Below are 288,358 nucleotides of genomic sequence, written 5' to 3'. Positions count from 1 at the left end.
AACAGAAAGAAAGTGAAGTGCCCCAAGTCTCTGAGCAGGGAAGAAGCAGAGCACGTCATGAAAATGAAAGAAGGCCTAGGTGATGACTCCTCAAGGGCTCCAAGACATGGGCAGTAGAGGTGAGTAAAAAGCAGATAATGCAACCTCTGATGTGCATGCTAAGGATTTATATAATCAACTGAGTAATTAGTTGCATAATGTCTATCTTACGTGGAACAATGTCTTATTCCACTCCAAAACCTGAGCGGCCTAACATATGTGTATTGAATGAATGAATGACTTGGATTGAATTAAAGATAAAAGGCAGTCACCAAGTCCGACAACTCAACCCCCATCACTGCTCCCTTGTTTGCCCCATTTTATAATACTGTAAAAAGTAAAATAGAGGTTCCTCTTCAAAGCCTTTCCTCCCCATTTAATTAGGAATAAATATTAACTTCTCTTACAAGCAAAATTTATTCAAATAACTGTGCTAACATTCTTAAATATCTGCTAGCCGTGATAAAGAAATCAATGTACTTTATGTCCTTAGCTCCCACAATGTAGCCTAAATATTTGCCCTGGCATGCTTATACTGGTCCAAAAAAGTATTAGGTCATAGCCTGTTCCTCTTCCTTATTTGAAGGTGTTTTTACCTTTCTCAGCATTCCGCAAGTTACTTCCTCCTTCCTTTGTTCTCCTCTGCCTTTGCCTCTTTTAAAAAGTTCTAAGTTGCTAGCCAGTCAGAACAAATACAGAATGTGAGGTCCCGTTCCAGTCAATGGAAACCAGACACAGCAGTAGGGTGGACATGTCAAGTTATAAATGACCCTATCTCCTTTGTTCGGTGTGCTCTCATGGCAAAACTGCTGGCGAGTGTACCCTTTCTGCAAGAAGTAAAAATGGCCTTGCAAGTAAATTAAATTTATGTTCAAGTGCTATTTCTTTATGGCACCGGGAAGCAAGCATTTCAAACAATACTAAAAGAGCCATCATCCCTAGGTGATGCAATAGGTTTATTAATTGCCATTTAGACCTAAGAAAGTTGGATTTGTACAAAATCACACAATAGCTGAATGGCAGAGCTGAAACTAGAATAAAGTGATGAGGCTCACATTCACCCAGACAGGGGTTTTGTGTTTCTGGATATAGGCATATGTTTCTGGAGAAACACAGTCAACATTATCTCCTAAAGCAATTCCTTCCCTGCCTTCATTACCTTTTCCCTCTTGTCCCTCCATAATACCCTCAAATCTCAGTTCAGGCCTAGACTCCTTTTGTGGTGTTTCTCAGCTATTTTGACTCTCAGGAGCTTTTATAATAGCTCACATCTAAATCGCTAATTCTATCACTTGACTCTTTGTGCCCATCTATATAGTTCTTTTATTTCTTCTAATGTGGCCTTCTGCACTAAATTGCTAAATGTCCCCACAATAGTAAACACCATGAGTTTCTTTTTTCAGAACAAATCAAGCCAGTATGCAAAGCACAGGAGAAACACTTGTAGATGGATTGCTCCCTCAGAAAAATAGCAGATCCCTGTTGCTTACCTACAACATCGGAAAAGTCTGAAACTGACTATGGTGGAGTGGATCAGAGAAATAATGATCAGAGGGCAGAAGTGTCTGAAACGGGAGAGGTTACATCCTTGACTTATCTGAAAACCTTTCCCAGTCAGACTAAGTGGCCCCAGGTGAACTTCTGAAACAGCTATTGATGGCCCATTAGTGGCCAAACAATGTTTACTCTGTTCTTATCCCAACTTGACATCTCTGAGGCGCTTCTCACTCCTCCAACCCCCACCCTCCTTTTTTTGGCAATTCCATCTTCTCCATCTTATCATGAGAATGTAAATGATCCTGTTTTTACTTTCTGATTACTCCTTCACCTTTCTAGATGTGGTATTTCTCCAAGTATTTCCCCTCCGTATCTTTAATTAATATATTTAAAACAAGTATGTATGGTTTCAAAAGTTAATAGTTCTGTTGCCTCCAAATTGATAGGGATTTTTATCAATTTATTCTCTATTTTTTGCTTTGTTCATTTTGGGGTTCTTTTATTATTTGTGTACATGTTCAGAGCTGTTCTTCATGGTGACTAACTCACTTTTTCACTATAAAAATGAGTCACTTCGTTCCTAATATTTTTTTCTTAAAATCTATTCTATATTTTTTCTGAAATACATATAGCTATGACAGGGTTATTGGCCAGTTTTTGACCAATATAGCTTTTTTTTACTCCTTCTTTAACTTAAAATTATCTTAACAGCTTGAAGTGTGTCTCCTATAATCATCATCTAGCTGGAATTTTAGGTCAACCATGACTTTTTTTTTTTTTTTAAGCTAGCAGATTTAATCTATTTCCACGCATATCCTATGCATTTCCTATTTTTATTTTCTTTATGGAAACTAATCACTGCCTGAAGCTATCTCTTTAATGTATATTTTAAATATTTATCTCCATAATAATACAATATCCATAAGGAGTTGAGTATTACCTGGCCTCTTTATTTCTGTTATCTCTAGTGCCCGTACCAAGTACACTTTTGAACACGAGTTTAAAAATAATAAAATGAAACCCTACAAAAAAGTCAACAATTCAAGCTTTTAAACATTGAGTTTCTACTCCATTTATCCCCAGAGCTAACTTATTTCAACATTTTTAAATGGTTTCTTAAGTATTTATCTCCATATTTCTAAGACATATGGGTACACTGTTTCATTTGTTTATAAAAATGCTTAGCCATCTTGAATTCATACTCTGAGGAAAAAAATTAGTTTTCTTATACAATCCATCAATTTAAATTATTTTCCCGTCCTCCCAATATAGTTATATTAACTTTTATATTAAATTTATAGTTATAATTTATTCTGCAATTGTTTCTACAGCTGAAATATACCGTATACTCTAATCATGTGTGTGCTTTGTGTATATATGTTATTGTGTATGTATGTGTGTGTATGTATACATATATATAACTTTTATATATACATGCTTTATATATATATCATATATACATACACATTTCATATATATAACTTTTCTGGAAGTGGACAATTGACTCATTTTATTTTCACTGGCTTACTTTTCTATGGTCTTATTACTAATGCATTCTCAAATGTTTTTCTAAATGTTCTAACATGCATCAGACCATGTTAATGTGTAGGTTCCTTTTCCATTTCTCTGTCCAGGAGCCACCTGCCATCTCCACCTTCTCTAGTTCCTACTGTTGGTTCGGCAGCTACTCGCAATTTCTGACCCAGGTCTCTTCTCAACCCTTGTATCTTTCACCCCTTTGCTGTTGGATCTTCTGTTTCCTGATTCTTGCATCTACTTCTTTCTCGGATTACTCTCTCATTTGTGTGTCATACATTCTCCATCCTCCTGATAAAGTGGAACTAGGAGTTAAGTTTTTGAGTTTCTGTATGCCTGAAAAAATTGTTTTTAATAATAATGACTTGCCTATAGAATCGTAGGTTTGAAATTATCCTCTCAGAAATTTTATGATATTGCTCCACTGTCTGGTAGAGGCCAATGTTGTTTTTAGTGAGTCCCTTCTATATAATCTATATCTCTTAGAGCATTTCATTCATCATGTTCTGAAATCTTATAACAATAATGCTATGACATGCTGAGTACTCCGTGGGTCCTTTGTTACACTATTTATTTGGTACTTTTCTTTCTCTTTTTCCTGTTATTTGTAATTTTCTTGGGTCAGATTATAATTTTTTTCTATTAGTCTTCAATTTTGTCTTTTTTTCCCATATTATATTTATGTTTCTAGTTACTTCTGGGAGATTTTCTTGACCTTAACATTGCATCTTTCTTTGTGTTTTTTCTACTTATGTTCACTTTTTCTTTTTTTTTTTTTTTTTTTTTTGAGACAGAGTCTCACTCTGTCACCAGGCTGGAGTGCAGGGGCGCAATCTTGGCTCACTGCAACCTCTGCCTCCCAGGCTCAAGCGATTCTCCTGCCTCAGCCTCCTGAGTAGCTGGAATTACAGGCACATGCCACCAAGCCTGGCTAATTTTTGTATTTTTAGTAGAGACAGGGTTTCACCATGTTGGCCAGTATGGTCTCAATCTCTTGACCTGTGATCCACCCACCTCGGACTCCCAAAGTGCTGGGATTATAGGGATGAGCCACTGCGCCAGGCCTATTTTCAGTTTTCAAGATGTATTTTTCTCTATTACATTTTATGTCATCTTTTTTTTGTTTCATAGATTAAATATTTTCCCCTCTAAAGAACAGTTATTATATTTTCCCAGATATTATGTTTTGTTCTCTACATTATTTCTATTCACTCAATTTCTTTTCTAAAATGTATTTGTTTCAGTATTTTTCTCTTATATGGACATCAATTTTATCTCCATATCTATCTATTTATCTAAGGAGCTTCCTCAGAACAGAATATAAGGGTGTGACTTGTCGACTGGTGGGTTTCACTGGTGGGTGAGTTGTGCCAGACCAGCCAATATGCTGGTAGATGTCTGCTTACATGGGTCTTTCCATTAAATCAGTCACTTTTCCTAAAGATGAATATCTGAGAGACATAAACTTTGCTTTTGGCATTCTGGAAGCCAAGTAGTGGCGGACTTCTAATCAATACATCTGCCTTCTATGCATCTGCTTTTTTTTTTTTTTTCTTCTCAGTTTTGTCTAGTGTCCCTGAGAATGGAGTCCCACTGATTCAGTCTTTTAAGGTACACAGCATCCTATCTTATTTAGGGGGAGGGGAGTGGCAGGAACCAAGAGGCCTGCTTTGAAGGAGTTTTTCTGGGCCTCTCACTGTTCTTTATGCAGGCTTTCAACCGTCCCTTCTGTTTCCAGCTCCACCCATTACCTCTGACTTCAGAGGTACCTGTCACCTCTAATTCATGATTCTCTCCAGGTTTTCATAATGCCAATTACTCAGCTTTCTCTCACAGGCTAAATCAGTCACTACCTTTCATAATTGTATTGATATTCCTCATTATCCATCAACCGTTTTCTAATTCGCTTTTACTCCATATGTTTAGCTCTTTGTTGGTCAGTCACTATCATTTCAGTTAAGAATGGAGAGTAGAAAGCTGAAACTGGATCCCTTCCTTACACCTTATACAAAAATTAATTCAAGATGGATTAAAGACTTAAACGTTAGACCTAAAACCATAAAAATCCTAGAAGAAAACCTAGGCATTACCATTCAGGACATAGGCATGGGCAAGGACTTCATGTCTAAAACACCAAAAGCAATGGCAACAAAAGCCAAAATTGACAAATGGGATCTAATTAAACTAAAGAGCTTCTGCACAGCTAAAGAAACTACCATCAGAGTGAACAGGCAACCTACAAAATGGGAGAAAATTTTCACAGCCTACTCATCTGACAAAGGGCTAATATCCAGAATCTAAAATGAACTCAAACAAATTTACAAGAAAAAAACAAACAACCCCATCAAAAAGTGGGCAAAGGATATGAACAGACAATTCTCAAAAGAAGACATTTATGCAGCCAAAAGACACATGAAAAAATGCTCATCATCACTGGCCATCAGAGAAATGCAAATCAAAACCACAATGAGATACCATCTCGCACCAGTTAGAATGGCAATCATTAAAAAGTCAGGTAACAACAGGTGCTGGAGAGGATGTGGAGAAATAGGAACACTTTTACACTGTTGGTGGGACTGTAAGCTAGTTCAACCATTGTGGAAGTCAGTGTGGCAATTCCTCAGGGATCTAGAACTAGAAATACCATTTGACCCAGCCATCCCATTACTGGGTATATACCCAAAGGATTATAAATCATGCTGCTATAAAGACACATGCACACGTATGTTTATTGCGGCACTACTCACAATAGCAAAGACTTGGAACTAACCCAAATGTCCATCAATGATAGACTGGATTAAGAAAATGTGGCACATGTACACCATGGAATACTATGCAGCCATAAAAAATGATGAGTTCCTGTCCTTTGTAGGGACATGGATGAAATTGGAAATCATCATTCTCAGTAAACTATCACAAGGACAAAAAACCTAACACCGCATGTTCTCACTTATAGGTGGGAATTGAACAATGAGAACACATGGACACAGGAAGGGGAACATCACACTCTGGGGACTGTTGTGGGGTCGGGGGAGGGGGGAGGGATAGCATTAGGAGATATACCTAATGCTAAATGACAAGTTAATGGGTGCGGCACACCAGCATGGCACATGTATACATATGTAACTAACCTGCATATTGTGCACCTGTACCCTAAAACTTAAAGTATAATAATAACAATAATAATAATAAAGAATGGAGAAAGATCAGACAAAGTCTGTGTGCAATCTACTATGTTTAACTTTAGGTCCTGTTTTCTCTTCCATATTCTTTTTTTCTTTTACACAAAGTTTTAGTCATTTTATGCTTAGAAAAGTCTCGTATCTACAGTCACAGCCTGAACCAGTCCTACCATGCCGTTTTCTTCTAGTGAAACTCAGAGGTTTTGCCAACACTGCAAATTTGTTGTAACCAAATTAGAATAAACGCATCATCATTCCTGACCACAAAATAAACTCTTTGTTAATGGTGAATAGCATAATCCAAAAGAGAATTAACCCTTTTACCTTTAACTATGATCAGCAGAATTTACAAAGCCTACTCTGAAACTTAATTTGCACTCTCTTATTCAACAAACGATTATTGAATGCCTCCTCCACGTCTAGCACTGTGTTATAACTGGGTGATGGAAGAATAGGACATTTTATCTGCTCTTGCAGAGCTCACACTTCCATGAAGAAAACAAAAATGTAAGCAGAAAATTCGCATGTAATGTGATAAATGCTTTAATAGGAGTGATCACAGGATTATATGGTCAGGGAAGACTTCCCAGAGGACAGTGCCTGAGTGGAATATTGAAGAATGATCAGTAAAAAAGGAAATGAAGAACATGCTTGGAAGAGGAGGTACAATGTGCAACTGCTAAGAGGCATAAAACAAGTGGGTTTTATTCAGAGGAATGGTAAGTAATTCAGTCTTCTTAGACCCCACAGAGGCAAAGTTGAAGTGGAGAAAATGAATACTAGAGGCACACCTGAGGCCTGGCCATGAAAGGCTTTTAATGTGATTTTAGGAATGTGTGAATTCCCAGGGGACTTAATTTTCCATTTGCTAATGAACATTAACAAATCCTTGTTTTTGACCTTAGACATTTGAATGTTTGTGCAAATACATGTTAACACACATAAGCATATGCATGTGCACTCACATGGATCCTGTGAATGCCAGATTCCTGGATTTTCACATTCCCCATGTTGGACTGGGGAATGCTTGTCCCCTGAGGCAAATGAAACAGAGCCAGGAATGTTGGGTATGGGGCATGCGATACACATAGAGTCAGAGTCAGAACTTCCAATAGCGAGGCAAGTCCATTTCAAGCATCTTGTTGGAAATCAGAAGCACAAACATATCTGGGGGCTCAAAAAGAAAGCTAAAAAAAAACCAAACTGATCTCTCTAACAATTGGATTTCCTAATTATAAAGTACAATAAGCTTGTTGCTCCTGGGACTGTGGTCAGAAGCCATACAGACATTCTCAAGGGATGATGCAGACGTAATTTGTACCCTGGGTGAAATAATCTTTCCAGCCTGAAAAAAGAATTGAAGTCTAAAGCATATTGACAAAATGAGTTTCCCTGATTTCTGGGTTCTAGAAAGAAATGGCAAACTCAGAATTTGAGGAAGTCCATACCAGACGATCATGAGAACATAACAAATAATTGGAAAAAATGAGACCATATGCATAGATGGCTTATTATAATTTATTTTTAAAAATTTAGGCCAGGCATAGTGGCTCACACCTGTAATCCTAGCACTTTGGGAGACCAAGGCAGTTGGATCGCCTGAGCTCAGGAGTTTGAGACCAACTTGGCCAACATGGTGAAACCGCATCTCTACTAAAATAATAATAATAAAGAAATAGCCAGGTATGGTGGTACACACCTGTAGTCCCAGCTACTTGGGAGTCTGAGGCACAAGAATCGCTTGAACCTGGGAGGTGGAGGTTGCAGTGAGCCAAGATCAGGCCACTGCACTCCAGTCAGGGTGACAGAGCAAGACTCCGTATCTCCCCACCAAAAAAAAAAAAAAAAAAAAAAATTATGCCCAGCTTTTAATTTGATGCTTATAACCTCTTGAGGAAATAAGAGCAATTTACATCAGCTTTATATGTGCAGATAAAGAAGTACATTGGAAGAAACTGAAATTGGCTCAAGGTCATACAAGCAGGATGTCACTTAGCCTAAGTTAAAATCTTAAGCCTCATGTTTAGCAGTCTAGAACCCACCTATCACTCTTCTTTGCCCCAATTTTCTCTCTTGCTGGATCATATATGTATGTAGAAGTTGGTCTGGGCTCTTGGGACTCAGACAGACCATGTAGTGCTTAATTCAAAGTTTCATGGTAGCCATGGTAGGTGACAGACATTTCAGGACCACTTTATAAGAAATAAAATGTTCCAAAGACCATAATCTGGAGTTTATTTAAGTTCTTAGAACTTACATGCATTGGTCTTTGTGATAGCAAGCAATAAGGGGTTAAAGATGGAGCAGAAGGGAGGATAATTGACATGTGGGCTTATTGGTCTTTCCCCAGGCCATCTGGGAGCTTAAATAGCCAACAGTTAATTAAAAATAAACTGACACTTTACTTTAAGGATAGTTTTAATAACCATTTATAAATGTTACATTAAAAATTCATACACTGTTATCAACTCCTGCTAAGGATTTACAGCACAATGAAGGTGTTATGAATGTTTTATAGGTACTGGGGAGAAGGCTTTTTTTTTTTTTTTTTTTTGTAGAGATATTTTCAGAAGACTATTTGTCTTTTCTGGGCTACATCATAAGTACTTAAGACAACAGCAGCTTATGGAGTGAAAACAGCTCCCAAATTTCAGATTGTGATCTTGCCGTCTCACTTGTTACTGGCCATAGTTCTTGCCTTAAGCATTGTGTGTTCCTCGCAGAGTGTTTGTTCCAAGTAGTAGATGAAATAGAGAAGATAAATAGGGCAGCATAAAATGGTATAAGTGAATCCACTACCCAAAAAGATTTTGCATGATGCTGATAAACATAATAAGCAGAAACTTAAAGTAGGATGTAAGAGTTAATTAGGTAGTTGTTATAGCTGGTGACCCATGCATTCTGCTAAACAGCAGTATCTGTTCTGCTTTTGGACATCTGTGGCACCATGAAGCACTAGATTCTTATCTGCCCTGTTTTTCACATCCTGTGAACTTGGGAACTATCACAATTTGCCGTAGACATATTTTTTGACCGTAGGTTTGGGTACACATGGGTTCTATCAGCAAATGGCAACTGAACAGAATTTCGGCTCAGAATTAAGAGCAAGTCTCTTCCTCCAGCTGCTGCCTTTTTTCTTCCAGGCAGGAACAATGAAGCTGTATATATTGCAAAGATTGCAAAAGAGAAATTAAAATTGACTGCTTCACAGTTGACAATTGGAAAGGAAATTTCCTTGTTCAAGAACCAAGAATTATAAGCTGTACCTTTTAACAGCTTAGGGTCTGTGACTTTGAACAAATGCACGCTTGTATTGTAAAGCCCTGGACAATTGCCTCCAGTGATGGCCCAGCTTCCAAGGTAAAGCAAAAGGAACAGAAATATAAGTCAGTGGTACTTTTGCTTTTATTTATCTATTTTCCTTATAGTTCTATAAGTACAGATCAGTATTGTTTGAACTTCTACACTCATTGATAAGAAGCTTCTGGACTGTGGAATGAATCTAGCTCTTGATGTCATTCGGAATGATTAAAATGTCAGTAGGAACCTATGATGACAGAAATGTAACGCAAGCTTTATTAGTAATAACCTAATAGGACTTAATATGAGAAATGCTTTTAGATGAGCATCAGTTTATATTTTAGGCACCATTGGTTTCTCAGTGTCTTTCTCACGTATTTCATTGAGACTCATTATGTCCCTCCCTTTGTAATCATTCTGTTGTCTGAATGGAGTTTGTATGTGTTATGTCTATTTCTATTTATTTATTTAGATGGAGTCTTGCTCTGTTGCCCAGGCCAGAGTGCAGTGGCACGATCTCTGCTCACTGCAACCTCCACCTCCTGGGTTCAAGCGATTCTCCTGCCTCAGCCTCCCGAGTAGCTGGGACTACAGGCATCCACCACCATGCCTGGCTAATTTTTGTATTTTTAGTAGAGGCCAGGTTTAACCATGTTGGCCAGACTGGTCTTGAACTCCTGACCTCAAATAATCCACCCACCTTGGCCTCCCAAAGTGCTGGGATTACAGGTGTGAGCTACCGTGTCTGGCCTATTTTTTTTTTATTAATCATGGCCTAGAAATAAAATATCACAATTATTATCACATATTATAGGACTTGTATGCATCTGTGCATCTTGATTTTTCTATAATTATTTTGTTTTTGGAGTTCTAAAACAAGCATTACTAATCTTTCGAAATTTCAAAATTATATCAAAGTTGATTAAATCAAAGTCTTACACTTTAACTTCCTCCAGTAGAGACAGAAAGACTCAGACGAAGAGAGAGCAAAATGGATAGAAAGGAAACCAGTATGAGAGCAACAGTGAGAGAGACAGAGAAAATAATGACACAAGAACAAGAGAGAGAACAAGGGAAGGTGTAGGGAGGAGAGAAGGCATAGGGAAGAGACAAAGTGAGGGAGAGAAGAAGAAAAGGAGATGCAAGGAAATGTTACATTTCTGGAGCCAGTTAAAATAATGCATAGTTATCATAGGGTCTCTATTAAAAGTTATTATAAGCTCAGCTCTGGAAGCCATTAGGTGGGTGTCTTAACAGTTGAAAGAGTCCAGGACTTCAACTTATTGTGCTGATACTACCACAGTCCCCACTTTCCTGCTTCAGTTTCCTCCTTTATAATATTGGGAAAAGTATAAAACCTTCCAAAAAAAATAAGATAATAGCTTATTCCTACTATATTAGGAATTGCTATGAGAATTCCTATTGCTGTGAGAATCCAAAGAGATAATGAATATAATTTAACGTAGTACTTTCCAACCATATATCTTCATACAAAAGATATCGCCATCCTTCTAAAGATACATTTTAGGGGCAACAAAATTGTATGTGGTAAAACAAAAACAATGAACAATAGACAGCCAGATTCTTCCTTCACAGTGAATTCATTCTCTTCCCTTTTCCCACCTTCCTTCTGAGGTTTTTGCCTATAAACCTGGTTTTCCCATTGCCATCCATGGGCTGCCACTTTGTTCTTTACAAATCTATATCTGGAAGGCCAACTTCACTAACATGTGCACAAGAGGGATTACTGCTGCTCTGGCTTCAAAAAGTTTGTTTCGTTTGTTTCATCCTTTCATTCAAACGGGCTGGATCGGACTCCCACTGCTCCTCAGTCTTATCAGCTACTATGTCTGTCATGGATTTTCAGCAATACAGAGAAAAAAAAAAGCACTTACTGTTGACTGCATTCTTACTATCCTCATCACATATACAGACAGATCGTCTTTCTAGTGAACTGTCTAAGCTCCTTCCCACTTGTACTTTCTCACATTTTGACCTATGGAAGTATACCATATGGCTGCATCTCTCTGTGCATTTAAAGATAATAATTAGCCTTTAGCATTCAGAGTGTTAAATCTTTATAATTCATTACCCTTTATATAAATGGAAAGATTACTGTACTTGGGTTGGGGATGGAAGCCTGGAATTTTTCTTGTTCCTGCCAGTAACTGGCTGCTATCTGTGTAGCACTGGGGTAATCACTTGCTACGGTTTCCTCTGTTTTCCGTATATGAAGTTAAAAGAGGAACTCAGTGGTGGCAAATGGTAGCTACCTCCAAGCCTACAAAAGCCAAACTAATATTAGAATTGTATATATTCACTAACTCTATAGAGCTCCAGCCTGAGAATTTAAGAAGTATTGATGGAAGGAGTAGTCTTTGATCTAGATCTTGAAGGTTAAGAGTCAGGTAGGTGAAGATGGATGTACGGCATTCCAGAAGAGTTCTAGAAATATGTTAGAGCAGCATACTCATTCATTTATTCACCTATCCAACATCTACTAATTGAATGTCTAGTCTGTGACAGTCACTGCTCTAGGAGCTAGGAATAGCAGTGAACAGCACAGACAAAAGTAATCTTTCTCTCATGGAGCTTGCATTCTAGATAGGACAGAACTAGCAATTGCACTTATCTGGATCAGAAAATGCAATAAAGGCAACAATGATAATTGTGGTGAATTATACTGGAGTTCAACAATGAAGAGCCTTTACTTCCAGCCTAAGTTTGTGTTTCATGGTAACTGCTATGGTTGTAATGCCCCCTCTAAAACTCCTGTTGAAATTTAATTTCCATTGTAACAGTGTTGAGAATCCAGACCTATAAGAGGTGCTTAGGTCCATGAATGGATTAATGCTGTTACTTCAGGAGTGGGTTATTGATAAAAAAGGAGGAATTTGGCCCAATTTCCTCTCTTTTTCTATCATAGGATGTACTTCCACCATGTTACAATGCAGCAAGAAGGCCTTCACTAGATGGACTTCCTGAATCTTGGACTTCCCAGCCTCCAGAACCATGATTTAAATCAATTCCTTTGCTTTGTACAGTGTCCAGACTATGGTATTCTGCTACAGCAGCAGAAAATGGACTAAGACAGTAATACATTAGTGCTTACTCTCAAAACTTGCTAATGGTCATGGAGAATGATAGAGACTTTTCGGGAAGAACAGGCCTCATGGTGATACAACCTTGACAGTGATTACAGACAATAGAGCTATAAAAGTGGGAGGGGAAAAGAAAGTGTTGCATTCATAATGAAAAGAACTTGGACTTTGAAATCGATCCATACATACTAGTCATAAGACGTCGTTATTTAATCTCTCTGAGTGTTGATTTCTTTATTTATAAAATAAAGCCCACTTTATATACTTATTGTAAGGATTAAAGAATCAATTTACTCATCTAACACAGTGTCCAGTACTTAGTAGCGCAGTAGATGGTAATAAACTATTTTAGTTTCACTCTCTTCCAAGTGGGTGACAACTTGGCTGAGAACTAGCCAGAGGAGAGAAACTTGACAGGTGTTGCTGAAGAAGCAAATGAACAAAAAATTATACTGAGAAACAAGAGTTCTCCTCCCTAAGCAGAAAAGTCTTGGGGGTTATACATTGCTTTGCTGGAGGGAAGACATCAGGAAAAAAGTCATTTGCTGAAATATGAAAAACAAAAAGATTTGGGCTGGGCGTGTTGGCTTATGCCTGTAATCCCATCAGTTTGGAAGGCTGAGGCAGGTGGATCAGGAGGTTAGGAGTTCGACACCAGCCTGGCCAACATGGTGAAACCCCATCTCTACTAAAAATACAAAAATTAGCGGGATGCAGAGCAGGCACCTGTAATCCCAGCTACTCGGGAGGCTGAGGCAGGAGAATTGCTTGAACCAGGGAGGTGGAGGTTGCAGTGAGCCAAGATCATGCCACTGCACTCGAGCCTGGGTGACAGAGCAAGACTCCATCTCAAAAAAAAAAAGAAAAGAAAAATTGTATCACACTATGTCTGGTTAAATGTTTCCATTGTGAGTTATGAAAATCACATTCTATTTATAAATAGCAGTGTTCATGAACATGATTCCATCCACAGTAAAAACCTTTGACATATAGGACACATTGTAGAGTCTTTCTTACAAATTAAAATACAAAGAACTAAAGAATAGATTCAAAGCCCAGACCATGGCCATTCAATGAGAGTGGTGAGCCCAAGAATGTAAGTTTTCTAATTTTGATTTCAAAACTCCTTCTACTAAATCTATCCTTATTTTTATTGAAAAGTGCTGTCCAATGAAAAGTAAAAGTCCTTAATCCTATTTCATTAAAACATACTCTTTGGTGGAAAAGATATATCATCAAAAAGAAGCTACAGATAATGGGTTCATAGATGCAATGAGCTGGAAAATTTCAAAAGGCTAGTTTCATATTCTAGCTGTGAGTTTTACTAGTTGTATAAAATAAATAGGAATCTCATATATTTGTATTTGTAGATACGATAATCTTTGAAATTATTTAGCTTTATGCCTGGCTAGTTAAGTATCTATAAAGCAAAGGCATAAATAACTGTGTGGAAATTTTATCCAATGAGCTATGCAATGCATTACTCCTCTCCAACTGCCAAAGCCAGACAGCCAGCATTGGCTTGGCCAAACCAATGCTAAATAGCTCATTTTTTTCATGACAGCTTGATCAATTTCTGGAAAGTACTGATGGTCTTTTTACATTGAGTTAAATTGTGCTAGTGGTCATTGTTCTTTGGAAAATAGACTCCAGATTCTAATTCTACATACAATGTCTTCTTCACATTTCAGTTCTTAATATGTCTGAAATATGCATTATAACCTACCTAAGCCTCCTTTTCTCAAGCTTAACATTCCAGTGTTCCTCAGATAGTTTACATATTATATTAGAACACAATTTTGAAACTGTTATCCAGCTCTGTGGCTCATGATTAGTACAATGAACTCTTTCACAAACTGAGTTTTTAAGAAATCTGTTTGATTCCAGCCAATTTCATGTGCCAGTAGCAACATAAACAGTTTACTTGTAGACACATTTCTTCACTTCTTAAATATGACCTACTTCTTCGTATTCTAACCTCTGTACTTTCTTCTCTTCCTTCCCCCATCCCCCCTTAATCGTAGGTACCCTGAGCATCTTCAGGTTACACTTTTTTTCCTTAAGCCATTTTGTGCATGCAGTTGTAAGGACTTACTGTGTGTAACTTCATTAGTTGGCCCTTTAACTTTCAAACATTTCATCCTTTCAGAGTTGTATCAATGGGTGCAAAGGTCATATCTCTAATTTTATCCTTGCTGCAAGTTTGAGTTTGAATCAGCCTTTGCCACTCAAGAGCCTTCTCAATTGTACTCTTTACTGGTTGGTATTGAGAAGTAACTTTCTTTTCTAACTCTTACAGTCCCTGGATTGACTAATTCTCTCTATTCCCTTACATTTCAATTTACAAGCTGGCTAATACATTTCTGAGATCATCTCTTTATTAGTGCATTGCCAGACAGAACCAGAAGGACTAAATTCCCTTTCATGCCATTTCTTCTACAGCCACAAGTTCACAAGCTATGTAATTTTCTTCCCAACTTACCATAGATAATTTTTTTTTACCAATTTTGCTGTTTCTCTGCAAAATAGAAAATATGATCTTCCCAACTTCTGATCAGTTTGTTTACCACCTGTCAGCCAATCATTAATGGGATGGCACATATATGAGGGACTTTTTGCAGCAGCCCAGTTTCTAAGTGTCCCACTACATCAGTCAGGGTAGGGAAGGCTTCAGTAGTAAACAATATAAAACTCTCAGTCAGTTAAGACAAATAACAATGTTTACTCATGTTCTGTGCCCAGCTCACATCAGCTGAGGGCTCAGCTCCGGGTCATCCTCACTCTGAGATCCAGCTTAATGGAAGGACTGCCACCTGGATTTTTGCCAGGTATGTGACAGGGCTCTAAAAGCTTCTGGTTAGAAGTTATATAAGTCACTTGCCACCCAATTCCATTGTCCAAACCAAGTCAGATGAACACAGCCAACTTCAGTGTTGGGTAGCAGCCAAACAAGCATAGTGTAAATCTATGGAAAATAGATTCTAGAGAGGCAAGAAAGGAAGAATAGCAATCAAGAGAGTTTTTTGTTATGGAAGCCAAGGGGTAAAAATGTTTTATAGGGAGGAATGTTATTGACAACATGTTAGTGAGAAGTAAGATGAGAACACATAGAGACTTACACTATAAAAATACTTATAGTATTACTCATTCCAATTAGTAATATTTGGGATTACTCTAAAAACTCTAAAACATTGAGATGCAGAGATGTGATCTCACCCTGACTAAGACAAGTGCAATTTTTCTTAAATTGCTCCAAAGTTTGCCTATATCAAAGATGAATTCTCCTACAAACTCAGAACTCCAATGTGTAAAATTCTCTCTCAGTTTTCAAATAAAATAGGGTCCTACTGACACATCAGCAGGGAATCACACATTTTATATTTGGAGCTTCTCACTTCCTCCTGAACTACGTAAGAAATTCTGGAGGCAACACAGCCCCAAAGGAGGTCTAGCTTCATTATCAGAAGTCAGCTAGGGCTGGTTACTATCATTACCATAGTTTTGTAAGAATAAAGAAAATCAGCTCCACCTATGATGTCAATCACCTGCTGATCCAGGTGCCTCGGTAGGTTCTTGGGCCTTTAAGGAAAGCTCATTCCACTCTCTGAGTGCAAAAACTAGCCATAGGTATCCCTTGCTTGAGTTCTTAGATTTGTCCACCTTGGTATTTGCTTCTTGCATTCTCAAATGTGGCTATGCCTCAGAAAGCTGGACCTCTCAATAACAGTAAGCTGTATTTGCTTAATGTTGTTGTCTCTCACAAACTAAGGACTATTGTCTCCTTTTTCCCAGTGGTCCACACCTCCAAGATTTTAGCAATATTGCTTTTCCAAGTCTTGAAATCCAGAGTCTAATTTCATCACCTTTTCAAGATAATGGGACTCCACACACACCTGTCTAGGGGCTATTTACACACTTCTAAGATCTTCTATGTGAGGGAGAATGGGAGAATGCTGTTTTCATTAACTCAAAATGAATTTATTCTCCTAAATGTGACCATGTTGACTTTCAGTCACAGCTCTCTCCTGGATAAATCAAAACAAAACAAAAACAAATCAATGAACAAGCAAAACCTACATAAGCCTGCTCTCCTGCAGAGCCTCCCCCCAACTATTCAATGATTCTCTATTAGTGACCATTATATATTTTGTAATTAATGTTTTAAAAATGCAATAATTTTAGTAAAGGAAAAACATGAGTTTAAATGTCAAGATGCACCTGGCAATCAATGCTTGTTGAATGAATGAATGAATACTATGTATCCACTATTTTATGCTGTTTATAGTTCTAAACGGTGTCATCAATGTACCAATAACGTGGAAAATTACTTGAATTACTTGAGAGCATTACAGCAGCTGCCACATCAGCAATTATTTTGCCAGTTGTTCAGAGGTTGTGAAAATTAACACAAGCTGGCAGAAACACTGACAATATATCTGGGAGCCATTTTTTTTTTTTTTTTTTTTTTGCCTGGAATAAAGGTGATTTCTTTAGATAAAACACCATCTGCAAGATCATAGAGAATGAAAGGCACAGTGAACAGAGATCCGCATCAAACAAATTCTAAGAACATAAAGCTCCATAGAAGAACTCACTTAACACCATGAGCAACTCAACAGACTGTGGCTAAGCTCTGATATCACATAGGCAATATGATTTGCTTACCTTTGAGGTTGGAGCACATAAATGCTAAGGTGGTTTAAAAGAAAACTCTTAAGGAGGTGCTGCCTGTGCCAATGAGTTGGTGTTCTCAGTGAATTCATCAGAATCAAACAGGTGGTGAGAATCTACCGTGGTTCAGGCACTGAGCTAGGTCCTAGTCACAAAGAAGTGAACAGACATGCCTCTGCCCTCTTGAAACTCACAGCCCTGTTTTTAGTACATACTTCATAAGGATTTCATTGAGAAAAGCAAGAGAAAGAGAAAGAAAAGCCAGAATTACTTTGAATGGTCTGTAAAGACTGTACTCTTAACTCCAAAAGTTGAGGTCAGATGTTTCAACATATTTATCAACACCCAACTCATTTCCCTCATTCATGTCCTTCCTTTCCCCTTGCACAGGGGCAAACAAACCTCCACACACTCACTTTTTGGCCTGTGTGGTCCCCTTTTTCCTCGTCCCTTCCTAAATTTGTTAGTCTGAGCTAACTCACCCATGTCTCCCCCACAGCACTTTTAATCTATTCTCCATAACTCTGAGGTAAGGGTCATTTATATATATTTTTCAAACAACAACAACAACAACAACAATATTTCAGAGAAAATGAAAACCAGCACTTAGTGGTCAAAAAAACCCATTAGGGCAAATTCAGAGTTCTGTCTCCCTCCACTGTTCAGCCTGGGGAGCAGCAAGCCACTTCCCGACTCAGGTGCACCCTGAGACCCAGCTGTATTGACTTACACCTGAATGCCTCTTCAAATAGGGGCAAAACGTCGAAGAGTGTGTCAGTGGGAGAATCAAACACTGCTGCTGAGACTGTCACTTTGCTACCCCTAACACTGCTGTTACTGATGCAAAATTCAATTCCAGAATGTTGACAAATTGTATTATAAGTTCACAAATACCCTAAGCCTTTAACCTAACCCTTCCCTGTAGTCACGATCTCAGAATTCATCTAAGAGGATGAATGGCCAAGTGATGGGGAGGAAGGCTCAAGGCTGGTAAGCAGAAGCACAGGGCCATGGTGCAGATGCTGACATTTTCTTATTGCGGGACTTACCTGCTTTTCGAGGAAGTCACATACACTGTCTAGATCTCTGTCTTCATCAGCAAAAGGAGAAGATAATGTGTAAATAAGAATATGAAATGAATGGAATGATAAAGTTTTTAAATTGGAAGTGACTTTAAATTTGATTTGCTCTAACTTCCTCACCATCCTTGAAGCAAACTAAAGCAAAGGAGTTCTCAAACCTGCAACTTAATAGAATCACCTGGGAACGTTTTTAAATTGTCAATGCCTAAGCCCAGCTTACAGCAATTTCTTATTTAAATAGTCTGGGTTAAGGCTCAATATTAGTACTTTTTAAAAGCTCTCTGTGGGATTCTAATATGAAACCAAATTTAAAACAATACCTATGTGGGCACACACACACAGGCCTATAGAGAAGAAAATGCTGCCCAATATCCATGGAAGGACCTGCTGGAGGACAGAATCAGGATATAAATGCCTATCTTATATATTCTAATACAGTGCTGTTTCTGTACCCTCAATGGGGAAATCACCCACTCTACTCCCTCCAGCTGGGTGCAATTTTCTCTTTATGATGCCACCAGAATACTTATCGCCTCTTATAAAAGTGATTGATTTACATCCATTATATAGATTTTATAAGACTAGAAACTTCTTAAGAATAGAGACCACAGTGTCATTTCTGTATATTCTGTAGTGTCAGTCACTGTGCTAAAGTGCTCTGCACAAAGGAATGTAAGCTGAATGCTATGAGTCATCCACTGGCACCTCACTTCCCATTCCCTACCTCCTTTATCCCAAGCCTTCATTTTTCAGGACTAATCCATCCAAATTCCTTTTCTTTTCTCATTGCTTCAATTATTCAGGTTCTCTGTCACATCTCTGCTGAATATTGCTCTTTTATTTTCTTTCTCTTATTCAAAGCACTCTAACCCTTTCAACATACCTTCACATGACCAGCTACAATACGTAAAACAATTAGTGCCTCTTCAGTATCTTGGGATTAGTTTCACTCTTCACATACTATTCTTGGGATTATGATTAAGGGGCCACGAATGAATAAGCTGTTTCCTCTAAGGATGAAACGAAATTCCCTTGGGTCAATCCCAAAGCTGTTGTATATTTGAACATTTGCTTGTATTCCATCCTCCAATTATGCTTTGCTCTTTGTTACGGATATTTCCTACCTTGATGGAGGCCACTACAACACTAGCTCGCTCTCTCTCTTTCTCAGACACATCTACACATATCTCCATCTTGCAATGCACTGATTTTAAATATTTTCATTCTTATTTATCCAGTGCCATCTTCTGTTTTTTATTAATATGACTCTTGTCTATATTTCTAGGGGCAAGTACAATTCTAGCTCTTTGTCTTTTACAAAGTCTCTCTGACTGCCTAGCCAGTTTTTTTTTTTTAACTTTTATTTTAAGTTCAAGGATACAAGTGCAGATTTGTTACATAGATCTACTTGTGTCAGGGAGGTTGGTTATACGGATTATTTCATTACCCAGCTATTAAGCCTAGTACTCATTAGTTATTTTTCCTGATTCTCTCCCTCCTACCTCGCCAGCATCTGTTATTTTTTGACTTTTTTATAATAGCCATTCTGATTTCTGTGAGATGGTAACTCATTGTGGTTTGATTTGCATTTCTCTAATGATCAGTGATGTTTGCATTTCTCTAATGATCAGTGATGTCGAGCTTTTTTTAATATGATTGCTGGCTGCAATATGTCTTCTTTTGAAAAGTGTCTGTTCATGTCCTTTGCCTGCTTTTAAATAGGTTTTTTTCTTGTAAATTTGTATAAGTTCCTTATACAGGCTGGGGAACAAAGAAGACAGTAATGTAAATCCCTTAGTATAGGGTCTGGAACTAAAGTTCTTAGTAAATGGTAGATGTTATTACCACTAAATAGAACACTCCTGGCTCTGCTCTTTACTTTACTTACTGTGTGATCTTGAGTAGAGCACCCACTATCTCTACACCTACAGGCTCCACACAAGTTGGATTTGGACAATCAGCAGTCCTTATGTGATGGTAGCCTCCCAGTGGAACCTTTTCAAATGCATGAAAGAGGGATTTTTTGTTATTGTTGTTGTTGTTGTTTTTGTTTGTTTTGTTTTGTTTTGTTTTAATGTGGAGAGGCATTTCTGATTGCCTTAATGACAGGAGTGCCTTTGGCCTTGAGTAGGGGAAAGGCAAAGAGGCAACATATTAAGCCCTTTCTAGCCCTGTACAACTCTTGCCCAAAAACAAAAGCACTCTCATTATGAAATACTGTACTAAATATTTCTAAGGTCCTTTCAAGGTTTAAAATATCGCAATAGTAATATTAGACTTTTTGCTGAGATGTGACTGCCTGCCAAAGGGTTTTTTTATTTATTTTTTTTCGAGATGGAGTCTCACTCTGCCACCCAGGCTGGAGTGTAGTGGCATGATCTCAGCTCAGTGCAACCTCCGCCTCCCAGGTTCAAGCAATTCTCCTGCCTCAGCCTCCGAAGTAGCTGGGATTACAGGCACCCGCCACCATGCCTGGCTAATTTTTGTATTTTTAGTAGAGACAGGGTTTCGCTATGTTGGCCAGGCTGCTCTTGAACTCCTGACATCAAGTGATCTGCCTGCCTCAGCCTCCCAAAGTGCTGGGATTATAGGCATGAGTCACCACGCCCAGCCTGACAAGGTTTTAACCTTTATCACTTATTAAAAATTTAGCTCAGCAATACTCATCAACTACCCAGTACTTAAAACACAGGGTTATGTATTTATAATTAATATGGATTAGATATTATTTTCTGTGCAGTTTGGAAGACAAGTCAATTTGGAGCCTCACACAGCTGCTCAATAATGCAAACGATGCCTATTTAAATTAGCATATTACAGTGCTTTAAAAGTGTGGGAAGCAGCTTGGCAGAGTTGGAAAAACACCGTCTGGAAGCAGAGAAACCCATTTTTTAATACTGGATCTGTCAATTATTAGCTCTGTGAATTGGGCATATATTTACTTTTGTGGCCCCCTTTTTCTTCAATTAGGGAAGGAGGCAAACAAGTCTGCTTCAAAGGATGTTGTAAGAATTAGAGTGACTCTGTTTAGAAAGATTGGCATATTGGTGGCTCAATAAATGGCATTCATAATCATTTTTATTATTCTTTTTGTCATGAGGAAGATATTTATTGGTTCCTCCTACTGTACTAAAAGAGGAAATGCAATTTTGGATCTGGGCCTTGGAAGATAATTAAGTTTTGGTCCAGTGGATAAGTGGGAAAGTTTATGGTCACGGAATGCAATGGTCTTAATCTACGTTTTTGTTCTTTCCACAAATATGTATTGAGTTGCAATTACATACCAAGTACTCTTATAGGTCCTAAAGATAAAATGCAGATGGTCTCTGCACTCATATAGCTAGCACCCTGGAGGGTATTGCACTGTGTCTCTTCAAGAAATAGTAACCACAAGGCTGGGTGCGTGGCTCATGCCTGTAATGCCAGCACTTTGGGAAGCCAAGGTGGGTGGATCACGAGGTCAGCAGTTAGAGACTAGCTTGGCCAACATGGCAAAACCCCGTCTTTACTAAAAATACAAAAATTAGCCGGGCGTGGTGGCAGGTGCCTGTAATCCCAGCTACTCGGGAGGCTGAGGCAGGAGAATTGCTTGAACCTGGGAGGCAGAGGCTGCAGTGAACCAAAATCGTGCCATTGCACTCCAGACTGGGTGACAAGAGCAAGACTCCATCTCAAAAAAAAAAAAAAAAAAAAGAAAGAAAGAAGGAGTAACCACATGCTGCATTTTCTGCATTTTCAAAACTTGTTTTTACAACCGGGCACAGTAGCTCATACCTGTAGTCCCAGTAGTTTGGGAGACTGAGGCAGGAAGATCACTTGAGTCCAGAAGTTCAAGACCAGACTGGGCAACATAGTAAGACCTCTATCTCTAAAAAAAAAATACAAAAGTTGGCTAAGTATGGTGGTGTGTGCCAGTAGTCTCTGCTATTCAGGAGACTAGGGTGGGAGGATCGCTTGAGCCCAGGAGGTCAAATCTACAATGAGCCAAGATCAGTCTATTGCACTCCAGCCTGGGCAACAGAGTGAGACCCTATTTAAAAAAAAAAAACAAACTTGTTTTTACAATTTTCAGGAATGCAATTGAGAAGAGCATCACACTGGACCTATAGCAATATTTCTACTTATCAGCTATATTGCTTATACAAAGAAATCATAAATCTTTCAAGTTTATTTTATCTAGGGGTTGCACCTTTTCTAACATAGTACACACGCACACACGCACACACAGTTACCTCTGTGAGTCAATAGCATGAATATTAATGGGCATATTATTTACTCAGGCTAGCCTTAATTTTTCTCATAATTCAGTTTGATTTGTAAAGATCCTTGGTCTATTACTTGAAAATATGATTTGGCAGTAAAAATGTTTAGAGAAGGTAAGACTTTGCTTGGTCTTACAAACAAATTTGTCCTGGGCAGCTCTTTTTTTTTAAAAAAAAAAAACTTTATCACCTCTGAATTGATAACAAATATTATTGAGAGATATTTACATGCCTATTACTCTTATTTCAAGGCTTTCTTTGACTTATACTTACTGATCATTGTTTTGAACTCACAACTTGCAATATTACGTTTCTCTTCCTGAAAAAGTGGGAAATGATTTTAAGTAATTTTTAAATCTATAGCTAGAACAAGCTGATCTTATTTTCAATTTAAGGATATCAAGACATATTGAAGCAATATTAAATGTTTGAATTACCCCAATTAAATCTGCCATGTATCTCTGCCCCAGAATACCAGTGACCTTTGGCTGACACCTCAAAAATAGTTAAACATATCAATTTACATTATCCAAATAAGCTTTGGGTATCCATTACATCACATGTACTATAGTAGATACTGATGAATAAGATATTAAATTACAGCTCATGCCTCAAGGAGCTTATAGTCTAATAGAGAAAATAGTCATAAACATGTCAACAGGCTATTATAACAAGTAGATATTAGAAGTATATCACAGAGGAGGGAATGATTATCTGGTTGGGCAAATGTCTGGGAAAAAATTGTAGGACCCAGGCAGATGGTTTATTACAATGGAGTTGATACTAGTTAAACAAAATTCCCTCTACTTGGGGTTGAGAAAGAAACAGAGAACATTATCAACAACTGTAATAGGTCAGAGTTCTTGAACTTCCTTTTCCACTTCACTCTTCTTCCTGGAGTGACTGGCAGAGAGTTAATAAAGTATTACTTAACAGAACTTATGAGAGCACCTGCACTTTGAAAACAATGAGAGTTACCTAAAATAATAAATGCCTACAAACACACATTGAATTCTACCTCTGAGGAGCCAGCAATGGAAACCCTGTCCTTAGGCTAAATTGTCACTCCCCCACCACCATCTGGTAAGGTGACGATCAAAGTCAGTTTTCTTGCCATGTCCACTCACAAGCCTTGCTCGGCTAAACCCAGTTCATGAAAGGACATTACTGAAAAACATAATGACATCATTGGTGTTGATAGTAGCACTCCATTACATTTTGGAATGTCCCATATTCTAATATTTAACTTGAACCAATGCCTTGCTTATTGGTTTATATGCTCTATCTTTTGTAACTGAGAGTGCTAAAGTATAGAGATAGTAAATAAGTAAATTTAGGCCATACAGCTAAAAGGGAAGTAATAAAAGCATGGTTTATAGTCATTTGACTTAAGTGTTTTGTTTTGTTTTTAGGAAACTTTGTGAAGCTTATCTGTCTAAATATCAAACTGCCAAAACAGTATTCTAAATATCAATTGTGACTTAGGGCTATCATGATTTCTGGGCTAAAATTTACCTTTCTTCTCTAGCTATTGTTGTGCAAAGGATGATATCAAAACTATGTTCAGAAAAATCCTGTCTATCAGTCTAATAAACCCACTAGAATTGTATAATGTTATAATTAAAAATAATCATCCTCAAAGTTATATAACTCACTTTACCGACTACATCATGTGTTTTTAAGGTTAACATTCAACACATTCTTGGAGTCTTACTCAAGGTTATGTGAAATTGCCACCTAAGTAGCTATGAAGCTGCTGCTTTCTCAACCACACAAGAAAGCATATTGGAATTCACGTGAATGACAAAACAATGTATAAACTCTGATCTAAGCAATAGTAAAAAGTAAATGTTTACAAACTTTTGTACCTTAATTATTATTGTTAGGACAATAATTGTAATACTCCTCACAACAGACCAAGACTCACCAGGTGCAACAATACTGCCATTTAGAAGATTGATTTATTCATTTATCACATGATATTTGTGTTTTTCTGCTTTGTTATGAAGTCATGTTTAAAATGTATCTTCAAATATTAACACAGTAACTTAATCCTTTGTTCCAATCTCTTTTGAAATTCATTTTTAAAAACTTATAGTAATTATTATAACAAAATGACTAGATAACATTGTTATGGTGTTTCATAATTTACCGAGTACTTTCTCACCCACTACACCTGATTTCCAATAATCCTGTGATATGTTCAGCAATTCCCATTTCACAGATAAAGAAGCTCAGATTTATAAAAGAGATGTAGGGAATATGAAAAACTGTGTTCACTGACAATATGATTATTCTAAGGTTAGTGTGCCTGTAAAATAAAGAGTTAGAAATGCTCAAATCCAGAGAGAATTACCTCAGCCACCAAATAAGGAAGAGTAGCATTAACCTGATATTCCTCATTCTGATTGGTTTGTTCTGCATCGATACAGTTAATTAATATACAACTCCAAATTAGCTTTTGCAGGCAGGGAAATGTCAGCGGGTTTCTTCTTGTCCTCCTGCTAAGTGGAGGACATTAAATCATTATTACACATAATAGTTCCTAATTCACAGGTGGAAATATTAGCTCCCCAATGCATAAAAAATCATTTTGAGTCTGAAGGTCAACAGTTACATATCGGATTGTTTTGGTTTCCTGCTGGTCATTTTATAACAGTGTTTAATGGTTACCATAGTATATTTCTTCCAAAGTGAATTATGATCTGGACCTCATCTCTTCATCATTAATTTAAAGATGACATAGCTAGGAGACCAGATTTCCAGCTGCATTTTCCTAACAGAGGAAAGGAAGCACGGGGAGGTTAAGTGACTCACCAAAGATCACACAGAAAAATTTGACTGCTTGGTGAAGCTTCCATATTGGTACGAGCTTGGGAAGAAGTTGATCAATCTATTTCTTCTTGCTTATCTAAGTTTTTTCCTCTCTGCCCTTACAGTTCTTCACCCCATGACATTCAAGGGGACAGTGGCAAATGCATGGCTTTACCAGCAGCAAATACACTCTGTAAATAAGACTGCAATTACTGACGGAGAAGACTGAGACTCACTATTGCAGTGTTTTATCTGCTGGGTAGGCAATTCATTAAAACAGATATCTAGTGTTTTAATCACTCTGCCAAACCACCATCTGTTTCTATCCCAGCCTCCTCCCAACCCTAAACATCCCCCTATACCTCCTGCCACAGTCCCAATCAGGCTTTGGTATAGGAATAGACAGCTTGTGAGTGGAAAGTCGGAGGCCTGTGCAATAATTCATCTTTTGGGCATGACAGAACAAGCTGTTAGATGCTGTGAATATGCATAGCAGGTCTTGCTGGGCAAAATCCTGGATCGGAGAAGAGGATGGCTCCCACTTGGTGGAAACAAATGCTTCCTCTTATCTCTCCATCCCCCACTCAAAATAGTTACCAATCCTTTGAAAGTCTGAGAAATATTTCAGAGGCCAAGAACAAGCCTACTGAATGAAGGGATCTGGATTCCAATACTTAGGAGATGAATTAAGATCAAAGGTGTCAGTTTACTATTAATAGTATGACTATTATTTCATAGGTTTCCACTATGAGATGGGACCACGCCATGTACTTATATACACTAACTCATTTCTTCCTAAAATAACCTTGCTAGGTAGTTCTATCCCCATTTTACAGATAAGTAAACTAAGAAAGACTCAGACTGCTTAAGTAGGGTATTAATTCATGGTCATAGCTATTGTGTGGTAGAGACTGGATAATAACTCTGATTTTTTGACAAGTCCTGCATCCTTAATAACTATATTACCCACCCACCTTCATAATGCCACAGAAATCTTAGCAACGAGCTGTCTTAAATGACAATTTTGTGCTGTGACTTGCAATATGTATTGCTGTCATTGCAATACATATTTTTTACATTATGCTGTTTTTAAAATGATCTCTTCTATAAAAAAATAAAGGAAACTAAGGCTCAGAAATTTACTTTGTTTCAGTGATGAGAATCATTGGTTCCTCAGCCCAAAGCCTTTTCTAAGCAATGTTTACCTATGAATGCTTATCCCATACCTTGATATTTTAAATTAGATATTACAAATATTTTCTAATTGATATCAAGACTCATCACTTTCTTAACCTGCATCACTTCCTTAACCTGCAGAGGAACGGAGTTATCATTCATGGCAAGCAAAGTGCAAGAGCCATCTCATAACTAGCTTGCATTCTGGATTCATCGTGGGCATATTGGTAGGACAAGCAGGATCAGGAACATAATTTTCAGTGCTCAATGCAAAATAAAAATGTGGGGTCCCTTGTTTCAGAATTATAAAGAATTTCACGATATTGGCAGTGGATCATTAAACCCAGCATGAGGCCCTTTGGAGAGTGGGATCTCACCCAACAGTGCAAAGTGCAGGCCCATGAAGCCAGCCCTGACTGTACACCTATCACAGTCCATGCCTCCAGAAAAGGCCTTATTTTCCCTACCCTATTCTTCTCATAGAACCTGGAGTGGAAAGAATGCTGAACTGGGAGAGACTGTAGCCTGGGGTCTTGGTTTACAGTGTGCGGTCAACTGGCTCTGTGACTTTAAGTTTGCCATTCAATCTCTGGTGCTGGGAGTCCTTAAAAACTCTTAAGACTGGACTAGGTGATCAATCTCTAAATTCTGTCCAAAGTGCCCAGCCTACAACTTTTAGTCCACCCAGTTCACTCTCTTACTTTACTTAACTTCATTTATCTTTTTCAATTTCCCTTTCTGCCACTGCAACTCTAAAACTAATCAGGCTCAGCAACACCTGCGCCACAATCAACCGGTGTTACTCTCCCCAGCCTCATCAGCGTGGTGAGAAAACACGCCTCACACTTCAATTATGAGGTCGTTGTTGCGCATGCTCAATTGTCTCTGACTCAGATGCCTACCCCAGGGCATTAGAGACAGCTATTTTAAGACTGGTAAAAAGGAAAAGAAAGAATCCTGTTTAGTCTATCAACTCATGTTAGTGAGGGAAATAGCAGGAAATTTTTTTCCAAAGGGACAAGTTTGTTAAAATTATGTATTTCTTGCATTTTTTAAAACAATGATTTCTGAATCATGAATTTAAGACATACTAAAATTGTTTATTTACGTATGCTGCAGAATAAAAGTCCTTTTTCAAACCATAAACTCTATCCTGTGAAAAATTATAGTGATGCCAACGTAACCTAGCTTTCCTCCCTCTCTAATTTTCTTTCCCTTGTCCTCCTACTGACGATAAATATATCTGTTCTGTTTTGATCTCACCTTTTTCCCTGAATCTAAACTATGTCATATCTGATCTTTCCTTTAAAACTCTTTCTTAGTCTTCTTTAGATCCACTCATCCCCCTTCTACCACCACCACCATCACCTCCTTCCCAAGATACGTAATGGCTTTTCTCTTCTCTCTGCCTCTTTACCTCTATGTTAAAAAGTGTCTTGCTTTTAGCTTGAACCAAATTTGGGAGTTTTCTAAATCCTATTGCTCCTTCAAAGAAACATTCAAATTCTACCTTCCAGCTAAACTTCTCTGATTTCCACCACTCCAAACTGATGTGATTCTTCTCTTAACACAACCTGCTCACAATACTTGCCACTTATATTCTGTTCAATTTTTTATTGTAGTAAAAGACACATAACATTTACCATCTTAAGCATTTTAAGTGGACTGTTCAGTAGTATTAAATACATTCATAATATTGTGCAACCATCGCCACCACCCACCTTCGTAACTCTCTTCATTTTGTAAAACTGAAACTGTATACCCATTGTACAATTAGTCCTCATTCTCCCTCCCCCATCTCTTGTCATCCACCATTCTACTTTCTGTCTCTGTGATTTTAACTGCTCCAAAGTTATCTTGTATAAGCAGACTCATACAGTATTATATGTCTTTTTTAGTGACTGACTTATTTCACTTAGCATATTGTTCTCAAGCATCATCTGGGTTGTAGCATATAGCACAGGGTTTTCCCCCCCTTTTCAGGTTGAATAATATTCCTTTGTATGTGTATACCATTTTTAAAAAATCCATCCATTCAGCAAAAATGACACGGATTGCTTCTACATTTTAGCTACTGTGTGTAATTCTGTCATAAACCTGGGTCTAAAAATATATTTTTGAGACCCTGCTTTCAAATTTTAGATATATATGCAGAAGTGGAAATCTTTGGCCATATGGTAGTTCTATTTTTAATTTTTTGAAGAATATGTGTACTGTTTTTCACAGCAGCTGTACCATTTTACATTCCTACCAACAGTTCACAAGGGTTCTAATTTCTCCACATCCTCTCCAACATTTTTTTCTTTCTTTCTTTTTTCTTTTTCTTTTTTGATAATACCTATCCTATTGGGCATAAGGTGGTATCTCTTAGCAGTAGTTAGTTTTGATTTCCATTTCCCTAGTGATTAGTGATGCTAAGCACCTTTTCGTGTGCTCATTGGCTACTTGTATATTTTCTTTGGAGAAAAGTTTATTCAAGTCTTTTGCCCATTTTTAAAATCAGGTTGTTTTTGGTGTTATTGTTGAGTGTTAGGAGTTCTCTATACATTCTGATTACCAATCTCTTATCGGATATGTAATTTACAAATATTTTCTCCCATTCTGTGGGTTGCCTTTCTACTCTGTTGATAGTGTATTTTTTTCATTTTCATAAATGTCAGTTTCTCTAATTTTTTTCTTTTTTTGGTGTTGCCTGTGCCTTTGGTGGCATATCCAGGAAATCATTGTCAAAGGCTATGTTGTGAAGAGCTTGCCCTATATTTTGTTTTAAAAGTTTTGTTATTTTAGGTCATACACTTAGGTCTTTGATCCGCTTTGAATTAATTTTGTATCTGATGTTAGATAAGGATCCAATTTCTCTCTTTCTTTTCTTTTGCTTGCTCACTTTCTTTCTTTCTCTCTCTCTCTTTCTTTCTTTCTCTCTTTCCTCCTTTTTTTGCATGTGGATATCCAGTTTTCCTACCACCATTGGTTGAAAACACTGTCCTTCCCCATTAAATAATCTTAGTAGCCTTGTCAAAATTGTTTGACCACATATATGAGAGTTTATTCGTGGGCTCTCCATTCTATTTCACTGGTCTGTACATCTGTCTTAAGTCACTACTATACTGTTTTTATTACTATAGCTTTATATTAAGTTTTAAAATTAACATGTCTGAGTCCTCCAGGTGTGTTCTTTATTCCTTTTCTTTTATTAATACATATTTGCACATGTTTATGGAATACAGGTGATACTGTGATACATTCATAGAATGTATAATAATCAACTCAGTATTTAAGTTATTCATCACCTTGAATATTTACCATTTCTTTGTGTTAGGAATATTGCAAATCTGCTTTTCTAACTATTTTGAAATATACAATATATTATCTTTAACTATAGTCACCCTACTGTGCTATCAATCATCAGAACTTATTCCTTCTCTCTAATAGTATTTTTTGTACCTATTAACCTACCTGTCTCCATCTGTCCCGTCTCCCTCTACCTACCACACACACATACAGATACCCTTCCCAGACTTTGCCAACTATCATTCTACTCTTTACCTTCATGAGATCAACTTTTTTAGCTCTCACATATGAGTAAAAACATGTGATATTTTACATTTGTCTTTCTGTGCCTGGCTTATTTTACATAACAGAATGACTCCATTTCCATTCATGTTGCTTCAAATGGCAGGGTTTCATTTTTGGGGTGGCTGAGTAGTGTTCCACTAGGTTTGTATAGCACGTTTCCTTTATCTGTTCATCCATTGAGGGACACTTAGGTTGATTCCATATCTTTGCTATTACAAATAATGCTGCCATAAACATGAAGATGCAGGTATGTCTTTGATATACTGATTTCTTTTCCTTTGGGTAAGTACCCAGTAGTGGGATTGCTGAATTTAGTGGTAGTCCTAGTTTTAGTTTTTTGAGAAATATCCATAATGGAAATGTTTTCTATAATGGAAATTTATATTCCCACCAACAAGCTATAACCAAAAAGATCAAAAATATCAAACGTCAGTAAGGATGAAGAGAGAAGGAAACTCTTATACAGCTTTGTTATTTTTCAAGATTGTTTTGGCTACTTAAGATTCCATTTTATACTGGGTTTTATTTATTTCTGTAAGAAATGTCATTGTGGTTTTGATAGTGATTGCATTGAATCTGTAGATCACTTTGGGCAGTACTGACATTTTAACAATATTAATTCTTCCAACACATGAACACAGAAGATGATTCTATTTATTTGTGTCTTCTTTAATTTCATGCAGCAATGTTTTGTAGTTTTCAGTCTTTCACTTCCTTGGTGAATTCTTAAGTGTTTCACTCTATTTAATGCTATTATAAATGGGACTGATTTTGTAATTCTTTTCAGATTGCTCATTGTTAGTGTATAGTTATGCAACTGATTTTTGTATGTTGACTTTGTAAGCTGTTACTTTCCTGAATCCTTTTATTAGTTTTATTTATTTTATTAGCTCTATTAGTTTTTTTTTTTCCGGGATAGTTAAGTTTTCTACATCATCATGTAAACAGAGATAATTTTGTTACTTTATTTTTAATATGGGTTCTTTCCTACTCTTCAATTGTTTGGAAAAGTTTGAGGGAGATAGTGATTAGTTCTTTAGCTATTTGGTATATTTCATTACTGAAGCCATCAAATCCAGGGCTTTTCTTTGCTGTGCAATTTTCTCTTTCTTTCTTTCTTTCTCTCTTTCTCTTTCTTTCTTTCTTTCTTTCTTTCTTTCTTGCTTTCTTTCTTTCTTTCTTTCTTTCTTCCTTTCTGATTCAATCTCCTTATTGGTTATAAGTCTACTTAGATTTTCTATTTCTTTGTGATGTAGTCTTTGTACATTATGTGTTTCTAGGAATTTGTCCATTTTATCTAGGTTTTCTAATTTATTGACATATAATTGTTTATAGTACTCATATAATCCTTTTTACTTCTTTAAAATTGTTAATAATTGTGTTCTCACTTTCATTCTTAATTTAATAATTTATATTTTATCTCTTTTTTTCTTAGTCTTTCTAGCTAAAAGTTTGTCAACTTTGTTGAGCTTTTCAAAAGACCAACTTTGGTTTCATTTATTTTCTCTATTGTTTTCCTATTCCCCATTTCATTTATCTCTGCTCTAATCTTTATTCTTTTTTTCCTCCTGCTAACTTTGGGTTTAGTTTGTTTTTCTATACCCTTAAGTTGTAAAGTTAGGTTGTTGATTTGAAATCTTTCTAGTTTTACAATGTAAGTGTTTATAGCTGTAAATTTCCACATTAGAACTGCTTGTGCTGCATCCCATAAGTTTTGGTCTGTTGTGTTTTCATTTTCATTTGCCTGTAAGTACTTCTTAATTTCTCTTGTAATTTCTTCTTTGATCCATTGGTTGTTTAACAGTGTGTTGTTTAATTTTCACAATTTTTCAAGTTTCTCAGTTTTACTTCTGTTATTTATTTCTAAATTTTTTTCTGTAGTGATCAGAGAAGATACTTTGTGTGATATTTATATTTTCAAAAAAAATCTGTTGATAATCTGTGGCCTAACATATGGAGTATCCTAGAAAATGGCTCATATGCACTTGAAAAAAAATGTATATGCTGTTGATTAGAGTGTGATGTATATGTCTATCAGGTTTATTTATTGTTATGTTGTTGGTTATGTTCTTTGTTTTCTTACTTATTCTGTCTGGTTGTTATATATATTATTAAGAGAGAGATATTGATGTCTCCAACTATTATTATAGAACTGCTTGTTTCTCTCTGCAATTTTATCAGTTTTAGCTTCCTATATACTGATGGGCTGTTATTTGATGTATAAATGTATATCATGATTATATCAATGGTTAAGAACTTTTAACTTCTTACTGTGTTGAATTTTGTTATTAATCTATAATATCCTTATTTGTCTCTTGTAAACTTTTGTGATTCAAAGTTTATTTTGCCTGATAATAGTATAGCTACCTTTGGTCTCTTTTGGTTACTATTCACATGGAATGCCTTTTTTCTATCCTTTTACTTTCAACTTATTTGTATCTTTAAATCGAAACTGAGTTTCCTCTGTACTACATATTGTCATCTCATGTGTTTTTATCCATTCTGCCAATCTCTGTCTTTTGTTTGGAGAGTGAAACTTCTTACATTTAAAGTAATTACTGATAAGAAGGGACTTATTTTTGTCACTTTGCTATTTGTTTCCTATATGTCTTATAGTGTTTTTTTTTTTTCCTAATTTCCTTCATTACTGTCTTCTTTTGTGTTTAGTTGATTTTTTGCAGATAAATGTTTACATTTCTTTCCCATTTCCTTTGTGTATATTCTATAGGTACTTTCCTTTTGGTTACCCTGGCAATTACATTTAACATCTTAAAGTTATAACATTCTAATTTGAATTTATAATAGGTTAACTTCAACAACATACAAAAACTCTGTTTCTTTTTACCTCTGTCTCCAGCCTTCTCAGTTGTCAATATTGTAAATTTACAGCTTTATACTCTGTGTACCAAAAAAATACAAACTAATAATTCTTTTAAATGCATTAGACTCTTAAATCATGTAGAAAACAAAAATGGAGTTACAGACCATTAAAACAATAATACTAGCTTTTATAATTTTCCATCTATTTATTGGAAATAAGATAATCCTTTATTGAGAACTTTATTTCTTCATATAGCCTCAAGTTACTGTCTAATAACTAGGGTCCTTTTGTTTCAAATTACAGAACTCCCTTAAGCATGTCTTATAGAGAAGGTCCTAGTGTTAATGCACTCCTTCAGCTTTTGTTAATATGGGAATATTTTGATTTCTTTCTTACTTTTGAAGGACAGTTTTGCTGGGTATAGAATTCTTGGTTGATAGTTTTTTAACTTCTTTTTCTTTTAGCACTTTGAATATACTGCCCCAATGCCTTTTGGCCTCCAAAGTTTCTGATTAGAAATCTGCTGATAATCTTATTGAGAATTCCTTGTATATGACAAGTCCCTTTTCTCTTGTTGCTTTCAAGATTCCCTCTTTGACTTTTTCTTTCAAAAGATTGATTATAATGTATTTTAGTATGTGTCTCTTTGACTTCATCTTACTTGCAGATCATTGAGCTTTCTGAGTGTTTATATTTATGTCTTTCACTCAATTTGGAGGGATTCTCAGCCAATATTTATTCAAATATTCTCTCTGCTCTTTTCTCTCTTTCTCCCTTTCTGGGACTTCCACAATATGTTGGTTTGCTTGATGGTGTTCCACAGGTTCTGTTCATTTTTCATCAATATTTTTTATTTTGTTCTTCAAATTCAATAGTTTCCATTGTTTTGCCTTCAAGTTCACTGATCCTTCCTTCTGCCTGCTCAAATATGCCTTCTAATTCCCCTGATATGGTTTGGCTCTGTGTCCCCACCCAAATTTCATCTCGAATTCTAATTTTAATGCCCACATATCGGAGGAGGAACCTGGTGGGAGGTTATTGAATAATGAGGGCAGAGAATCTGGTTGTTTGAAAGTGTGTGGCCCCTCCCGCTTCACGCTCTCTCTCTCCTGTCACTGTGTGAAGAAGGTGTTACTTCCCCTTCGCTTTCTGCCATGATTGTAAGTTTTCCAAGGCCTCCCAGTCATGCTTCCTGTTAAACCTGCAGAACTGTGAGTCAATTAAACCTCTTCATAAATTACTCAGTCTGAGGTAGTTCTGTACAGCAATGTGAGAATGGACTAATACATCCCCCCAGTAGATTTTTAATAATATTTTAGCTATTGTACTTTTTAGTTTAGAATCTTCTTTCTTTCTTTCTTTTCTTTCTTTCTTTCTTTCTTTCTTTTTCTTTCTTTCTTTCTTGGTATTTCCATTTTGTTTAGACATCATTTTCTTTACTTTTTCTGTATTTTTCTTTACGTATTTGTGCATCTTTAACGCTACCATTTTATTTATTTTCCATAAGTTATTGGGGTACAGGTGGTATTTGGTTACATGAGTAAGTCCTTTAGTGGTGACTTGTGAGATTTTGGTGCACCCATCACCTGAGCAGTATACCCTGCACCATATTTGTAGTCTTCTATCCCTCGCCCTCTCCCACTCTTTCCCTCCAAGTCCCCAAAGTCCATTGCATCATTCTTATGCCTTCACGTCCTCATAATTTAGCTCTCACATATCAGTGAGAACACACAATATTTTGGTTTTCCATTCCTGAGTTACTTCACTTAGAATAATAGTCTACAATCTCATCTACGTCACTGCAAATGCTGTTAGTTCATTCATTTTTATGGTTGTGTAGTAATCTATTGTATATATACACCACAGTTTCTTTATCCACACGTTGATTGATAGACATTTGGTTGGTTCCATGATTTTACAATTGTGAATTGTGCTGCTATAAACGTGTGTGCAAGTATCTTTTTCAAATAATGACTTCTTTTCCTCTGAGTAGATACCCAGTAGTGGGATTGCTGGATCAAATGGTGGTTCTATTTTTAGTTCTTCAAATAATCTCCACACCGTTTTCCATAGTAGCTGTACTACTTTACATTCCCACCAGCAGCATAAAAGTGTTCCTTGTCGACTGCATCCATGCTAACATCTACTGTTTTTTGATTATGACCGTTCTTGCAGGAGTGAGATGGTATCTCATTGTAGTTTTGATTTACATTTCCCTGATCATTAGTGATGGTGGCCATTTTTTCTTAGGTTTGTTGGCCATTTGTATATTTTCTTTTGAGAATTGTCTATTCATGTCCTTAGCCCACATTTTGATGAGACTGTTTGCTTTTTTCTTACTGATTTGTTTGAGTTCATTATAGATTCTGGATATTAGTACTTTGTCAGATGTATAGATTGTGAAGATTTTCTCCCCCTCAGTGGGTTGTCTGTTTAGTCTGCTAACTGTTCCTTTTGCCATGCAAAAGCTCTTTGGTTTAATTAGGTCACAGCTATTTATCTTTGTTTTTATTGCATTTGCTTTGGGGTTCTTGGTCATGAAATCCTTGCCTAAGCCAATGTTGAGAAGAGTTTTTCCAATGTTATCTTCTAGAATTTTTATAGTTTCAGGTCTTAGGTTTAAGTCCTTAATCCATCTTGAGTTGATTTTTGTATAAGATGAAAGATGAGGATCCAGTTTCATTCTCCTATATGTGGCTAGCCAATTATCCCAGCACCATTTGTTGAAAAGGGTACTCTTTCCCCACTTTATGTTTTTGTTTGTTTTGTTGAAGATCAGTTGGCTGTAAGTATTTGTGTTTATTTCTGGGTTCTCTATTCTGTTCCATTGATCTATATACCTATTTTTGTATCAGTACCACACTGTTTTGGTGACTATGGCCTTATAGTATAGTTTGAAATCAGGTAGTGTGATGCCTCCAGATTTGTTCTTTTTGCTTAGTCTTGCTTTGGCTATGCAGTCTCTTTTTTGGTTCTATATGAATTTTAGTATTGTTTTTTCTAATTAAGAATGAGGGTGGTATTTTGATGGGAATTGCATCAAATTTTTGGATTGCTTTTGGCAGTAGGGTCATTTTCACAATATTAATTCTACCCATTCATGAGCATGGGATGTTTCCATTTGTTTGTGTCATCTGTGATTTCCATCAGCAGTGTTTTGTAATTTTCCTTGTAGAGGTCTTTTGAGTCCTTGGTTAGGTATATTCCTAAGTATTATTTCCCTTTGAGAACTGGAACAAGACAAGGACGCCCAATCTCACCACTCCTCTTCAACATAGTACTGGAAGTCATAGCCATAGCAATCACTCAAGAGAAAGAGATAAAGCGCATCCAAATTTGTAAAGAGGAATTCAAAATGGTCACTGTTTGCTGATGATGTAACCGTTTACCTTGAAAACCCTAAGGACACACCCAGAAAGCTCCTAGAACTGATAAAAGAATTCAGCAAAGTTTCCAGATACAAAATTAATGTACACAACAGTAGCTCTCTTATACACCAAACAGCAACCAAGTGGAGAATCAAATCAAGAACTCAACCTCTTTTACAATAGCTGCAAAGAAAAAAAAAAAGAAAGAAAAGAAAACCACTATTACTTCAAAAGCTTTTCTCCTAGTTGATGTGCCATCAGGCCTTGTTCAGAAACAATTTCTGTTAATTTCTTTTTTTTTCTTTTGATGAGCCATACTTTCCTGTTTCTCTGTATGCCTTGTGACTTTTTGTTGAAAAGTGGACACTTGAATCTAATAATATGGCAACTGAAAATCAGATTTCAGATTTTTGGGGGTGGTGATATTATTTTCATATATTTATTCTTATTGTTTTTATTGTTGTATGTTGTCTCTGGGCCAAGGAGTATTCTGACACGCTAACTTAAAGTCTTCTCAGGTCTCTTCTGAGCCTACACATTTCCCTGGGCATGACTTGTCACTTCCTAATTTTTCCCGTATAAGCAATTGGTTTTGAATGCCCTGGTCTTTAATGTGCGGCTCTCAAAACAAAAACAAAAACAACAAACAAACAAACAACAACAACAACATCAAAACAGAAAAATGAGAGGAGAGAAGGGCAGTGGCCGTTTAAATCCCCAGGAAGTCACTTCAGCTGGATGGGGAGAGGCTTGCAATAATAAGGGGAGGTGTAACAACAGTGGCCATCCACCTCTTTATCTGTACCTTTTGGTTAAAAGCAGCAATCAGAGCACAGATCCCTCATATTTGTATGACAAGGTCTTTTTTGCTCACCCTGCCTCCCACAAGCTATGTGCAGATTGTTCCAGGAACACATGTAAAGCTGTCTACCTTGGGTCTTGGGGAGGGAGATGGGTAACTACCACTGTGTTAATTGCTGAAATGTACTGAAATTAACAACACTTTACTATCCATGCCTTCTGTTTGAAATTGCAAGCCTTTGATAGCCTCCAGAGTTCCCAAATGGTTTCCTAAGACTGATTCTGCCAGTGCAATTGTTGTCTAGGTAGGGAGACAGATTCCTGATGCTTCCTTTTCCATATTCCCAGAATCCTTCTCCAATACTTGCAACTTCTTAATGTTGAATAAAATTATGTACGCACATACCTCATCTCTCCTACTAGTCTGTAACCAACACGAAGACAAAGAATAAGCCTTCAGTGGCTGAAAAGTGCACCTTAATTAGAGTAGGATCACAGTGTTTGTTGAGTGAGTGTCTGTGAACTACTATCAGAGTAACAAGTTAAACAGTAACAACTAGATTTGAGTCTAATCTCAGCTGACCTCTCCTCCTCAGTGTTCCCTGTTCATGTTTCTGAACCTCTGAGTCTATCAAATGCCAAGTTAGAGTCTGTTTCTCTGAGATAATTCATCTGTCCTGTTAATTTGTGTTAAGTGGTACTTTATCAGAGCCAAGCTTTTAAGTCCATTAAAAGTCTTACAGCTTGTCTCAAAGCTGGAAACACTGTAAAAGACAACATCAATCCTATGGCTCTGTCCTGCACTTAGAACGAGTTGATGCTTTCAGTCTAGGTCTCTAGATCAGCCTGCAGACTTTCAGAATGGCCCCATAAAATAACAGTAGGCCATGGAGTGTCACTTCTTCTGAGATATGAAACAGGCTGTCCTAAAGTCCAGAATATCTCATAGAGATATCAGCTGGAGAATAAACTAATATATTATCGTCAAGTACTTTCATTTCTCAAGCCTTTAAAATACACTTTTAAAAACTCTGCATGTGGAGAGTACATTATTGTGCCTCTTCTCAACTTTAGTATCTCTGTCCATCTAATGATTAGTTCCTCCTCCAAAAAAAGAAAGAGACAGTGATCTGATTGATCAGAGTGCAGGGCTTTTACTAAGCTATATTTTACTAGCGGATGATGTTTCTCTGACCCAAAGTTAGCACCATTGTATAGCACATCATCTTTGGTCTCTTCCCATGAAGACTTGCCTTAATAAGGACATTCTAACGAGATTCTCTTTCTTTCTCTCTTTTCTGCAAGCTCTGAACTTCTATTTGATCGTATATATTTGACCAGAGCTACTGGCATACCTAAAAATGCTGACTTAAATATTTTTATTGATGATCATTCCATTAATGATCATAATGGAGGTTCTAGCCCATACAATGAGTCAAGAAAATAAATTAGAGGCGTAAGTACTGGGAAAAAAAGAGAAAGAGAGCTCTATTTGCAGATGCTGTGATTATACACAAAATTAATTCTACAAATAAATCAATTTAATTATGAAAAGCATTTAGCAAGGTAGATAAACACTAAGAATAATTTTAAGATGTACTTGTCTTCCCATAATACTACTTACAAACATAGAAAATAAACTATATATATATATGATTGGAGGGTATTAAAACATACATCTTGGAAATATTCTAACAAAAGTTTTTGAAGACTCCATGGGAATTTTAAAAAGCCAAGAAAAAGTTAAGGAAAAATTTATTCTTCTCGATATCAAGACTTCTTATATTATTTAAAACAATATTTGGAAATAGAAAGGCAAATTGACCAGTAACACAATGGACAGTTTTAAAACAGATTTACACATATGTGAAACACCAATGTATGTGTGGCATATCAGATCAGTGGAGAGAAAAGGAATTATTCCCAAAATGGAACTTAATAAAATAATTATTCTTGTATAAAATAAAAATATTGGACCTCTCTGTCACTTTATATACAAATATCAAATTGAGACAAATAAAGGGCTTAAATTTCAAAATCTACATAGTAAAATGTTTGGAAAAACTATAGATGATTATCTCTTAGAATATGGGCTGGGCAGTCTTTTCATAAACAAGTTACAAAAAGCACTAGCTATGTAAGAAAAGGATGATCATTTGAGTTCTAATAAAACTAAAAACTTTTCCTTTTTTCAACACATATCTTGAACCAAATGAAAAGAATGGAGAAACAGTTAAGAGATATTTGCAGTATATGTAACTAATAAAGTATTAAACTCAAGAACATATAAATAATTTCTACTCATTATTAAAAGTGGGCAAATCTAATAGAAAAAGGGCAAGAAGCATAAGTAGGCATTTCACAGAAGAAAAAATAAATATAACCAATGAAGCCAGTAAACACATTAGGAGATATTTATGACTACTGTCAGGTTGAGTTGGGTCAAAGGTCTTTTTTGAGTCAATAACTGATGACATTCCAGTGATGGATGCTTGTTTTTCTGGGTCCTTGAGCGACTATCATAAACAGAGCCTTTCCATTTGCCACTAGCCCAAGATGGACCTGTAAGGTAAGCAAAACCTTAATAGAATGAATATCTTCTTATTTACACCACAGAAAATTACCTTATAATGTAGAAAAATTTTCATATGTCCAATGGTAGTAAAAAGAAATAAAATAAAAACATAGTGCAATTAAGGGATAGAGAATGATGAAATTAGTAAATTCTAAGTGCTGACATAGTGTCTGACACAATGGTGGGCAGAACAGATACAAAAAGTATATATTTGTGGTCATAGGAGATTTCTCTAAAAATCAATTTGATCAGGGACCTTAAGGAAGTAAAGAAGAAGATCATGTAGATACCTAGAAGAGTGTATTCTAGGTTAAGCAAAGGTAAGTACACAGGCCTTGAGGTGAGAGAAACCAGAACCTATTTGTGGCATCACGTGGATGCTAGTGTAGCTGGAGTATGCTGAATGAGAACAAGGGGGGTCCAAAAGAAGACCAGAAAGGTCATCTGTTTTGAGGTCATGGATCAATTTTAAGGCCAACCTAAGTATTTTGAACTTTGTTTCTAATGAAATAGTTTTGAGCCATTGTGATCTGAGTTATTTTCCAAAAGTATCGCTAAGGCTGCTCTGTTAAAATAGAGATTGGGGTCAAAGTGGAATCATGGAGACCTGTTAGGAGCCTATTGGGTAGTGGTGGTCAAATTGGGAAGAAATAGTTGTATTGTGCATAATCTGAGAGTAGAACTAAGAGACAACAAGAAGAAGGAAAAATGAGTCAAATGTGACATTAAGATTTGGAGCTTGATCAATTGAAAGAATGAGTACTTTATTGATATTACACATGTGGAGTAACAGAATTGGGAGAGAAAATCAAGAGTTTGGTTTTGGTCATGCTAATTGTGAGATAGCTATCTGACATCTAAATGTAGGCAGAAGAGGCTCTTGGATATACTAGAGAGAGAGCATTCATGAGAAATATTGGAATTAGACATATACATTTGGAAGCTGACAGAATATAGAAGGCATTTAGGCTGGGCGCGGTGGCTCATGCCTGTAATCCCAGCACTTTGGGAGGCCAAGGCAGGCAGATCACCTAAGGTTGGGAGTTTGAGACCATCCTGACCAACATGGAGAAACCCCGTCTCTACTAAAAATACAAAATTAACTGGGCCTGGTGGTGCATGCCTGTAATCCCAGCTACTTGGGAGGCTAAGGCAGGAGAATCGCTTGAAACTGGGAGGTGGAGGTTGCAGGTGAGCCGAGATTGCACCATTGCACTCCAGCCTGGGCAACAAGAGCAAAACTCCGTCTCAAAAGAAAAAAAAACAAATATAGAAGGCATTTAATGAGTTTATAAAATACAATCAATTGCATAGTTAGGTAAAAAGAGCAGAGAAAATATCTAAGGACTTAAGCCATGGAGAACTCCTATTTTTACTAAATATGATGACAAGCAGTATTCAGCAGGGGAGACTAAAAAAGAAATGACCAGTGAGACAGACAGAAAACCCAGAGAGAGCAATACTTCAAAATCCAAAGGGAAAATGGATATCAAGAAGAGAGCATGATCAACTATGTCCAGGTAACAAAGAGAAATTACCGTTGCATTTGACATAACAGAGATCATCGGTAACGTTGGTAAGAATAACTGGGGCAACTTCTGGTGAATAAAATTTTAGTAGAATAGTTTAAGAAAAACTATGAAGTTAGGAGGTGGGGCAAGCCAGTATAGAAGATTCTTGAGGATGTTTTCTTTTCTTTTTTTAATGGTGATTGAGAAATGCAGCAGGAATTGAATAGCATATCATGGGAAGAAAGGTTTTTTGGGTTTTGTTGTTGCTGCTGTTTTTGTTGTTCCTGTGAGGAGAAAAAACCTTACATAAAACATGTCTGTATGTTTATGGGAATGGTCCAGTAGACAGAAAAAAACTGACAATGAGGAAGTGATATCCTTGGGTGTGTAAGATGGAAAGGGTAGACTTGAGATAGGAACATGGACAGCTTATCTATAATAACTGAAAATAAAAGAATGTATGAGTATAGAAGCAGATATGTTAGCAGATTTGGAAAGGGAGATTTTTCTTTACATTATCTCTTGTATTTCCAGACCTCAAATTCATGATTATGCCCCAGCGAAAGTGTACAATTGACCTAATTAAATGATTGTGGGAGTAATTTTACAATGTTACCCAGAAAATTGGAGACACATTCAGGACTAGAAGCTAAGTCTCCTGATGACTTCCTGTGGTCTTTATTTCATTCATTTATTCATTAAATAGTTATTGAACCTCACTGGCCAAGAATGCTTTAAGGCACTGGAAATAAGTAATACATAATGTAATTTCTGTTTTTTAATAGGGTTTGGGTCTGTGTTCCTGCTCAAATCTCTTGTCAAATTGTAATCTCCAATGTTGGAGGTGGTGCCAAGAGGAAGGTGATTGAATCATGGGGACAGATTTCCCCCTCCATGCTGTCCTCATGATAGTGAGTGAGTGCTCACAATATTTGGTTGTTTAAAAGTTTGTGATGGCTGGGCACAGTGGCTCACGCCTGTAATCCCAGCACTTTGAGAGGCCGAGGCAGGCGGATCATAAGTTCAGGAGTTCGAGACCAGCCTGACCAACATGGTGAAACCCCGTCTCTACTAAAAATACAAAAAATTAGCTGGGTGTGGTGGCGCACACCTGTAATCCCAGCTACACAGGAGGCTGAGGCAGGAGAATCGCTTGAACCTGGGAGGCAGAGGTTGCAGTGAGCCGAGATCATGCCACTGCATAGCAGCCTGGGTGACAGAGCAAGACTCCATCTCAAAATAAATAAATAAATAAACAAAAGTTTGTGGCACCTTCCCCTACCTCTTCCTCCTGCTATTGCCATATAAGACACGCCTACTTTGCCTTCACCTTCAGCCATGAATGCAAGTTTCCTGAGGCTTCCCCAGCCATGCTTCCTGTACAGCCTGCAAAATCATGAGACAATTAAACCTCTTTTCTGTATAAATTATTCACTTTCAGGTATTTATTTATAACAATCCAAGAATGGACTAATACAGTTTTCCAACATATTTTAATCAAGAAGTTGCAAAAAGCATAAATTGCATAATTAATTTATATGAGTTAACATAATTTCTACAAAACAAGATCCATTTGCAATAGTACAAAATATGGAGGCAGTTCTCGAGTAGCCACTGAAAAATAAATAGCTGATAATCTAAAATTTGAAGGATGAATAGGTCTTGTATATGTGAATTAAAGTGTGTGGGTGTAGGTAAGAACATTGCACAGAGCAGGAGCACTATACACAAGGACCTCAAGATATTAACAAAGTGTTGTGGCGTGGTGAGAACAAGGGTGTGGCAGGGGGTGGATTTAAGTTGGAGAAACAGGCTGGGACTATATCACATGGTTAAAAGTTAAGATTTCACATGAAATATAATGAAAAGAAATTGAGGGAGATTTATGCTAGAGACTAAATTGACTAGAGCATATCTTTATTATAAAGGGATGATTCTGAGTGCTGTATGAACAAGAAATTGAAGGGAACAAATATATAGGTAGGGAAACTAGTTGAAACAGTATTGTGGTTGAGCAAGTATAAAATGTTGGTTGCATGGACTAAGCTATATATGGGGAAATGGGAAGAAATGAATGGATGTGAAGGTTATTAAGGAGTTTGGACTGATGGGATATGGTGGTAGACAGCTGTTAAAGAAAAATAATTTTGAGAATGACTTCCAGAATTTGGCTTCAATAAATGGGTTGATGGTAGTGCCCTTATAAAGAAGAGAAGGTTTTGGAGTCACAAAAGTAATGAGTTTAGTACTGAAGAGAAAGTGTGAGATGTCAGTGAGATTTTGAGGTGAAGATGACAAATATAATGCATCAAATGCCTGCCAAGTGCTATGCTGGGTTCTGTGAATATGAAGATAAATAAAAGTCATTTTCTACCCTCAAAATCTTATTGTTTAACAGCTCTCACTCCTCTCCTTTGCACCTTCCTTTTTCTGAATCTGCCACCAGTTATAAAAGTTAAATTATGCTCAGGAATGGCTGCAAGGAAAGAAAATATTCCAAGTTGATATCCTTTAACTAGGCAACAGCCACTTCTTAAAAAGATCATAATGTGATGGGAGATATGCTAATAATATTCATGGAAATGAGGGTTCACTGTATTAACTACAAGATCAAGGGATAACTGCAAGTAATTTGGTAATGGGCTGTAATTACCCTTCCATCTATAGCATGGGGATGAGCGTGGCACACAAATCAAACACTATTACTAAATACTTTCATATTTCATCAGTGACTTCTCTTTAACATTGTACTTTAATGTACCTGAAGAGCTGCCCCCAAATAAACTAGTCATTTTGAATATCAGGTTAAATAGTGGAGAGAATAGTTAATTCTCACTTTTTTTTCTCCCTCTCTCCCTCCCTTTCTCCCTCCCTCTTCTCCCTCCCTTTCTCACTCCCTTTTCCTCTCTGTCTCTCTCTCTTCATTTTTTTTCTTTTCCTAGCTTGGTCTCTTTGCTCAAATCAGGGATACTATGAATTGCCATCCTAGCTCCAGAGTTTTTCAAAGTGCCAGTTGAGGGCTTCAATGGGTCTTCATGCTAGTTTAACTTTTCCCTTTGCCCAACCCCAGAAGATGTGTCATGTTGCTGTCCCCAGACCCTCTCAGTGGAGAGTTAGAGAATACCTGTATACATTTACCTTTACCTCCATCTTTCTACATATTCAGCTATATATTGAATATCATAAGTGTGGTAAAGAGAATAATGCCTTCCCAAATATGGCTGCATGAAATAATACCCTCCCAAACATGGTCTATGAATCTGTTAGGCTACATGGCAAAAAGAAATTAAGATTGCACATGGAATCAAGATTGCTAATTGGCTGACCTTAAGATAAGGAGTTTAATTTAGATTATCCAGGTGTGCCCAATGTAATAAGAATGATCCTTAAAAATGGAAAAGGGAAGAAGAAAAAGTGAGTCAGAATGAAGTATGACTATAACAGAAGGTCAGAGTAATGCAATGTAAGACTTGACCCACAGATGCTGGCTTGGAAAAGAGAGGAAGGGGACACAAGCCAAGGAATATGGGTGGCCTCTACACATTGAACAAAGATAAGAGAAGGGATTATCTCCTGGAGCCACCAGAAAAAAAAATTAGTTCTGCCAACATCTTACTTTTTGCTCAGTGAGACCCACATAGGACTTCTGACTTATGGAAGTGTAATGTAATATGAATTTGTGTTGTTTTAAAACATGAAAATTGTGATAATTTGTTACAGCAATAATAGACAACTAATATTATAAGTTTATATTGATACCACTAATTCCAATCTAACACCTCAGAATTTAATACAACTTTCCCCCATTTATGACTCCCATTCTAGCATTAACAAAATTGGTCATCATTATGTTCAAATAGTTATTTTTTTAAATCTATCCCAGATCCAGTAGGTCATTGCCTCATGTGGCCACCTTTCTCACTTGGGCTCTTCCCCTCTGCCCAGATGCCACTGATAAGCCATACGTATCTTTCTCACTTAACTCCAATTAATAGTTCTTAGACTAAGTTATGAAAAAGGGAAGGAAAGAGGGAAGGAAGGAAGGAAGGGAGGGAGGGAGGGAGGAAAGGGAGGGAGGGAAGAAAGGAAGGAAGGAAGGAGAAAGGGAGGGAGAAAGAGAGAGAGAGAGGGAAGAGAAGGAAGGGAGAAAAAAAGACTGAAAGGACAGAAAAGCAGCCCATTCAGAGATTTCATTGACTCAAAGTCCATGAATAGAATCTATAGATGGAATTTGGGAAGCCATTGTATTACATATCCTACCCCAAAATTTCTGAAAAACAAAATGTCTATGTTTGTTTCTCCAGGGTATGGATCCATAGTTTTCATCACTTTCTCAAAACAGATCATAAACACAAATAAGTAGAATGAGGACCTAAATGACCTCCTTAAAATCCATTTACGAGCCTCATAATATACTATAATTTATCTTCAAAACACACAACGTAAACACTTTTATCAGCCAAGAATCAGGACCTACCTATAGGTTCCCAGAATCCCCACATTTCCAAGAGAGGTAGTAGACCATTTATAGAGAATGCTAAATGATTGTGAACCCAGTTTTGCTAGCTAGTGATACCAACTCCAGCTTCTATGAGAGGCTAAGGAGACCCCAAAATGATTTTATTGGAGAGAGTTTTGAATGTGTGTGTATACCTATCCCCTCTCAATCCCTCCAGTACCTGACCACGGGTGTTTTGAAGGTAGGAAAGACATTTCCTGTGAAAGGAAGTTCCGGTTAGAGGACCTGAAACTCCCCATGAAAGAAAGAGATAAATTTCAGGATGAGCCAGGTGCAGATTACAATGGCCACCAAAGACTTCTTTCGTTCTTCTCCTCCTTCCCTGAGCCCTACCTTAGAAGTTGGGGGGGCGGGGAGAACCCAAGGTGTTCAAGGGGGAGAAGAGATGGAGCAAGGTGAGGGAGAATTGGCTGACCATAATCAGCTTGCCCACTACAAGTATCTCGGCTAAAAGTACTGTTAATCTGCAGGGAGAGAAGCTCTAATTTAGCTCTGACTTGGCAGTTTGAAGATTATTACACTGGGATGGAAATTTTAATTACAGAAATGAGACTGTTTCTGAAACTGAAAATGACCAAAGGATTTCTTTTTATTTCTAAATAATGAAGGAAAAATATGATACCTGCCCCAAATTCCATATAAGAAATGGGAGGAAAAATCATGTCCAGTTTTATGTTTTCTTCACAACCCATGAATGGGTCAGTTATTATTCTCCTGGGTCAGTTCCTACCAAAAGTCATCTTTTTGTTCTCAAACATAGTATTGAAATAGCGATAGATATTGAATAATCCATATTTCTGTATTGCCTGATAAAGAAAAGCCATTAGAAGATTATATTTTTTCTCTCTCTTTTTTTTTCCCGTCTCGCACATGGGCGGGCAAGCTTAACTCTGCATCTTGTATTCAGATCCAACATTCCAGAGTCCAAAAAGCTGTTACTCAAGGATCTTTAAGTGCCTTACAGGAAACTTAAATAAGGGGGCTTGAGTAAAATGTTGTTTCTAGAACTTTGAAGGCTAATTATATGTACATCAACCTTGAGGTATTTTAGTGAGTTTATTTTTCTGAAAACCACTTAAGTACTTTTAAAATTTCTAGAATTGATTTTTTTCATTATTCAAATCAATTTTCTCACTAATGTCTGAGTGCACTACTCTCTTCCGTCTGCATCGCCAAACACAACAAGCGACCTTTTAGTTCACAGAAGTACAATAATTATTAGGAGGAAAAACAAATGAGATAAGGACTCCGTAAATCATCAAAAATCATAAATCATTTCGAAGGACCATTTTGGTAATTCCTCTGCCTTTAAGCTTGCTGGTCTTACATGCCCTCTGAGATATAAGATTTAGTTATTCGATCAGTAAATATTTATGGAGAATTATTTTAGCAAGGCCTGAGCTAGGAACTCTTGGAGTAGTTCTTTGATTGAAATCATCATCGAATCATAGTTATCATTGTCATCATCATCTAAAGTAGATTTCAGAAACCTTGTCAGTTCTTTGCACATTCTGATGACTCTTATTGGGAATTATCCATTTCTAGGTAGTAAATGTTATGCCCCAATTTTAGATTCACACGAAATTGCTGTTTATTGCCTGAAATAACTTTTGCTTAGGCTTGTCAAACGTGTGTGTCTGTGTGTATATGTTTATATACACATATATACATACACACACATATTGATTGCACTGTTTACAGCATGGGAAAGGAACATAGGTAACAGTACTCTGAAATGGGCTTTACTTTACAAGTGGATGGTTGAAGAAGGATTTACATTTACAAACATTGTTTAGAAGTGAAGTGGCTAAAATCCATAACTTGAATGTCAGATTGACCAGGTATTAGTCTTCTGTCTACTCACCAACTTTCTGAACTGACCTACGTCATTTATCTTCTGTGAGCCTCACAAATCGCATCTGAAAATGGGACAAATAGAAATATAACCTACCTCATTGAGTGTTTTGAGTTATTAAATGCGCGAATGCACCGAGTGCTTAACTTAGTGACTGGAACAGTTTATGATCAGTAAATGGCAGCTTATTAGTGCTTACTCTGTGCTGGTCATCATGCTAATTTTATAGAGAAGTATGAATACATTTGCCGGAATCACTTTTTTTCCCACATGAAGAAATGTAGACTGAGGAGGCTAAGATGGTTATCCATATTTACACAGCAGAAAAGTGGCAGGACCCCAGGCTCGGCTTCACCTCTAGATGCCATGACACCTTGTTAATCCCCTCTCTTGCCAGTGCAGACGTGTGTCACAGACACATGAACACTGATTAGCCCACACTTTCCATCCACCTGTGACATCTTAAAACCAGAGAATCCTGGAAGTATACAGCTAGAAGGGACCATCGATAAAAATATTGGAAATATAATTCTAAATGTTTTACATTCCCATGGAGATTTATAGGTATAACAGATTTTTGCATGTCTTATGTATTTCAGATCTGGACCTCCAAAATTAAAATTACCTGGAAGTGGACAGAGTATATTTGATGAGTGCCAATTTACAGTGGAAGAAAAATAAACATTCAGGTTTGCTTTATTTTTTAATTTTTTAAATTCTGCTTGGCTGTCAACAGAGTGATTTGCCACATATCTAGTAAGTTGTGAAAACTGACTCCAGCTCAGCTCTTCTAACTCCAAGTGCATTGCTCTTGTATCTACATTACTTAACAGATGAATTTTAATGCCTCCCATTTATTGATAGCTTTGGTATTTGTCCAATACTCTCCTAAGGTTTTAATATGCCTCAAGTAATTAAATCTTTGAAACAAACTTTTAAGCTTATTTTAGTACTATATTTTCTTTCTTTCTTTAAGATAAATCCTAATTGCCTTAATACATAAAAATCCATAGATTTATTTTTTATTATTTTTATTTTTATTTTAAATATGTAATTGTCAATGATGTGTAACATAATGATTTTATATATGTATACACTGTATAGTATCCACTTATGTTCTCTCTCTCTATCGTATAATGATTACAATAATCATTATACAATACAATACAATAATCTCTCTGTATTGTATAATGATTACAATAATCAAATTCATTAACACATCCACCACCACTCATGCTGTACATTTCATTGCCAGAACTTGTGCATCTTATAACTAAACATATGTATGCTTTGACCAATATCCTGCAATTTTTTCCCACCCCTAGGCCCCCACAACCACCATCCTACTCTTGGCTTCTATGAGTCCAACTTTTTTAGATACTATGTATAAGTGAGATCATGCAGTATTTTTTTTCTGTAGCTTATTTCACTTACCATAATGTCCTTCAGGTTCATATTGTCAAAAACACCAGGATTTCTTTCTTTTTAATGGCTGAATAATATTTCATTGTATATTATTATTACCACTCTTTATCCATTCATCCATTGATGGTCACTTAAGTTGTTTCCATATCTTGGCCATTGTGAATAATACCCTAATGCACAGGGGAGTGCAGATAACTCTTTGAGATACTAATTTCATTTCCTCTGGATACATACTGAAAAGCGAAATTGAAGATTTTATGAAGTACTAGTCGATTTTCTTGATAAGGAAACAAAGGACTAAAATATTTCAGCAAATTACTCAAGATCTAACAGGAAAGAGGCTTAGAAAAAAGACGCATGAACTTGGGTCACTCTACTGTAGAAATTAATTCTCTACAACTGCACCACAATACCTGAAGACTACGAGACAAGAGGGCTTTACCGTGGACTATTTCTATATTAAGGCCCTGCTGACAATCATTGCTGCTCTTACGCTTGAATTATTTTCCTGTTTAAGTATGTTATTCAAGGTCAAATAGCTATCTGGTAGATTCCCTCTCCTTTCTATTCAGATTCAAGCTATCATCGAATGCACGTAATAATTAGATTCAACTTTCATGAAAAAATATAAGTTACCCTTCTCTCTACTGAAGCACTCTTTCCTTCAGTCTTATAGTCAATTAAAGATGATTCAGAGCAGTGGAAATAATTTTTTAAAAAACCTGGTGTCCCCAGATGCCTAGGGTTTTAGTTTCTTTACTCTCTAGATTCTATGTTGACACTGAACCTGAAAAGTTATAATAACTTCCTGTGGAACCCTTCTGAGTTGTTGTCTTAAAGGGATGAATTAAGAGAAGAGATATTGCTTTTAACATCCACTTATGTTCTAAATTATTGGGTCCCCTTCCTATGACACACGATGGAACAGAAAGCATTTAAAATTGTAGGGCATGTTGGTGGGAGTATATGTGAGGGTGCCATTTCTGAAGGGTAGCTTGGCAACATAGATCAAACTTAAAATGTACAGACCCTATGTTGACAAGCTGGCAGCAACCTAAATGTAACTCAGTTAGAAAACTAGTTGAATAAACCATGGCAAAACAATTCAATTGATTTATAATATTTTTAAAGGATGAGGTAGATCTATATGTAAAGATGAAAAGACACTTCAGAATTTTTGGTAAGTAGAGAAACAGGTTACAAATAAGTATGTATATGTAGTCATGAGTGCGACAAATGTTTATTGAGCAATGACTAAATGCCAAGCTTTGCTCTGTGATCAGACTTGTTTCGCATGCATTTTGAGTATGCTTCTGTTTTATATATACAGAACAAAAGATACCTAGAGGGCTGTTCACATAATGATAAAAAGAATGGGATTTGGAGGGAAATTTTAATTTTATTACATTTTTTGTCAGATAGATCTCACTTCAAAAATAACTAGGATATATTTTTTATTATTAGAAAAGACAGATTCATTTAAATGAAAGGTGAAAGAACAGTCCTCTGGCCCATGGACCTTTTGCCATGATGGTTCTGCTTCAACAAGCCCAGAGGAGAAGGCAAGGGATACAGATGCCACTGATGCTCTATTTTCTCAAGAAGTGAAAAGACAAAGGCCCCTACTCATGATACTGTAAAGGGTGTCATCTTTTATGTGCAGAGAGAAGATCCAGGAAAGTTTGAGCTCACTGTTGAGTCTGTGGGGTCTGAGTGTCTGAAGTCCTCTGAGTTAGAGAAGCAGCTCCATTAATTACAGCTAATTAAATTTGTTAAAGAAGGTCAAAACCAAACAGTGTCAACAACTGTCCCCAGAGCTCAGAAGTCACTTCATTGTGCTAGACCTTAGCCAGCACTGAAATGTGCTCATCTGGCCTCTGTGAAAACAAAACAAAACAAAAACAATGCATTGATATTCACAGAAAAGATCCCTGTGAATTAGGCACACAGAAAAGATCCCTTGCGAATTAGGCACACATCTACATGGTTGGGGCCATCATCTAGACTCTGGTGATTTTCTCCCCTGATTGGTAATCATTTGGAGTAAGATCTTTAGAAAACACCAATGTGTAGGTGAAACACGTTCAAGATTCAATTAGTTTGGTTTGGGCGTGGACAGGAGCATAGTTTAGAAGCCAGTAGATAATTCTAAACATGTGCTCAACATTAAGACCACCTGGCCTTAGGGGAAGAACCCCTGCATTCTCCCTGTATTGCTTCATGTGTTTAACAAGCTTCACTCCACCCCTTCCCCAGTATATTACTCCCATTCAAGGTCAATAAGTAAAAGCACATTTTATAATATGTAGAATATGAATGGTCTGCATGAAAATAATCCGGGCCACTTGTTAAAAATGTAGAGTAAAAATTAATAAGAATTTGTGGAAATGGGTTCCTAGATCTGCATTTTAAACAGGCATTCCAGTATGCTTTTACGAAATAAAATTGAGACCCAGTGTTAAGTCCTTGCAAGTGGATGCAGCAGACATATGGTAGCTCCAATACAGGGCAAAGATTGGCAGCTGTTCAAAAAGTAGCTACTAGCATTTATTTAATAACAAAAGCATATCAGAAGATGCTAATGTACTTTCGGCCTTAACCATGTCAAGGTAGATTCTCTTAGAGCCCCACTGACTTGCTGTGCTGTGTCTTGTGGAGAACATTTACAGAATCACCATTTGGCCTAAGAGTTAAGAGTGGCTTGCTATTGGTGAAACTGTCCATGACTTACATGTCTGGTGCTTGGAGCCCTTCCATCACTCCCAGCACCACTAATAGTATACCCTGAAGCCTTTGTGAGATTCTACTTACTCTTTTTAAAGGCCCCTAATTTCACTGATGGACTTCAGCAACTTGCCCAGAGCAAGGGTTTATCTTATCTCACCTTATTGTCTTTTTTACCTACAAAGATGTCTACCCTTGTGTTGAAAGTGCTCTGAGATCTCCCTATAAAAATATTAAGTACTTAAATGCTGAATCCTGACTCCAGAAGCACAAACATTCCCCCATATCAGGGGAAAAGCTTAGGATCTTTGCTGCCAGCATGATCAGTTCCTACTTCCCTTGTGCTTAAAATAATCATGTAGGAGACAGTCAGCTCAAGGGGCACAAAGTAACATATAGTCCGGCAAAGTTAGTTAAATATGCCGAGCTGCAGAAATAAAGAGCACCAGCTAGAGAGTTGAAGACTGGGGATTATGTTGAGCATGTCAGTGTGTCTATCACTTATAAGGTAAGTCACTAGGGGCAAGGAAATTCACCTCTCTGGGCCTCGGTTCATAAATCTGTAAAATAGGAGAAGCAAAATTTGTAAAGTATTTCTCAAGAAATACAAAAGATGTTGTGAGATTAAATTGAGAAAATGATTAGAGCCTGGAACAGTGGTTCACACCTGTAATCCCAACACTTTGGGAAGCCAAGGCAGGAGGATCACTTGAGCCCAGGAGTTCAAGACAAGCCTGGGCAGCATAGTGAAACCTCATCTCTACCAAAAATTAAAAAAATAAAAAATAGCTGGGCATAGTGATGCATGTCCATAGTCCCAGCTATTCAGGAGGCTGAGGTGAGAGGATTGCTTGAGCCTAGGAGTTTGAGGCTGCAGTAAGCCATGATTGCACTGCTGCACTTCAGCCTGGGTAACAGAGCAATTCCCCATCTCAAAGGAAGAAAAAGAAAAGAAAAAATCATGACAATGCTTGGAAAATTCCAAAATCTTGTATAAAGTTCTGTATAATTTTATATGACTAGAGACAATGGTGTGCTAGCTAGTCATTCCTTAAAAAATGGGACAAAGTGACACAAAGTGCTAAGAGCAGATGTGTCCCTCAGAACTTCCAGGGAGAGTATACAGACTCTTAGGGCCCCAAAGGGAAGCTGATGTGAAAGGTGGGGGTAAAAAGAGTTATGGAAGTGTGGAGATTCAAGGTTTCTGAGTGCAAGCATGCCAATATTCTTTGGAACAAAATTGAGATCAGTTTTCAAATCAAGAGTAATCTACCCTTTCAAAACCTCCCTTGACTTGAGAGAAGCTGTAATATGTCATGGGACCCTGAGAGAACCCCACCTGGGACAGACAGGACATCTTCTTTCAGCAGTTCATGATGAAGAGGTGCTAGGCCTGCTGCAGCCGAGCAGATTGGTGACAGGTCAGCCCTTTTGCAAGGATAAGTTATTTCTTTATAAAAGTATGCTGCATGACAGATAGGGGAAGGAAACTCTAATTCACAGGCTTTTAGTAGCTGACACACTTCACATTCATAACTCACCTTTTGCTTATAGCAACCATTAAACCAGTGGCAGGAGGTTTGGGGCTTCCAAAGAGAGCAAGATGACCTTGATCAGGGTTGATGGAGAAGAGGAGAAAGAGGCAGGATGGAGAGATATTGAGATCTGCTTTTATAACAATAAAAATAGAATTAAGATCATCCAAGACCATTGCTGGATAACTGTAAAAACTTCTCACCCACACAGATAACCTGACCTTCCATGGTTACACATTAAAATCTCATAGATGATCACAGTCAAGAAAAGACTAAAAGAGAATCTAGTTTAACCCCCTCCTTCACAGAGGTCCAAAGCAAATAAGATACCTGTATACTAGGTGCATACTCAGAGTAGAGATGGTAGTATAGAGACAATTATTAAAATACATCATTTAGCAGATATGGCATTGCTATAAAGTAACTTATCATGTTACATTTTCGACTTACCTTCTTGGCCATAGCACGATCTCGGCTCACTGCAACCTCCACCTCCCAGACTCAAGCGATCCTCCCACCTCAGCCTCCCAAGTAACTGGGACCACAGGCAAGCACCACCATGCCCAGCTAAATTTTGTATTTTAGGTAGAGATGAGGTTTTGCCATGTTGCCCAGGTTGGTCTCAAACTCCTGAGCTCAAGTGATCCGCCCATCTTGGCCTCCCAAAGTGCTGGGATTGCAGGTGTGAGCCACTGTGCCTAGCCTCAATTTACCGACTGATTTGTAAATGCTAAAAAATGAAATATTTTCCTTGGTTATTTTCAATTATAGGCAAGATGAAATATGCATGTACCTGCAATGATGCTTGTATTAATTAATGTATATTAAATACATATGTCCCAGGCACTGTACTAAATGCTTCATATGGATTATCTCATTTAGCCTTTACAGGAACTCTATGAAACTGGGTGATTTGTTTTCTTATTTTGCAGAAAATAAAACAGAGGCTTACTAAAGTCAAGCCACTTGTTGGTGATCAAGCAGGGAGTGGGAGGCAGAGCTGGTATTCAAACTTATTCTGTAGGCTCTCAATAATCCTGCAGATTTGTTCAAACACTAAAGACAAGCTGCAAAGTGTAATAGCTATGAACATAAACTCTGGAGGACAAAGTGTCTGGGTTCAATATGGGCTATGCTATTTAATAGCTATGAAACCTTGAGCAAGTTATCTCACCTCTTTTTGCCTCAGTTTTCTTCATTCAAAATGGGGTTATTGTTGGCACATATGTCAGAACATTGCTATGAGGACAAATTAAGTATGCAAAGATTGTAGAACCCAGTCTGGTACATATTTTAGGCTTTACAAGTGTTAGCTAGTACTACTATTCAATGGAAAAATCAGAAAAAAAAATTAATAAAATATCATCTAAAATCTGAGCCTGCTTTTTAGGATTCAGCAAATAAATACTGAAAATATATTAAGAGCCAAGCAGTGTGACTCCTGCTGGGAAAATATGATGAAAAAGTGTGATATGATCCTCAATAACAAACATACAGGTTTGTAATAAACAAATAAGTAAACAAACCCTCCCTATTTAACCATCACAAAACCTTTTATGTATTCCACAGTTGTTTCACAGATGAGGAAATCAAGATTTAAGAGGCATACTTCCTAAAATTTATGAGAATAATGAAAGACTGAACCAGAATTTAAATCTGAGTCCTTATTTTTGTGAGTCTAAATATGTTCTCACCCATTTTGTTATCTTGCATCATAAATGTGGGTGTGTGTTCTAGTTTAAAATAGGGAAAGAAAAGACAGCTAGTGGCCAAGCTAACAAAGAGAGCCAGATTTCTGACTTCTAGTTCAAATCTCTTTTACCCACAAAATTGGTAAGGAATACGCAAGAACTAAAAACTATAAAGAAAATACTGAAATTGTCAAAGCTATTTAGATATCAGAACTGAATTTTAGCTTGTTTGGATCAAATTACAGAAGGAAATTTTACCCGTATCTGATGGACAGCCTATCCATCCATACTGTCTACCATGCACCTCTTTCCACAACCATGAACACGACAGCCAATTATCTTAACAATGAACAAAGGTAGCATAACTTCTACATCACACCCTATACAAGGATGAACTGCACATGAATTCAATTCTTAAATAAGAAGGATAAAGTAATTAAACTTTTAAAAGAAATAAGACTTAGGAAGTATTTTGAAAATCAAGACAAAAAAATCATAAACCACAAAGAAAAACACTGGTGGATTTTAATACATCAAAATTAAATATAACTGTTTAACACATGACATTATAGACAAAGTTAACATACAGGTGTCATATTCAGAGAAGATAATTGCCAAATTAATGACTGATAAAGAATTAACTATATTTCCTGAAAAATAGAAAAAAAACCTACAATGCCCCCCAAAAAAGCGGGAAAATTATTTTGATAGTACACGAGGACAAATATGAAAGGTTACTTACTTGGAAAATATCCTCAGTCCCAATTCTGATAAGAATAATGCAAATTACGGCAGTAATAAGACATGATTTTACAAAATCAGAATGGCAACAAGAAGAAAAACCAATTCTGCATGATTGTGATTATAGGCCAAAATGGTAACCCTCATACACTGCTGATGGGAGAGACATAAGCTAACAAGCCACACTGAAAAATCTCACATGACATTTATCTCATTAGTTTGCCTATAATTTAAAGAATAGCAACTGTACTCTTACGTATAGGCCTGTGATAAACTTTTACACAGATGCGCAAAAAGCCATGGATTCCATTGTACACCGTCCATATTTCAGACAGGGTCATAAAGAGTTGGGTGCAATCTAGGGTCTATCAATAAGAGAGCAGATTAATTAAATGAAACACATGTCCAAGAGATATACTAAATGATCAGAAAGACTGAGGAATATATATGTGGTGATGTTTGTTTCCCAAACTATGATGTTAAGGAAAAAAACCTTATGAAAATAATATTTGCAATATAATACAATTTGTCATAATTTAAATGTCATAAATATGCACATCAAACCATATATTTTTCATACTTTCATAACATAAATCAATATATAAAAGTATATTGGAAGGAAATAATTGAAAATAAAATTTATAGGTCTCTGTCAGGAGAGGGAAATAATATTATAAATGTAAAATGCAGAGAAAGTAATAAACTACATGATGACTGTGTATTATGAATATTAAAGTAGCTGTGACTATCTGAAGTAAAAAGAAAAAATAAGGATTTATATATAATAATAATTTACTATTTATTGTGCACTTACTATGTGCCTGACTCTGCACTAGGCCCTTTCCATTAATTATCACATTTAACTCTAGCAAAACACTAGGAAGCAATAGCTATTTTACAAAGGAGGAAACTGAGGCACCAGGGAGCAAAACTGTCGAAGGTTACAAGGACAATTAATACCTAGGTTGCCATTTTTAAAATCAAAAAACTGTTTTCATTTTCCTATCTCTTGACTATTTCAAGGGAGAGTCCTACCTGGAAGTACACAGAAGAAGATAATAAAGTAAAAACCGATTTCAGCCTAGAGCTCCTATGAATCATTTAGTTTTGAATTTCCAAATGCTAATCACCTTGAGGAATCTACCGAAGCCCAACAAAAGCTAATCTTTGATATACTATGCTCCTTTTTACATAAGAAGACAATGAATGGGGATGAGACCTCGAACTCTTACCCTTGTGTTTGGTCCATGTTAGGTACCAAGTGATTGCTCTCCAAATGAGAAAATGGCTCAATCAAGAGATATGCTTAAGTTGGGGCTGAAGTAGAATATAAAACAGGTCAAGTTTTAAACAATAAGCATGTTAAGACAGAAAATATTTGAGTTAGAAACTAAATTAAAGGTTTCATCACAAATGGTGAAATCACAAAGGGTTTAATTTATTTGGACATTTGAGTAGCCATTATAAGCAATTGTCCAGACAGAATCAGTATAAAATGTTAGATGTATTTCCATCAATGACTGGAATTTAAAACCACAGAACTAAGCAGGTTAAACGCCAAGGTTGGTTTTCAGTCAGCACCACAAACAGCTGCAATAGGCCTTACTAAGGCCCTTGCCCTGTATCAGCCGCCCATAGTTTCTGCCAGCCTAATCCATGATGCTATCCCCTGAGCATTAAAGAGTTTATGTTTCTTGAGTCAGTCTTGTGCTTTGGTCTAAGAATTTTCAAGCTCTCAGAATCCACAGCCTGTGTGATGGATACACGCTAAGGATAGGTGTACAGTTTAGCTTGGAGTTTCATGTTTGAGAAGCTGACTGTAGGGAGAACCTGAGAGTCATCTCCCTTGGGATATTGACTCCCTTGTCAATATCCCTTTCTTTAGGGCCTACCTTCTTTTTCTCTCCGCACTATATCTGAGGCAGTGGTACTAATGCTTAAGATGGAAACTTCATCCACTACATTTAGTGAGGATAGAAAAGCGACTCTCATTAAACCCAAACTTTGTAACAGAAATGCTGAAGTCTTATGCAGAGTGTCAAGTTTGTCTCTGTGTTTCCATTCAATAGCCGTTTTTCTGTCAATATGCAATGTTTCCCAATTCAAAGGATAACCAAAGAAAGAAGATTCTTTATGAGAGAGTAAGCAGAGATGAGTCATATCACAGGCAGAATAGAGACAAAAAGAGAGCAACCACAGAAGGTGGCATGCAGCTGGGAAAAGTATAAGGGAATAAATAATAAGATGTGGATTCTGTTTCTGAAATTCCCAATAACAAGCTGGCTGGTTTTGGATTGTCATTTAACCTCACTGTGCTTTAGTTTTCTTACATGTCAGATGGGAATAGTAAGAACTGCCTTTATGTCTCATAGGACTATTGGAAGGAAATAAGATAAGGAAATAATATAAATAAGAAAATGTTATATAAACTGCTATTGAAACTCGATAGATTATTATTAATGACAATGTGTGGCGATATAATGTCTTTTAATTGATAATGGCTATGATATGTCAGGAGAAAATTCTATTCTCACCTATGTAAGAATAAAATAGTAAGGGAAGTAAAAGTGTAAACATAAGACATTTAGGAGATATTCCTTCAAGATGCAATTGAAAGATATTTCATAACATACAGAGAATCATAATAATGTGAGAAGAGCTAACAGAATATGTCCTTTAAGGCCAAGAAAATATAGAGAAACTCGGGACACCAAAGAAATAGTTAGATTACTTCCTGGGGGAAGTGAGATTGTGTGGTGAGAAAGAGAAAACCTAGCACAAAGAGAGAACATAAGAAGCTAATAATGGAAAAATCTATGAGGATCTGATGGGCTATCTCTGCTTCCCTGAAGAGAAGTTTGTCAGATGGTGTTAATGAGCACTTCAGGTGTGGGCACATAACGGAAGGATTACATTCCATGTGTTCACCCATGTGTCTTTTATGAAATGAGACTAGTGTAAAAGTATTGAGGGAATCTTAGAGTTAAAGAGTCTCAGAGATTGACTAGCAATTCTCTGCTTCATTCAGAAATTATTAACATGCGTTTTCCTATTTTCAGAGACAGGAAGCTTATTACATCACAAGGTACTCAATTGCATGATCATAACACACCTTTTGTTCAATAGCTCCTCTTTATGTGGAGCAGACATTTGCATTTGTGCCATGTCTAACAAGTGGCTTATTCTATATATCACATATATTCTTATTCCACTCTCCCCCCAGCATTTTCTGAGTCTCTACCCTGTACCAGGCACCACACTCATCAGTAGAGATTTAAAAATGGAAAAATATATACTTAAATAATCAAAAATCTAGAATGCAAAAAATGATTGTAACTATGGACCCTCCTCTGGAGTCCTTCAAATACTTGAATGCAATAGCTATGTCTTTCCTTGATATTTTATTCTGCTACATAAATATATACAGTTTCACCAAAAATTACTTTTTTAATATTGTTTCCAGATATTCTCACCTTCTCATTACTTTTTCTTTTCTGGACATGATCCCATTTTTCAAAGTCCTTCTTAAAATATGAGACCCAATATCTTAAAGGTAAATAAATAAATTTCTTTAGAATATACGGTTAGATAGAAGTTTTGAGTCCTAATGTTTAAAGCTGAGTACAGTGACTATATTTAGCAACAATGTATTGTATATTTCAAAGTAAGTAGAAGAGAGAATTTGAAATGTTCTCAACATATAGAAATGACAAATACTCAAAGTGATGGAAACTCCAAATATTTTGAGTTGTTCATTACACATTCTATGTATGCAATGAATTATCACATGTACCACCGAAATATGTAAAATATTATGCATCAATTAAAAAGAAATATGATATTAGGCACTTACAAAGGATGTTTCTTAATCACAATAAAAAACAAACTTGGGACTCACAGATCGCCCAGCTTTTACAGGAATCATTACCAAATTTTTAATAGTAGAGAACAGTTGTGGATTTTAGTGATTTGGGTAGTGGTGGTATAATAAGATAAACTGACCTCACAGTAAAACAATCTGGATTTGAATCTTGTCTCTATCATTTATTAGCTGTAATACCTTGGCTAGGATACCACTCTCTAAAAGTGTTTGATTATGGTTAAATAGGAATATTATCTACCTGTTTCATAGAGTACTGAAAAGAAAAAAAAAACAAAGTGAGATTATATCTATGGAAGTGCTTCATAAACAGTAAAACGTAATGCAAATGTAATATGGCACTGCTATTCTTATAATCAAGTGGGTTTATGCAGAACAAAATGTTCCATTCTGTAATTACCCAAATTCAATAAAAATGTGTTATATTCTAACAAATTAAAATTCTTGTGGTAGTAATAGCCTCCATTTATTGAAGGCTTATTATGTGCCAGGCAGTGTGCCAGGTGCTTTACAAACATTATCCCATTTGCTTCCTGTAATATAGACAATGCTATGAGTTTACCAAATCCGTTTTGTTTTCTTTTTAGGCACACAGCAAAGCTACATTTTCCGACTTTACCTGTAGTTATTTGGGGGAATGTGACTGAACACTGATCCACCCAGGCCTGCCCATAAAATATCCTGCATGATCTTCTGTTCTGTCTTATTTCCCAAACACTTTTTGGATAGAAATAATCAGGTCGATCCCTGTTGTCATGCACTAAAACGATTGAGGATTATAGGTTCTTCTGTCAGACTTGGTTCTTGAATGATGTTATAAATCAGAGTCTCCTCCCACAAGCTCCCATACTAACCTGACATACTGGAATGTGTTGTGGGCAAGAAATAAAGTTCTTTTTTTCTTTTGCTGGTTTAAGCTACGTTAGTTGTTAATTACTTGTGCTTAAGTAGGGAGAACATCTTGAAAATATAAAGTTGCCATTGAAAAAGCACAGTAGTCATCCTTAGCTGCAGGTCTGGAGTGGTCATATGGGCCAGTTTGGTATAGTGCTTAAGAGTATGAACTCTTGAATAAGATAAATATGCACTCCTAAATCAGCATTACTATTTCCATATCTAGAAAATTGGAATTAAAAGCAACCATCTAAATAAAAATATTTTTATCTATGTGCATATTTATTCCACAAATATTAACTGAGTTCTTTTCTAGCAAATTAACACAAAGCAATGAACAAAGTAGTCAAAAATCACTATGGTCAGAAAAGAAAAAAATGAAGTTCTTAAGTTTAGTTGTTTATTACAGAAGCTCAATATCAATTATCCCGCCTATTAGAGTTCCTTCAAATATTTACTCTATGCCACAATCAGGAAAGAATTTCTATAAGACTACCACTATATCTATCAACCAACAATACGTTGGCTTATGAACTTCATTTTTTTTTGTTTTCTGACCATAGCGATTTTTGACTACTTTGTTCATTGCTTTGTGTTAATTTCCTAGAAAAGAACTCAATTAATATTTGTGGAATAAATATGCACATAGATAAAAATATTTTTATTTAGATGGTTGCTTTTAATTCCAATTTTCTAGATATGGAAATAGTAATGCTGATTTAGGAGTGCATATTTATCTTATTCAAGAGTTCATACTCTTAAGCACTATACCAAACTGGCCCATATGACCACTCCAGACCTGCAGCTAAGGATGACTACTGTGCTTTTTCAATGGCAACTTCATATTTTCAAGATGTTCTCCCTACTTAAGCACAAATTCTGTGATTCAAAATAATAGGCATCAAGGGCCAATAAGTTACTTCTAGATCATCTAGTGAAGTCAAGGGATCAATATCGGCTTAACAATAACAGATTTCTTTCCATTCTCCTTTACTAACCAGCCAGAATTTGGTGCCTTATGGACCAGTGGTCCCAGAAGACTAAATAAGAAAGTCAGAGGAAAAAAGTAAGAAAATGAAATGTTTAAGAAAGGGATAATCTTACTAATCTTCATTTTCTCTAAGCTACTGTAAGACATAAAGGAAAAAACTAATATTAATTAAATCCATTAAATCACATTTAACACTAATAGGAACATAAAAACTATTATTTTCCTTATTACTCTAGATGAAATCTTGAGATTTAACAAGATGAAGGTTATCATACTGGTTCACAGAGCTGTTACATGGTACAGCTTAATTCTAATCTAGTTCTTTGGACTTAGATTGGCTCTGCTGTTAAGGGGCCAAAAAGTCTTGGGCAGTTTAGCTTTTTGAGACTTCAGTTCCCTTAAGTGTATGATGGTGAGATATGGTAAGAGAGTTGTTAGTATTAGATGATTAATGAATTATTATAATGCTTTCATCATGACTTTCACATAGTAAATGTTCAAAATGTGAAATAATTTGCATCGTCATTAAACATATTCCAGTCAATATCTTACTGAAAGCTTTTTGATGCTAAAGACTTCATCTTACTCCATAGTATTTGTAGTTTAATGATGAGTAATTTTCTTTTGCTGGATTTATTTTATTAAATTAATATAGATTTTTCAAGCATATACTAAGAGCAATGCACAATGCCAGATATTAGGGATACATATACAATTAAGGTAAACTTCACCATTTAAATCTCATTAAAGTTACATACCATTGGTGACACTTAGTGACAAAAAGGGACAGAGAAGAATAACAATAAAATTAACAGACCCAACACAGCATTTTTTTTTTGAGACAGAGTTTCACTCTGTCACCCAGGCTGGAGTGCAGTGGTGTGATCTCGGCTCACTGCAACCTCCTCCTTCCGGGTTCACGCCATTCTCCTGCCTCAGCCTCCCGAGTAGCTGGTACTACAGGCACCTGCCACCACACCTGGCTATTTTTTTGTATTTTTAGTAGAGATGGGGTTTCACCATGTTGGCCAGGATGGTCTTGAACTCCTGACCTCATGATCCGCCCACCTCGGCCTCCCAAAGTGCTGGGATTACAGGTGTGAGCCATCACGCCCGGCCAGCATTTTTTTTTTAATATAAAAGACCTCTATGTGAAATGCAACTTAAATCCATAATAAGAGGAGACTTCCAAATTCAAAATCCACATTTAAAAAGCTTGAAAGCCATCACCATTGGTCTTACAACAAGATACACCAAACAATCTGAAAATCAAGGACTTTTCCTGGAATCAGCAGAGAGTGGAAGCTGCAGGGTAAATTTTCACCCTAAAATCTGGAGAGACAGGTTTATACACAGAGGCAACCAAGAGTTGCTTATGTGGGGCAGAAGCTACTAAAGCCATAAATTAGCAGGAACACATAAATGATAGTTGTATTAGTCCATTCTTGCATTGCTATAAGGAAATACATGACACCGGGTCATTTATAAGGATAAAAGATTTGATTGATTCACAATTCCTCAGGAAGTACAGAAAGCATGGCTGGAGCGGCTTTGGGAAACTTACAGTCATGGTGGAATACAAAGGGGAAGCAGGCAGATCTCATGACAGGAGGAGGAAGAGAGAGAAGGGGAAAGTGCTACACCACGCTTGTCAAACCCACAGCCTGTGAGTCGCATGCAGCCCAGGATCACTTTGAATGTGGCCCAACACAAATTCATAAACTTTCTTAAAACATTAGGAGATTTGTTTTGCAATTTTCTTTTTTAGCTCATCAGCTATTGTTAATGTTAGTGTATTTTATGTGTGTCCCAAGACAATTCTTCCTTTTCCAATGTTGTCCAGGGAAGCCAAAAGATTGGACATCCCTGTGCTACACACTTTAAACAACCAGATCTTGTGAGAACTTGCTCACTATCATAAGAACAGCATGGGGGGACTTCGTCCCCATGATTCAATCACCTCCCACCAAGCCCGTCCTCCAACATTGAGGATTACAATTTGACGTGAGATTTGAGCGGGGATACAGAGCCAAATCATATCAGTAGTTTTGACAAATAGGAGGAGAAAGTGTAGGTTAGCATGAGAATTAGAAATTCCTGAATATTACAGTCACAGAAGTGCCTCCATAAGTTTATGGGCTTTATCTCCAAGAACCCTAACAGGTTATTAGAGTGAAAATATGAGAAAAAGCCCCTTAGGGCTCTGGCTGGGAGAGGAGAATTTATCAATGGGAAATACACTCAGAACGTTCTCCACAACAAAGGCCTAATCCATGTGGTGAAAATATTTTGTGAGAGCCTTGTCATAGTTTGGGGAACGGCATTCCTCCCACTCCAGCTTCTTTAGCCTCCTGTGATGGCTAATACTGACTGTCAACTTGATTGGATTGAAAAATGCACAGTATTGATCCCGGGTGTGTCTGTGAGGGTGTTGCCAAAGGAAGGTGGCTACACTAAACACCAGATTTTCAAAGTAAACAAAACAGCATGAGAGTCAGCATGTCCTTTGAAGCTTCGAAGCTAAACATTGACTACTGCTCTCTAGAAAACTCCAAGATGACACATTTTTCCAAAATCATGCTGTTTTGTCTACATTGAAAATCTGGTGTTTAGTGTAGCCACCTTCATTTGTGATCTTAGGTAGAGCTCCTGAATAATTTGTTGCAACTTCTATATCAGCACTTGCGGCTTCACCTTGTACTTTTATGTTATGGAAAGACCTTTCTTCCTTAAACCTCATGAACCAACCTCTGCTAGCTCCCAGTGTTTCTTCTTTAGCTTCCTCACTTCTCTCAGTCTTCATAGAATTAAAGAGAGTTAAGGCCTTGTCTTGGATTAGGCTTTGACTTAAGGAAATGTTGTGGCAGTTTGATTTATATAGACCACTAAAACTTTCTTCATATCAACAATAAGGCAATTTTGCTTTCTTCTCATTTGTGTGTTCACTGAAGTAGCACTTTTAATTTCCTCCAAGAAACTTCCACAACTTGACTGCTTGGTTCAAGAGATCTATCTTTTGGCCTGTCTTGGCTTTCTACATGTCTTTTTCACTAATCTTAATCATTTCTACCTCTTAATTTAAAGTGGGAGACATGAGACTCTTCCTTTCACTTGAACACACATTGTTATGTTTCAAGCAATAGGGACAATTCCTTAAAATTAAACATTTCAATAAGAGAATATAATCAAACCACTATAGTTTCTATAATTCACATATTAATTCTTGAGGGCAAATAGTGGTAGACTGTACAGCAGAGATCATCAAATCAACGTGTAAGTCAACATGAAAAAAAGCCATGAGGAGGGGAGGGAAAGAACAGCTGGTTGGTGAAGCATAGAACACACACAACATTTGTCAATTAAGTTAACTGTCATATATGGTTACAGTTTGTGGTGCACCAAAACAATGATTAGAGAAACATCAAAGATCACTGATCACAGATCACCAAAATAAATACAATAATAAAAAAAAAAATTGAAGTGTGAGAATTACCAAAATGTTACACAAAGACATGAAGTGAGCATATGCTACTGGAAAAATGGCACTGATATATTTGCTTCATGCAGGGTTGCTACAAACGTTTAATTTTAAAAAATTGCAGTAGCTACAAAGTACAATAAAGTAAAACACAAGAAAACAAGGTTGGCCTGCATGGCAGCTTTATTTGTAATAACCAGAAAATTTTGAGAAAACCTGAATTTATTTCCACAGGTGAATGAATAAACAAATTGTGGTATAGTCATGTAACAGAACACTTCTCTGCAATATAAGAGAACAAACTATGGTAGGTGCAACAATATGGATAAATCTCCAAAACTTTATGTTAGTGATAGGAAATAAACAAAAAAGTGCATGTGCATGATTCCATTTATATAAAGCTCTAGAAAATGAAAATTAATCTCTGAGGACAGAAATTGGATCAGTGGTTTTTCAGTATTGGGAGTAAAGAGACAGATGGGCTATAAAGAACACAAAAAAACTTTTGGAAGTGATAGAAAGGTATATTATCTTTATTGTGGCAATGGGATCACAAGTACATATGCACAACAAACTGTGTTTGTACAACTTATAGTACATCAATTATACTTTAAATTGTTTTAAGAAATAAGAATTTTTAAAAACGTACTCTATATTGTCAATCACATCTAATTTGTTTCTCAAGCAACGGATTGCCAATAATTACAATAGTTTGAAAGGTATTTTAATCCATTCTATCTTTAAATGAAATATTAAAAGAAAGGCATATACAAGTCAGTCCTCCATAACCATAAGTTCTGCATCTGTGAGTTCAACCAATCACGGATCAAAAATATTTAGAAAAAGATTCATGAAGTTCCAAAAAGCATAACTTGATTTTGCCAAGCACTGAGTACTCCATTGAATCCACATGAATGAAGTGATGTGTAGGTCTTGTATTAGGTATTTTAACTGATCTAGGAACAATTTAAAGTGTATAGGAGGATGTTTGTAGGTTATATGGAAATATGATGCCATTTTATACCAAAGACTTGAGACTCTTTAGATTTTTGTATCTATGCAGAGTCCTGGAAACAGTCTGCAGAAGATACCAAGTGATGACTGTATAGGCAGTAGATTAAAATGGAGCTACTCTTCTTAAAATGAGGCTAGGTGGCCTGAAATTTCCAGTCTTACTGTCCCTTACTTTCCACCCCAGCCCTAGCACACCTGCATTTCCCCCTAGAGAGCCTGGTCTCTTATAAAATAGACATCTAACTCCATGTTTTTTCTAGAAATCTGCAGGTCCAATTATGCCAATCAATTACCATAGCAATCTCAGTGATGACAGTAGCTCATGATTGACTTGGAAAAGTCATTTATTTCTCTGGATCTCAATTTACCCATATTAAAAAAAAGAGTGATGAATCTTACTACTTATAAATTCTTGAACATTATTAGTGCTAAATAATTTTTATATATAGTTAATAAATTTGTACTCTATTGTCAATCATGTTTATAATTATGTTATATATATTAACATTTATAGTTAATATATATATACCTTATATATATAATTTTGTGTGTGTATATATACACACACATAAGTGTATATTACACATGTATGTATATTACACACATAATATACACATAAGTGTATATTAAAAAACCTCTCAAAGTTCAATGTGGGAAATAGAAATCAATCTAAATATTTCCAACATAAAATGATTTAATACAGAGAACTATACTCTTATAAAACCTTTGGAAGAACAGGATTAGAAAAGGTCAGGGAAGATGCTAATACCAGAAAGTACTAGTATCTCCAACAATTTTTGCTAAGCATATCAGTTACTAAGAGCATCAAAGTAAGTAATTTATAGGATAACAAACATGAGCTACTGACAAAATATCATATCTTCTTCTGACAAAGCCCAGCACCACCTACTGCTAGAGTAATCATGGCTTCTTCTTTTTTTTTTTTTTTGACCTTCCAAATACCTTGCCAGTACCTTTTAACCTTGTAAAAGTTAAGCTAGAATGGGATGATAAAGAAGTCTAGGAAATGTGGATTTTAGCCTTCTACTTGCTATGAGACAGAAAATGGCCTAATATATGGTAAGATGCTAACAGATAATCTAATGTAGGCAGTATTTAATGTGATAAAGGACAAAAGTATAGTGCAAGTAAAAAAGAAAACCTAATGAACAGTTACAAAATGTTTGTCCAATAAATAAATGAATATGTTCAATGTAGATTGAAATTACTAGAGCAGACATTATTGAAAAAACTGAATCAGATAGGAGTCTTGAAATGTGTGAAGATTTTCATTTTAAAAAAGTCAAGTAGACAGCTCCATGTATCAGTTGACTTTTGGTGTGTAACAAAACACTCCAACTTCGGGGCATTAAGCAGCATCTTTAAGTTATCTCACAATTCTCTGAGTCAATGATTTACTCTGGGCTCTGTTGAGAAGCTCTTCTGATCTCCTCTGAGTTCGCTCATGCAATTGTGGTCAACTGCTAGATTGCCTGAGGGCTAGTTTATCTAAGATGCCTTCAGCTGGAATGGTTCAGTTCTGTTATATGTGGTCTCTTCTTCTCCAGTCCACCAGACTTATCTGATTATCCTGGCACTTGTCTGGTTTCCAGGAGAGAGAGTGGAAACACACAACATCTTTTGGTGAGTGGGTTATGGAAGTCACAGCATGTCAATTCTACGGCAACCTATTGGTCAAAACAGGTGACAACTCTAGTTGTCCAGATTCAAGAATTAGAGAAACAGAGCCAAATTTTAAAGGCTGTGGATGCAGAAAGCCTGAAGAATCATGAGCATTGTTTTTATTGCATACTATACTATCTTCTGATAATTAATTCAGCCAATATTGTTAAGCTACATGGACAGGAGTGTTGTTTGTAGGATGGAGGATTAGGGAATGTTGAAGATTAGTTACGTGAACATAGTTTAATTCTGCAGTGTTAGGTAGTATTCGGTTTATAGACTCTTTTACTCTGAATATTAGATGTAAATGAAAGCAAATATCTTACTCAATGGCTTTGGTTTTTTTAAAATTTTTTTTATTTCCATAGGTTATTGGGAAACAGGTGGTATTTGGTTACATGAGTAAGTTCTTTTGTGGTGATTTGTGAGATTTTGGTGCACCCATCACCAGAGCAGTATACACAGCACCATATTTGTCGTCTTTTATCCCTCATCCCCTTCCCACACTTTCCTCCTGAGTCCCCAAAGTCCATTATGTTCTTCTTATGCTCAATGGCTTTGTTTTTAGGTGACAAACATTTGACCCCGAAATGTTTTTGTTTGTTTGTTTGTTTGTTTGTTTGTTTTGAGAGGCAGTCTAGCCCTGTTGCCCCCGCTGGAGTGCAATGGTGTGATCTTGGCTCACTGCAACCTCTGCCTCCCAGGTTCAAATGATTCTCCTGCCTCAGCCTCCCGAGTAGCTGGAATTGCAGGCGCCCACCACCACACCCAGATAATTTTTGTATCTTTAGTAGAGACAGGTTTTCACCATGTTGGCCAGGCTGGTCTCGGACTCCTGACCTCGTGATCCACCCGGCTTGGCCTCCCCAAGTGCTGGAAATACAGGCATAAGCCACCACGCCGGGCTGACCTGGAAGTGTTAAGTAAATTTCTCAAGGTCGTACATCCATCGGGTGTATTCAAATGGGACTGAAATCCTACACACGTCTGTTAATCTGAGACTGTAAATGTCAAGAAAAAAAAATCATTTTTATTTTTCTGGAGTACAATGTAAATGTATAAAACCTACAGGTAGGGGTCTATTTGTGTTTGTGTGCTTTCAGTACATGCAGACACACGCACTCTACACACACACATACACACAATAGGAAAAGGAGATATAAAAGTACCACTCTGCATAGGCCTATTGCCCAATTTTAATTTGGCTCTCCTCCTAATTTCTTTTATACCTGGAGCAGAAGTTATTCCCAGAGCTAATTCATACATACACTCTTTAGCACATGCCATCTGCTTCTGAAACCTGTGGCTGCACACAACACGTGTCCTGTAAGGTAAGTAGTTTCTGATCTCAATCTAGAATTAATGTAGTTCCTGCTTTTCTTTAGGAAAAATATAGAAATAAGTAACAGTAATCCTTTTATACAGCCATCTCCTCCTGCTTAGGAAAGACCCTCACAAGCGTACACAAGATGTACCCTCACAATAGTCTCATTGATGTATTCTCCAGAGTGCTTATTGATTTGCACTGAAGATATTGAATCTCCAATTAAAAGAAAAAAGTCCAAATTAGGGGAAAGACCTGTGAAATTATTTTAAATAATATTATAAACTAGTAATAGTTTGTATAGTGTAAGGTTACTAAGTAAAGCAGCCATGGCTTTTAATTCCATTTTCTGGATTTTTAAAATGTTGCAATCTTAGATAATTCAACATGTGTGAGCTCCAGTTTCCTCATCTTCAAAAAGAAGTGGGTGGGCAATAACAACAGTTATGCATCATCTGAATATTGTAATCATCCCTAGCGATAGATGCATGTGAAACATTAAATTCAGTGCATGGTACAAAGTAGATATTCGAATGTTAGCCAAGTATATCATTATATTATTAAACTGAAAAAGTCAATAAAATGATATAATTAAACAACCATAGTTGCTGTAATTCACAAATTAATTGTTGAGAGCAAATAGGGGTGGATTCTGGATAGCAGAGACAACAAAATCAATGTATGGATTAACGTGAGTAAAACAGCTTCCTATCATTGTGCTAGGTTTTGTGCCAGAAGCTTCACATGCGTTGTTTTTACTGAGTCCTCTTTAATAATCCCATTTCACAGATAGGAAAACCGAGACTCAGAGAAGTTAGATAAATAGGCTATGGTCTTAGGGTTAAGAAGTAGGACAGCTGGGATTTAGCCTTTGATTTTAAAGATGATTGTAGATTTATCATTTGTTTTTATTTACCCACATTACTTTCTGTGTCATTCTGTCATGTTTAACCTAGATAGAACACAGCCCTGGGTCTGGACTTCCACACTTTTGCTCCAATAAGTGTTCAGTTATATAATGTCCAATAAAAACATTTTTTGAGTTCCTTGTATAAATTGACAAGGTCAATAAACTTGAGTTGCAATTTTTTCTCCTGAGACGCAGACCAGATAGGAAAACCAGAGCTCAGACAATTCTGAGAGTTAAGTAGTAATGAAAAATATCAGGGAGGTTCTGGAGACAAGGGGAATGATCTTGGGGTCTGAAGCCTAGAGATCACATTTCTCGGTGCTAGTTCATGAGTGCTAGGAAAAGCCACAGCAAGTAGAATGTCCCAGCACTATGAACAAATGACATTACAATGTACAGAGGATGAGATTGGAAGGCCATACATGCTGCTCTCTGGAATTCTTACTCTAAGAAGCCTTGCCTGTTTTACATTGTCGTAGGAGGTACAAAAGAAATAATTGATTGCTTCAATGTATTTTCTCTCGGGGGCATTTTTGCCATTTCAGCTTCAAGACTAATCAATCGACGAAGCCATGGCTGTGACAAACCTAAACTTCACATGTCTTAACAGATCTGCATACATAGTAAGTTCTACCTAAATACTTGTGGCTGATGATAGAAAAGTGTGTTCATCTAGAAAGAGCCAGGGACTCGAATTAGGAAGAGCTAAGTTAAAAACTTGTGTACACCAATTCACTTTAACTTTTCAAATGTTTCCTCATCTGTATATCAAGCTTAGAGCATTGCTTAGGGTGATAAAAGGAGGTAAGAATTATGAAATTACTATTCATATTTTCCATAAAAATTCTTTGGTTTATTCCTTTCTGTTCATCTATGTTACATATTCCTAAAAAGAAGACTAAATCTATACCCAGTAGTTTCAATGCTTGGGTTCTATTTGCAGATTATCAAAGAAGTCTCTCCTGACAATCCATTTGATAGAACTGCAATACATTTTAATTGCCACCTGCGTTCTTCGGGGCTCTGTTGCCTGTATTTTGGGGACGCTTTTCAAAGAGGAGTAGAAGTTAAAATATTTTGCAGCTGCTCTGTGACATAAACCAGGAAGGCAGTCATCATCTTTATAGTTTCCTCTTCCTACCTGCCACCTCTAGTCATTCACCTGCTCAGTGAATCTCTACATTTCTCTCTATCTCCTCGGTACCTATCCTAGCCCTCTTGCACTTGCACAAGGATCTTCAAAATTGTCTTTCCATTTCCAGTTTTATTGCCTTCGAGACACTTCCTTACATTGCAAGTAAAGTGATCACTTAAAGAGCACATGAAAAATACTATGACCACAAGGGTCATGAAAACTCCTTAGCTTAATATCCTTACACAGCTTCTCTTTGCTTTTAAGAGAAAACTTAAAACTCCTAAACATCATTACAAGACCCTCCATAGTCTGACCCTGCTCATTTCATCATTTTACCTCTCCAACTTACTCTCTGCTCCAGCTCTACTAAACTCCCTGTTCTATGAACTTCCCCTGCTCCCCCTGCCTACGCTGTTAGACACTTTTGTTCTCTCAACTCTTCAGGTCCTGGAGCAAATGTCACTTTATGGAGTGGTTCACTAAGCCCGAGACCAGTGGAAAACCCTCTGCTACACTGTCCTATATCTTCCTGTACTTCCCCTATTATAATGTTCCGTGCTTTCCACATGTTTAGAACTCAAAAATTATCCGCTGAAAGAATTGGTGAATATGCAAGTTCACTTCCTGATTTTTAACCAGTTTGTATTTTTCGCTCACTTCAGAGATCATCAGTGCCTCAAAGAATTAAAATGAGGACAGTTCAGTCAACAGAGTGACAATTTTTTTTATCTCTAGATTTCCTTGTTCTCAAGAATTGAATAAATGAGTGAGTGAATGAATGAATTTATATGAGTAATACTCAACAGCAGACTTTACTAGTTCAATTCTCCCTTTCCAGTGAGCCATGAGATATGCTCAAATACAGACCAAATAGATCATCAGTGACACAAAAACATACCTTTTTGGCTCTAGTGACCAAGCTGAGAAAGTAGAGACTCAAGTTTTTCTGTGACAAGCAGAAAAGTGAATGAGGTCCTTTCATTTGCCTTCCCTGACCCTGCTTTGTATCTCTGGCCCCTCAGGTTTGAGTTGTGAAAAGATCTGGCTGCTTAGAAAGATATAAGACTGTGAGTTAATTTATAAGATTGTAGACAGCTAGAGAGTTAATTTAATTGAAAGATATAATTACCAGGTGTTGAAGGCAAAGGGGTTCATTAATTTCACAGACACTCTGTTGACTGAACTGTCCTCATTTTAATTTTTCATGACACATCAAGGAGGAAGACACCTGTGGGTCATGAGAATGGACCAATCCTGAACTTGCAGGCACTTACATCCCACCCAAGGGGCAAATAATCTGTCAGAAGTAGAAGGCTAAGTTGTTTTCTACTGTTCAAAACTCCTCTTTGTAAAACTCTATCATAATCCTCCATCTACCCTTTGGGCTCCATGAAACCCTTCATAATCCAGCCTTTGTTTACTTCTCCTGCCTCAATATTTGATACCCTTCCCCATTCCTGTTCTGTTTGAAATATTTTGAACAAATAGTAAAACTAATAATTATTGGTATAATAATCATTTTAATTATTACTACTGCTATTAGTATTTACTACATTCTTAGTATGCACAAAACACTGCTATACGCACTATATTCACATTAGCTTATGTGGTCCTCCTGACTGCTGTGGTAGGTGCTAATTTTAAACGTGAGAAAAGTGAGTATGGGACCAGTCAAATTACTTGCCCCAAATCAAGCACCTAATAAAAGCAAACCCTAAGTTATACTGGAGGACCAAACTCTGTCTTTTAAAATGCAAGGGTTTTGTTGTTGTTGTTGAATCCTATCCTACATTCGTCTGTGCATTCTTTGAGGGCAATTGGTGTGTCTCCAACAACCAGCAGAGCGCTTGGCACTTAGAAGGCTGTCAAGTAACCTGCTGGGTGAAGAACAAAGGAACTTTCCTTTCTTTACTTAATTATAGCAGTGCTAGCATCTAGGAGAGAAACGTTGGCTATATAGTCGTCATAACCCAGCTAGAGATGGAAATGGCAGTACTTCCTAAAACAAATATCTCAAAGGACCAGGGTCCTTGCAGCGAAGTCCACAGAAATGCTCAAAGTAGGATCAGCACAGAATTTATCAAGGACATACTGAGCAGCTTGATGGAAAGAGCTTTCCACATTATTCTGCTTGTCTTGGCCATACAAGCCAGGTATTCTTACTTTAATAATACACTTTTTTTTTTCCTTGAGACGGTGTCTCGCTCTGTTACCCGGGGTGGAGTGCAATGGTGCAATCTGGGCTCACTGCACCCTCTGCCTCCCGGGTTCAAGCGATTCTTGTGTCTCAGCCTCCTGAGTAGCTGGGATTACAGGCATCTGCCACCAGCCCAGCTAATTTTTATATTTTTAGTAGAGACAGAGTTTCACCATGTTGGCCAGGATGGTCTCGAACTCCTGACCTCGTGATCTGCCCACCTCGGCCTCCCAAAGTGCTGGGATTACAGGCATGAGCCACCGTGCCCAGCTGATAATATACTTTTAAAACATGGACATACCAATAGTCCTTGAGATATGTAAGATCATCTTATACGCATACAATTAAGAGATACTCTTGATATTTGCCTGCAGTTTAAAAGACTAACAATAAAAATGGTAATAATAATAGTGAAAATAATAAAAATAGTAACATTTTATTATATGTCTACTCTATGACTGATGCTATCCAAACATTACCTGTAGTCTCACAAGAACACTATTAAGCAGAAATTAATATTAGCTCCATTCGACAGAGGAAGAAACTGAGAAATAGCTTGCCCAAGATTAGCTATAACTTGAAAGAGCAAGAATTCAAATTTAGGTTGTTCTGACTGCAAATTATTTTCATACCATTTCTAAGTAATGCTCACTACTTCAGCATATTTTATCTTAATTTTTAAATATATTATTTAATTATGGCTGTTAATTGAAGGCTTATTTCACAGAGAATAGGATAAGGATTTACAGCGAAAATATAGAGGCTATTTTGGAGGGAAAAAAATTACCTTGAGTTTCATGTCCTTGATATTGCTGGCCAAAATTAGCCACATACCTCAGACTATAGTGGAGGCAGACAGTTCAATTAACCAAATATGGGGAAAAATAGCATTGATTAAGTAGAAATCTTAAGAAGTGGTTAATTACATTTCCTGGATAACTGAAGACATTTTGTGTTTCAGCCCATCTTAATGAAAATCTAAATATATCAGGCCCTTTGCAGAGAACAGATCACAGCGCCTTTCTCTGTGTCCTTGAAGTTTATTTAATCAAGTTTTTCAGAACACATATATTGACTTCTTCAGCGTCTCCACTATAATTGTGATATTTAGTAATGATTCCTGATTCCACAGGAGAGATTGTTTCCTAAATGTTTATAATCATTTTATGGTATGACATCACAACACTTGAAAACCTGTATCTCACTCATGCATCTCTAACAATTGGAAATTCATATAATTTCAATTTCATTCTTCTGAACCTCACCCATGTCTTGTTCTGAACTTGTCTCTGTCTTATCCTAAACTTCATTTAAGTCATTTTGGGGTAACAGACATAGAGTTGTAAATGATTTCCTGGAGGGGAGACTGAGCACAGCTAATCCCCAGGGAGATGCCCAAAACTTCTAAACCCTTGTAGTTAATTTACACATTAGATTCTTGGCATTCATATATTTTCTCTTTCTACTGTTGTAGTTGTGGTTATTTTTAATTTTTCTCAGCTTATATTTAGAGTATATTAGTTCCTGTGGTTTCAAGCCAAATGTATAATCTCAACAATCAATAAGTGTAGATATGGTGACATTAATATCAGTGCCCAAATCCCAGTTATTCTGAGCCTACTCTGCTGTGTTCCCTCTGCCCTGCCTTCAGCAGGATAGTGATGTTTCCTATGGGCTTAGGAGAAAGTTCACTTATTTTCTACTTTAGGTACTCTTCAAGGCTTCTTCTCACAGCCCCTGCTTCATTGGGCATAGCTATGCTTACCTGCTGATTACCCAAGCCCACAGAGTCATTGAGCTACACTTTAGTAAGCAGTAGACTATTGAGGGGGAAAGGACTTATCCATAATTCAGACTTTATCAGATGGACTTCAGAGGAGAGTCGCTTGAGCCCGGTGTCTCTCAGGTTTTGCCTGAGCACCATTTCTGCATTTTCTATTTTGCTTAGGAGTTCAAATCTGATTCATTCACAGGGCGGAAAGAACATACGCCATCTCATCCATTGTCTTCCTCTTCCCCCAGATGCTTCGAAGGAAAATAAAGAAAACCAACAAAGACAATAAGCTGCTCCTTCTTCATTTAGCCCATCTCACTGTTGACTTCTCCAGAGAAGACGCTGTAACAGAGTTTGAAGAACAAGATCTTTCTTGGAAATCAACACCTGTGAAAGCAAGAGGGTATAAGCAGAATTGTGCAGAGGAAGAAGGTAAACCCCAATGTAGGCCCAACTGTGCATCTACTGATGTGGCAAAGAGCAAAGTGAATGTTGCTTATCAGACTTTCTACATTGGACCTGCATGGTCAGGAAATTACATCCCTGCCTGGGTGAGTCACTGTATGTAGTATCCCCAGGAAGGGCATGACCTCATCAAAGTAGATTTCTGCAGTTGAGACAGACCCTGAAGATGTCAGATGGAGGCTGTTTACTGACAATACTCCTTGTAATAGAACAGCTACCCCTTCCTTGTTTCCTTTGACTCTCAAACAAAAAAGACCCATGCAGCTCTTTGGATAGAAATAAATATATAGATATTTGGGTGCTGCCTAAGTCTTCTCCCAGAAGCATCTGAGCCCTAGTTTCCATGAGGTAAATTAAAAATTTGACCTTTTATTATATTTAAGAGGGACACATTCAAAGACCTATCTTTGAAGAACATGAAAAGTGCACTACAGAATTCCTAACATTTACCGTAAGTGAAAGGACAGCCCATCTCAGTGATCACCCATAACTGTGATTGTCCATGTCCTACCCAGGCATAGGGTGGAGCCAGAGAGCAGTGGTCCACTTAACCAGGCTTGAGTCTGGATTGCAGTGTTAGAATATACAGTACAAAGAGATCAGAATTGGAGTGTTGAAATATACAATACAAAGAGAGCAAGCTTGGGAGCACAAGTGTTCAGAGTCAGATTGCTAAGTCAAGGCCATATATACCTACAATCAGAGATGAGAGGGACAGACTCATTTCAAGATGGAGAAACATTGCTTGAAGCAATATAACACCAGAATGGCAAATCCTAACAAGATTACCTGAAATGCTTTGGCCTCTATCTTGACTTTCATTGATTTAGTTTCACTAGTAACATTGGTATAGTCTAACATTTTTAGGAACATACTATGTACAAGGCACTGTGTTGAATCCAGACTATACATTATTTTATTCATCTTTAATATAAACCTATGATTTGGGAGTTATTATGTCCATTATACAGGTGCATGAATTGATTCTCATTTACATTAAGAATTTTTCCTAAGTCAACAGCTAGTAAACATTAGGGCTTCTCTTCTTAGCCAGGTTCTACTGAACCCAAAGGGTACAAAAAAAGATCGACAATTGTAAGTCAGACTGAAGATTTGGGTTAAATACAAGAAGCATTATAATGATAAGAATCATCCAAACACAGAATTGGCTATCCTGGTGAAGATCTCTCCATCCCTGGAAGGGTTCCAACAAAGATAGGTGGCCATCTGTTATGCACATTGCAGAGTTCTGACTGGCTGGATGGTTGAACTTATGATTTTACAATACTCTTTCCAATCCAGATGCTCTAATTTTAAATCCCTGGTAACTCCTGCAATTTCCATTGCAATCCTCTTTCTGAGGCATTATACAGCTGACATGCTTCTCTAATATTTTGGCTTTCTCTTGATGTAGAGTGGACATTTACAGTTAGGAATAAAATTTGGATAATTTATACTTTAATACAATTTGTACTAGAAAAAAATAGATGCTTAACTGTACACTATGCCAGCATAACCAAGACAAAGCTGGAACACTCTAGGGTTTGCCTCTGTCCAGTGTCACATTCAGAAGAAATTCTAATTTAATATGAACCAATATTTGAAAATTTAAAAGGCTATTTAAATCTACAATTAAGTTTCAAAAAAAATAAAAATTTGCCAAACACGATACTAAGGAAAAGAGTAACTGCTTAAAATCATTTTTCAAAGTGTATTTACCTTAGACTTCAAATTAATGATGGCTGCCCAATAAATATTCTTTTCAAAAGCCCCAATGTCTTCAAACTCCAGCCCATGCCAAACTTTCCCACTCTCTTATGAGTCTATCATTTTATGTTAAGAGCACCTCTCCTCTCTTTCTTGTTTAAAACAAGTCAATGAATGTTTCTTCTTCCTCCAATTCAACATTTCACTCATTAACTCTTAGAAGGCAGAAAAGAAGGGTCTGAATATTCATGCTTTATTATTAAACTTTAGTAATGTCTTTACAGACTCCACCAAAGAAGGTAATATGTCTATTGTGCCACCTGTAGATTCTTATCATCTACCACCTGAACCCCTTCTTCCTGAACGTTCTTCTCATACTCCTACAGTGGGGTCATTTGGGATCTTCTAGAGGCTGAGCTTTGACTGTATCCATTCAAATTACTTCTAAAAAGCCCAGGTGTGAGTAACTGAAACCGAAGTCCACAGAGGCAATCATGCTGATTTCAGGTTCTGTGACCTCCCAATCCTGGTTCTTTTCCTCCTAAGAAAGAAAAAAATAACGGAATATCTATCGAGTTTGTTGCCCCATGGTCAGAGTGCCTGTCTTGATGTTTCTCTTCATCTTTAGTTTGTCTTTGACATTGTCTTTTCCATGCTGGGGCCTAAAGTTGACCAAGGAGCATCATCCCTTGGGACTGATTTTATCATAGTGGAAGCAACTTAGGAGGTGCAGCATCTGGCTGTCCCTGAAGCATCCACTTTTGGAGTTGAAACCACTTACCTGTGCCTACCTGGGCCACGCTTTGCAGGATCCAAATTCAGGAGGCTGTCACATGCCCTTAGCACCTCATATTCTCGCGTCTTACCTAGAGTTTTAGTCTGAGTTTTGCTATTTGATTTGTTCCCAGGGAAACATTATGGTCACCTTTTTTTCCTTTTTCCCCTTTATCTAATTGGCTTTAGTAGCAGCAAGAATTCAGTCATCTCCTCATATAGGTGGTGAAGTCTGAAATAGTTTTTTAACTCTTCGCTATAAATTGCTACTACACTGACTTGATCTAAGGAGTTTCTGATCCTCCAAGCCATCTTCTACCACCTGCTGCCCAATTACCAGCTACAGATCTCCCTCCAGTCTGGAAGAGAATGCATCTTGTAAGTTACTTTTCTGTCAATGTGCAGATATCAACTAAACACACACATTTCAGCCCCTGTTCACTATTTCTAGGAGGTTCAGTCAGGCAGTTCACCAGCAAAATAGGTTGCAAAAAGTGCATAAATAAATCCTAATCCAGGACGCTATTGACTCTTAATTGCCAACATCTCTCCTCTTCCCTGCACCTCTTGGTTCACTGCAAGCTTACACACAACTCAATGTTTCATTTGCTTGTTTTTTTATTCCCACATTGTCATTATCATGTTCCCTGCACATTGTCAAGTTTCTTAGAGTAATAATAGACTCAGGGTTATTTTGGTACAAGAATCATAACTTTACAAACATCATGTAATTAAAGATTAATCCTGACACAGGCTATCAGGTCTTCCTATTTAACAGCTGAAGTCATGCTGCTCTGTGGCTCTCTCAAAGACAGTTTATAATTCATTGAGCCAACTTTCAAATTATGAAATTCTTGATGAATTGTTTTTAATTTGGGTGAGTCACAGAGTGTTAAATATTGTGCATAAAGTGAGACTTATTGATACTTTATATGACCGTATGTCTAATTTGTGGAATTCAAATTCACATAAAATGCCTGTAACACAGATTCTACAATGTGCGTGATGGAGCACCACGGAGCTGGAGCTTAATTCTCAGGGATTTTGTCTTAAAAATGTGTTCCAGGAAAAAGCCTTGAATTAATCCATGATGTCTTCTACTGACTACCTCTTTCTTTTGAGAAAGATTTGTAATTCTTTCAGATATTGAACATCCATAGGAACCAGGTTAAAACAATAGACACATCTAGCCTAAAATTTACTGCAGTAGCCATGGAATTGCATGGCTCAAATCTCCTGCAGAAGTGGGAGTGGAGAAGCAATGTTGACAGATAGCCCCAGTGGTTGCTCTAATGAATCTCCAGCACCTCTGAGGCCACGCTTTTCATGGGATGCTCCCAGCCGATGACTGAGGACAATGAAGGGGCTAATGCAGAGTCCATTTCTGTGCATAGCAGGACTCCTCTAACAGGTGATTTGGCCCTTCTTGGAACCTCCTTAAGTCACCTAATTTGAGACTATTCTTACCCAATCCTCCAAATCCTTCTTTCTTTGTCTTCTTCTCTGGTGTCAGACCTGCCATCACAATTGGAAAGGTCTCCCTGCCTTCTCCTGCTTCCTCCCCTTTACCCTTAGACATTTCTCCTCCAATAAATCTTTTGCAGAGCTAATCTTATCTTTCCTTCTGCTGCTCTACAGTCATGTTCTTTTGACTTACTTAGCTTAGTGAGCATCCCCTTTTAAACTATATTGTCCAAAGAACATAATGGTGACCTCAAGTCGTCTACAGTGTTCCTCTGAACCTAATGGTCCATTGATGGACCTATGGCACATGGTCACATCTGAAGATCACTCCAGGACCACTGTGGCTCATATTGGATCAATATGTATCCCATGTGCCATATGACCACCAATTTGGCAGTCATGATGAAAACACATTCTTAGCTCCATTTCAAGATGAGGATTTGAGTTGAGTTGAAGCTGAGCATTTCACTTTTTATCCTAAATCCAAGATGAGTTTTCCATAATGAACACAAATAATATTTTATTACTCCATTTTAATACAATATTATCTTTATAAGAAATGTTGATCTGACATCTTAAAAATGAAGTGTATACCTTATTTTATGGTCATTTGTAATACTTGAAATGAAGGTGTGAATTAAGAAATACCAGTTTTTGAACTTTTCCAACAATTGCTACATACCCTTTCCTTTCTCTCTCCAAACCTGCTATTTATTTCATACTCACTGCTCATGAATGCTTATATTGTTCTCAATCCCTCCACACATTTTACTAGATCCTTCCTTCTCTCCCAAGAGAAGCCTTGTTCTTTCCAGTGTAAATAGAGCTAGTATTTTTGTTTTTCATTTTACCCTGTACTCATTGCCTTTTTTTCTTAGGAAACAAAATATGAGGAAAAATGTCAACATTACATATGAACAATTGTCTTTTTTCCGTCTTTACATAAGTAAATGGTTACCCACATCTAAGTGCTTTCACTGTAGCATCTTCTCATACTCCTAGCATCCTTTATGCCTGTGAAAAACTCAGACTGACTTTTGGTTCCTTCCAAGTGAGGAAATCATGAAACTAGCCCAAACATTAGCAATTCAGCACCTTTCGTGATGAAAAATCTTTTCATCCAAGAAAATTTAGGAGGCAGCAGAATGTCTGGCCTTGTGGCTAATTCAGCAGTGATCTCACATTCACACTACTGAGGTCTGGCAGCTCAGTTGGGAGTTGGCTAAGGCTAGAAGAGAAAGAAGTACATCCCTGCAGGCTAGTCATGGTCCCCCTCCTGCTATCCCTCCCTACTTCACACCCCATAATCAATCCTGGTCACTATTGCTAGCTTGCTACCACCTAGCCTGAATTGGTATTCTTCCTGCCTTACCAGTCTGCATTTAGATTTATGATTTATTTAGAACTGGATTACATCAAGGCTCAAGGCCAAGGCTCCATAATCCGTCACCGTCTCCAATGTGGCCAAACACAAACATTTGTTTTAGCTGCATCAGCATCTCTAAACCCCGCCAAAAGGATACCCATTGTTAATCGCTATAGCAACTGCATCCTTTTGTGTTTTTTTCTTCCCTAACTGCAACCTCTTTGCCTCCCTCCTTTCTTATTCCAAATGAAAGCATTGACTTCATCAAGTAATAGATATTCATAATTTAACAGAACGGTGGCAAGTCTAAGCTATGCTGTTGAAATACATCACACCCAGGGTTGCTTTGCTATTTGTTTTTGTGCTGAATATCAGCAAGTGTTTAAGTTATGGGTCTTTCACACATAAGGAGGAGGAAAGAGATATATGTAATTGTCACCAATATTGATGATGGCTTCTAGCCTGCTGAGTAAAGTCCCATGCAGCAAAATTAGGGTGTTTCTTCTTTAACTAATGTTCATGTCTTTTATATTTTATTATTGTTTTAATACTAGTGAAAAGGACTACATTTGATATCTCAATAGCTCATCAAGGTTAACAAAAAGTAAATACTACCTCACCTAAACTTTACAATGTTTTGCTAAATGAGGATATTTATGCTCTGTTTTATTGTTGAAGAAACAGACTCATAAAAGTGAAGTAGTGAGCCTAAGCTCACAGAGTTTTTAAGGAACAAAGAGAGAACTGAAGGCCAATCTTCAGATTCTAAGCCCAGAGCTCCTTCTGCTACACCATCATCACCTCCTTAACAAAGGAGGCATCTATGTGGACTAATTAGCTCACACATCAATTTAAAATGAACTTCCTGAAGGGCAGCAAGGGTGTATCTCAACGGGATACAGCTGTTAAGTTATACAAAAGTGGAAGTACAATGGGTTAAGTAAGCAACACTTTTGAGGATCTGAGACATGCCTAGGCATTGGAAAAATAAATCAAACAACAAATTATATAGAAAATGAAATGGATTGAGGAGTCCTAGCTTCTAGTCAAGCTCTGCTATTAATTCACTGCAAGCTATCTTTCTTCCCTGAGCTTTAGTTTCTTTGTGGGTAAAATGTGGGAGTTGAAATAGGTTTTCTCTAAGCTTAAAAACTTAATATTGTCCAAGTCTCTCTTAAGCACACATTGCATGCTTAACCTGGAGTTTGACACCTTCAGGAGTAGAAACAGAAGAAAAAATTGGTGTTTCTCTCCTTTATGTGATACAATATAACTAATGTTCACAAGGCACAGATAGTGTCACAAACACATACCACCAAACAAAGCAATGGGAACAGTATTTAAGTGTTACATTTTAAAGTTCATAAGTAAACATTGTAATTGGCCAAAGGAAAGGGAGTTCAGAGAGAACTAGAATGATCAAGAAAAATATTTATGGTATAAGAAAAATCTCAGCTGAATGATTATGGGTAAGAGAAATTTGAAGGGTAGTGTATTGGTTGGTTCTTACATTGCTGTAAATAAATACCTGAGACTGGGAAATTTATAAAGAAAAGAAGTTTAATTGACTCATGGTTCTGTAGGCTATACAGGAAGCATGATGCTGGCATCTGCTTGGCTTCTGGGGAGGCCTTAGGAAATGTACAATCTTGGTGGAAGGAGAAGGGGGAGCAGGTACGTCACATGGCAAAAGCACGAGAAATAGAGCAAGAGGGGAGGTGCTACCCACTTTCAAATGTCCAGATCTCATAAGAACTCACTCATTATCATGAGGCCTGTACTAAGGTGGGTGGTGCTAAACTATTTGATGTGGTTTGGCTCTGTGTCCCCACTGAAATCTCACCTTGAATTGTAATAATTCCCATATGTCAAGGGCTAGACCAAGTGAAGGTAATTGAATCATGGGGGTGGTTTCCCCATGCTGTTCTCATGATAGTGAATGAGTTTTCACAAGAGCTGATGGTTTTATAAGTGTGTGGCATTTCCTCTGCTGGCACTCATTCTCCCTTCTGCCACCCTGTGAAGAGGTGCCTTCTACCATGATTGTAAGTTTCCTGAGGCCTCCCTAGCAATGAGGACCTGTGAATTTTAAACCTCTTTCCCTTATAAATTACCCAGTCTTGGGTATTTCTTCATAGCAGCGCGAGAACGAACTAATATACTATTTACGAGAAATTCACTTCCATAATTCAATCACCTTCCACCAGGCCCCACCTCTAACATTAGGGATTACATTTCAATATTAGATTTGGACAGGGACATACATTCAAACTATTAGTATAACAGGTAGGAAAATGCATGTCCATACCCAATGAAGAAGTTAATGTTAAGTGAAAGCTCAGTAGAGGGAGTGAACTAGAACATTTCCATCTAGCTATGACTATTGACTTCTCTGTACCATAGCTTTGCTGTGAACTTTTGAAACTGGACCAAAAGTAGTTACAAAGAAGACTAAAATAATCATCCACCACTTACTCAACATTCAACTTTCAGAAGCTTATACAGAGAGAGGATGTAAAGAAAAGGAAAGAAGAATAGAAAAGAATAAAATATAAAACATAGCAAAATATGGAATTTTAATAATGTAGGGAGATATGATCCTATCTAATCCAATCAACTAAATACATATGGATAAAAGGGGCCCCCAAAATTAAGTGACTCTTCAATGGCATACAGTAACCACAAGCACAATGTGCCCCACACTCTCTGTGGTCCCCATTCTGGTGTTCCTTAACTACTACGGAGGTAGTAAAAGAAAACCAGAAAAGAAGATAGAAAAAAAATGAGTAAAAGGGAAGAGAAGGGTGAGGGGAGAAGGACCAGAAAAATATGCCAGTAGGAGTTCACAGAAGTCTGTGCTCACCCAGATATAGGAGGGCGAATTCAAAGCCACCCAAAACAACAAGAAACTGGAATAAGGTTCCTGCTCTCTCCTTATTATGTTAAGTTCTTCTTCAAGTATTTAGATGACTGACAAGGAAAAGATGTCACCACAGTTAAAACTTTGTCCATTTATCTGTCTGCTTCTGTCTGCAATGGGCCCCCGGTTTGGACAACTTCAGGTGGCTAGGCCCTTTAATCAGAACAAAGCCAATTTAAATGAATGGTGACTTAAACCACTAGTTCTCATTCTGAACATTAAATCACTGCAGAAGATTATTTTTTAAATACTCAGTGCTATTTTGTTTGTTTGTTTGTTTGTTTTTTATTTCCCCTAATGTGCACCTAAGTTTGAATGTCTTTGGCTTAAGGGGAAAAAAATTAAATTCAGGGTAATCTCAGTCAGAACCAATATCAGATTATCCCATGCAGCTGTATCTAGAACATGAGCCAGGCACTGAAACAAATGGGTATGAGGATTAGGATTAGAGGAGTGTCCTGAAAACTCACTCTCAATACTGGGAAATTAAGTATTTTAGGGAGCTATGTATCCACGTTCTATGTAATCCTTCTTGTTAGCATTTAAGACTCTTCCAGAGATGATGAGTTTACTAAGAAAACACCATAAGAAATGAACACTAAAGCCTCCAGAAAACATTCCCTGAGGAGACAAAATCTATGTTGAAAAGGACTACTGGGCTCAATAATAATCTGTTAGTTAATGTGTGGCTTGCAAAATATGTGGCCCACTAAAGGTCACTTAGCCCTGGTGCTGACTGGTTTGAACCAAAAATATGAAATGATTCAAGCAGGAAGTGGAGGCCTTGAGTGAACCTCAGCTGGTCAACTCTTTAACTTTTCCAGGCGGGCCTAGCATTTAGTGGAGCAGGGCTGGCTTTTCTAGAGCCCAGACCCTGGGCCTAAATTGGACCTGTCTCTCTTTTTCTTTTCTTTTTTTTTTTTTTTTTGAGATGGAGTCTTGCTCTGTCGCCCAGGCTGGAGTGCAGTGGCGCGATCTCGGTTCACTGCAAGCTCCGCCTCCCGGGTTCATGCTATTCTCTCGCCTCAGCCTCCTGAGTGGCTGAGTGCCCAGCTAATTTTTTGTATTTTTAGTAGCGATGGGGTTTCACCGTGTTAGCCAGGATGGTCTCGATCTCCTGACTTCGTAATCCTCCAGCCTCAGCCTCCCAAAGTGCTGGGATTACAGGCATGAGCCACCGCACCCAGCCTGGACCTGTCTCTCTAAGAAGAGTGAACATGAAAAAAAAGAAAGATGTTTATCTCTGAGTCAGAGGGCAAAGTAGGCTTCTGTGGGTCAGTGGAATTCCCGTCTGTATTTTGGGCTGAGAATCTCAGCACCTTAAAAAGAGTTGTCAGTGCCTCTGACCTCTCATGCACTCTTAACTCTGGAGTCCCTGTCTCTCTTCTGGGGAATGCTGACTTCAGTCAGCCTCCTTCTACCTAAAGAAAGCTGCACAGAAACTCTTTTCCCATGAACTGAACAGAAACATCCTGGATGAAGGGAGATTATGACTGCGCTTGAGGACATTCTGAAGGCAAAACATGCCGGCTCCCACCACGGCACATGTGAGGATTCTCTTTCTGAAAAATTCTGAAGGTTTCATCTGTTGGTCAAATTGATGATGATGATTCTAAACTATTTGTAAATGCTTACTGTTTGCTGAGCACCATGGTGAATATAGATACACTAACCTGGGAACAATGAAAGTTTTACTATTAACGTGCATGTCATAAGTATTGAATTGGAGAACTGAACAAAATGTTTTGGAAGCACTCATTAGGAGGTGACCCATTTTTATAAGAAAGTTGTGGAGGGATAAAAGACATTTCACAGAGGCTATGATTTCTGTGTTAGACTTTGATGGTGAGGTATTAAGCTGGGTTGGGAATATTGGTAGAAACATGCTCATTAGAGGTGAGATTAGGAAGCTAAATCAAGATTTGTCAGATAATCCAACTAACTTGGAGAGATTGTCTAGCGTGGCTTGGGAACACAGCTGGGGCATCATAAGCCACACTGGTCACCTCACTCCCTAAAACCCTTTCATGACTCCCTGCTATCCTTAGTACAAAGCTCAAACTTCTTAACTTGTAATACAAGGCCTTCAGGATTTTAGTCTGTGTTTCTTTGCCTAGACCCATCTTTTCCCTCATTTATGTTAGCTACCATTTAGGCCCATTCTTTTTGGTTTTTCAAACAGTTTTTGTGTTTGTTAATCTCTACAGCTTCTAAAAGGCTTTTACATAAAATAACCATCCTCCTCAATCTTCATCTTGTTGATAACTACTCATCCTTGATATTTCAGTTTAGATAATCACTTTCTTAAAAGGACATTCCTAAGTCTTCAGATCAAGCTAGCTTTCCTTCTCCTTCCCCTTTTATAACACTTTATCTTTGAATTTACTTTTTCTATCCCCACTAGACTTCAAAATAGATTGTGTCTTAGTTACCAGTGTGCCCTTGTTACCTGGCATTTTCCCTAGCATCTAGTAGGTTTTCAGTAATACTTGTTTAAAAGAGAGGGTAAGGCAAGATTGCAAAGGATGTTGAATGTCAGGGTCAGGCTATTATCCTATAGCTGGCAGGGATATGCTGCAGATTGGTTTAAACTAGGAAGAATACACTATCAAAGCTGAGTACTGAGAGATATCACTGTGTAGATGATGCTGGAATGAGTAGAATCTGAGGCTTCTTGCATAGAGAAATGCCTTGACTGTATATTTGATTTTAGAGGCCATATTAACCAAGCTATCTCTGGACCAGAACCCTGTGTTGTTACTGTTTTTACTGCAGAAAATGATCCTGCTTCAGCATCCCTGCCCTATCATGGTCCCACCTGATAAGAAACCTAGCCAATCAGGTGAAGTAGGGATAAGGAAGGAAAAGGAAAAACTCATTCTTCAATCACTTTCAAAATCTCCCCTGTGCTTTGATTTGCTTTCAGAGAACACTTTAGCTCAACAAACTATTGCAAACTACCCAGTTGCAAGGTAAAATGAAAAGCCCACCGGCATTAATTATATGTAGAGATATTAAAAAAGAAGCTACTGCTTAATTATTGTTTGCAAATCTCGGTATTTAAATTGACTTATTTGCAAATGTCTGTTTAGAAATTGACTTTGTAATTATAAAGTCAGTGCAGGGATGTCTCAGGCCCTGGAGGAGTCTCTAACGAGGAATGATAATGTAACAGCCAGAGTGAGACGTTGTGAGCTGCATTTTAATAACTAAAGGTGGTTGGCAGGGAGTTGAGATGCTTAGTGGAAAATCCCTAAACTGGCAAATGAAGGGGCCAGGGTCTCCCTCCCTTGTTGGCAAGGAATCATTAGAGGAGACAGGAGGGGGCAGGCAGGGAGCAAAGAATTTGAAGGTGGGTGAGGCCAGGGGCAACTGGGAGAGAGAAACGGAGGGAGTGTGTTGTGTTCTGTGTGAAAGGAGTCCTCCTTTGAAACCAATTACAGAGGTTTCAGGAAATCATCTAACACCAATAATGCTCTACCCAATTGTTGAAATCTATAGGTACTATGGTAATATTACTTCAAACTGAACTGTGTCCCTCCAGAGTTCATATACTGAAGTCCTAACCCTCAGTACTTCAACTTGTGTCATTATTTGGATATAGGGTCCCTGCAGATGTTGTTAAGATGTGGCCATATAGAAATAGGTTGGGCCCTTAATCAAATATGATTGGCTTCCTTATAAAAATGGGGAAATGTGAATACAGAAACACACACAAGGAGAATGCCATGTGAAGATGAAGGCAGAGATTGAGCCAATGCTTCTACCATCCAATAAATCCCAAAGATTGACAGCAAACTACCAGAAGCTAGGGGAAAAGATGTAACACAGAATCTTTCTTAGAGACGTCATGGGGAACCAACCCTGCCAACACCTTGGTCTCAGACTTCTAAGCCTCCAGAATTGTGCAACAAGAAATTTCTCTTGCTTCAGCTTCCCAGTTTGTGGTTCTTTGTAACTCTAGGAAAGTAATACAGCTGGCATATTGGACTCACAATGGCATTACCTATCTCTACAAAGAAATTGGAGAGGGACTGATCTAGAGCTAACAAGAGGTTTTTGCAAAATACTAGAGTATTAGACATGGAAGGGCCTGACCTTGAAACTATCTAGAATGATCAATGGGTCTTGAACATGGTTACATTTTGGAATTACCTGGGGAGTTTAAAAAAATACCAATGCCTATATTCTATGCTCAGAGATTCTGATTTAATTAATCTGGGGTATCTCCTGGACATCAGGCCTTTAAAAGCACCCATGGAGAGCTCATTTGTAGCCAAGGTTGAGAACCAACCTTCTAGATTTTACATTATCTCCTTCATTTAACAGGAGAGGAAATTAAGGCTCAGAGAGGTGAAGGAATAATTGCCAAGGATCACACTGTTAATAAGTGGAAGAAACGAGAAGTACCCAGACACTTGGAATTTCAGTTCATTGTTCTTCCCACCGAGCAGGATTTCTATCCTCTTGGCCCTGGATATAGAATGCATGTACTGATTTCTGTTTCCTCGGGAGTCCTCTAGTCCTAGGCGAATGGTGACCTTGGCCATTGATATTAAAGGAAAGTTGTCAATTCTCCATGTGCACAGTGAGTTTAGAATACTATTTCACACATACCTCATCCTATTTCTTTATAGCAACTTTATCATATTAAGTGGGGCAAGTACGTTCCACCTGTTAAAGAAGATTAAGTACAGAGACATGACACTGGCTCTCAAATTCAACTGTTGGTTAAAGACAGAACCAGGATTCAAACTTGGGCCTTTCTGAAACTACTCAATTATTTTTTCACCACTTGTCCAGTGAAAGTGAAGTTAAACTGTATTGGTCTAATCTTTGTTCAAATATTTCTAAACAACCTTGGCCACTTTTCTGCTTTGATTCTACTTATGTCAATGTAATCCATTTACTCCGAAAAGACAAAAGACTTGCAAGAACTTTGGGCCTTCATTCAAATATATCGCAAGGCTCAGAGTGGTGATGGAGAGTGTGGTCATCACGATGTTAGAGAAAATATCACTAAAGAAGGGTCATGTTCTCATTTTCCATTTAAAGATAGGTCTGTTATCCTGCTTTAAAATGACCACCCTGGCCATTCAACGTATCCCCACCACTAATAGACACAGATATCAAATTAGAGCCATTTGATTCCTATCTGTAATCCTAGTTGCACACCTATTTTTTTGTACTTATACAGATATAGGTTCAAGGTCCAAGTCTTGGATTTACTACTTATTAATTATGGAACTGTAGGGAAGTCAAATACTTTGAGTTTTAATTTTCTCAATTGTAGAATGGAAAGAGTAATGCCTATTCCTCATCTGGTGAGTAAAGCCGAGACAGCCAAGTATAAAGAGGTCCTCAGAGAACCTCTGACTGGCCTGCGCACTGGGAGAATGGGGTGGAGGCTCGGGAAGTTCACGCTCTTTGTAAGGGTGTGGCCTGGTCTCTCCTGTTCTGGGGTGGTTACCTGGAATTCAATCTGTGAGATGAGGGCCTGTTAACAGGAACCTCTCTCACTTTGCTGAATTTTTTTTCCTTTTTACCCAATAAATTTCATTTTTCTCACCCTTCAAAGTGTCTGCAAGCCTAATTTTTCATGGTTGTGTGACAAGGACCCCATTTTTAGCTGAACTAAGGAGAAAGTCCTACAACAAAATGACCTCCTGTAAATAATATTCCTTATACAGATGCACCTTGATTTGCAATGGGATTATATCCAGAAAAAAGCAATCATGAATCAAAACATTATAAGTTGAACCATTGTAACTCAGGAACTGTGTTTATATATTATTCCCTCAATAATGTGAGATTGAATCTTTTCTTCCAGATAAGTAGCTAACAACAATGGTTTCTAAACAATCAATGGCTTGTCCTGCTTTGGACCATTAGCTGTATTGTTCCTATTCCCAAGTCCTATTTTGTAATTTCACCTTGTTTGTGTCCCAGTTTTAAAGTCTTTGCTTCAGCAAACTGTTCAGGACTCCATTTATTTGCATTGAGCCCAAGGTTTTTCTTACTAATTCTTCCAGTGACTTAAATTTTGCCGATGATCCAGCTTCCATCTCTTTCTTCTATGCTACTTCTCTGGAACATCACTAAGAAAACTATTCATGCTCTGACTGCCTTCTGTGATTCTGCCTATTGCCTCCCTGGTCTTGACAACCTGAAGAGGCTTGGGTTTTAGCTATTTCTCAAAGAGCAAGAGCATGAATGGAGTCACAATAGTAGGATGTAAACTCTCAAGCTCTTCAGGAAGACTTATCCCTAGAGGGCAAACAGCAAAGTAAAGAAGGTGGGAGACATATTGTTGAGGATCAAGTGCCCAGAATAACACTCTGAGTCCATGTTATAGGTCCAAAGCCCAAGTCTTGGATCCACTATGCATTAATTATGGAACTGTAGGGAAGTCAAATACTTTGAGTTTTAATTTTCTCAAATGTAGAATGGAAAGAGTAATGCCTATTCCTTGTCTGGTGAGTACAGTGATCTCATGTAAATAATATTCCTTATACAGATGCACCTTGACTTACAATGGGATTATACCCAGAAAACCAAATCATGAATCAAAACATCATAAGTTGAACCATTGTAAATCAGGGAATGTGATTTACAATTATGGGAGAGGTGGTCTTTGATATCTCTTGATGGATATCCCTCTCCTCCTAAGAAGCCCCTGGACTTACCTTCTTTTACTGTATAAAACCAACCTGAAGAAAGTCATCAAAGTGGTCTGGCCTTCAGAGACTGCAAAACCAGAAGGTGATGTTTGCTGTACAAAATGTCATCACTTTTAAATCTTGCAATCTGACTGGATTCCCTGAAAAATGCTAAATGTGTTTTAAGTAAAGCTCAAAATTCAAATGAATACTCCCAACAATATTTATGCATTCCATTTCTTTCTTATATACAGGCCATAACATTGAGGAATTGCATATAAAATATTAGAACCTGAAATTTGTAGGGCACCTCCCATGGGCCAAGCATATTCTGAATCTTCATAATATCATTATGACATATGTATTATTACTAGTTCTATTTTGCAGATGAGAAAACTGAGGCTTAAAAAAAGTTAGCAAGTTATTCAATACCAAGTTAGCTCATCCAGAATCTTGCAGTTAACAAAGAAGAAAGGTGCAATTTGATGCAGCCCTGTGTGATTTCAATATCTATTCTCAGAATTACTAAATGATACTATTTAGGAAACCAAAGAAAGACCACTTTCTCCCAACCCCTCATTTAACCCCCTTCAGGAGAGAACAAGATAGAGATTCACCACTATCATTTATATGTATATTTCCAAGCCTATTTCTTTATTTGTAAAAGAAGGCTGAGCTCATCTAGAAAAACCCTTCAAGCGCCAATGTTTTATTATTCAGATACAAATACTGCCAGTGAAAGCAAGCAGCCACTGCTGAAGGGCAGATATTAATGCTCTACAATACCCCATTTCATTAACAATTAGATATGTTAAATGCCATTCAATTTTGTTTGCACCATGAAGTTCTGGGTAGGTGTCTATGTTTCTTATAACTTTCCAGTAATTCTCCATCACCAACTGGGTTAATTTTCCAAGCAGGCAGATGACAGATTTTAATTCTCAACCTTTAATATTCTCCAGCCCTTGGGACATTGGAGTTCCAACATGAACTGATTCAGCTACTATCCTAATCCAAGATTAGGATACTTTCTTTGGGGTGAAGTCTGTGTGGGCCCCTCCATGTATTTAAAAAAAAAAACAACATTAACAAGGCTTACATATGGGGTTGTCTCCATATCTACCCCACACTCACACCCACTGATTTTCTGATGGCAGACACTGTAAATTTATGACAGAGTAGGTTTTCAGACTCAATATAAATATTACTTACTCAAGGCTTCTCCTGTTGTAGTCTGAAGTGAAACAATCATAGAAGCCAAGTTTTAAAGAAGATATAGTAATAACAATAGTAATAATTCTAACAGCAAAGCAGCAAGAGCAACATTCACCCTTGCAGCTACCACATGCCAAATACAGTGGCTACATGCTTTATATATGTTTTTTCTCTTATTCTTAAAAATAATCCAATAAGTGGGTACTATGGTCATCTTCATTTTACTTGTGAGAAAATTGATTGTTTACTTTATTGCTTGTTTACATATTGGTTATTTTATTGGTTATTTGTTATTGATTGCTATATAACAAATTTAGCAGCCTAAAGCAATATATACATCATCTCGCTCAGTTTCTAAGGGTCATGAGCCTGGGAGTGTCTTAGGTGGGTGTTTCTGGCTTAAAGTCTCTCATAGGTTTGCAAACAAGATATTGCTCAGAACTGATGTCATATGAAGGCTTGACTGGGGATTGACTGAGATTCAGTCACATGGTTGTTAGTAAAAGGCTAATCCTACCATGTGGGTTTCTCCTAACAAAATGGCCACTGGTTTCCCTAGAATGAGTAAATCAAGAGAGGAAGAGGCAGAAGCTGCAGTGTCTCTTATTGCTTTGGGAGTGACATACCATCAATTGTGCATTATTCTATTAATCACATACCCCATCTCTGTTATTGTGTCCGGAATTGGTGGGTTCTTGGTCTCACTGACCTCAAGAATGAAGCCACGGACCCTCGCGGTGAGTGTTACAGCTCTTAAGGTGGCGCGTCTGGAGTTTGTTCCTTCTAATGTTCGGATGTGTTTGGAATTTCTTCCTTCTGGTGGGTTCCTGGTCTCGCTGGCTCAGGAGTGAAGCTGCAGACCTTCACAGTGAGTGTTACAGCTCTTAAGGCGGGGCATCTGGAGTTGTTCGTTCCTCCCGGTGGGCTCGTAGTCTCGCTGGCTTCAGGAGTGAAGCTGCAGACTTTTGCGGTGAGTGTTACAGCTCATAAAAGCAGTGTGGACCCAAACAGTGAGCAGCAGCAAGATTTATTGCAAAGAGCGAAAGAACAAAGCTTCCACAGTGTGGAAGGGGACCCCAGCGGGTTGCCACTGCTGGCTCCGGCAGCCTGCTTTTACTCTCTTATCTGGCCCCACCCACATCCTGCTGATTGGTAGAGCCGAGTGGTCTGTTTTGACAGGGTGCTGATTGGTGCCTTTACAATCCCTGAGCTAGACACAGAGGTTCTCCACCTCCCCACCAGATTAGTTAGATACAGAGTATGGACACAAAGGTTCTCCACGGCCCCACCAGAGTAGCTAGATACAGAGTGTCCATTGGTGTACTCACAAACCCTGAACTAGACACAGGGTGCTGATTGGTGTGTTTACAAACCTTGAGCTAGATACAGAGTGCCGATTGGTGTATTTACAATCCCTGAGCTAGACATAAAGGTTCTCCAAGACCCCACCAGACGCAGGAGCCCAGCTGGCTTCACCCAGTGGATCCCACACCGGGGCTGCAGGTTGAGCTGCCTGCCAGGGCTGGGACTGGGTGCCGTGGAGCAGGGGGCGGTGCTCGTCGGGCAGGCTCGGGCTGCACAGGACCCCACGGAGGTGGGGGAAGGCTCAGGCATGGCAGGCTGCAGTCCCTAGGCCTGCCCCGCGGGAAGGCAGCTAAGGCCCGGCAAGAAATCCAGTGCAGCGCCGGTGGGCTGGCACTGCTGGGGGACCCAGTAAACCCTCTGCAGCCGCTGGCCCGGGTGCTAAGCCCCTCATTGCCCGGGGCAGCAGGGCCGGCGGGCCGCTCCGAGTGCGGGGCCCACGAAGCCCACGCCCACCCGGAACTCCAGCTGTCCCGCAAGCACGGCACGCAGCCCCGGTTCCCGCTCGCGCCTCTCCCTCCACACCTCCCTGCAACCTGAGGGAGCCGGTTCCAGCCTTGGCCAGCCCAGAAAGGGGCTCCCACAGTGCAGCGGCGGGCTGAAGGGCTCCTCAAGTGCCGCCAAAGTGGGAGCTCAGGCAGAGGAGGCGCCGAGGGTGAGCGAGGGCTGTGAGGGCTGCCAGCCTGCTGTCACCTCTCATTATGATATGGGAGGATATACACAAGGGAATAATATCAGGAGGCAGAAGTCACTGGGGGCTACCTTGGAGTCTGCCTATCACACAAACTGAGATTACACAACTGGTAAAGTAGCAATAAAGAAATGAGTTTATAAACTCAAGTTATGTCATCTTCACAACCCATGCTTTAAACCACATGTTTACTGCCTCCTTAAAATGTCTTCTTGTGTACCTCACTTTATAAGCCTTTCACTACAAGTCAGGGTTCGATCAGAGAAACAGAATCACTAGGAGTGACATAGAATTAGGTATAGTAAGTTATATAGCAAGTTGATATTTAGTATAGTGTAGCAAATTATACAGTCTTTATGTGGGCTGGAGTCTACATGGCAGCCAGAAGAAGAAGAAGAAAAAGGAGGAGGAGGAGAGGAGGAGAAGGAGAAAGAGAGGAAGAACACATGGATATAAAGTGAAGAAGAGAAAGGACAAACCAGAATCTGATAAGACAAAGTAGAACCCACAAGGATGAAGGGAAACCCGTGTTAGGCTCTCAGTGCCTTCAAGCCTGCAAATTTGATGTGATATGTAGGTGATCTGCAGGAAAAGCTAGTGTTCTTTGTTATGGGAAGCTTGAGAAGATTACAGAAGAGATCTGAGGGGAAGTGAAGGAGTTACAGGGTTGCTGCTGCCCCATACCACAAGATAAACTGGGAATAAGCAATAATTTGGGTAATCTGCAGCAACTTCTTGCACCCTGCACAGACCTTCCAAGTCTAAACAGAATATAGTTGCTGTTTCCCTTCCTCTTTTCAAATCTCATATAAAATGTCTCTTGTGGCCCACAGTATTCCTGAATTATGCAGGGTAGGGAGTCCTTGGAAAGTCGATACCAGCTTAACTAAATTGACATAATACAAACCCACCATACCATCTCCTCTGTTGTGTTGCCCTTTTCCACAGTAGCATCTGCAAATCCATATCCATACTGTACCCATAGAGACACACCACAAGCTATCACTGTCTTGTAAGTTTTAATAATTTTTTTGCAAGGGACCACAAGTTGTCATTCTGCACCAGGCCCAATAAATCTGCACTGCCCCAATTTAGCCCTCATCCTTCTGACAGATTTTTTTCTTCAAAACTCACCTGTCAAACTTACCAAACTTACCTGTCACTTAGGAAAAGTTTTCCCACTCAACAATTCTACCCCCTAAAGATACACACACACACACACACACACACACACACACACACACACACACGTTAAAACAAAAAATCCTTCCCTGGAACTACTTCTGTGAGGTTGTTAGCTACTGCTTTGCACTTATCATCACGAAAGGTCATCATTTACTTCTCCATCTTTACTGTAAGTTCTTCAAGAGGCTCATCTTTGTATTCCTGTGCCCAGCACAGAGCTCAGCCCACCAGTTGAGTTGAATACTTTACAGCACCTGTGTCAGCTCACTTTCCAGCCTCTGCATCAATGTCTCCACTGTGAGTTAGCTCAGTACTTCACTAAGGAGCCAACTTTGAACAGCTTTCAGCAGCTGTGATAGCTAGAAAATTCTTTCTCATAAAGAAATCTAATTTTATCTACATTTATCTTCCTGTAGATTCTACATACTGATCATAATTTTATTCATTGAACATAGGCAAAATGAATCTGCTCTCTTCTAACGATAGCTCTCAGGTATGTGAAGGCTACTTACTGTTCTGCTTGTATTTGTATACCTACACCTCTCTGTGGCCTGGATCCATGACTAATATATCTCCTTACACACAAGGTCTAAGAGTCCTTGGATTGGTAGCGTTTCTAGTCTGTCTTGGTCTGGGGCAACTGGAATGACTTGGCTCTCCTTCGTGTATTTCTTAGCATTCTGCAGGGTATTCTGGACATGTTTTCATGGTGATAGAAGAGGTGTAATAACGGGGACAAGCCTACCTAACAAGTGTGTTGCTAGTCTCTGCTTGTGTCACTTCTCCTGACCTCCCACTGGCAAGTGGAGTGACCAACCATCCTGATTTTTGTGTAGCTGAAGGGTTTCCCTGGGCCCAAGGGGCTTCCGAAGGTGTGGGATCTTCAGTGCTAAAATCAGGACAACTGGTTACCTATCCAGTCATGTGACTAGGTTCAGAATCAGAGTGAGAGACACCACAAAGCTATCACGCAAAGGGTGTGAATTTGAGGATCAAAGAATTGGGGCCATTAATATAATCAATCTACTGTTCATGGGCTATGTGTTTTTCAAATCACTCCCAAACCAGTTGTTAGACCAAATCAATACATGTCATCTTCATTCTTCATCTTAAACTAAAAAGAGACCAGACATAGCCACAGAAAATGAAAGACATGTTGCTGAAGAACACAGTGGGGTTTGTTGATTTTTAAAATTCTCATACAGCTATTTTTCAAGTTGATAGCAGAAGTCTCTTGCTCACCTGCTCCCTAGAGCATTCCCCAAACAAGCCTATGTACTTTCCAATTAAACCCAGGTGAACTTAGCTCCGACCTATAGCTCAAGTGTCAGTGCAATGCCAAAACAACTGGATGAAAAATGTAAACTGAACTGAGCAGAGTTTTTGTTTTTGTGTTTGTGTTTTGCCTCCACTATTGCAAGCAATTTTTGATCAGGTTTTTCTCAAATCAGGTCAAATTCATGCATGATGACCTGGTGGGCAGAGCCTTCATCAACGGCTGCCACCCACCTCTCCCACTTATTTCCCTTTGCTCTCCCTTATTGGCACTCTGCTCCAAACAGGAAGTGCTGCTTCAGCCAGGTCATTCATTCATCATTCACTTATTGGAAACCCATCATTGGCTGGTTACTGTGCTAGGCCCAGGGAATGTGGGGAAGAATAGCTCTGAATCAGTAACCTGAAGCAAGCCAACAGCAGATACAGACTTCTGTACAAATAACTAGTGAAGATGTTTATATAAGATACATGCAAAATACACCACCATAGAAATATATGTAAGGTAAATGTAAAGGAAAAACACTGCTGTCTTTGCCTAGGCAAGTCAAAAAAGATTTCAGAAATGAAGTGTCCTTGGATTAAGCCTTGAACGATGATACAAGCCCACTTGTTATAGAGCAGAGCAGTTAAACACATGGACTTTGGAGTCAAATAGGGTTTGGAATGATATTCTGTCACTGGCTATCTGCATGACCTTGGGTAAGTTAATTAATTTCCCATTTTCCTGAATTTTACATGTTCTCATAAATAAAATGGTCTATTAAGAATTACATGAGATGAAATTATGTGTGGGTGTATATAAGTATGCCCATATATAGTACTTAGCATTGTGCTTCTCAGAGAGAAATCCCTCAGAATAGAGCTATTACCATTGTAATCACTTCTGATAGTGGCAAAAATGAATTGAGCAGAACATTCCAGATAGATAATACAGTAATTCCATGAGTATCAAAAAAGCATAACATGTTCTTGGCTTTAAAAAAACAGAAATTTGATTTGGCATTGAGTGTTATATGTCAAGATTGATCGCAGAAAGCGCAATAGATTGTGAAGAAGATAAGGTTGGAGAGGCAAAGGACACCTGAGACTGAAGGATTTAAAACTGTATGTAAAGTAATACTGTATGAAATTGGGAGGAGTTGATCACTAAGGAACAGAAATAAGTCAACATAATATCCCAACAAGATTCACTAGAATGGAAGATGTATAAGTACAAGGGTCATATCTGGCTTACCACTTCCTGTAGGTAGTTAACAATGCCGTTCTCCTTGCAGAAGATCTACAAACTTTTGCAGAATGAGCAAGTGAAGGAGTAGCAGTGGCATCTGAAAGACAGTCAGACAAGTTTGCTATATCAGTTCAGGTAAAGAATACCGACCACTTGACTTATGGCAGGAGGAATAGTTTCAAAAAAGCTAGGAGGCACAACTTTGAGGATTGGGTACTGGTTCTGTATGTTGAAAAGAAGGGAAGCATCAAAGGTGATCTGGACTCTACCATGGGTCTCCAGGAAAAATTCCAAAGAAACAGGATTAATGGTGAATCATATTTTTTTTTTTGCTGGTCCAGTCAGGTGTTTCTGACATATTTGTGTGCAACAATGTTGAGGGAACCAAATGAGATCATAGGTTTGCAAGTGCTCTGCAAATTGTAAAGTAACTGTGTAATGGTAAATGATATTTATCCACTCACAGATAATTGGATAGCTATTGTGGGCCAGGCACAATTCTAGGTGCTGGGGTAGAGCATCAAGCAATGTCTTATTGTTCATGGAGCCAGCATTCTAGTGTAATAAGAACTTCTCTGATTTTAAGTTAGTCAAGAGTTACACATTCTCCTTCACTCACTAATAGCTAACATGGATTAAACTCTTCCATTATACCAGGAGTTTCATAGAAAGAATACCATTTAATTCTGGGAGAACACTTGAGATGAGCATATCATTCCCATGTTGAAGATGAGAAAGCTAAGACTTCAAATATTTGAGTAGCATTATAAGGTTCACATAGATTCAAAGTGATAAAGCTAATATTTGAAACTGGGTGGAGAACGTGTCATGACAGAGTCTTTGGGGTGATGCCAGGACAGGAAAATGTCATGTGATTTGGAAAGGCATCACAAATAATACAAATGCATATTTGGAAATTAAAATAATACTTTTTTTATTTTTATAATATAAACTACAAATCTAAAGCTAAACCAATCTGGGGTGAGGGGACTGTTGGGGGTATGGGTTTAAAAGCCTAGGAAATTCTTTCCTAGCTAAAATATTGACAGGACTTTCATAAGGCCCCTTCTCAGTTAAGAAACTCAGTCACTTACATTTTCAACCTAAGACTATTAAAAACAACATCTCTACAACCCCATGAAGTTAAATACCCTTGTTAAAGTGATCTCATGTATATTACAGTTAAATAATAGCCGTGGGAGAGGGCAATTAGCAGATGCGGTCAGGAGAGAAAAAGATATGTTTTTCAGATGAGAATGGAAACGAGATGGAGAGTCAATGAGGCAGAAATACACAAGACACTTTTTTTACCCTGAAGTTTCTTGAATTCTGTTACTAATGATACCTTAAGATTCTTAGAGCTCTGACCGGAAAAGACACATTGTCATGAGGGAAGTTCAAGGAGACTTTCAAAAAGTCCAACCACAACTGATTTCTACCTAGTTCTTTCTAGAAAGCCATGTTCCTCCTCCATCCTTGTTGCATTTATTGATCACTTGAACTGAGAAAGAATCAGTCATTATGGATTTGTACCTAATACCAGAGGAAGAAAGAAGGCAGAAGTCTGGTTTCTTGAAAAGGAGAAGGTCATCAGCTTGAAACAGCAGACAAGGTACTCAACTCAAATTTTATTCCCTGATTCCTGCAAGTCGGCTTCAAATTCCACCACTATTTGCCATCATTCTGGATTTTGATGGATTTTGGTCTTCTAGTCTGGCTGCAGAAATGCAAATATCTATTTGTGGTCTTTCACAGGATGATTTGTACTTTTAGTTAAAAAGATGAAGGGAGATAGTAGAAATCTCTGTGGGTGAGTGAGGGGGACAAAAGGATTTTATGTTCATGTGAACCTAGGTTTAATTTCTGACCCATAAATTTACTAACACTTGTTCATCTTGTCCATCATTGTTTTTAGTGAACCAAGAATACCTCATGACAACTCAATAAACATTTGTTAGAAAATAAATGGGTGACCTTGAATAGCTCTTTTTCTCTCTCTTGTTCTCACCTACTCTCTCTCTCTCATCTCATAGCAAAAGCCCATCAGTGATATAATGAAATGATATGGACAATTCTAAGCCAGTTCCTGGTCCACAATAAATATCAAAAAATTACATTTCTTTTCCTCTAGAATTAAGAAAGTTTAATTCCCAACTATACTATGCAGTAGCCATTTCTTTGATCAGATCAATAATTCTCTGAGACTTGGTTTCATCACTGATACAAAGGAAGGGATAAAGATCTGTTCCCATTCACCTCTCAGTTGCTCTGAAGATTACAAGAGTTTATGGAATTAGATACATTTGGTAAACAGCACAGCACTCTTTAAATGTTTATTATCATTATCCTTATCATAATTGTGTAGATGTGGGTCAAATTCTCACTGGAGACCCATCTTTCTTTGGTTGTGGGAGCATCTACTGTGTCCATGGCAATCTTACAGTCATTATTTTTAAAATCCCACTATGTTTTCATTAACTAAGTCTACCTTTAAGAAGTCGGATGCTTTCCAGTGCATCTAATTGCATAAAGCAAAAGATCCTAAAGGAATTTATGTGGCCTCAAGGAGCATTATTAATGGAGGTCCCTTCTAGAGATGTAATTTTGGAAGCAATTTTCCATGAAATTGCTGAATGTGTGTATCCATATAAATTTGAGCCCATTTGGTACAATTATAATTTAGCCCAATGATTGCACTAATGACATTCTCAATAGATATTCTGGTTTAAAAGGAAGGGATACATTTATTACATGTGTATGTAAAACATACGTCAAACTGGATTGTCAGATAAATGTTTCCATAAGGGCTTCCATATGTCTTTTTCCATTCATCTTCACTGAGACACAACCACAGTGGGTTGTACAATTGAGTAAGGGAAATACCTGAGTCTGAATTGTCTTTAGTTAGGGCTGAAATATATCTCAACAAAAGGAATTACATTTCATCACATTTTGTGACCTAACAGACTAACAAAGCAGGTGATTTATAGGATGGATTTTGGAGCCAGCCAGGGCCAGTTTTGAATTCTGGATCTGCCCCACACAGCAGATGGCATTGAGCTTTAGTTTTCCACCCTTAAAAAGGAAGATAGCAGTATCAATCCTTAAAGGTCTCCCAGGGTTGTCAGAATAACAACAGCAAAATGCACAAATATATAGGTAAAGTTCTTAACACAATGCCTGTCATATAATGCCCTCTTTAAGTGATTAATGTATATGACATCTTCCTAAGATATTGATTTCAGATAGAACCAAAATAAAGTGTGTATGTGTGTGTGTGTGTGCAATGTGTACTTCTCTGTGTGTGTAACCATAAAACCTGAGGTTCAGAATGGTTGGGTAATGAGTTCAAATGGGTCCAAAGATATACAATTCATTAAGCAGTTGTACTGGAAGCAGAAAGAACTTTGAGGGACCTCAGAGATCAGTCCAGTCTCTTATATTTCAAGGACACTGAGTTAAGAAGGAATAATTGACTTGCCATAGCTAGTGGAAGCAACAAGACTAGCCCATTAGACTTCATAAGTTCAATTCAATATTATCTCATTAAAACACACTTTTCCCAGAGCGTCACACAGTCTTTTTTCCACCTGCCTGCCTTCAGCTTATCTTTGCTTCATGTACCCAGGTTATTGGGCTTCTCTTTTACAAATGAAATATATATGCAACCCTAAACCATATGTCTCTTCTATTTTTTTCCCAAGACAGCAGGAAGGCATGGGTGTTGGAGAGTGTTTTTCATGTATTCACTTACAGAAATTCAAAATACAGCCTTAGCAAACTGTGTGTGTGTGTGTGCACATACACACGCATGCACATGTGCGATGTTCCCTCTCAATTATTCTTCTGTAGGACATCAGGAGCAACTTACGGGTTACCATGCTCCTCAATTGTCCTCAAAGATATCAGTATCAGAGTTGATCATGGTAGTGACAATGATTCTATACGTATTGGGTATTCACAGTTACTTTGCCCTCTTGATTCTACAATCAGGTTCTCTTGTCATCAATCAGCAATCATCATGGCAACATTGCTGTTAATTTCCACACATGGTTCTCTCTTATGCCCCTTACCCTCTCCCCAGGCCAGTCTACAACCTTCCATCTTCAGAGGCTTCCAATGTAAACCATTCTACCAATTATGTCTTCTCCATCATCCTTCAAAAGCAGATGGGACTGACATTTTCCACAGGAAACGTAGCATTTTGCCTCTGCACCCTCTCCACTTACTTCCTTTAACTCTGCAGGTGTGCTTGTGCCCCTTTCTCCTTTCTGGTGTTGCCGTCTCTCCCAGATAGCAGTGACTCCCCATTGATGGACAGTTACTTTGGGTATCCTTTATTTATTTTTCCCCTTAGAACATATGGCACTAATGATCACGTTAACCCCACTGCTTTCTAACTTTGAGTCTCATATGGAAAAAAATGGTGCTCATGAAGGAAAAAAAATTAAGAATAAAAATTTACCAAGAAGCCTGACAAGAAAAAAAAAGTCTTATTTTGGTACATTGCAGTTAAAATGATCCTCAAACTTAAATATATACTCCAGTGTCATAGTTATTCCCTATTATCCAGCATTATCGGAATTCTGGTTTCACCACTCTCCACCCCAGGGTTTAAACTTCTCCCAGCCTTTTTGACACTCACTTTAAAATCAAAGGGCCTTATACCATACTAAAAACACAGCATTGGTAGCAGAGGCTGAATCTTCTCAGTTTGGGCTTAATTTACTTATTTAATTTCATTTATGGTTTATATTTATACAATTTATATTAAAAATATATTTTTTCTCCAGTTGGATTCTGTTGACAAGGATTTCCAGTGCCTTAGTTTTCCTGCATTGTTTGGGCTTGATCACCTGATTTTTGTGTCTGTAAGTTCTCCTTTACCCCAACTTGTAAAATAGAATCAGCTAATGGGTTTTCAAAATTTTAAAACAATAAAAATATTTTTAATAACAATTTTTAGTCTACAATATTGAAATTTTACTGAGCTTCTTATTTCATTTCCAATTTAATTATTTGATAAGATAATATAATCAGTATAATGCATAGTTATTTGGAATTTGCTGAAACATTTGGACTTTATATAATTAGAGGAGACAAAATCATAAATGATTCATTTTCTTTGTATATTGCTAGGATTATTACCATGAAATATTTTCTTTTCTCCATTATAATAAAACTTTTTGCCCTAAATTTCAGTTTATTTGATATAAATATTGCTATTCAAGCTTTCTTTTGGTTTATATGTTCAAATATATGTTTTTCTTCCTTATTTTGAAATAAATAGTTCTTGTAAGTAACATATTACTGACTGTCTTTGTTATTAATTTTTTTGTTTACCTACCTTCTTTTTTTAATTATCACTTTCCTGTTTCTCTTAAATTGATAAAGTTTTGGTTTCCATTTTTTCCTATTCTAGTCTGAAAGTTACTTATTTGGTTTCTATTATTTAAGGAGTTTCCCACAATTGTTATCAAACATTCTATTAATTTATTTTTTTCTAGCAACAACTAAGGTTAACCAGTTATCTATTAAAGACAGAGAAATCAGTTATGCTTTCTTCTCTGACTCCCATCACCTGATTGGAAGCATTGGAATTTGAATTCCAGATTGTTATAGAGAAAAAAGTACATATGTATGTCTAATCTAGACACCAATGTGGTATTTTCTTTACTCGCAATTACTTATTGCCTATCATTACTTCCTTTTGTATTCATTATTCTTATACATGTGGAGTATCTTTAACCGAAAGAGCCAAAATACAAAATGTTTCAGAACAGAAACTTTTTCAGTGCTTACATGACACTCAAAGAAATGCCATCAGAACATTTTGATATTTTTTATTTTCAAATTGGGGATGCTCAACTGGTAAGTATGTGCAAATATTCCAAAATCTAAAAAAATACACAATCTGAAACACTTATTTTTCCAAGTATTTTGGATAAGGAATACTTAACCTCTGGTATATTCTTTAATCTTGCATTAGAAATATTTTTGCTACTGATTTTTTAAGTTCTTGTCTGCCCATAAGTATCATTATTTATCTCATATTCAAGTTATAATTTAGTTGCATATAGCATTCTTATTTTACATTTATTTTGTGACATAGTCACACGTTCCAGGGATTAAGTTGTGGACTTGGGACATTATTCCCCCAATACCTGTGAGTCCTTGTTTGCCCCATGTTTCTTGGGTTCTTGTTTGTGCTTTCAATCTTCCTATACCTTTCAGATGCTGTGGTAGCTTTGGATTTCCAAGAATAGGATGCTGTGGCAAAGTTGAAAAGTTTGAATGGTGAATAACACCTTTGAAATTAAAAGGGAGCGGCAGGATTGGGTGGGTGAGGGAGCTGTCAGCATACTATTTTTACCTGGCAGTCCCTGATAGCCTGTCAGGGATCTGTCAAGGTCACCCATGAGAGAATCCCCAGCTTCCCACTGTCTTGCTCAGTCACTGGCTAGAGGCTGCCCTGAGAGTAGCATGATCTTGACTCAAAAGCTGGGGTGGATGCTTACGATGCTACTAGCTGAAGACTGGCAGCTAAGCACAGTCCAGCAGCTGGACAGTGAGTTTTTTCCTTGAAGGGGATCTGGGGGTGCATCTCATGTTACAGAAATTCATTCTGAGAGATTTTTACTCTTCCAGATCACCAGTTTCTCCTTGACTCTGTCCATTCTGCTATTCAGTCTATCTCTTCTCTGGTTCCTGTTATTCTTTTCATTATATAACCATGTCAATTTCATTACTAAGACCTCCTGCTTCTTCTTTTACACAACCTCTTAATTTTGTTTCGTAGAAGCTCTACTTACCTATTTTGTTGATAATGTTAATTATGCTTATTCTAAATTTCTTGTCTGCATTTTCTGTCCGCATTTTCCCTCTTCGTTCTCTCCCTTTCATTGTGCTAGTTCTCACATATCTTGTAATTCTTGTCCATAGCTTATGTTTATAGTTGACCTTAACTTCAAGACCGTGAGCTAACTTTTTAAAGGGTAGAAGCTTCTACTGAAGTCTTTCCCTCACTGTTTTCAGTAGGATTAAGGAATGGGTGGAATGTAGCAGGAAGAGAAGGATTTTTCCCACTGATCTCTCAAGATTTCTGGTCACTCGGGTTCTGCCTTGTCTCCTACCTGGAAATGGTCCCTCTATTTATAACTCCTTGTTACTAAAAGCTTGAAGTGGGGATGGCTCACAGACCCTGGCCACCTCTCAGCCCCATCAATACCCTTCTGCCCCTTGTGTGCTTGTCATTCCCATCCAGTGGTAGGAAATGCCCATGGTGTTGCCTCTAGGCCCTTCACTGCTGTTATCCATAGTTTCAAGTCTCTGGAGCTTCTCCTTCCTTTAATCAAATGCCACCTCCTCTTGGCCTCTCTTAGATTCTTCCTATTCTCTATTCTGAACGTGTTGCTGTGCTTACTCAATTAAAACCGTATTTTTGACATTTCAGGTCTTAGATGCAGATCACAGAGGCAATAGCATGAACTCCAAATGCCATGTTGACTAGAAGACCCAGCTTAATACAATTTTTTTTTATTTTTCCCCCAGGAAGAACATGGAGCTGCTCTCCCTGAAGTGAAAGATGGGACCCGGAGCCCTTAACCCCAGAGGTTCCTTTGCATCTGTCCTCTGACTGCATGGAACACGGTGTTTTAAGTCATTGGATTGGATGACTTCCAGGGTCACTTTTACTCATACATTTTATGATTCCAGGGTCCAAGAATGACGGTATTATATGTAAGAACTCTGAAGACTCAAAGAGAAGAACAACTAGAATTCTTCTTTCTTTCCTATTGTTCATAAACATGGTATTAAAATGACCACTAAAGAGCAGAAACATCTCACAGGCTGTTTCCTAGTTCTGATATTATACAAAGACAGAACACCCCACCCTCACTTCCCTTTTAATATCTCAAGTCTCTTCCTTCCTTCATCTGTTAGAGAACATTTCTCCATTTTTCCATGTTCAATATTTATCCCATTTTATTTAATTATCAGTTATCTACACTGCGATTATTGCCAGCAAGTTGAGGGGAACGTGTAGAGAAGCAAGTTGTGAATATCAGTAGTATGCTTGGTCCAGGTGGGGGAAACTGCTTTAGAAATGACTGGCCACTTGTGAGAAACTTGGCAGTGTTTCTTTCTCATTTTGTCAAAAGGTATAAAGTCAAGTGTTGTTTCACTTTAATTTTTGGTAACTTTAACACAGTTTTGTTTTGAAAGTTGAGTTCAAGGAAAGGCCTCAAAAATACCAATTAAGTGCCTCTGTTAAAAGCCACTGGCAGGAAAAAGAAGTCTCTATGGTGTTTTAGGGAAAAAAAAGTGAAAAAGAGAATCACAAAATTTCTAGGAGAAAAAACTCTGGGCACCATTAACCTTCCCCACACAAAATGGAATTATACGAAGACAGGTTTCTTCCAGACGTTCACCAAAACTCAGAGCATATGCATACAGAAAGAAGCTTAGCCAAAGCAGTACTCTATAAGGGGGCTGATTACCTGATTCTGTCCACTCTGGGACCCTACATATTGGTTATAATAATTAAGTAGGATTTGCTCCAGTGAGACATCAGCCTACGAAAGCATTTCCCAATGTGTGCTTTATAGAACAGTTATCTTACAAGATATGCTATAAAAAAGACCCCATGATCAAACAAATATGGGAAATACACCATATTCTCTACTCCTGTGGGAGATTTCCTATGCATATTATCATGTCAGGTAGTTTAATTATATTAACCCAGGATTTCTCAAAAGAATTTCCCATAGTACCCTCTTTGTTCTGGTTCCTTGACACCTGTTGCTAAGGGCAGGTGGTATATCATGGCCGGTAAGAGCAAAGCCATAGAAAATGAAGAACCTGATTTCAAATCCTGGTTCTTCTACTTAACAAGTGAAATCTCTTTTGGCTTCACTTCCCTTGTCTATAAAAGAGAGACAATAATCATGATCTTGTGGAATTTTTGTATTTACAGGCAGTAACACATCTAAAGAACACAGCTCTGTACCAGCCATGTGCAAAGGGATCAGAAATAGTAGCTAAAAGAATATGTAGTGATTCTCGAGGTTAAATTGATAATAATAATAAAAACCCAAAAACAACAAAAACACCTGGAAGCCTAGAGAGTTGTAAATATTAATATATGGATAATTTTGTTCTTCCTTCCATTGGTCCTAGAAAAATGTTAGAATGAGAATAGAGACCTGGAAAAAGCTTTGCTGTAGAGAGACAGATTTTTAAGTACTTCTTAAAGTTAGTTTTTATTATTGCCCCTTCAGTGGAGCCCTTTCTGCACCTGTGTCCTTTCCACCAAGGTCCATCTGACAGGATATTTCCTGTTTCCTTTCTGCCATTTTTTTTTTTTTTTTTTGAGATGGAGTCTCAATCTGTCACCCAGGCTGGAGTGCAGTGATATGATCTTGGCTCATTGCAACTTCTGCCTCCCAGGTTCAAGTGATTCTCCTGCCTCAGCTTCCCAAGTAGCTGGGCCTACAGGTGTCCATCACCACACCCAGCTAATTTTTGTATTTTTAGTAGAGTCGGGGTTTTGCCATGTTGGCCAGACAGGGTTTAAACTCTTGACCTCCAGTGATTCACCTGCCTTGACCTCCCAAAGTGCTGGGATTAGAGGTGTGAGCCACCATGACCGGCCCTCTGCCGTTTACTTTTACACCTACCACAACACAGGAGTTGCTTTCTATAACCTCTGTGTCCTTCTTGTCCCACTGTCTCTTTCTCAGTGATGAACTCTTAATGTCCTCACACATAACCACTGCTCTGTGTAGCTGAAGAGGCCCCAGAGGAGCCTGAGGAGAGACTCACATTTTGGCCATACGTTGAACCTAGGGTGAAATTTGAAGTGAGAGTTTTCAGCAGCCATGTTTTCACAGAACAGCTGACCCTAGCAGGGGGTAGTAGGTTTGAATTTTGCTGTTAGTTTCTTTATTGCTAGATTAGGGGGAAAAAAAATAAAACAAAACGAAGAAACGAAACATTCAAATGCATTTGGCAGGTGGTCTTATAACTCCAGCATGGGTGCTCAGAATTTCAATGTTAAACTTGGTTAATTATGATTCAGAATTCAAGGAAAGGAATATGGTGGAGTACAGAGATAGAGTCCATGAGCTTTGGTGCTAAAAACTGGGATCAGGCCGGGCGCGGTGGCTCACGCTTGTAATCCCAGCACTTTGGGAGGCCGAGGCGGGCAGATCACAAGGTCAGGAGATCGAGACCATCCTGGCTAACACGGTGAAACCCCGTCTCTACTAAAAATACAAAAAAATTAGCCAGGCGAGGTGGCGGGTGCCTGTAGTCCCAGCTAATCGGGAGGCTGAGGCAGGAGAATGGGGTAAACCTGGGGGACGGAGCCTGCAGTGAGCAGAGATCCCGCCACTGCACTCCAGCCTGGGTGACAGAGCAAGACTCCGTCTCAAAAAAAAAAAAAAAAAAAAAAAAAACTGGGAACTTTGGGAGGCCGAGGTGGGCGGATCACGAGGTCAGGAGTTTGAGACGAGCCTGGACAACATGGTGAAATCCCGTCTCTACTAAAAATACAAAAATTAGCTGGGCCTGGTTGTGGGCATCTGTAATCCTAGCTACTCAGGAAGCTGAGGCAGGAGAATTGCTTGAACTCAGGAGGTGGAGGTTGCAGTGAGCCAGGATCAAGCCACTGCACTCCAGCCTGAGCGACAGATCAAGATGCTATCTCAAAAAACAAAACAAAACAAAACAAGACAAAACCTGAGATCTGCTTATGTGTGGATAAAATGCTTCTACAGGCCTCATTTTTCTTATCTGTAACTTTCAAAAATAAAATGATATCCAAATCTTAAGATTTCTGTTAAGTTTAAATGAAATAATGCAGAGTATTTGGAGTATTTGCTATTCTGTCGGTTTAGGAAGCTGTTAGCTTTCAGGAAAACGTGTAGGTTGATAGATTTAGCAGTTTTTGTGTGAGTTAGATTTCTACCCTAAAATGGGAATTTTGCTCTCAATTGCATTTCTCCATCCATATATTAATGCATTCTCTGTCCCTAAAAGAAGTTACATACCAGGCCATAAACAAGATGTTATGTTCCAAAGTCTGAAATGTTAGACTAGAAGATCAGATCTTTTGTGATATTTGACAGATTTTACCATCCCAGAGTCAATTAACAGGTGATCATTTGTTTCTGCAGAAAAGTTACAGAAGATTTCTAACATCAAAGAATTTGAAGGTCGTTCTGCTAAATGAATGATTTAGAGCAGCCGTATAGGGATGTACTCAGGAAGTAGTGCTTGTTCTAATCTAGTTCTCCTTGGCCCAGCCTAGTTGCAAGTACAGGGGAGAAAAAGAAACAGCAGAATAGGGCTTGGTCCATAGTTTTCAAATAAGGGACCCAATGCCCTACTCAACCCATTCCCTCCTTGGTTGTATCTAAAGTGCTATTTCCATGCTGTAAGTATTTTTTATCAGATGACTATTTTAATTTTCATTTTTATCTACCTGATATATTTCAATGTATTTTAGTCATTTCTTATGGTTTTAATGCATCTTTGTGTCTTTGTTTTTTTCTAAAAATATACTGATTTTGTAGTTTATATCATATGGTTCCATTAATTGAAATGGTAGCAGATTTTTATCAGCTGTTTCTTACATCTGTTCCCTCTTACTCATGGTGGATCATTTTCTTTTATGTTTTGTGCTTTGGGGTAGTAAGCTCATCTTCCTGTGCAGCCTGAGGTGAGGGTATATCTCTCCAGAGAGTAACTGTGTTGGAATTCTCCAGGTGCCCAAAGGGGACCACAGACCTGGGATCATTTGTATGTTAATAGAAAAGCTTGTGGCTTCACAAACCATAAAGGAAATTTAAATTCAAACCTGACTCCCAAAAGTGAAACAGGATTATGATTTTAATTTCACAGATTCTTGGAGGATTTTTTTTCCAACCAGAGACTAGAGAGAGTTGGACATGTTTTCTTGAATTCATTTTATGGTGAGAGGTGGTTTTATATACTCCTTTCCTTCCATGAGAAAGTGCCTCTTTAATGGATTTTACAATTCTCAGGTAGACCTCTGGTGAGCCCAAGGTCATGTCTTCTGTTTCTGAATATGTGTTAAACACCCTAGTCCCTAGTTTAAGGGCCACCCTTACCCCAGCAGCAGTATTAGCTCATGCATTTCTACTCTCATTTATAGTTCTATTTTGACTCATAGCACTAGCAGATTTCTCTTTTGTTATGACTAGCGGGGCTATGCCTGTAAAAGTTTGCACCATTTTGTTGACAATGTCTAAGTGTTTATTGCAGGAGGGTGTTATGGTCTAAATGTTTGCATTCTCCTAAAATTTATATGTTGAAATCCTGTATTAGTCAGGGTTCTCTAGAGGGACAGAACTAATAGAATAAATATGTATATAAAGGGGAATTTATTCAGTGTTAACTCACACGATGGATCACCAGGTCCCACAATATGTTGTCGGCAGGCTGAGGAGCAAGGAGAGCCAGTCTGAGTTCCAAAACTGAAGAACCTGGAGTCCGATGTTCGAGGGCAGGAAGCTTACAGCATGGGAGAAAGATGTAGGCTGGGAGGCTAGGCCAGTCTCTCTTTTCACTTTTTTCTGCCTGCTTATATTCAAGCCGATCTGGCAGCTGATTAGATTGTACCCACCCAGATTAAGGGTGGGTCTGCCTTTCCCAGCCCACTGACTGAAATGTTAATCTCCTTTAGCAACACCCTCATAGACACACCCACTATCAATACTTTGTATCCTTCAATCCAATCAAGTAACACTCAGTATTAACCATCACAAAATCCTAATCCCCAAAGTGATGATATTTGGAGGAGGGGCCTTTGGGAGATGATTGCATTTTGAAGGTGGAGCCCTCATGAATGAAATTAGTGCCCTTATAAAAAAGACCAGAGAGAGTTCCCTCATTCCTTCTACCATGTGAAGACACAGCAAGAAGACACCATCGATGAACCAAAGCATAGGCCCTCACCAGACATCAAATAGGTTGGCACCTTGATCTTGGACTTCTAGTCTCTAGAACTATCAGAAATAAATATCTATTGTTTACAAGACACCAGTCTATGGTATTTTGTTATGGCAGCTTGAACAGACTAAGACAAAGGGTCTTGAGTTTCTGTTGTCAACCATGTTGCCCTAACTCGGAGTCAAGTAGTGTTGTTTCAACCTAAGGTCCTTCAGTGGATTCTGGGGACTTAGCAGTGCTAAAGAGGGTATCCAATGTGCCAGCTCTCAGACCTTCCCCTGCTCTCAGTTGAGCTACTTTGCTTTTGTCTATTTTATATATTGGACTTCTGAATAAGAATTGGATACACATAATGGTTTAGTCTTTCAAAATAAAGGTGTTTTTTTTTTTTTTTTTTGAGCTGGAGTCTAGCTCTGTCATCCAGACTGGAGTTCAGTGGCGCGATCTGGGCTCACTGCAGCCTCTGCCTCCCTGGTTCATGCAATTCTCCTGCCTCAGCCTCCCAAGTAGCTGGAACTACAGGCCGCCCGCCACCACGCCCAGCTAATTATTTGTATTTTAGTAGAGACGGGGTTTCACTGTGTTAGACAGGATGGTCTCGATCTCCTGACCTCGTGATCCACCCGCCTCAGCCTTCCAATATGCTGGGATTACAGGCGTGAGCCACTGCGCCTGGTCCCAAATTAAGTTTTAACATTCTGCATTTAACATTATAATAGAAAACATCAAGATGTGGTGTGACAAACACAAATCTCATTGTCCAATGACATGAGCACTTAACAAAGTCCAAACTGCCATAATCATTTTACAAATAAACTTCCACTCTTTTTGAGTTTCTGGAACAGAAATCACCTCCCAACTTGAGATACAGTTGAGACAATCACGTTTCCTGAGGGAGTAAACCACTCCAGGAAGAAGTTGAGTAAGACTGGAGGCCTGTTAACACTTGTGAACTAGGGAAAGTTTCTTCATTAATGCTGGCAGCGGAGGGGACCTTATATCTGGAAAGAGTCAATAATGCATTACACTACTTAGGCTGTAGAAAGAGTTCATCGACTACACCTTTTTAAAGGCTTTCTTCAAGGGACTTAACCTAGGGAAGCAAGAACTCCTTCAGTCCTAAAGAGGCTAAATAAGGTAGAATATTGGCTGTGAGGACCCTGTCCTAAAAAAAGCATAGGAAGGGGAACAGGACAAACACAGGGAGTTGAAGAAATTTTGTAAAATAAAAGAAGGTAAAACTAGAAAGAAGGAGCATATGGCTAAAAGTAGACACTAATATGGACATCATCTTTGGACATCAAATGTGAGATGCTATTAATACAAACATATTAGAGTCTAAGTCATCGTAGTATCAGAAGAAAAAAACAGCCCAATGCAACTAACCTCCAGGAATAAATACTTATCATGTCTGACAAAGCCTGATCAATCCCAGCCCTGCCTACCTCCAGTCAAACTCCCTCCCAATGGCTGGTTATTCTGGATTGGCCTTCTCTCTGTCCTAGCAGCAAGCCAAGCTCCTTCTGACACTAAGCATTGGACATACTATCACTTCTATCAGTGGCACCCCTCCACTTGGACTTCTTGTCTTACCTTAAATGCTGCCTGTCCGGGGATACTGTCCCTGCTCTCCAACACACACATGCACTCAAAGCCAAATGTGGTTCTCCCTTGACATGTTTTCTTAGAATTTTAGGATTTTTGCTTTAACACACTTATCACAACTGTAATGGTATAATTATTCTTGTCATCTTTAAAACTAATATATTTTTCCTTACTGGAATGTATATGCCATGAAGGCAAAAATAGTTGGTTCTCCATGTCTAGCATAGTTCTTGACACTCAATAAATATTTCTTGGGGGAATACATAAAAGATAAAAACAGAAAAACAGATTTTTAAGAAAGTTAAATACAATTAGTCTTGTAATAAAGTACTTTACAGAGTCAACTGTTGATTCCTCAAAGATCACCAGAAAAGTCTATTGATCAAGAAAAGCTCAGTTTATTAGATTTACTGCAGGAAAGGAGACAGCCTTAGTAGTGTCTCAAAATAGAAATATATATGGTTTTGGGGTCAGGGGTGACTGAATTTAAGGAGAGTCTTACAAGATAGAAACTATTTGGGATTGGGCAGAGATTATGCCATGATAGCTTTGGATTGATGGTCACAGTGCGGAGGGTCTTGAAGTAATTCTGGATGAGTCAGGTGTTATTCATGATAAGTAAGCTGTTTAGTTAGTTCCCAGTCTTATCTTCCAGGAGCAGGTATTTCCTAGAGCAAGCAGCTAAGTTATTTTTGTTTATTCTCAGCATTGCTTAGCAAAGAAAGAGGTAAAATACATCATCCTAGAGTTGTTTAGCTCAGAGAGAGGGAAGTATGCCTGTTTCCAGTGTTGTCAAACACAGGGACAGAGAATTATTTTGGTTTGTGTTCTTACTCCACCTTTTAGTTGTACTGGAGCCTGAGCTTGGGAGTAGATTATAATTGTCTTGAGATGTGATCAATCCAGATATTCAGTGCTGTTTGATTGTTATGTCATCTTACAGAGTGTCTGGTGGTAGTCTTTTTAAGATTGAAATGTATTAGATTATCTTGTTTTTTTCTTACTGGACGTTTATTTGTCCTCTCATTTGATGGGACAGTGGCTTCATGTGAGCACAGTGACACAATTACGAAGAGAAAGATTATAGTTAGATGGTGCAGTCCACTTTTAAACCAGGCACAATGACGCCTGAATTAAACCAAGAGAACAGATCCCATCCCTGTTTGAAAGAGCCCACAATACTACATGTGGGGGATTTTGATAAATAATCTAATTTTAGCTTATTTGCTCCTCCAAATCCCACCTCCAACATATGACTATAAATACTCCAAAATCTTTTCTTTACATTGCCCAATTATTCATATTTAGATTCAATCTTGTAAGTCTTGAGGGTTGCCACTACAAGAAATACCCAGGGGACGAAGTTAGAGAAAAGGGAAATTTGTCCTTTGATAACCTACTATGTGCTGCCATAGCAACCCTGTTAGTTCTGACAATAAAAATTGAGGCATAGAAAACGGAAACAATTTTCTAGCAATGGGGAAGGTAATAAATGTTGAATAATGGATATTAATCTAAGTCCCTCCAACTCCAGAGACTGTGTACATCCCACTGTACCATAAAATCCCCTTTGAGGAATAACACCACAAGCCATTATCAGCTAACTCCATACATTTTTTTCTAATAATATAGTTATATCACTCCTGCTTGATATTTAAAAGTTTATCTTTTGAAGGATAAATGGGGGCTTGGATTTTTCTTGGAAGCAATGGGAACCCACAAGAGGGCCTGAGACGGCACTCACAGGATCAGTTTTGCTCTTATTGTAGCCACAAGTGGGATGATAGTAAACAAAACTGGAGTCAAAGAGATCTCTAATTATACCCATAGAGGGTTAAAAACAACCTTTTTCTCCTTAGAGAGAAGGGTATCAGCATAGATTCATTGTCAGATGGGATGAGCCGTTGTTTCCTAACTTTAAGAAGGATGCATAATTTAGGCCAAGATAATCACCAGTGATGCATACAGCAGAGATTAATTTGAAAATTTAATATCAAAAGATTGGAGGACTTGCTTATGAAGCCACAGCTTCCAAATTATAGTGAGGCATTGGTTGGTAACAAGTGCTCAGGAGCCTCAATGTGCAGAAGAATATTAAAAGATACCACATGTCCTCTAATTAAAATCACGGCAAAATGGAGTAATGATTGCAGATATAATATTAGCAAAGGGTAGGGGGACGATTAGAAAGCAGTGCCAGGAAGGCAACAAGGGCTGGAAACTGTGGCCTCCATCGGGAGAGGCCTTTTCCAAATTGCAGCCAAATCCCTGGAAATTAGCAAGAGCTAGAGGGAAAGCAAGTGCAAGTTGCTGGCATTATAGGAAATAAAAATATTGCTCTATCACACATGATTTGGACAAAGGTTTGGTCTGTTTGTTCAGTGCAAAGTGACAATTGAGAATAATTAAAAACTGAGCCTGAGTTTGCAAGTGACTCACACACAATAATAGCAATCAGGATGGTCACATGGACTTGATGCTTTAAGAATGTTTGGCTGGTTGATAGTAATGTCTTTTATTGTTTTTGTTTGCTTTGGGATTTTTGTTTAGTTTTATAGGGGGAGGTTAGTGGGAAAAAGCCAGCAAAATGGGAAAAGTTTCCATTCATTCCTAAAAAGACAATATTGGGGCAAGTCGAGAGGACTGGCAGACTTTGTACATTTATATCTGTCCTTTTATGAAGCTGGAATAAAAAGCTGTGTTATTAGAATGTGCCCAGAATTTTAGATGCATGGGTTTGTAAGGCAAGGGAATGTATTTGGGCTGATGTCAGAGAGTGAGGCTTAGTTTTTTTTGTTTGTTTGTTTGTTTGTTTGTTGTTTTTATGTAGGGGGGTGTTGTGTGTTTTTTGTTAGTTTGTTTGTTTTGAATGTTTCTCCACAAATTCATGAAACCTGATTGGAATTAGAATGAACAGTAATGGCTAATGAGATAATATGAAGGCATGTGAGAATCATCATTCCTCTCTTCATCAACCCACCCCTATTTAATCCTCCTAACTGAATGCTATTCTTCTGTAGTTTGTACTTATCAGGGCCTAGCCAAATAATGCTGTGAAGCCCAGAACAAGATCATACTTTGTGAGTGGGCTATATTATATATATTATACATATACTGTCACTTTGCCATTTGATGCTCACTGCAGACATTAGCAATCCATTACAGCATGCTTTCCTACTGACTCCAAATAAATCCTCAGTATCCTTTTCAACAGAGGGTCCCAAAAATCACTATCAATATTCAGATGTGGCATGCAAGATACCAGCCTCTGCTAGGGAAATTCTGGAAGTTTTGGAGATTTCTGAATACTTCTCATCAACAGGAAAGGAAGACAGAGAGTAAGGTGTCGAGGAAAGAGCCCCACATTAGCAATCAGAAGTCTAGAGCTTCTATTCGCTCTTCTGCTTAACCATCCTTGTAATTTTGGACAAGTAATAGAACTTCTTGATTGTTAATTGCTCCACCTATAAAACTGATGTAATATGTACCAGTAATAGTTCTGAAAGTAATACAACAACAAAATGCAGTAATTGAGTAATATGTCATGAGTCATGTGATGACAGGAGAGAGAGCTGTTATTAGTATTGAACTGATAATCACTAATTCTCAGTTGCTTGTCTCTTTTCTCAGTTGCAGCAGAGCTGCTGGCAGAAGCACCTTTAGCCAAACTTCTATTACTTTGCCTTAAACCACATTCCCTATTTCAGTTATCCTCAAACTTGAATGGCCAACAGAATCATCTGGAGGCACTTGTTAAAACACAGATTGCTGGCCCGGTGGCTCACGCCTGTAATCCCAGAAGTTTGGGAGGCTGAGGCAGGCGGATCACCTGAGGTCAGGAGCTCAAGACCAGCCTGACCAACATGGAGAAACCCTGTCTCTACTAAAATTACAAAATTAGCTGGGCATGGTGGCGCATGCCTGTAATCCCAGCTACTCCGAAGGCTGAGGCAGGAGAATTGCTTGAACCCGAGAGACACAGGTTGCGGTGAGCTGAGATCATGCCAGTGCACTCCAGCCTGGGAGACAAGAGCAAAACAAAACTCTGTCTCAAAAACAAACAAACACAGATTGCTGCCCCCACCCCCCACCCCTCAGAATTCTGAGGGTGGACTGAGGGTGGAGCCCAAGAATTTGCAGTACTAACAAATTCCCCTGCTTTCGGGGACATTACTCTAGGAACCTCTGCATCACCTAGATTCTACATTACAAGGTTTAGATCATTTTCCATATCTTTTAGGAAGCATCTGCAATAAACCCAACCCCAGTTCTCATTTGTCAGAACTACTATACCACCTTCAGTTTTCTTCCATTCCTGTGAGGCTTAGCAGGCTTATGTTTTTTAGGAATCTTTTCATTTGTATTTGTCTTGCCTTCCCAGAGAGACTGGGAATTTCCTCGAGGCTTCAGCTTTATGAATTTTTGTATCTTTGTCTCTCACTAGTGACACTGATCCAAGCACTCATTTGTTTTATTGCCCCCAAAGTACTTTTCTCAACACATCTCCTGGATGATTCTGAAGACCCTCTAGGCTGTTGCCGAAAGGGTGCAGAGCACAGCCCCCAGCCATCCTTTTTTAACCCCTGTCACTCCTGTCACCACACTGCTGCCAAGTCCTCGAGAGGTTATTCTTCCACTGGACATAGTTGCCCTTTGTTGGTGACCCTTCTGCTGCCATCACTCTGCTCTCAGTAGCACTGGTCCCCCAACTCCCAGTCTCCTTTACCTTGAGAGCCCCATAATTAGGTCTGACCCCTTTTAAAATTTTCTTTAGTAGCAGACAGGAGGCTATTCTGATGTAAATGATTTATCTAAATGGATAAAATATATACAAATAAGTAACTGCAAAGGTTAATTTATAACTACAGCCCAGGCCCAGACTATATAACCTTGGCTGTCTGACTTGCTCCCAGTGAGTTTCCACTTGGCCAGGTCCTGCCACTCACAAGAAGTAATCCTATCTTCTTTGTAGCTTGGCCTCCTGGATCCAGGGAATGAAAGACCATCCCCCCTCACTACAGTCCTAGTCACCCTAAGTCCTGGTGTTCCAGCCACTATCTCTTCCCAGGACTCTTTGAAAGTGGTAATAGCCAATTCCTACAGGGAAAGCCTTGCCTCTACCCAAAAGGAATAAATTGGCTCCATAGCCCTGCTGATATAGTCATAGTAGCTGGACATCAATACATCAATACAGTTCCCAAATACCTATTATTGATTCTTAAAAACTGCCACATGTACTTCATAAATATGTATACAATTATTATGTATCAATGAAAACTTAAAAAAATAAAATATGCAAAACATTTTTAAAACTATCTTTTTATTTGAAATATCAATGGCCATTCCTTTCTCAATTTCTCTTTACCCAGATTTAAAAAACAAAAAACAAAAAACAAACAAAAAAAAAGTTGGTGTTCAATTTCACCCAGAGTCACCTTATTACATGCATTGAATTGCATTGAGAATGTATTAATGAATAAATGCGTATACATAAATGCATATTAATTTGATCTATTAGTATTCACCTATAGGACACTGTGTGTTGGGAAACAGATTTAAATAGCTAAAACAGAACTGTAGAATCTCCGATCTTTCCTCTGCTCCTAAAGTTCTTCCTCTTTACATTTAGCCAACTCCCACTATATCAAGGTAGTTTTGTAGCAGATGAAAGTCCTTGAGCCCATGTGGTCACACAATGGGCCAGCACTTTACTAATTCTACTACCCTACTGAATAATCCTCTGCTTTGCATCTGCCAATGTTGTTACCCAGGCACCCGCAGGTCCTTGCTTGCAAGGCCCTGCCTTGAGCGAAGATTGCTGATTTGAGCCAGAGCAGTTTGTCCCCGTTGCTTATTTGTTAAGATGAGCCTGTCCATCTGTCTGCATGCCACAGACCCTGGGTGGCAAAAAGCAATAAAAGGAAAGCACTTTTTGACAGCCCTCTCGGCATAATGCCGGCTTGAACAGAGGTTATTATCTTGTAATGCCACTGTTATTTCCAACAGCCCCCAATGGATCTGCTGACTGCGGTTAGACAAAAAGGGAGACACTGTTAACACAGCCCCTACGCTTCCTAGGGGTAGCATTGTGCTGGGCTATCAGAGTGGCTTTTACTGCCTATCGATTGGTGTATCGACCGCAATTAAAGGCCCCTTCTCCCATTGACGTTGTCACTGGTATATTTATTTAATAAATCCCAGCTTGGTCCATGACCACTGCAGGGCTGACCTAGCTAGCTTCTGTGCTTCTTAATACACTGGGGAGACAAACGGGCTAAAAATATGAAGATGTCCTCTAGTACCAGCCTTGCCACTAAATTGCTATATGACCTTGAATGAATCACTTCTCTCTGGGTCTCAAGTCCCTTCTCTCTATCCCAGGTCTGACCCAAGAGGAGTCAACAATTCTGTGATTCTTATTTCAAGACATCTAGCTCCCGTGGGTTGTGGCATGAACTGGTTGAGAAGACCCCCAAAATAGCAGCAAAGTAATTGCAATGTATATTCTAATAGCAGCAGCTGTAGTAACAGAGCTGCCTCCCTCCCTGGGCTTCCTCTTTAGGGGTGATACGCCAGAATGAGAAACAAAATTACTGTGTCTGTTCAGCAAATTCCTCCTGACAAAATCTTTAAGCGTTGACAAGAGTAATATACTGAAAATTAGTTTAGAAGTGTTTCAAGTTTCAAAAATCAATCAAAATCAAATTAGGTTCTGAAGATGCTGTCTGTTGAGTTTTAGGAAAAAAATAAAGATTCGCTTCAGCAACTCGGGAAAGTGGCCTTGACCCCGAAAGAGGTGACTCTTGCACACAAAGTGGTTGTTCTTCTTTACATCTTCCTTTAAGGCCTTTGCCAAGGACTTGACCAAGTATGTCCTTGTTCTATTCTCTCAGCCATTTGTAAATAACGTACCAGCTGACCTACATTTTAATCACATTTCTCTGTCTTCTGTCTCCCAACTCCCAAGCCTCGTCCAAAGCTAAATGAGGGAAAAAAATTAAAAAATTAAAAAACCTAGTCTTATTTCCAAGGGTGGTAAAAAGGCCTGGAGATGGTGGGGAAAAGGAATTAATAGCCCGTGGTCTTTCTTAACTTGGTCTAATTGTCAAGCGCAAAAGAGCTATTTTCAAGATGTAGGCATGCATGCCTCTGTGGGGTTAAATGATGAACAGGAGTTTCAGCTTTGGCTTCATTCTTTATCCCCATATGTAACTTAAAAATCAGGGTCTTTTATAGCCTGGGAGGACAATAATAATCACTTTGACTTTTCTGCTTAAATGACAGTGGCTGTTTCCTACATACGATGACTTACCCCACCCCACTACTTCCCCTTCTTCTGTTCTTAGTGGTTTTGGGGAGTTCACAGAAGGCTTACCACGTGTTCACAAACCAGGCTGGCAGCCACAGTCACCACAAAGAGGCCCTTTTTTCTTTTTCTCTCCTGTTTATCAATGTCTATTATCTATGAAGCTGTTACACCTAACATACCTCTTGAAAGCTACCATTGCCTGGGCCAAGGGTGTCATTACCCAAAGTTTCCAAAGTCTTTTATCCTCTGGGTAGAGCTGAGAGAATGGCCTCCCCCTACTTTGTGCTTTACGGATCTGCAAGCATTTCTGTTTGGATCTAGAATCTCTTTGTTCCCAAATATTTTGTTAAAACAGTACATTTAGTTTCGAGCAAAACTCCTCTAACCATCAAGACTCAGACAAGGGATTGACAGGATAGGTATGTAGGATGTATATGTGTCTATGTGAGTGTGTGTGCACATGGGTATATGATTGTGTGTGGATTGAGTGATTAGAATTGATACTCTGCCTTGCTATGTCTGCTTCTTTCTCATCTAAGCTCAAAGCTTATCTTTGGATATATTAACATGGGCTATCTATGGCCAATATAAATGGTTGGCAGTGAAGTTTGCTTTGTGTGTCATAATAAAGCTCTTTCAGGTGGTCACTTGGAAAAAGAGAACAGTCTGCTCCAGATAATAAACTTCTTCAACTATTGAGGAAAAAAAAAAAAAGAAATGCTGCCTATTTGGAAATGATAGATTTCCAAGTTTCAAAGTCCCAACAATCTTAGGTCTCTTAGAACCAAGTTTCAGATGTTGCTTGCATTATATATGAGATTTCTGTGATGACCTCTTCATGGCCAAATCAGTAGTTTCTAACCTATTCATTCAGAGCTGTAGGCTCTGCCTACTCTCTATCCTACCCCAAAGGCACACACCTACACACGAATGCACCTGCACACAGAAGGAGAGTTGCATTGTCTGATTGGCATCTCAAACTAAGGACCCATCATTTCAAATCATCCTCTCTCCCTCTCCTCTGCATAGCTGATATTTCTGAAGATTCCATTGATGTTTCAAGTTAGTGACAACTTCCCTTAGACCCACATAATCCTCACTTTCGGTACGTATCTCAATTTCTTGTAATTCAACACATATGTATAATTAAATGAGTTGTAGCTTCTCTACTACACCAAAGACATTTTCCCTCCCTCTTTCCAAGCCCACAACAGTTACTTCAGATACATGTGGAGGACTTACCTGTTGGTGTCTCCCATCTCTCCATAGCTAGCTCTATTTTTGACAAATATCATGAGAGCCAAATGACCCTTCTTTTTGTCCTAATGTGCTTCCTTCCTTCAGTAAAATCTGAGGCCACTGTCGTGCCTGATGCTGGCTCTCCATAAGTGCCTTCGTGGCTGAGAGCACCTAGAGGGAGGACTCAATAATTTGCTATTTTCTATCCCAGCAGCCTAGAAAAGAATTTGACACACAATGTATATTTGACCAATGTTTCTTGATTAAACTAATGGAATGAAGGGAAGAAGAAAGGATAGAAAAGTGAGTGACAAAATTAGTATGTATTTTCTGGCAATAATAATCATAATAGTATCATGTTAAACAAAAATCTGCCCTATTAAAAATACAATTTTGTCTGCTTAGTAAGTACCACTTGGGCATTTGGGAAACTCAAATATACAGAGAAAACTAAAAGTTGCAATTAATTCACTGTCCAAATAAAACTACTGCTGAAATGTTGTGTTTTTATATGTCCATTTTTCTCAAAGTATCATTAACGTATTTTCCTTAAAATTCTTATTAGTATATTTTGCTTTATAACCTCCCTTCTTTTTCTATGCTTAACTTATACCATGGGAGGTTTTTGTTATCTAATATGTTTTGAAGTTTTCTTGTAAAATATGGTTTTTAATGCATAGCATTCTATTAATATATTCAGATTAATATACACAGGTATATTGAACTAATTTCTTATTCTTTGATATTTTGGTTTTTCATTTAAGTTTATACACCTGTGTGCATCTATGATAGTTTTTAAATAAAATATTAGGTCAAAGGTTCTAAAGGGTAGACAGATGTCATGCAGGTGAGTGTCAGTATTAGACATTGCCACTTTTCTCACATTTGGGAACTCTTTGATTGCAATGGAAAAATGAAGAAGACTTCGATTATAATAGATTTTTATAAATCAGTTACTTAAACATTATATAAATAGAATAAGACCACAATTTCCCTGCACTTTAAAAGCTGGGCATAATTTTGATTCCTCCATCTCCTTTCCCGACATACAACGAATCATTAAGTCCTGTCTGTTTCACTTTCATAGTGTGTTTCCAACCTTCCTTCTTCTCCAACCCTTCTGACACTGTTATAGTCCAGGTCCCATGTTTGCATTCCTGAGTTTTCAACATTGCTCTTTGTTTAGGTTTTTTGTCTCTTATCTTTCTTTTTACTGTAACATTTCCCAAGTGTTTTCCATGAGACACTGGTCCCATGAGATACATGACCAAAGAAGTCCCATGACAAAATTATGCAATCTTACTTATTCTCTTCCCTCTTGGGGATACACCAAGCATATCAGTTTGCTAGATTTTCTAGAAAATCCTAGAGCTAAACAATCAAAACCAACAAAAACAGTAAGAAAATTTTTATTTAGCTTGCTTGAACATAAAATATACTAATCCTAACTCACACATTCTTTCAACAAATGACTGTTTGTACGATTACCATGAGTGATGGCCAGTTGTGTGAGTGTATAAGTGTGTAGATATGTGTGTGTGTGACATCTTTTAAGCACCAGTTGAACCTGTGCCTTAAGCAAACACTTTGGGTGTCACTTTTACATTGCATTTCACACAGCTGATCAAGTAATTTTTTAAATACTAGATATAATTATATATTTTTGGAAAAATTATCCAGTAAAGTAGACATTCTGAATGACTACAGTGGCATTCAAGATCCTTTAGAGTTTCCCTTAGTCATAATGTTCCAGTCTGATGTCCCATTGCACCCCTGCATCATCAGAAAATCAAAACATATCAAAGTTCTCTCTCCTCTCCAAATATGTCATAACTTTCTCAGCTTTTTATGCCTGATTTCTGCTATTTCTTCTGTTGACCTTCTCCAGTGATAATATTTGGTTTACCACTAATAGCAAATATTAAAATCTTGCAAAATCGTGCCTATCTTCTCCAGTGGTCACTTCACTCATATCCTTCAAATTTCAATGATGGCTTCTCTACAAAACATTTTCTAATGCCCTGAAAAAGCTGCCTCTTCTGTCTTAACAGCCTCCAGGTAGGCAGACTAGTGATGTTCGCCTTCCTTTTATAGATGAGAAAACTGTTTGCATAATTGTGGGTTCTCTGCACATTCTGTGATCTTTGCTAACCATCTGGTTACATCTCAAAAGATAAGAGGTTAGAGAGTGAAGAGGGTGGAGGGAGGGAGTGTCCAGGGACTTCTGGAATCTCAAAGGGGGTGAACACTTAGCTAAGACACAAGAGGCCTTAACTAAATCCCAAGTTTGTTTATGGCTGTCAGAAATGTACCTGGCATGTTCAGTTCTGATTTTCAGGGATTTAAGTTTAGCTGGCAAAGGAAGTTGTATAAACTCAGGAAATGGGACAGGAAAAAAATATGAAAGAAAGCCAGATAATCAGAACCTATTCAATTCATAAAAATGTGTCAGCTTGAATTATAGTTCTGGGGGAGATACTTGGTATAGTTCACTATTCAGTAACTATTGGCCTTTTGGGTCCCTAAATTAGCTGTTTACTGACTTATTTAAGCCAATCGTTAAAATCTCCACATTCTGAACAAACTGCGAGGATTGTGGGGCAAGCATGATGAGTACGATTATTAACAGCCTACGTTTTATTGACGTGTAAAACTATGTAGAATGATTTTACATCTAGAATACTCACCATAATACCCATTTTATAGAATGGAAAGCTAAGACTAGCTTCTGATAATGTTAAGTGACTATTCAGAGCTAACAGAAACAGGAATGACAGAGTTAGGCCTTGAAGCCATGTATTATAAATCCTAGTGATGTCAAGAGGGTTCGCATAGCATGGAGTGATTTAGTAAGCACCTACTTCTCGGTTTTTAGGACTGCCAGGCATTGAGGAAGCAGAGGCATCCATGAGACAGAGAGAGGGAAGTCAGAGGGCATGAAGCTCTGCAGATATAATGTTGAGGGCAAGGACAGGGGCCAGAGCCTGTCTTCCTGGTTTGTTCTTCCTGCCTCTGGCTCTTGTCTTTTATCAGGAATGAAAGCATTACCTGTGTTATCTGAACAATGGTCTAATCTCTTTCAGTACCTGGTGCTGAGATAGATTTGGCTAGAACACATTGGGAAGGGATTTATGTAAGACTTGAATATGTTATTAACTGTGGGCAGCTGGAGTTTTAGATAAATGATGATGAATATATGTTTATTATTTTGATCACTTATTTTATAATGTTTCTTGAAAGTTTACTCTGTGTCAGATATCATGCATAGCTCTCAGCTGTATGAAACAGACGAAGCCCTTTGTATTTAAGGGGCCCAGACTCCAACAGACATAGTGATAAGGTAAATCTTAATCTATCTGGGGCATCTGGAACATTTCAATAGACAAAATTATGGATATGTTTTCTGGAAGCATAGACACACACATATGTGTACTCATACACTTTTACTTATGGGCATGAGATGAGAAATTCAGAATCTATTTAGACTTCTCTAAAGACCAAACATTTCCCTCCTAGACATCCATAAACCTCAGGTAAAGGATTCTAGGACAGAGCATCATTAATGTGAACAAATTTTTATTGCTTCCTACAGTATTCAGGGCAGTAGGAATAAAAGGGTAATGTCCAATTGACTGTTGTCAACTCACATCACTACCACATCCTTGTAAATCTCCATGACATTGTGGAAAGGCAGACAAATTACATTCTCAAGGACCTTTTTGCGCAGTGTGTAGTAGTTCTAGGTTAGAACTTGATAGTGAGAGACATTAGATCTGGAAAGCAGAAGAGAGTAAGAATCCATTATCAACTGAGATATTTCTAGTCATTTACATTAGAAAGTCATGAAATTTGCAATGGCTTGCCAGGAAGCTTTTAAAAAACACATATACTCAGTACAATGGACTGAGATGGATGGCAGGAGCTTCCCAGAGATTCTTTTGAATTCAAGTTGTGTTCTGGATAATGCCTGAGAACAACCCACTTCTGTGTTTCAGGATGAGGTCTGCAATGACAACTTTCTGATCCTTGCTCCCTCAGCTTCCAGTGGTTGGGTAAGCCATTAATTTCCTATTTAGTACTTGTTACATGGAATACATCAAATGGTTTCTGTTTTCTTGACTGAACACTGACTGATACATGGAGTAAGGTATAGTCTCTATTTTTGTTCTCCAAGGTGTAAAGATTTTTTTCTGTAAAGAGATAAATAGCAAATATTTTTGGCTTTTCCTGGCAGAGTATCCTTTTTGTAACTACTCAACTCTGCCATTGCATCACAAAAGCAGCCATAGACAAGATGTAAACAAATAAAAGTAACTGTGTTCCAATAAAATTTTATGTATCAAAATAAGTGCTAAAACCTACATCAAGAAGATAGATCTCAAATTAATAATCTAATATCACACATAGAGGAACTGGAAAACAAGAATAAACTAACCCCACAGCTAGCAGAAGAAAAGAAATAACTAAAATCAGAGGAGAACTGAATGAAATTGAGACTCAAATATTTGTACAAAGGATCAACAAAAACAAAAGTTGTTTTTGAAAGGATAAACAAGATCAATAGACCGCTAATTAAATTAATAAAAAAGAGAGAAAATCCAAATATGCACAATCAAAAATGACAAAGTTGACATTACAAGTGATTCCACAGAAATACAAAAGATCTTCAGAGACAATTATCAACACCTCTATGCACAAAACCAGAAAATCTAGAAGAAATGGATAAATTGCTAGAAACACACAATATCCTAAGATTCAATCAGGAGGAAATTGAAATGCTAAACAGAACCAATGTTGAGTTTTCAGTTCTAAAATTGAATCAGTAATAAAAGACCTACCAACCATAAAAGCCCTTGACCAGATGGATTCACAGCCAAATTATACTAGACATACAAAGAAGAGCTGGTTCCAATTCATCTGAAACTATTCCAAAAAATTGAGGAGGAGGGATGCCTCCCTAACTCATTCTATGAAGCCAGAATTACCCTGATACCAAAACCTGACAAAGATACAACAAAGGAAAAGTACAAACAAATATCCCTGATGAACAGAGGTGCAAAAATCCTCAACAACATACTAGCAAACCAAATACAACAGTTCATCAAAATGTTAATTCATCACAATCAAGGAGGCTTTCTTCTTGGATAGTTCAACATAGGCAAATCAATAAATGTGATTTATCACATAAGCAGAATTAAAAGCAAAAAACTATATGATTATTTCAGCAGACACAGAAAAAGTTTCTGATAAAATTCAATATCCATTCATGATAAAACCCCTAAAAAAATCTGGGCATAGAAGGAACATACTGAAAATAATAAGAGCCATCCATGATAAGCCCACAGTCAACATCATATTGAATGGGCAAAAACTGGAAGCATTCTCCTTAAGCACAAGAACATAACAAGTATATCCACTTTCAACACTCCTATTAGAATAGAATAGAATAGAATGGAATAGAATAGAATAGAATAGATTATTTGGATTCAACAATCCAAATAAGAAAAGAAAATGTCAAATTATCTGTCTTCACTGATGATAGGATTTTATACCCAGAAACCCCAAGAAACTCCATCAAAAGGCTTCTAGAACTAAAAAATGCTTTTAGTAAAGATCTAGGATACAAAATCAATATATGAAAATTAGTAGCATTTCTATACACCAATAACATTCAAGCTGAAAGCCAAATCAAGAATGCAACCCCATTTACAATAGCCACAAAGAAAATAAAATGACTAGGAATACATTTAACCAAGGAGGTAAAAGATCTCTACAAGAAGAATAACAAAACTCTGATGAAATAAATTATAGATAGCACAAAAAAAATGGAAAGACACACTATGCTCATGGATTGAAAGAATCAATATCATTAAAATGGCCATACTGCCCAAAGAAATCTACAGATTCAATGTTATCCCTATCAAATTACCAATGTCATTTTTCACATAATTAGAAAAAAAATTAAAATTCATATGGATCCAAAAGAGAAGCACAAATAGAGAAAAACAACTCTAAGCAAAAAAACAAAGCTGGAGGCATCACACTACTTGACTTCCAACCATACTATAAGGCTACAGCATGGTGCTGTTACAAAAACAGACACCTAGACCAATGCAACAGGTTAGAGAACCCAGAAATAAAGCTGCACACCTACAGTCATTTGATCTTCAACAAAGTCAACAAAAATAAACAATAGAAAAGGACTCCCTATTCAATAAATGGTGCTGGGATCACTGGTTAGCCTTATGTAGAAGGATGAAACCAGATCCCTACATTTCATCGTATACAAAAATTAACTCCAGATGGATTAAATATTTAAATGTGAGACCTTAAACTATAAAATCCTTAGAAGAAAACTTAGAAAATACCCTTTTCGACACAGGCCTTGGCAAATAATTTATGGCTAAGTCCTCAAAAGTGATTGCAAAAATAACAAAAATTGACAAAGGGGACCTAATTAAACTAAAGAGCTTTTGCACAGCAAAATCAGCCATCAACAGAGTAAACAGACAGCCTCCACAATGGGAGAAAATATTAGCAAACTATGCATCTGACAAAGGTTTAATATCAAGGATCAATAAGGAACTTCAGCAACTCAACAACCAAAATACAAATAACTCCATTAAAAAGTGGGCAAAGGACATGACTAGACACTTCTCCAAAGAAAACACACATGCAGCCAACAAACATGAAAAAATATTCCGCATCACTAATTATTATAGAAATGCAAATCAAAACCACAATGAGATACCCTTTCACACCAGTCAGAATGGCTATTACTAAAAAGTCAAAAAATAACAGATGCTGGCAAGGCCCGGGAGAAGAGAGAATGTTTACATACTGTTGGTAGGGAATTAGTTCAACCACTGTAGAAAGTAGTTTGGAGATTTTGCACAGAACTTAGAACTACCATTCAACTAGCAATCATATTATTGGACAGGTACCCAAAGGAAAATAAATTCTACCAAAAATACACATGTATGTTCATGTGTATGTTCATCACACCACTATTCACAATAGCAAAGACATGGACTCAACCTGGGTTCCCATCAACAGTGGATTGAATAAATAAAATGCGGTGCATAGATACCATGGAATACTCTGCAACCATAAAATAAAATAGAATAAAATCATGGTTTTTGCAGCACATAGACAGAGCTGGAGGCCATTATCCTAAATGAATTAACAGAGGAACAGAAAATCAAATACCATATGTTCTCTTGTGCAAGTGGGAGCTAAACATTGGGTACACATGGGCATACAGATGGGAATAATAGGCACTGGTGACTATCATAGAAGAAAGAGTGGGAGGAGGGCAGTGGCTAAAAAACTACCTATTGGGTACTATGCTTACTACCTGGGTGACAGGCTCACTGATACTCCAAACCTCAGCATCATGTAATAAATCCATGTAACAAACCTGCATGTGTACCTCCTATATCTAAAATAAAAGTAGAAATTATTAAAAACAAAACAAAATGTGTTGTACTCTACCCAAAATAAATTCGGCATTGTTTCTTATAATAATTTTAGTTAGATTTTAGCTCTCCACTGTTTATATTTCATCAAGTTTTATTGAGTTTAATTATAAAATCCATACTTATTTGTTAAGAAATGCTGGCTTGATATTTTCCAATGACAATTAAATTTTATCCAAAGGGAAAAAAATGTATTAGAATAAAAACTGCAAGAAACTTTAAACAAAAACTTTATATATAAAAACAGCAGGCCAGATTTGGCAGGCAGGATACATTTTGCCAACTTCTGCTTTAGAAGATTGAATTAATCATAATTCTCAGTTCATGGCTTACTGTCCCATTGATCCATGAAAGCTCTCTCTTCAAGTTTCCTCATTTGATTTTTTTTAAATGTATATATTTCCTATATACCTATTCACCACTTCCATTCCCTTCCCCACTAGCCATTCTGAGATAGATAGGTAGATAGATAGATAAATACATAGATACATACATACATAGGTAGAAGATAGATGATAGATATAAAATGGGTATATATTCATTTTAATATGTTCAGTATAGATTTTTTCTTAGTGTAGGTCTTTACAAAACATGTATAGGTATTTCACATATTTTAACTTTAAATGAAATTAACTTTTATATCATATTGTTTCTTCATACAATGTCATATTTTTAATAGTACATTATACAGTCATAATGTATTAATTTAGTAGGTTATCTCTAACTGATAAATAGGTAGGAGTGGTATATGTTAGTATTATTCACCAATACCTAGTTCTCATTTCCAGAGTCATCAAATGAAGTGATTGTTGACCCAGAATGTTTGTCTAGACACTCACTAGACTCTGCATCAGTGAAAATTAAATATGTTAGTGTTCATTTATTACCGTAGTATTACCTATCCTATCCTTGTATGTTGCTTTTAGGTACTCCATAGTGTACATCTAAAACATCAAACCCATCTACTGTCCTAGGAATGGATCACTGGTTTGCTTAGGCAGCATAGCATAGCGGTTAAACTCACAGTCTCTGGAATCCAAGTGTTTGGTTAAAATCCTGGAGCCACCACTTACTAAATATGTAATTTAGGGCATGGTTGCTTACATTTTTGACTTCAGGTTCTTTGTCTGTAATATAGGGATATTTATAATGCATACCATGTGGTGTTATCCTTAAGATTAAATTATTAGCATCACATTTTGAAACCTTAAAGTAATTTTTAGCATTTACAAGTTACACGTGCTTTTAAAAATTAAAAAATAAAATTAACTGCGTGCCACCAACATTTTAAAACTAGGATTTAATCTGTAGGGCCCTTCTGTGGTAAATATTTCGTGCTTGCAGAGGATGAGCAGGGCAGGTATTGTTGCCCACAATTTGCAGAAAAGAGAACCAAGATTCAGAGAAGTGAAGTCAGTTCTCTAAGATCATGCTGCTTGTAATAACAGCAAGATTCAAACCTGTCTCCCTGGCTCTAAGAGTAACTCCTGAGTTTCTTTGGTCTATAGTAATAGGGGACTCTATGTATGGAAAAGCTATTCAGCAGAACCTGTTATGATGGATATTAACACAAGAGCTCCAAGTGGAAGACTTGCTGAATTCTAACCGGGCAGTGGTGGAAGTGGGGAAGCGAAGGGAGGGAGAATGAAAGACAGGAGTGTGGGAGGGCAGAAGCTGCCAGTGAGGTGAGGTGAGATGTTTCCCCAAGGATAGAGGGAAGGAAGGTTAAAGGCATATTGATCTTGAGTGGGAAAACATTCTTTTTATCCTGCCTTCAGATCATCTGGCATCAAAAAAGGGTCTGTTACCAAGCTCAGCTTTGGAGATGGGGCAAAAGATACAACAGAGGAACAACCATTTACTGACATGGAGGGCACCAACGTGGTTTTTGATGATATGAGCTAAGCTGCAAGGTAGAGGCGATGTGGAACCTGTTAAAATATGCTTTAAGTGGCGGGCAGGCAGCAGCCAAGCTCAGGCATCATCTCAAAAAGAACCCGTTTCCTGACCTAAATATGGGGCTGGCTTTCTTTTCAAAAGAAGTTGCAAAACCACCCAGGTCAAACCCACAGAGGCAACAGAGCATGCTATAATTTCCAAGGTGCTTCCCCAACAATTACTTTCTAGAATTCTCAGAGCTATCCTGTGATAGTAGGCTGGGCTCTGTTTATTATTCTCGTTTTACAGATGATGAAACTGAGGATGAGAAAAGACAAGGACACAGGACCACAGAGACAGTGGGAGAAGTAGGAGCAGATCACGGCTTCCTTATAATTGCGCGATTATCTCCGCACCAGAGCACATTATATCTGGCCAAATTGACTTTTCACAAGGTAGGGTGATGGTGTCCCTGTATGGATATATATGAATGTATCTATCAACCTAACTCAATTATATATTTATGTGTCTTCATTTCCCATTCATCTTTATAATCTATCACTTATGATCAATTCCCATTACCTGTTAATATTTTCATAATTATCTGTATCCAAGTAGCTGTAAATTATTTGTCTATTACATCTCCTGATTGGTCATCTTTACATAGTTTTTACACTGACTCATGTGTTGTATGTATAATTAATCACACCGTGAAGGAAAGCACAAGAGCATTGAAAACATCAATCTATGGTTATAACCCTTGTATTCTTAACATTGTCTCACTGATTTACTTAACCTCTCTGAGTCTCAGTTTTCTTCCTTGCCAAGTAGAGACAGAAATGCCCCTCTCCTGGGGCTTGGAAGGTCTCCTAAAATAGTGGTTATAAGATGCTGGGCATAGTGCCTGGATCAGAGTAGACTCCCAGATGTAATTCTTCCTTTCTGCTTGCCTCTGCCAGAACCTTGTTTTTACTCTTCTGGTTATTTAGCTTTTCTATTGTTTCCAGTTGGTCTTCACTTATCTTATCTCTGAGCCTCAATGTCATATATCATATGAGTGGATTATTTCAGGATTTGTCACACAGTTTTGAGAATTACCCATTATAGGTCAGATGCCATGACTTGGCAATCTGGCTGTAAGCTTCTTGAGGGTAGAGCTTCCCATTTACCATTTAGAAAACCAAGAAGTCATCCGGAATTCCCTACTCTGAATCATCTGGAGAACTTTGCATAGGGCTTTACTCCTAATCAGTGTCAAGTGAATATTTAATAAATTAGATAAAGAAGCGTTCTCAGGGAGCATATTTGAGCTCAGGAGAATGTAGGAGTATAAGCATGCAGGGGTTGATTCTCCATGTAACATTCAAGAACTGGGGTGGCAGAGTCCTCTGAAGTTTTCCCAGAAGAATTATTTAACTAATTCCTTCCGTCTGTATTTCTTGACCAACTAATCTATGCTGGCTCCTGTGATATGTGCTGGGGTTACAAAGCTAAACCAGACACATGTCTGCAATGTGAACCATAAAGAAACAATTCCATTCTAATGTGTTGAGGGCTGGGATAGACGGATGCATGGGGAACATTAGAAGCAGAGAGAGATAGAGGGCATGATGTTGGGCATCTGATATTTTTCCTCCAGTATTTTTTTTCTCTTTTCACCTTGTAAGAGCACACCTTTATTTTGAAGAGCTAAGGATCCACCATTTAATGGTGTTCCTGGCATTCTTGTGGCCACTGGCTAATTGTAAACCCCTCCTCTTGGCTACAATCATTGGCTCATATATTGGTGTGTGATCCAACGTGGTCCAATAAGAGTCCTTCCCTGGAAATTTATAAGCAGATACTAATAGAAGCTCTTTCTTTCCTCTAGATGACAAAAGTCACTTAACAAGCCAGGAGCTATGTGCTGCTTGACCCACCACTCTAGCCATTGCATGGAAAGCCTCTTCATGATATAAGAAAATGAAATCAAACCATAAGGTGAAGCAGGTAATTGTGATAAAGAATAAACAAGTTCTGGATAATTTTTAAGTGTCTAGAGCTCCCTGAGGTCATTCTATCTTTGTATTTCCCAATTACATGAGCCAGTATACTCTCATTTTGGTTTGAAATTTGAATTTCTTATACAGCTATTTTTATATAGCTGTTCTACTACTTCAAATGTGTATAGTATTTTGTACCATTATCTTGTTTTAATCCCAAGACAATATTGTGAGATCAGTTGGTATTATATTATAATACTATTTTCGTAAGAAAACTGAAATCAGAAAAGTAATGATGCAGCTGAATTTGGTGAAGGTAATTGTACCTGAATCTGAGAGATAAATAAAACTTTCTGGTATTTAGGGCAGGATTCTAATCTCATTCATCTTGAGGTCTGATTACCAGACCACACATTTTAGTGTTCTTTCCTGGCATTAATATGAAGCCTATCACAATATCCTACTATTTCATATCCAGAAATATTGGTTGGAGTTCAGTTAATACTTCTACATTGCTAACAATATGTGGGATTAATGTTGCTCCCTCTCTGTTTTTCTCATATATATGAGATATTTATAAGATATGTACACTTGTATGAGAGAGCCAGAGATGGCATGTATGTACATGAGATACATATAAACACATGTGTATGTATAAATTACATATATAATATATAACAAAACACACATGTAAAATACATATATAACGTTTACATATATGTATAGTGTGTATTATTTGTGCACATACTATATTTATCATTCTGACTCAGAGAATTTAATTAAGAAACATGCTTTAGAGGTGTTGATCAGAATTCCCTGGATAAGGTCCATTGCAAATGCCACTTGATAATGATGCATTTATTTTGTTTCCAAAACGTGAACTGTCAGCCTTAAATTGAAACAGGTTGATGCAATGTGATCACATTACATCAGTTTGACTTCAGATAAAGTGTATGTTTGAAATGTAACCATGTGATTGGTTTTAGCAATGTCTTTTAAAAGCTTGTGGTCACTTGTTTTGGACAACCCAGTTTTAGCAATGTCTTTGAAAAGCTTGTAGTCAGTTGTTTTGCACAACCCAGCTTCTGACTTACTGGATATGCTTGAAGTACCTGGTCAGCCCATCACTGATCGTTGTTGACAAGAGGCCAATTACTTGATTGCAAATGATGTCAAAGGCTTTCAACTGACCTCAGTCCTGGGAAGAAGCTAGTTAAAAAGCTTGTTACTGATTTCTTCTTCCAAATATTCTATCTTTGAATTTTTATTAATTAGACTGTCAGAATCTTACTAATTTAGAGAGCATCCATATAAATTGATTCTGTCTTTTACAGTTTTAAAAATATGCATACATCTATTAAGATTTTAATACCGATATCTGCATTATTGATGTTGCTACTGTTATGTGGATGTGGGGATGGGAGTTCCTTGTTGGTTGGTTTGTTAATGTAAGGCAAGAGTATAAGAAAAAAACACTCCTGGAAGATTGATTGTTTTTTCCAGTCAAAGCCTTGTCTAGGAGACATAATTTAAAGTGCTGTTCATTGACCCTTGTGAAACACCCAAGTGATAACGTCTATCTAATGTTGCGTATCAGAAAAAAATTATATCAGGAATGGGTATGCTTACTGTGTCAAGCCAAGCTTTACCTTTTCTATACCACTTTAACTTGAAGATAAAATACACATTTAATGCTAAATAGTAGGTTTTTTCTCCAAACTAATTTACTCAACAATTACTGTATCACAACCAGCACTCATTGAATGATGACTGTCTGCTAAGAACTTTGCTGATTTCTTCCATTCATTATCTCATTTATCTCCCTGATGGAATTTTTTTTAAATTTTTATTATAACTTAATCAAAATATATACATACCCATGGCTTGAAAAAGTGCTCAGAATGGTTTATAATTAAAAAGAGTTTTGCCATACCACATTCTTGATTCCTGCTACTCAAAAGGAATCTCATTTCTCAAAATCAATGCTGGCATTATTTTCTAGTATTTAGCAGCATACTTCTAAAAGTTTATGTGTCTGGTAATATTGTTTGACTTATCAACTTTAGGCATGTTTTTCTCCACATTTAACATCTTTCCATAAAGTAAGCATAATTATAATATGGTTTCATTTAAAATAAAATATATATGTTCATATTGTCATATTTACATAAAAGAACATGAAATTTGCTTTTTCTTCCTCTAATATTTTCATGTATTTTAGTGGAGTCAGTAATTGCCTATCTTTACTTTCACAATATTTTATAGGCTAACATCATTTTTTTTTTTTTTTTGAGATGGAGTCTTTCTCTGTCACCTAGGCTGGAGTGCGATGGTACGATCTCGGCTCACTGCAACCTCCATCTCCCGGGTTCAAGAGATTCTGCTGCCTCAGCCTCCCGAGTAGCTGGGATTAGAGGTGCCCACCACCATGTCCAGCTAATTTTTTGTACTTTTAGGAGAGATGTGGTTTCACCATGTTGGCCAGGCTGGTCTTGAACTCTTGACCTCTAAGTGATCCGCCCACCTCAGCCTCCCAACGTGCTGGTATTACGGACGTGAGCCACTGGACCCAGCCGTATCATTTTTTAACACACCATCACATACACTAAGCACTAAATGATCATTTCACATCATCTATAGTTTTTTTTGTTGTTATTTTTTTAACTCCACGTGCCAGACCTCTTACCTTGTTCTTTTGCTCCATTTGGAAGTTTGTTCCCTGAGCCTTATATAAAATGATCCATCTAGAACTTCCTTCCATTATAACTGTAAAACTTCGTTATGAGATTTTTCTAAAATGGAAGATGTGTTTCACGGATCTTATTACTCCCACTTTCATATTTAGTCCTTCAACCTTATAGGAGTGTATCTCCTAATAGCTTACTAAGCAAATATATGGGAAGTAGTACTTACAAGCCTTTACTTACCTGAAGTTATTCTTTCATGTTTACTATATGTTTATGATTCAGCTGGTTGGAAATATTGTCTCTCAAATTTTTAAAAACATCACTTTGTCTTCTAACAATTCTGCACTGTCTTTGAGAGGATTGATATATCCTGATTATTTTTTCTTTTTAAAGATGGTCTTCCCCATCCAAACTGGAAGTGTTTAGACGTTTCTATTTACCCTTTCATTTCAAGTCATGAAAATGTATGATGCTGTGGCCTTTTCAGTATCTTTTCTTTTCTCTTTCTTTCTGTAATCTGGCCACTTACTGGAAAATTTCAATCTGGAAACTCTTTTCTCCTTCAGTTCAAGGAATTTTATTTATTTGTATTTTAGAAATACCTGTAATACCTATTACCTAAAATCATTCTTTCTAAATTAGCTCTTTAATATTCTTATCTTTTATCTCCCACCACAACAATTAGGTCCTGCCAAGAGACAGGAATCACACAGTAATTTTGACAGGGAACATTTAATATGAAAATTATTAATTAAAATGTGATATTGTAGTAATGAGGAATTAGCTAGTAAAAGGTAAAGATAACACTAGAGAATATAAGAGTAGCAGGCATAGGTAAGGGCCACAATCCCTAAGGTTATAATCGAACACCAAGGGAAAATCCCTCCCCTACTTCTAAGGTGGATCTAGATTCCACTGGAGAGGGTGTGACCATGGATAACTGAATTACCATTCACCTCAGAGAAGTTCACTGAGGTGCTTCACCGGCAGGATTTACCACAGTCTGTACTCTGCACTGCCATGTCGTAGCCTTCCACAGAGAGGTGCCATACCCAAGAACGCAACATGAAACCAAACAAGAGAGTTCTGGGGAAGTGAGGCAGGTCCCATGTACTGCTGACCACTGGGCTACCACACTCTACAGGGGTTGGGTGCTGTAGAAGCTGTGTGTGCTACAGGAACCCAGGGAGAAGGGCAAACTAGAGCCAGGAAGAAAAGACCCTTCATTCTCTAGTTTTCCTCCAGTTTCATGCCAACTGGCAAAGAAGGAATATTCATAAGGCCCATCTCCCTTGTCTTAGAGAAGGCTATAAAGGATGCATTTAGAGCTTACAGGCAGTACTTGGAAAACTGTCCCACACAATTTTTATCTTTTTGCCATTTTCTACTGTCTGAATATTTTCTTAACTTTGTCTTGTAACTTTTTATTGGATTTAAAATTTCAGTCAAGGTATGTATATGTACATATATACATGTATATATATATACACACATAATTTGTAAGAATTATTTCCTGTTTTTTTATTATCTTTTATGCCATCCTCTTCGTTTTTTTCAGGTACAACTTCTAGGCTTACATTATTAATAAGCTTTGGTTCAAGTTTTATTTCACTCCCTGTCATATCTGTTTTCTTCCAGCTTTTCCTTTCATATTTATTGGTTTAGAATTTTCCCAATCATTTTGGATGCCTGGAAACTATTAGTTGATCCTTTACTGCTTTTTCACCTTCTAGGTACAAAAAAACTAATTTGAAGCTTTGAGCAAATTGGAGGGGTTTCTCACTGGGCTTTATTATCAAAGTGAAGGAGTAGGGAATCACTAATTTCACTAACTGATCACAGTAACCATATTTGAAAGTCCTTTTTCTAGGGCCATTCAGATTTATTCCATCCCCCTGCCTCTGATCTCTGGGCACAACTTCTCTGTGGTTTACGAGAACTCAGGAGATGGAGTGATGTTCAACTCCTTCATACACAGACATTCAATCAGCCCCCCAATTTTTACCATCCTCATATATCTGTTGTTATATATTGACTTCTTAGGATGAATTGGTTTGTTTTTCATCAGTATCTCCCTCTGCAGACACTTATTTTGTGGTTCTGCATCTCTTTGTTGAATCTTCCATCTTCAATTCCTAAAACTTTTTGAAGTCTCTTATGGAGTGCCTTTTCTTCTTCAATTTTTTTGGTTCTTGTAGATTTGTATGATTTTTTATTTCTTTACTATCACTTGAGAGATGCATTTGGAAAGGAAAAGATAAATGTGTTCTTCTATTGTATGTTATTTTCTAATTTAACAGGCTTATTGAACAATTGTTTATTGAAGTCAAAATTCTTCTTAGAAATGATCTAGTCACAAATAATAAATTGTTTTAAAAATTAATCTTGAAAAAATGATAATTCTCTCATCTGAGAAAATACATGAAGAAGAAAAAAATTGGGTGAGTGAATGAGAAAAGGAATGAAAGCAGAAATAAACAATTGTCATATCGGTGGAGAGTAGGGTGTAGTAGAAAGGACAGTGAGCTGACAGAATCTGAGTCCTGGTTTGTGTCTCACTTGCTGAAAAGCCCTGGGCAAGTCAGCTCTTTAACTGATCTGAATCTCCTCATCTGTACAGTGGGTCAGGGAAGGTTGGGACAAGAAATATGAGGGATCCCTTCAGGACTTACAGTCATCTCTGCTCCTTATCTTTATCTTCTTTTAAAAAAAAATAACAAATAAATTTAAGAATAAGGGAGCCCAGAATTTTCTTAAAGCACTGATTCTCAACTACCGGGGTGCCACAGACCCCAGTGAGAAGCTGATAAATTTGATGTGGTCTTTAGGAGCATGTACATATACAAGGAAACATTCAGTTTAGAATTTCAGAGTTCTCAGGCATCTGAAGACTCACAAGAGGATTGCCATAGCCATGAAGGAATGTTGACCTTAGAGCTTTTGTTCTCCTCCAAGGTGACCTCTGGACTTTGTCTTCCGCAGGGGACTGCTGATGTGTGTTTCCTTGGGATTTTGAGGCATCCCAGAACATAGTGAAAAAAATGCAAAGATTTTCCTTGCATGTAAACCTTGTCATTCAGGTGAACTAATTTTCTCTTTGTAAATCAGGACATTTGCAAATGTTTCATTAGCTTTGGCCCAGATAACTCCGTAACAAATGCATTTGCTATGTGGTGCAGATGATGTATCAGCACAAACATCTCACTGGGCCCCCATTAATTATATACATAGAATGAAGGAACTGAGAAGATGCAGTCACAGAAATTCCGTTTAGGGGTATATTTCCCTGGGAGAACTAGATACCTTATGATGAAAGAATACTATAAGCTATCTGACCTATTTTTTTTTCAACAAACATGAGAGTGAATCGTTCATTCTTTGTTTCATTTAGTTGCCTAATATTTATTGAGCATCAAGCAAGGATGCTAGGTGCTAGAGATAAATAAATAAACAAAAGAGATATAGCCCTTGTCCTCATGGAACTAACGTGTGGAGGTGATAATTAGAAAGGGATCACAGAAAAGAATATAAAATTACCATAATTATCAGGAGTTGTGAGAGCAGTTAAAAGGTTTGGGGGTTGGAACACATCTGGTAAGGAGAGGTCAAGGACATTTTGGCAAAGGAAGTGATGTTAGAGCTGAATTCTGAAGGGTAAGTTGGAAGTAAACTGGCTGAAAAGTTGGGGAAAGGGGAGCTCAAGAGTTATAATACATTGGGCTGAGGCACATGTGCAATATTTGTTGAAAAGAAAAAAAGTCCAGTGATGCAGGAGGATAAAAATATAATTAGAGGAGATTGGAAAGGCATAGGAGTCGCTCATGCCGCGTCTATTTTGACTTTTAATGCAGGGGCAATGAGAAGCCTATGGGGGAATTGAAGGGATGCAGAAATTAATCAAAACACCAATGCAAAGAACTTCAGGTTAAGAATTGGCATGAGAAAAGCATTTAGTGAACGTTTCCTGTGTGTACCATTAGACCAGCAATAGGCAGACTTTTCCACCAAAGGCCAGACAGTAAATATTTTAGGCTTTGTGGGCTATGATGAGTTTTTTTTGTTGCATTTATCTTTTCCTTTTCTCACAACACTTTACAAATATAAAACCAATCTTCTCTCAAAGACAATGTTAAACTAGACTAAAGGCAGGATTTGGGCCCCCAGTGTGTGCTCAACCCCTGCAATAGATGACCATAAGCTCTATGAGGAAAAAAGGTAATAGTTCTCTTACTCACTATGAATTTCCAGTGCCCAAAACAGCATCAGGCACATAGTGGGTACTTAATGTAAATGTATTTAATTAATCAGTGGCTGAACCAGGTGTTTTAATTACTTAATATATCTATTGATGAGAGAAACAAATGATATGCTGGTATCATTGTCATTGACTTTTTCATTATTGTTGCCATTGTTATTCTTGCTGTCATTCTTCACAAGTCAAGGATAAGAAAATAGTTACATTTGCCCAAAATCATATAGCCAACAAGTGACAGAGCCAGAATTTAAACAAAGTCTATAAAATTTCTAATCCTATGCTCTTTCTTATGATTACACTGCCTCTTTTGTAAATGACACATAAACACTGTGTAATATTAGTAAACATCAGATGACAGAAGCACCACCAAATACTAAGGGGGAAATGTGCCATTCAGAATGAGGGACAGAGAACATGCACCAATCTCCTCCTTTCTCCTGAGATGATGATAAATGTCAAAGACTTGGAACCAACCCACATGCTCATCAAGGATAGACTGGATTAAAAAAAATGTGGCACATATACACCATCGAATACTATGCAGCCATAAAAAAGGATGAGTTCATGTCCTTTGCAGGCACATGGATGAAGCTGGAAACCATCATTCTCAGCAAACTAACACAAGAACAGAAAACCAAATGCCGCATGTTCTCACTCATATGTGGGGATTGAACAATGAGAACACATGGACACAGGGAGGGGAATATCACACACCGGGGTCTGTCAGAGGGTGGGGGGCTAGGGGAGAGATCGAATGAGAAGAAATACCTAATGTAGATGATGGGTTGATGGGTGTAGCAAACCACCATGGCACATGTATACCTAGGTAACAAAGCTGCACGTTCTGCACCTGTATCCTAGAACTTAAAGTATAATTTTTTAAAGAAAAAAAAAGAATGTTTATGGGCAGGAAGGTTTAACACAAAAAATAATAAAGTAAGGGAAGGAGAGGGAGGGAGGGTAAAAGAAGGAAGAAAGGAGAGAGCATGGGAGAGAATAAAACAAAAGAAAGCATCATGGATGAGAGAAGTCAAACACTTTTCAGGATCAGATGAGACTGTTCACTGATGAGACAGATGTGTATGTATGAAAGAGGTATTCACTAATGTAAGAATTACCTGCCCAATAGGTTACAGATATGAATCTCTCTCATAACCTCCTATGACCAGGTATTACTGCAGGTTCTGTGGATTTTTATCTATCAGGGAAGGAAGGTGTCTGTCTCTTCTTGCAAGCATTTCAAATGTTTATGTTATTTTCTTGGCATTCCTATTACTTGGTTTGGAAGATGTTGAGAATTTCCTTTTCCTTGTCTCATGAAAGAAGAGAAAACAACTTATCTAGGAAATTACATTTTTCACAATGGCAGCAAAAACTCAGGTTACTCTATGTCTGCCATCCCCTTTACCTACTCTAGTCTTCTTATGCAGATTGAGGAATGAGGAAGAGGGATGCTAGTGTTCCTAATAGGAGGGTTGCTTGCTGGTTCCTTGCAAGATCTAGAGGTCAGACATGAAGGAACGTGGCCCCAAAGTTGGCTATTCTTAGGTTTCTATTTAGAATATAAGTGATGGGATATTTTATCTTTAGCTTTGAGACTTAGATACAATTTAGACAACACAAATAAAAATTTCATCAAACATCTTATTATAGCAATATTTAGTCCAGTTTGGAAAAATAGCACTGAAAATTACAGGAGGACATTTTCTGAGGGATATTGATAGTGGGAGTGATTTGACAGAAACTCTAGTATAATTGTTAGCGTGGAAAGACTTAAAGATATCATAAAAGGACAGAGCACAGGGAAAAAAAGATAATTAGAAATTCTGGAAATAAACACATAAACCAAAAACAATAATATATTTAAAATATGAAGCTAACTAAAAAAAATGAAGCTAACTAAAGCATGACATAATTTTGAGCTATTTTATGTTTTTTTATTAGCAGAGTCTACAATTTGACTGATGTTGTGAACATCCCCCTTGGCCTGATGGTGGCCAATGCCATTAGAAGCAATGTGAAGGCAAAGTTGTAGCATTTTCTTTGGCTTTATATTAATTCGGTTTTCAAATTCAATTGTTAGAAGCAGCCTAGAAACACACCACAGAGGACTGAATTAGGTGACACTCTCAGGATACAGGTTCAGCCCTTGCTCTACTTTCCCTCTTAAACTTTGCCCCCTTATTACCTTGCTTGCCTGACCTTAGTCCCAGTCCTGTCCTAGCATTCCTAACCACTATGCAAGGCTGCATTATTTTATCTATCATCACCATAGCAAAGTGACTGGCATCTTGTAGGTCCCTGCCACTCAAAGAGTGGTCCAAGGACCAGCAGTATGAGCTTCTTCTGTAATCTTTTATGAAATGCAGAATCTTAGGTGCTACCCCAGACCTACTATAAAAGTATTTGCATTTTAACATAATCCCTAGATAGATTGTATGTTCATCGAAATTACAAATCACTGCCCTAACTGAATTTTCTTCTTAACGAGGACCTACCTACTCTTATACCTATTTAAACTAGTTGTTCGGATTTGTGTGTGTGTGTGTGTGTGTGTGTGTGTGTGTGTGTGTGATTTTAAAGCTGTCACTATAAAATACAGAAAAATCTCAGAATGAGAACTGGCGAGAAAGAGTAATACAATGGTAACGATCACACAATTTGGAGTAGAACAGCGTTGACTTCAAGTTTTAGTTTCACCACTGTATAGCTGGGCACCTATTTACCTTTCCTTAACTTCAATCTTCTCAAATGGGCACATTAGTCAGTTCAGGCTTGGCTACACTGTATAACATACAGACCTTAAATTTCAGAATTCACGTGCATATGTCTATGTATGGCTGTGATTCTCCTCTGTATTGTCTTTGCTTTGGCAAAACTAGGCTGACTGGGCAGACTCAATCTCAGACCTTGTTAGTCTAATAGAAAGAAAAATGAGATATAACAAAGCCCATTCAAAATCTTGAAGCTTCTGCTCAACAGTGACATCTGTCACTGCCACTCACCTTCTGCATCACCTAGTCAGCCTTCAGTGATCAAGAAGCATATTCCTCTCACAGGGAGAGGCACTGCAGAGTGGGAAATAGGGGTGCTAGGCAAAATGGTAACCAACAATGGAAAGAATAACAATACTACCTCTCTCTCATATTAGTTTGAGAACTGAATGCCTTAAGACACAAGAAATCCTTGATCCTTTATTCCATAGCTGGGTAGCTATTGCACCCTTCTGAACTTCAGTTTCCTTTTCTGCAAAATGAGAATAATAAATACCAGCACATAATAAAGCTTTAAAAGGCATGCCTGTGTGGCACATAGTAGGTACTTAGCGAAAAGAGACTATGAACATAGCAGAAATAATTATCTTCTTTTATGCTTTCAGAAGTAGAAAATGCTGAATCCTCACAAAAAATTTTGAGTTAGAGATGCTGGACGAGGCATAAAAAAACTGAGAGTTGCTTCATTCTCTCTTTCCTCTGGGTCTGCATCCTTCTTTGCAATAGCTTGTCAGGAAGCCTGCTATCCTTTGGAAGCACAGGACGGAAGAGAGTGTGTGTTTGCAGAGATAACATGGAGCGAGTTCAGGGGTTACTAATTGGGTTTCTGCTTACCTTTCATATTCATTCAGAATCCCAACCAGAACAGGTGTTACAGCAGCCTCCCTCCATCTTTCTCCATCCTCTCTCCCATCTGCTGACAGCACGCATGTCTCTTCCAAAGTCACTTCCCCACTTAAATTGTAAGTCTAATCAGAAACTGATGTGGCTGCAAAACTAGGGAGAGACAAACATGTCCGTGTCGCCTATGAAGATATTTTGAGATTGGATTTGATAGTACAATAAAAGTCCATACAAGGAGTGTTTAACTCTCTCCTGGAAGTGGAGTCTGACAGCCCTGACCCCCTACGTGGCCCACATAGTTACCCCTTACAGTCTGATACTGGTTCAGGGGATTTAGAAAATGAAGCCCAATTGCAAAGCTTTTTAGTCTAAGAATTGCTTCCATGCAGTGCAGATCATTTAATCCTTCCCAGAACCCTAAGGAAATGAATGTAGCTATCATATCTTCCTCTCCCTTCCTTTACAGATGAGGACACAAAGGGTCATCAAGATAATGTGACATGCTCTCACGGGCACAATTAGAAAATAGTGAAGGCAGGGGGAAAGCCCATATCTTCTACTCCCTTGTCCTTCACAGGTGTACACATTCCCTACACCATTTTTCCTCCAGAATCCCATTACCCTCTGGTGCAGAGTTAAAGTAGAGTTTCTGGAGCCATAAACCTGAGAGAACAGACCCTAGACAGCACTGACCTCTCTAAGCCAACCCCACTACTCTCATGCTCCATTTGATGAGGATTTTCATTTTCCCATCACCTCTGTCACTAATGCCATTTAGCCTCCTTGCTTCCAGCCTTGACTATCCTTATCCACAGGCAACCAGAGGAAAGTCTTTAGTGCAAATCTAACCATGTCAATTTCTTCTCTATTCCTGCAAAACGTTGCTTTAAAAAAAGGTACTCTGTGATAGACCTACAGTGCTTGTTATTTCCTGTTCTCCTCTCTAACTGTGACCCTCTCCATTTCACCGATTGAACTGCTTGAAGAATCTGGATTAAACCAAGTTTCTTCTCTTTCACATCTTGCAAATGCTGTTCCCTCTGCTATATGGTCCTCCCTTCACTTCTCTTCCTGTTCAATCACCAGTCACCTATAGATACTCTGCAAAGGTGGTACCTAGAAGTGTCCATGATGTGCTCCTCATCAGGGAGGGAAAACATTCTGAAAGCTCTCAATGTCTCCTGCAACTCAGTACTTCTTGTTGCAGTAGCAATGTTCCTCTGCAAGCCCTCTTTCCCTACTCTTAGCAGACACACTAGACTGGAAGGTCCTTGAAGGCAGGAACTTTTCTTATCTATTTCTATACTCATAGCTTCTAGTGCAGCACTGAGTAAAGCCCTACATCAGTCAATCTGTTAAAACTAAAAATTCTTAGGATGAGAGATTCTTCTGCTTAGTCCAGATCACAGAAATGTAGAGTGTGAAGCTATCTCAGTCTTTATGTAATTCCCCTGCTTCAAATCATCCAAATTGCATTGAACTTAAGGCTTAAGAAGACTTACGCACAATCCAGCCTTCCAGCTTTATCTTCCTCTCTCTTCCTTTATCTATCACATCCTCTATCTGAATAAGGGGGACATATATCCTGTGAATATCTTGAGTACTTTTTCTCCTGTTTGCTCACTGCTTCACTTCTAGAACCTAGAAGAGTGTTTTTCAACTCTGGCTGCATATTACCATTGCCTAGGAGGCTTTTAAAACATACTGATGCCAGAGGCCTGCTCCATGCCAATTAAATAGAATTACTTGGATGGGCCAAAGATCAGTATTTCTTAAAAAGTACACTAGGTTATTTTAATATGCAGCCAGGATTGATGAACACTGGAACAAAATAATGCCTGGCACAGAATGGGTACTTAATAAGCATTTGTTCAAATAATGAATGCATAAATACATAAACGTCCTGTATTAAGATGCACTTACTAATGTGCATTCATTATCAGCCCTAAGCCCCAAGCACACGTGCATATACTGGCTGGGAGCTGCTTGAGGGTGAACAAGCTGTATTACATATTTTTGCTTCTTCAATTATAACATATAATAGAAACTCAATGTTTATTAAATGAATGTGCTGTTGTGTATACCCAGGACAAGAAGCAGGAAGATCTACCGGACAGATGGAGAAGAGTGATGTAAAAGAGGATGCATGGAAAGAGGCCATTTTGGAGTCAGATGGATCTGATTTTGAATTCCAACTTTATTACCTACCAACTCTGTGAACTGTAAGCAAGTTTCCTCATTTGTAAATGGGGGTAAATTACCCTTCTCAGCATGATTGTGCATCTTAAATGGAAAAAACAGCATGAAAGTATTTATCCCAGTACCTCATACATTAAAGATACTTAGATAAAGTCTCTTCACTTCTTCTTTCTTTATCTTCCCTTTGACACAAGTCTACCTAGGCTGATTATGTTGAACCTTTGAGAGATGATCAGAGAAAAATGGAGCGACAGAGAGAGAGAGAGAGAGGCAGAGGAAGGCAGTGGGCAAAGACAGAAGTGAGTCAGAGGAAAATCTGATGGTGGTTATAGAGTAATGAAATAGCTGTTATTGACCACAGTCAAAACACAGCCTAGTCTTTAAGCCTTGCATTAGGCATTCTTTTTCCTCTGCCCAATCCACACGTGTAACACAGCCATAAATCACTGTCCTTCATAAGCAACAGACAGTAAGTGCCATGAGCAGTAGTGACAATATTTATCACCAGGTAAGCAGTTCCATATAGGGGTTGCTTGGGCCAAGCTCCTAACCATTTGGAAGAACTGCAACCACTATGCCTCATGCCTTCTGTCCTAGGCTTTTTTGGAATAAGGGGTGTGAAAACAAGGCTGGCCACGGAATGTAAAGCAACTGGCTTCTAGTTCACCTTTTATGTGGTCACAATGGAGACAGGGACTCAATGAGATTGTCACTTGATGTCCCTTCCAGTGTTTCATAGATCTGGGGCTCTGGGGCTCATTGGAAGTACATTTTATCTCATTTAAGCAGTTAGTGATACATTTGATCAACCATTCTGCTTCTAAGGAGATTTTACTTGATCTCATCTTTGGTGATGCTAAGACAAATTATTTTTTTGTAATGGGTTGAGCTACAAATTTGAGGTGGAAATAAGATATTTTTAATTGGTTTAATGATTTACACTAGTTCCCAGTTGCCTTAATAACATGAATTCTAACTTTTGAGACTTCTCTCTTCTTCTGATTTGTTCAAAACCTACAAGGCTCAAGTGTCCTAAAAAGAAAAGTTAGTCCAAGGTATAATATAGGTCTGAAACTCTTCCAAGGGGTTATTTGTTACTAACTTCATCCTTAGAGGGCTGTGAGCATTTTTCTTTGAAATCCTAGAAGCAATCTCTCTGTCTTTCTTTCTCATCTACCCTATTTTTCTCCCTTTTTTAAATCTTTCCTTAAAAATGCTATGTTAAAATTTCCCAACCTTCACCAAACTTGAAGCTAGGCAGAGGCAAGGAAATACCATAGGTTGACAAATTAGATAAGCTAAACTCTTATTCTTAGGGAGAAAGTCCTTTATCTCCGATGTATCTTTCTTTGAGTTTCTCTTTGAACTTGGCTTTTCTCATCACAGAGGTGATGCACTGGTATAGGGAAAAGTAGTCAACCACGTGGCCCAGTTTAGTTCACTATGTAATCATTCTGGAATTTTGAATAAAGAATACCTATGAACGTACTTTGTTCCTTCTCTGCCTGTCCCCTGTGAAAATATACCTTTCTTAGTGCTCTCATGGGCACTGGCTGGGTCAAGAGAGAATTTCAACATTCAAGAATCCTGGGTTGCATCAATTGCCACCATTCCCACTATAATTTACAGATACTGAAGACTAGAAAGTGTATGTATGCACAAATGACAAGGATTTAGAAATCCAGTTGGTATCCAAATATCTTTCCAAAGAATGTATTCTGCCCTACCAAAGAAATACTCTACAGATCTTTAGTTTTGTTTCTTCATTGCAACCTGCTCTCCCTTACACTTGCTAAAGCATGCATAACCCCCTCTCTCCCAATCTCTGTTTCCTGCTTCTTTCTCTAGACTCATCTCCCAACATACTTCCCTTGCCCAGACCACCCCAGCCACACAACCTCTCTAGTCCACAAGCACTCCAAGGTCTTTCCCACAATGAGGACCTCAAGGTATGCTTTACCCACTGTGGTGGAATATTTTAATGCTACTTTCCCTCCCCCCACCCAAACATCTACTCCAAATAAACACAAATTTTTGTCTGGATCCTTTTCTCCATGAGGACTAAGATTTTTCTCTATTTTGTTGATATTTTTTGCATGTTTGTCCCTTCTAAATCTCATGCTGAAATGTGATTCCCAGTGTTGGAGGTGGAGCCTGGGGGGAGGTGATTGGATTGTGGGGGTGAATCCCTCATGAATGCTTTAGCATCTTCCCCTTTGTGATAAGTGAGTTCTTGCTCCATTAGTCCATGTCAGATCTAGTTGTTTAAAAATGTGTGGCACCTCTTCCCTCTTTTCTCTTGCTCCTGCTCTCACCATGTGATGTGCCTATTCCCCCTTCACCTTCTACCGTGATTGGAAGCTTCCTAAGGCTTTGCCAGAAACAGAGGCCAAAACCATGCTTCCTGTACAGGCTACAGAACCATGAGCCAATTAAGTTTCTTTTCTTTATAAATTATCTAGCCTTAGGTATTTCTTTATAGTAATGCAAAAAGGACCTAATACATTTGTTATTGCTATATCTCTGGTGTTTAGAACAGTTTCTGGCACACAGTAGGTATTTAACACATATGTATTAAATGGATGAATGCTAGCACATATTTTTTTCTATTTAGGAAATAAGGCAATTTGGCAATTGCACAGAATTTCAAAACACATAGATACATTAAAACCAGGCAGAGGCAGCTGGGAAAAGGAAGACAAGCAGACAAGCTTGGAGTTCATCTGTTCAGCCAAAAGGCCAGTGTTGGGAGTGGAAGCTCCTCCCAACCACCTGGCACCAATCAGAGCAGCAAGACTTCTTTTTCAAAGGCAGCAAATTCATTTGCAAATGAAAATAAATAAAACTTTATTGAAATATGAAATTGCAAATGGAAATGGCTGGTTGGGGCCCTTTGCAGCAATTATGCAAAAAGCTTTCATTTGCTTGTTTTTATATGCAAGTAAAAAAGATACTTATTTTTGTAATTTATTTACTTAGGGACACTTAGCAGGGCTCAGAGGTTTGCATGCATCTTGGCAGTCTGGTTCATCCAATTTTTTAATCAGCTGAAAAGACAATGTGGTTTTATTAAGCACCAAGATTCTTCTAGTGTAGGAAGTGGCTCCTTAACTTTGATCCCTGCTGATTCCACAGGTTGATAAATGTCATAGTCAATTATTAAAGCAGAGTCTCCTTTATACCATTGAATTGAGTATTTTGGTGCAGTAGTAACAGAAAAATGCACACTCTACATTCTGCTCCCCATCTCGTCTCATCTTACCTTCAAACTGACTGGCTTTTCTCACCAAATCAGGAAATTTATCATTAAAAATGGTGTTTGAACCAGAACACTGGGTATCATGGTGACAATGTTGGTAATTAGTATGAGCTGTAGCCAGTTATGGTAGTGGCTAAGATAATTATCTGTGGAGTCAGAAGGATCTTCTGACTGGATTTTAAATTCCAGTTCTGCCTCTTGCTTGCCGCAGGGCTTTGGGCGCATAACCCAAACAAAATCTCAGCTTCCTCATTGGTAAATGGAGAAAACACTGAGAAGGTATACATAGAGTGAGTACCTGGCACACAGTTAACTCCACATTACTGGTAGCAGTAAAGAGTAATGGTAGAAGCAACATAAGTGACATACCAGAAGGAGCAAAATTTTGAAGTTCAGACAGACCCTGTTTATACCTGGAATCAAGATGCTTCATGATTTTGGACAAGTCATTTGATCTTGCTAAACTTCAATTTTTCTCATCTGTAAAATATTGACAATCATATCTAACTTTATAATGTTGCATTTGAGATTAGCTTTGGTGCTTGTCAAGTTTCCTACCTAGAGCTTGACTTATAGAAGGTACTAAAACTAAAGGGAGTTGTTGTTATCATCATAGTTACCATCATGATCATGCTTCCTCATTACTCTCTGTGTGCCTTAGTTTCCTTCTTGATAAAATATAATGGTGATGAAAACCTTGTTCCAGTGCTGTAATTTGTCTACTCCATGATTCATCCATACCAGATGTAACTTCACTGCTGAGAGCACTGGCCTTCAGCCCAGACTCTCTGCTCCTATTTTACCCTCTTCCCCTGTGCTCTCGTTAACTACTACTCTTTACAATTAAATTGTGCAATGAATGTCGAGTATCTGGTTTGAAATAATTCTAGCTTACCACACTAAGTATAAATTTCCACCAACAGCCTTTCTGGTTGGATCATAATTCAGAGGCCATTAATCACCTACCTGGCCTCCAGGACTCAGCAGAGGCAGAGGAGTTAATAAAGACTTCTTAGAGGAAAGAACAAAACCTTACAGCCAGTATTGGAAGATCTCTTGATGATCATTGAGTGGGCTGCTGATTGCTGGAGAAACTGCTGGGTAATTAGAGACCTTAGGGATAGATACAGCACAGGGTCTTCTTGATGTAGCAGTAGTTACTGCCTTATATAAAGACATAGACAGTTTCTGTCTATATGGTCTAAATTAAGAACCATTTGGCAAGAATATCCTCCTCTAGCCACAAATTTCCCTGCGCCTACCTGTTATAACAACTACAATGCTACTGATAGAGATTAGTCCCTCTGAATCATTATTAGTGACTTTACTTATGATGGTTACATTAACGCTACATCACATTTTAAAGCACTTTATAAACTTATTTTCAGTTTGTCATATTTAACTGTCAAATCAGGTTAACAGGAGATACTTTTATTTTCACTTTGTAAAGGAAGAAACTGAGGTACTAAATGTTTATGTGGATTTTCCGTGGTCTCAAAGCCACTAAATGGAAGATCAGAGATTCTAAGCCACACTTCCGGACAGCACATCCATGGCTTTTCCTATATGCACCATATTGTTTACACTGAAGAATGATTTTCAGGTCTAAGTGCAGTTAAGCACTGGTAATATCAATCTAGGAAGATGGGAGGAGAGAGCTTTAAAAAACACAGAATAGATGATGATCTCTCAGAAAGAAATTAGCTCTAGCTTTTTCTGGACACAGAGAAAGATCATAAATGCCTCTGGTGCCATGTTTCATTGATTATCTCCTGAGCAAAAACATGGTAAACTGGAAAGGGAATAGGTCTTGGCTTCAACAGATTTGGCTTTGCTTCTCAACTCTTTTTCTTGAGACATGGAATTTCAGTTCTCTTAATGAGAGAACAGTGTATAATACCAACCTAGCATCTTGGTGATGCGACTTAACTGAAATAACTAATGTGAAGTGACTGGTAAGTAGTCATTGCTCAACTAACGATAGACATCATTTGTTTTGCTAGACTCTGCTCTTTGATTATTATAGTTTCCCACAATGATATCAATAAGGACAACTGTAGTTTAAGTAACAGAAACTTAACTCAAATGGGATTAAGTAAATAATTTTTTTTTTGCCTGACAAAACTAAACCTTCTGAGTACCACTAGATTCTCATGTACATCTGATAATGTCTTTAGGACAGGAAATAATTCATGTGTTGTAATAAAGAGTCCCCAAATATTCCAAATATTTGAGACATTTCCTTGCCTCTCATGTCTCAGTTGCAATAAATAACCCACAAATATCTAACATTCAAAGATTTGCTTTTTGGTTTATGATACATAGTGCTGATAGTCTAAATTATTGTTCAACAAATAATTCACTTCCCTTTTCCTCCCACTATGATTAAGTCTATTATTTACCCCATTAAAGCTGCGCTTAATTATGACTAGCTTTGGCCAATCAAACATTGGCAGTCATCACATGAGCAGAGGCCAAACACATGGTGATTCGGTTTGGCTTCGGCTCCCGCACTTTTGTGACACACCATGAAAATAAAATGATCTAGGTAGCTATTGCCCATCTACCTGGCCCCAGGTTGGCATATGTAGGGCAGAACTCATTTCCTTTGAGGCTGCTGCTCTAAGAATAAGAGATACCTGGAACAGATCTGAAACTAACCTGCAGCCTGGATCCTCGAGTCCAGCCTAACCCAGCCAAGATGCATTCAGTCCACAGACCAATAAATGTGACAATAAATGGTCAATGTTTAAACAACTGAATTTTGAAATGATTTGCTATGTGACAATATTGTGGCAAGTCTCATATGGATATGGGTCAGCTCTTAGTGGAAGAGGTTCTTTGCTCGACTAGGGTACTCAGGCCAACAGAGACTTTACCTCCCTTATGTTTAACAGTTTTATGGCAGCGTAATTGACATACGACAAACTAAACATATTTAAATTATACAATTTGATATGCATGCAATTTGTGTCATATGTATCACTACAATCACAACCACCACAATCAAGAAAATAAACATATCTATCACCTACAAAAATGTAATATCCCTTTGTAATTTCTCCCTAACTCAAACATTTCCCTTACCTCTGTCCTCAGACAATCATTGAGTTTTTTCTATTACTTAGTTTGCATTTTCCAGAGGTTTTAATAAATAGAATCCTAACTGTTCTTTTTTGTGTGTTTTACTCAGCATAATTATTTTAAGATTCACTCATGTTGTGTGTATCAATGATTTATTCCTCTAAATTGCTGAGTAGTATTTCACTTGATTTTAAAAAACATTTTAATCCATTTATTTCCTGATAAACATTTATTTCTAGCTTTTGGTTGTTATGAATAAAGAAGCTATGAATATTTGCATAGAAGTCTTTGCATGGACATAGGCTTTCATTTCTATTGAGTAATACTTAAAATTCTAATGACTGGGTTACATGGTAATTGCATGTTTAACTTTTAGCCACCTATGTTTTCAGTTGTGCAATTCATCAACTCATTGTGGGTTTACCACTCACAGATGATTGTCCTGAACTTACTACCACACTGCCTTGCCTCACTACAGGAGTCTAAGGAAGGAGGAATACACCTATCTTCACCTCATCATGCCTTTGTCTTTCAACATGTTGGTTCTGTTTCTCTTTCTGAAAGCTTCTTTCTTTCTCAGCAAGGCTCTTATTACAAGATGGCCAGGTTACTACCATATCAGGTTACCACCTTACTAGATCAGCAACTGCAAGGAAAATAAAGGGGGAAAAAAAGCACCTTTTTTCTTTCTATATGTTTTAGCAAAGTCCATTGTTCACTTTCACTTAACTGGGGTTATAAGCTTATTCATAAACTGGAACTAGGGAGATGGAATAAGCCAATTGTCAGACTGGGGACTGGGGATTGGATAGGCCCCGGTAGACAACATTGTCAGGGACTTGGAGAGGGAACATTCTCAAAAGGAAAAGCAATGGCATTCAGCCAAAATAAGAAAGAGATAGAAAAACCCATACTTAAACAAAACCCCCTGCTACAGTGATAATAGTGAGATCATGTCAATATTTACGACTTCGTTTTGTATCTAGAGCCTCTCAATGCCAAATTGAATTATGCCACTCTACCACGCTCTCCTCTTTCTCTCTTCCAGTGGGCTGGGATGCTCATTATCATGTTAACATAATGCAGACTTCAAATCCATCTGTCCCTCAATATCAGTAGGATATAAAAGGAGGCTTTACCAAAATAAAGGTAAAATATGTCAGGATAAATCCTAAAGTTTTATCTTCCACTAATTGTCTATTAGTCAATGATTCTACAACTCTTACTTCTCTAACTCTTATATTTTGCTGTAGGAGTCTCTAATATTAAGATTCCAATGTGCCTTGATTCTTGAGACAGCACGTGCTCTTGAGCAGGCCATACTCTCATCTTGTTACCAAGTTCAGATCATGAGGTTGATACATCCCTTAGGGCAGATTGACATTTTCATGTTTCTAGTTAGCAAAAACATGAACTGGGGATGCTGCATTAACAAGCAAATAAATTTATGGTATGCCAGTGCTAAAATGAATCTTGCTATTTGTCGGCAGCTTTTAAAAAGTGAAATATGTATGTTGCCCATAGAACTAGGGAAGTTCTCTGTTCAGAAATGTTTTTCTCTTTTACTTCTCTACAACGCAGAAAGAAAAAAGAGAAAGTTTCAGATACTGTGTAACCACTGGATTATTGATGAGAGGTCGTTCTAAGGAATGGAAGCAGCCTTTGATTATTTTCTCTGCTGCTAAGTCAGCCTCTATAGCTCAGAGTGGGTCGCTAAGCACCTCCTTTGTTCTTTGCACAGATCCCAAAGGATTCACTATGATTCCTTCTCCTCACACTAATAATTTCATACTCAGTCTCTTGGGATTTCTTTTGTACAAGAGGGTAACAAATGGGATTTCTTTTCTATAAGAGGGTTACATCTCGAAGACCCTTGTTTTTTGGCAACACAGCATTGTATACTGGGTAGATAGGACTTTGGTTTTAGAAGACCTAAATTTAAATCTGTAATCTGACACTAACTGAGCCTTTCAGTAAGTGTCAGTGACCTTATGTGTCCCATTCACAACACCTTCACTGAGATTTAGTGACACATCCTAGAAACAATGTTGGGGACAGAAGAGGTGTAGAATAAATGATAATTCTCCCCCATGATTCCTTTCTGTTCCTGAAACTCTTTCCCTAAGGAACGTAAAAATTCTTTAAAGAATGTTACTACGAAGAATAGCAAATGGGTGGGTATACAAACTGCAGAAGTATGTTATAAACTTTTCCCCCCTCCCCAATCCCCCAGGGTGCTAAAGTTTAAATACTATGTGTTTTCATACTGTTCAACTTCAGTCGACATGAAATAGAGTGGAGCCCTTCTGCCATGGCATGGTAATCAAATCAACTAGACTCTCTGCAACAATCTCAACTTCAGATTTCAATTATTTTATCTAATAAACCAATACAATATTCCAGAAAATCAAGCATTTCAAAATCTAAACTATATTGAAGGCTCATACACTGAAGTAGTTCATAAATCTTTTGTGAAAATTTGGTGTTCAGGAAATATGATCACATAGAACTTCCTTTCTTGATGCTTGATGTAAAGAGTCACTGAAATAGCATAATATTGGGCACTTCTAATCATTCCTTTATTATCCCATTAGATTTTCAACAGCTCAAAGTTATAGATAGGGCAAGAATGTTCTCCATTTTATGAATGAGGACTCGGTAGCTCAAATGTATGAAACAACTTTCCCTAAGTCACTTAATATGAGATGGTGCTATGAAAATCAAAGGGAAAGTAATTAGATATGAAATAACTCTGAAAACTAGAAAAAATACATTAATTAATGTTGTTAAAATGTCCATACTACTAAAGCAATCTACAGATTCAAAGAAACTCCCATCAACATCCCAAAGACATTTTTTACAGAAATAAAAGAAACAATCCTAAAATACACACGGAACCAAGAAAGAAATGGCCAAATAAATTTTCAGCAAGAAGGATAAAGCTGGAGGCATTCTATTTTCTGACTTCAAAATATATTACAAAGTTACAGTAATCAAAACAGCATGGTAGACCAATTCATCAGAATAAAGAGTCCAGATATATATATACCAATTCATCAGAATAAAGAACCCAGAAATAAACCCATGTATATACAGTTAATTGATTTTTTTATGAAGGTTCCAATAATATACAATGGGAAAAGAACAGTCCCTTTAATAAATGGCACTGGGAAAGCTGGATATGAACATGCAAAAGAACAAATGAAATTGAATCCTTATGCCATGCACAAAAATCACCAAAAACATAAAGTAAACTAAAAACATAAATCTAAGACCTGAAATCATAAAACTCCTAGAAGAAAACATAGGAAAAATGCTTCTTGACATTGGCCTTGGCAATGATTTCTTGCATATGACACCAAAAACACAGGCAAAAAAAAAAGCAAAAATAAACAAGTGTGATTACATCAAACCAAAAAGCCTCTTCGCAGCAAAGGAAGCAATCCAGAATATTACAAGGCAACCTACAGAATGGGAGAAACTAATTGTAAACCATATATCTGATAAAGGGTTAATATCCAAAAATCTACAACAAAGTAATACAGCTCCATAGCAAAAAAACAAATAATCTGATTCTTTAAATGTGCAAAGCAAATGACTTGACATTTCTCCAAAGAAGATATACAAATGGCCAACAGCAACAGGTATATGAAAAGTTTCTCAACATCACTAATGGAGAAATGCAAATCAAAATCACAATGAGATATTACTGAATACCTGTTAGAATGGTTATTATCAAGAAGACAATGATGGCTTGTGTTGCCAAGAATGTAGGGAAATCAGAACCCCTGTGCATTGGTGGTGGGAATATCAATTGATGTGGTCACTACAGAAATGGTATGGAATTTCCTAAAAATAAATAAATAAAACTATTACATGATCTAGCAATCCCACTTCTGAGTATATACCTATGGAATTTAAATCAGAATCTCCAAAAGATATCTGCGCGCCCTTGTTCATTATAGCATTATTCACAATAACGAAGACATTGGAGATTAAATGTCCATTGACAGATGAACAGCTAATGAAAATATGGCATATACATACAGTGAAATATTTTTCAGCCTTAAAAACATCCTGCAATTTGCAACAACATGGAGTCAACGGGAGGTCAATATGCTGAGTGAAATAAGCCAGATACAGAAAGATAAATACTGCAAGACACCACTTACATGAGAAATCTAAAATAGTCAAACTCATAGAAGCAGAGAGTAGAATGGTAGTTTCCTGGGCCTAAAGGGAGGGAAAAATTGGGAGTCTTTTTTTAAACATGCTTGAGTATAGCATAAATGATCATTATTTTTATTGGTACAAAGTCCACAAGAATTTAAGTAAGATGCTAAAGAAATGTCCCTTCTGAAGTGTGGCAGATTTCAAAATGTGGCCACAAATTTCTCTCATCCTTTTATGCAATGTAACACTGACCATTTTTCTAGCAGGAGGTAGAGTCTATTTCTGCACCCTTTGAAATGTTGAACCCTTTTAAATATGATCTAGCTTTGTGACATGCTTGGACCAATAGACTGCATGATGTGCAAATTCTAAAGAGGCCCTTGAGACAGCTGGCGGCTTCCATTCACAATCTCTTATAACCCAATTGTCATGTATGGAAGGCTGAGCTAGCCATGTGGACAGGTTGCATGCAAAATCAAAGTGATGTAGTTTGGATATCTGTCCCTGCCCAAATGGGGCCTGGTGGGAGGTGTTTGGGTCATGGGGGAGGATCCCTCATGTGCTGGTGCTGTCCTCGGGACACTGAGTGAGTTCTTGCCAGATATGGTTGTTTAAGTGTGTAGCACCTCCCACCCACCCCCCCACTGTCTTTTGCTCCCTCTTCTATGCTGTGATGCGTCTGTTCCCCCCTCACCTTGTGCCATGATTGTAAGCTATCTGAGACCTTACCAGAGGCAAATGCCAGTGCCATGCTTTCTGTACACCCTGCAAAACCATGAGCCAATTAAACCTTTTTCTTTATAAATTATTCACTCCCAGTTATTTCGTTATAGCAATAGAAGAATAGCCTAATACACAAGGTATCTGAGCCAACTGCCCCAAAGAACTGCTAGACATGTGAGACATTAGACATCTTCCAGACAACCTATCAATAGACTAGTCAAGAAAATATGTATTTAAGGGTCCATGATGCTTTTAAAAATAGGTAATTTCTCACTTTTTTCTTCTAGCCAATTTATCAAAATTTATTATACACAATATCGTTAAAAGTTGCTAAATTAGATTCGTACAATAATGGAATCTTAGAATTGGAAGGAACCTGAAAAAAGAGTGTGTATAGGGTGACTAGATGTCTTGGAATGTCTACTAACCTCACAAAGTTATGTATCTTCTCTACTTCTCTCATCTCAAATGGATTTCAGTTTGGGAGAATCCAAACTATTTATGGATTCTCAGGTAAACTCTGCTTGAATATTTCCATGAATGGCTTCATGGTTTCAGAAGCCATTCTACGTGGAGTAGGTGCTCCAATTGATTTAAAGCATTTCCTTTTATTAAGAAAAGACCAGAATCCTCATTTCTCCCACTTATCGGTTTCTGATATTTAAAGACAACTAACTGACTAACTTCTCTGACATCACTAAACTCACAGTCTTACACAAGAATACACACATACATAAAAAGACAGTTTCCTTCTCTTAGCTAACAATCCTAAATCCTGTAAAATTCCTCCACATGTAAGAGTTAAAACCCTCTTATTTTTGCCATCCTCTTCTCTGAAAATAAGATTGTAATAAGATTTGAGAGTTAACCTTTTGACAGAGATTGTGGGTCCCTTCTCTGCCGTTCATTCATTAACCAGCAATTTCCCATTTCATGGAATTTTTAGCAAAACCTTCCAATATCTTGGCAAACACATTCCAGTGTCATTGATTTTGTTTATAGGAATACTGAGCAGGAAATTTGTATCTATGGAGAATGGCAAAAAAGAAAATCAATTTATTTATTAATTAAAGCAGCAAAACTGTAACTGGGGCATGGAAAGAATTTTTTTGGTGCAATGAAACTTACTGAGACTTTGAAAGAATGTGTAACAGAACATGATTCTCTAGTGAGGGACATGGGCTGCATAGTCTAATAGAACTGAATTTAATCCATGTCCTCCTCTCCATTTGTTCTTGTGTGGGTTCTTTAATTTCACTGAGAGGTTACAGACACATCTATAAAATGCAGATTTTGGTAACACCCATAATGCACGGTTGTAATATAAATGCTTAGTACACTGTGTTGCATGTAACAACTTTTTAAAGAATGCTTATTTTTGTTATTTGGAATTAGAACTGGAAACAAATTGTAAGCTTTATCTAATAACTCCTATAATTTCAGTAAGTTCCTTAATCTCTTTGAATGTCAATTCTTTATTTGTATAACCTGATTAATACAACTTAACTCATGGGGATGTGGACGATTTGATTAAGGGAGTCAAAGGCTGACAAAGCAGACAAAACATAGAAAAGTTACATAAACTAGGAAAATAAGTAAGTTCGACATCAGTCCATGACTGATGGAGCCCTTGTTCTCATGGATTGCGTCTCAGACAAGTAAATTATCATTTTCATAAAAGCTATACTGGGGAAGAACAGGGTACTTTGGGAGCCTAGAGAGGGAAATGATCAAGCAAGATTTCCAAGGGGAAATGATGTCTAAGTTTACATGAAAAAGATGAGTCAATGAGAACCAGAAGAAGGGAAGTGGTGGGGCGTGAAGAACAGAAAGCAATGGCACAGGAGTGAGAGGAGTCTTGGAACCAGAGAAAGCCTAGTAAGTCTGAGAAATAAAAGCAGTCCAGTATGTCTAGGGCTACAAGTATGTATCAAATACTATATGAAGCACCTAAAAATTATTATCAAAATTGACCTTTCTGTAGCCCTATGAATTAAAGTTATAATCTCCCCTTCAAAAATGAGAAAACTGAATGCCAGTTAAAAGTCATTACTTAGGTAAAGTTAAATAAATAAATAAAAGAAATATAAGAAAGAGCCAGAATTAGAATTAAAGTCTTCCAGTTCCAAAGCCAATGATTTTTCCACTGCCCAAGAGAAAAATAGAGCTCAAAAAGAGAAGAAAATTCGAGGAGCCAGTACTCCTAACTCCGAGGTTTCCAACCATTAATCCTGAGAGACAGGGTGGGCAGGTGACCACGGGCCCCCGATTCATGCTTATTGAAGCTGGAGGGATGGAAGAAGGGGTAGCCAGTGTGGCCTCCCCAAGGAATTATTCAAAGCTTAATCCTTCTGGGAGAAAGGAATAGTCTTTGGCAAGCACGATTTTCAGATGGTTCAGATGCTTAGGAAACTCTAAAGAAGCTGTAAGGACAGAACAGGCAGGCCTCACAGTGAGAAACATGTCTTTAGACAGGATCCTGAACGTTTAGACCTGATCTGCAACTGCAGTCTCGCTGGGAATTTGTGTCCCACCGTGAGTGATTACAGTTTTCTGTAAGCACAAGTGGCCTTCCTGATAAAATTCAGCTCCAAGGAATTAGGGAAGAGGCCCTCATTTGGTTATTTTTCAAGGCCCTTCCTATCTCAGGCCAGCAGCTTTATTATTCTGTGGCTGCTTCAAATGACCTTCTCTGGAAAGACCAGCACATTCTCCCCCTGTGCCTTATCGGCCTCTCTCAGACCTGCTCATTTGCCTAATGGCATCTCCACAAAAGCAGTAGAAAGCTCCAAATCTGAGCTGAGCAACTTCTCACTTTTGGCCAGCTGCAAGAATTCCCCTGGCCTCTGTGTTGGAGGCTCAGAACTCACCGAATATCCCTGCTTTCCAACTTTTGACCTTGCTGCAGTCGATGCAGACATGAGAATTTGCTGGAACTCAGACTTTCAAGACCCACTGGGCTCTCCAACGTGTCATGTTCTCCAATATTCATTAGCTGGCAGTGCACATATTTGTCATGGGCTGCTTGCTGCTTCACTTTCGTGTTTGGACTATGAGCAGGGAGCAGGGGTGGATAGAGAAAATATTGTGTGATGGGTAATAGTTTTCTGATCAGATAGATTTAAGGAATCTTATACCTAGATGTTTGACCTTACATGCTACTTAGATTTTCAAAGTTTCATTCTCATTCATAAAACAGTTATACCCACTGCGTTTCACTTTGCCCACTCTACTTGGCCATACCAACCTATTTACCTTTCCTTGATTAGGACAAATATGCCACTGCCCCAGGGTCTTTGCACTTGCACCTCTCTTCGTCTGATATGCACTGGGGCCTTCTCAAATGTCAGCTTATCCGAGAGGCCTTCTCTAATATAAAAAGCAACTCTGCCTCTCCTGCAATTCGCTAAGCCCTTAAACAATGTTTTTCATCATATTGCAAGCTGCTACACTATTATGTTTTAAATTTGTTTTATTTTTTGGCAACCCTAGAACGTAAGCTTTATGTGCACTGGGAATAAATTTCCCCCTTTTTTCTAGTTCTACCAAATTATACTTTACATAAAATTATAATGCATTTACTCATTTTAGTGCATATTTTCATGAGGTTTTGAAAAATAAATATACTGTGATCGGATATAGAATATTTTTGGTCACCCCCAAAAGTTCTCTGAGGCCCACTCCTCATCCTACACAACACATTGATCTGCTTTCTATAACTATAGATTAGTTTTCCTCTTCTCAAATTCATAAAAACTGAAGTATACAAAAAGTAATTTTTTTGTGTCTGGCTCCGTTCATTGAATATAATTTCAAGATTCATTCACATTCTTCTAATGATTAGTTGTTTGTTTCTTTTTATTAGTAAATAGTATTCCATTGTGATGAATATATCACAATTAATCTACTGACCTGTTGATGAACATTTAGGTTGTTTCTAGGTTGGGGCTACTATAAACAGAGCCACTATGAACATTGTGCACAAGTCTTTTTGTGAATATATATTTTCATTTTTATTAGATAAACACCTAGAAGTAGAATTGTTACTAGGTAATAGGTTAAGTGTATGTTTCACTTATCTCTAAATCTCTATTATTTTGCTGATATATCCATGCTATTTAGAACAGTGTCTAGCATGTACTAGGCATCCAATAAATATTCATCAATTGAAAAACTTTAACAATTAACTGTAAGAGTAGATATAAGTCCAGATCACTCTGTGGTCCAAGTTAGAGCTTTGTCCACTGCTTCAAACTGATAGATGGGGGGAAATTATTGATGTGTAGCCCCCATCTCAGACTTGGGTGGGCAATGCCTATGTGAGAAGCTCCTATGAATCCCTTGCTGAAACCATTCACGATAGAGCATGAGTGGAGACAACCCTGACACCCTGACATGAGGCAATGTTTCCCTGGCCTTTATATTTAACAGAACTTGCCTGGCTGTTTCCTTGCCACCAGGGAGCTGCTGTTATAATCCCCAGAGTTCTTCCTCTCCAGACTCTCACAATCCCATTATCCTCCTGCCTGGAGAGACAAGCTCATCTGACAACACTGCCAGCACAGAGACTCATGTGGATGTATTAAATTCACCACCTGGTGACTATAATTAAGATTCCTCTCCTTTGATTTATTTTGGTTGGGGGAAAGAAATCATTTAAGTTCTTGGAGGTGCAGATAAGAGATGATATATGTCCCAACTATTTCCATGATAGTAACACTTCCTGCCGCTAACACAGATGGAAACCCAACTTCAATCACATCCATACTTGACTACCCGTAGCGGAGGAATGATGAGGTGGTAGAGGGAAAAAAAGAAGAAAAGAGAAGTAGTCCAGAGGAAGGAGATAATGAGAAACATGCATGATATTTCTGGGAAAGAGATTTAAACCAAAGAAAGACGCACATCTGCTTGATACACAGAATTGTCTTTTCCAACTGAGAATGCAGCCCCTCTTTTCAATCAGTTGAAGAGTCGGATATCACCTTGAAGATGATCTAAACCAGGAGTTCTTATCCTGATATCTGGAGGTAGACTTGTAGGGAAATTACGAACTTCCGGACATTGAGGAGGGCAGTAAAAGTACCTAGCTTTCCTCAGTCTCTTAAAGCGGTCTAATGACTACAAAGACATTAACAGACCCAGTCAAATCCCCAAATTTTAAGTTAAAGATATTTAAATCCAGAGAGATAAGGAACTTACCCAAATTCATACTGCTGGTTTATGTCACAGGTAAAACCAGCACACAAGTTTCCTGACTCTCGTATTTGGCCCATTTCATCTTAGCGCTTGTCTGCACACCTGTTAGCAGGAGGCTCTGTGATTTGCTCTATATTCTAATCAGAGCCCCATAACAACTCCTGGAGGTGGACAAAGCAGGTGTAAGTAATGCCTTTCGATAGAAGAGAAAAACAAGCTCAGAGCAACTCAGGCAACTCATTTATTCAAGATGAACTTAGTAGCCCTAAATTGGTGTGGCTTCAGGGATCATGATTCTAATATCTCCTTCAGTCAACAACAGATCCTTACACCCTCAGGTGTGCTGCTCCCCAATCTCCAAGCCTGCACAAGTGTGGGTGTGGCTTCAGAGTACTGGGCCAATCAGACTATGTCACTCTTCCGGTGACTTTGACCCAAGGTGTGAGCACATGGTCCAAGCTGAGCCAATCAGAAACCTCATCTGGATTTTGGTTTTAAACTGAAATTGAAAGTGAGTTCTTGATCTCTGGTAAATGATTGAGGAAGTGACACCAAATGAAATGATTGCTGCATAGAGAGGGCTAGGAGAATAAGACTGGCAGAGCATGGATGAGGGAAATGGACAAAAACAAAAACAAAAGTCTTTTAACATAAATCCTTTGGTCTTTTTTCCTCAAGGCTTACTTTTCCATCACTTCCTTATCTATGCAATATCCTAGTATACTCCTAATAATTCTTTTTTGGGAGGCGGTGAAGTAGAGGAAAATGCTTGGATAAACTACATTCAGGGAGATATGCTATTTGCACCTGAGTTCTGCCTAACAGAATGCCTAAGTGTTAGTCAGCTGGCTTAAGCCCAGGCCATCGCCCTTGGACTCAGTCTCTTTGAGAAAGCCTTCAGTGTTACTTTCTACAGCCACTTACATACCTTCACTGTCAGCAGGAAGATGTCTGGGGGAATTGGCTTACCACTAAATGCAGGACCCCGAGGAATAGCGCGGCTCTCTCTTCCTTCTAATCTCAAAGTTAAGAGGAAGGTTTCTTATCCCTTTTCTTTCTCTCTTTATTTCTTTCTCACTTCCTCTCTCCTTATACTGGCTCCCTGGCATCTTTTACTATCCGTGGAGTTCTGATGCCCCCTGCTGCTGACTGCAGGCTGCTGGCTGCTAACTGCAAGAAACACAGGTTTCCCTGGTTGCAGGCTCTGTGTTGGTTGTCTGTGCTAGTTCTTCCGCCTCTCATTATGTTTTCCTCTTATGTGATCTAATACTCTGGCTGTGTTTTCTCACCGTCTTTCTGTGCCACTTGTATCTTTTCCCCCACACCCTCGTCTCAACATCTTTCTCATCACCTCTTTCCTCTTTCAGTTTCAGTTTTAGACTTCGTTCTCTCTGCTGTCATCTGTGTCTCAGTCTATTCTTGAATAGACTGGTTCCCTGCATCTTGAATTCCTGGTTCCTGCATCTTGATCTGTGTCACTGACTCAGCTTCTGTTGCACAACCTCACCCACTCATCAGTGGAATTTTTTTTGTTTTTGTTTTTTCACAGAGAGACTTGCCACATGTTCCTCTCATTGTCCTAAGATAATTTAACAAGCAGGTGATTAGCCTTAACTGAATAGGCAGGGTGGTTAGCTCTTTGCACAGAAAGTTCTTACAAGTAAAAATAAAGCATTTTCCAGGGTTCTAGAAAGTTAGATTTCTTCCACAGTTTTGTGTAATATTTGGCTTTTTTTTTTTCTTTCTGAGGTATAGGATTTTAAAATTTATACCTGGTGGGAACTAGAAGTGGGGAGGAGGTGAGTATTGGAAATCTCTGCGGCGAGTTCTAGATTGGAGAAGGGAGTTCTGGAAGTTATGGTTCCAGGGCTCCCTGTGAGAGGGCAGTGCTTCGGACATCTGTGCCTGAGCTGCTCTGCGTATGAGGTGCCTGCTCAGCAGGTCCTGTTGATGGATCGATTCTTTGGCTCCTAGGACTAATACTCTAAGAACCCCACTGGCCTGAGTTTGTTTTTCTGCCAAAGGGAGCTATCATTAGCATTTGAGACAAATACCCAGACAACATCCCCAAAGTGTATCTCCATCCGTCTGGGTTCACAGGAGGGAGGGCGTATGCTTGCTTATGGAAAGCATATGATTTACGCTAGTGCCTGTGGCTCTCCAAAGGAGAATGCAGCTTAGGGGTAGCATGAAATGGTGTGTACCAAACACTACCAGGCCAGGTGAACTGCATACATGATTCCACTGTCACAAGCATCCTGCAAAGGCTTGTTTTCTGGATTAAAAAACTGAGCTTCAGAGAGGTTAGGTACATTCATAGCCAGTAAGTAGCAAGGTTTAAATCTGCCTTTCAGGTGCAAAACCATCAGGAATATAAATCAAAAGCACAGGTTAGGTCATAAGGAGACCTTGGACTAAACTCTTTACTTCCCTGGGCTCGAGTTTCTCCATAAAGGTGATGATGGAGTCATCTCATGATATTCTAGGGTCTCTCTAAGTTGTAACATATCAAGATTCTGTCACTCTGTTACTCACTACTTTCCCTGACATCTTTCCAATTTGTTCTGCTGTTTAATTTATGAGAACATATATTGTTCTCATAAATTGTGTCCATAAATTGTACATTAGTGGGTTTCTCTGAAGGCAAAGATTATGTCATCATCAAGATTTGATTTCTCACAATGCTTAACACCTTGTTTTCAATGCAGTAGACACTAAGTTTTTGTTTTTATTTTCTGAAAGCAGAAAGAGTGGGAAGAAACAATTCAAACATGGAAGCTAGAGAGAAAATACAAAAGACAGGAAGAAAGGAAGGAAGGGGAAACATTAAAATGCATTTTATTACATTACAGGACTCATTTAAGACATAACGGAAGCTTCATTATTTGTTCACTTTTTGCCTTTAAGTGCTGATTCCTATAAAGGACCAAAAATATTAAAACATAAAGAATTAGGAGCCTGCCGAATATCAAATTGGGGATGAAAATGTCAAATCTCTCAAATTAGAAAGAAATTCAGGAAGAAGGCAGTATCTGTTCTAAAGGGTTACATGTTTGAAATCACATTTGTAGGTGTACATTTCTCCTACAAAGCAAGACGCCCTGGAGTGCAAACACACTTTTCCCAGCTTCAGGAAAACCACTCAGCATGCCACAGCTCCTGGAGGTGCCCGTTCCCACCATTATCACTGCCTCCCCGCAGCACAGCCTCTCCAGGACAGATGCTAACAATCGATAGCAAACACCTCACACTTAAATCCATCAATGAAAATACTGTTACAATAATAGCAGCGATTTTATGTGGCTACTGATTTCTTTGGGGCCTCCCAAACCCAAAGGTAAGAAATAATAACAGGTCATTTTTCATCAAGACAGACAATGCAGAAGGGTGATTGGAGCAGAGGTGCTTCCGATGAACTGTGTTGCCCATGTGAGCACTGCCAAGAAAAAGGAAAAAACCCACCTCCTGGGAGGCTCTTGTGTTTGGGCTGATGAAAAAAGCAATAAGAATCCTCAGCAACATAATAAAGACAGCACCAGGCAATCCCACGTTCCTGGGCAAACCCATCGCTGTGATTTTACCTGAGTCTGCAAATAAGATTGTGTGACTGGTAAAAGGATAACTATTATCCCATTTCACAGATGGACAAACAGAGACTCAAGGGAGAAAGTGGCAGAACTAGGGCTAGAACACAGAGCTTCTTCCTCTTAATCCATTATTTTTTTATTTGCTTTTTTCTCCCTTGAATTGAACAGAAAGGAGACAATCCAGGATATAGATCAAAACATTAAAGGAGTCAAACCAAATTGTGTTTTAGAAGAATATTTAATGACCTGGGGAAATGTTTACAATACAAAATGTAGTTAGAAAATAACTATATGTGCACATGTGTATTATAATTCTGATTATGTAGACATTTTATATAGACACATACACACGTCATATATCAACCAGGAAGTATCTCTGGATATAATGAATGACTTTGGCTTCTTCCTTAGGCTTTCCTCTACTTTATGCATTTCTTACATTCTGCACATATTTCTAATGTTTCTAAAAGTTAAGTTGAATATATAATTTGAATTAATAATATATATAAGTACAAACACACACCCATACAGAAGTCAAAATTAGATCATCTCAAGGGAAAAAAATGCTTTGCTTACTTTCTCTTGCTTTCTCTTATGGAGGATATAAAACTAATCAGTGATCGAATCCAAAGTCTCTGCTAGGCAATCAACATTATGACCTAAGTCAAATGCTTCATCTCTCACAGCTCACATTCTTCATCTACCAAAGAGGTATATTCCTATTTATTGCCTAATTTCTATGGTTTTTGAAAAAATAAATGACGAATCAAAATTTTGCGCCTTGAGTCCAAATGTATAGGCAGACAGGAAGCTGGTATGTGATGAGAGAGGGGGAGCCCTTCTCTTGAAACCACAAATTTAATCAGAATTTCTTCCTGTCTTCACCAAGCTGTAGGCTGAAGCAGCCCCTGTGATTATCTCTTCCTAATCAAGTGGGTGCCTATCTAGGGAGGCAGATGTAGCTCTGGTGGTGGGGGTGAGAGCCTCTAATTGCAGGATTTACATGAGAGGAGATTCCCCAGAGGCGGAGAAACAGACAGCCAAGGAGACACCACAAGCTATTTCCTCAAGCAGAAAAAGACAAGGAGGCCTTGGGAAGAGGCTGCCCTCTTTCTGGCCCTCAGGGTCTTTGTAGGTGGAAAAGGAAGTTAAACTGGGACTGGGCGGAGAGGGATAGGATTAAATTGGAGGTAACTTCATTGAATGGCTACTTTCTGCAAGGCACTGTGGGACTGGTAAGGGGGAAAACGCAACAGCAAAGAGTTCAGAAATAAGATTTTTCTAGTGCCTAGTGTGAGTCAGAAACTCTGTTAGAGTCTGTGTTTAAATGATCAAGTTGAATCTTGAAGAATAATTTGTGAGGTAGTGATTAAATCCACAATATCAGGCACACATTAAACAAGAGCCTCCTAGAATAACTGCAGATCTGGCAAACATGCTTTGCTTGCCTGCACGTGGCTTTCTTTTCAACTTGGCTTCATTACAACATAAATGTTGTTCCTTTTACCTAGGATGCCCTTCCCACCCTCCCCACTTGAACAATACCTTCAGGAATTACTTCAACTGCCACTTCCTCTAAGAAACCTTCTTGTACCACTCTACTCTCAAGCTAGTTGAAATTCTGAACTCCTACTGCACTCTGCATTATTTGTTGTAATTATGAGTGCTTGTCTGCACCCCCACGACATTGCACATGTTATTTTGTGAGGATTTGTTGTTGTTGTTGCTGTTGTTGTTGTTTAGTTTGTTTCCCCCCACCTTTAGAATCTCTGGTGCCTAATACAGTGCCCAGAGAAAACAAAGTGATCAATAAATGTTTATACTCTAAATAAGAAACTTGATGAAGTCATGGAAAGAAAGCAAAGGATATATGGATAAATGAATGAGTGAATAAATGATATGTGAATAAATATATCAATGAAAGAAAGTATGAATGTTTCTAATACAACTCTGAATCTTATAGGTACACAAAGTGAAAGGAAGTAAAAATGATTGGAACTGAGCAGAGATGGCAAAAACATACAGGTTACAAAGGCCAACATCAAACTAATGCCTCATCCAGGAAAACCATGGCTATTTTTAGCCTGCAGTTTCCCAAAAACAGCATCAGATTATTTGCAACTGACCTGTGCATTTTGAAAATTTCCAGTCATCCTGCCAATTTTCTATCTGGTGCATCCTTTGGGGCTCATGTAAAAGCCCCAGGCCCCCTAGATCTGCAAGGGGGCAAATAACCTTCTCTGATCCTTCTGAATCAGGTTGTGCATGTGTGTGGCTTTCCAGCTAATTCTGATCATTGCTCTCATTTAGGATCTTCTGTAATGAAAATTCTTGTACCTTCAGCTAATAGGGTTGCTTTAAAAAAATAGGAAAAAAAATTTCGTACCAAAGGGAAGGCTATACCAGAGAAAGTCTTGTATACCCCCATGAAATCTAGCATTTTATGGTTTCATAGTAAAACAACCACCAATCATAAAACAGTATTTCATTTTTAAAAATGTCTTGCTATTGGCAAAGAGATTTAAAGATATCATGTGCATTTTTCTAATGTAATCTTCATGACACCCTTAGTGCAGTGGGTATGTTCATCTTTCTTTGAGAGATGAAGAAACTGAGACTCAATGAGATGACTTACTTTTCTTTTGTCTCAGCTCCTCAGACACTATGTGGATCTTCTTTCTTTTTCAATTCTCTTTTCTCCCATAATGGAGACATGATCACACATATCTGGTCCTTCTCTCCTTCTGGACACATAGAAGGACTATCCATTCTGGTCCCTTCTAGTTAGGAAGGGCCATGTTGCTAATTCTGGTCAATGAGCTGTCAGGAGAAGCACATGTCATTTGAGGATATAAAGCATTTCCCTGCTGATGCAGCAGTCTCCAATACCCACTTCAACTCTCCAGGTCACATGTTTCCTTCTTCCTCTATTGGAGTTTCATGTTGAGAAAGTGGAGCCACAAAACCAAAGCCACCTGGATAGCTGAGCTATGACCCTGAAGAGGGGAGTAGATTTGGCATGAATGAGAATTAAACTTTTGTGGTGTTAATCTGAAGACCTTTGCAAGTTATTTGAGGGTGCAATGTAACCCATTCTTACCTGACAAATGTAGATGCTCCTATGAAAAATTACAAACCTACTTTTCAGTCTCTGAAGCCCCCATCACTTAGGGTTTCTGCATCCACACGTTCCAGAGGTTTTTCCAGTTCTTGCTACGTAGTGCCCTCCTAGCGATCCCCTACAGAGCATTAATAGTGGCTCTCTAATCATCTTTGGAAGTGCACTTAAATTTTAGTTCCTGATCAATACTCCTCCCCACAATGCCTCACTTCTTTTGCCCTCCCCTGCATCACTGAAATAAACAAGCTGGGCTATTCCCAGGTTGCTGTACTTGCCAGCTTCCTATCCATTCCACTCCAGACCCACTGACGTAGCAATGACAGGAAAGACTAGAGTCAGAAGATCTGTTGCAAATTTGAAGATTTTTGGAGCTGAAAGAAGGCGTCCAGTGGTAGAATTAGGAACATAGGGGATGGAATTTGCCTCCTCCAATGCTTGCATATCCTCTACAGCAGAGTAGGAGGGTTACACTCAAGTTTCCCAGAGAAACACCTCTAGGGGCAGGGCATTCACTAGCTCACAAAGCATTTCTTCCATCTTTGAACAATCTGACTCTAGATAATTATTTGTCTTGTGCCTGTGTATTCCACACAGGTTCCTGACTGTACTACTTGAGAGTCAAACAGAGAAATCCATTCTTCTTCCCCATAACAATTCTTTAAGAATTTAAAAACAGTTGCTAGGTCTTCTTCAATCTGCCACCATATCTCCCCTTTCAGCCTAAACCTTTTCAATTTTAACATAAGAAAAAATAATTATTAAACAGAAAAAAACTTACCAAGAATGCACAGCTAGTAACTAAAGTTTCTGGCTCCCAATCCAGTGCCCATTATAGTTATTTATTCATCTTTTTACTCAGTAAATATTTTATGAGCATATAATATATACACAATGGTAACACAGGGCTTACAACTTAAATATGATTCAACTCCTGCCACAGGAGAGCAAAAATTTTAGTAAAACGTAAGATGTGTGGACAGGTAGCTACTGTAGTTGGAAGGAAATGAAAAAAAATATTCATTAAATGCTTTCTAAATGTCAAGCACTGCCAGGTGCTTCATATATTATTTCATTTAATTTTCAACTACACACTAGGGTTGACAGTATCATACCATTTTGTTCATTTAAGAACTGAAACACTGCTCTAGATTTTTTGTATTGCTGCATAAAAGACCACCCAATCGTAGTGGTATAAAACCATTTGATCGTGTTCATGGAGTCTGTGGGCCAGGAATTAGAATAAGGTATCACAGAAGTAGCTTGTTTATGCTCAAAGATACCTGGGGCAGTGGGAAGGTCTCAAATGTCCAGAGGCTGAAATCAAAAAGAGATTTCTTTATGTACAGGTCTGGAACCTGAGGTGAGTTGATGTCTGGGCTCAGCTGAGACTGCCTGTAAGAGCCACCTACCTACGTAGAGGCCTCTCTATGTGCCTTAGCTTTCTGGTGGCAGCTGGGTTCTTCTAACAGTATCTGAAGTCATGCAATCCCACTTCCATTACAGTCTATTTGGTTAAGGTACTTATAAGGCAAGCATGGATTAACTTAGAAATTAGACTCCAGTTCATCATGGGGAAGTGAAAAGGTCACACTGCAGAAGAAGCTGTGGTACAGGTGATATCACTGCAGCAAACACTGAAGGCTTAAGCTGTACAGCTGGTGTGTGTTGAAGCAGGTTATGTATCCAGGCCACTTTGGCTCGAAGAGATTTTCTATGAAACTTCAGAAGATGGGTAGAGCATTATGTTACTCAAGAAGGCTCCATGGAGGAGGTACCATTTGGAGTGGGCTTTGAAGGAGGGGAGAGATTTGCATGTGGAAGCATTCTACATATGGGGTAAAGTGTGACTAAGTCACAGAGGGAGCATCATGATCTTCCTTCACTGTCTTCAGGCTATTTTCTATTCCAATAAAGAAACATAGAAAATTATCCTCTCCCAACAGTCAACAGAAGTACTGGGCATAGGAAAGCTCTTGTGACTAAAAGGTGGCATTTTTGCCAGATGGCAAGTTTCCCTGGGTGACTATTACCCATGACACAGGGAACTGAGCTTGTGGCACAGCCCAGCCACAGGCAGACAGAGAGGACTGGGCTGAATGGAAGAGGAAGGAAGGAAATCTCACTTTGGGAGAACAAGGGTGGGCTGAAATCCTCCATAATGAGGCAGAGTGTGATGGCAGCTAGAACCCATTGCCCTCAAGCCCCTGGGTAACCATAATTAGCTCAAGGAGCATTTGAAATGAACATTTTAGATGTTGTTGGCAATGGTGCACCCCATACAAAGGGAGTCAGGCAAAAGGCAGGCTCAAGCCCAAATTATAGTAGAAGAGGCCTTCATGAAGATTTTATGAGCACCCAGTGGAACTACTTTTCATGGTACTATTCTACAAAGAATAGGTTTTTCCATTGCATATTTTAAACTAGTTGTTATTAGTGTATATAAAAGCTGTGATTTCAGTATACATATTTTTGAAAATGGCAATAATACAGAAAAAAAAACATGAGGACAAAAATCCCAACAATTTTCAATGTCCTCTATCAACAGTCTCATCACCTACATAACACATTTCCACATCCATGGACACCTACACCATAACCTATTACATTTTTATATTTATTTCATTACTTGCTTATTAACTATCACCCCTGTGAGAATGCAAGTTTCATACAGAAAGTCACTTAGTTCTGTGTCCTCAGCATCACTAAATGTCATGGTCATGGTTGCATATGTTGGTCACTTAATATTTGTTAAGTAAGTCAGGCCCTAGGGACAGGAGAGAAGGACTGACAAGCTTACTGCTACATTTTTCTTTGTAATGGAAGGGAACATCTGACCCTGTAATATTGTCAATGAGCCAAGGTTGGTTTTCTTGCCACATATACCACAATTCCAAATTCTGTTTGGGAAACGACTTCAGGTAGATTTGAGATGCAACCTCAGGTCTTCTACTTAGTAGTTGTGTGAGCTTGGCCTGTCACTTAGCTTTCCTGAGTATTAATTTCCTTGTTTGGGAAAAAATATTTTTATCAGAAAGCTAATATGAGGGTCAAATCATGAAGGTATTTTGCAGATGATGATGCAGTAAGGGCCTCACTCCTCTGACTGGACAAACCTCAGGCTATTTGCTGCCAAGCTTGGATAAGGGGAGGAAAAGAACAAGAAAATGTACGAAAAGAAGCAAAGAGAAAGAAAGGAACAAACAGTAAAAACAGGAAGAAGAGGAAGAGAAGGACAGGCGAGAGGAAACAGAGACATGTACTTTGAAAAGAGGCCAAGTGTAGTGGCCAAGGTTTGCAAGGCCAAGGCAGGAGAATTATCTGAGGCCAGGACTTCAAGACCAGCCTGGACAACACAGGAAGACCCTATCACTACCAAAGTTTTTCTTTAATTAACCAGGTGTGGTGATGTGTGCTTGTGGTCCTACCTACTTGGGAGGCTAAAGTGGGAGGATGGCTTGAGTCCAGGAGTTTGAAGTTACAGTGAGCTATTCTTATGCCACTGCACTCCAGCCTGGGTGATGAAGAGAGAGACCCTGTCTCTAAAAAGGAAGAAGAAGAAAATGAGATTAGAAGAGAAATAAGTAGAAAGAGGATGAGTGGCCAGAAGGAAGGAGATAAAGAAAATAGGGAGAGAAGAAGGGAAAGGAGGGGAGGGGAAGTTTGAGGAGTGTGAGGAAGGAAGAGAAAAAGATAAGAAGAGAGAGAAAACAATGCTGCTAGAAAGGAAGAAAGAGAGGGGAGAAGGGAGGGGAGAAGGGAGGGAGGAAGGAAGGAATGGAAAAAAAAGGAAGGAAAGGAAAGGAAAGGGAAAGGAGAGAGGGATGGAGGGAGGGAAAGAAAGGAAGAGAGGAAGAAAGAGAGAAAGAAAGAAAGAGAAAGAGAGAAAGAAAGAAAGAGAGAAAGGAAACAAGGAGAAAAAGAGAAAGAAAGAAAGAAAGAGAAAGAAGAAAGAGAGAGAAAGAAAGAAAGAGAGAAAGAAAAGAAGGAAGGAAGGGAAGGAGGAAGGAAGGAAGAAAGGAAGGAAGGAAGGAAAGAAGGAAAGGAAAGGAAGAAAAGGAAGGGAGGGAGAGAGGGATAGAGGGAGGGAGGGAGGGAAAGAAAGGAAGAGAGGAAGAGAAAGAAAGAAAAGAAAGAAGAAAGAAAGAGAAAAGAAAAAGAAAAGGAAGAAAGAGAAAGAAAGAAAGAAAGAAGAAAGAAAGAAAGAAAGAAAGAAAGAAAGGAAGAAAGAAAGAGAGAGAGGGAAAAGAAGAAATAGAAAACAGGAAAGCTGGGGAAGACTAAGGAGGGAGAAGACAATCGAGAGAAAGAAAGAAATGGAGAGGTCCCTGGCAGAAGGACCCCAGGATTCCCCCAGTTACTTGGGGGTTCAGGGATCACTGACTGGCCCCCAAATCCAGACTGTGGACCTCTCTGTGGTACTATTTGCCCCTCTCTCTGGCCATCCTTGCCTTGGACAGTCTTTCTATAAGGAGCTCAAGCCTGCCAGGATGCAGAGCCAGGGTCGCTGGGGAGGCTGGAACTCACTGCCCTGAACTAATCCTTCATTTCAGGCTCCCCAGCCCCGCTGATTGAGTCAGACAATTAACACAGCCCTGGTTGGGGTGGACCACTGTGTTTATGACATGATATGGGCTCCAGCAGACAACATTAGCCCTGACTTTATGGGGATTTGTTCAGCCTATTACCATGACTCATACTCCAGTAATGAGATCTCTCTCTTCTGGGATTCAGCACTTTGCTGCTGGCATCCTCCTTCCTGCTTCCCCCGTGGCTCCATTTCCATTTTTTCCCCAGAATTTCCTAGCTTTCCTCTTGGCCTCAAACTCATTTTGGGGTGGGGAACAGGAAGTGGTCACTGTAACTTCTAACTTGCAAAGTATCTGAGCCCCCGCCGCCAGAGCCACATGTCTAGACCAAGCCTAGAAACAAGCAATGAGAAAACATACAATATGAACAAAATTGGGCGTATTTTTTAGGGAGATAGGAAGGAAGGCTTGGACCTGCTACCAAGACCCGAGATCTGAAATGATGCTAATATCCCTTTATCCTCCATAATCTAATCTAGAATGCTTGAGGTGGAAGAGAAGCTAGAGACAATCCAGAATCTCAGCAAATAGATGGGGGAAGCTAAGGCTTAAAGAGAGGAAGAGACTTGCTCAAGATCTCACAGTGAGTGGTAATTAGATCTAGAACTCCTATCTTCTGATTCCTCTTTTCTCCCTAACCTTTTAATTTATTAATTCATTTACCCATTCAAGCAAATACTTGACACAATATCAAGGCCCAGCTGTACTCTGAAGCCTTCCAATATGCTTGGTGTTAGCTTGGCCTCTGCCCCTATTTTGTGCCTCCTGAGCCCTGTACACATACACTGAAATTATGGACTTGATCACTGCATTTCTTGACTTGTGTATGAGGGGGCTTTCTCCTCCTCTAGGCTGGGTTCTTCAGGATAGAGACCTGGTCTTTTTTTAAATTTTATTTTATTATTATACTTTAAGTTCTAGGGTACATGTGCACAACGTGCAGGTTTGATACGTAGGTACGCATGCGCCATATTGGTTTGCTGCACCCATCAACCTGTCATCTACATTAGGTATTTCTCCTAATGCTATCCCTCCCCCAGCCCCCCACCCTCCTACAGGCCCCAATGTGTGATGTTCCCCGCCCTGTGTCCAAGTGTCCTCATTGTTCAATTCTCACCTCTTATTCACTTATGTAGCCCTGTCACTAGCTCAAGGCGTGACATTAAGTAGATGCTGAATGTTTGATGAAGGAATTAATGAATTAATAAGCTCCAATTGCTTCAAAATTCTGATCACTCATCAAGCGGTAAGGAGCACTACAGGTTCAGCAGACTAACCCCTGTCCCAGCTGCCTCCTACAACATGGTCCAGACCCCTTTGTGAGCAGACACCATCTATTCCTCTTGTCTTCTTGATCCTTGATTTTCTCATACTACCTGGGCAGTGTGTTTCACCTTCCTTTCAAGAAACTGATTTGTACTAATTTAGAAGTTTTGGGATATTTATTTCAACTTTAAGGTGAAAGAATAAGCCCTTAATCCCATAGGAGCTGGCAGGACCATTTTTAAAGTTCAAAGTTCTCTTTACCTATTTTAGTAATCACTGAGGGCTTTCCTAGGCAAACCAAATCAAATACAGCTTTTAAAAGAAACAATACTGGGTCCTTAAATCCCAGAGCAAAGAAGGGAAGAGAAAGAACCAGAGAGATGTTTAACTTATCTGCCAACCTGATTTGGATACTTTCTAATGTCCCTTGAGTCCAAGGGAAAAAAAAAGAGATCTCTGAGGAAAAAAGATCCTGCTCCCAAGACAGACCTGCAGTGGTCTGCAACTGGGCAAGATACAAACAGACAGCCATTTCCGCCAGGTAGGCTATAAATCCAGCCTTTATTACCTCTTATTATGTTGTTTCAACAGACTCTTAAAGACAGCACAATGGTCGGTTGATAGCTGCACTAAATCTCTTTCATTTTCTCCCCGTATTAATTTCGCCTCCTGAATTTTTTTCTCTCTCTTCATGAGTCAAATTTTATGGGTCTTCCCTAGAGAAGGGCTGTAGAATGGAAACATTGTTTATGATTGGGAAAGAAAACCCAGCAACCCTCAAACCTCAAAACTATGAGCTAGCAGTGAATGTGTGTGTGTAACCTATATATGTAGACATTTTATATTTTATATGCATATATATACGCATACACACATATAAGGCAGAATAGCAGAGGAGATGCACAAATCTAATGGCACAATGGGGGCTGAGATTGTGTGTGGAAGGAATGAACATAAGAACCATTTACTGCCGACATATCAAAGGCTGAAATGGAATTAAAATAAACTAAGGGTCACAATTTTTTAAAGCCCTACTTAAAGAACAGAATTCCGTTATGGGCTGAAAAGAAGTCCCAAGAATACTGTGAGGTGGAAGTGAGGCAGAGAGGGAAAGCAGGAGGGGAGGAGAGAGGAAAAGGAAGAGAGGAGGAGGAAGAAGGGGAAACAGGAAGAGGAAGAGGAGGAGAAGAAGAGAGAACAGGAGGGAAGAAAGGGGGAAAAAAGAGGGGAAAGAAAAGAGGAAAATGGGAATAGAATAAGACTGAGAATAAATAAGGAAAAACTAAATTCCAGAATCTTTCTGTCTGGGCTCTGAAGTAAAGCTCAGAAACATTTTCATTGAATTTGATGAAGCAGATATTAAACAGATATTAACCATAGATCTTCAACAATCTTCTATTTTATATGTCAATCAAATATTAGTGCCTCTTGGGAAATTGAATACTAGATGCTGATCTCCTTACTATCAGCATACAAACACACAGTGTCCCCACCCCTACCCCCACAGATATTGGCAGTTACTTTTCTTTAAGACTCCATAACCTACCCTGTACTTATTCTTAAAGAGTCAATTAATGATCCTCCTCATCGCTGAAACTGACTGTATCACTCTAATTTTTCTCTGAGCCCTTTGTCCTCTTTCAGAGCTGCCTCACGATGTCTCTGGTCCACCAGACTTGGAAGATTTTTTTCATATTTGCACTGTTCCTTCTTTCAGATCTGATTGTCAGCTCCTTGATAACTGGTATCACATGGACATCCTCCAGTTGGGCTCCCTCATTCAAAGCCTGGCTCTACATTCACAAGCTGTATTATGTTGAGAAGTTACAATCGAAGTAGAACCTGTTTCACCATCTGTTAAAGGGGGGAAATACTACCATCTACATCATGGGGTGGTAGCCAGAATCAAATAAGATGATAGATGAGAAGTGCTGGCTCTACCCTGCTATCTAATTCTTGTCACTTTCTGGCTGAAAGGCAATGGGGCCAGCAACCTAGGTTTTGAAGTTTGCTTTACTCATTGGAAAAATAAATGTAACACTCAACCCTTGGGAACATCATAAGATAGTATAATACTGTGGTTCTAAGTTCAGATCCTGGAGCCAGACTACACAGATTCAAATGCAAGCTGCCCCACTTACTAATGTATGGCCTTCAGGCAAATTACTTAAATTCTCTTTGCCTCTATTTCCTTATTTGTTAGAAAATGTTATTATTACCTATTCCATAGTGCTCTTGTGGGGATTAAATGAGTTAATTCAAGTAAAGTACTTAGAACAGTTCCAGACACAGAGTGAGCTTTAATATATGTTAACAATTATTATTGTGATTTCAGTGAGATAGTACGCATGAAGGACATAGACACATGGTAGGATTTCATCATGTGGTAATCCCCACTCAGGAGATAAAAATCCTTCCACTCCCAGAGTTAAAGTCTATCAATAGAGACAATACATTGCAAGGAAATGGAATTTTTATCTCCTATAATCTAGGTGAATGCTTAATACCATCATTACTAAGGATTTACTTTTCATTTGTATTTCTTACACATCAATATTTTGTTCAGGAGAGCACCAGATCAGGAACTTGCGAATTCATCAGATAGAAAACTTTTGTTGTTTCTAATGAGGAAACCAATTCTTCAAGCCTTGTTAGAATTGCCAAACAGGGTTTCCTGCTGGGCAGCTTCATTTACTTGGCATCTCCTACTGAGAAACACCAGTACCATTCACAGATTGGGAAATGGAGAAGACAGACAACTGAATGAGAAATACCAACTTAAATGCTGAAATTTGTCACCACCTTCCAGAGAATAGGAACAGATCGTTTTTTTAAGAAAATGAATTTCAGGAGTTAGGCAAATTCATTGCATTTATATCCTCTGAAAATGTCAGAGCTAAACAATGAAATTTAAGAGCTCCTACAGTGGCAAAGCTGCAATTGATTGATAGCAGCTGCTGGGAGCAGTGAGGAGAGAGTGATTCTGAGGCTACTTCCTAGTTCAGTGGAAAAGTACTATAATCCATTAGTGATGCCTGCCATGGCCACGGAGTTGGACAGTGTTAGACCAACTTGCCATATTCTTTCTGTTTCTGATCTAGTCAAAATTCCTAATGCTACAGATGTTTTCAAATTCCCTACATTGGGAAAAGAAGGGTTTAGACTACGTTCATTTTGAAATGCCATTAGTACATGCAAATTTACTGAGACGTAAAGAGTTAAATAAATAAGAATGATTTGTGTATTCTTGGCAAGCAATTGGAAACTGCCAAACAGATTTTATAAACTCTTGAATAATGATGTTATTTCTTGGATAGTTTAAACCGTCTTTTCCCCATCCCCATTGGTTATTCTGTTTTTAATCTTTACTGCCTAGGAAACCTATTAAAAATAGGCTGACACTTGTTTAAAATCTTTACTAATTCTATAATAGTAAAGTGTACAAAGAAATTGAATTTTACCAAGAATTTGGGAATAAGCAAAATAAGCTAGCATGAGGTCACCACAAGAAAAATATATATGGCCGGGTGTGGTGGCTCACACCTGTAATCCCAGCACTTTGGGAGGCCGAGATGGGTGGATTGCCTGAGCTCGAGAGTTCGAGACCAGCCTGGCCAACATGGTGAAACCCTGTCTCTACTAAAAATACAAAAAATTAGCCGGGCGTGGTGGCGGGCACCTGTAGTCCCAGCTACTTGGGAGGCTGAGGCAGGAGAATCGCTTAAACTCGAGAGGCGGAGGTTGTGGTGAGCCAATATCGTGCCATTGCACTCCAGCCTGGGTGACAGAGTGAGACTCCATCTCAAAAAAAAAAAAAAAAAAAGAAAAATATATATGATTATTGTGGGCAGTCTTCTAAGAATTTTAACTTAAAGAGAAGTTTGGTTTTTTTTTTCAAGTCATTCATGGATTCATGGATTTTGTTTTTTGGTTCCTGTTTTTGTTGTTGACCTACTAATATAATACTAATGATAACAACTCTTTGTGTTTTTTAAGCACTCTCCCTTATATTATTTCATCTGACCTTCACATTAGCCTCACAAGCAAGGCATGATAATAATTTTTATTCCCATTTTACAGGGAGGAACTTGAGCTTCAAAGGTAACGGTTTGGAAATACCAGGGAAATCCTATTTTCTCTATATATATATTTCTCTCCATCTTGGGAAGGAAATTAGAGGTTGAACAAACCTAATGCCATTGATTTGATTCAAAATTTCAGCCTCACACATCTCTATCATCAACCCTAATATCCCTTGAGTTAAACTAATTTAGTATCCTAATAAATATTTAAATAGAAAATATTTAATACCCTAATACATAGGTTTAAGGCAAGTTGCAAATTGTCAAATGATTGATAAAAAACACAGGATTCTATAATAAGTAAATGAAGAAAGTTACTTTCAGTGGTGGATTCAGAGAAGGATTCATAAATGAGAGGGACTTAGTTTGATTCTCAAAATTAAATAAAACAAAAAGACGTGAGATGAAAGACATCTCAGAGAAGTTTCAGAAAAGTGGTACAAAATCCTTGTCTTGAAATTCAGTAGAGAAAAAGATCACATACAACTCCCTGGAGTGAAACAAACGGAGGGACATAATTGGAAAATGATTTCTGACTACTCATGTTTTTTAGTTATACCCATAGCTGGCATGTGGTCACAAGTGGTTCTACCGTGGCACTGACCTTGCTCAAACATACCACATGGTTTTTAGTGACAATCAGTCTTGTGTCTTCATCCATTTTTTTTGCCATTTGCTAGATGCATGCCTTTAAGCATATAACTTCACTCCCAGACTTCTTCTTTTCTTTTTTCTTTCGGCTTTTTGTTTAATTTTCCTGGAAGAAAAAATGATGTCTATTTCCCAGGGTTGGCGTAGGATCATGACAACCTACAAAGGGCACCTGGCATATAGCATGTGCTCAGTGCATTAGTTCTCATCCTTATTTCTTACTGTCACAAGCACCTATCTGACTCTAGAGGAAAGAAAATATTTGATTTTCTCTAAGCAGTACCAAGCCTGCAGATGAGAGTATCAGTACTGAAATTGAACTTCGTGTGTATGTGTGACACAGGGTTGAACATTTCATCAATTTCTAACATTGTTCAGCTAGAGATTTAGGGTAGATCTCCAGGAAAGCATGGAAGTGACTCTAAATTAAATCAACCTGGTAAATTGCTCAGGGATTGTGATGCCTTGCCACCAATAAAAATACATAAATAAATAAATCACTTCTAGTCTCTAATAGTTTACAGCTTGATCTAGCAGAAGTAATTTTTCAGAAATTTTACTAAATGCTCATTTAATGAGTGTGAGGGGAGTGGCACGATCTAGTATGTGTGAAAACAGATAACGCTTATTATACTAGACCCTATTTCTTAGAATAAAACTTAATGCATGTGGACTCAATGAGATTAGGTAAAAAGGGAAAACCTTTTGGGTTTCATGAAGACAAAAACATATACACATACATCTTTACCCATATCTATACTTAGATACATATGTATGTATGTACTTATATAAGTATGTATGCATGCATCTATTTTTTGAGCTGTATGTGGCAATTCTACCTACTGTACCAAAATATTTGCTCAATAAATATCCTCATAGCATAGATAAGAAACAATTATAGTTAACACACCAATTTATACTATGCATGTGGATATTTCTAAAGTACAGACAAGTAATTTTTGCTATTAAGCTGTTTATCATAGCTTGCCCCACAGTCATTTTGTTTGTTTTTGAGATGGAGTCTCACTTCATCACCCAGGCTGGAGTGCAGTGGTGACATCCCGGCTCACTGTAGCCTTTGTCTCCTGAGTTCAAGAGATTCTCCTGCCTCAGCTTCCCAAGTAGCTGACACTACAGGCTCGTGCCACCATGCCTGGCTAATTTTTGTATTTTTTTTTTTAAATAGAGTCTGGGTTTTACCATGTTGGCCTGGCTGGTCTCGAACTCCTGTCCCCAGGTGATCCTCTCACCTCGGCCTCCCAAAGTGCTGGGATTACAGATGTGAGCCATCACGTCTGGCCCTCACAATTATTTTTAATGCTATATAGTTTACTAAATAAAACTCTTTTACTAAGATCTGTAAAAGCTTAGTTTAGCCAGCAAGCTATACTGTACAAGTTGACCACAATTATGGATCAATGTTCAATCGAATGTTAGAATAAAATTTCTCTTTAAAGAGGTGACATGTTGATCTGCCATTACTGGTTAACATCATAACTTGAAGTGGTTTGCTAAATATCATCAAGTCCTTAGGAACAGAAAATACAAGGATAGATGATGTTTCTTGGGGAGGATGGGTGGAACATAAAAGCTACCTAGAGAAGGTCAAGTGGTTGGTAAGGGGAGCTTGTGATGGCGTTGATCGTCTAACGTGGAATAGGAATGGATAAGAGGAATTAGCTCTGGGAACAGAACTACATGATGGGCAAAGGGGCCCACTGAGTTTCTTTCACATATTCAACAAAATTTTTGAGCATATACAACATAGCAGTATGTATGTTTAAGCAATAGCATCTGCGTATAGCAATAGCAAATGTGAAAAGCAGAGTCCTTGCCTCTAGAGATTATGTGCAGTGCACTATCTCTAAAGGTGTGTGACCCCCCCACCCAGCATCATCAGTACCACCTGGGAACTTTTCAGAAATGTGAATTCTTGAAATCCACCCCAGACCTACTGAATCAGAAGCACCGGGGTGGGACCCTCTAATCTATGTCTTTAGGAGATTTTTAGAACCACTGGTCTAATGGAAGGGGTTCTATAACTTCTGTTCCCCAAAGCTATCCTGCCACAGAAAGTGTGAGAGGGAAATAGCTTAAAATGGCAGGAAAGTTATTGATAAACCTCCTTGATTCCTGCGTGTCTCTTTGCCTATGCAAGTCATTTGGTATATCTGTGATGTTGCCTGGTGCGTGGAGTTCCAAACTTTCCTGCTCACCAGAATTACTAAAGAGTTGTCTATTCATTCATTTACTCATTCATTTGTTCATTCATTTTTTTTTTTTCTTTGAGGTGGGTCTCTTTCTGTCACCCGGGCTGGAGTGCAGTGGCGCGATCTCGGCTCACTGCAAACTCCGCCTCCTGAGTTCAAGTGATTCTCCTGCCTTAGCCTCCCGAGTAGCTGGGACTACAGGCTTATGCCACCACACCTGCCTACTTTTTGTATTTTTACTAGAGACAGGGTTTCACCATGTTGGCCAGGCTGGTCTCGAACTCCTGACCTCAGGTGATCAGCCCACCTCGGCCTCCCAAAATTCTGGGATTATAGGCATGAGCCACTGCACCTGGCCTCATTTATTCATCCTACAAATATCTGGGAAACATTGACATTAGGCATTCATATAGGCATAAAGATTCAGTTGCAAAAAAGACAAGCATTATCTTTGCTGTTAAGGAGTTCAGAATCGAAATGGGATGTCAGAATATAAACAATAACATAAAATAATCATAAAAATTACAAAAGCAAAGAAAGTATTATAAGACAGTCTCTATGTGTTGTATTGGTCAGGGGTGCAACTTAGTCAGAGTCAGGAGGTACCTCTCTGAAGAAGTGATATTGAAGCTGAAGGATGAATAGACATTACCTGAGAAGAGAGACCAGCCTTAGCAAAGTTCTAGAGAAAGACAAAACGTCACTGTGTTCAGGGAACTAAAAAGGGCAAGCATGAGTAGAGTGAAGAGAACAAAGGAAAAGTTATTCTTGTTTGAGATTGAAATGGTATAGGTTGTTAGAGACCAAAGCCAGGTAGCTTGGGAGGACACAAAGAACAGGGAAAGGCGAAGACTCAATTCAAGTTAAGATGGTCACTATGGCCTCAAAAAAAAAAAAAAATGGATGAGAGCAGAGCAATGAAGGCTGAACCAGTTAGGATGATCTGCTGCTGTACCCCAAGTAAGTATCCAAGTGATCGATACTGGCATGATGGGGGTAGGGGAGTGTCAGGTAATGCAATAACATACAAAGCAGGGATCACTCCATTTAGAATGGGTTGTCACTCCCAGGAATGGCTTCCAAGCTATTAGGACCCAGAGATAACCCTGGACTTGGCAACTAGGTAGAGAGAAGGGGTATTCACCTATGTAAGTGACCTTAGGCAAGTCCTTGCTCGAAATCTCTCCTCCTTTCTGCCACCAATCCACTCTTACCCCTTAGTTTCTTCTTCCTAAGTGTTGCACTCCCACTCTTCTTTTAAAGTGCACATGCCCCGAGGAATTAAAGCTCTGAACAGTCTTTGAGAACGCTGAGCACATCAGTTCCTTCCTGAGAGAGGAGGGTTACAAGGTTCCTTGGTTACAAGGCTAATGCTCTGCTGTGACCCTGGTTTTCCTCTAACCCAGGTCAGGACAGGGATGTGATGTGACTGACACTTTTTACCCCACACATGGCCTCTGGTGACTGAAGGTTGACACTTTCACCAGCCCTCCCCCCAGGGTGCCCCGTCATCTCTCCTCCAAAGCTGACAGCACATTGGCATTGCTGACAAATGACTCATTTCCAGCCACATAAAATGGCTTCAATCTTCTTTTTTGAAGTCTCACAGATTACCTCCTCCGCCTCCTGCTTTTCTGACAACTTCGCTCCAGCAGTGCATTATGTTAAAAACCACACTTATTATGCCAGAGTGGGTCTGGCACGATTAGAGTTCAGTTTTTATAACAGATGTGGATATGCCTGTAATGACCTGCTTGGCTCAATGCTCCTGCAGGCCTGTGACCTGCACAGCTAGTGTCACAGGACCCAGTGTCCTCCCTGCAGAAATCCCATCTCCAGAGGGAGAAGAGACTGTCCCTCCTTCTGCACTCTTTTAATTCTATTTGAATGTGGGGTGCCACCATGAACTGTCACCCAAGTCAGAAACCAAGGTGTTCATTCAGATTTCTTCCCCACCTTTATCCCTCTTAGCCAGCCACTAAGTTTCCTTCTTTCTTTTGCTTTGGCATCTCTCCAAAGGCCCACTCGCATGCTCCTGGATCACACTACCATCACCCTTCTTTTAGAATATTGAACAATCCTCCATCCATATCTCTGCCTCCAGTCCTGCCCTTCCAAAACAGGCTCCAAAGTAATGGTTCTAAAATGCAGAATTATTCATCTACACTCACTGCTCTCAATCCTTTAATAGCATCTCACGACCTTGGGAGAAAGGCTTCAGCTTAGAATTCAAAGTTCTCTCTAAAGGCCTCTCCTGCTTCTTTACTCCAGACCACCTTCACCCAAAATCTGTTATGCAAGTAGGTATCAAACTATTTGGAGGTTCCCTCGTACACCCTACTCCTGGGTTCCTTTATAGCTTTGCTTAAGCTTGTTCTTACCTGGAATGCCTGGTTTTCCTTTTTCTTTGCCTCACTAATACCTTCTCATTCTGCAGGGCTTATTTCACCTCCAGGTAATCTTTCATGAAATGCCCTCCTCAAAGGTATTACGAGCCCCTTTTTGATACTAAAAGAGTCTATGTTCCCCTCTATCCTGCCATGAATCTCATTAATATATTGGTTCTTTTACTTGTCTTCTGTCCCACTGAACTATGTGCTCTTTGAAGGCGCAAGTGGTGCCTTAGGCAACTCAGCACACCCAGAGACATATAGAGCAAAAGGTAATTGACTATGGAACTCATCCTTCCAGCCTGCAGTTCAGCTTTGATGATGGTTAGTGTGTGCATCGTGGTCCTCCATACATGACACATTTTAGCATCTGCCAGCCCATTTAATCTTCACAACAAACCTATAAGGAAGTCATTTTAACTGATTTTACAGATGAGAAAACTGAGCCTCAGGGAGGTGGAATAACTTGCTTGTTTTCATGCAGCTAGGCAGAAGACAGTGCAGTACTGGCTGAGGGACATCTACATGGATTTGGGTAGGAAAACATAACTATAGAGCTAAGCCATGAAGGATTAGAAAGAATTTGTCAGTTGGAGTAGAGTGGGGTGAGTGGGAAGGTTATTCCAAGAAAACAAAAAGTGTATTTCTAAATATCGACATCATCATGACAAAAGCACAGAGCTATGAGGGAGAGATGCGGTTACAAATAAAGTCCTAGTCTGAATACATTTCTACCAATTGCTAGCTGTGTGATCTGGAAGAGTTGCCTAACCTCAGATTTTTCTTATATAAAATGAGAATAATAAAAGCTCCAAAGCCCTTAGATTAATATGCAGATACAATTAAATACATGTGTATTATGTATTATATAACTCTGTGTGTGTGTGTGTGTGTGTGTGTGTGTGTGTGTGTGTGTGTGTGTGTATCTTCCTAAGAAAATACTCTGACAAGCAGCAATGGCTCAATACATGTTAGCTATTTCTAGTAATGCTATTCCAATTATCTACTGTTATGAAAGAAACTACTCCAAAGCATAATATTATCAAATAACCATTGTTTTGTGCATCACAAGACCTCAGCTAGAAGAGTTGTCTCCAACCTATGCAGCATGAACTGGAGCACCCACTTCCTGGATGACTTCTTCACTCACTCACCTGGTGCTCATGGGCTGGGTTGTCATCTGTGTAGGAAAAAGGTGGTACTTGTCAGCCAGGTATCCAGCTCAGGCTGTTGACCAGGGTAGCAGCAAAGACCAGATTGATCAGGATGTTCTCTCCATGTGTCTCAGGCTTATCCCTGAGTCGCGACTTGTTTCCCAGAGAGGAAAGAGACATGAGCAGAATCTGCAAGGCTTCTTATGAGACAGCTTCAGAAGTTACAGAAAGTCCCTTCTGACAAATTCTGTTGGTCAAATAAGTAGGACAGCCATCCCAGATTCCAAGGGAGACAATTAGATTCCACCTTTCAATGAGAGGTTGACAATGAATTTGTGGCCATCTCCAATACACCACACAACTGGTACTACTAGCAGTGCTACTAGCACTATTATGACATTCAGAAGTGACTGCAGTCATTCCACTGCGATGAGCATATAGAGTGCACATAAAAAAGGGATGACTGGGGGATGAAGCCACTGAGAAACTGCTACACCGACATGGTAGAGTAGAAGCAGTAACATTCTAGTCTCTTCACTACATCCCACAAAGCCAGTGAGAACTAAGCAAGTGAATTTCCCAACCCCAGGGGGTGCATGTATAAACCAGGGAGTCAGAAGCTACACTCTGAAAAAGAGTGAGACTACTAGGAGCATCCCTGGGATTTCTTTTCTGACTCACCTGAAATGAAGCAGCCAACTCTCCCTAGCCTCTTTCTTTCTCTTACCTGATGGAGGTCACACTGAGTTATTTTTCCAAACTTTGGAGGTAAGAGAATGAAAGGTCTCAGCTATCTTGGCCATCACAAGCCAGAGTTACTCATGGGGAACAAGGCAGGAAGCATAAAGAGGACATAGCAAAGCAGATGTTGTACATAAAAGACACTTTCTAGCACAATGTAGTTCACATTTCTTCCCTTACTTACTGTGCTGATTTTTTTTTAACCATATGGGTTTTTGTCGCCACAAGATATGTATGACCTCTTTTCTCAGTTCATTGATCTGGTAACACACACACACACACACACACACACACGCACACATCTTTGGGGCTGACCTGTTCTTACCTGTTAATTCTATTAATGTCCCTGTTATAAGGCTACAGTCGAAGAGAGAACTATATAATTTAATGATATCTCCTGTACTTCTCTTCTTTTTCTTAATTCCTGACACCAATAACACACACAAAATTAAATGCATTTTTAAAAGTACATTCAAAGACATCCTTTCACACACATATATATTTCATTCTCAAATGTATCCCCATTTGGATGATAAATTACATGATTGCCTAACTTTCGAACATAAAAAGTACACTCCTCTGCAAAACATACCATTCACAAACAAACACACAAACACAGAAACACACTGAATTCCCCTTCTCCTTGCAAATACACACAGATAACCAACCACTCTAAAATGCACACACAAACACACATACACTCATAATAACACAGAGATGCCCTCAATTTCTAAATGCACACTTTCAAATCCTTGCCTAAATCATCCTCCCCAGACAAATAGCACACACCCATTCACATATTAATACTAACAGACTCTCATACCCACAAACATGCAAGAGAGAAATCTAGGAAAACCAGACACACACAAAAAGAAAAAATATATAGAGAGACATGTAGACTAATGCACTCTCTTCAGTATTCCCTGCACATATGACACCTCTAAGGAGGCTGTTGATACGTCCTGGACACACAAAAATGCCCGTGTTCAAATGAACTCCTCCACACCCACATACTACAGACAAATCCAAGCATATCCTTTTTTTAATTGTGGTAGAATCAAGCATCTACTTTCAAATACAAAATCACACATAGACTATAATAAATAAAACATATTCAGGCATAATTATACACACACACACACACACACACACACAACTTCTGGCCTTAAGTTCTCTTCTTCCACCAACACTGTCTCTCATTTCGTCTTAAAGCCCAGCCTTCACTCAGAAGATCATCTTTATGGAAATCTTCCCATAAACAAAAAAGTCCTCCTTTTTAACAGAGCTGTCCTAGTGCAGACAATCCCTCTGCCCTAGATGGCTCCTGCCTCCCTCGTGTCCCAGACTAACTGCCCTGGCCACCAACAAAGACTCTAGAAACACTTTTGCAATTCTTTAATTGGCCTCAATTTAGACAGACTAATAGCTCTAGAAATCTCAGAGGACAAAAAGATAACACTTAATAAGGATGACTGCTTAAAAAGGAACAAGGACATGTCCTTTGCAGGGACAAGGATGGAGCCATTATACTCAGCAAACTAACACAGAAACAGAAAACCAAACACCGCATGTTCTCACTTTTAAGTGGGAGCTGAACACATGGACACAGGGCAGGGAACAACACACACTGGGGCCTGTTGTTGGGTGGGTGGGGGGCAGGGGGAGGGAGAGCATGAGGAAAAATAGCTAATGCATGCTAGGCTTAATATCTAGATGATGGATTGACAGGTGCAGCAAACCACCATGGCACACGTTTACCTATGTAACAAACCTGCGCATCCTGCACGTGTATCCCTGAAGTTAATATAAAATAAAATAAAAAGGACGACTGCTAATACTGAAAGCAAAGGGCCAAGTGCTGAGGGAAACAATTGAACCTTGAGTCAGGACATCGGCTCTAGTCTTATCTCTGCCACAAATTTGCTGGGGGACCTAGGACAAATTCCTCTCACTCCCTGGCCCTTGTCTCTTCACCTGTGAAATTAAATTTTGGACATGAGGTTCTGTTTTCTAAGATCTTAAAGCTGTAATCCAAAGTACGTGAACATTTCTGGACCAAAAACTGCTAGCAGGTAACAATTGTTATTTTGATTAGAAAAGGGCACTGAATCCTTCTGCTTAAGTCGTATAGGAAAAGGTGTGCAAAATTTGGAATTAAAAAAATCTCAGTTCAAATTTTTTCTCTGACCCAAATTAATTAAATAAATGCTGTTTATTTAGCAGTTACCTTGCACCAGGTGTGGTGCTGAGTACAGGACAAGAGACTCACCTGAAACAATCTCTTGTCTTTGCAATTTAGGCGAAAGAATAAAGAATAGGACATCAACAAAGAATCTGGGTATAAATTATTTACAAGCTGTGAAAGAGATATTTCGGTCATATTATCACACCTTAAAAAATCACCTTTCATCTGTTTTTTTCATGATTCCACTTTTGACTCTGGCTTACACACATCTTGACTTACAAAAAGCTCAGGGCAAGCTCAAAAGCTGCTTCCCAACTCATCTATGTTTTGACAATGAGCCTCTATTTGTGATATGGCAGGAAGAGCTGAGCAGCCCATAACCTGTTCTTGAAGTTGTGCAGTACTGCACAGCACTGATACTAATTTCATTACTTTTATTCATCCAGCCTTGGGTACTTCAGCTTGTTGGGTTCCAGCCGCGATTAATTGGTAGAGCTCCCACTGACTTCTGATTAGCTGCTTTTAATTAGGGCCTAATGACTTCATTTGGTCCCTAATTCAGGGGGATGAGTTGCAAAACTGCCTGCAAACTGCTCAAACAGAATTACATTTTTCCAAGCCCTGAAGACATCACTCAAACTCTGCATACACAGTATTCTCCCTCCCTTGTTCCTCTTCCTATTGCCTCTGGACCACCCTGCACAGAAGCATGACAAAAAGGAAGCTTGTGACCCAGCTCCTGGCTGCTAGAGCAGATGTCACACAAAAAAGGCCTGGAAGTTGACAGGCTGGCTCCTAGGAGGAAGTCACCCCCTACAGCACTAACTCCTGCCCAGCGCCTAAAGGAAAGGCTTGGCATGCAAGAGTTTTTGAAGTCTTCACGTGCCACATTTGCTGCTTGCCTTCTTCGGAACAAGATACTCTCCTGATCTTTGCCTTAATATTCTGCTACAAACACCTGAAAACCTTCAAGCCTTCAACCTGTAACCCATAGCAAAGGTCAGAAAACAGAGAAAACAGTTTCCACCCCAGAATCCAAATGGACAGTTGCTGCTGCTGGTCTGTGATACTGGCTCTGACTTCCGAGACCACAGATCCTAACATTCTGTACTAGGGAGCAAGATAGTCACAGATACTCAAATCCTCTTGGGGTTCATGTTTAATATATAGATACCCAAGCTTTGGAGGCCCATCTCAGAAGGTTGTTTACTTTAACATTCTATTCTACAGATTTATTTATTTTTCAAAAGTAAGCAATTTGACAAACATTTATTTAACACTTACCATGTGCCAGATGCTATGTTAGTTTTCAGGTAAACACAGGTGATCAAGACTCCATCTTTAGCATCTAAGAGCCCATTGTCTACTGTGGAGGCAAATCCTTTGATTGATAGGTCAATGCTCTATAGTCAGTGTCTGGAGTGTAATAAGTGACAATTACAATTATATATATATATATATGTATATGTATCTTCATATATTTATATATGGTGCATATACATTTGTGCTTGCATATATAGTGTGTGCATATATATCAATATGCTAAAATGCACACCATTTAAAATGCTGTAAAGAACAAAGTATTCTCTCTTCCCTCAGCCCTCAAAGTGCTCTCCCCAGAGTCAACTGCTGTTAGCAGTCACTTGCGTTCATCTGCAAACATTTCATAGTCATCTGTACATATTTTTAAATGAGGAAAGTAAAATTAAGAAGGAAAAATATGACTTGCCCAAAGTGGGGTGACAATGACAGAGATTTTTATGGCTCCTGTACTCTCAGTCGTGCTCTTTTCCCAGAAACTTTTAATGGCATTGCCTGGCTCAAGAGACTAGTCTAGAAAACTTATGTTGGTTACATGCAGCCTCAAGAGAACTATACCTTGCAAAACCAACAAAGAGCTAAAAGAAAGACATGATAGGGACAGAGGGTGCTAGGAGGCAGATCAAAGAACTTCACAGGAGCTCCTAGACTATAAGACATCACCCACACAAATTCTTCGAGAACTGCCAACAGCTGTCCCTAATTCCTGCCCCTTGCCTTCTTATCAAGGCTGAACCAGGCATTGGGCAGGTCGTTAGAATCTGGTACCCACCCCTGTCTGGACTTGACTTCTGCATTTGACTCTGACACAGGCCATCCAAAATGCTGATTTGCCCTATACCAGTGACTGATGGTACTTAATTCATGCCTCCTACATACTCAAAATCTTCAGCCCCTGTTTGTGATTCTTTGTGCGTGTCTGGGTTTCAACAGCTTGCAAAGACCCTTTAAGTCAAGTGAATGCCATAGCAAGTGATGATATATATATATAGGATGCTCTGCAGTGAGTGAGGTAGCACAGCAGGAAAATATGAACTTCCTAGACATATAGACCTGGTCTCTGGTTTCAGTGATAAACATTGGATAAATTACAGAACTGTAAAATTCAGTTTCTATGTATAAAAAAATATCATATCTACTTATCAAACTTTTTGGAGAATTAGGTGACATAAGGAACTTTTAATGTGTCTGATGTGTAATGGGTGTTCCAGGTGTTCCATAAATAATAAACACTATTATATTCTCCTCCAGTTTATTTATTGTTAGTATCACTTAGTAAAACAAACAAGCCCCTGTGGCCAGTGACTGTGTTGTTTCACGGATATTTGTATGTCCATCATCAAACACTGTGGCTGATAACACAGTACATGTTTAATAAACATTCAGTAAAAGAAAGAATAGATGGAAGAATGAACAAATTGTATCTTTTGATTGTTAGCTCCATCTGAACTAAAATGATAACTCTTGATTTGGATCTCAGAGAAAAATAGAAGGCATTTTAAGCCAAAGTTACAAGCAAAGGCAAGTTAGTATGGGGAGCCACAGCATGTAAGGGTCTACGTGAAAATCAATGTGTTTGGAATCGAAGACTGATACACACCACTCATGAGTGAGATGTTGCCTATGACAACGTTCCACGCAGAGCAGCTCTTCCATAGATGTTTGATACATAATGCTGAGAATAAACACACACCAAATTCATGAGAAAGACTGAGGTGAACCCAGCAATTTTGTCAGATTTATTCAAAATACTCATTTGAGAAAGCCATGAAATGGGCTCAGTTTTTGTCATTCCTTGGAGCCCCAAAGAGGCTAACATGGAGTTCCTGGGTAGTAAGTAGAGGCTACACATGCCAGGCTGTGATCAGACAGATAGAGGTGAAGGGGTTGCAGCTGAAACTGGCCAAAGTATAAGCCTGCATTTACATCTTATAGAATCTTAAACATGCTATAACTTGCTTTCCATGTCTTTACCTGTTCTTTCCTGCACAAATTGGGCAAAGTGAGGCGACAATAAGTTGATGAAATGTACTAAATTGCATTTTCTTCAGTTTGCTGAATTAAAGTTTCTCTCCCAGCAAATGAAATTAGGGGGATTTCAAGCAAGCATTATCCCTGGGGAATTAGTGATGTACTCTTAGCAAATTGGACACAAAACACTGATATTTTTTGTGATGTTTAGAGATGGGTGGGGCAAGGGGCATCATTGGAAGGATGGGAGAAGATAAAAGGTGTTGCTGCAGATAAGGGGACTATTACTGCCAAACCTCTGATTCTATGATGCTACCGTGACACAAGTCTTCTTCAATAGCATTATTTGTAATCATTCCTACCATTTATTGAGCACTTGCCAAGTGCTAGGAACTGTGCTAAGCATTTCACACATATTATTTAATTTAATCTTCATAACTACCATGTGAGGAATACATTATCACCTCCATGTAACAGATAAAGAAACTTCAAACCAGAGAAGAGACTGAACTTGCCTTGTGTCATGTTGCAAACTGGTGACAAACTGCAGTGCTAACAGAGGTCTCTGTGATTCTAAACATTATGTCCTAATCCTTTCACTTTATTTATTTCTATTTCAAGGCTCAATGTGAGGTCCTACTTTAGGGCAGTGTGAGAGTGTTGGCTCTATAGTGAAACAAACAGACTACAGTGAGGAACTGATTGTCTCTTTTCTACTTTGTAACCCAGCAAATTTGAGGCAACTTTCAAAAATATCTACAATGAAATGTAAAACTACAAATACAGGCAAAACAGAAGATCTAGACCAAACTAAAAAGTACTGGAATCTAGATATGCAATGTCTAGCATTAAAAAGTTATTAAATATAAACAGTAAAATCAGCATTGAGCATCTTTTCTGCTGAAGTGAAAAGGAAAACATAATTTGTTACTTGCCCAGTATTTATGAAGAAAAAGCATATCCATTCTTTAGAGGAAGCAAAAGCTTATCATCCCATAAGCTTGAGAGTTCACTATGTGTCAGTCACAGAGTGAGTGGCTAGAAATATGGTGGGAAACAAAACAAGCATGATACCTGCCTCTTGGAGCCTGCAGTCTAGTGGGAAGACGGCCCTTAAAAACACAGTCAAATTTTAACTATACAAAGAGGTATCAAGACACCAGCATTACTCAACCCAGTCTGGGAGGAGTGATGAAGATTTCCTAGTGAAAGTGATATTTAACTGGGGCAGAAATGATATTCAAGCAGAGGTAGAAGAATGAATATTAGATAGATAAAAGGTAAGGACTTAGGGAATTGGGCAAGGAGAATGTGACTGACAGAGGAATGCCATTTGCAAATGCCCAGAGCTGTGTGATACGGTTTGGCTGTGTCCCCACCCATATCTCATCTTGAATTGGAGCTCTTATAATTCCCATGTGTTGTGGGAGGGACCTTGTGGGAGGTAATTGAAACATGGGGGCAGGTCCTTCCCATGCCATTGTCGTGATAGTGAATAAGTCTCATGGGATCTGATGGTTTTATAAAGGGGAGTTCCTCTGCACACTCTCTCTTGCCTGTTGCCATGTAAGACATGACTTTGCCCCTCCTTCATCTGCCATGATTGTGAGGCCTCCCCAGCCATGTGGAACTGTGAGTCAAGTAAACCTCTTTCCTTTATAAACTACCCAGTCTCAGGTATGTCTTTATTAGCAGCATAAGAAAGGGCTAATATGCTATATGAGAGTATTTTACATTCAAGAGTGAGAGAAGTCCAGTGTGGCTGTAATAGAGTAAAAGACAGAATGGGAGATGAGATTAGGACATGTATAACCAGGAGGTGGTACTGGGGCCAGTTCATACTAGCTGGTGACAGCCCATTGTGCCTCTCTTTTCCAACTAGGGTAGTAGCTTAAGATCAGCCACAGTGGGGATATTTATACTAAGGAAAAAACAAACAGCATATATGAGGGCTGTTTATTTCCTGCACCAGTATTTAGCATCTCACCACTGCATTTGACCATATTTCCAGGTGGTGGTAGTTCTCCCAAGAAAGTAGCTTGAAGGGAAAATCAGCTATGACTGAGAACAGGGAAAACTTCACAGAAGGATGGCTTTTGGACTGATACCAACAGTGAGCTAAAGTCCAATGCAGCAGGTTGGGACACTGGGTTTGGATAGTTAGTCAGCATCCGACAAGTGGTAGGGAAGCAGAAATGTTTAACCTTAGAGAGAGGCAATGTGGAGAGAGACTGGCAATCTGGAGAGAGAATCTGCTAACTATTAGAAAACAGCAGTAGGGTATTCAAAAAGGAGTCAGGGGCTAGGCGTGGTGGCTCACACCTGTAATCCCAGCACTTTGAGGAGGTCGAGGCAGGCGGATCAAGTAAGGCTGGGAGTTTGAGACCAGCCTTGCCAACATGGTGAAATCCCATCTCTACTAAAAATACAAAAATTAGCTGGGTGTGGTGGTGGGCACCTGTAATCCCAGCTACTTGGGTGGCTGAGGCACAAGAATCACTTGAACTCAGGATATGGAGGTTGCAGTGTGCTGAGATCTCACCACTGCATTCCAGCCGGGGCAACAGAGTGAGACTGTCTCAAAAAACAAAACAAAACAAAAAACAAGGAGTCAGTATTAGGAGACCAAGTAGGCAATTAGCACTTACTAATCAGCCTAGTATTCCAGAAGAGGAATATGGTCTATCAGAAACAGGAGGCAGGACTCTGAGACACCAGGTGAGGCTCAGTCCTGCAGTACGTCAAGCTGGGCAGGTAATTTAGAGAAAGACCCAGGGTTGACATCTGAGGCACCAGGTGAGGGTCTTCCTCTTAGGAAAATACAGGAGCTCAAGAGCTAGATCATAAGGGGACAAGCGTATAACCTTACTAGGTACAGAATGCTCTGCTTGCCATCCTGCCTCTTCAATCCTGCCTCTTCACTTTGTGACGCATCAAATAGCTTGGGACTGAGCTGCACGCAGGCCTTCAGTCATCCCAGGTGTGTGGAGAGAGGAGACAAAAGCAGAAGTAGGCTAGGATTCCTTGATGTGAGGATACAGATCACCGGGTGAACAAAGTGGTAAAGGTGGGTAAGGGCAGGGGAAATAAGAAGAGCAGCTTTGCAGGAAGAATGGCAGTTCTAGGAGATAAAGTTGGGAAGGTTAATTACGGCCAAGATGTTAAGTCCCTTAAATACTTGGCTAAGATGTTTTAACTTTATCCAGCAGTAATGGGAGCCATTGAAAGTGTACACGCAGGGCCATTAATGATGTGTCCAGAGCCACACTTTGAGACTAATCTCATGCTGATACATATACTTGGGAATGGGTGGGAGAGGAGCTGGGGGTACTACAGCACTCAAGTAGCACCACACTCACAGAGGGCACTTCTAAAAAGTAGTGAGGAAAATGGCATTTGAGCTTGGTGACGTCATTTCTTACTAGTGTAAACTCTTTCTTCTTCTCATGTACCTCTCTCCCGCCCCAACCCACCCACCAATGTATTGAATTCCTTTTCACTTTCAGGAGATTGTCTTATGAGAAACTAATTCCCCAGAAAGTTTGACTACCTTCAGTTTTCCTCAAAGTTTAAAATTTTACTCTGTATAAATGTGACCATGATCTTTTCCAAAATGCATGTGCTATTTTCTGCTCCCCTATGGTAAACTGAGACAACATGTTGGAGATGAGGTGGTTAGTTTGCAAAAAAAAAACAAAAACCAAAAACCAAATACCTTTAATTCCTTCAAAAATGACACGTCATGTTCTATTAAATTTTAGTTCTATTAAATTTCTATTAAATTCACTAAAGAAACCGACAAGAAACTTAACCTCAAAACTCCATCCTTAGCAAATGTAAATCTCAGGACTACAGAGGTGATTACTCTCCTAAAATTGAGCACTGATGAGTCTAGTAATATTCCTACATCTGAGTCAGAAGAGCTGGATTTAAATTTTGGTTCTGCCACTTTATGGTTACGTGATTTTAGGCAGTCATATTGCCACTATGAGCCTCAGCTTCTCCCTCTGTAAAATGAGACTGAAAATCTCTGTATTGCCTGAGAGAATTATTGTGAGGATCAAATGAGACAATGTACAGTAAAGATTTTTTTATTTTTATTTTTTAACTGCAAAATACTGCTAAAATGACAAGGAGAGATCCCATCATCTGTGGCTCCTTTTCTTTGAGGATTTTCATGCACTTCCAAGCCTAAATGGGAAGTTCCCTATGGCACAGTGTAAGTTAACACTCATCACATGGGATAGCTGACCTTCTCGTTGACTGCTGGTAAACCATAATTTTCCTCCCCTTCTGCACAGATTCTTTTTTTACTTGAAAGGAGGGTTACGAGGGAAAGCTAAGGAAAGCAGCCTCAGATAATAAATCCCAGCTTGCCTGACTCCAAATTGCAGGTGGCTATGGAGGTGATTGGCCCTGGTTCTGGAAGCTCCCTCCTCAGCCACAGTTGCGCTCTACCTTTTGTAGCCTCACCCTTGAAGGCTGAGGGAAGAGGAAGGTCATACTCTTCGGATCTTCCTGTCTGATTAGATCTAGTAAGGACATTGTAAGCTTTCCTCCCAAGATGAGGCAGCTCTGTCAGATCTGAGAGACATTTATCTTCCTGAAACACACACTAACTAATTTGTCAGTCACAGATGAAGATAAGGGGATAATGAGAAGGAAGGGAAGGGGAAGTGGCCATTTTGATAGGCAGGGAGCACATTCTTAGGGTCATGCCTCCTCCTGTACTTGGAGAGGAAAGATGGCTGATACAGCATTCATGGAGGAGAGCAGGGAGGCATGCAAAGCCCTGCAGTGTTTATGGGAGGAAGAGTTCAAAGACCAGAATGCAAATTTCAGCCTGGTCACCTCTCAGCTGGGTGACTTCTCTGAGCTGCAGTTCCCTAGTCCATAAAGTGAGAACACTGATGGTGATGATACTTTCCTAAAATCACAGGATTATCTGACAATTCAATAAGACAAGAGGTATGACAGCATACTTCCCCCTGCCTTCCTTATGCCTCCTGCATCCCATATCCCACACCCCTTGCTCTTTCCATCAAAACTGACCCATTTGTGTAGTTGATAAGTTTACCAACCCCTGCTGCTGAACATGTTGGTGCAAACAGTTGATATTTCAGCCTTCTGATGAAACAGGGTTGCCTTGTGCATTGTCAACAGCCTTGTGATGTCTTCAATTATTTAATTTCTGTACTAGAGGGAGGAATCAAGAATCCCTGGAAGGCTGCACTGGGGAGGGGGAGCAGAACTAGAAGAGTCTGAATAGGCAGGCTTCATGAGTTCAACTTTCACTTCAACTAAAGCAAACCCCTTATCTATTTTACATATTGGATTTCCTCGAAGGATATACCTGAATAGAGGAGAGCTGCTTCAGAGGAGAAGAAAACAGATAATAATGAAACATTAGGCTGGAAGCAGTGGCTCATGCCTGTAATCCCAGCACTTTGGGAGGCTGAGGCAGGCAGATTGCTTGAGTTCAAGAGTTCAAGACCAACCTAGGCAATATGGTGAAACCTCGTCTCTACCAAAAATATATATATATATATATTAACTGGTTGTAGTGGCATGCGTCTGTGGTTGCAGCTACTTGGGAGGCTGTGATGGGAAGATTACTTGAGCCTGGGAGGCAGAGCTTGCAGTGAGCCGAGATTGCACCATTGCACTCCAGCCTGGGTAACAATGAGACTCTGTCTAAAAAGTCATTATCATCATCATCATCATTGATATGGTTTGGCTGTGTCCCCAACCAAATCTCATATTGAATTGTAGCTCCCATAATTCCCACGTGTGGTGGGAGGGACACAGTGGGAGGTAATTGAATCATGGCGGCAGGTCTTTCCTATGCTGTTTTCATGATAGTAAGTAAGTCTCACGAGATCTGATGGTTATTATAAGGGGAATTTTCCTGCACAAGCTCCCTTTGCTGGCTGCCATGCAAGTAAGATGTGACTTGCTCCTCCTTGCCTTCCACCATGATTGTGAGGCTTTCCCAGCCACATGGAACTGTATGTCCAATTAAACCTCTCCTTTTGGTAAATTACCCAGTCTTGGGTATGTTTTTATCAGCTGCGTGAAAACAGACTAATATAATAATGATATTTAAATGTAAGAAATACAGTGGCAGAAAGGTGATAACTTAGGGTAAACCTGTCCAGGCCCCCCAGTAGCTTGCCCAGAGCTTAGAAGGTCAAACATAAATATGATACAAATAGATAGATGAGCAAATGATCAATGAATAAAATTGTTTAAGTAGGGACTGCATTCCATGATGGAGGGCAGGAAGTGGGACATTGCTGACCTGGTCATATGTTGCTGCCATAATGCACACTCTCACCTGTTTTTCTCATTTTCCAGATATCACCTCCACTGTCCTGTAGATATGACCTTCCAGCTCCCCTACAGGGGCTGATGAAGGAGAAATTGAAAGCACCAGCAGTTTCAGTTCCTGCTTAAGGCTACCTCAAGGAAAGCCCATTTTCCAGGTTTCAGCTCATAAGAGCATCAGAGTATCTGTGATTTCCCAGAGGATGGAGGACCTCATCTGCTATCCAGGTGGGTCTCCACCAACTTTTCGCTTCACGAATGAACAGCTGTAGCGGTCATAATAATGAAAATGCCAACCATAGCAATGGTGTACCAGGCCCTGTGCTAAGTACTTACACACATTATCCCTTTTCCGAAGATTATTCTGCAAGATAGACATTAGCACCTCCCTCTTATAAATGAAAACAGCAAGGCTCACAGCAGTCATATATCTTGCCCAGAGTCATATGCTGCTATGTAACAATGCTGAGATTCAAACACAGGTCTTTCTTTCACTCCCAAACCTAACTTCATTGTACCGTGCTAAGCTGACTTGGAGATTATACTCCCTTGGACCTTCACACAACCCCTGAGTGAATACTTCTCAGGGTTTTGCAGGAAGACCACTGTTTCAGCCCTCTCCAGCCTTATATTTCCACAGTAATTCTGATCTCCTTGGTCTAATCAACTGAAGACTAAAAATTGGACAAATCGATGAGTGAATGATTGAAGAAATGCATCGGTAAATGAGTGAAGGCCAAAGTAAGTGAATGAATGGGTGAATAAGTGAAAGCGACGTATTGCAAAACACGGAACTCCAGCTGTTAAATCAGTGAGTCATGCAGTTGAGGCTGGGGTCTGGGATAGGTATGAGAGAATTATACTGGGGATGCATGTTGGGACAGTGTGCGCAGTTTTAGAAGGGAAGAGTAGAAAGTCTCACAGAGGTATTTGAAAGTCGAGGACACAGGCTTGTTTTATAGGACAGGGAAATGAATGCAGAGATCAGGTTTGAGGCCGCTTCGAATGTATCCCACTGATAAATATACATAGACAGAGTGTTCAGTCCTGGTGAAAAGGAGGGGAGGGTGGCAGCTATAACATCCTGCTTGGTGCCTTTGGCACAGGTCTCACTGCAGGCTTTATTCCAACTTATGTCATCAGGAACAGGATGCAGGTAATGGGAGAACCACAGGTCCTGGGAAGATCAAAGGCATACATTTTATGCCTCAATTAAGTTTCCCCTTGTAAGGCTTTCAAACACAATTTAGCCTTTCTCTGCTGGGCTGGGCCAGACACAAAGACATGCACTGGGTCTTTTTGGAACACAGGGCCCATGAGCGACTATAATTAACAGTTTCCTCCTGCTAAAGGGAATAGGGTTTTGGTACACAACATGGCCTGTTTGTGAGAATAGAAACTGTACTATTCATCACAGGGTACCCAGTGGGCTGTCTGCCCAAGACTGCCTGTCACAGCCCGATAAGGATTCCAGGCATAAATGTTTGAGGTAAGGAATCAAGAGATAGAGTCCTAGACAGGAAAAGAGAGGAAAAGGGGTGGATATGCGGAGGATGAAAACTCACCATGTATGGTATTGTGGAAACAGCATCCTCTTAAAGTCAGAAAACCTACGTCTTGTATTCTGGCTTCACTGCTTTCTGTGCTGCCTTGAGAATTCATAGAGATCCTTAAATCCTACTTTCTTGTAAGAAGGGAATAATAAGATGTCTCTCAAAGACTGTTGCATTAAATCTATACTTCCTTTCTGGGAAAGTTTATGTCAATATGCTCTTCCAGGATGATACTGATTCATTGATAATCCTCCTATGAAGCCCTAAATAAGTAATCAACCTTCCAAATAAGTCATCGTGGAGCACAGTACCAGCATTTTCTCTCTAACCCAGGACAGTGCTGAATGGCTATGGATGTCCTATGGGTGGAACCATGCTCCTAAAACAGAAGCTGCTCAATATGACAGGGGTGACTTTCAAAAAGTTGGGTTTATCAAAGTATGTAAGAATATTACTGTAAGAATATGAAGATGGGTATAACAAAGACGTGCTCCACAAATGAGAGCCAGTGTGAAGGAAAGCACTGGAGATCTATGAACTGTTAGAAACTCAGCATTTGTGCAAGGAAGGGGTGACTCAAACAGGATTCAGAAGCTTATTTCACTTAGCATAATGCCCTCCAGGTCCCTCCATGTTGTCAAAAATTACAGGATCTTATAGCTAACAATATTGTATTATATATTTAAAATTTACTAAGAGAGTAGATATTATGCTAAGTGTTCATACCACAGATAATAATAATAAAGGGGTGGGAGAAAATTTTCGGAGGTGATGGATATGTTTATGCCATTGATGGTGGTGATGGTTTCACACCTATATACTTATCCCCAAAGTCATTGAGTCACACACATCAGGGGTTCCCCAACCCCCACCACAAACTGGTACTGGTCTGTGGCCTATCGGGAACCAGGCCATACAGCAGCAGGTGAATGGCCAGTGAGCAAGTGAAACTTCATCTGTATTTACAGTCACTCTCCATTGCACGCATTACCACCTGAGCTCTGCCTCCTGTCAGATCAGCTACGGCATTAGATTCTCATAAGAGCATAAACCCTATTGTAAACTGCACATGAAGGGGTCTAGGTTGTGCACTCCTTATGAGAATCTAATGCCTGATGATCTGTCACTGTCTCCTACCACCCCCAAATGGGACCATCTAGTTGCAGGAAAACAAGCTCAGGGCTCCCACTGATTCTACATTATGGTGAGTTGTATAATTATTTCATTGTATGTTACAATGTAATAATAATAGAAATAAAGTGCACAGTAAATGTAATGTACTTGAATCATCCCCAAAACCATCCCCCACCCTCCCTCCTGTCCATGGAAAAATTGTCTTCCCCAAAACCAGTCCCTGGTGCCACAAAGGTTGGGGACCACTGATATACATTATATATGTACAGCTTCTAATATGTCAATCATAAATCAATGATGTGATTTAAAAAACAAAAACAAAAACAGGAGTCAGAGGAAGCACAAGATACAAAGGCTAAGGTCCACCCTCTGGCGCTGCATCCTCGAGGGAAAAGGCAGGAAGGTTGCTATGTGCTGGACACCTTCACAACGTTAAGTGACTGCGGAAAATCCAGACCCCAGCTGTGTGGTTACAGAGTCGGCATTCTCACCATTGACTCTTCCTACCTCCTTTCCTGTAGGGACCAAAAATCCCGGGGCAAAAGGAGAAAAAGAAAGGGTTGGTGGCTGCGACTCTCTCCCTTTTCTAATAGAAATGGGATTTCCAAACCTCCAACGGGGTTGGAACCATCCTGTTTAATTCTACATGTATTCTTAGGTTCTTCCTCACCCCAATCGGTTCCCTAAGTAAAATGATTATCACCGAGTTTTGAAAGAGAGGGGGGACATTTTATATATCTATTTCCAACGAAACACCTTCAATGCTCTCACTTCAAATAGCCCATTCATCTCCCAATGGCCAGTGAGAACTCCAGGAGTCGGAACATTTCTTCTGCAAATAAAGGGATGGAAACCGTGTGCACGAACACCCAGCAGACAAAGTCGGCCTTTCATTCTCGCATAAACGCAGGCGCGAGCCACAGAGGCAGGCACGTGTGCCAGGCCGTCCTCCCTGAAAAAGCCGAGTTCCCTTCTCCAGTGCAGAGTCAGGAGAGCCCACCCTTTTCAAAGGCCCCTTTTGAAAGCAGCCGGCGGCTTGAAAGGAGGCTCAGATGTCATTTGCGCGGCTGCGCCAGCTGTACAATGGGCTGCGCGCAGAGCCGGGTCCCCGCGGGGCTGCCCAGATCCTGCGGGCGAGCGAGCGCGCGGGAGCCGTGGCCGCGGCTCCCTGAGCCCCGCGCAGCCCGCGAAGGCGCGGGCGCTCCAGAGGCTCAAAGCCGGGAACCCCGGCGTCTCCGTCCTCCGTGGCGCTGATGAGAACGGCCTGCGCTAATGAGTTCCACCAAGTTACTGTGGCTAGGCTGCCCACAGGACTTCGGGGCATCGGGCTGACTTTTCAGTTCTTCTTTTAAGTTCACTTACTTCAAAGTTTTCCATTTGAAACTGTTGAGAGAGCCTGATAGACGCCAGAGAAGAAAGGACAGCAAAGATAAGAAAAGAAAAGAAAAAAAGACTGAAAAATGCTTCAAGCAAAGAAAAAAAATAAAGATAATTTTTAAAATAGCTCAAGTAACTGAAGATAACGATAAAGACATTAAGCACTTCTCCACCCATACCTGATCCACTACATTCTGACTTCAGTGAAAGATAATTCAGTGAAAGATGGAAGTCTTGGGCTTACCAGGAACTGAAATAAACCCAAACCAGGGGAATTAAAAGGGGCAGTCGCTGACAAGAACTGTAGTGGTTTGTTAGAATAAACCACATATTTCCTCCTTGGGAGTTTTGCAGATTGACAAGTAAATGTGAAAAGTATTCATCCCCAAAGGTTCCCCAGATAATTAGCTTCCTCAACGTCATTGATGAATCTTCAAAAACAGGTTTTCATTTGTTTACATCACAGATGGGAAAACCAAAGTCCAGAGAGGTTAGATGACTTATCCAAGCTAACACCCCCTGTAGTGCTGAGGACTGGATTATTCAAATACAGCTCTGGTGTTCTTCAACATGCCATTCTGCCTGTAAATAAATAAGTAAATAGATAAACCAACAAATGAGATAAAGAAAGAAAAAGAAAAAAGTTGACCAAGGAAAGGTTTTAATCCAGTGCTTTAAAGAAATTGGAGCCTCAGCACAGATCCACTGTCCCACTGTCCATACAGCATGTCTCCGTTAAATAAGGGAGAATCATTTATTTCATTTATCACCCAGTATATGAACAGCATCTATTAAATGCAAAGGCCATACAGCGCTTGACAGAGAAAGTACTATGAAATCAAACAAGGTTGATCTCAGAGCTCTGCGAACTCAGTAGAGAGGTAGTACATGCAGTCATACCTATAGCCAAGGTAGGAATGAGAGCAAAGAGTAGAAGCTAGCATTTATTGAGAGAAAGGATGGAGTGACAGTAAAACACAAATGATGACCAATGCTGATCAAAGCTTAGGTGAACAGTGATCAACAGCATTGGCTCAGAGTCCTAGTGCTACCATTTCCTCACTGTGTAACCTTAGGTACATCAGTTAACTTCTCAGTTCTTTAGTATCATATGAGAATTAAAATTAATAATATGTGTGAGATGCACAGAACAGTTACTGGCACATTTTAAGTACTGAAAAAATAACCTGCTATAATCCCTGTTGCAAACACTTTGCATTTATAACCTCGTTAAGTCTTCATGACAGTTCCATGGGGTATATGAAAGTAGCTTCATTTTACAGATGAGGAAACTGAGGCATTTAGGTCCTGCCACCTGCCCAAATTTACTTACCTAGTAAATAAGGAGTTAAGCTCTAGGCTAAGGGAAGTCTAATTCAGGTTCATTCTCTTTATGACCGTAAAACATTGCTTCCCAGGACTCATACCAGAACTGCAAGTTTAAATTTTACTCAATCCAAAGGTTTTCAAACCTGATTTAACATTTTCCCTATGCCAGGTATCTATCTGTTAGCTTACTGTGGATATAGAGAAAAACAACATAGATTCTAGCACCAAGTTCCAAAGAGAATGTCATAACTGTCATATCCCTGTGGCAATTAAAGATTTAAAAAAAAAAAGTATTCCAATGTTAGCTCCCATAGCTTTCCAATACATGGCCTTTACTTCAAACAGACTTTAATCTTGGGGCCAGTTTGCCTTCGTCCCACCCACTCCTTCTATGTCATCTACCAGATGTAAATCTTTGAAGCAAGCCAAAGATAATAGCAAGACAAGGACCCTAAGGATGGGAAGTTACTTATCCAATATTATTTTAATAAACCTCCCATCTAATACAAAGACTTTTCTAACAACATCCTCAATGGTTTTTGAATATCTCTAGAGACAAGAGACTAACTACATTTGAAAAAGCATCCCTTTCCATAGGCATACAATCCCAAGTCCCAGATACATCTTTTTATATTAAACTGTAAATTCCACCCACAATTCTAATTCTGCCCATTAGGATACACAAAATAAATCTGATCTCTTTAATTCCGACTCTTCTTTAAAAAATTGCACCCATTCCCTGACTTTATTCAACATCTCTGTTATGCTAGATTCTTCCTCAGAGAATATGGCTTTTAGCCATATCCCAAACACTCCCCTGGATAAAGTATAGAGCTTGTCAGTCTCCACCTTAAAGTAAACATGCCATACAGAGGCTGACTTTTGGTCCCACCAGAGCCTTATAGCTAAACTTCTACTTGAGCATTCTAGCTTTATGAATGCTGTCTGAGTTTGTATTAGCTCTCTTCCACCTTGGGAAGGGAGAATTCAGTGCCAGCAGCAATATCGTTAGTTCATCTGCATCCCTGTTGGGGACTAGAGAAGCAGGTAATTAATTGTTTCTCTTCTGTGCGAAGCAGCCGGCTTTCTTTGGAAAAGTTCATTCCTCATCCAGCAATGGCTTCTGCAATTAAAGCTATCCACAGCCAGGAGTTTGATTAATAGCTGGGAGGTTTCCCCTCTGCTGACAAATGAGAAGAAGAGAAATCAGATAGGGAGAAGCTGAATGCATTTGCTTAGCACAGGTCCTGGCTAATGCTCTTTCCAGAGAAAGAGCTGTAGTAATTCCAAGGGACTGAGAGGGAGCGAAAATCTCTTAAAAGTTTTCACAGTAATGGATCCAAAGAACCAGATGTGCCTGTTCCTCAGGAGATGAGCAGAAAGGGCTGTAGTCGGCAGTCTCTGGAGCTGGAGAGGATTTCTCCACACAGATGGGAAAAGCAGGGCCCAGAGAAGGGAATCTGATTTTTCCAAGGTCACACAACCTGCCTAGAAAATCAAGGCCAGCTGCAGCCAAACTTCACCTTTCACAGTCATAGAGTCACTTTGCTCAAGCTGAAAGAGTAATGGGACAGTGGCCTCAACTATTAAAATTGAAGAGACTAAAACCCTGAATCCAGAACCCTAGATCCCCAGGCAGTCTTCTCTCTATGGTATCACAGTTGCGCGTGGCAGAAGGTATATTTAGTGACCTAGAATAAGACATGTATGAGAGAAATCGGCCACTTCATAAATTCTACTCATGGTTCCTAGTTTTTCCCTCCGTGAATCTGCTGAATAATTAAAATCTCCTGCTTCCTTGGAGATTAGAAGACAGTGATTCTCTCCCTAGAGCGTTGGAGCATTTTTCTCTCCCCACTGAGCTCTCAAGTTCCCAGAACTTCTCCTTAAAGAGCCTTGAGCAGGTGGGAGATGGGGAGTTGGAGCTTGAGAATAGCGGGACGTTGAAAAATGTCTATGGACCGTGGGGCTAAACTGTCAGCATCTATGCAGATCAGCAAAGGCAAGGAGGAGGCAAAGGCAAGGCAAGCCGGAGAGGTAGCAGAGGCAGGCTGGAATGCTAAGGGAACAGCTGTAGTCAGGAGACAGTGAATGAGAATGTGGCCCTATGTAGTCCAAGGCAAAGGGCAAGTCAGAGGCTAGGACCAACAGGGTTTACCAGGAGGCCTGCGAGTTAGGCTAGCATAAGTCCGTTCCATGTGAATTCTTGTGGACATTGGATCATTGCAATCATTGCAACAGGAAAGTTCTTGAAAGTCCTGGGACCTATCCCACAGGTGGACAATTAGATTTCATGGCCCAGCCCTCTGAGAATAGGGCTTGAGAACCTGGTGGACATAGAGACTCTCCCAGGTCAGAAGGTTTGATAGTTGATGAGAAGAAAAGCCATACTTTGTCTGTAAGAATCAGAAAGACCCTGGATTTAAATGTCACCCATTCTTACTAGCTACATGACCTTGAACAACTCAATCTGTGAGCCTTGTTTTTCTTATTTATCAAATAGCTTTTGGTGTTGATTAAATAAGGTGATATATTTAGTGCTTAATATAGTACTTGACACACAATAAATGATAAAAATCACTGTCAACAACAGTAGCAGTATTTAATGCTACTGATGTAGCAATAATGTAGTAATAATGATAAACTAACAGAGGTAATAATAATAAGAAAATCGACCAGTGTAGCATGCACAGTTGGTTGCATAGATTAAACGAGGAATTGCAAACTATGGCCTACAGGCCAAATCCAGCTCACCACCTGTTTCTGTGCAGCGCATGAACGACAAGGTCTTTTACATTTTTTAAGGGTTGAGAGAAAAAATCAAAAGAAGAACACAATTTCACGACAGGCAAAAAGTATTCCACATTCAGTCATCAGTGTCCGTAAATAAAATTTATTGGAACACTGGCTGCCCAGTCATTTACATTTTGTCTGTAGCTGTTTTTTTGCTGCAACAGCAGAGTTGAATAGTTTCAACAGAGAGCATGTGGTCCTCAAAGGCTAAAATATTTACTCTTTGGCCCTTTACAGAGAAAGTTTGCTGGCCCCTGGATTAGATCCTCCTCTCTTGCCTCCTCCCTGCCATCATTTTAGGATGAGTGCAACCTTGGCCTTCATGCTCTACAGGCTGTCACAGGCATGTTTTGCTAGCTCTGAATGTGCATTGCAACCGCCAGGCTGCAACCCTATTTCTGCATCCTCTGACACTGGGACAGTGATAATTCTCCATGTGGATGTGGACTGATAGACAACTCCCCACGGGGACTTGAAATAACTATTTTCCCCCAGAGTGCATCTTCCTCCTCCCCTGTGCAAACGCACGTGCTCTTTGCAAAGATCTAACAATTCAAGTCATAATGGAAGGGAATCTCACCTATTTTATTGCCATAGTTACCGAGATTGCAAGTTTAGATGCTGTATTAGCAGTAAGTGCACGATAATAATAGAAGTCAGGGAGGAGGGGACGAAAAGGATTCTGGCTCCTGTTTCTCCCTACAGCATCCTTCAGGGCAAATATACCAGAGACAGTTTGCATTAGATTGCAAAGTTGGCAGTTTTCTTAAAAAAAAAAAAAAAAAAAATCCAAATAATTGCTTTAAATTCTCTTCTCTTCCCCCAACTGGTTAACCCTCACGCAGCCCAACTCATTCTGAAACAATGAAAAGGAGGTTAAAAGAAAAATAAGTGGCCAAGGTTACCATGGAAACCAAAGTGGAAGGCAAGTGAAAGTCAATTTAAGGTTTAAATGCATATGAAGCAGATGTATGTGTGCGGACATATTTGCATATAAATATCCATCTCCCCTCCTCTCTGCTATCCATAATGTGTTCTTCCTTCCAGGCCCACCTCTGGACCGTCCACCTCCAGGGAAATTGTCCCGACAATTTCAAGCCCCAGTAATCTCTCCCCTCTGGAACTCCATTTGAACTGCAGTTTGGACACAGGATCGACCTCTTAATATACACTGTCCGGGAAAGGAACCGGAAAAAACCTTGAGGTCACTGACTGCTCTGTGCTGGCTTATTTCTGTGTCTTTGCTCTTGCTGTTCATGCCACCTGGAATGTCCTTGCCCACTCCCTTCCCCTGAGTGATTCTTATTATCCCCCAAGTCTCCACGTAGACAGTGATTTCTTTGCAGTGCTTTTATCAATTCCTTGCCTCCTTCCAGTTTTCTCATGCTCGGTTACGGATGCTTCTTTTATGCTCAAATAGATCCATCACGATTAATTACACTAAGTTGTAATTGCCGCTTCAGAACGACCACCCATCTCCAGACTACGGAACACTGGCAGACAAGGGGCTGTTTTACTTCGTGTACCCTTATTGCCATAGATGTAATAGTCTAGTACAAATAATTCGAATCTCACAATCTAGATCAAGACATCCATTTCCACATGCAAAAAAACAGTTGCTAATATTATTATTAATGTTGCTAATTGTTATGATTACCTTCAAACGCACAATATTCAACTTTCCCTTGTTGCTTCGAAGGAAAAATCTTGAATACGTGAGATAGGTGCAGAAAGGGGAAATGGAAGGGCTGGGATGGGAGAAACCTTACCATTTAAAAAATGATTAAAGGACTCTGGAACTTCTGGCACAAATAAGAAGCTCAAAAGATATGATTTTCTAAATTCACTTCTCAGAAGAGAGTCCTGGGACAGAACATTTTCTGCAGGACTCCAGAGAACAGGTGCAGGGGGAAAATAAAAGTTATGGAGCAGAGTTTGTGTTTCATAAGAAAACATAGGCAGAGCTTTAAAGCTGTTCAACATAAGAAAAGGCTGTCATGTGAGATAGAGAGTCCCCCAGCGTAGGAGCATTCAAGTGGGCATTGCATGCGTAAATATATCAGGACATAAGGGAATGAAAAATATGATGTGTGTTTAATAATTTGCAGAGAGAAAACTGGAGTTTGAGGTTATAGAGGTGGCAGTGGCCAGAAGAGATGAGGAATATGCAGAACTGAGTGGGAGAGGCTAAAACTGTAGCTTACAGACTGAGCACAGAAAACTGTGTTTTGCATTTTTTTTTTCTGCAGGAATTGGGGACCATGGAAGGATTTGATGTGGAAAGTGACATGATTATTGATATGCATTTGGAAGTTTACTCTATTGGCTATAAGCAAGATGGAGTGGAGGAAACAAGCCTAGAAAATATGCAGCTACTACAGTAGTCCAGGTGAAGGAGGCCTGAATTAAGGCAGGGGCAGGAGGGATGATGAAGAGCAGGGATATTAAGGACATAGTGCAAAAGCGTAAGGGACAGGCTGTATCAACCAGTCCTTCCAAGTAGCTTCCACTCACTGTCTGCCACCCCTGTGTCTGCCCTCCTGGAAAACAAATCAGCCTTCCTTGTTTGCAAGAGCAGACTCAAACTGTCTGTCGCTAGGCTGCGAAGGTTGCAGTCACCTTGAGTGGATTCCCCACGCAGCTCAGTGAGAAGCAGAGCCTTCCCTCTGCTGCTCTGTCAGCTCCACTTTGCATCAAAACTGCTTTGTGTGTCACCAAGTTATTAAAGTTGCGGATTGCAGTGCTGTGTCAGGCGATGTTGTGCTAAAACTGGGTCAGAGAGGGCTGTCTCTCTGGCAAGACGTGGGCTCCTGGTGTCCCCACATGCCAGCCCTGGTTGCAAAGACTCCTTGGCTGCCTCTCCCCAGCTGGCTTTGAGAGGAGGACATAATAACCCTGTAGCTTGGCCTTTGTATTTAGCAGCTCCAGTGGTAAATAATTCCCTACAAGAAGATTGAAAAGGGCTCCTCTGTTCTCTCGGTGATTCTTTGTGTCCATAAAGATGACAAGGTCGTGGTTTTTTCAATTCTCTTTTGAATCCTTCCTTTTCACAGATAGAACAGCTATAGAAAGTGAAGAATCAGCTGTTTCAAAACGCAGGCACCCAAGTGTCCCCTCTGCTGTTCCAGGCAGCCCAGGGACAAAAGGGAAACAGAGGGGTACAAACAAACAGAAATATGTTCACAAAGGGTGAAAGGGTGTCAGGAAGAGACACAAAACTCCACTATGTCTCTGTGGTCTCATGGACCAGTCCATGGACCATGTCTCAAGGAATGGTCTCATAACAAGGGAGACACAGAGATGCAAGTTTGGGATCAGAAGAAGAAATAAGTTCCTGGACGGAGGGAGCTCCCTCAATTCAATTCAATTCAATCCAGTGCACATGTATTGAACACCCACTATGTCATAGTTGTGGATACATCCACGAACAAAATAAACAAAACAAAGATCCCTGTCCTTGTAGAGTTTATATTCTAGCAGAGGGAGAAAGATAATAAATGATAGACATAATAAATAATTTATTATGTAAATAATTACATAATATCAATCATCTGGTATGTTAGAAGGTGATAAGCTATGGAACATTTTCATAGGTAAAAATCCATGTAAAAATCTATGGAGAAAAAGAGACAGAGAATGGAAAAGAGGAATGTCAAGGGACAGGATTGCAATCTTAAAAAGGGTGTCTAGGCCTCATTATAAAGGTAATATTAAAAGCAAGATTGAAAAAGGTAAGTGAGTTATCCTAGTGGATTATCTGAGGGAAGCATGTTCCATAAAGCGGGAAGATCCATTTCAAAGGCCCTAGGTAGTAGTAATGTGCTTGGCAGGTCCAAGGCACACCAAAGAGGTCATTGAGGCTGGAGGTACATAGGTGACAGGAAGAATATAGAAAATGAATATGGAGCAAGGTGAGGGAGAGCCTATAGGTCTATGTAAGGACTTTGGTTTTTACCAAGTGTATCATAAGAAGCCCTTGCCCCAGAAGTTCATGAAAGCTCAGCATGAAGTAGAACATAAACTAGAAAACATATTCTAGAATACTGGTTCTCAAATGAGGATTATTTTGCTTCCCAGGGGATGCTTCACAACGTCTGGAAACATTTTTGGTTGTCACAATCAAGGCAGATATGCTACCAGCATCCAGTGAACAGAGTCCAGGAATGCTCTTAAACATCCTACAATGGACAGGACAGCCCTGTACAGCAAATAATTATCCAGCACATAAGTCAATAGTGTTGAGGCTGAGAAACCCTGCTCTAGAAGAAAGTAGAGCTTCAGTGGCTGGCAGGCTACATGTTCTTTGAGTAAAACGTACCATTACTTTTAGGAGAATCTAACAGGCCAACTTACCCTTTAGGTATGGTAGGCATAGTGACTAAAATCCATATTTTCAGAGGGCTACAATAAGTTTTAAATTTTTGATATTAAAAGAAAAATATAGAGTAGATTTTGCATTATATTATCTTTATTCCAAAACAGTCATAAAATATTGGGGTTTTTTGTTTTGTTTTGTTTTGTTTTAAGATGGAGTCTTGCTGTGTTACCCAGGCTGGAGTGCAGTGGCGTGATCTTGGCTCACTGCAACCTCTGCCTCACGGGTTCAAGCAATTCTCCTGCCTCAGCCTCCTGGGTAGCTGGGACTACAGGCATGTGCCACCACGCCCGGCTAATTTTTTCTTTTTTTTTTTTTTTTGTATTTTTAGTAGAGATGGGGTTTCACCGTGTTAGCCAGGACGGTCTCAATTTCCTGACCTCATGATCCACCCGCCTTGGCCTCCCAAAGTGCTGAGATTACAGGCATGAGCCACTGTGCCCAGCCTTCTTCTTCTTCTTTTTTTTTTTCTTTTTAATGGACCATAAGGAACCCATGAAGGGAAAGGTGCTTAGGGAAAGGTGGCCCTAGAACTCAGCCTTCTCTGCCCTTAGATTGGAACTTGTCTGTTCTTGAGTCCTTCATCCATCAACTGTGCTCCCAGACCTAAAGAACTCAATCTTGTCCTGCTCTCTTTCCTTTCCAGGTGTGTGGAGTTCTAAACCTAACTTACTACAAAGTTCAGCCCAACAGAAGTCATTTTCATAGAACCACAGAAGAACACTGTCAGAGCTAGAAGGGTCTTTTGAGCTTATCTTCTCTGGCTATCTCATTTTATAAGATAAGGAAAGTGAGTCCCAGACAGCAGAGACAAACTGATTAATTTGCACCAGAGTTGGAGCTCAAGGAATCATCTCAGGGCTCATTTTACCAGCTTTCATTTTCTAGTCTCACGCTTGATTTATACCAATTTCCTCAGAATGAGTCTCATGATATCCAATGTGAAAAATAAAAACCCAAAACCCTTAATGTCATTCTGTGCCATTCCATGACACTTTTCAGTTTTCAAAGCTCTTGAGTACACTATTTCATTTGAGCTTTAAAATAGCCCTGTGAGATAGAGAGAAGGCAACTTTTTCATGCTGATTTCTGAGATGCACAAACTGAGACTCAGGGAGTCCACATGACATGTCCCAAATTACAGGGCTAATACGGGGTGGTGGTGCAGACTGAAATTCCAATCCCTGACTGCTCTTTTAGGACTGTCTTCCAAGTCATCATTTTTTATTATTCTTGGTATGTCATGTGATACCTAGAACATACTTTGCATTCAATAAATGCTTATTGAGTGAATAGTTGAACTGTTGTGTTTCATAGATTAAATCATGTTCCCAGAAACAGATAAAAGCCTGGTACATTGTAATAAGGTAGATGTTAGTCTTGCCCACAAAAATGTCAGCAAAGAAAAGGGGAGTAGGGAAGCATTTGTAATTTTAGTTCACTTGAAACAGAAACATTATACTTTATTGTTTCCCTGTGCCATTTTCATAAGCATGAGAAAATAAGTGCAAATATGAGGAAATAAAATGAAAGATGATAAGGTGTCAAAACTTCAGATTGTCTGGGAATTTCTGCTTAAGGGAGCCAAATAAACAGATTGCTCTACGGACTTGCTAGTCTTCCTGACCTATATTGTTCTTATTTTTTAATCTGGAGCCATTCAACCCTAGAGGTTAAAGAAAAAAAAAAAAAACCCAACCTACTTTGTTCTAGGAAACAAGTAGGAAGAAAAAAACAAAATTGGCTGCTGAGCCAATTTTGACCTAGTCCTACACACTGGGGTTCCCTGGATGGCCTGTGCATATGCCCCTGCCATATGGCCTAATTATAGAAACAGGGTTTTTTCCTTATTCATTCACTCATCACAATCTGATAGTGAGCACCTACCATTTGTCCTCATCGATTCTTCCATTTAGTAGCAAATATATATTGAGCACCTACTATTTGTTAGGCATTGTGTCTGGTGCTGAGAGATTGAGAAAAAAAGGCATAGTCTAGCTCTCTAGAAGCTCATAGTTCAGACTGAAGTGTAGGAAGTGCACCTGTAAATAAACTGACAGCTACAAAATCAGGTGATTAGACCTAGAAACAGAACATGGACAAAGTCCTCTGAGAACAGACAGTGGGGAGTGCCTGATTCTATTCAGCGAAATGGGGTGATTGAGAAGGCTTTGCAAAAGATGCCAAAAAAGAGGCATGGAAGAGACTTTAGAAGGAAGTGAAAGGACGCTCTGGATAGAGACAGCAGCATGAGCAAAGTCAGACACATGTAAGAGGCCATGCCACTTCTAAGAAAGCTAATAGTATCCCAATAATAATAAATTCCAGTACTGATTGCTTATGAAGGACTAAGCCATGGGTTATTTTACACACACAATATTACTGAATCCTCCCTTCAGTGCTGAGATTTACCTATTTCATGGATGAAGAAGCTCTTGTCATTGAGAGGAAGTGGGTGACCTACAATTGCTCTTATAGCATAGCTAGTAAGATGAGCCAGTAATTGGACACTGATCTGTCCATTTCCAAAGCCCCTATACTGCACTGCTGCTTCATTTTATTGATGGGAAAACTGAGGTTGAAGCAGGTGAATTCCCTTGCTCAAAGATCACATGGCTGTGACAGTTGAACCTAAAACCAGGTCAGGTCTGTGTACTATCCGCTGCCCCACCCTGTCATTCTGTACAGGGACTCATTAAAGAGATTTCAGTGTGGAGACAGAAGTGTTTGTTTTGTTTTGTTTTTCCACCTTAGTGACAAGAGCTGAGCTACACAGCCTCAAAAATAAATGTTACCCTTATGGTGTGAATAGAGATATCAACACAAATTGCCTCTGAGTCTTTTGCATCATGAAAGGGAAAATATACTCAGCTGGAGGAGTTTCAGGAAAAAAATGAAAGAGAAAGAAAAATAATGGGCTGACTGAAGAAGGATATGGACGTCCTTTGGGAAGAAATGGCAAAATAAAGGCAGAAGATTTTAGGTTGAGGCAGTGGGAGCACTTGGGAGTTGCAGGAGAGGGTAGGCAGAAGCCAGGAATGTACAACATACAAGAAATAAAGAGGACAGCGAAGGCTGCTCTTGTGTAGAGAAGCAAACAGAACACACATCAGTCAAGACGGCTTTGTCTGAAATCCACAGAGGAGAAATGAGGAGGAGTATTCTAAGAAATTAATGGAGGAAAAAGCAAAGAGTTGAGATTAAGAGTCCCACTGGTGATAGAGCACACATCCAAAAAGAAAGAGAAAAGCGTAACTGAGAAAGTTAGAGTCTAAGAAAAAAAGTAGTAACACAAAGGAGAAAAGCCTAGAGGCTTAGAAAGGAAGCCTTGAAGGATGACAATAGAATCACACAAATACAGAGAAATTACAAGTTATCATAGGGGGTATATAACACAACTAAGAAACAAAGAATATGAGCTCTGAGTGAAGAGCAAGTGCAGATAACTTGAGTATAAGAAAGAAGGCAATGTGTACTGATAAAATGTAAATGATTCATGAAGGGAGCAGGGGTCGATAGCTAACACTTATTGATCACCTGTAATGTGCCCAGTATTTTATATATGGTCTATTATTTAATTGTCCTAACAGTTCTGTGTTGTCAGCATGTTTAGACATATGTTCCTGATCCAGGAGAGATTAAGTGCTTTAAACGAGGTCACACCTCTCGCAGTGCTAGAGCAAGGGCAAGCATTGAGCTGTGCGTAAGTCCAGAGTCACTCCTTTACCTATATTTCAACCAGCCTTCATCAAGATTGGTGGGTTATACACCGGTCAGTAAAGAGCAACATGTTTGGAAATGCTATTCAGTATATTCTCGGATGTTAAAATACAACAAATGCTATTATTAAACTATATCAAGTGATTTTCACAGTGCTAGAAACACAGAGATCACTCCATAAACGTTGGTTTTAATGATTATGCTTAGACAGAAATTGGACCTGGAAAATTGATGTGATTTATGTGTGAGCAAGAATAGAGATTGAAAAAGATAGAGGGAAAGATATTACAATTTCTCTGCTGAGAGCTGATGGTAAGCATCTTTTCCCAATCCCACATTTATTGACATCATGTTGGTATCTTGAAATTAGCCATGGTGGGAGTATTTACACCATAGAATTTGGCAAACAGAATCAAGGCTTTCTATTCCCCCCATCTCACCCCTGGAGAGCTGGTTGTTAAATATTTACCAGCATACCAGTCTATATGTCCCATCTGGGAGGCTGGGTGGGAAGATGTATGATCTTAATTATATTATAGGAAAGTTCAAAAAGCATGTTTTTAAATAAATTTACCTTCCCCTCAAAACACACACTAAAATATGCTTGTAGAAACAAGATTTTTTCTTGAAACAAGAAAAATAATTTATTTGAAAGACGATTTTAAATGTCTTAGGGAAAAAGTATAATGTAAGGAAGTGGCTATGTATGACCTGTGAAGCTACATGTTAAAACTTGGATCTGGACAACAGACATTCAGATACATGTACTAAAATTCAGAAGCATCATAGAGCATGTATGAGAACAGCTTTTGGGATAAATGCATTGGAAATTAAATTCTGGCTCTGCCACTTGCTAGCCATGGAATCTTAGGCCAATTAGTTAACTTCTTTGTTGCAATTTCATCTGTAAAATAAGGATAAGTACAGTAATTCTCAGAGGAAGTCCACAGGACTTGGTGAAGCAGTGCAGGCCAAGCAATTTGCACAGTGCCTGAGACACAGATTCATCATTACACGCTGGCTTCCATAACTATACCTAGCCAGAAACTGGACCTGGGAAATTGCTACAGTGTATGTGCATGAAAGAATACAGATGGTAAGAGAGGAAACACTGCCCTCTTTTCTGATTCTTCTAGGGTAACAAATGCAATGAATTTCTCAAATGCTGAAATATTTGACTATAACACATAGGGGATCCTTGGAGACGACAGAAAATACATAGTGGAGATATCAGTTTCCTTCCTGTGAAACAAGGTGAATTGGCTTTATCAGTGCTTCTCAAATCTGCTTAATGATCAAATCACCCAGGGAATTCCAAAAATTATGCACTTCCTCTTCATAACTTAGAAGGGTTTCATTAAGTCCTTCAAGGTTGGGGTCCATGAACCTGTCTCTTTTTTCAAAGCACCCTCTCCAGGAGATTTTGGTTATTAGTTAGGTTTGCTGACCACTTAACTACATCTCAGTTCTATCTGTGTCAACCAAAGATAAAATTATTACCTATCCAATTGCAGGCCCAGCCCCCACCCCTGGATGTTTCTCTTGAACTAGCTCCTTGCCCCAGAATTGGGGGCCCCTGACCATCAAGGCTGGTCACAGTTTGGGAAGTCACTGCCTCCCAAGGAAGTTCATTCAGCATTGGTTAGGTCTGGCTCCCCTGAAAACTCAGGCTTAGGCTAACTCCACACCTGTTTATGCCCTGTAATGTCCATCTACCACTCCGCTCGGGGTCAAGTAGAGTCTATGGAGGGCATATGCCAGCACACAGCCTGGCATTCTGTGAGTGCTTGGGAATATCCAAGGGACCCCTATGGGCCCGAAATCCTACTGGAATTCAGTGCACTAGCAAACACTGGTTGATGATCTGATCAGAGAAGGCTTCCAGAAGAAATGAAGTTTTAGCTGGACTTTGAAGGATAGAAAGGGCTTAAGGAGATAGAAATTAGGTGTTGGGAAATGTTGAAGCTCCTTATCTTAGCAAGGGATGAGATCAGAAATGAGTTTTTACATCTGTCACTCATGGATGGTGTGGTGGATGGATTAAAGGGGAGAATACGGGAGGTAAGAAACCTCCCTTGCATGGTCTATGCACACAGGGAGAAGCCAATGGGCACAGTATGGTGGGAGGATTTGAAGGCCACGAGGGCAGTTGGGGCCATGCAGTCACAGAGTGGGGAAATAGCATTTATTAAGCCCCTACTGTGTGCCAGTGGTCTGCCTCCACTATCTAACTCCCTCTCCATCCTAATCTAAGAAAGTAAGCATCTTTATCCCCATTTGGCATGCTAACAAACTGAGGATGACAACAGTTATATGACTTTCTTAAAGCTATTCATGCAAGAAGTGGTAAAAATTAGGATTTGCACCCAGACTGGCTTGTCTCTACATATCAGGAACAGAAAGACATGTAATTAAACTGCAGATTTTTTTAAAAAAAGGGAAATGGTGACAGAGTAGCCATTTGCAGAGGAAGCAAAGGGGGTATCTAGATAAAAAATAGAAGGAGAGAAACACACACACATACACACACACACACACACACACAATTACAGTCTAAGTGAGCCTGTCCCCTTGTCCTCTGGCTAATATATTCTGGGGCGAGTTTAGGGGATCTAGGAGAGAATGACTTGTCAGCTCATAGGAAGTAAATGATAGCATGAGAATTACCGATAATCTTATTCTCCTCTTTCAAACCTACCAAGGGACTAAGACGCATGTATTTTTTTTCTTTTTTCAGAAGAGGTTCGTTTTTCCTTTCATAACCACGGGCCTAGATTGTTTCTCTTTTCCCTCTGGTGTTTGGTCAAATACAACCTGATACGTGATGAGACTGAGCCTTTGCTAGGGGATACAAAAAAAAAAAAAAAAAAAAAAAAAAAAAAAAAACCAAAGTCGTACATGTTAGGCATTTCCATTCAGAAGGACCTCCTCCTGTCTCTTCCACTTGAGGCTTTTGCTCAAATTAAATTACCTTCTGCCTGTTGTCACCACTGTTCTATATATATCTATTGCCTGAGCTATTGAGATAAATGAGTGGAGCCCAAGTTGTTGGGTCAGGCCACAGGAGACATCACAGTTGCTACCAACTCTCTAAAAGAACAGATTGTGTTTCTGGCCCTGAAAGTCCCACTCCATGCTTTGTGGGACAGAGCTAAAAAGGGCTATAGTATCTATGTCTCGTGATTTTTGAGTTCATTTTCTAACAAGATCAGGAATCTCTTTGACATTCATCAAAGCAATTGAGGGTAAAGTCTCCACGTTCTTTTGATGGGTTCCTAGGGCCAGTCTTTTCCGTTTCAATCCACCCACCACACCATCCCCTGAGTAACAGAGTTACATCTCATTTCCGATCTTTTCCCTCCCTAGAATAAAGAACTTCAGTATTTCTAAACACCTTAAGAGACATTCCAGGCCCTTCTGGGTCTTCCCTGCTGCTGTCCTTCTAATTTTTTTCTTCTTTATCTCACCTTTATTTTTACTATTAAAAACAATTGTAATAATAGGTATCACAAATTTAAGTGCTTACTATATGATGGTGTGCCAATTAATTTCTATTCATCATATTAATGTATTTTATCCCATTATAATTCTCTGAGGCAAACATCTGCAGTATCCTCAATGTACCAGACTAGATGATGAAACTTAGGAACAGAAGGGTTAAGTAGCGTAACCTGCCCCAGGTCACACAGCTTCTATGTGGTAGATCAGTGATTTAGGTCTGTCTGTCACCAAACCCCAAATCACTAATCTTTACCTCATGTATGTCACACTACAATATAGCCACTTGTTTACATGTCTGTCCCTCTGTCACCTAAATCATCAACTCCTACCAAGAGATTAAGAATCATGCTTTTTTTTCCCATTGTTTTTGTCCCTGCTGGAACAGGGTCATGGTGGCCACACAGTATATATTTCCCCAATTTTAACATTTTTTTATTTTAAAAAGAGGAGGGCAATATTGCCAATGGATGGGGTTGATATAAAGATTTTCTTTTTCCTGAAATGGAGTCTTGCTCTGTCACCCAGGCTGAAGTGCAATGGTTCACCCTTGGCTCACTACAACCTCCGCCTCCCAGATTCAGGTGATTCTCGTGCCTCAGCCACCTTTGCACCATGACGCTCAGCTAATTTTTGTATTTTTGGTAGAGATGGGGTTTCATCATGTTGGCCAGGCTGGTCTTGAACTCCTGGCCTCAAGTGGTCTGCCCGCCTCAGCCTCCCAAAGTGCTAGGATTACAGCTGTGAGCCACCATGCCTGGCCTCCCAGTTGTGTTTTATTTTATTGTATTTCCTAGAAGTAGATAGAAGTATGGTAAGAGCTCAAATCTGTCTCAGGTTAGTTCAAATCCTGCTTCTGTGACCTCTGGATTTGTAATGCTCTAAGGTGGGGTTCTTAGCTGCACTGTGCCTAAGTTTCCTATCTTTAGAGTGGAGTAGATTAATTAATTCACTTAAGCACTTTGAAGAGTGTTGTGCATGGAGGAAGCTCTCCAGAAATGCAAACTTATTGTCAGTTGGCTGCCAGATGACCCAATATACTTTGCATACACTTTTAGAAATGTACCCAGGATACTGCTCTTCCCTGTCTGCACAGTTAGACTTGACCCTCCTGAGCATGGAGGTCATACTTTATTTGGATTTTTCTGGCATTCCTCTTCAGGGGCTGGCAGGTAGGATGAGCTCAGTCAACATTTTTAAATTAATAGACAGTGTTCTGGATAATGCCTGTTCTACCATCCACGCTATGGCAGTATAGGGATTCTCAGTTGCCTATTTTTTTTTTTTTTTTTTTTTGAGATGCAGTCATGCTCTCATGCCCAGGCCAGAGTGCAGTGGAGCAATCTTGGCTCACTGCAACCTCTGCCTCCCAGGTTCAAGCGATTCTCCTGCCTCAGGCACCTCAGTAGCTGGAACTACAGGCATGCGCCACCACGCCTGGGTAGTTTTTTTTTTATTTTTAGTAGAGATGGGGTTTCACCATATTGGCCAGGCTGGTCTTGGACTCCTGACCTCATGATCTTTCCGGCTGGGCCTCCCAAAGTGCTGGGATTACAGGTGTGAGCCACTGAGCCCAGCCTCTTCGTTGCCTTTCTAGTTTCCATGCCTATGAGAAATTCATTCTACTGCCCTAACACTTGCTTATCAGCTAGTTACTGAAGCTGACCACATGTTGAGACCACACAGCATGTGTCAAGCACCATGCTGAGTATATGACATCCATCACCCATTTCGTAAAAACACATTGTATTCCACTACCCCAGTGTACTGGGAGACAGCAATGAACCCATTTTAAAACATTTCCCATGGAACTTACAAAGGAGGGGATATCTGTGTACATCCATTTAACATTTTCTACCTCCCAGAAAGCTCAAGTAGCACCTTACTGAGGGTCAAACAAAGCTGAAAAAAAGAGAAAGACTCTGCAGGAGGCTTCTCCTAGGCAGAATATTGGTGTTGCTACCCCAGAACAAAGGCTTTCTGCTCCAAGCCAGCCAGAATCTCCTGGTGAGAAAAGGGCAGGATCCAACTCCAATAGCAAGCCTTTATATCATATCCAAATGCATGTAAAAAAAAAACTCTTGGTTCTTATTCCATATCACAGGTGAAAATAATGGGCCAACTCTCATGCATAGGCGGACTGATGTAGTCAGTTTATGTATCTCCATCTTTATATCTGTCATCAGAGCTGCCAAACAATAAATGAGACATTTGAGGAAATAATCAGCTCTGTCACTGGATTTTTTAGCATAATCTGAACAATCATACTTAGGAGATATTTCAGGGTAGGATTGAAGAGCTCAGCTTTTGGAATTAGGCACATATGGGTTCTAATCTTCCATCTTACTATCTGTAATTTACTAGCTAAGTTGTTTGGATGGATCGGTTCAAACTCCCTTAGCCTCAGTTTCCTCCTCTGCCAAATGGCGATGAAGACACCTGCCTCACAGAGTGGTTGGGAATATTAAATGGGATCATGCACGTAAAACACCTAACGTAGTGCCTGGTTCGTGAAAACTGCTAAAAGACTGTTTCACTTGGTATAAATGGACTTAAGAATGTTGTATTTTTTCATTATTATGATCTTTATTGTTATTGTTTTGTGGTAGTAGAAAGAATCCCTATAGTGGATAGAAAGCTGAGCAGAAGTTTTGGAAATGACAAAAACAAACAAAAAAGAACAAAAATTAAGATCACAAAAGCTAAACCGTCAACAAGAAACCCAAAACATAAAACAGAATCAAGTAGAACTGCTCCAGTTGATTCCTCACTTGATTCTCCACCCCTTTTCCTCCATCTCTCCCCTTTTTTATTATTATTGGTAGAGGTAGTATTATCAATAGAATTTCACTACTGCTACTACCACCACCACCACCACTAGCCTGGTGGCTTCTTCATACAAAGTCAGCATGGTGCAGTGGGAACAGGTAGATCTGGTTCAAATCCAGACCATGCCTCTCACTATCCTTGTGACATCAGGCAGAACAGGAGGCTAACTAAGAGGCAGGGAAGGCCAGGTTGAGGCCTTCACTCATTGGCATAAAAATAAGAGAAGAAGGTGTATGGAGGGGATCATGGCAGAGAGGAGTCAGGACTAGATTGCAGCTCCAGACAGAGCAGCATCCAGAGGCTTGCATTGTGAATTTTAGCTCCAAATTGACTGCAAGAACAAACCAACATTCCCAAGAGGACCCACAAAACCTCTCAAGGAAGTGGACTGCTCCTGCAGGACCCAGAAGACACCCCAAATGCTGTGAGTGGCAAGAGGGAGAGGGATAACAGACTACAAATATGGTGCAGTGTATATTGCTTGGGTGACGGGTGCACCAAAATTTCACAAGTCACCACTAAAGAACTTACTCATGTAATGAAATACCAATACCTTATGGAAAAATAAAATAAAAAATAGGGGAAGAAGAAATTGCATAACTCTGTTATGCAGTTTAACAATTTTGTGGTAACAAGATGATCACTTAACAACAGCTTCTTCAACCCTTATGTTGTAACATTCTAGGATGTTTGTCTGTTTCTTGAAAGGGAGGGTAGGGTCACTCCAATTCTGGGAAAGTTTTTGAAGCCGAAGAACAAGTTGTATTATGTCAAGACTGAGTTATAGCTTCCCAGTGTCACACAGGAAGTTTGTATCAACACCAGGATAAGGACTTGGGCCTCCTAAATGCAAGGCACCACAAACCAGTGGGCTTAATGCTGAGACATTACCTAGGCTTCTGTCGGGCTGTATGCTCCCCATTTCATAATGAAAGCACACAAAAAATTAGCATTTTTGATGACTGTGAAGTGCCTTGCACTGTTTTAAGCACTTTGTTTGTATAAGCACTCATTTAATATATCATCCTTAACTGACAGATAAGCAAATTGAGACATAGTCCAGATAAATGTCTTTGTCAGGGTCAACTGATGCCAATTAACTATTAGCTTTCATGTAATTCAGTATTTATACTATATTGTTTCTTTCCTCAACTCTGCTATACATGGTCTTCTACTTATTACTTCCCAGATTTATCATTTACATTTTTGCTCTTCTTTTAGGTTAAGAATTTAAAGATCCATCTGCAGAGCTGTTCTTTTACAATTTCCAGCTCAAATGGGCCCTCCTCTGTAAAGCCTTCTCTGATTGCTTCTAGGAAGAACAACCCTCCACTCCCCACCACCCTGCATTTTGGCATAACATTGTGTGTGTGTGTGTGTGTGTGTGTGTGTGTGTGTGTGTGTGTGTATTGACATGCCTCTCTTGCCAAAATGAATCTGAACTCCGTAACTTTGAGGGCACTTCTTGGTCATTTACTTCTGCAGCTTCATGTGCCTTTTCAACCACAGAGTAGCTTCTTCATAAATATTAGATGGCCAGATGAGTAAAATAAAGAACACTCTCAAGGAGAAAAAAGAAAGTGAGAACTTTATTTCCGTGTACTGAACTGCCAACAAAACTGAGAGGTAGATATTATCCCCATTTTAAGCCGAGACAAACAAGACAGATACCATAAGACAGGATCAGAACACAGATCTGTCTGATTCCCAAAGCTTTTGTTCTCTCTAATACATGAGAAGAAAGACAGGCACATTAATGGTCACATGCAGAAGCGGTTAATGGAGTTCACAGACAAGAAAGGAAGAAAGAGAGCAAGGAGAAAATGAACATCAAAAAATAAGGAAGTTGGAATACTGACAGGTCAAAGCAGAGAGAAAGACAAGACTTACTAAGCAAGAACTAACTTAGTGCACAATAAGAAAATGCAAAGGAAGGAAGATTGTGGTGACATTTAGAGAGCTTAGAATGGCAACAGAATTGAGCTTCAGATATTTGGAAGAGTTTTATTCAAAACCGTGGCAAGAGCCAGAAAAAGTAAAGGGCAGAGACAAGGGCCTGCAGCAGGCAAGGAGGAAGCATGATTTAGAGACAGATGCCACAGCTCAGGAAGGGAGCGGCTTGACCCTGCTGCTTGGAAAGGGGCATGCCTGGGAGTGCTGGCACTAAGGACACTGTTGGTTGCTATTTGCAGTGGCATAAGGATGAAGGATGATAGCAGCCCTATAGTGATATAAGGGACCATCATGAATGGCATTTCAAGAAAGAAAGCAGGAAGGAATGAGGAACCAGAGTTCTCTGTTTTTATCAATCCACAACTGTGAAATTTATGAAGAAAGTTTACTCTCAACTGACAAGCATTCACATATGGTAAGAGGCACAAGGGGTCGAATGGTACCTCTGTGACTAACAGTGTAGGAGCCTGGGAGATATCACTTTAAATGTCAAGTATGGGAAAGAAGAAAGAATAATTGCAAGGATTAGTCCACAAAAGTGCTTGAGTTTAGAGAAACTGTATTCTTCTCCTTTAAGATAATTAAAACTGACCAAGTATACACATTGCTGAAATAGAGGAGACTCCTGTAAGAATGACATATAGCTTAATTTAAAAGCTTTTGGAATATGTAGGCAAAATGGAAGATATTCTTGAGTTTATAACATGGGGCAAAAGAGAAACTCCTCCTTGGAGGAGTTTTCAATCTGTTATCATAATAACTCCTTGCATTTATGTAGCACTTCCCTAAATTTTATTGGAGGCTCTGTCTCATTTCATTCTCAAAACTTTCACAGAAGACAGCGTAAAAATAACGTTATCTCATAGATAAACAGAGACCAAAGAGCAAAGAGATCAAGAGATTTGCCTTTGTTCAACAGCCTGTTAGTGGTGGAGCCATTTCACTATCAATGTCTTGTTTCCACAGCCTTTCACCTATAACTCAATGGGGTTGATAGCTTAATCCTTTTCAGAAATGAGGGAACATGGGAAATATTATAAATACATGGATACATCATGACTTGACGAATGAGTCTCCCGTTTTGATATAGCATCATCAGGTTTAGAACGCTAAAACCACATGTTAAGGATGCTGGAAAATCTGGATGATGAAGTTACACCTCTAATCATAGAATAGAATTCCTGGAATGGACATTTACTCCAATTGCCACAATTTATAGGTAAGGAAACAGCCCTGGAGATGTGAACATGCTAGAATGTCAGAGAGCTGGCCTGACCCTCAGCAGCCGTTTGGTTCATTCCTTTCTGACTGCCAATCTTTCTTGTGACACCTTCAAAATTTTTCCAAATCTGCATACCTTTTATATAATTCATTTCATCCCGTTTTTTTCCTAAGTTGGCCCACATTTTAAACTTAAATATATTTTAAAGAGATAATTGATTCTTAGCTAGTCACAAAATTTATTATAAATAAAAGTAACCATGAAAATAAACATATAACCACTAAAGGTAATACATTCATCTGTCAACCACATAAAATCATCTTATTTACTAACATGTCACACTTTTGAAAATGCTGATCTGACCTAAATGTCCCATTTTACAAATGAGAGACCTGAGCCCAGAGGTGCGCTCCCGGTGGCAGACCTGAATCCTAAACCTCACTACCTCTATCGCTGTTCACTTATCTGATCTCAGCTGTTAATATGCCAGAAACTGGCAAAGGTATTCCCTGCCTTTAGTGGTGCTAGACTCTCAGGTGCTGAAACCACAGCTAATTCAGCCAAAGATGATGTGTAGAGAGGACTCAGAAGGCCCTATTAATAACTCAGCTGAGCACAGCACTAGCCAGATATTCATCCCCTGCCATTAATTTCAAAAGTGCTCTTTGCAAGCAGGAAAATTTTGACAGCAGGTGTTTCCCACTGGGGAGCAGTAGACTCCTCAGAAGACTCAGGGTCTCAGCTTAAAGACCAAAACTACTGAATTTCAACCGTCAGTGATCACTTCCCCAATTCCCCTCAACGATAAGGAAAAAGGAGTTTCTGGGAAGATTGGCAGTGGCCCAGCAAGTTTTCGCAAGGAAATCCTGTGTTTTTCAGAGGGGAAAGTCATTTTTGGAATCTTAGTACTCAAGGCAAGATGAATACTTAGCAAAAGTGGAGTTAAATTTTACTTTGATATATTTTGGACTGGAAACAAAAAACAACATCACATTGACAACAGATGCCTCAGAGAGTTTAGAAAAGACCACAACATTTTTCTGGTATATATTTATGTGGGGTCTCAGCTACCCAGGATGATAAAGAAGGGAAAATGACAACGTGATAGGTAGAAACTAGGAGAACTAAAATGATTGCATGGACACAACATCTAAATGGATGTAGTGAGCTCACCATCAAATAGGCCAATCCTAGTATCCCAAAGAGTCTGATCTAGTGGGATTGAGAAGAATCAACTATACAGTGTAAAATAAAAATACATTATCTGACCTTGCCTGGGCTATCATGAATCTTAGCAATAAATCTCAAGAACAAAACCAATAACCATATTAAATGTGGGTGGTTATTCTCCATTTTCCATTATAACAGTAATTCCCAAATCTGTCTGTGCACGAAAACTGGGAGAATATTTTAAAATATAAATTCCTTAGGACTAACCTCTGATATTGAACCAGAATTTCTAGCAATAAAGATCATAAAGATAGATAATTAGTACCTAGATACACAGACACATAGATAGCAGAATGAAAGTCATTAAGTGATTCTTAAGCCAAGCATTTGTTTAAAAGTGAGAGTTTGGGACCTGCTCAACTTTGTCATCTTCATATATGGTTTCCATTTTAATCGTTGTATTGAAATAAAATCAGCTGTAGACTGCCTGGAATTCTTTGTCAAAATGAAGTTTGCAAAAAGAGGCTAGAAGAAGATAGAAAAGATGTAAGAGAGAGAGCAAGTGATTTGGAGACACAAGATCAAGGAACCGATCTTGGGATAGAAAATACTCTTCTCCAGTTCCATCCATGCTCTCACTTATGAGTGGAAACTAAATAATTTGTAGACATGGACATGGAGAATGAAATAACAGACATTGAGGACTCAGAAAGGTGGGAAGGGGTTAAGGGATGAGAAAGTACCTAATAGGTACAAAGTACACTGTTCAGTTGATGGTTACGCTAACAGCCCAGACTAAACCATTATGCAATATATTCATGTAACAAAACTGCATTTGCACTCTCTAAATCTATAAAAATTAAAATAAAATTTTCTAACCTTGAAGAGAGTCTTTGTTACCCATCTTAAAAAGAATGAAGTCAGAGTAGAGACATGAAGTTGTCTTTTTTTTAAATAGTTTTTTTAACTCTATATTTTTATATAGTGTCTCCTAGGGAATCCCACAAATAGAAAGAGTGTTTATTCCTTTCTGAGGAGGAGAACAGACCTCCCAGAGTCCAAAGGGAAAGACAAGGACAGTCCCAGGAAGAGGAAGGGTCATGCACTAGCATCTCACGGCCGAGCCCTAGGAAGACGGAGGGGCAAGGTCCTGGGGTGGCTGTGGATAGAGTCAGGCTGGGTTATTTCAGGTCAGTCCTGCCTTGCTTGGCCCATGGGAAATGGGGTGTTGTTAGTATGAGTCAAGAGCTCAAATTGGTAACTGGCTGGTTTTGATTTAATTACATAGTGAGATAGTTTCCTAGGAGCATACAACACAATCCTTTCTCCTAAACGTGAGTTTAATTTTCAACAAAACACTTCTCTCATAAACATCACGTCATTTCTAAACCTTTATTGCCATTCCCAGAACTGCTTGCAGCCTTTCAGAAACCCATTATTTTATAATTATAATCAAGACTATTAGGACAGGACAATTTGTGCCAAAAAGCGCATTTACACTCAGAATTGTCACTTAGCACTGTCACAGGAGGGATCATCTTTATTTCTGTAGAAATCAAGGAGAGTTGCAGACTCTGCCTTTTAAACTTTTAATTTCTAGATGGCATGGGAGTTACTGACCTTGTCTAAATTATTCTCCATTCACTCCACTAACCACCCCTGGCAGAGTAGCCCAGGACATCACAGCAAGCAATTATGTTATGGAAAGAATGCAGCCCCAAGAATCAGGCCAACCCAAGTTCATATCCTGATTCTGCTCCTTCCTATTGAACAATTCAGTCCTTTCATCTGTTTCTTCATCTGTGGAATGGCAAAGCTACAAATACCTGCATCAGAAGGTCATTTTAACAATTAAATGAAATAATATACAACTAAAACGGTGCCAGACATGCACCAAAAGCTTAGCAACTTAAAAAAAATACAGAAGGTGCGGCAAATGTTATTGTGATTAATATAAGCTGTGTGACCTAAGGCAAGTTACTCGTCCTCTCTGGGCATCTCTTTTCTCATTTCTAAAATGAGAAGAGTAGCCTTTAACTCACAAGGTAGCAGTAACGATCAGATGATCACGCATGGTGCTCAATATAGTTGGTTCCTTTTGATCGACCATTTACTCCACAGATTTTACTTTGAGTTGAAAAGTTCGGTGATCTCCATAAGGGCAGCCAGAGTGTGTGATCTTATTCCAACCATCTGGAAAGTCCTAAGCTTTTGGAACTTCCCCCATAACCTCTGTGTTTAATCACAAGTCTGTGATGCCCGTCAGGAAGTCAGACCAACTGTAGACATGATAGAGCAACCCTAGGCATGTTGTTCAAAGAAAGGCCATCATCTAGTGGGCCTGATTTGTTCACTGTTAAAAAATCTTTGATCACATAACTTAGATCACATTTTTCCTGGCTCTTACAGCTGTAATATAAATAAAAACAAGTAATAATAATAATACTTCTCTTTGTTTAATATCAGTCAAAATTATAATGGTGAGATAGGAAGTTTTATGCATTTTGTGAGAGCAGGGTGCTCTTGCCATAGAACAGTATTTAGAAGCCCTGCTTCTGCGGTGAAGTGGACTTAGATCCTAATCTCAGTGCTGCCACCAATGAGCAGGTGACAGTGGACACATGACAGAATGACTCCCAGACTCAGACTCCTCATTTGTAAATTGGAAATACTTTCGTATCTTTCTAATTCATTGATGTGACAAACTGAGATAGCACAAATAAAGCCCTTGCATAAAACAATTGATCAATTAAATGTAACTATTGTAACTATCAACATTATCATTTTAACCAAGTGAGGTCTGCCAACAAGGTATTATTACCTCCATTTCATGAATTAAGACCTGAGCCTCAAAGCACTTGAATGACTTGCCCACAATCACACAAGTAAATGGAGACACTGGCTTAGACTTTGGTTTTCACTCTCCCAGGGAGTTCACTGTCACATATTGTGTGAGTTCATTTAAGCTTCTCCAGGAGCCTGCTGATGATTTCTAAAAAGTTTATAGAGTCCAGAAGAAGACTGGGGTCTGACAATCCCGTGAGTAGAGAATGAATCAGAAAGAAATGTCTAATTTTAGTTACAGTCACTTCTGTGGTTCCACAGGCTGGAAAAATAGCAATTACTTTAGTGTTGTTACTGAGAAGACCTCCCAGTGCTTCTCCTAGTGCCCTCTTAATAAAGTCTTAGGGGAGTACTCACCCATAAGGACAGTGTCCCCGTATTGAACATAATACATGATTTTCAATCCTTAGAGCAACCTTACAAAGTCATAGTTCTATTCTTATTTTACATTGGAGCTAAGTAGACTCTCAGAGAAATGGAGCCCAAGGCACACAGTTGATAAGGAGTGAATTTGAGTTTTGGCTTTCTCCAAAAGCCACGCTACTCAAAACACCAGAAAAATGGAAAGCACTGTATTAACGCTCATTCTCGGTGTCTTTCTCTCCTCTTTTTATTCTATGTCCAGATTTTCTACTTATTATTGATTAACCCTATTGTTCACATATCCTTTGTTTGAAGCTCCTTCAAGTCCTTTATGGAAAGATAGGGTTATAAATAAATCATTTGGTATGTATAACATATATGCATATGTATTGGCTTAATGATTCATGGCTTCAACTGAGAAACCCTTGCTAGTGTCAACCACACAGAAAACTGCAGGAGTTTCACTTCCTGTTTTGCCAACTTTAAGCATGAAGCAATTGGGTGTGGAAGAAAGAAAGTGTCCTTGAGTGACCTGGAGGCCCAGGCTCAGGTTTTGTCACTTTCCTACTCTGTGGGCTATTGAAAAATTTACTTCATTGAACTTCAGCTTTCCCATCAATAAAATGGAAAAAGTTAATTATGATTTGCTACCTTACTCAGCTAATGAGATATTCAAATATATAGTTTTGTGAATATGTTTCAAGTTGTAAGGTATCACACAAATTTAAGGCATTACAATTGGCATTAATTTATCCTTATTCCACCCTTTATCCCTCTTAAATCCAGAGGATTTAAAGAGCTAAAAAGAGGCTGGCTGAGGCCTGACTTTACTCTTTCTTCTCCTTCTGTTCTATGCATATAATTTCTTTCCCTGCTTGTCCACCTCACCTGCCATTTCTAGAATTTCCATCTGGGAGAGGGAACTGATAGGAAGGAGGCCAATGTCAGCCTTGAATATTTCGGCCTTGAAATATTCCAAGTTGTATGTTGATCTTCCTTCTCAGAGCCTTGTACATTTGCTTGAATAAACACACTTATGCAGAATTCATATTCAAATATGAATAGAACCACACTTACATGTAGCACGGATATACACAAAATCATACATTTTCAAGCATACTAAGAAACTGAGGCATACATCTGTAGATAAACAATCATGTATGTATGTTAGTTCCTCACTTATCCACAGTTTCACTTTCCCAGGTTTCATGGTCAGTTATGGTCTGAAAATAGGTGAGTACAGTACAGTAAGATATTTTGAGAGAGAGAAAGAAAGAGATCACATTCACATAACTTTTATTACAATATATTATTATAACTATTCAATTTTATTGTTAGTTATTGTTAATCTCTTACTGTGCCTAATTCAGAAGATGAACTTTATCTTAGGTATTTATGTATAGGAAAAAATATTGCATATATGAGGTTTGGTACCATCTGCGGTCTCAGAGATCCACTTGGGGTCTAAGAACGTATCCACCAAGCATAAGGGATAAGGGGAGACTACTGTACAAGCACAAGAGTAGAGAACTCATCTCAAACAGCCATAGACATCCATTTCAAATGGATGTATTCTTCAAGAAATATAATCACACTCTCTTCTATACAGATATGATCATGCGGACACACACACTTTCAAATACACACAGCCCTGATAGGGATACATAGGGATATGTGCACAAATGCACACATCTACTTTCACTAGTACATGAGACATGGAAACACACCCAGGGATGTTCAATCACCCTAGACCTGCTCAAACCAAACACACTCTGAAACACTCAGTAACAAACACTTCTGACTGTGGTCATATTTCCAGTTTTGACAACTGAATTTTGTTGTCTTTTCTTTTTTATAGCTTCATTCAGACATAATTGATATTATAAAACTGCATATATTTAATGTATACAATTTGATGAGTTTAGACATAGTCACATACCTGTCAAACCATCACCACAATCAAGGTAATAAATATATCCATCACCTCCAAAAGCTTCCTTGTGTATATGTATATGGTAAGAACACTTAACATGAGAGGTACCCTCTTAACAAAATGTTAAGTGCATAATACAGTATTGTTCATTATACGAACTCTGCTATACAGCTGATCTTTAGAGCTAATTCATCTTGCATACTATAATTTTATACCAATTAGACAACTCCCTATTTCCTCATTTCTCCCTTCCTCCTTTTCCCTAGGAACCACTGTTCTATTCTCTGCTTCTATGAGTTTGACTATTTTAGAACCTCATATAAATGAAATCAGGCAGTATTTGTCTTTCTGTTACTTGCTCATTTTACATAGCATAATGGCCTCCGGGTTTATTCATGTTGTCATAAATAACAGGATTCCCCCTTTTTTTAGGCTGAATAATATCCCATTGTACGTATATGCACATTTTCTTTGTCCATTTATTTTTCAATGGAAATTTGGGTTGTTTCCATAACTTTGGAAACAGTGATTGTGAAGAGTGCCACAATGAACATGGGAGTGTAAATATTTTCTTGAAATTCTGATTTCAATTATTTTGGGTATATATACAGAAGTGAGATTGCTGGATCATATAGCAGTTCTATTTTTAATTTTTGAGAAACCTCCGTACTGTTTTTCATAACGGCTACACCATTTTCCATTCCCTCCAGCAGTGAAGAAGGGTTCCAATTTCTCTATATCCTTGATGACACTTCATTTTTTTATAGTAGCCATTCTACCTGGTATAAGGTGATATCTCATTGTGGTTTTTATTTTCATTTCCCTGATGACATCCTGATTGTCCTTTTCTTGAATGTTCTGTTTCTGAGGAGGCTGGATGAACATTCTTTTCTGGGAACCTTCTTTATAAGAACCCCATTAATTCCAGACACATTGTTTTCTCAATGATAACATCCACTCTTCCCAAAATGTGGTCAAGGAGCATTGCCCAACAGGAAACAGCAATGTATACTCCCTGCCTTGAATACCTTCACACGTAGTTCTCCTGGCAGTGAGAAGGGTACAGGGGAGGGATCCCAGCCATCTGTGTCTCCCTAAAGAGATTCAGAGGTCCATCAAACATCACTTGTTCTGAAAAAAATAAACTTCTGCTGCAACTCATTTCATGAGGTCACCCCGGGTTTATCAGCCCATATGTTTCTGGAATCAAGAAAAGGTGACCTCCTGAGGTCATCCCACTTCCTTCCTGCCTCTAGCCCAAATTGTCCATGATAAGACCAGGAAGCGGAAATTTTCTTCCCGTTTAAAAGAGTGCCCCCTTTAAACAAATTATTTCAATGCTGCTTTCATGACAGTCATTACTTAGTAGGCAATAACTTTGGAATGACATCGAGTGACAAAGTGACAGAGTGTACTTTTCCATACTTCCTTGAAAAATAGTGGTTAATATGGATATTTGAAGCACGTCTTAAACAACCTTATTTATGATATTAGCTTATAGGCAAGACGTAAAAAAATGAAAACTGGATATATAAAAATAAAAATATATCAGGGGTGATTAGTTAAAAAATAGAACATGCTCGAGAATGACCAGGATGGTTGTGAGCATGTGTTAATCAGGTTTCCTTAGGAATTAGCCACTAGACTTTAACCTCTGTAAGGAGACAGACTTAAAATGGAAGGGGCATCTTGCATCAGGAGCCCCTTGACGACTGCAGTCATCAAGTAGAATTTAAATTGTATTCAATCAAAAAGGAAAAAGTGAACACCCAGTTCAGTCAAAACTACCAAAATGGTTTTATGATGGCTATAACATAATACAATTTCCATTCAAAAGACTCAGGAAAAGAACAATGTCTCTTTCTGTTTTCTCTGTCTTTATTCAACTTGATGAGGTAAGAGTTGAAATGACTTTCTTTGTCATGGGTTCCTTGACTGAGTTGGTTGAAATGCCCACCTGGAAGACTCTGTATTTTAGTCTAGCATTTATTCCCTCTGCACTGGAAGCTCCTTGAGATTAGCAGCCCTGCATATCTAGTGCACCATGGAATTACTCACCCTTAGCATAAGGCCTGACATGTGGCAGCATTTAATACTTATTAACTGAACAAGTGTTGGACCCAGCTGGGCAAGAAATGCCTCAGGAGGTTTTTATTTTTCCTCTTCAGATAGATGTTGCTTCCTGCCAATTGCATCCTGTACCCACTGTTCCTTCTGGATTCCATGATTTACCATCCAGCAGGGCTTTTCTGAGTCGTCTCCAGAAGATGTGCCGCCCCAGGACACTGTCCTCCCACTCCAGGTAAGTGTTCCTGCTGAGAAGGCGGTACAGCTCCACCTGCTGCCTGAGCAGGGTCTTCTCCACCTTCTGCAGGACAATGAAGATGATACCAGCACGACTGCTCAGAAACTGCCAGGTCTGAGCAATCTCATATTCAAAGATACACCAGCGGCTCTGGATGAAGTGCTGGGACACCACAACAATCACCTTTCGGCTTTTATGGAAACCTTCATGGATGATGTTGGCAGCAATGGCCACACCGGGAATAAAGTCTCTGTAGTGAAGGCAGAGCTGAAATGGAGGCACCCCTTCTTCTAAATTCTTTACTAGCTCATTCCTTACCCAGTCCTCATCCTGGCTTGAGTAGATAACAAAGGCATCATAGATGTTTTCACCTCTACCATACTTTATGCAGCCAGCAAGAAGCATCAGGTGAAAATAGAACTTATAGACCAGAACTGCTACAACAGATACTACAAGCACACTGAGGACCGACACACCAATGATGGTCTTATTCATCTGACAGGTGATATTCAAACTCAGCACAGGCATGCCCTGCTTATCTGAAGGTGTTGCACATTCCATTCGTTCAACTTCCACCAAGAGCTGCCTCTGGTCCTTGATCCATTGCAGGAAACTCTGGTGTTCACAAGTACAAGCAAAGTCATTCTGAGTAAGATTTAAGAAAGCTAGACTACTTGGAAAATGCTGTAGTTCCTGTTTTTTGGAAGTCATTATGTGATTGAGACTGTAATCAAGAACCTGGAGGGAGTTCAGACACTTATAAGGAAACGTATCCAATGAAAAGAAGTTGTTGTGGCTCATATTTAGTACCTGAAGACTGGAGAGTGAGTTAAATGCTGTTGGAGACAACTGCTCCAGTTGACACTGAGAGAGGTCCAGGAAGGTCAAGTTTCTCAGCTCTGTGAAGATATCTGGAAGGAAGTTTTCCTGGAAAGAATTGCCAGCCATTTTCAAGACTTCGAGACTGGACAAGCCATTGAAGATGCCATTGAAAGCAACTCTGGTGTGAGTATGAGAAATGTCAAGGTAAATGAGGTTTCTGAGTGATAGGAATACTGAAAACTCACTCATTTGTTTCAAATTGGAATGCTGGAAATCCAGATGTTCTAGTTGTTCTAAGCCCAAGAAGTTTGAACTCATGGTAATAACACCATTGAAGCTCAGATCTAAATACTTTAGGCTGGTTGTCCCAAAATCACTTTGAGAACAGCAACCTTTGAAACTCAAGCCATTTCTACTGAGATCTAGAAACTCAAGGCTTGGTAGATCAACTTCTGAAAAAGCATTCCCACCTTTGTTGGAAGTGAAAGTAAGCCTTTTGAGAGATTTGAGTTTCAATGTGGGAAACTGTCCAAATTTACAGTTAACTAATTCTAAATGTTGCCATCCGAAATTATAAGAAAAGTCTTTTACCCTTTCAATAGTCACACTCACCAGGGAAAATGAAGAAACATTTGTCAAACAATTAAATAAGTCAATAATATCATCGAGGTAGTAGTCTAAGTATGCTAATCGGAATTCTTCAATGGTCAAATTGCACAGGCCCTCTAGAGCAGATTTGTCAAACTTTTCCAAGTTTCCTTCATTTCTAAATTCTCCCAGAACCAAACGATGGACTTCTAAACCAGCCAGACCTTGAATACAAGTTTTCATTACATTTAAACTATCAAAATTATTTCTTAAAGTCAGCTTATGAAGCCTAATTTCTTTAAATGCACCTGGTTGGATAAAGTTCATAGGGTTCAGGGACAGGTCTAAAGAGAGATTGAGTAGGGGCATTTGATGTAGAACCCGCAAGTCTGTGCAATAAATACTTTGAATCTTGTTGCTGGAAAGGTCCAAGTGCTCTAGATTGGTCAGATTAGAAAAATACTCAGGTAATTTGAAAGATTGGATAAGATTGTGAGCCACATTAAGTTCTTTCAAAGTTTTGAGATGTCCAATGGGGAAGTTCTCTAGAGATGCTAGATTTGTCTCCACAGCCACCAGCTTCTGTAAACTTGATAGTCCAGAAAAGGCTCCCAGGGCTAAACTCTGGATGGGGTTTCCTGTCAATATTAAGGTAGAGAGGTGGCTTAGGCTCTGATATGCCCCATCTTCAATTGTCTGGATTTCACACCTACAGGAATAAAAAGACATTGATTATCTAATATTTCTGCTGAATAAGAACCTAAAATAGAATATTAATCCTAGTCATCCAGCTCTTCATACAGATGTGATGGGTCATATGATTGTGCATAGGCAAAGACATCAAGCAGGACAGATGATGATGGAATAAGCAAATAAGAAGCCCCACAGACTGAGTATTATCATACTGGCTGCAATGATAGGCTCTTTTTTGTCATGTTAGGCATACATGATAAGCAGAGGAGAAAATCCATAAGAAGGAAATCAGTTAAAGATCAATAATTGACATATATAAAGATTGTGCAGTTGATAAAGCATGTAATAGCCTTGGATCAAGTTTAGCCATTTTCTGTCACACAAAATTGTGATTATACATCTGATTGGTACAGATAATATGGATAGTTGTTAGTTGGTAGCCAAGATAAATGACTGGTAAATATCAATTTCAGAGATACGAAAAATTACACATAAGTGTCACAGATACTCTTAATGTTTATGAAAAGTGCTTACATGACAGCTAGATATTTGAAAGTTCTTGTTATCAGAGGTAAATGCTTGTAACAGGTGATAGGAGCGAGTTTTGTGGAAAAAAGTGAAAATTATGTGCTATAAGAGTTCACATCCAGAGAACCGTTGTGGACCAAGAAAATCAAAGTAGGTTTCTCTGAGAACACTTAAGTTGAAAATTGAAAGATGAGTAGAAGTTAACAATAAAAGGAGGTGAAGTGAACAGCAAACACAAAAGCCCCAAGGTTGACAGAAAAAAAATGACACAAGGAGGAATCATGACAAATAGCTTCCATGGTTGGAGAACAGAGATGAAATTGGAGTGTACAATATGGAGTTGTGGAGAAAGAAGGTTCCCAATTAGGCAGAGGTTTACCAACCAGATAAAGGGTTTTGAATTTTATCCTAAAAGAAATGAAAGCCATGCTACACACAATGTTCAGAGACATGTCCTAGAGACAGGGCTTTGATGCAGCCAGCAAACAGCAAGCCAATGAAAAATTCCTTTCAGCATTGCAGGTGCTTGTCAGTTACAATGTACAAATAAGTTCTTTCTTAATCCAGCCTGAATTACATTTACAATATTCCCCACCCATTTTATTTAGCTTCTTCAGGAGTTTCCTAGACAATAAAAGCATTGTGGTCCAAGCTTTTGTTATTTATTGGTAACTAGATAAAGGATAGGCAGTATAGTAGAAAGAACGCTGGAAGAGTGGACAAAAGAGCTTGGGTTTGGTGTTTCTGCAGTCCTCTCCTACTGTGTGATCTTGAGTACCTCTTTTCCTCTCTAGGTTTTAGTTATCACATTTATAAATCAAACAGCTGAACTTGATTATTTTTGAAGTTCTTTCTTTCAATTATATGATTGTTATAGCCCATCATTCTATCTCTGCATTGCTCTATACATTAGGTGAGAAGGAAAGGGTCTTGCTGTGTCTCTATATCATTACATTGGTGATAATCACTTTAGAGAAGTAGAGTATTAAGACAAAGAAAACATTTAAGTTGGATTCTGGAGATGTGAACTTAAATCTCTGGTCTGTGGCTAACAAGCAATGATAATGTATATAAGTCATTTAAATTATTCAAGCTTCAGTTTCCTCACCTATAAAAAGAAATATATATATATTTCTATAGGGGAAAGAAGGCTGCCTGGTCTATCACAAAGCATTCTTACAAGACTAGTTGAGTTACTGTATGTGAACACTGTACGAAAAGGCAAAGGATGTCTATTGTGCTATCTTTTGTGCTTGCCCTAATTCAGAATCTCCTATGGGTTAACAAGAAGGGAAGCTGGCCTCTCTGTAAGCACAGATTTAAGGTTTCTGGGGCAAGTTTATTGGGTATCCAGTGGATTGAAGATGAATTACATAAGAGACATTGTTTGGTGAAAAACTACTTCTTGTTTGAAAAAAAAAAAAAGGGAGAGGTGGTCTACCTTAATAGAGTACTTGACAAAATTTTCATGCAGGAAACTGAAATTTAGAACATAATGGCATAGATGCAGCTAGTAGCCATTATCCTAAGCAAATTAACAAAGGAACAGAAAGCCAAATACCATGAGTTCTCACTTTATAAGTAGGATCCAAACATGGAGTACACATGGACATAAAGATGACAAAAATAGACCCTGGGGATTACTAGAGAGGGGATAGAGAGAAAGCAGCAAGGGTTGAAAAACTAACTATTGGGTACTATGCTCACTACCTGAGTGATGGTATCGATTGTACCCTACACCTCAGCATTACGCAATATAACCATGTAAATCCCTGAATCAAAAATAAAAGTTGAAATTATTTTAAAAACCTAATGAAATTCTGTAAGAATACTTTATGCTTATAAAATATATTTTATAAAAATTTAAATATATACAGCATATTAATATTTATTATCACATTTAATCCAGCAGAATAAGTTTCATCATTTCCATTGATCAGATATGAAAACTAAGATTAAGGGAGATGAAGTAATATGCCTAAGGTTACATGGTTATAAAGGTTGGGGGTAAACTTGGCTCAGGTCTTCTGACCCCAACAGGACTCTATGCACTATACCACTGCCTTTGAATTGTTCCATTACTCCTTTGTTACATCCTATCTATATCCAAATTAGAGTATAATAGGTCGTATGCTCACTCTTCTACAGAAATGTCTGCTCTAAAAAGGATTTTTATACTGTGACCTTAGTCTTTATCAATAATTTCTATAATAAAAAATATGTAAAATGTTTTGAAATGTTTTACAAACCATTGCAGAGAACATGATCCATTATCTAGTTCGATTTGCAAATAAGGCCCCGATGATGAAAACCCTTTTAGAATTTGGTTCCCCTAAAATATCAAGATGACATTTCACCTGCCACAACAAACGATATACTTCCCTGCATCAGAAAAGAAAATCTTAGCCATTATTCCCTGCCCACAGCAGATGTTTTCCTTTAATCTTGACATCTTTCTCCTTGGGTTACTTGTCTTTTCCTAATTCCCTATCCTGTACACTAGTTTTAATATTCTAGACATTGTTTGAATCTTATGCAGTTCATGAAATCTTTCTTGACTACCCACCACAGAGAAGGCCCCTCTTCTGAAAAATACAATTAGTTACCTTTAGTTTAAACATAATTTATCACCTACTGTTATATGTCGCTATCTTTATATCAGTTTCCAGATCCAAAAAATCATAATTAAAATGTGTTGACTATATACTATGTACCCAGGACCATACCCAGGACTTTAAGGTATTAACTCTTTCAAGAAGATATGCCTCCTTAACAACAGGGGCTGTGTGTTATATATCAATATATGCCTGTCTTCTTGCAGAGTGTACAACATATAGCAAGTAGTCAATAAATAGCTGCTTATGAAAGAATTTAAGCTAATTTTCTCTCCTGTCTTAAAAGAAAACCTAAAATTAGAATTGCCCTTAGAAGCTGTCTCAGCCAACTGCCTACTTCACAGATTAGAAAACTGAGACCTGGAGAATAGAGGTAGCTTGCTCAAGGTTATATAGTTAATAAGACATCTGTTGTATGAATGAATAAGTGAATGAAGATGAGACTCCACAAACCAAGCTTTCCAGTCCAATAATGAAATGACAGGACAATGAACACCTCACCTTGTGCAGTATGTAAAAGTGGATTCATTACCTGGATAAATCCAGCACCTGCAGTTCTGGGAAACTGAAGAAGCTATAGCTGCCTAAATGCCTCAGGGGATTAAAGCTCAGGTCCAGGTTCTTGGTTGAGAAGGGGAGGTTGTCGGGGATTTTGTAGAAATTCAGCTCCATGCATTGATAAGTAATATTAGGAACCACCTGCAATGATTACACATGACATGAAGTATCTTTACTGCATGGTCTCCCAACTCCCCTCTCCTAGACCAGAGATGGTGGAGAGGGGCCTCTTTTTGTGCAAGCACAAAATTCAGTCAACCTTTCATCCATCTGTCCATCCTTCCATCCATATATCCATCCATCCATTCACTCAATTCATGCTTATAAATTGTCTTACTCTAGATTAGAAAGTAAAGAGCACCTACTACGTGCTCAGCATTCTAACCTCCGTGATAAAACGGCAGCATTTAGCAAGAAGCAATGGAATCGGGGTGAAGGGCTGAGGCTCCGGAGTCTGAAAGCTCTGGGTTTCATGCCAGCTCTTCTGTGTGGTTTAGGGCCAAGTCTTTAAAAACAAAACAAAATAAAACGAACAAAAGAAAAACCTCAGTGAGCCTCATTTTATCATATGTAAAATGTAGGTAATAAAATATCCAATATCGTGCTTGCTGCAGTAGCACATACACTAAAATTGGAAGGATACAGAGAAGATGAGCATGGCCCCTGCACAAGGATGACACACAAATCCATGATGCGTTCCATATTTTCATGATCTATGCAGCAAATCACCATGGCACACATTTACTTATGTAATAAACCTGCATGCTCTGCACATGTGCCTCTGAACTTAAAAGTTGAAAATACAAAAAATAAATAAAATATCCAGTATCATTTTAAATACTCCATATCATTGGGGAGACTGTCTGGCAGTCAAGATGTCCAGACCTTCCTTAGTCATGGCCCAGATTTTGACAACTGCATTCTTTTTCTTGGCTCATTGACCCTTGAGCAAAGTGATGTAGAAATAGGGGGAAATCTTTAGAGTGCATGGATTCCCATGGTGGAACCTAGTAAATAAGGTCAAGTGCTTTATGCTGTCTTTGTTTTTACACTGCTTTCTAGCCTACTTTCCCACATTCTTTGTAAGCCTAATTCTCTAACGCTCCCATCTAATTTCTGAATGCTCTCATTTCCTCCAACAAAATTCCTTGCAGAAGCCAGCTAATTGTAGTTTTCTGTTGTTTGAAACCAATAGAATGTTTGAAGGATTAAATGAGATAAGGTGTTTAAAGAGTTTATTTAAAAGCCCGCTACAGTATAAGTGATCAATAGATGTCAACATTAATTATTATCATCTATCATTAATCCCTTACCATATGCCTGCATAGTTCTTGTTTGTTATATACTTTCACTTAATCTTCAAATAAGCATTTAAAGATGAGGAAAATGGAAATTCAAAGAAATGAAGTAATATGCGCAAAGTCAGAGTTCAAACATGCAGATCTTCATTCGTATGTCTGCTTAAATGTTGCAAGCCATGGAGCCTCAAAGACAATATTGTCTAATAGAAACAGTGCCAGGCACTCTTTCTTTGCCCTCTTTTATTCCCTTTCACGGGAAGCACAACCATCTAACATTATGTTGTCTATCTGATTGTTCTCATCGTATTGTTCATCTCCTGTATTCCATTGCAAGTTTGATGGGTTTGCCCACTGCTTTGTCTCCAGCACTCAGAATGGTGTCTGGCAAATGGTTGGTGCTCAATAAATATTTGCTGAATCACTAACTGATTGAATAACTGATTAAATGAAGGTTTACTTAAGTCCAAATTGTAGGCATTTCCTGCCAAGTGCTGTGGGCATTACAAAGAAAAATATGATGCAGCTCCAGACTTCAATGGACTCACAGTCTAGAGTAAGAGTTTAGATAGGAGCAAAGCTAACACTATCTCAAGGGGCCATAAAATAGGCTTAGAAAATATGCCCTGTGGTTCAGAGAAAGCAGAGATCAAGTCTGGATTCAGGAAAGGCTTCCCAGAAAAGGAAGATTTTAAAGTGGGTCTTGGAAGATGAGTAAGGTTTAGATATGTGGAAAGGGGAAGAAAAACATGTCCTAAGGAGAGGACAACGTGAGCACGTAAAGAGTGGAAAACAAACTCAGATTAGCTGGTGAGTGGTGGGAGTGGTGAAATCTAAGTAAGAGGGCAAGCCAGATCAGGAGGGCCTCAGACTTTGTCCTGCAGCAATTATTTCAATCATTTATCACTTACACATCTAGCGGCTACTGTGTGCTGGCCACTGGAAATATAGTGGTAAATAAAACCAGCAATGATCCTGCCTCCTTACCGATTCCATTACAAAGGGAGAGAGAGAAAATAAACAAACAAAAATATAAAATGTTGTGCTCTAGAAAAAAAAATATTAAGCAGTATAAGGGGATTTGAGGCAAATAAGTGAGGCTGGAGAGCTCTACATGGGGCAATCAAGGAAGACTGCCCTGAGGAGGGGACATTTAATCAGAGATCTGAATGGAGTGATTAAAGCATGAAAAGGACTTGGGCTGCACTGACCAATACGGTAGTCACTAGCCATACACAGTTATCAAACACAAGAAATGTGAATAGTGTAAATTGAGAAGTGTGGTAAATGTAAAACATATACTAAATTCCAGACTTAGTACCAAACAAGGAATGTAAAAATATCAATAATAGGTAAATATATATTAAAATTTTAAACATTATTTTAAATACGCTAAGTTAAATAAAACTATTATCGAAATTAAATTCACTTGTTTCTTTTTTTAATGAGGCTACTAAAAACTTTAAAAGTACATATGTGGCTCACATAATATTGCCAATGGATAGCACTGATCTAGCATTCTAGGTAGAAGAAATAGCCAGTGCAAAGGCCCTGTGGTAGAAAGCTGTTCTAATGGCAATGGAGAGTTATTAAAAGTTTTTAAGGAGAGTAATTTGTTAGATTGAAGCCTAAGGAAAAATAATAACAACAAATGCAAGTACATAACAAACAAGAACGTGCAGAATGAATTAAAGGAAGAAGACTGGAATCAGGAAAGCAGTTAGTGTGTAAGAGTCAATGCCAGGGGAAATGAGGGCCTGCCTTACAGTGGAACTAAGGGGATGGGCAGGGATGGACAGGCTTCAGGGACTGACAGGAAAAGGTACATGGGGAAAAGAAGTCAAGTTTGGCTGTGGTTTTATCTCGCAGTGAGCCTAATTAGAAAATCTATCTCCATTAACCTAACAGCAGAGGGATACAGAGAAGAGGACAAGGAGGAGGACTATGGGCAGGGAATTGAGGGAAGGGATGGCTTCAAGATAATGAATTAGTCTTTGCTAAATATTACTTGATTTTCTCCTATATCCTCAACTTCAGGACTGCAGCTGGCTTTTTCTCTCTTGAGTTTCTGACCCTGCCTCACTGTAAATCATTTTCTTAGCTGTTCGGCTCTACTATGGGTTTCTAAAGCAACTGTGAAGTCTGCGCAGGGGAAAAACAAAAGAGATCCATCATGAATAAGATTACCAACCAGCTGATTGGTATTTCACTAAGAAAGAAACTGTTGCATTAGCTGACATTATACATATTTCCCTCTTGCTTTTTTCTTCTCTCTCTCTCTCTTTTCCTTTTTCATTCTCTTATTTTTTTCATCCTCTGGACTAAACTATATTACTGCATACAGAAGTCTGACACCCACTTAGAAAGTTCTTTCTCTAGAGACACACACACAAAAGCCATCTTTTTCCTGAGATTGAAAGGAGCAGGGTGACTGCTTGAAGCTGAGTGTAAAGACCACCAGTGGGAAGAAATGACACTGAAGCAGTCTGCTTACTCTCTAGTGAAGAAGGTATTATAATTCTCTTACAGATGCGAAAACTAGTCTCAGACAGGTTTGATAATTTCTTCACAGAGCCACAAGGTAGCAGAGCAGGGACCTTAAGCAGATCTATGTTATCTCATGCCCCTGTTAGCACTCAAAATTTCCAAATGGAACAAACCCCCAATGGCTGCCTCTAGTGCCCTGTAACAATGAATTATTTGATCTCTGTGGCTTCTTGAGTCTTTAAGGTAATTTAACTCTTTTTTTTTTTTGCAAAAATAAACAAACCAGGGCACACAGTGAGAAGTTCTGGGCAGAAGTGAGGGAAAGTTCAGAGGAGCTGACTCCAGCCACATACCTCCACGCAGGGCTCCCAGCTTTCTGGTCTCACGCAGGAGAGGAAGGCCATGGCTGGGATCAGAGTCCCAGCCAGGCGCGAGGCAGACATCATCCTGGCATCATCCTCACTGCTTCTGTGAGCAGCAGTGGCCCTGTGAATGCGTGGCTCGCTATCACCGTCTGACCGAGCAGTTTCTGAGGCACTGGTGTCTTCTCTTCCTCGAGCCGCCCCACAGCAATTGGTGTATTCAAAGCAGTTCTGGGCTAAAGGGTGAGAGGAAGTGAAAGCGGCAACCTTAGCATTCTGGACTTTTGTTTCTCTAATAGTTATCTCTTTTGTCACAGGAGAGGAAGTTAGAAGAAGAAAACGCCTGCAGACCAGTGGCTAAAGAAACAGCAAGAGGAAGCTAGTTGGCTTTTATCCCAATTAGTCATCTGACCTCTGCCTGGGCTTGGTGAATTTAGGAAAACAATCAGGTTCTATTAAAATAGCCCTTGTAACTCTCTAGGATGACGGTGATTTTCCAATTTTGTTTCAGCTGTGGAAACACTATTTGTATTAGTTTGCTGGGGCTGCCATAAGGAAATACCACAGACTGGGTGGCTTAAACAACAGACATTCATTTTCTCACAATTCTAGAGGCTTCCAGTCTGAACTCAAGGTGTCAGCAAGTGTGTCTGAATTCTAATCTCCCCTTCTTATAAGGACACCAGTTATGTTGGATTAGGGCCCACCATAATGACCTCATTCTACCTTACATACCTCTTTCAAGGCTCTCTCTCCATATACAGTCATAGTCTGAGGTAGAGGGGTTAGGACTTCGATATGTAGGTTTTTGCAGGACACAATTTGGCCCGCCCCTTCTTGTGAAGAAACTCACATACAAAACTGAAAATAAACCTCAACTGAAACACAGTTTGAAAAGTACAAGAAGATTGGGAAAAGTCTGGGATTTCAGAATGGAATATACTGAAGTTCAGATCTCAGCTGGGTGACTCATGGCTTTGAGGCATTGGTCAAGTCATGTAAACCGCTAAGCTTTACTTTCTTTCTTTTCTTTTTTCATTTTCTGTATTATGGTAAAATCACATAACATAACATGACATAACATAAAATTTATTATCTTGACCATTTGTATGTGTACAATTTAGTGGCATTAATTATGTTCATATTTTTGTACAATCATCACCACTATTCATTAATAAATAACTCCCCATTTCCCCTTTCCCTAGGCCCTTGAATCTATGCACTACTTTTGTCTCTATAATCTTGACTACTCTAGGCAGCTCTTAGAAGTGGAATCATACAGTATGTATCTTTTTGTCACTGGCTTATTTCACTTTGCATAATGTCCTCAAGGTTCTTTTCTGTGTAGTATAGATCAAAGCCTCCTTCCTTTTTAAAGCTGAACAATATTCCATTGTATGTATAGACCACATTTTGCTTATCCATTTGTCTGTTCATGGACACTTGCATTGTTGCCACACGTTAGCTATTGTGAATAATGCTGCCATAAACATGGTTGTACAAATATCTCTTAAAGTCTCTGTTTTCAATTCTTTTGGATACGTACTCAGAAGTGAGATTGCTGGATCATGTGGTAAATCTATTTTTAATTTTTTGAGCACCCACCATATGATTCTCCACAGCATCTGTACCATTTTACATTCCCACAAATGGTGTACAGGAGTTCTCATTTTTTCACATCTTCACCAACACTTATTATTACTTTCTGGTCTGTAAAATGTGGTAATCACTTTTAATCATAGCAGAAGCTTGCATTTATAAAATGTATTAAAATAAAGATACGCAATGGTAGTCAAATTATACAAACCTACCAACCTTTAGTTTTCTGGTCTTTAAAACGAAGATAATCGCATGTGTTTTGAATTACTGAATTAAGCTAACTTACGTAAAACGTCTAGTCTAGAGCATCATCATTACATTCCATAAATGAGAGCTATGATGAGGATTGAAAATGTGGATAGAATGAAGATGATAATATGTATCTCAAAGTATTGTATTGGGATTAAATGAACTGGCATTTGTAAAGCTTTTAGGACAGTGTCTGGAAAGTAGCAAGTGCAATGTAAGTTTCTGTTAAATAAGAACCTGATTTAAAACAGGAATATTATGCATGCTAAGTCCTAGATAGTTCTACTGTAATATCCTCCAAGCACTTCCAATCCAACGTGTCAAAAACCAAGCTGTGAGGGACCATTTTGTGGTGGACTGGGCACAAACTCTTGTAGACTCCATCAACACACCAGTAGAGTTAAGATAAAAACAACCTCCATGTCAAAGCTTTGCTCTGAGTATTGAGATTATTCATGTAAAGATTTTAGAGCAGTGCCTGACACAGAGTAGGTGCTCAATAAAGTTTAGTTCCCTGGAAAGTTAATGGTGTTTCACTTTGACATAGTCATCCAAGGTGGAAATCTCTTTGACTTTATTTCCCTTACTTCCTCATTTCTCATGCTAAACATGTATTAACCCAATTGTCTTCTTTTCTGTGTTCTTGATGTTCTGGCATCTGGGAAGAGACTGCACTTACCAGGGCTAGTTAGTTCTAAAAAATAGCAAAAGATTTGCTCTGGAGCATGCCTTATGCACACTAAGCAATCCAGAGCCCTTCCTCTGAACCACCTCCTCTACCTGGCTTTTACACCCAAGTAGACACCGTTATTCAGCCCTAATCATCACAGGTCCAGGTACCAGACAACTAGAGACAGACCCTCTACCCCAGAGCCCACTGAGGTTATTCAAACTAGCCAGTCCTATCCCTGCTTACCCTGCCTTGCCTTGCCTTTTCTGCAGTAACAACAATAAAAGCTTGTGCCTATAATTTCCTCTTGCTCCCTCTGCCTCCTGACGGACTCTGGTGCTACCAATGTGGCCCTGCATGGTGTGGCATGCCCCCGCTTCTTAGGAACTGTAAACAACAAACTATATTTCCAGTGGCATCATCTTCTGATCTGTTGTTTTCACCATAGCCGAATAATAAAACCTACATTTTAAAAAATGTTCCACCAAGTTGTAGAAATTGTATCTGTAAAATAATTCCAAAATGTCAGTCGCCATTTCTACTACCATTACTATTGAACATATCCCACGGCCTAGACTAGTTCAATATACTTTAAGAAGCCTCCCAAAGTCTAGATTCACCTCTTTCAATGTACCAGCTCTTCCAATTGATTCTTCATCCTGCTGTTGAAAACATCTTTCTAAAATAGAAATACGTTTAACTCATGTCATGCTAATAATGATTTCAGGCTGGGTATTGCCTAGATAAAAAATCTCCTGGCCTACCCCCATCACATATACACATACAGAAACACTCCACTTCCTAAGAATGAGAAACAAATATGTGGGTCATTTCAAGCCAGACATAACTAGACCCCATTACTGGGACACAGTGCTTAAGTGAATAGAGTAATACAAGTGTGTAATAGACAAATGCACTTTCTTCCCATCATTTGGAGAGGAAACCGCTTGATAGTCTAGATGAGGAACTAAGGAAAAGGGCCCAGGGAAGTCCTTTCAACTATGTTTTCGGAGATGTTAATACATGTGTTTTATAGAAGTCTTCCTGGAAATTTTTCCTATGTGTGATTGGAGAATCCCTGGTGGTGACTTGTAAAGAGGTTTCCTTTTCCTGGGAAATGAATGGGATTAACACTCAATCATTTACTGACCTTAATCAAAGACATCTAGGTTCTATGTTGCTCTTCCAGAAGGCAGACCATGTGTCAAATACAAATTAGAAACTGTAAGCCCCTTGGTTATCAGATCTAACTTGCTTATGTTGATGAACTTACCGATGCAGTATTATAATGAGGTAAGACCGTGGTGATTAGTTACCATTAGGCCTATAATTTCTCCCACAGTAGAATAATAACCACCTCTTGTTTTCTTTTTTTTTACTTTTATTTTTACATTCAGAAGTACATGTGCAGGATGAGCAGGTTTGTTACATAGGTAAACGTGTGTCATGGGGGTTTGTTGTACATAATTAATCGCATCTTAAGCATAGTGGTAGAGATTTGGCCAGAGGCAAAACAAGCCACTTGATCGCCTACATCCTTCATGCAGAGCAAGTTCAACTCAGGACCCATAATCAGTCAGTCAATGGAGGAATCCCATATTTGCCAGGGACCTAGAAGTGTTTGCTTTTATTTGGCAGGTAATGCATATGCTGTAAGAAATATGCACAAAACTGACAAGTGTTAGACTAAGCTAATTGCTGTATAAACTTCCAGATTTTATTGTGACTTAATAAAAGTTTTCCTGGCTCATGAAACACTCAATGAGGATATTTCTGATTGGATTACCCCAGGTATGATTCCTGGTTCTAGGCTTCTTTTATTTCATTATACTTTCATATTCAACATGCAGCCTCCAAGTTTACTGCAGAATGTGAAGAAAGTAGGGGATGATATCATGTATTTAACTACCTCTGCTCAGAAGTGACATGCATTATCTCTGCTCTCATTGCATTTGACCAAAACTAGACCCAACACAATACCAAGTTGCAAGGGATCTCTATCTTCTAAGCTTCAAGGCTCTTCCCCCTACCCAAAACTTAAACACACACACACACTTAATGGTGAGCACCACTTCACAGCACCAATACTATACTGTGGAAGAGGAACACAAAATTCTGTTGATCAGCAGGTTGTATTTATGCCACAACCTTAGAATCCTATAATTTCCATTGCATAGTGATTTTAAAAAAGGTCCCATTAACCTGACATATCTAAAAACCAAACCTCATTCCATCCAACCATCTCAAGTTTTTAAGTTTCATGTTTTTTTCATGTCAACACCTCTCAAAGCAGAATGGTTCTCATATAATTGACAATATAGTACAATTATAATTGGCAGAGTTTTTTTTCTTTCTTAGTGGCAAATAAAGTAATGGTACACCTTATAATCAGTGGTACCTTATATACAACAACAGTTTGTTACTAGGAAGAAAAAAAAGCTCTGTTCAGGTAAGTAAAAGAAACAAATAGTTAAACAGAGAAAAACAGATTTATTTTCTAAGGACTCCTTAGAACATGTATTAGACTAATGTTTATTTTGCATCTATGAAAGGAGATAGAGTACTCAATGTTTCCCAACTTTTTGACCCATTCAACCCTCTTTTATCCTTGGACACCCATTACCAGTCCAGAATCCATTAATGTGCCATGGACCAATGCTCTTGTGGTATATAGTACAGAAAATGGTGCTTTTAAGCAAAGGCATAAAGGGTATTCTCTTGGCTCCAGGTGACTTAATTCCTGTCTCTATGGTGAGGTCTTCACATTAAGTACTGCCCTGTGCATCTCATTATTTTCCTCCCAAACACCCTGTACATTTCAGTATGTTCTTCACAAGTACAAGAGGTGAGTGAGTGCACCCTCACAGGTAATCAGCCTACATAGTGCCATCTCCTCCCCAGACCAAAATGTCTATGACCTTTCCTGTGTTATTTTTTAAATTACTTTGAATTTCTCATCTCTTTATTATCTGCCTCTACCAGTAGAATACAAACTCCATGAGAATGGAGGCCTGGTATGATGCTCACAGTTATTAAATGCATGGGTAGATACATAGTTAAGTAGTTGATGAATACATCTCTGAACAATATATCTGTATTTATTTTTAACATGTAGTGAGTATCTTAGAGTATTTGTCACCTTTGCATATTGAGCAATGTGACTATCTTACTAGAGGTCTATTGATTATTCTGGGGCTTCTCTTATACTTTTCTACATCCCTATATTACATTGAGATTCATGTACCCTAGTTCAAGCAACAGAGAAGGACAGAGTCATAGCAAGTGGATTTGAAAGGAAGTCTTGTTGCAGTAAACACTATGTTTTTTCCTGAGGTAGAAAAATCCTTTTTGTCTATTTATTCATGAATAAATAGGCAAAGGATGGTTCATTGCAGGCAAGAGGGTTTTCCCTCTTTGTTCTGACTCCCAGTTTGGCCAGTGAATCCAAGCTTATTCATTCATACCGTGGAAGAGCATGGTGTAATATAGAAAAGGTGTACTAGCCCATTCTCACACCTCAATGAAGAAATACCCAAGACTTGGTAGTTTATTTAAAAACAAAACAAAACAAAACAACAACAACAACAAAAAAGAGGTTTAATTGACTCACTGTTCTGCAAGGCTGGGGAGGCCTCAGGAAACTTACAATCATGGTGGAAGGGGAAGCAGACATGTCCTTCTTCACATGGTAGCAGGAAGGAGAGGTGCAAGCAGAGGAAATGCCTGGCACTTATAAAACCATCAGATCTCATGAGAACTCACTCACAATAATGAGAACAGCAGCATGGGGGTAACTGCCCCCATGATTCAATTACCTCCCACCAGGTCCCTCCCACGATATACGTGGCGATTATGGCAACTACAATTCAAGATGAGATTTGGGTTGGGGCACAGCCAAACCAAATCTGAAGGCTATACTTTAAAATATTTCATTATCCTTTTTACTTTCTGGCATCATCATTTTTTGTGGGTGTCACTAATTTTTAACATCATTGAGTTTCCTTAAACCATACAACAAAAATAACACTATGGCCTAATTAATAATATTATCTGAGGGGTAAATGAGATCTTGTGTGTGGATGTATTTGTAAATGTTACAACTTTACACAAATGTTGACCATAATTCATTCATTTATTTATACACCAAATATGTATGGATGGTTAACATTTTGCCAGGCACTGTTCTGGGCAGAAGACTACAACAGTGAAGAAAGCAGTCCCTCTCACTCAAGTTGAATGTATATTCTAATTAGTAGAGAGATGATAATAATTATAAATAAGTGCATTATATAGTAGGTCCGAAGATGTTAGGATCTATAGACAAAAATTTAAGAGAGTGAGGGGAATGAAGAGTGGTGTGTGGTATTGGAGTTTTATTTATTTATGTATTTATTTTCTCTCTATTTATTTATTTATCTCTTTATTTATGTGGGTTCATAGTAGGTGTATATACTTATGGGGTATATGAGATGTTTGATACAGGCATTCAATGTGAAATAAACACATCATGAACAATGGGGTATCTATCCCCTCAAGTCCTATTGTCTGAGTTACAAACAATCTAGTTACACTCAAATTATTTCAACATGTACAATTGAGCTATTATTGACTTTAGTCATCCTATTGTGCTATCAAATATAGGACAATCAGTGTGGGTCTTTTTGAGAAAGTGATATTTTGAGCCAATTCTGGAAGGAGTCCCTGGCTATGCAGATACTTTGGAGAGAAACACCCCAGTTAGAATAGTAGTTCTCAACTGGAAATGATTTTGCCCCAGGGGGCATGTTGCAATCTCTTGAGACATTTGTGTTTGTCGTAACTTGGGGGTTGGAGGTGTTGCTGCTGGTATCCACTGAGTAGAGGCCAGGGATGCTGCTAAACATCTCACTATGTGCTAGATCCAGGACAGTCCCCCAGCCTAAAATATCAGTAGTGCCAAGGTTGAGAAGCCCTGAGTTAGAAGGATAAGCCAGTCCAAAGATCCAGAGACAGGAAGTGCTAGAACCAACCAGTGTAGAGAGGCACACGTTGCCAGGTAGATTACTTAGGGCATTGTAGGACATTGTTAAGACTTTGCATCTTAGTGATACATGCCCAACGTCTCCAAGTAGGCATTTGTCACCTTTTCTTCAGTCCTCCCACAGCAACCATCTCTCATGTTCAAGAGGGATTATCTTTCTTTCCCACTAGGCTTTTAGCCCCCTTATGACAGAAGCCAAATCTAGTGCATCTCTGTACACCCTATGCCTATCACAGTGCCCAGTAATACCTAGGAGAAGTTTAATGCATGTTAGTTGTATCAGTGATTGTGAAGATAACTCCTGGTAATAGTCTCAATTGACTTGGGTCTTATTTCATATACAGGCTAATAAGATCCAAGTGAGGACAGATTGGATCTGTTACATTCAGAGTTGTAGCTAGTGTTTGTTTGTTATCAGTACATGATAAGTGCTCAATTAACATTAAATGAATGCAGGAATTAGTAGATTATATGTAATCAGCCATTTTTTTTGATGACTGGTCAATCACATTTCTCCTCTTTTTAGCAACTTCCACTGAGAAAAAGAAGGAAAAATCTAAAAGGAATTTATTCTGTCTTTTTCTAGAAGACAACCTGTGATGAAATACTTTGAGCTGGTATCTGACACAATCCTAGGCTAGACTTGCAAGTCACCTTATAACACATCACTGTGGACAGCACATGCTTGCGTAACCCAGAGGTGTATGACATGTGTTTTTGGAAGGAATGGGGTCAGGGCATGAGTAACTTACATTACTTGTCAAGTAGCTGGTTTATTCTACAATTACTCTTCTTTTCTTCTACCTTCCATTCTGGAGAAGTCTATGAATCTGGAAGTAATCGGACTGGGAAATGATGGACAAATATGCAAGTTGGGCAAATACACATGGAGCACAGAAAAGTATCTAGTGTGCAATTTCCTTGAGGTTCAAAAGATATATTCCAATCTATACATAGTCCAAAGAATGGTGCAGGATTCACAGCAACATCCCTAATAAAATTAACTTTTTTTTCATTGATCCTCGGGATGTCCTCAGCTTTATCCTTAGCTTTTGTGAGAGACCTCATGTGAGCTACTTCTTCTGCTACAGAATTGTGTTCCTCTCAGACTCTGCTCCTTACTTGCTGTCTCCCACCCCGACAGACTTTTGATCCTTAACTCTTCTTTTCCTTCTGAAGTATAGGCATTCTATTAGCCACAAACTTCAACATGAGTTGTTAGTTATTCTCTGCTTGGCTTGGTGTTGTTAATGGGTAGAAAGACAAAGAATCTACAAATTCTAAGGAGTAGTGGATGATGTTAAGAGGCTGCCTTGGTAGAATGACCACCAGGTGAGCAGAAAAATTAAAGTAAACTAAAAGATGGGGTGCTTACTGAAGGTGAAACTCTTCCACCAAAATTTTTGTATTTTATGCTGTATGAGTACCTGCCTCCTCTCTTTCTTTGAGTCAACATTTAAATTTTAAAAAAAGAAAAAGAAAAAACCCTCCTAGTGCCTTGGTATTAGAAGGTTGGAGCTCTAGTGAGAAGGAAGATACAGAGATAAAGATAAAAAATAAAAGGTTAGATGTGACATTATGGGAAGGAATTGCATTCAGGGTAACATAAAAGTATGTTGAGAGTACTAAACATAAATATGCTTCAATTTTGACTCTGCCCTTTTGATTTATGCCAAAGCAACCATATCTTTTTCCTTTAGCTCCTCTAGAGCTCAGACTAAATGTCCAGTGAATGCTTCCATAAACTAATATTCTCAATGACATGGCATGGAATAATAACTGAAATTCATGGACTCTGCATTAGATTGGAAATCTTGGCTTCTGGTACTTGCTCCATCACTTCCTAGCTGTGTGACTTCAAATAATCACTTAACTTTATAAGCTTTAGTTTCCTTCTCTGTACTAGTTGCAAGGAGAAAATGAGATTATATAGGCTAAGATTATGGTAATTTTAAGATGTGTTTAGTCTATGTTAATGCTTAATATAGACTTCTCATTACTCATGTAAAAGTAATTTTACATTACTCTCATTACTCATGTAAAAATAATATCCACCGTATCTTTCTGATCACAAACTATTTATTCTAGGTTGGTTTCTTAACATCCTACATCTTTTAGTCAGTTGGAGGTTTCCATGACAAGAAAATGCACAGCAAACAGCTGATAAAACTCCTGTTCCTTTGTATGTTGGAGTTTACTTTCAACACAACATAAATAAGTACATATCACCTTAAGCAGGGTTCCTGATATTGAGTATGGAAAGGGGTGGTGACCTAGGGCAGTAATCCCCAATCTTCTGGGCATCAGGGACCAGTTTCGTGGAAGACGAATTTTTTCCGTGTTGGTTTCAGGATGAAACTGTTCCACCTCAGATCATCAGACATTAGATTTTCATAAGGAGTGCAACACCTAGATCCCTCGCATGTACAGTTCACAATAGGGTTCACGCTTCTGTAAAATCTAACGCCACTGCTGATCTGACAGGAGGTGGAGCTCAGGCAATAATGCTCTCTTGCCCACCACTCACCTCCTGCTGCGTGGCTTGGTTCCTAACAGGCCACAGACTGGTACCAGTCTACGGCCCAGGTACTGGGGACCTCTGACTAAGGGTGTTTGGAAAAAACAAAAAACAAAATTTATCCTCCTTGTCTTCAGGCTCACCTCAAAGTCCATCTCCTCTATAGAGTCTTCCCGTTCCTTCTAAAAAGCATCATCTACTCCCAGTCTCACACACTCATGCATACCAAGTAAAAGTTATCTTGCTTTTCTTTAGAAATATGGTCCTGGGTCTTATGCATACTCTTCTGTATTGAAGGGCATTTTATCACAGCTCATATTCCCCCCAAATCAGGAATTCCCTCAGGATATGAACTTTGCCTTGCACATATATGTAATCTACATAGCATGTCACCTTGTAGTAAAAATAGACTAAAGGAAGGAAGAATGAAAGGAAGGAAGGAAGGAATAAAGAATGGAACGAAAGAAGAGAGAGAAAGGAAGGGAGGAAGAGACTAAAATGAATGAATGAATTTGATAGCAGGATACATTTTGAAATGTAAATATTGGGAAACTATATATAACACAACTTCCCCAAACAAAATAAAATGATTTGACCCTATAATAAAGTACAATGTGAAGCACAAGAATGATGCAACTAGAAGAAAAATAAATCCTCATTCTCTAGGAGCTTAAGTGAACACTCTCCCCATTTTCTTCTTCTGAGGTGATCTGGACGCCATTATCAAGGCTGCACAGTGAAGCCCATAGGCCCAGCTGCCTTGGAGCTTCCCAATAGGCATTTGTGTCATTTCCACCAATCACAAACATTCGCTTTGTCCCAGCCCAACTGAGGAGCACATGCCAGGGGACTGGCCATTCTAAAATCTCCCTTCTGTTCTCGAAAAGTGGTTTCCACAGAGGTAGTTTATTCGTATCCAAATCCCTCACCTTTAAATGTGCTGAAAAGTGAGTTTGAAATTAGACTCAGAGCCATATGGCAAAGCTGAGGGCAACATATGGTTGCAGAATGCTCAATGCTGATCTATAGAATCTTTATGTGTGACTTCCATCTCTCTTTACACAGGAGGCAATGGTAAGATTGGAATTCTGTATTTTGAACTGCCCTGTCCTTCATGTGGGAAAATGAAACTCATAATTCAGCATTCCTGATCAACTTATTTTAGGTTTTTTGGTCATGGTGGGTGTGGGGTGCAAAGGAATATCTGTACTCCTACTTATGATCAACAGTATGTAAACTGTTAAAAGATTCAGTCTGTGAACTGGAAGTATAATGTGTCCAATAAAAATGTGAGTTTATGTCAGCTGGACTAGGTCTCCCCTACAGATTTCAGTCATGCCCCTGTGAACTGCAGGTGCAGACAAATCAGCCCCATGCAAACAGGGAGCATACTGTGCTACGGGTAACACAATGAGATGATAAGGAGAGAGATGGGTTCTGCGGTCAAAACATGAAAACTGACTTTATTAACAAGCTGAAAAGTCTGAAGAGAAGGGCATTATAAAAGAAAAGTGGTAAATCATGTATAAGAAATCAAAGAGAAAAAAAACAGATGCACAGGGAAGTAGACAATTGAGAACATAGCTCTGAAAATGCTAGTCCACAGCATGTCCTGCCCACCTCACTCCACTATCAATATCACCATTACTGCAAAGACAAAGAATAATATCATTATTAAGTCAGATGCCAGGAAACTTGGCTGGGTCAATTGGTACGGGTTTGACCATGTTCTACCATTATATGGAATCAAATTGCCAAGAACGGAAGCTCTTCTTGCCATGAGGCTAAAGAAATCACTTTAAAAAATGTGAAAACTAAAACCTGGATATACACATGCACTTTTTCATATAGCTAAATCCAGTAAAGCTGGAATTCAAACTCAGTTTTTAAAAAAAATTCCAGTTTTATCATTACACTGTACCATCAGACAAATCAACAAATAATTAAGCAATGGGGAAACCTTTAATGGGGAAAGCCATCACAAAATACCCTAGGAAAGGACACACACGGAGAGAAAACGGTCTAAGACATCTGAAATACAGCAAATCAATGTGATTCTTATCATTATAACTATTGCCAACATTGAGGTCCAGTGCTTATATAAGTCAGGGAGTCACTTTGATAATGATATATCACTAAACTGTCACTGATGTCCTAAACAGCTATTGAAATTTACAACTTACTAACTTAAAGTGTACAATTCAATGGTGTTTATTATATTCATTCATATGTTCAACTATAACCACAGCCACCTTTAAAGCATTTTCATCACCATAAAAAGATACCCCTAACCCTTTAACTCTCACTCACTTCCACTGTGATAATGGAAGGATCTCATTATCACAGCCCTAAGCAAACATTAATCTACTTTCTTTCTATATAAATTTGCCTATTCTGTATATTTTACATAGATAGAATCATATAATGTGTGGCATTTTGTGACTGGCTTCTTTATGTGGCATAATATTTTTAAGGTTCATCTGTGTTATATTAATAGTATGCATAAGTTACTTCATTCTTTTTTACAGCTGAATAATATTTCACTATATGCATATACTAGAGTTTATTTATCCTTTCACTAAGTGATGAATATTTGATTTCTTTTCACCTTTTGGCTATTATGAACAATACCGATACAACATTTGTGAATACGTTTTCGTGTGGGCATGTTTTCATTTGTCTTGGATATACACCTAGGAGTGGAACTGCAGAGTAATATTGTAACTCTGTTTAATCACTTGAGAAACTTTTAGACTGTCTTCCAAAGTGACTGCCCTATTTTACACTACTAGCAGCAATGTATCAAGGTTCCAACTTCTGCAACCTCATCAATGCTTGCTATTGTCTGTTTATATCTATTGTACTGGATATAAAGTGGTATCTCATTGTTTTGATTTTCATTTTCCTGATGACTAATGATGCCAGGAATCTTTGCAAGTTTTTATTGGCCATTTGTATATTTTCTTTGGATAAATGTCCATTCAATTTCACTGTCCATTTTCTAATTGAGTTATTTGTTGTTTTATTATCAAGTTAGAAGTATTCTATATATATTCTGGATACTCATTTCTTATGAGATATATGATTTGTGAATATTTTATCCCATTCTGTGAGTTGTCTTCACTATTTTGATTGTGTCCTCTGAAACAAATGCTTTTAACTTTTGATTTCCAAATTATCTCTTGTTTCTCTTGTTGTTCTTGATATAATGCTTTTGGAATTTTATCTAAGAATCCATCACTAAATCTGAGGTAACAAGGATTTATCACTATGTTTTCTTATAAAAGTTTTCTAGCCATAGATCCTACATTTAGATCTTTCATTCATTTTGAGTTAATTTTTGCACATAGTGTGGTGTAAGAAATCATTTTGCATGTGACTATCGAGTTTCCCAGCATCATTTGTGAAAAGACTATTGCTTTCCTACTGAATGATATTGGCACCCTGGCTGAAAAGCAGTTGACCATAGACACATAGACTTATCTCTGAACTCTCAATTTTGTAATATTTATCTACTTGTCTACCCTTATGCCAATACCACACTGTCTTGATTACTTTTGCTTTGCAGTAAGTTTTGAATTCTAGAAATGTCAGCTATTCAAATATATTCTTCTTTTTCAGGTTGTTTTGGGTCTCCTAAGTCTCTTGAAATCCCATGTGAATTTTAGAATTAGTTTGTTAATTTCTACAAAGAAGCCAGCTAGAATTTTGATAGGTATTGCATTGAACCTGTAGATTGATTTGGGAAATCTTATGATTTTAACAATTTTACGTCTTACAATCCATGAACATAAGGTATTTTCTATTCATTTAGATGTTCTTTAATTTCTTTCAATGATATTTTACAGTTTTCAGAGTATAAGTTTTGTACTTATACTTTTAAAATGTATACTTATTAATATATACTTATACTTTATATTTTATTAAATTTATTATTTTTATAAAATTATAAATTGTTTTCTTAATTTCATTTTCAGACTGTTCAAGTATATAGAAATGCAATTGATTTTTATGTATAATCTTAAATTCTGCAACTCTGCTGACTCATTTACTAGTTTTAATAGTTTTTAGTGCATTCCTTAGGATCTTCTAAACATGAGATGCTATCAATTATAAATAGAGATGTCTTGACTTTATTTTTTTCAACCTGGATGTTTTTATTTCTTTTTCTTTCCCAATTATTCTGGCTAGAACCGCCAGTACAATATTGAATAGAAGTTCTAAGAACAGACATCTTTGTGTTGTTCTTGCTTATAGGGGAAAACTACTCTGTCTTTCATCATTCAATATGTTGTTGGCTGTGAGTTTCTTATAGATGACCTTTGTCAGCTAAGATAATAAATGAGAACAAGTATGTAACTATTGCTTTTGTTACAAAAACCTTCTCTTTCAATTTTTCTAGTTCTCATCACTTGTATCTGAGCTTTAGAGTTCTCATCTGGAGTCCTATACCACATTTCCTTAGCCCTGTACCACTTTCCTCCCATCTTCTACCTTCGTGCTCTTATTATCAGATATATTACATTTCTGCATATTATAGGCCCAAAATGCATTATATGCATGTTATTTTATAAAATTCCTTTTTAAGTCACTTAAGAAAAAAGAAGAAAAAAAGCTATGCATTTTTACTGGTTTTTATATTTACATAATTACCTTTTGGTGCTCTTATGTGAACTCAAATTACTGTCCGGAGTCACTTTTCAGTAGAAGAGCATCCTTTACTTACTTCCTTTCTTGTAAGTTAGGTCTGCTAATAAAAAATAAATTCTTTCAGTTTTTGTTTACTGGAAATGTCTGTATTTCCCTTTCATTTCTAAAAGATGGCTCTGTTGAATTTATGATTCTTTTTTAAAGTATTTAAATTTGGGCATTTTTATTTTTTAAGTTTTATTTTTAATTGACAATAATAATTAGATATTTGTAGGGTATGATGTGATGTTTCAATACATGTATACCTTACGGCATGATCAAATCAGGTTAATTAACATATCCATTACCTCATATATTTATTATTTTTTGTGGTAAGAACATTTAAAATCCTCTCTTTCAGCCATTTTGAAATATATCATACATTAGCTATAGTCATCATGCTGTGCAATAGATCAACAGAACATATTTCTCTTGTTTAACTGAAATTTTGTATCTTTTGACCTTTTTTTGTCTACTCCCACTCAGCCTCTAGTACCCAGCATTCTACTTTCTAATTCTATAAATTTGGCTTTTTTAGATCCTGCATATAAGTGAGATTGTACAGTATTTGTTGCTCTTTGTCTTTTTTCACTTACTATAATGTCCTCTAGGTTCATCGATGTTGCAGCCCATGGCATAATTTTCTTCTTTTTCTAGGCTACATGGTATTCCATTATTTACATGAATCACATTTTCTTAATCCCTTTGTTAATGGACACTTGAGTTGTTTCCAAATCTTGGTTATTGCAAACAATGAGTGCAGACATCTCTTCAGCACAATTTCAACTCCTTTGGATATATACCCAGAAATGGGGCTGCTCCATCATATGGTAATTGTATTTTTAGTTTTTTAAGAATCTTTCATACAGTTTTCTAAAATGGCTATACTAATTTACAATACCACCAACAGTGTACAAATGTTCCCTTTCCTCTGCATAGGATTCTTGATTAACAGGTTTTTCCTTTGAGCACTTTAAATAGTTGTTCCATTATCTTCCGGCCTCCCATTGTTTCTGATGAGAGGTATATTGTTAATCTTATGTGTGTGGCGGGGGTGGGGGGGGGGGTGATCCATTTTAAATGACAAATCATCTTTTTCTTATTGCTTTCAAACTATTTTCCTTATCTTTAGCTCACAACATTTTTACTATAATGTGTCTATCTGTGGATCTCTGCATTTATCCTACTTGAAATTTATTGAGTTTCCTAAATGTGTAGTTTTGGGGGGTTTTTTTCCAAAAAATTTGGGAAATTTTGAGTCATTTTTAAAAATATTTTTGTCTGCTCCTTTTCTTTTTTTCTCCCCTTTATGTGCTCCTGTTACATACATGTTGGTAGGCTTAATGGCGTCCTACATATGTATAAAACTCTTTTTCATTTTTCTTCAATTCTTTTTCTCTCTGTTCTTCGGAAGAAATCTTTCCTACTGATCTCTCTTCAAGTTTCTTAACTGTTTTTTCTATCTATTACAAGTTATCCTCATGCCCCTCTAGTGAATGTTCTATTTCAGTTAAACTTTTCAACTCCAGAATTTGTATTTGGCTCATTTTAATAATTTCTCTTTTTATTGATATTATTTATTTAATATTAACTTTACGTCTTTAATCATGGTTTCCTTTAGTTCTTTGAACATATTTATAATGGCCACTTTGAATACTTTATTATATCTAACATCTACTCTCCTAGGCAGCTTAGGTTGCTTTTTCTTTTTACAGTGTATGGGCCATACTTTTCTTCTTCTTCTTCTTCTTCTTTTTTTTTTTTTTCATGGTTCATTGTTTTTTTGTTGAAAACAGAATATTTCAGATAACATATTGTAGCACCTCTAGGTCTGTTACCTTTCTCATTGAATCTTATTGTAATTTGCTGGTATATTTGTTTTGTAACTGGTTGCTTTTTTTTTTTTTTTTTTAGTAAAATCTATTCATTTACTCCCACCTACACTGTTAAGCCTCTGATGTTGTTTCTTAGTGGGTACAGCCATAGGTGTGCCAGCATTCACTCGAGAAAGACAGTGGTGTTAGCAGGGCTCTCTTTGCCTGTCTCTCACCTGACCACACCCAGCTGTAAAACTCCACTAATTGCTGGCCACCTGTTCTATTGTTTTCAACAATGCCCTGGAGCATAAATTCCTATATAGGCTAATCCAATAAAGTTCAGCCTCCTTTGAAGGAATAGTTCTAAAGTCTTTGTTAAAGATCCCTTTTGACCACAGAAGTGTCCCTCTCAGCTGTCTCTTTCTCAATTTATCTCCGGAAAACTAGCTGGCCTATGGTTTAGCCCATATTTCCAATATATTTTCTACTATCCTCTCAATTACATTTTATCACAATCTCTACTGTCTTTGAGAGAGATCTTGATTCTTTTGCAAATTAAGTCAGAGATTAGGAACAGTCTGTTTGGGGAAGAGATTAAGAACTATCTGTTTTAAGGCCTTTTCCCCCACCTAGGCAAAATTTCTAAAACAGCTCCGGCCAGTGAGTGGTATGGTATACTTCTCTATGAGTGACACCCCTCATTTTAGAAACTGAGTGCTCAGTGGATGAGGATAGCTTCAGGTCTTCTAGGCTTCCCTCTCCCAGCACGAAACCACTCACTGCCTTAACAAATGGGATATGGGTGATTGGAATTTTAATACTTAGTGATGAATGTCCAAGGTAGAGCCCTCATTCTATATAGTGGAGACTGAGCAGAAAACAAAGGAACATCCAATTTTGCCTTCACTTGCCCAGAACTTAGCCTCAGAAACAGGTAGGTGGAAGTAATATGAGAAATGGTGATATCTTGCCCTAGGTAGCTCCTCAGCTGGGAGTTGTGGGGTAATAGAGGTCCATGTTCTGGAGAGGATCAGCCTAGAGTCCAGTTTCTGTCTCACTGAGCTGGGAGTGGGGAGTGAGTGAGTCTGGGTTCAGATACTATAGACTCTCACTATTTCCACCACGTCTTAGTGCATTTTCTTAAATCAATGTTTCATCATTTGCCCTTTGAACTATTTTCACAGACTTTTAATAGTTTTGTGTGTGTGTTTTACTAATTTTCACTAGTTTCTGAGAGGAACATGTCCACAGAGCTCCTCATGCTGCCATATCAAAAGTGGAACTCAAACATAGGCGCTCAAACATGGAACTTTTTGCACCAAAGTTAATATCCAAAGAGTAGGGACAGTAATCACAGCATAAGCGATGGGAAAGAAAAAGCAATAAAGAAGAGGTAAATGAGGTATAAAAAAGAAAAGAACAGTAGCAGCAAGAAAGACACTTGATGGAGGAAGAAAGGAGAGGAAGAAGATAAAAAAAGATGGAAGTGTAAAACAGTCATAATTGACGCAAATTAAGTCAAAAGAAATTGGTGTTTGGTCAGTGAGAAGCAACTGACATATGTTGATACCCTCACACTGGCCTTTCATCAAACAGTGACTTACCTTCCAACATCACCCAACTATTTCATTGTTCATGTGCTGAGTTTCCCAAAGGTCATCTTGAGTTCTTGCAAAATATATATATGTGTGTATACACATATATACATATACACACACACACACACACACACACACACATATATATACATGCTTTTCCCCTTTTTCCTCAACACATAAAAATCCTCCGTATCCTTGAAGGATTAGTTCAAATGCTGTCTCCGCCAGAAATCATCCTTTTATTTACCCAGAGCTGCTTTGATTTTTGCCTTATCCATTTTCTAATTTTTCCTAATAATTTACCTGTATGTCTATTGTAAATTTATCTTTTCTTTCTCCCTTCCAGGGTGTTTTGGCTCCTGTTTATTCCCAAGTCTGATTGTCTGAAATACCCTCAAAGATCCTTTCACTGTATTTCTGTTTTCTTATGTTAGCCAAAGAATACTTACATTCAATAATCCTATTTAGTGGAGATATATAAATGTTAAAAACAACTGCAGAGGGAGATTTGCACAATAACATACTCATATTCTTCCATCCATCATATGAACGAACAAGACTGATGAATGAATTGAATAAATGAATTTCAGAAATAATGAAATGTGCATATTATCATATTGGGAAACTAAGAAAAACAGCTCAGTAATCTTGGAGGAGAATGGAGTAAAGATAGCACGAAATGATTCCTATCAGCTTCAGAAAACGAGAGGACAGGAGGGAGGAGATGAGGGACTGGTGGTGCTGGTCCCCTGATGCTCAGAGAATGGGTGCCCAGGTCTGCTAGAAACAGGACTTCTAGAAGGTAAATAGGTCCGGAAGACTATGGTTACAAGGCCAATTTTGCTGGCTATATGTAGAGGCTTCAGAAACAAAGGGAGTACATAGCTCTTCTTAAAATCGTAGGTATTTATGCCTGAGATGAAACTGAATTCTGTTTGGGCAAGAGATGTTCTAATGTATACAAAGCAAAGAACAGCACGGTGACTCTTGGCAGCAAATCGTACAAAACCAGAGTAATCTGGTTAAAGGTAACTCATGCCCATGGAAACAGTGGCAGGATTTGTTTCAAATTCTTAAGCAACCTTCCTGCTAAGGCCATTGGATGGAGAATTCATGTGATGCTGTACCCTTCAAGGATTTTAACTAATAACAAGTAAATAAATAAAAGTAGATATGGAAAACAACACACACACACACAAAGACAGAACAGGAAAACTATTCTATTTTTCATGTCTTTGTCGCTAACATTTGCTATGTGATCTTGAGCACAAAATAGCAACTACATCCCCACTTCAATGACTTCACCTGTAAAGGAAGGAGCTAAACTAAATTTTAATTTTTCCTCCTCAGAGTTTCTGGCATGCTATGTAAAGAAGAATGTGATAAAACAATATCAAAGGGGTAACAAATCCCCAGAAAATTTGAAAATTAGGTACAAGACTGTTTTTTTTTATTAAAGGAAAAAACATGAAGAAAAGAAGATAACTATAGCTATAAGGTGCTACACTCCATTTCAGCTTCCTAAAGGACATCCCCCTTCTCCCCCGTCAATTACACAACCAACTCGAACAAAGAGCATATAACTTAGAAATGTTTATTTTTAACAAAGAGAGAAGCCTGGACATAACGTCACAGCTTGGAAAATCTTATCTCTCCAGAGTTTTCAGCCTAAATAATTGGATCAGCCTCATCTAACAAATGCTGCTAGCTTCTAAGTCTATGGAGAAATCTGGTTTAAAATTGCCACTCAGAACTGTGAGGGACCTTAACATCTCAATTAAATGGTTGACATAAGAACAAGATAAAAAGAAAATGAGAAGGTAGACTGACTAATTGTGAGAGAAAGGGGATTTCTTCATTGCACAAAACATAATCTTCATTTAAGCAGAGATTGTCAGAAGTTATCAGCTCCAAATACAAACACATAAAAGTTCAATAACAGATAATTCAACAACAAAAGGCATCACATTTCTACATGGGGGATTGAAAATTCAATATCTAACTATATAAAGGAAACTGGAGCACTTTAGACTTCCCCCAGATCTCAGAATGCATCTCTCCTGGGTTTACAGTAAGGAATCTCCCAAATTAAGCCAGACTTCTAAACAATAATTTTCCAGCCGCAATGTCTGCCAAATGTCAATAAAATTTCAGAATCCCACTGACAACAAGAAGAGAAGATACCCTACAAGAATATTCAAGGGATATGGATTCATCGAATTCAAAGTCTAACCTTAGGAAACACTTTCACCTGGAGTTTCTTCTTTGCTCAAAAGTCATGTGACATTACCTACTGAAGGAAGAATGTATTTCTAAGGAGAAAGGGAGGAAGTTGTAATGTTCTCCTGAGTATAATTCCTCCCAGAACTAGTCAGGAAAGATTCCATAACCCTTGGTCAAATGTTTAAATGTGAGAGAAATAAATGGTGAGGACTAGACAACAATTAATATAGCATTCATATAGCAGTGCAATGTTCATATTCCACTCGAGTGAAGGCATCATGGCAGAATTGAAATGGAGCATGTTTTAGAAATAGACAGATTTGAGTTTGAATCTCTGCTTCACATTTTGCCAACTGTGTAACTTTGTCCCACCACTCTATTTCCGTCTATAGAATTCGGATAAAACTGCGGTCTTTATGAGGTTGTCCAAAGGATGACATAAAAAGTATTAAGAAAACATCCAGTACAGAGCCTAGTATGCAATAGGTGTGTGCTAGATATGTAAAATATTATTATCTTTATTTTTCTTTTCCTCAAATTACAACTTAGAGTTGTCTATAGCCCTAATTTTATTTGTTGAGCACTACTGGTGGGGCTAGAGCAAATAATGACGCTGTGCCATGACTGAAATTATATGATCCACCCCACCACACCCTGTTGGGCATTCCCTTTAGCTTCATTGTGTACTTGGCTGGTGGTATTGAGGTTAGAAGAAAGGGCCCTAGCTCCAGTGTCAGGAGATTTGAGTGGACACATCACTAGATCTTTCAGGAACTTTATTACCCCATCTTTAAATAGGGACTCATAATCTAAGCTCTGCACTCTACTATCTGATTTTTAAAAGGACTTTACTAATCTGGATTTGCATCCTAAATTACCCACCTATCCTACAGGAAATTCCCATTACTTCCCTTAAGTTCATATGGTAATTTGCAATTGATAAAATGCCCGTTTATTGACTCATAATAAGCTCCACCAACCAACTCATTTTGAGAAAGATTTCACATTCATTGACTCATAATAAGCCCTGCCAACCATTCATTCTCACTTTCTCTCTTTTTGTCCTCAATCGTGGTGTGAGAATCAGACTTCTATTGTACTCATATGTACTTTTTTATTTTCTATTTTAGCTCTCAGCTTACCTGTTAAAGTAACAGTGCAGCTACTTTAGAAAGTGATCACCTTCCCTTTTCCTTTCACACTGTTTTATTAAGTTAACTAACTGCCCCTCCCCCATGCCAACAGATAGATGCATGGAGAAACAGACTAAGTAAGAAAATGAACCCTGGGACAGAGAACTCAGATAATAGCAAAAAAAAAAAAAAAAAAAAAAAAAAAAATAAGAAGCTTTACTTTGTAGAATGCTAGCTCAAAAGTAAAACAGAGAGCCCAAGGTATATGACTAACTCTCAAGTTTTTCCCAAATGGAGTCCTATTCCTATGTGCTGCCTCTGCAAAAGTGAAAGTATTTTAGGATTTTAGGACTGGACTAAATAGATAGATATTCATCAGATTTACATTGATGTTGTTTTCATGGAAATTGAATACGTACTTACCACCTAAAATGCCAGCTTAAGGAAAGTCCACAGTGTTTATATCATGGCAGAGGTAAAAAACCAAATTCAGGGAAATATATCTTTGAATGGTCCACTGATGAATAATGAGAAATAAATAAATTTGAACATAAAGGACTAAGTTTCAATGTTGTATTCAACCTCAATGATAGAAATAAAGGTACCTACCCCACCACTCCTAAGCCCACTCATAATATATCTCTCATCTCCTCTGAAACGGGTAAGTATAGGCTTTTGGTCAGAGATTTTTGAGATATTTTCTATTTGCACAGAACTTCTTAATTCTACCACTGGTTAGCAAATTATATCATAGCTTGTGAAGTGCTACAATCAGCCAACTGTACAAAATAAGGTCTTAAATCTTGGTTCTAGTTCAGGCTCTAACACTATTTACTGTGTCAGTGAGGATAATGGGCTTCCACTTCCTCATCCTGAGTTGATTTTTTAATCTCCTTCATCTGTATTCTTCTGATTCTCTTTTGTAATGTCCGTTATCTTGCAGCAGTACTAAATACTTATATCAACTCTTCTCACTTGTGCAATTTGGATTACCACTTTTCCGCTTACTAACCAAGTGGCTTCAGTGATGTTAGTAAGCCTCTCTGTGCCTGACCTTCTTCTGTAGAGTGAACAGTAGTTTCCTCATACAGTATGAGATTAAATGAGATAACAAATCTGGAACTCTGCTTAGAATTGTTCTGGACACATAGCAAAATCAATAAATATAAGCTGCAGTCGTTATAACTCAGAGTAAATTATAAGATCTTTGATAAATGGGACCATGCCTATTATTTCCCACAGTGCATTTCTGCAAATCCCAGAGTAGACAGGACAGTGCTAGGTATGGAAGGATGCACCCAATAAATCGATACTGACTAAATGGATAAATTAGTAGTAGAAATATCTTGGAAACTAAACATCTTTCAAATATTCAATAGGAGAGGTCTTCAGCAAAGCAAAGAAAAAACATCTTCCTAGAATAACAAGTAGTTTAAATAACTGTGTGCATGCATTAACAGTACTTATTCCAGGCAACATCTCAAAAGCAAGACAACACATCTTCACAGAAGCCTATGCTCCTTGTTCCTAAGCAATTAACACTAAAATAAACCATAGACTTCAGAAACTCCAATGGAAAACTGAAGCCTAGAGAATTTTCAGAAAATTCCAATGCATGTGTACACAAGAGCACAAACTAGAGTTACTTAGATCTTTTCATTCTACATGTTATCCAGTTTCAAGGTCATTCCATAAAGCTTTTTCTAAATAACCCATCTACAAGTATCAAAACTCCTCTTCTGAGTACTAGAAGAACATTCTCTATGTTTCTTTTAATTTTTACATGTATACATTTTCTATACACAGTACCTTATCTTGAGGCAGTAGACTTTGAATTCAGAAAGACCTTCATTAGATACCAATTCTGTTACTTACCATCTGAGCATCCTTGAGCAAATTCTCTGATTTATTGAAATCTATACGTAAGAGCTATTGTTGGAAAGATTAAATAAAATAGTACATGTAGACATGCAACAAATATAAGTTTCTTTCTTTTCATCCCTTTTTTTCTCCTAACCATATCTCTGAAAGTTCTTTGATAATAGGCCCTCTTCCACTATAGTACAATATCCTCCTCAGAGAAGAATAAGCATTTATTTCATTTGTTCTTCTATGCTTAGTACACCTCAGGCACCATTTATGAGTAAAATACCATTAAGACACAGAAATTATATTTCTACTCCAACCCAACCAAAAGTGAGAGTATACAGCCTTCTGTTGTGTAGTTACCCTTAGAAGAATAGAGAGTGAACAAGTTATCTCTAGTGTCTAAAGGGTGAAAAAAAGAAAAGAAAAGAAAAACAGACTGAAAAAGTAATGATTACATATTTTTGCTTCTTTCATTTCTGATTTCCCCAAGTATCTAATAAATTAAAATAAAACAAACTCCAAGATGCACATTCTTCTTATTTCTGGAGGAATAAAATCAAGGAGCTTATGGAAGACTTCAAAAAATTGTTGCAGTAGATATAACATGAAATGGAGGGGAATCATAGATTGTAACTGACTTTCTGCCTTCATACGCAACAGGAAGAATGTACGTTCATAGGCAACAAAGTGTTAGTAATCCTTGGTTGAAATATTGTTTTACCTCATGCAATGATAGTTGAGATCTAAAAGAAAAATTTTAAAATGTAAGAATATTAGGTTGGTGCAAAAGTAATTGCAGTTTTGCCATTACTTTTAATATATAATTAAATTTAAAATATAAATTAAAATGTAATGTATATTACATTTAATAATATAAACATACACACAAATGCATACACATAAAACAGAGTTATGGACCTGAAACAATCTATTCTTCTAGGAGAAAACAAGTAATAAAACCAACAGGTAACAAGCATTCAGAGATAATTGCCAGTAATACTCAGACATGTGTTTGATGATTAATAGCAATAGATTTCACAGAGGTGGTTAATAAAGAGGCAGGCAGTGTTGAGACAATATATAAAATGATTAAAAGTGAAATGGTCTTTGGTCCTCAAAGGAAGAAGGAAGGCCTAAAGAGTTTGTCTTTCCCAATACCTGTCACTAAGAAGGTTTTGTGGCATTGAGAAAACCAAGAAGAAGTTAAAGATAAAAACTTGCAAATGGAGAAATTATTCATATGGAAGTCTTGAGCAGTTATTTAACCACTCTTGAAAGTGAAACCAAACAATATCTCAGGCCTTTTTCAGCTTTATGAAAAGACTGATTATCACTAATTTCTTTAAGTGTCTGTTTTTAGATAATGAAAACAGTGGCTGAAAGAAAGAAGATGGAGTCAAAAAAAGTTTAATACTAAAGATCAAGAGAGCCAAATGTTGAATATTTGGCAACAATTGAAAGTACGAATCCCTGAGATTCAAACCTGGAAGTGCTGATTTACGTGCCAGAAAGCATGTGTTAAAAAGTTGTCTATTAGCCACATTTATCTAAATGCAACAGGAAGGATATGACTCCATCTTCCTAAATGGAATGCCTTCCAAAGCTCAGCTCTCTGAGAAATTTCAGAACAAATTTTTTCTTTCAGAAAAATAATCATTCTTGAATGCAAAAAGGACCAGTAGGAAATACATCTGATTATTGTTGAAACTGCTATATGTGGAACCCTCAAAAGTTTTCCTATCCAATACCTTCCTTGATTTCTTTGATTGGTAAGTCTTTGAAATTGCTGCACAAAGTAATCAAAAATGGAGAAGAAACATTTTTTTCCTATGAAGAATGATTCTAAAGAAGTGGATCTTAGTAACCAAGTGGAAGGGAAAATCTCGGCAAAGCCACTGATCTAATCCAATGCTTCCATTCTGCTGACAAGGAAAACAATAACATAAGCTAATTCTTCTCAAAGATAAGCAGTTGAGAGACAAAACCATATAAACTGAACCCTGGACTTAGCATAAAAAGATCTGAGTCATTTGTCCCTGCCAGGTTACCCACTAACAGTGAACTTGAGAAAGTAACATAAACTCTCTCACCTCATTGTCTCAGGTTGGTCATCAAGGGCTGCTAGTGCAAACATTCTCAGATTCTGGGATACTTTTATGATTAGACACATTCATAAAGAACAGACCGTACTGGCTTTAATCCCAAACTATGACAATAGGGAGTTGGAAAGGTATTCTTTTTCCAAACAAATTCTCCTTTAGTATTCCAAATAGAAAGGGAATATGATGAATAGATCCCTTGCTATCCCAAGAATTCTGTTTTTTCCCCTAGTGCTATCAGTTACTTGATATTTAGTTATTTGCTTTTTTAAAAAAAAAGTATTTTCTTTTCTTGCTATGTGTGGATCACTCAGGAACAAAAATATTTGGCTAAATATTTTTGACATTAACTACTTAATTTGAATATTTTTAAGATTTGCACAACTTTTTTAAGATATTACCTTGCTTGAATAAATTAATTAGAAGATTATCTGTTATGTAGCTGCACATAATGAACCCTTCCCAGATTGGGTCATTCCTAGCCATATTTTTGCCAATATTTTAAGGACCAATTTCTCTCCTAAACTTTGTCCCTTTATGTAGAAAGTATTCCCAACCACAATATATACTTGGCAGTTAAAACTGAATGTGGGTGGAAAAGAAACAAATCTTTCTTGCACATTTCTCATTAAATCCCAAAACCTCTTTGTAGCTTATTTTTAATTCTTTAGAGAAAAATCCTGTTACTAAAAATGTCTGGTACTACCAGAAGATATTACTTTTTGTCTTTTGATCCTGGGACCTGCAACCTGAAGAAAGGTATTGTGCCTTCACTAGGGTATAAGGATTCTGGGTTATCTTACATAACCTGTTGCTGAGTTAATTCAGGAGAAATGAAATATACAAAGAGCAATATGCCCTACAACTTTGACATCATCATCAACACCATCATTATCCATCATTGTAGCAAACACTCATAGCATTATTTAGTTTGAGGCACTGTTTTAATTACTTTACACATTTTAACATAATGAAGTAGAAATGAAAATGTATTCACAGCTTGTGTTATAAAAATTCAACTTGTAAATGTTGTATTAAAAATTTATTCTTCTGACCATCCTAATACAGATCTATTCTTCACAAAGCTGTCCTGGGATATGAGTACCACCCAGTGGTGATGTGTTTATCCATTAAGTTTAATATTTTCTCCTATCAAAATTTTTCTTACCTCCTCCAGTAATGATAGTTACATTGCCTTTCACTAAGTAGGGTTTAGTTATTTAAACTTCAGATGAACTTCCTGAGTGTATTATTGGAACATGGTTTTCCTTCCCCTTTAATATTTGCATTGTTCTCTGAGGATGGATTATAGCTTTTTCACTCTGACAACTTGGGGTTTGGCCATGTGACTTGCTTGGCCAATAAAATGTATGTGAATGAAAATTAAACCATTGCAACCATAAGCTTTGCACTGGCTTGTGTTGTTTAGCTTTGTCTCTTGCACTTCTGCCCTGTACCATAAGAATACACCCTTAGAGGCACTGTTCCTTAAACTCAAGTTCTGGAATAAAAGATAGATGGAGCCAATCAAAATCAACCCATAGCTTGAACTAAAGCTTCCTAATTGACCTGGATAACTGTGAGGGAGAAATAAATATTCATTGTAGACCATTGAGACTTGGGGGGTGGTTTTTTATGCATCATTATTGAAACAATAGCTAGCTAATAAATTCTCATATGTTCATGAGCATGTTAATTATCTCCATTGGCCCCCACCCCTTCCTCTTCCAAATCTTGTTTACCTTTGGTAAATATATGTTCCTCCTTCAATTTTCTTTCCCTAGGTTTTATTTATAAGTCTCCAAAGTCTTTAACGATGGTCAATGAACATAAAGCAGTTCATTTATCAATGAACTGATAAATCTTTATCAAAGAAATATTTATAGTATACTTAATTAAAAATTTTAAAGTAGCTTTAAAATGACTTTGTATTCAATGTTATTTCCATATTTTCTTTCAATGTTAGTCTTGTAACACTAGATTCAGATTGCCTGGGTTTGAATCCTGATTCTGTATTCATCTCTTACTGGGTATGAGGCCTTGGACAAATTTCTTATTAATGCTTCTACTTTCTCACCTACAAAGATGACAAGAGTAGTATCACCAATACAAGGTTCTTTGCAAGATAAAGGTAGTTCATACACGTAAAGGAATTAGAACAGTCCTGGAAAATGGTAAAAACTCCAAAGTTGGCTATTAACTTCATCATCATCATCTATCATATATCAAATCTAGAGAAGGTTGTTTGACCTATAATATGGCTTAATTAGTTGTTTGTGAATGTGCTTGAAATAAACAGTCACCTCTAATTCCTTTTAATTGGAAGATATAATTACTACCTGTAATTCTAGATGATATATTTCTATTTTAAATGTGCTTTAGTAGTCTTCAAATAATATAGTCTTCAGAAGAACTGTCTAAAGGAAAAAAGGAACAAGGAGTAATGCTTAAATTTTAATGTTAAAAAATAACTAAGGATGAAAGAAGTTAAAGGATTTGCCCTAAACTCTCATGAGTAGTTGTATCAGAGCCTGGGTGGAAAAGAACAGACTTACACATAGACTCTTTTTTTTTAAGGGTGGTTTACTTATGGTTGATTCCAAGCTCTTTTGGAATTTAAGTATCACTGGAAAATATATTGTTAAAAAATGAATATAGAAGTCCTCAACAGTCTTCTAGTGTATGCTTTTCTAGGAAAGGATAGATCCTCTTCTTCTCCCCTCTGAAATATTTGACCATCTTTCATTTTCAGTGTCTTGTGTTGACATTAAATACATCAAGTAGAGAGTGAACTTAGGTATTGGGTATTTGGTCCCCAGGTATTCAACTGTTTCTACTGTATTGATTGTTCCTGATCTATAAATGCTTCATCAAGTGATTTTCCTGTATTCTGTAATATTCCAACCTTATGTCTTAAATTTTATAACCCACCCTTCTGATTAATTATGTTCAGAGCCTATCTGTATGTATTCATCTGTTCTCACACTGCTATAAAGATACTACCTGAGACTGAGTAACTTATGAACAAAAAGGTTTAATTAACTCAAAGTTCCACATGGCTGAGGAGGCCTCAGGAAACTTACAATCATGGCAGAAGGCAAAGAGGAAGCAAGCACCTTCTTCACAAGGCAGCAGGAGAGAGAGAGAGAGATTGAAGGGGGAAGTACCAGACACTTATCAAACAACTAGATCTCTAGAGAACTCATTCACTATCATGAGAACAGCATGGGGGAAACCATCTCCATGATCCAATCACCTCCCACCGGGTCCCTCTCTTGACATGTGGGGATTACAATTTGGATTACAATAAAAGATGAGATTTGGGTGGGGACACAGCCAAACTATATCACTGTATATATGTTGATTATTTCTATCTCAATGATTTTATTCCTTACCACATGCAGATGTTTTTGAACATCCTGCTTGAATCTTATTGCTTCCAAAATGTTCCCTCTGACTTGCCTTAATACATTCTGTCCTACACTCTTTATTTGTGAGTTCTCAATACTTCCACACAATACATGCCAAAAGAGAGGTATGGGAAAGTGGTTTTTATAATTTAGATGAAAAAGTTTCATATATATGTGCTATAGGTGTCATTATGAATTATCAAAAAAATTAAAATATAATATTAAGTACTTGGAATAAAAATTAATCTTTGATAAGTCACAGTGTATTTCAGTATTTTTCATGACTAAAGTTGACTAAGAGGAGGACAATCATATCAGTATCAATAACTTACACTTATGTGATATCTATCACATTTTTTCAAGTACACTTAAAACAATCATATGAGTAAAATTGAACAGGAAATTTTTTATAAAATATTTTTTATTATTAAGTAAAAACACGTGACCACCCTAGGAAATTTGGAAAATATTGAAGAAAAAACAAGAAGGAAATACAATCTCATCTCATTGATGCAAGTCTGCCACATATGCTACAATACTTGGAAAAATTTTGCTAGTGTTTCTTTTATTTTACGTATTGCATTTTACTTTATTTTTTCTGGCTGTGTAAAATTTGATATATGTAACAATTATAGGGACAGGTGTTATTATATTTAGAAATATTCATTTTAAATATAAAGAAATTTCAACTTACAAAGATAAGTCACCACACAAGTTTGTAAGCAAGAACAAGCCAGAAAGATCAGTGTCTTAACTGTCCTGTAAGTGCCATGCTCATATCTTCACTGTCTTATAAGTACCATGCTCATGTCTTCCCTGTTTTCGTGTTTCAACTACAGCTTCCCTTCTCCATCCCTGGAGAATTTCCTCTGCCTTTTTTGCCTAAGAAATTATATTAGTCCTTAAACCCACCTCGATGTAGTACATAACATTTACATTTTGGAGTTACAGCTGTGTGATGTTGGACAAGTTGCCTATGCCCTCTGAACATAAGGTTCCCCACCTGTAAAATGGGGGTAATATAATTAACTTAACAGATAATTGTGAAAATTTACTCAGACAATGCATATATATGGTCTAGGACTAGAAACTGATGGAATCAGAATTTAAACCAGGTCTGCATGATTTAATACATCATGTTGCCTCACAAATATTGGAAGCTCCATAAAAGTGGCACTGTCCTAACCAGCCCCAATTGGCCCTGCATGCAAATCTTGGGCCAATTCTAATCCCCTCAGCCTAGATTTTCATTGTGCAAAACAGGTATACTAATTATGTCTAATTCATAGGAATATCATGGAAATTAAATGAAATGATGTGTGTGTCTGGCATATACAGAGAACTTCAATACATGATAGATTGTTATTTTTCATAATACCAATGATAAAATGACAATGGTGATTAAATTTACGCTTTCTTTTTGTTATTCGTGTCTTTTTTCATTCTCTGTACTGTTCATTGCTAGGCTGGAAAATACCTTGTGCCCATTATCTTTCCTCTTGAGGAATGTCAGCAAAACTTTTTTGAAGAAAGCAAAAAAGTTTCAAATGCAGGCATTTTAATTAAAAAGAAAAAAATAAAGAAGAAAAAAGACAGGGCAGAGAGGTTGGATTGAGCTGTTTCTTTATATTGAGAGTTTTCCTGAGGGCGGGCTGCTCATCATCTGTCTTCCTGCTGTTTTGCACCTTTGCTTATACAATACATCCACTCCTAGAGGCATCTTAGCAGAAAAAAGATGAAAGGGAAGCACTGGTGCTCCTTCTGGACACAAGAAACAGAACAGATGAGACAAGAAATGAAGAAGACGTGAGGATGGTGAAATAGGCTGGGCCAGGAGAGGAGGAAAAATATGGAAACATGGAAGAAGAGAAAGAAAAAAAAGGAGGACAAAGAAGAGAAAGAGGAAGTGAAGGAGAGAAAAAGAAAGGAAAAAAATGAGGAAGAGAGAAGAATGATGAAGGAATTAAATCACAGGAAAGACAAACATGAAGGGAAATGAGAATGATAAAAAGAAATGTGGAAAAAGGGAAACAAAGGTGAATATGATGAAATCATAAGAAAAAAAGTAAAAAGAATGAAATAAATGAGTGAAGAAAAACAACAGTGATAAGAACTAAAACAGTCGTTAATGTGAAATAAAAGGAGAAAAGGAGAAAAGCAAGAAAGGGGAAACAAACTTGAAGAAGAAGGAGGAGAAGGAGGAGGAGGAGGAGGAAGCAGCAGAGGAGAAAAGAAGAAAAAGTGATGAAGCAGATGCTGGAAATTAAGATACTACTTCTACTGTCTTAAGCAGCTCGAGCTCACATTAAAAAAATCATAAATTGGGTGTCTTAAATAACAGAAATTTATTTTTTCACAGTTTTTTCCAAGGCCAAGGTGCCAATATAATTGATTTCCGGGGAGGGCATTGTGCTTGCATTCTGGGCAACGACCTTCTCACTGTGTCCTCACATAGAGGGGAGAGAGAGAGAATCAGAGAGCAAGCTCTGGGGTGACTTTTCTTAAACAAGAGCAGTCATCCCATTGTGAAGGCCCCACCCTCATGACCTTGTCAAAACCTAATCATCTCCCAAAGGCCTTGCCTCCAAATACCATCACATAAGGGTTAGGGTTTGAACATATAAATCTGGGGGGTGGACACAATTCAAGTCACAGAACTGCTATTAATGATCATAAACACACTATCAATGGAAAGTGGGAAGAACGGAGTTAATGTAGCTTATACACTTTGTGCTTCAAATGAATGATTTTGTTATAGTCACTCTAACAATGCTCTAAGATATCCACGGTGATTTTACAAATAAAGAAAGATGTCCATATTTTCTTTCCTCCTTCTAATAGCAAATCAAAAGTTATTTTGTCCTGAATGTCTATTGATGCCAATGTATACCAGACCTTTTTTTTTTGTATCGCAATTTTTAATATATTAGGGCTTTTTATTTCTTAGTGGTCATGAGTCATTTCAGGGCATTCTTTGAATACCTTATCTTCCTAGGTCACAGTAGATATTTCTAGGCAAAAATGTGGAGGAGGAAAGAGAAGATGGGGCTTGGCTCAAGGACATAACACATCCTTGTTTGACCTGAATCATCTTGGTCAATGTTTTGACCTGAATCATTTAATAAACACAAAAGGGAGATTATGTAAGAGGAGGTCTTTGAAAGAGGCCTGAAGTAAATCTGGGTGATTCAAGAATAAACCACAGGAAGGATGGAGCCTAAAATCATGGATTGCATAAGTTTATAAACCTTACCTTCTCTACCTAATCAAAATTGTCCTTGTAAAGGAGCCATCTCTTTCCCTAGTTCCAAGTAATAATTGCTAAATCTCTCTGAAAAAAAATGGAGTAAGTTGAGATCTGCAAAATTTTATTTTTAAGAAAAATGTAAGAAACATCAACTTCATGAAAATTAAAAATTTGTTTACATTAATTTAATTTCAACTAATGGCACTGCAAATATTTGGTTAATTTTTATGTAAAGAAAAGCAATCATGAAATTTTATTCATGAAAACCACAGTAACAAATGATGAAGTTGAATATATCTCAAACAAGTCAAATTGTGTGTTATCACCCAGTGCTGGGTCTAGAGTGTCCTTTTCTTAGGAAAAAAAAAAAAACCTACAAAATAGAAAAAGTATTATTTCAAAAAGGGCAGAAAATAAAAACAAAGAAAACTTTCTTCTAGAAATTAATCCTATGATGACTCATAGCCAAGTTCCAAAGATATCTATGCAATAATATCATCATAAATTCTTTAGAAAATTAAAACATGCATTCACACACATGCACACACACCTACATATACACACATGAACATCTGAAAACAATTTAGATATCCATCCTATGGCACATATTAATTAAAGCACAATCTTTGCTCATACAGGGAGAAAGTGAGTGTTCATCAAAAGGACACTAGGATTCTACATTTATGGACATAGAGAGATAATATCTTGTCAAGTGAAAAAAGCAGACCACAGGAAGCATGGACAGTATGATCTCATTTATACAAAATGTTCTCTGTGTGTGTGTGTGCATGTGTGTGTATGTGTGTGTGTATGCATGTATGTGTTTAGGTGCAGTGAAAGAAATGGAGGAGTACAAGAGTACCCATAAGAAATAATAGATTTCAGAGGATTTTCAACATAGTATTAGCAATTGACATTTACGTGATTGACAGAATTTCTTCTCTGTACTTTTCTAAACTGTTTGAATTATTTTTCTAAAACTTAAAAAAATTAAATACATCATAATACAAAGTATATATATAATCTATAAGTATAATTTTGAAATAATAAAGAGAAATTGTCATAGGTACATGCGAACCCATCACATAGTTTAAGATATATTGTTTAAATTATTTACAGTGGGTTAATATGATTTTATAATCAGAAAACGTGCATACACTTTTGGAATAAATGAGAATGAAAGGTCATATGAAACATCCATGCTCCTCATGGCTAATGCATCCCATCCTCTCCCACATTTGGTTTTGTCTTGTTTACCTACATGAAGCTATTAGTGTATATTACACCGCCTCATTTTCATTAAAGCCAGATCTTAGGAGGCCGAAGCGGGTGGATCACCTGATGTTAGAAGTTTGAGAACAGCCTGGCCAACATGGTGAAACCCCACCTCTACTAAAAATCCAAAAATTAGCTGGGCGTGTTGGGTCACGCTTGTAGTCCCAGCTACTCGGGAGGCTGAGGCATGAGAATAACTTGAACTTGGGAGGAGGAGGTTGCTGTAAGCCAAGATCATGCCACTGCACTCCAGCCTGGGCAACAGAATGAGACTCAGTCTCACACACAAAAAAATCCAGACCAAGCCTTAATTACTGTTTTCTTTCCACAAATCCCATAAACCTACCCCTAGCAGCCAGTACAGTGCCTAGTACATGGTAGATATTTGGCAAATACGAGTTGATACAAAAGATAAAAATTATAGACAGATTGATAAAATGTTTGTATAAAAAAGTTATCTCTTTAATTCACAAAGCCTTCCCTGTTTTCACGCCTAAATCAGTAGTGACCATAGACATTCTATTTCCTGCCTCGTAAGCTGCTGCACACTTATGAAAACCCTCTCTGTATAATCTAGCAATAATTTCTTATCAATATTTACTAAGCATCTGCTATGTGCCAAGCACTGTATTAAATTTTGGATATAATTTGGGGGATTTTGTGCAAAGGGCCTCATGACTGCCCCTAAGAGAATAATTAAAAGACAATATACTGGAAAATGAGGTGGAAAAATCAGGCTTCAAAGAGAAAATTCATTCTATAAATAAAAGCCCCATTGTATTACATGCATTTGAAATCTAAACCACCCTATTCTTTCTTAAACTTTATTTCAAGTGCTATAATTAATTCCCCAAATATTTTTCTCTTAATAAGGGTAAGTAAGTTTTCTCTTGGGTCTTTGCTACCATTTCCAAGTCCTCTTTTGACATGAAGATCCTTTCTTCATGGATCATTAGGGTCTGTATGAAGAATATTCTTTTTTTTTTTTTTTACAGTTTGAATAGACAAAAAAGGAAAATGCCCTATATTGTTCATTATCTACGCTTCAATCCCTGTGATAGATGCTCCACATACATGATCTCCTTTAATTCTCAAAATTACACTAGGAGCTCTGCATAATTATGATGTAACTAACACCCTACTCACCATCCTCCCCTTCCAAAGGTCGAAGTTGCTCTAGAAAGCAAAGTGGATAAAAGTAGCACTAACATTTCTCTCCCTGTCATTCTTACTTTACTCCTCTAAAATACAGTGGGTATTTTTTTAAGGCCATTAGAACCAATTTAAAAGAATTACTTTAGGACCCTCTTTAATGGGTATTGTAACTGGCTCTCATTTAGCACGTTTGCAGTAGGTAAATAAAGGTATAAATTGGGTGAAAACAGTTCTGGGAGGCGATGCCATTTTAATTCACTTCAGGTGTTCTTTATTTTACTTTGATGGTTTAAAGGTCAACTTTTCCATATTCCCAAATAAATTATTTTGCATTCCTATTTTTGTGACATGTAAATAGATATGCTCTCTAGAGACAGCATCGTAAGGGGTACTATATGCCTAAGACTTAAGGATGGATTCAATCCTGGTCTTGCCAGCGATGAGGCTCATGGTTTGGGATGCTGGTGTCCTCTGTTCTCATCAAGCCTGGCTATTTGTATCACTCTATTCTTTTCATCTGCAGTTTTTCAAACATTTTTGCACACAGCTACTGAGCACACCTTTATCTAAACCATCTTTTGCCATTATATTTCTTGGAGCAATTTCTTCTTTTTTTTTTTCTTCCTTATGTCATAAAATTGCTTCTGCTCTCAAACTTCCCAAGACTTTGAGCATTCAGAGCCCCTCCTTTCAATTGCTGAAGCACTTAGGGATGAAAGGTATGATGTGTGTAACTTTCACATGGTTCCAAAAGACGGTATGTAATATAGAGAATGATGAAGCAAATGTGATAAAATGTTAATAACTGTTTAAGTTCTTTTTATTCTTGCATCTTATTTGTGAGTTTAACTTTTTTAAAAATAAAGTATTTTGAAACAGCAATGACAAGACACAAACCCTTCTTTCAATGTTTTCTTCATTAAAACTGGATCCTGCCTAATCCCAGCCTAAATAAAATGTAGCAAGCACTTAGTGATTTTTTTATCTTCCATGGATGAATCCCACAGTTTAATAAACCCCACAGTTACCTTCCTCTCCCACTTTATGCCCATCTGTATCCCAGCCTAATTAGAAAGATCAGGATATAAGTACCAAAGGTATTGTTCTATTAAGAAACTAGTGATGGAAGACAAGTGTCTGTGCTTTATTCCTCTCTGTGTCTCTCACACAAGCCTGGCACTATGAGGGTACACAGTGTCTATTTAGTGACTAAATAATGAATGCCACTTGCCATCTCTTAAATACCAGACTTAAAGCTTCCTAACTGCCCCACCCACTGCCATACTCTGAGGGCTCACTTACTTCCTGAAATACATATGAAGCCCATCTGCCCACAAAGTACATACAAGGAACACATGGAGTGTCACAGATGTAGAATTCACAAGATCTTTAGGGATAAGGTTAACACAGGGGAGTAATGGACTCGATTTGATATTCTTTTTCTTTTTTTGAGACTGAGTCTCACTCTGTGTCTCCCAGGTTGGAGGGCAGCGGCGCGATTTCGGCTCACTACAACCTCCACCTCCTGGGGTCAAGCGACTCTCCTGCCTGCCTCAGCCTCCCAAGTAGCTGGGACTACAGGCACCTGCCACCACTCCTGGCTAATTTTTGTATTTTTAGTAGAGACGGCGTTTCACCATGTTGGCCAGGCTGGTCTCGAACTCCTGACCTCAGATGATCTGCCTGCCTCGGCCTCCCAAGGTGTTTGTGATTACAAGCGTGAACCACTGCGCCCGGCCTCAATTTGATATTCTTGCTGAAAGTGTACTAACAGGCAGATTCTGAATCTGAGGAGAGCCTGTAAATCCCCTTTTCATTAAAGCTCCCAGGTGATTCTAATATGTAGTTAGGATTTTGAAACAACTGTGCTTTGATTTTTACAAACTATGGTGCCTTATGAGATACTCCATAAGCCCCTGACACATACTCTCTGTTGGTTTGCCCAAGACCATGGGAGCCAGGCATGGTGGCTCATGCCTGTAATCCTAGCACTTTGGGAGGCCCAGGCGGGAGGATCACTTGAGGTCAGGAGCTGGAGACCAGCCTGGCCAATATGGCAAAACCCTGTCTCTACTAAAAATAAAAAAAGTAGCTGGGCATGGTGGTGCACGTGTGTAATCCCAGCTACTGGGGAGGCTGAGGCACAAGAATTGCTTGAACCCAGGAGATGGAGGTTGCAGTGAGCCGAGATGTGCCACTGCACTCCAGCCCAGGAAACAGAGTGAGACTCTGTCTCCAAAAAAAAGGAAAAGAAAAAGAAAGACCCCATGGCGGTTGCTACCATTTTTCAGGGTGGGCAGGGCTACATTCAACAATCACAAGCGCACAGGGATTTGTGCATTTCTGATGCTCCTGGCAGTGACTACACAAAGCATAAATCACTTTTATCCTTGTTTCCACGACTTGTGTTTGATGTCATTGCTACTAACATTGTGCATTGTGCTTCTTGTATTTTCTCCTTTAAGTTTTGGAAAACCTTTTCCAGGAAAGTACCATTCATGTTTTACAAACGAGGAAACGAAATCTCTAAGAGGCTAGATGTTCTTCAGAAGATATCATAGGTGAGCTGGGCTTTGATCCCAGGTCAGTGGAGCCCAAGAGCACACTTTTTCTTTTAGGTTCTCAGAACCCATTGCCTCTCTTGAGTCTGGTCTGTGTCTCTTCATCTTCTTAATATGGCTCTTTGGAGAAGGGATCTTTAGTTTATTTTATCTCATTACTATTGCAGGACGAACAATTTCAGAACAGTTCCTTGGATATGGGTGAAGTCCTTAGTGAGAGGTACACCCTTTCGACTCAATGTATTCATTCAGCATTGAGTATTACATTGGCAACCACTGTGCTAGAGTCTTGCTCTGTCTCCCAGGCTGGAGTGCAGTGGTGTGATCTTGGCTTACTGCAACCTCCACCTACCAGGTTCAAGTGATTCTCCTGCCTCAGCCTCCTGAGTAGCTGGAATTACAGGCATGCCCTACCAAGCCCAGCTAATTTTTGTATTTTTTAGTAGAGACAGGGTTTTATCATGTTACCCAGGATGGTCTCGATCTCCTGACATTGCGATCTGCCCTCTTCGGCCTCCCAAAGTGCTGGGATTACGGGCGTGAGCCACCGCGCCCGGCTGACACTATGGATTCTTAACATGTATCCCTAAAGTGTTTACGGATGGGGAGGTATGCCCTGTGAATTCTTAAAATTGTGTGTAGTAATTATATGTATACACATGCATTTTTTCTGGGGAAAGAGCACAGGCATACATTGGAGACATTGTGGGTTCAGTTCTAGACAATGACAATAAAGCAAATATTGCAATAAAGCAAGTCACAAAAACTTTTTGGATACCCAGTGCATATACAACTTATGTTGACACTATACTATAGTCTATTAACTGTGCAAGAGCATCATGTCTGAAAAACCAATGTACATACCTTAATTTAAAAATACTTTATTGCTAAAAGATGACTACACTGAGATAGGAAGTAAGCACATCATGCTGTTGGAAAAATGGTGCTCATAGGCTCATTCAATGCAGGATTGCCACACACCTTGAATTTGTTTAAAAAAAAAAAGAGCATCATGTCTGAAAAAACAATGTACATACCTTAATTTAAAAATATTTTATTGCTAAAACATGATGACACTGAGATAGGATGTAAGCACATCATGCTGTTGGAAAAATGGTGCTCAGAAGCTTATTCAATGCAGGATTGCCACAAACCTTGAATATGTAAAAAAAAAAAAAAAGCAAAATCTGTGAATCACAATAAAATGAAGTGCAATAAAATGAGGTGTGTCTATACACAGCCTTCACTGGATTTTCAAGGAATTTATGACCTTCAGCACTTAAGCAGCAATAAAGTCTTTGTCTACTCTTAGGGTCTAAGATTCCAAATAATGGGCATCTCCTATCTTGAGAACTCTTAATAGGCAGAACACCATTCTCCACTCCAACATTTGGAAGCATATATCCATAAAGATAATACTATCAGTTAATATTTACTGAACATTTACCATATGTCAAGCACTGTTCTAAGATGCTTAAATGTATTAATGCATTTATTCCTCACAATAATCAAAATGAGAGAATAGATGTGAGGAACAGAGAGGTTAAGTCACTTGCCTGAAGTTGCACAGTAAGTATCAGGGCTAGAATTTCAGCCAGGAAGTCTTTTCCTACAAGCAACACCCAGTGCAATTCACTACCTCTATAGAAACAAAGAAATCAGCCTACACTAATTTCTTGTGTACTTTTGGAGGTTCAGACCAATGTAATGCACTTGCAGTGAACACTCTGGAGATGCACACCTATAGCCCATAGAAACTTGCCCATGATCTGAGTAAGAAGCCCGTATGTACATAGTTTAGATCAAAACAAGGCAAACTAGGGAAAATACTACATTGGCTGTACATGCAAAGAGTAGCAGGGAAAACCATAAAGGAAATATGTTTTATTTGGACAACCTAGAAATACCTTATGGCAGTGGGAATGTCATTCCAGGCCCAGCAGTGTGGATGTTCAAATGATGGTTAATTTTATATGTCCTGTCAACTTGGCTCAGCCATGGTACCCAAATTATTGGTAAAATACTAATCTACATGTTATTATAAAGATAATTTTAGGTGAGATTAACATTTAAATCAGTAGACTTTGAGTAAAGCAGATTACCCTCCATAATGTGGCTGGGCCTCGTCCAATCAGCTGAAGGCCTCAAGAGGAAAAGGCAAATGACCCCTAAGTAAGAGGAAATCCTGCTTCCAGATTTTCCAAGTAGACTTTCCAAACAGAGCTACAATATCAACTTTTCCTTGAGTCTCCCACCTATTATCCTGCCCTTCAGATTTCAAACTCACCAGCCCCACAATGATATAATTTCTTAAAATAAATCTTTCTCTGTACACACACACACACACACACACACACACACACACACATTTTATCAGTTCTGTGTCCCTGGAGACCCCTAACTAATATAGTTTATGTTGTATTTTCCAGTGGCAAATATCCTGGTATGGCTGTAATGTAACTGTGTAATGATTATTTAAAACACAAGGCAGAAGACATTGGCTGAGGCCAGGTCATAGAGGACATTAAATACCAGGTGAGAGAACTTGTATTTCATTTTGTATGTAATGGAGAGTCATTGAAGGAGTCTCAGGAGAAGAGTACACAAAGATCTTTGGAAAATCTTATTTAATAATAGCATGCAGGATGAATTTGTGGTGGCCAAGACAGCAGGCATGGTCCCAGTTAGTTGAATACTGAAACCACTCAAGTGAGAGAATTGAAGGATCCCTAGGATGCAAAAACTAATTGGATGGAGTTGGTGATGAAAAGAGATGAGTGAATGATAAAAGTTTCAAAAGGCTGATTTTTGCTGAGTCATTCTAGGAGATTGTTTTCCCAAAATACTTTTACAAAAGACACAGCCTATTTACATTATTGGATGGAAAGGGAGCAGAATAATGATGTTTTTGAGGCTCTGGAAGTGGGTTTGCTCTTTCTTTCCCTTTTGCCTTCCACTATATGACGATGCAGTAAGAAGGTCCTCATCAGATGCCAGCACCTTGACCTTGAACTTCCCAGCCTCCAGAACTATGAGGAATAAATTCTGTTCTTTATAACTTACCCAGGTGGTGGTGTTAGTTATAGCAGCACAAAGTGAACTGAGCCATTTCTATAGCTTAAGCTCTATCACTTCAGTTTCCTTAAACAGGACATGGCTCTTATACATGTACCTACAAAATGTAAAATATTAGACGTGATATTGTATGGTGAGTGCCTGCTATGGTGTCTGTCATATAGCGATTCCCGTCCCACACCCCCTGCCAATTTCAGTTACAAAAAAGAAAAAATCCAAGTGATTGGTATCAAGGTATTCCCCCCACTACTCAGATCTGCTGGCCTGATTGTAGGCAGAATAGGGAAAGATTCATACCAGGCAACGTAGTGTGAAGAAACAGTAGCAACTCCAGGTTTTCTACATAGGAGCCACAATTAGATTAGCAATGGGGTAAAGAGGAATTTGTCTTGAGGTTGTGTTTTTGTATTGAACACATTACATTTACCTAGGCCCTCTTGACTCAAAGGGTGGTCCACACACTAGCAGCATTAGCATCATCACAGAGCTTGTTAGAATCTCAGGTTTCATTCCAACCTATTGAATCAGAATCTCATTTTAATAAAATAACCCGTTGTGCACACATTAAAATCTATGAAGCCCTTGATTAGGCTGTATATGACGGGGTGGCTTAGAAGGGCATTGACAGAGATCATGAGGTAGGGAATACTGCCTTTCCACCCCTAACAAGCCAACCCTCCACATCAACTCTACGTTAGGAGAAATAAAACAAATAGCTATTGATATGATTTGGTTGTGTCCCCACCCAAATCTCATCTTGGATTGTAATCCCCAGAATCCCCAAGTGTCACGGGAGAGACCCTGTGGGAGGCAATTGTATCATGGTGGGTGGGTTCCCCCATGCTGTTTTCATAATAGTGAGTGAGCTCTCACAAGATCTGATGGTTTTATAAGGAGTTTCCCTGCTCTTTCTAGCTCTTCTCTCTCCTGCTGCCATGTGAAGAAGGTCCTCGCTTCCCCTTCCACCATGATTGTAAGCTTCCTGAGGCCTCCCCAGCCATGTAGAACTGTGAGTCAATTATACCTCTTTCCTTTATAAATTACCCTGTCTCGGGTATTTCCTTATTGCAGTGTGAGAATGGACTAATACAGCTATGGAGAAATCCTAGGGTCACCATATTTAAGAGTGCAAGGAAAGGATTAGGAAGATAAAAGAGCAAAACAATTACCCTAAAGGGTTGTTTCCAAACATAAATAAATGAGCCCAAGAATAATTTTTTAAATTATCTTTTTAAGAGAAGCCAAATATATAGCAAATAAATATAATCAAAACTGTTCTGCCTAAGATAGATCATGTGGGACCCAAAGAAGTCCTTCCCCTGCCTCCGCCCAGGCTAACTCAAAGCTACCTCCTCAGAAACCTAGTTTGTAAGTCGCTGCCCTAGAAGCACTTGCTTTTACAGGTAAATCAGGGTATGATGTGTTAGAGCCAGGGGAAGTGACCTGGACTTAGGTCCTTGTCCTTAGCTGAACCAAGTGAGTGCATAAGCCACATACCAGGGTGTTCTGTTTGATTGCACCCAGATTAAGGGTCAGCAAATCAATGTCTGCAACTCACGGCTTCCAAGTCAGCTCCACAGGGGTAGATAGCAGATCTGTGGGTGGCTCCAGAACTCAGCTAAGGAATTCAGGCATTCATAAGCAACTAGGACAGACCTCTCCTGTTTAAGCAGTATATCACCCCAATGCCTAATAAGGTACTTCTCAAGACCTATTTCACAGGTGTAGTACATCGGGAGGTAGACAGACCTAGGAAAGAAATGAAGCTCACAGTTGTTGGTGCAACTGTTTAAATCAAGAGAATAGGGCTTAGAACTAAATTATCATTGTTAATCCCCCAAATACACTGTGACTAGAAGTCAGTAAGAAGATCGAGTTTGTTGCAAGGCATCATCAGTTTTGTAAACACAGGCAGAAGCAAATGGATTTCCAGGGGTGAAGGTCTGATTTTCCACTCAGCTTCTTATTAAATAGAAATTCAGAGGCTGGAGGAGGTCAGATGGAAGGTACCATGGAAGAGGGAATACATACCAATGTGTGGAAATTCTAACGTTTTATCTTGGTGGTCTCAGTAACCTGGGATAGGCTGTTGAGACTGCCAGTGTATTAAAATCACAAATGCATAAGGGGATAAATATGTCTTGTGGGTGAAACAGTAATTTTGAGTAGATAATATTAATTATTTTTATAACCAAGTTTGATTGAATGGTAATAGCAGATCTGCTGTGATTATTAGTGCAATGAGGTTAGCTTGCATTTAAGTTCCTACGATCTCCCAGATACTTCACATGTATTATGCTACCCTTGTTCATTACTGATTCTCCAGGAGCTAGAACATTTCCTGGTGCATAAGAGGAGTTTGACATGGGTATATAAAATAAATGTATAAATAAAGGAAAATCCCCTCACTAACCCCTAAGGAAAGTTATTAAAATTTTCATCATCCAGAGAAAGAAAAATAAACTTGGAGAAATAAATTGTCTTTCCCAAGATCCAAAAGATACCAAGTGTCAGAGTCAAGATGGGGCTAGATCTCTTCCCAGTCTGGGATAGGTATGAATCATCATGGTAACTAGGATGCTTAAATACTTATTTTGTGATAAATACTGCAATAAGAATTTTACACATTTTTTTCATCCTCTATCCAACTGCTTATAAGGTAGGTATTAGTGCTCCCATTTAAAATAAAGCCATGCAAGATTAAATGACTTCTCAAGTCCTCATAACAGATATGTGCCAAGGGCAGAAATGGCTGACTGCAAACCCTAGCTATTCATCACCTTGAAACCCCCTATGTCCTTCTCCAACATGCACATGTGACTCACCCATAATGAGCCTGGACTTACAATGTCAGTATGTGGCTGTATACCTTGCTCTGAAAACCCAACAAATGAATACAAGCCTTAGAAGAGCATATTCTAATGCTTTCAAGGAGTTAGTGAGGAGAAAGTCTACCTACAAACTTTTTTGGATTAGAATATTCCAGGTTAGTTTTCTTTGATCTGTCCACTAACTAATAATGACATGACCTTCAGCAAACAACTTATGGAATTTACAAAATGCAGACTATTTCTCCAGACTTGGGACCCTTGAAAAGCAAAAACTTTTGCCTTCCATTTCTGTCTTCCTGATCCCTAGTGTAGTGCCTGGCACAGGGAAGTTCTTAATAAAGGTTAGAATTAAATAAATTAGCAAATCAATAATTAGTTGATCTGTAAGTTCTTCCCTTCAAGTTCTAATATTTTTATTATATATAATTCTAGTAACCTTGAGGATTAAAATACTACCATGCTAAGCCATTCCATATTTTTCCTTATCAAGAAATAGCTCTAAAGGAGTTATAATAGACACAATGGTTTCCAGCCCAAATGAAGAAGTTAATAGACTGGGAAGCTGGGTCCAGAAAACTTCTCTACTTAAGAGTAGATACCAAAAGTGGCAGACGTGTTGCCATTAAAATTGGATTATACTATAAATTCAATGCAATTCTGATTAATTAGCGGTCACTTTAACTGAAATATTACTGGTAACAGTTATTGCCAAGAACACAAGTAGCTGGTTCTCCTACACCAACTCACAGGGTGTAGAAAAAATGTTGCTTTCTGTAAGTAGTAGCTGAGTGATATTCTCACTTGCACCCTCTTAAATATCAGACAAAACTTGGTAAGATTTCTTTGGATAGTATCAACATCTCACTTTCACATAGCACTTGTCAGCCTACCAAGCACTTTGGCTTTCATTATTTCATTTGATCTTCAACAAGCCGGGGAGATGTGCAAGGGTGGAGAAAACAGAAGTTTCAAAGAAGTCATATGGTTTTCTCAAGTGTACAATATGGCAGGAAAATACCATAATACAAGTCTTATTATCCCTTTGGTGAATCTTCCGGCCCTTCTTAAACATGAGGCAAGTTCTACCTGCCTCCACAGAGGCAGCATGGTCTAGTGAAGCTAGCATTGATTTAGATGTTAGAGAGAACAGTTTAGGTTCATCACTGACCATCGCTATCAGTAGGAAATCAAATAAATAACTTAGGAACATCAATTCCCTTATTCATGATATAGGGATTATACTCTCTTCTTCCCAAGGTTAGTTTGAGGACTAATTATGATGGAGCGTAAAATGTACCTGTGTATGTTAAGTGTACCATATATCAGTTCTTCTTCACCTTCCCCCTGAAGAATGTGCTTACTGTGCAGAGTAATTTTTCCAAAGACAGAGATCTTGAGATGCTATGAAAATCAAAAGTGGTGTACAGGACCAAAAGGAGGAGTCCCTATTAGATTTCCCAGGAGACTACCTACATGGGGTCTTTTTACAATGGGAAGCAGAAGCAAAGTCTTTTCCTTTATGGCTAGTGAGGATCAATATAGTTGTATACAAACTACTTCAAGGCAACACAGAAACATAAAAGGATAGTTGGTGGCTCACTTCAAAAAGGCCCCCTTACAGGCTACTAAATTTCATGGGGCATTAAATTGGTGGCCCTTATTCACTTCAAGGACTCACTCCTTAATTTTTCCTGCCTCCATACTGATGTGAAAGGAGATGAAATATTAGGGATATTGCCTGAATGATACTAACACAAAGTATAGATGGCGTACTGAAGTTTCCACAGTGTTCTCCATAGACACACATTATTGCATGTAATTTTCCCAATAATCCTCTACAGTAGGCACTACTACCCTCTTCAACTTAGAGATAAAACTGCAAGACAAGGATGCCCTCTCTCACCACTCCTATTCAACAAAGTGTTGGAAGTTCTAGCCAGGGCAATCAGGCAGGAGAAAGAAATAAAGTGTATTCAATTAGGAAAAGAGGAAGTCAAATTGTCCCTATTTGCAGACGACATGACTGTATATTTAGAAAATCCCATCGTCTCAGCCCAAAATCTCCTTAAGCTGATAAGCAGCTTCAGCAAAGTCTCAGGATACAAAATCAATGTACAAAAATCACAAGTGTTCTTATACACCAATAACAGACAAACAGAGAGCCAAACCATGAGTGAATTCCCATTCAGAATTGCTTCAAAGAGAATAAAATACCTAGGAATCCAACTTACAAGGGATGTGAAGGACCTCTTCAAGGAGAACTACAAACCACTGCTCAAGGAAATAAAAGAGGACACAAACAAATGGAAGAACATTCCATGCTCATGGGTAGGAAGAAGCAATATCATGAAAATGGCCATACTGCCCAAGGTAATTTATAGATTCAATGCCATCCCCATCAAGCTACCAATGACTTTCTTCACAGAATTGGAAAAAACTACTTTAAAGTTCATATGGAACCAAAAAATAGCCCTCATTGCCAAGTCAATCCTAAGCCAAAGGAACAAAGCTGGAGGCATTACGCTACCTGACTTCAAACTACACTACAAGGCTACAGTAACCAAAACAGCATGGTACTGGTACCAAAACAGAGATATAGACCAATGGAACAGAACAGAGCCCTCAGAAATAATACCACATATATACAACTATCTGATCTTTGACAAACCTGACAAAAACAAGAAACGGGGAAAGGATTCCCTATTTAACAAATGGTGCTGGGAAAACTGGCTAGCCATATGTAGAAAGCTGAAACTGGATCCCTTCCTTACACCTTATACAAAAATTAATTCAAGATGGATTAAAGACTTAAATGTTAGAGCTAAAGCCATAAAAACCCTAGAAGAAAACCTAGGCAATACCATTCAGGACATAGGCACGGGCAAGGACTTCATGTCTAAAACACCAAAAGCAATGGCAACAGAAGCCAAAATTGACAAATGGGATCTAATTAAACTAAAGAGCTTCTGCACAGCAAAAGAAACTACCATCAGAGTGAATAGGCAACCTACAGAATGGGAGAAAATTTTCTCAATCTGCTCATCTGACAAAGGGCTAATATCCAGAATCCACAAAGAACTCAAACCAATTTACAAGAAAAAAAACAAACAGCCCCATCAAAAAGTGGACGAAGGATATGAACAGACACTTCTCAAAAGAAGACATTTATGCAGCCAACAGACACATGAAAAAATGCTCATCATCACTGGCCACCAGAGAAATGCAAATCAAAACCACAATGAGATACCATCTCATGCCAGTTAGAATGGCGATCATTAAAAAGTCAGGAAAAAACAGGTGCTGGAGAGGATGTGGAGAAATAGGAACACTTTTACACTGTTGGTGGGACTGTAAACTAGTTCAACCACTGTGGAAGACAGTGTGGCGATTCCTCAAGGATCTAGAAATAGAAATACCATTTGGCCCAGCCATCCCATTACTGGGTATATACCCAAAGGATTATAAATCATGCTGCTATAAAGACACATGCACACGTATGTTTATTGCAACACTATTCTCAATAGCAAAGACTTGGAACCAACCCAAATGTCCATCAATGATAGACTAGATTAAGAAAATGTGGCACATATACATCATGGAATACTATGTAGCCATAAAAAAGGATGAGTTCATGTCCTTTGTAGGGACATGGATGAAACTGGAAACCATCATTCTCAGCAAACTATCACAAGGTCAAAAAAAAACAAACACCGCATGTTCTCACTCATAGGTGGGAACTGAACAATGAAAACACTTGGACACAGGAAGGGGAACATCACACACCGGGGCCTGTCGTGGGGTTGGGGGAGGGGGCGGGATAGCATTAGGAGATATACCTAATGTAAATGACGAGTTACTGGGTGCAGCACACCAACATGGCACATGTATACATATGTAACAAATCTGCACATTGTGTACATGTACCCTAGAACTTAAAGTATAAAAAAAAAAAAAAACTGCAAGTCACTTGCAAGACACCAAGTGATAGAGGTAGACACCAGGTGATAGAGGTAGGGCCTGGATCTGGATCCTTGAACCCTCTCTCCAATCTTTTGTTATTTCTAGAACACACTGAGTCGGCTCTCCACAGTTATGAGATGAGCCACAATTCTGGATATTGAACTTCCTTTCTAAGATCACATTATTTTTGTCTAAATCATGGGTTACTGAGGGAAGATTATCTTCAGGGTAAAGGCAAAATGAGTAGAGATGATCCAAGCTCCAATGTTAAGTCATAGAGTCACATGCAGTAAGCATTCCACATAGCACTCTACTGTGAATATTTTTATCATTTCAAAATTCAAGGCTTCTATAAAAAT

General features: G+C 38.4%; 1 protein-coding gene, 2 long non-coding RNA genes and 2 pseudogenes across 8 annotated transcripts, besides 8 other annotated features; 3 read left to right on the top strand and 2 right to left on the bottom strand.

The window, feature by feature from the left end:
• Positions 1–66,993: 66,993 nt before the first annotated feature.
• On the top strand, positions 66,994–75,856 carry LOC105376243 (uncharacterized). The gene is made up of 2 exons (XR_001746917.3): positions 66,994–70,599; positions 75,331–75,856. It is a non-coding gene; the product is annotated as an uncharacterized LOC105376243 (long non-coding RNA).
• LOC105376244 (uncharacterized) lies at positions 74,329–186,101 on the bottom strand. 4 transcript variants are annotated; one of them, XR_007061906.1, is made up of 9 exons: positions 185,175–186,101; positions 184,109–184,415; positions 178,308–178,460; positions 174,190–174,348; positions 167,284–167,644; positions 161,065–161,222; positions 158,733–158,912; positions 142,416–142,577; positions 74,329–97,493 (listed from the first exon to the last, which is right to left on the bottom strand). It is a non-coding gene; the product is annotated as an uncharacterized LOC105376244 (long non-coding RNA). The 4 variants fall into 4 exon arrangements; XR_007061905.1 differs by having other exon boundaries at positions 167,284–167,468; positions 184,109–186,101; XR_001746916.2 differs by lacking the exons at positions 74,329–97,493; positions 142,416–142,577; positions 158,733–158,912; positions 161,065–161,222; positions 174,190–174,348 and having other exon boundaries at positions 164,868–167,644.
• Positions 181,497–182,696: an enhancer, noted in NCBI's record as "P300/CBP strongly-dependent group 1 enhancer chr9:120525140-120526339 (GRCh37/hg19 assembly coordinates)". NCBI's record gives its function as "activates an origin of replication core promoter dependent on BRD2, BRD4, P300/CBP, MED14 and CDK7 cofactors, with strong dependence on P300/CBP, by STARR-seq in HCT116 cells {active_cell/tissue: HCT116}" and the evidence as "EXISTENCE:reporter gene assay evidence [ECO:0000049][PMID:35650434]".
• On the bottom strand, positions 220,823–241,155 carry TLR4 (toll like receptor 4). Of its 3 annotated transcripts, NM_003266.4 has the most exons (4): positions 240,993–241,155; positions 237,240–237,359; positions 236,829–236,995; positions 220,823–233,169 (listed from the first exon to the last, which is right to left on the bottom strand). In NM_003266.4, the coding sequence occupies exons 3-4, from the start codon at positions 236,966–236,968 to the stop codon at positions 230,910–230,912; spliced, it is 2,400 nt and encodes a 799-aa protein (NP_003257.1). In that variant the 5' UTR covers positions 236,969–236,995; positions 237,240–237,359; positions 240,993–241,155; the 3' UTR covers positions 220,823–230,909. The 3 variants fall into 3 exon arrangements, with proteins under 3 accessions (NP_003257.1, NP_612564.1, NP_612567.1); NM_138554.5 differs by lacking the exon at positions 237,240–237,359; NM_138557.3 differs by lacking the exons at positions 236,829–236,995; positions 237,240–237,359.
• RNU6-1082P (RNA, U6 small nuclear 1082, pseudogene) lies at positions 237,456–237,562 on the top strand (annotated as a pseudogene).
• Positions 239,270–240,469: an enhancer, noted in NCBI's record as "CDK7 strongly-dependent group 2 enhancer chr9:120467367-120468566 (GRCh37/hg19 assembly coordinates)". NCBI's record gives its function as "activates an origin of replication core promoter dependent on BRD2, BRD4, P300/CBP, MED14 and CDK7 cofactors, with strong dependence on CDK7, by STARR-seq in HCT116 cells {active_cell/tissue: HCT116}" and the evidence as "EXISTENCE:reporter gene assay evidence [ECO:0000049][PMID:35650434]".
• Positions 240,534–241,733: an enhancer, noted in NCBI's record as "CDK7 strongly-dependent group 2 enhancer chr9:120466103-120467302 (GRCh37/hg19 assembly coordinates)". NCBI's record gives its function as "activates an origin of replication core promoter dependent on BRD2, BRD4, P300/CBP, MED14 and CDK7 cofactors, with strong dependence on CDK7, by STARR-seq in HCT116 cells {active_cell/tissue: HCT116}" and the evidence as "EXISTENCE:reporter gene assay evidence [ECO:0000049][PMID:35650434]".
• Positions 240,585–241,085: an enhancer, noted in NCBI's record as "H3K4me1 hESC enhancer chr9:120466751-120467251 (GRCh37/hg19 assembly coordinates)". NCBI's record gives its function as "activates a minimal SCP1, AML or CMV promoter by ChIP-STARR-seq in naive H9 embryonic stem cells {active_cell/tissue: H9 hESC(naive)}" and the evidence as "EXISTENCE:reporter gene assay evidence [ECO:0000049][PMID:30033119]".
• Positions 241,056–241,125: an enhancer, noted in NCBI's record as "active region_28888". NCBI's record gives its function as "activates an Ori minimal core promoter by ATAC-STARR-seq in GM12878 lymphoblastoid cells {active_cell/tissue: GM12878}" and the evidence as "EXISTENCE:reporter gene assay evidence [ECO:0000049][PMID:35858748]".
• Positions 241,086–241,586: an enhancer, noted in NCBI's record as "H3K4me1 hESC enhancer chr9:120466250-120466750 (GRCh37/hg19 assembly coordinates)". NCBI's record gives its function as "activates a minimal SCP1, AML or CMV promoter by ChIP-STARR-seq in naive H9 embryonic stem cells {active_cell/tissue: H9 hESC(naive)}" and the evidence as "EXISTENCE:reporter gene assay evidence [ECO:0000049][PMID:30033119]".
• Positions 241,136–241,185: an enhancer, noted in NCBI's record as "active region_28887". NCBI's record gives its function as "activates an Ori minimal core promoter by ATAC-STARR-seq in GM12878 lymphoblastoid cells {active_cell/tissue: GM12878}" and the evidence as "EXISTENCE:reporter gene assay evidence [ECO:0000049][PMID:35858748]".
• Positions 257,654–258,183: an enhancer, noted in NCBI's record as "NANOG hESC enhancer chr9:120449653-120450182 (GRCh37/hg19 assembly coordinates)". NCBI's record gives its function as "activates a minimal SCP1, AML or CMV promoter by ChIP-STARR-seq in naive H9 embryonic stem cells {active_cell/tissue: H9 hESC(naive)}" and the evidence as "EXISTENCE:reporter gene assay evidence [ECO:0000049][PMID:30033119]".
• Positions 259,973–260,300, top strand: RPL35AP22 (ribosomal protein L35a pseudogene 22; annotated as a pseudogene).

The sequence above is a fragment of the Homo sapiens genome, chromosome 9 (assembly GCF_000001405.40).
Source record: "Homo sapiens chromosome 9, GRCh38.p14 Primary Assembly".
In the NCBI taxonomy this organism is placed as follows: domain Eukaryota; kingdom Metazoa; phylum Chordata; class Mammalia; order Primates; family Hominidae; genus Homo; species Homo sapiens.
This window is presented reverse-complemented; position numbering and strand designations above follow the sequence as displayed.

Coding starts and splice junctions, on each gene's coding strand:
- TLR4 (NM_138554.5), bottom strand. CDS start 241,085: ATGATGTCTGCCTCGCGCCTGGCTGGGACTCTGATCCCAGCCATGGCC. Junction 236,996..240,992: donor GCTGGGAGCCCTGCGTGGAG/GTATGTGGCTGG, acceptor TAATCATTGCAG/GTGGTTCCTAATATTACTTA. Junction 233,170..236,828: donor CAGGTGCTGGATTTATCCAG/GTAATGAATCCA, acceptor TTATTCCTGTAG/GTGTGAAATCCAGACAATTG.